The 260,021-nt window shown below is 38.8% G+C and overlaps 16 protein-coding genes and 1 non-coding gene across 37 annotated transcripts; 7 read left to right on the top strand and 10 right to left on the bottom strand.

Annotated features, from left to right (window-relative positions):
* Positions 1-3,192: 3,192 nt before the first annotated feature.
* Positions 3,193-21,654, bottom strand: LOC121518708 (sodium/hydrogen exchanger 6-like). The gene is made up of 16 exons (XM_041801222.1): positions 21,278-21,654; positions 20,439-20,638; positions 19,505-19,582; positions 19,165-19,241; positions 18,931-19,043; positions 18,681-18,786; positions 15,423-15,564; positions 14,715-14,820; positions 12,382-12,470; positions 11,639-11,752; positions 10,996-11,107; positions 6,850-7,003; positions 6,717-6,747; positions 6,529-6,617; positions 6,162-6,267; positions 3,193-5,673 (listed from the first exon to the last, which is right to left on the bottom strand). Exons 1-16 carry the CDS (start codon positions 21,552-21,554, stop codon positions 5,350-5,352), a joined length of 2,118 nt encoding a protein of 705 aa, XP_041657156.1. The 5' UTR covers positions 21,555-21,654; the 3' UTR covers positions 3,193-5,349.
* Positions 21,655-27,179: 5,525 nt separating this feature from the next.
* LOC121518414 (cytokine receptor common subunit gamma-like) lies at positions 27,180-36,238 on the top strand. 2 transcript variants are annotated; one of them, XM_041800704.1, is made up of 8 exons: positions 27,180-27,293; positions 27,737-27,827; positions 29,588-29,760; positions 32,268-32,401; positions 32,499-32,664; positions 33,139-33,241; positions 34,568-34,628; positions 35,203-36,238. In XM_041800704.1, exons 1-8 carry the CDS (start codon positions 27,230-27,232, stop codon positions 35,410-35,412), a joined length of 1,002 nt encoding a protein of 333 aa, XP_041656638.1. In that variant the 5' UTR covers positions 27,180-27,229; the 3' UTR covers positions 35,413-36,238. The 2 variants fall into 2 exon arrangements, with proteins under 2 accessions (XP_041656638.1, XP_041656637.1); XM_041800703.1 differs by having other exon boundaries at positions 32,499-32,679.
* A 5,157-nt stretch (positions 36,239-41,395) lies between these two features.
* snx12 (sorting nexin 12) lies at positions 41,396-54,045 on the top strand. Of its 3 annotated transcripts, XM_041800826.1 has the most exons (7): positions 41,401-41,782; positions 43,632-43,727; positions 45,513-45,680; positions 46,233-46,357; positions 50,918-51,008; positions 51,534-51,544; positions 53,274-54,045. In XM_041800826.1, exons 1-6 carry the CDS (start codon positions 41,618-41,620, stop codon positions 51,537-51,539), a joined length of 651 nt encoding a protein of 216 aa, XP_041656760.1. In that variant the 5' UTR covers positions 41,401-41,617; the 3' UTR covers positions 51,540-51,544; positions 53,274-54,045. The 3 variants fall into 3 exon arrangements, with proteins under 3 accessions (XP_041656759.1, XP_041656760.1, XP_041656761.1); XM_041800825.1 differs by lacking the exons at positions 51,534-51,544; positions 53,274-54,045 and having other exon boundaries at positions 41,396-41,782; positions 50,918-51,504; XM_041800827.1 differs by lacking the exons at positions 45,513-45,680; positions 51,534-51,544; positions 53,274-54,045 and having other exon boundaries at positions 41,408-41,782; positions 50,918-51,035.
* Positions 54,046-62,417: 8,372 nt separating this feature from the next.
* slc7a3a (solute carrier family 7 member 3a) lies at positions 62,418-78,473 on the top strand. 2 transcript variants are annotated; one of them, XM_041801454.1, is made up of 12 exons: positions 62,418-62,519; positions 70,694-71,326; positions 71,503-71,664; positions 72,358-72,541; positions 72,634-72,749; positions 73,474-73,696; positions 73,778-73,917; positions 74,326-74,428; positions 74,991-75,208; positions 75,302-75,468; positions 75,645-75,753; positions 75,845-78,473. In XM_041801454.1, the coding sequence occupies exons 2-12, from the start codon at positions 70,960-70,962 to the stop codon at positions 75,994-75,996; spliced, it is 1,941 nt and encodes a 646-aa protein (XP_041657388.1). In that variant the 5' UTR covers positions 62,418-62,519; positions 70,694-70,959; the 3' UTR covers positions 75,997-78,473. The 2 variants fall into 2 exon arrangements, with proteins under 2 accessions (XP_041657388.1, XP_041657389.1); XM_041801455.1 differs by lacking the exon at positions 62,418-62,519 and adding an exon at positions 63,282-63,377.
* Positions 78,474-83,213: 4,740 nt separating this feature from the next.
* Positions 83,214-138,121, bottom strand: LOC121518561 (ras-related protein Rab-39B-like). 3 transcript variants are annotated; one of them, XM_041800918.1, is made up of 6 exons: positions 138,036-138,121; positions 135,598-135,683; positions 132,429-132,525; positions 86,632-86,863; positions 85,262-85,532; positions 83,214-84,184 (listed from the first exon to the last, which is right to left on the bottom strand). In XM_041800918.1, exons 4-6 carry the CDS (start codon positions 86,844-86,846, stop codon positions 84,029-84,031), a joined length of 642 nt encoding a protein of 213 aa, XP_041656852.1. In that variant the 5' UTR covers positions 86,847-86,863; positions 132,429-132,525; positions 135,598-135,683; positions 138,036-138,121; the 3' UTR covers positions 83,214-84,028. The 3 variants fall into 3 exon arrangements, with proteins under 3 accessions (XP_041656852.1, XP_041656854.1, XP_041656853.1); XM_041800920.1 differs by lacking the exons at positions 132,429-132,525; positions 135,598-135,683; positions 138,036-138,121 and adding an exon at positions 87,778-88,083; XM_041800919.1 differs by lacking the exons at positions 132,429-132,525; positions 135,598-135,683; positions 138,036-138,121 and having other exon boundaries at positions 86,632-88,083.
* rab38c (RAB38c, member of RAS oncogene family) lies at positions 88,636-97,953 on the top strand. Its single transcript, XM_041800921.1, has 4 exons — positions 88,636-89,280; positions 90,067-90,197; positions 92,261-92,398; positions 97,789-97,953. The coding sequence occupies exons 1-4, from the start codon at positions 89,088-89,090 to the stop codon at positions 97,951-97,953; spliced, it is 627 nt and encodes a 208-aa protein (XP_041656855.1). The 5' UTR covers positions 88,636-89,087.
* LOC121518560 (phosphatidylinositol-binding clathrin assembly protein-like) lies at positions 108,345-149,802 on the top strand. Of its 2 annotated transcripts, XM_041800916.1 has the most exons (19): positions 108,345-109,233; positions 121,081-121,223; positions 127,189-127,264; positions 127,705-127,807; positions 129,579-129,672; positions 129,771-129,882; positions 130,917-131,023; positions 132,274-132,315; positions 135,909-135,994; positions 138,042-138,144; positions 138,705-138,838; positions 139,106-139,203; positions 139,425-139,538; positions 139,657-139,687; positions 139,861-140,002; positions 142,297-142,320; positions 142,622-142,678; positions 143,151-143,270; positions 145,364-149,802. In XM_041800916.1, exons 1-19 carry the CDS (start codon positions 109,104-109,106, stop codon positions 145,376-145,378), a joined length of 1,731 nt encoding a protein of 576 aa, XP_041656850.1. In that variant the 5' UTR covers positions 108,345-109,103; the 3' UTR covers positions 145,379-149,802. The 2 variants fall into 2 exon arrangements, with proteins under 2 accessions (XP_041656850.1, XP_041656851.1); XM_041800917.1 differs by lacking the exon at positions 132,274-132,315.
* Positions 149,803-150,166: 364 nt separating this feature from the next.
* On the bottom strand, positions 150,167-156,811 carry LOC121519018 (RNA-binding protein 4-like). 3 transcript variants are annotated; one of them, XM_041801778.1, is made up of 9 exons: positions 156,475-156,493; positions 155,954-156,130; positions 155,373-155,557; positions 155,100-155,261; positions 154,865-154,974; positions 154,476-154,757; positions 154,149-154,372; positions 153,505-153,909; positions 150,168-150,948 (listed from the first exon to the last, which is right to left on the bottom strand). In XM_041801778.1, exons 2-9 carry the CDS (start codon positions 156,112-156,114, stop codon positions 150,945-150,947), a joined length of 1,533 nt encoding a protein of 510 aa, XP_041657712.1. In that variant the 5' UTR covers positions 156,115-156,130; positions 156,475-156,493; the 3' UTR covers positions 150,168-150,944. The 3 variants fall into 3 exon arrangements, with proteins under 3 accessions (XP_041657711.1, XP_041657710.1, XP_041657712.1); XM_041801777.1 differs by lacking the exon at positions 156,475-156,493 and adding an exon at positions 156,770-156,811 and having other exon boundaries at positions 150,167-153,909; XM_041801776.1 differs by having other exon boundaries at positions 150,167-153,909.
* A 1,594-nt stretch (positions 156,812-158,405) lies between these two features.
* LOC121518358 (ras and Rab interactor 1-like) lies at positions 158,406-165,276 on the top strand. Of its 5 annotated transcripts, none has more exons than XM_041800610.1 (7): positions 158,406-158,536; positions 158,928-158,997; positions 159,141-159,344; positions 159,490-159,610; positions 162,446-162,518; positions 162,666-162,757; positions 162,931-165,276. In XM_041800610.1, the coding sequence occupies exons 3-7, from the start codon at positions 159,141-159,143 to the stop codon at positions 164,118-164,120; spliced, it is 1,680 nt and encodes a 559-aa protein (XP_041656544.1). In that variant the 5' UTR covers positions 158,406-158,536; positions 158,928-158,997; the 3' UTR covers positions 164,121-165,276. The 5 variants fall into 5 exon arrangements, with proteins under 5 accessions (XP_041656544.1, XP_041656545.1, XP_041656546.1 ...); XM_041800611.1 differs by having other exon boundaries at positions 158,928-159,036; XM_041800612.1 differs by lacking the exon at positions 158,928-158,997 and having other exon boundaries at positions 159,178-159,344.
* An 810-nt stretch (positions 165,277-166,086) lies between these two features.
* Positions 166,087-177,356, bottom strand: dpp3 (dipeptidyl-peptidase 3). Of its 2 annotated transcripts, none has more exons than XM_041802248.1 (19): positions 177,165-177,356; positions 175,779-175,937; positions 175,455-175,599; positions 175,255-175,344; positions 174,922-175,059; positions 174,474-174,548; positions 174,211-174,301; positions 173,852-173,982; positions 173,576-173,706; positions 173,328-173,386; positions 172,832-173,026; positions 172,611-172,723; positions 172,412-172,504; positions 170,739-170,801; positions 169,737-169,861; positions 168,003-168,123; positions 167,499-167,678; positions 166,580-166,742; positions 166,087-166,432 (listed from the first exon to the last, which is right to left on the bottom strand). In XM_041802248.1, exons 1-19 carry the CDS (start codon positions 177,323-177,325, stop codon positions 166,290-166,292), a joined length of 2,376 nt encoding a protein of 791 aa, XP_041658182.1. In that variant the 5' UTR covers positions 177,326-177,356; the 3' UTR covers positions 166,087-166,289. The 2 variants fall into 2 exon arrangements, with proteins under 2 accessions (XP_041658182.1, XP_041658183.1); XM_041802249.1 differs by lacking the exon at positions 177,165-177,356 and adding an exon at positions 176,866-176,945.
* Positions 177,183-177,264, top strand: trnas-gcu. The gene has a single exon. It is a non-coding gene; the product is annotated as a tRNA-Ser (tRNA).
* A 314-nt stretch (positions 177,357-177,670) lies between the features above and the next one.
* On the bottom strand, positions 177,671-181,569 carry cd248b (CD248 molecule, endosialin b). The gene is made up of 2 exons (XM_041801873.1): positions 181,016-181,569; positions 177,671-179,587 (listed from the first exon to the last, which is right to left on the bottom strand). The coding sequence occupies exons 1-2, from the start codon at positions 181,422-181,424 to the stop codon at positions 177,837-177,839; spliced, it is 2,160 nt and encodes a 719-aa protein (XP_041657807.1). The 5' UTR covers positions 181,425-181,569; the 3' UTR covers positions 177,671-177,836.
* A 12,071-nt stretch (positions 181,570-193,640) lies between these two features.
* LOC121518499 (CAAX prenyl protease 2-like) lies at positions 193,641-199,204 on the bottom strand. 2 transcript variants are annotated; one of them, XM_041800837.1, is made up of 7 exons: positions 198,742-199,204; positions 197,048-197,131; positions 196,514-196,592; positions 196,241-196,408; positions 194,308-194,379; positions 193,954-194,016; positions 193,641-193,883 (listed from the first exon to the last, which is right to left on the bottom strand). In XM_041800837.1, the coding sequence occupies exons 1-7, from the start codon at positions 198,760-198,762 to the stop codon at positions 193,663-193,665; spliced, it is 708 nt and encodes a 235-aa protein (XP_041656771.1). In that variant the 5' UTR covers positions 198,763-199,204; the 3' UTR covers positions 193,641-193,662. The 2 variants fall into 2 exon arrangements, with proteins under 2 accessions (XP_041656771.1, XP_041656772.1); XM_041800838.1 differs by lacking the exon at positions 193,954-194,016.
* Positions 199,205-199,298: 94 nt separating this feature from the next.
* On the bottom strand, positions 199,299-240,202 carry ehbp1l1b (EH domain binding protein 1-like 1b). 6 transcript variants are annotated; one of them, XM_041800830.1, is made up of 25 exons: positions 239,625-240,201; positions 231,689-231,746; positions 231,511-231,606; positions 230,295-230,348; positions 229,638-229,816; positions 229,282-229,400; positions 229,052-229,141; positions 226,529-227,245; positions 225,060-225,125; positions 224,804-224,941; positions 224,432-224,668; positions 224,127-224,301; positions 217,560-218,069; positions 208,185-208,356; positions 207,961-208,109; positions 207,298-207,346; positions 206,596-206,920; positions 204,445-204,515; positions 204,269-204,338; positions 204,095-204,147; positions 203,621-203,741; positions 202,464-202,563; positions 202,310-202,383; positions 200,607-200,721; positions 199,299-200,426 (listed from the first exon to the last, which is right to left on the bottom strand). In XM_041800830.1, the coding sequence occupies exons 1-25, from the start codon at positions 239,726-239,728 to the stop codon at positions 200,336-200,338; spliced, it is 3,933 nt and encodes a 1,310-aa protein (XP_041656764.1). In that variant the 5' UTR covers positions 239,729-240,201; the 3' UTR covers positions 199,299-200,335. The 6 variants fall into 6 exon arrangements, with proteins under 6 accessions (XP_041656764.1, XP_041656765.1, XP_041656766.1 ...); XM_041800831.1 differs by having other exon boundaries at positions 203,621-203,732; XM_041800832.1 differs by having other exon boundaries at positions 204,269-204,317.
* Positions 240,203-243,660: 3,458 nt separating this feature from the next.
* fam89b (family with sequence similarity 89 member B) lies at positions 243,661-245,804 on the bottom strand. Its single transcript, XM_041801737.1, has 2 exons — positions 245,251-245,804; positions 243,661-244,205 (listed from the first exon to the last, which is right to left on the bottom strand). Exons 1-2 carry the CDS (start codon positions 245,506-245,508, stop codon positions 243,942-243,944), a joined length of 522 nt encoding a protein of 173 aa, XP_041657671.1. The 5' UTR covers positions 245,509-245,804; the 3' UTR covers positions 243,661-243,941.
* A 389-nt stretch (positions 245,805-246,193) lies between these two features.
* On the bottom strand, positions 246,194-248,560 carry znrd2 (zinc ribbon domain containing 2). The gene is made up of 4 exons (XM_041801736.1): positions 248,488-248,560; positions 247,876-248,027; positions 247,685-247,769; positions 246,194-247,504 (listed from the first exon to the last, which is right to left on the bottom strand). Exons 1-4 carry the CDS (start codon positions 248,501-248,503, stop codon positions 247,074-247,076), a joined length of 684 nt encoding a protein of 227 aa, XP_041657670.1. The 5' UTR covers positions 248,504-248,560; the 3' UTR covers positions 246,194-247,073.
* A 1,154-nt stretch (positions 248,561-249,714) lies between these two features.
* On the bottom strand, positions 249,715-259,820 carry arr3a (arrestin 3a, retinal (X-arrestin)). Its single transcript, XM_041801586.1, has 17 exons — positions 259,768-259,820; positions 258,921-258,951; positions 258,740-258,800; positions 258,600-258,644; positions 256,310-256,500; positions 255,995-256,054; positions 255,807-255,883; positions 255,397-255,532; positions 255,208-255,292; positions 255,038-255,110; positions 254,788-254,925; positions 254,600-254,683; positions 254,481-254,504; positions 254,326-254,375; positions 254,179-254,198; positions 252,876-252,906; positions 249,715-249,822 (listed from the first exon to the last, which is right to left on the bottom strand). Exons 1-15 carry the CDS (start codon positions 259,773-259,775, stop codon positions 254,194-254,196), a joined length of 1,068 nt encoding a protein of 355 aa, XP_041657520.1. The 5' UTR covers positions 259,776-259,820; the 3' UTR covers positions 249,715-249,822; positions 252,876-252,906; positions 254,179-254,193.
* Positions 259,821-260,021: the final 201 nt, after the last annotated feature.

Here is a 260,021-nt window from a genome sequence, read left to right as displayed (position 1 = left end):
AGCCCAGTGGTTCCCAAAGTGGGGGTCGGGACCCCCAGGGGGGTCGCGGAATGCTTTCCAAAATTTAATATGATTTAAAATCATACATTTTATATATTATTGTAAAAAAAAAAGTTGTCAAAATGAGTCTTATTTAAAACAATAACGTGATTATTTAAGTGATATTTGTGCTTAAATGTAAGTAAAACTGATAAAAAGTACCTAAAAAGTAAGTTGCTTTGTGCAACACCATGCACTTTATCCCCCTCAAGGAAAGGTGGGGGTCCCGGATCTCTGATGCCGTTATTTTGGGGGTCACGAGCTGAAAAGTTTGGGAACCCCCTGCTGTAGCCAATGGGAGCACACCTTGATGATGAGTTAGCATGTGGCAACCAAAAAGGGTTAACAGGGAGCCCACACAGTCTCATCTAATAAAGAATCAAAGACAAAGCAGAGCGATCAGTACGGCTCATTAGTAAAATAAAACCCACATCCAGCTAACTAAACCAAGGATCTGGGGGAGTGTGGCCTAGAGCAGAGAATCAGGAGCAAATGGGCAAAAACCTCACTGGTGGCCTCCGCTTCAGCCTAGAGCAGCCGTTAAGCCAAATGAGAGTGGAGGTCTGCAGCTTGACCCCTCTCGAGAAAGTAGACACACCTACCGAGGCACAATCTCCTCCGTTGGCTGACATTGCTGATGAAGCTTCAAGGGTCTCTGTCACATGACTGAGGGAGCGTAACCTGATTGGCTGGATGTTAGATCAATTGAGACAGGGATCGATTGCTTCTCCCTGGTTTACTCCGTCTCTTTTGATGCTGAAGTTAAATTTTTTGCTGTTGAATTTTTTGACACTGAATTTTTGGACACTGAATTTTTTGAGACATTGAATTTTTTTTAGATTGAATTCTTTAAACACTGAATTTTTTTGAGATGTTGAATTTTTAAAAACTTAATTTTTTGAGATTTTTTTTTTTTTTACACTGAATTTATTTTCGCATGGGATAAAAATTCGATGGCAAAAAAAAAACAGTGCCAATTTGATGGTTTTTCAAATTCAAAAAAGAAAAAAGAAATCAGTTTTAGAAATTCAAATTCAAACTCAGATGGCACTGATTTACTTCCATATGTCATCCATACAACCATATGCCCAATCCACATGGGCTTACATGACACCAAAAACTCAAACAAACTAGGTTCAGAGAGCATAGTAGTTCTTTCATCGTCATAAAACAGAAAAAGAGAATTGAGACAAACATACTGTTACCTTACTCAGCTTCTTCGTCCCTAACTGTTATACAGGACAGCTGCTTTGGCTCGTTTAATGCAGGTAACTTGCAGGTCTGGCTAATATGGCAGGTAAAACAGTAGAGGAGACGGAGCATAACTTCTGAACTGGTCACTTTATTCACAGACACACTAGACTTGTACACACTTGTACCTGCTCTGGTGGCATCAACAACAACGCTCTCTCGCTCGGCATCTCATTGCCTACATTACCCATAAGCCACCTACTTAAAGGGGCAGGCTCATGCCGGTAACAATACGATTTACTGATTAGTTAAATAATACATTTGAGGGTGAGACACTTGTTGGGTGCATAAGGAGCATGCTCAAAGGTTTTCTATGATAAGGCCGGTAATTTTCTTCATACCATAGGAATTTTGGCATCATTATCCTAATCATCCAAATTATCCTGTCCCATCCACTTGAACCGTTTTTGAATCGATGGGAGTGCATAAAGAAGCCAAATTCCAAAAATAACCACTTAACACGATCATAATTTTTACAGGTTGTGTTGCAGAACTACATAATACATTTTGAATTTGCTACAAGAGTTTGAACAAATTATCAGCATTTTTGTTCTGACTTCAGCAGCACTTAGATTTAGACATCTGTCATTTTCCTCACCTCATGAATTGCTGGGTCAAACTCCTGTTGTCCCACCCACCTATGTGACATCACATCTAGCATCTAAGGTTATGCCATTTCTATTATGTGATAGGCCTATCTCAGGAGGCTCAGGGAAAATGTTATTATCATTCCTCAGGGGAGAAAATAAAGGTTGTTTTGTTTGACAGCCCCATTAAGCATATCTGGTCTGTGGTAATCATGGACACAAACAGAGTTGCAATATTGTGGAAGAATGTTTGGTTTGCCTAACAACAGTCTAGTTTCAGCTAAGTAGTCGTTGACTATAGCTACCTGTAGTTGCTTGTATATCTGTTGCATGAAGGCATTATCACACAAGCGGGAGTGCTGTTGTAAAGAATATTAACATTGCTGGGATGCTCATTTGCCTCTGCTTTGGCCTAATCATAGCAGTGCTAATACTCAGTACATCCATTCTTTTGGTGTGAAATGGTCAAACTAATATAATGTTGATGTTACCAGCACATACAGTTCAACAATTTTGTTTTGGTCTTAAAATCAGGAAACTATGACACCATCAAAAAGAAAAGATCAATTTTAGCCACATTAAAGGGTAACTAAACTCCAGATTTTTGGCTCAAGTGTATCTACCCTGGAGTCTCAGAAAGCCTCTAGGACACCTTTACAATAATTTCGACTTTTAGAATACATATTATTACTATTATATCATTAAATAATTACAGACTTTGAGTACTCAAGTCACATATTGCGTTCACACTGAAAAGTATATTCAGTCATTATATTACTGCCATACTCAAAACCGTCCAAGAAGTGAGTGTAGAACCATTCACACGTTGCACCCTCAATGAACGCCATATTGGTGTTGCAGGGTATAATGTACTGTTACCATGCTTGCACACTAGTAAACATTAGCATCTGCTAGCTAACGTGGTTTTAGCTAGGGTAACACATTTCAATCAAGAAAAACACTGTTTAACATGAATATAAACTGTGTGACTTAGTTCTAAAGTGGCTGAGGATGTCAGATGTTACCGGCATAGCCAATAAAAAAATTCAATTGCAGTAACCGAATCAACCTGTAGAGAGCAGCCACTATGCACATTTCTCAGACAAAAAAAATTGTGCTCAAATGTTGAGTTGGAACTGAATTATTCAACAATACCAGTTAATGCAAATATACATCCATTTTCAATTGAAAAAGTGGTTTAATTCCATTTTAATAAATGGGGAGTTAGGTACAATTTGACAAATGATATTGGGAAAAATGGTAATTTTTTGCCTGCATCATCAGAAAAACAGCTGAGACATAAGTCATTGTCAGGAATTATTTTTATTTTCTTCTAGTACACTGCAAGAAGTTTTACAGAGGAGACACTGTTAATAACATTGGAGATTTAAAAAGAGCAGAGATACTTTCCTCCCAACAGAAGTTCACATTTAAAATAAAAAAAAACATTCACATATTCACTCATTGCAGGTATACTTTCCACAAATACAACTGTCAGAAACAGCTTCTACAAGCAGTAGAAACAAACATGTTTAGCTGTTTTAAGATAGAGTTGCTCTTGTACTGTTTCTTTAGAGTGCCTATACAAGCAGCTTTTAATAGCTATCTACACCACAAGTCTTCCATAATAAGTCATGTTTCAAAACAAAACAGAAAACTTGTCCAGTCCTGCAGTATTAAAACAAACATTTGGATGTTTTAAAATGTAATTTTGTCTTTAAATTAATCTCTACACTAGTCAAAAAAAATCAGACCTTCTTGGCAAAAAGCAGAGAATAAAAGCAAGGAAGACTAAGCCTAGGACCAGAACTTCTCTCACTGAAGTAGGAGAAGAGCAAAAGAGCTTGGTTACTGAACAAGGAGGGAAAGAAATCAAGGATGTATCAATAAAGTGTCCTTTTTGTAGCAGTACCGTTCTCTTGATCTCACTGGCAAATAAAAAGCCTAAAAACATTAGCTGCATCTTGTTGCATTCAAATTAAATGCCAGCTATTTTGATAAATAACAGATTTTATATTGACAATATGTTCACAAAGTGATAATATTCAGCAAAAAGTAGTACTTATTTCCCATTAATGAAGATACAATGCACTTTTGCATTTTTTCAAGGTTTTAAATAAACTAAAAAACAAATAGTACCACTACAGGCAGTCTTTTAGGGCCAAATTACACTGAAATACATTATTTAACAGCAGTTGTTTTTTTTAGTTTCATATAAAAATCAAGAAAGATCTTCATACTGCACATTAGCAAATCAAAATATGTACAAATCTACATCTATGAATTGAATATCAGAATAGGCACTTTAATTCAAACAGTTCAGCCAGCCCTCAGTTATCTTTAATGATTTAACATCACAAAGACACGGCAGTCAGGGTTTTTAAAAAGAAACATGACAACAGTTAAACCCAGAATTAAACATGAGCCCTGATAATATTTCATTCTGACAACAGACCCACGTTTTTAACTTACATCTACGGAAGCTCTTATTTCCAAATACAAAGTAAATGGGTCGCTACGACACAGAAAGGAGATATCAACATGCACAAATGTTTAAAAAAGACAAACTCCACCTCCACCATAAAAAGTACCTTGTCTGGAAATAAACAAAGTGCAAAATCAGCTTGTCACCACAGAGCAGCCCTCAGTTTCAAAGGGCAAGGTTTTTGTTAATGCCATCAAACAAATAATAAATAAATAATGAGTAAACAAAGTAAATCATGACATAAATAAATCATTTCTGTTACATAAATAAAGTGAAAAAACTGATCATAAACGAGAAGAGGCAGGCAGTGTTTAAACATAGTGAAGACACTCCTTGACTGGAAGCTTATTTTCATCACAATGTCAGTATACATGTATTTTTTTTTTGTTTGTTTGTTTGTTTTTTTTTGCCTTAGCCAATCACAACAAACCCTCTCCTCTAGGGTATGGATAAGTAAGATTAGCTATGTTTCTGCAGTGTAAAATGTTCTTTAACAACACTTAATGTTGCTTATAGTAGTACCAGAGCAAATTAAAAAAAAAACAATATAGACTAATACTGTCCCTTGTGTCAGGAGCTACTTCACCACAGAGAGAAGAGTAAACTGCATGTTTAGTTCAGGGATCAAGTCCTGACAGAGGAGTGTCGGGACTTACATAGAGTAAAGACAACAGAACTGCTGGATCACCATAGTAGTACAGACTTATAAGCAGATACCAGAGCCACATTTTTAAGCATTACTGGTGGCTAAATGTGCATCTCAGTTAATTTTAAGCAACCTTTAAAACTGGAGGTGTGCTCGATTTACAGTACCTGCCTTTCATGAGGTGCAGCCACCAAAATTATGATTGAAATCAAGCCTGCCTCAAGTTTGTTACAAAGCTCTAAGTTGCCCCATCACTGAGGAGCTGTTACAGGACTTAAAAAGTTGGTCATTTAAATTAATAGTCTGCTGACTGATTCTTTTTTCTGACAATTCAACCCTTCTTAGAGTCTGTGCCTGCGAGGGTCTGAGCGTGGTGGGGAGGGAGGTGGCGGCAGTGTCACAGTGGTAGGGGGGTCCACTGGATCATCCATGGGCAGGACCAGACGGGTGCCCCTGATTGCCACTTCATGTTCCGCCAGGGAGAGCTCATGATCCAGACCCTCGTCAGACGGCCCGCCACCAGTGCTGGTGGCAGAGGAGCTCTTTCGGTTGATGGTACGGGACCCAGAGGCATCCGTGGTAACGGTGACGTCAGCATACATGGAGCTCACGTTGGCATCGTTCAAAATGAAGTCAGAGTCATCGTCGTGGAGCTGACCTTCGTTCTGGTGGGTCATAAGAGAAGAGGTGGGTGAATGAAACAAGAAAAAGGAAGGGAATAGAGTAGTTTTGATGGAAACAATCATAAGAAATTAAATGAGGATAAAACTATTACTTTAAATACACTCACATGGATACAGAGGGAGATTTCAATCTCCTCATTCCTACACAAATTTAGGACTCCTACTAAAGTCTTTAAATACAAGAATTAACAAGACAAAGTTCAGACATTTCATTGAGTGTCAAAGTTCTTTCTTGTCCATCTTTGAATTGGTTCAACAGGTTTATAAGAGAGGTGGGGGGGAATTTGCTTTATCAATCAGGGGTAAATTAGACTGTAAGAGCAGCCACTAATGTTCAAAATACAATCAAAAAGACACATAGATAACATGCATATCAAATCCATTAAAATAGTGTAATGTAATCAAGTAAGAAGGCCAAAAACCCGTGGACTGGTTCTTTAACTGGCAGACGTTGTGTTGTGTGTCCAAACCTCGTAGGCCTGTGGGCTGGTGAGACATCGGGCCAACGGTCCACAACAAGAAGGCAGAGTTGCAGTGAGAGGGGGGCCACTGTGGGTCAGGAGGGGCTTTAGGTAGCTGGAGAACAAGCTTGGTCAAAGACTTTTAACTCTTAAATCTGTGTATGATCTGATTTGTTTAGGATCACATGCATTCAAGCTAATTCTGATGCAGTAAGGTTTGATAGTAACAAAAAAAAAAAAAAAAACACTTGGAGAACTGTTAGAGCAACAAAATTCAGTTGTGTAGTTTGGGAAGAGCACCCTCTAGTGTCTAACACTGAAGAAAACACCCACACTTCAAATAATCTCAAATTCTGTATGAGAAGTCAAAGGATACTTGTGGTCAAAGTTATACCAGATCCTGAAAGGCCAAGCACTCTCATGTTTCGTGTTCCTCCGCTGTGACCCATCCAACACCGCTGAACTCTTTAAACAGAAATGTTTCACTCGTTTATTTAACTATTTCAATATTCTTAGTATTTAAAAATCAAAAACTGAGGATTTTAATCCATTTGAATAACTTACAGTGTTGTCTTGATCAGAGTCCACACCCACCCTGAAATAGTTGAAGAACAACTAGTGACTTTGGTAGAAAATGACAGAGAACAACACATGTAAACAGAACAATTAATGCATGGAAACAGATGCACAACATTACGGTATGCTCATAAAGGACAGCATGGGCATGGTGCCGCCTCCACAGATCCAGACAGTGAAGAAGACAATCAAGAGAGTGGTTGAAAACATCATCTGTCGGGCATAAGTCGCTGTGTCTCGGATAGAAAGAGCAAAAGTCATCGCTCCACGCAGACCTGGAGGACACAGAGGGAGGGAGAAACTGTGTCAGTGTTTCACATGAAGACCACATGAGTGCGTCAATGTGCAATTTTTAAACATCATGAGCAAAATACAACAATGGTCACCAGAATTTAACATTTAAATTTAGTTGTTTAGGAAATGTTCTGAGAGAAAAGTTTTGATATGTTCTGAGACATGCTGGGAATTGCTATAATTAGCCAGTTTCTACAATAAATGCCTGCAGATGTAGGAGCTTTACAAGTGCAATCAAGTATCAGAGTCAGTGTTGTCTAACTGAAAACACAAAGTCTTAGTACGTGAAAAATATCACAAATGTACACAAATGTGCCAACAGCAGAGCACAGCTGCAGCTACCAAATACAAGAGGACAAGCTTACACAGCATAACTGACCATAAGACTAATTTTTAAAACGTTTTTTTTCCCTTAAAAAAATGGACTGTGACCTATATACAGATGCAACCAATATACCAGTCAAAAGTGCTGAGACACACCACCGTGATCACAAGTGCAGCTGCAGTCATCACGCATTGCTGATGACTGCAGATACTGACAAGTAAATAAACCTTAGAGTGCTGGTTTGTTTGAAAAGCCTCCTTAACTATAGGCAAGTGGTGGAGGTGGGCAGAGTGTGTGTTGTGTGTGTCTGCCAACTTCACATCACCACAGGCTGCCGTATTATAGCTAATGGAGGTGCACACTCTCAATAGTGAAAGCAGCTGGTACTGAAAGAGCTGTGGAGCTGCACAGAAACTACACATTGTGGACTTCACCAGAAATCATCATTTAGGATGACCATTTTCACCTTTTTGAGAGGCCCAAAAGCATCACATACAGTGCTGTGAGAAAGTATTTGCCCCCTTTCTGATTCCTGAGGTTTTTTTTGCATATTTATCACACTTAAATGTTTCAGATCATCAAACCAATTTTAATATTTCACAAAGACAACCCAAGTAAATAAAAAATGCAGTGTCCGAAGGATTATTTAAATTTTTTTTTTTTTGGGGGGGGGGCAAACCTATCTGGCCCTATGTGAAAAAGTAGTTGCCCCCCTGAACCTAAGAACTGGTTGTGGCACCCTTGGCAGCAATAACTGAAATCAAGAGTTTATGATAAGTGGTGATGAGTCTTTCACATCACCGTGGAGGAATTCTGGCCCACTCTTCTTCGCAGAATTGTTTTGACTCAGCCATATTGGAGAATTTTTCAGCATGAACTGCCTTTGTAAGGTCACACCACTGCATCTCAAGTGGATTTAAGACTGGACTTTGACTCGGCCACTGCAAAACCTTGATTTTGTGTTTTTCTTAGCCATTCAGAGGTGGACTTGCTGGTATATTTTGTGTTGTTGACATGCTGCATAACCCAAGAGTGCTTGAGCTTGAGGGCACAAACTGATGGATGGACTTTGGCCTTCAGAATTTTCTGGTAGACAGCAGAATTCATTGTTCCATCAATCACAGCAAGTGGTCCAGGTTCTGAAGCAGCAAAGCAGCCCCAGACCATCACACTTCCACCACGTTTGACTGTTGGCATGATGTTCTTTTTATTAAATGCTGTGTTATTTTTATTCCAGATCTAACGGGCCACACACCTTCCAAAAACTTTAACTTTTGTCGCGTCAGTCCACAGAATATTTCTCCAAAAGTCTTGGGGATCATCAAGATGTTTTCTGGCAAATGTGAGATGAGCCTTTGTGTTCTTTTTTGTCAGCAGTGGTTTAGGCCTTGGATCTCTCCCATGGGTGTCATTTTTGCCCAGTGTCTTTCTTATGGTTGAGTCATGAACTCTGACCTTAAGGCCGGCCACATACTACAAGATTTTAAGCCCAATTTGGGACAAGACCCCCCCCCCCCCCCAAAAGGATTGTGGGGGCGTATCCCGAGAGGAGACTCATCACAAACGACTGTTTGCCTGAAAAATCCTCATGAGTGTGATGCCAACACAATTGTTTTACTGCACCAAATCACGTCGTAGCCTCCAAAATCCCAAATTGTAGTGCCTCTGATGAAGTACCCACAACAACCAGTGAGAGGGAACAGATGGGGTAGCGTCACAGCCGGATCATACGTACTTTTGCCGCTCAGACCCATAAACACAGCTTTAACTTAATTCCAGTCTTTCCCATGTCTTATGATTTTTGCTTCACCTGTAATGCATGCCAGGGCAGCCTGTTGTGGAGGGACAGCAAGAGGGTATCAACAGACATCCGTGTGTGTTTGTTTCTTTTTTTTTTTCTGAAGTCACGTGACCACCGAGGTTGTTGGCAGGTCGGCAGGTGTGTGGTCTCCAGTGATCTGACAGTCTGGCTGAGTCATCCAGTGTGTGCGTTCAGAGGATCAAAGATGAAAATTCTTTTGAAATTGTCCTCATATCTGTGGTCTCACACAGTTTTAAAATCATTTCAGATTTAAAAAATTGTCTAGTGTGTGGCCAGCCTCACTGAGGACAGTGAGGCCTGCAGGTCTTTGGAAGTGGTTCTACGTTCTCCTGTGACCTCCTGGATGAGTCGTTGTTGCACTCTTGGAGTCATTTTGGTTGGCCGACCACTCCTGGGAAGGTTCACCACTGTTCCCAGTTTTCTCCATTTGTGGAAATTGGCTCTGACCGTGGTTCGCTGAAGTCCAAAAGCCTTGGAAATGACTTTGTAACCTTGTCTACACTGATAGATTTTAATCACTTTGTTTCTCATTTTTTCTTGGATTTCTTTGGGTGGTGGCAGGATTTGTTTCTTTCTGAGATCTTGTAGCCTACTTCACTTTGTCTGACAGTTTCTATTTAAGTGATTTCTTCGTTCAACAAATCTGGCAGTAATCAGGCCTGGGTGTGGCCAGTGCAATTGAACTCAGCTTTCAAAAAGCTGTGGTTAATCACAGTTAACTCATGATTTAACAAGAGGGACAATTACTTTTTCACATAGGACCAGATAGATTTGGATTTTTTTACCCCCTTAAAAATTAAATAATCATTCAGACACTGCATTTTGTATTTACTTGGGTTGTCTTTGTGAAATATAAAAATTGGTCTGATGATCTGAAACATTTAAGTGTGATAAATATGCAAAAAACTCAGGAATCAGAAAGGGGGCAAATATTTTTTCACAACACTGTATAACAGTGTTACCTATAATCTAGATTTGAAAGTATTTTAAGGTTTTTAAATATCAAAGCAGTCAGGGCTTACATTCATATAAGTAAAAGAATTTCAAGGTTTTAGTGCTTTAACAAGTCTTAGTTGTAAGGTCATATCTGTAAAAAGCAGGTTGGATATCTCATGAAATAAATCTGGGAAAGCCAAAAGGCTCAGCCAGACTGTGAACTAGTTTACACTTCCCTCTCTCATAATCCATGCATGGAGCACCTTTATCCTGTGAGCAGATTGGTCAGAAGGCAGTGCTTTTGTACTGATCTCTGCTGATCTCTTAATCAGAACTTCACCTGCTCCAGACCAGGATAGGTGTTCAGCACAACTACCATAACAGTGTGGCACAGAAAGGAGAACATTTAACTGGATTAACCCTGAAGTTCCCACATTTTCTTTGAAAGTATGAGTTTTAACAAAGCCTGAGTACATGAGGGAAAGAGACGATGATAGAGAAGTGGTGACTACTTTCAGTATACATTATTAATTTACGTTTATGAGGGGTATTAAGTTCTTTTTGTACTTTATTTTCTATTGTCTTAATTTTTAGTTAATTTTCTCTTCTTTTTCTTCTTTGTTATTATAAGGGTCTAATTTTGATAAGCATGCTGTGGTTAGTTTTGTAATTACCTCCCTTTTTGTATCAATGTTTATGCAAATGACAATAGAAACAAAATGTGATGGCAAATTAAGTTACCTTGCTATACACCAACCCACTCAGGTGCTGTGCTCTCAGGTACAACCCTCCATCTTAGCCTATATGAAGTTTTAATCTAGGCCTGGGATACTTTTAGAGGACTTTACTATGTACAAAATAACAGAATACCTGAGACTTAATTGTCTTACCTGCAAACATCATGACATGCTGAAAATTTGATCCAATCTTATTCTTGCGACCCAAGTTGAGCAAGAAGGACAAGGGGTAGATGTTTGCCGCTCTGCCAAGGAACACAGCCAACTACATAACGCAGAAAAGTTAAGGAGACAATACATGGAGTAATAACACAGTAGAAGCCAGTATAGAAAAGGAGTGGTTAGCTGTCGATTCATCAGTCACAACTGATTGTTCTTTGGCTTGCAGCACTTTAACATTATAACACATTCACAGCATAACTTGACTTAAAAACGAGCTCTTCCAGCTTTAATGCATTGTACTATGTTGTTGTGGTTTTTCACTGGTGTGTGCATCTCTGTTTGCATGTGGATTTTAGTTTGTGTCTATTGTTTTAATTTGCTGCTTCTACTGTGGAGGCAAATGTTTGCAGAGCACAAGACACATTTTCTCAAAGAGAAGTATGAAATATAACATAACGTGCTGTTTCTCATCTTATTAGTAGTACGGGCATCATCACTAATAATTTTAAGATGCCACATTACAAGGAACCAACAAAATGCTATCCTTGGTCAGAACATCAGTCATCACTGGCAAATCAAGAAGGCTCTTATTTTTATGAGTGTGGTCTTACCACCAAGTAACTGTAAAGGATACAAAGGCTCCAATGATGAACAAAGGGTTAAAAACATGTGACTGGAAGGAGAAGAGAGTCAGACCCATGTAGGAGAAGATGAAGTTTTCTGCCAGAAAGTTCAGTAGCTCAAACAACTGATGAAAAAAGAGGCAAACAACATGTTTGAAATACTGACATTAATAAGAAACTCATACATGAAACTGGTGATGAGTCAAGTTAATTATGGTATAACTTTGTATACATCTGCTCAGCTATACAGAATTATCAATCAGAGATAAAAGACTAACTCCCATGGAAGGCGAGAGGGCAAAATAAACTCTTCAATTTAACATAACTGCTTCAGCAGTAAAGATGTAGAATTTTTAACCTCTAATGCTTTTGTGGCACATGCTTTCATGCAAGGTAACCACACCATACAAATCTACATTTATCTAAAGAAACAACAGCAGCTGAGCTTTCCTCTTTGGTTTAAATCTGCAAATGACCTTAGCTTGTGGATTTCTCAGAAATCACTGATAGATATGACTGATGTTTTCCCTACTTCTAAAGAAGTACGTGTTTCACAACATCCTCTTCTTAGTATTTCTACTTAAGGCCTTTCCGCTGTTTTGGTCTTTCGTTCTGTGTACTTTTTAGCTTCAATTTAGTACAAGAAAACGTAGTAGAGTTGTCAATATTGAAACACTGTTATAGAGCATTGACTACAGATGTGCAGTGCTTTATACCATATCAGGATAAATTCAGATAAATTATTGTGTGTCACCTGTTTGGTTCTGTCCTGAGACTCAGGGGAGAGATTGTTGAATGTGTAGTGAGCCTGAGTGATTCCACAGAACAACACAGCCACGACACCTGTGAAAAAAACAACAAACGGGCAAACCAATACAGCTTTAAACCTTTATAGTGCACTTATTGAAATACTTGGAAATTCAAATGTAAGCCCCCCCACCACACGCACACACACACACACACAATGACACACATTAGATCCTGACTTCTTTTGGGGGCAAGACATGACTAGCTTCAGAACACTGGTGTGTTCCACCAGTTTTATCTTATAATTCCAACAGGAAATCTATAATATTCACGAATATTAAATAAATAGCCTAAGTGGATTTTAGTAATAATGAGGCTCAAAACAGAATAAAAAACGGATGTATGCCATTTAGGTTTAATAGAACTGTAATACTGTTGTAAAACTGACTAAAATCAGATTTATTTTGTTTTGCCACTGATTTTTCTTTATATTTCCACCAAAAAAGGAGAACGGTATCACAAATATTTGATTTCTAAATTAATTTAAGCATTAATAAAGCTCACAGTTAAATCAAAAATTGATATAAACCACATATCTATAATAAAACTGTTATAAGGATATAAACCTGACCAAAAATCACACCTACTTGACTACTTATTCCTTGGAAAATTCTGTAAATTAGTCAAATTTACTGTATGATCACTCTTGAATTTTTTTACAAACCTGTGGCAGCATCTAACTACTCTATAGAGAACTATCTTTTACATTATAATATATATATATTTTTTTTAAGTTGGGGTATTATGCCTTTTTTCAGGGCTTTACACTATCTCTCTGATACCTACATAATAGCATTACATGGTTTACAGCTCAAAAAACTCCTCATGTTTCTCACACTGGCGTCCTGAAAAACCCTTATTTTAACCTCCGTCTGAAACGCTTCGTTTACGCTGCTGTGTCTTTAACAACACCCCCCTTTGCCGGCAGCACGGACGAACCACGAACCAGTCAGGAGATCCTATTGCGATGACCTCATCAGTTTGCTCCGTCGAAATCTCGTCTCGGGAGAATCTCGGAGATTTTCAACTAACCATTTTCATCAGTTTACACGCTAATTCCAAGATTACTGCCACATACGTTTATCTTGCGGTTTGAAAATTTGCATATATGGAGTATGGACACCCAACATTGTGACTTTATATTTATGTTTTAAAAATCAGAAAAGTATAATACCCCCTCTTTAAATACCCTTGGTATGGTTGCTAATGAAATGGCTATATGTCTTATTATAAACAACATTTTACACCGCTAAACAGGTGTATGTCCAAATCCTATGCAGGCAAAACCTATCATGACACTGAGCAGTTCTATTGACCTTTATAATGTATAAGTTTCATCAACTTATGGTTATTTTTGATTTTAGGAGCCATTTGTTTGGGACCAGAAGAGATGTAAAACTGTATTTTTTTTAAGTTCTGGAGGAAACAGGAAGTTTGAGACACTCTGGGCCACTGCTTGTTAGTCAGATGGTGTGATGTCACCCTCCATGGTGTTGACTTTTCTCCACTTATTGGCTGAGGAAAATCATTCTGATTCCACTGTATTACAGAGAGTGGGAGAGAGCCCACGAAGACAGTCGAACAAAGTGACAATATATTTTGTGCCTTGCTCCATAAAGGGTTAATATCAAAATACAATAAATTAAACTTTACTGAGTGGAGTCAATAGTACTTAAAGTCAGAACAGGAGGGGTCATGTCATGAAGAGACCAAAACCAGTCATGAACTGATCCACCCAGTAAGAATTAACAATAATGCACACATTTGTTGGAGTTTACTGTTTAACCTTCATCATCATTCATTCATTCACATCAAGTACAACAGATTCACAGCAAACTACTAAAACCATAAATCATTTCAGTCCCTTTATCTCTATTTTTCAGATTATAGCGTCCACAGCATTAAATGATCTTGAAATTTTTAAAAAGCAATTTTAACAGTTTTAAGTTGCAGATATAGATTTGTCATCAAGAAAAATACAAACTATTATCTGCCTTGTCCTTTAGCTAGATTTCATGATACAACTACTTGACATCATTGTTAGTTGTTTAACGCTCATTTTCAATTTGTTAAAACTCTAGATAGCTTAAACTGTAGAAAATAAAATCAGAGTATAGTACTTAAGTGACACTAGCGCTATAGCTGTCCACTAAAACAAGAAGAAATCTACTAACAATCACTCAAATAAAAATTAATAATTTGTGTTAAATAGCATTTATTTTGTCATCAAAGCTGAAACTGAAAGTTCATTGTATGTATGAGGATTGTGTACAGGTGTACCTGTGAACCCGCAGGCCTCAGCCAGTAGAAAGGTGCTCCAGGACATGAGGAAAAACAAAGCTGTCTCTAGCAAAGGGAAGTCCCTCAGCTTTGTGAACTTTGTCACGTGATGACAACTTAAAGTCAAGGAGCAAAACAATACAAGGACACAACCACTTTCCACCTGCAGGCCTCATGCACCACACCAGAAATGTATACATTTAAGAACTAATCTAAAACAAATGTGATACACTTTATAAAAAGGCACAATTCTATCTTAGCCATAAATCAAGCTATTATAAATAAATAGCTTTTCAGGTTCTACTTAAGGTAGGCCTTGACAATTTATCAGGTTTTTGAGATGCACGAGTATATTTTAAACAAGATGTAGGGTAAGAATATTATGTTTTCATGATACAGTTTATGTTGATGATTCACAAACAGATAGGGTTTTTATGCAGATTTTTACATGTGCATTGGGACCATACAGATATGACTTTGTTAGAACTGACATTGTTTTTTATATTTCTGTAAAGAAATATATATATATTGTGTGTTGACATGCAGCTAAAAAAATGCCATAACATGTTTTTTGGTCCCCAAGCCCTAACTCTAAGCAACCCAAAAACAGTGTGATCAACTCTACTAAGTCAAATATCTATAGTTTAAATCCTATATTTTTATTCTGTTGGTGTTTATGCAAACCTGTGAATAAAAACAGAAGGATATGAGGGCAGTCATAACTCCAGTGGCCACACCAAGAGCGAAGGATCCACTGAAGACCCCCAGGAATATGCCAAAGGATTTCAATAAGGCCATGGCCTCAAAGCTGTGGCTGTTGTCTCCTGCTGGCTGGTATGCCACAATGGAGCTGGAGCACGCACAGAAAGAAAACACAAAGATAAAAAATTTACACAGAAAAGGGAAGCATGCACAGAACAAATAACTAAGAAATGGGAAACTGATCAGTGTGAAACATGCTGACACAAGGCCAAAAACCAGAAGATTTTTAAGAAGAAGTCAGGCATCAAATCAAATCTGCAGCATTCTAAACCCAGTGAAGGCTCAGATTTACTGCCCTGTAGATGATCTGATTTATAAATAAATATTCATTTTGATTTATTAATTCAAAAACCTTAGGTAGCCACATAAAGTAGAATTAAAGATGTCAAACACATGCAATGGAACTGGGTTTTACAGTCTTAAAAAGGGAGGAAACTGTATTTTTGCACTTGTTTTTCACTAAAATTTAACCCTCTTAGCACATTTTAGTAATAAACTATAAGATCATTAATCAAACAAAAAACAGTCAGTTCCAAAAAACAGTGATACCCCTTTCTGAGTGTAATGCCCAAATTATAGAAAAATCAGCAAAGCACAAAATCTATTTAAAAAATAAAATATAAAAGTTGAATTTTCTGGTCATTTGCAGGCTCTAAAGAGCATAGAGGAAAAAATGGAAAAATAAAACAAATAAGGCAAGAATGTGAATTAAGGGAGGTGTCCTAATGGCAGGGGGTTTAAAACTATATCTGTTATCAAAGACCTGCATTATATTAACCTGTAGTTCTAGCTCTATAACTCTACCAGCACATCCCCACCAATCACCCACCCACCGAGGAGCAAAAGTCTGGTTCTCTCCCAGCCATTCCTCTGCCCCCTCAGGCAAGACTGGGCCATCATCTCTTTGGGAGAGTACAGGTCCAGCTGCCCGCTTACTCTCCTTCTCTAAGCGGAGGAGAACGCTACATGCATTGCATACATACGTACAGGTAGGTGACGAATGACACAGATGGGTGAAGGAGGGCAGGCAGTGAAATGACAGGGACTGATGTTAGTATGATTAGAGACAACACAAAAAACTCATTTCACCACAACAGTACTCATTACAGTTCAGGCTATTGACACAGAACTCAGGACTAGGGGTTGGGTAAACATGTTTTAGTGATCACATGTAAATACGAGCATTTCAAGAGTTAATGCCACTTAAAGTATGACTCATATTCATACTGGCGATTAAGGTATTCCTTTCTGAATCAGATCCACAGTCACAGCTTTATATATAAAGAAGTATTTCAAACAAGCAGATACAGTTCCTACAAAACATTCACCCTCTTGTGTGTTTAACCCTTCTGTTGGTTTTAAAAATCAATCATGGTTATAAGAATATTTTTTCTATTTTGGCAAAATAAAATTTCCTCTTAATGCCAAGGTGAAAACAGATTTCTACAGAGTAATGTCATTTAATAAAAATATATCATATAAAATAAGTGACAGCATTTTTATTCACCCCCTTCAAGTCAGAATTTAGTAGATGCACCTTTGGCTGCAATCACAGCCCTGAGTTTGTGAAAAGGACTCAAAGCAGGCATGCAAATCTGGAAACTGCAATTTTAATCCATTCTTCTTTGCAAAACTGCTCAAGCTCTGTCAGGTTGCGCAGGGATGGTGTGTGAACAGCCCTTTTCAAGTCCAGCCACAAATTCTCTATCAGATTGAGGTCTGGGCTTTGACTCAAACTCTCCAGAACATTCACCTCTTTGTCTTTAAGCCATTTCTATATAGCTTTCATTGTATGCTTTGGGTCATTGTCATGATGGAAGATAGATCTTCTCCCTAGCCGAAGTTCTCTTGAAGACTGGACTGTCCTCCAGGATTTTCCGTCATTTTCCACATTCATTTTACCATCTACCTTTAGAAGTCTTTCAGTGCCAGCTGCTGAGAAGCATACCCACAGCATGATGCTGCAACCACCATGCTTCACAGTGGGGATGGTGTGTTTGTGGTGATGTGCAGTGTTTGGTGTCTGCTAAACATAGCGTCTTGACGGATGGCCAAAAAGCACCATTTTGGTCTCATCAGACCGAAAGAGCTTTCTTCCACTGGAATCTTTGACTGGTCAAGAACCTGAGTAACAGTTGCTGTATGTGGCTGGACCTCTGTTGAATAAGGCCACTTACTTATTTAACTTAACATTCTCGATTAACATTTTATATTTTTATTTAATTTATATTACTTTGTAGAAATCTGTTTTCACTTTGACATTAAATAGGTCTTTTTGTTTTAAAAAAATGTAAAAAAAAAAAATATTGACCATGATTTATTAAATTAATAAATGGGGAAAACATCCAAGGGGGGGAATACTTTTTACAGGCATTGCATCCCCTTCTCTCATAGTGCAAAGTATCTTATTTTTATTGGTATACCTCAGTTAGAATGGAATAATCAGAATATCAAAACCACAGGCTGAATTTTTCCCTACAGGGTTAATACTTAGCCAAAGCAGATGCTACATTTTCAGTATACTTAAACTTAAAGAGCAATTTTATTTGATCAAAATTTGACTGACATTTTTTGACATTGTATATCAGAAGTAATATCAAACAACATCTTTGAGTGCCCGCCCTTTGGTTGCATTTCTTTTACAACTGGTCTGAAACAAATAACCAATCAAGGTTAACTTGCATGTAACTAGCCAATCATAGTGACTCTGTACTTACACACACAATACAACTTTTAAACTAAAACTGGCAGCACTCTCACTCCCTAAACTCTCTCTGTCTTCACCTTGATGGTGCTGAAAGGGCTCTGAGACACAAACCAGTTAATAATTTCTAACCTAGATGATTCTTTTTTTAATCTGTCAGTGGTTGTCTGAGTAGTGGAACAGACAGGGTACAGTGACAATGGTTGCCATGCAATTTTGGTGTGTCATATACTAAGGGACTCAGTAGTGATACAAAGTTGCAGAGGGAGAGACAGAGGGTCTCATCTATTTGAGCCTTCATGTTTCTTATTGCCACTTTCACGTAGGAAACTTTTAGCACAAAAGAGGAACGTGGATTTTGCTACCCAGAAGAAGAACAGGAAGGGATCTAATCACAGACAGAATGGCGGCCAGAAACTCAAATTATAACTCAAGAAATACACACACTGTTGCTATGTGAGCTGTGTATTATTCTTCAGAGCATAGAAAGTTATACTTACGAAGACAGGACGATGGCCACAGCATCATTTAGGACACTCTCTCCAAAGAGCAAAGCATAAAGATCCACATCTACCTTCAGCTCATTGAAGATAGCTAGTACCGTCACTGAGATAAAGAAGAAAACAGGCGCAAAATCATTTAAAGCAGGATGGAGCCTCAACACAGAGAGACTATCGAATCACATGAAGGTCAAGGAGCCAAACTGGTTAATAAATCATTCTAAGCAATATTTTTAATAACAGCACCAACCTGGATCTGTTGCTGATACAATGGCCCCAAAGAAGAGGCAGTCAGTGAAGAAAAAATCTCCTCCAAGCTGGCCCACCACTTTCATGAAGGACACAAAGCCATACATGATCAGCCTGGAGGAGAAGAAAGATTTGGTCAAGTCATGACAAAATCTGACATTGTCCATCCATTTAACTAGTGCTTTAACAAAATCGGTTACTTGTGAGGTAATTTTAGCAACGACCAAATGCCTACCCAATAACAAAGCAGGATATAACAGTTCCCATAAATGCATAAGCCAGGATGGAGCCAATGTTCCTGAAGAAATGTCTCTGTGACAGAAAAGGAAACAGATAAATTAGAGCAATAGCTGTGTAGTTTGAGTGATTTAGCTTGGAAAATAATGAAAACATCACAGGAAATATCTATAAATGTCTCTACCAACCTGTTTGTGAAAATTTGCTTGTACAATACATTTAAGGGTACAGAAAGTCTTTCTAATAGGTAAAATACTTTATCCTAGATCTTATTTGTTGGTCTTCTGAATGGTTTGTTTTCTGACATACTGCACCATTAGACCTTTTGAAACTCTTACCCTCTTCAGACTATAGCCGGCATGAAAGATGATGGGAGGCAGCAAAATGTTGAAAAACACTTCTGGATCAAACGTCACCTGAAGACAGTGGTAAATTATAAAAGGTTATTGACACCTTTTATCAAGTGGTGTATTCTCAGTAGAAACTAGTTGTACAAAATATGACATTAGTATCATTTAACTGCTTACAGAGACTGAGTTTAGCATTGAAAGTTTGCAGAGGCTTATCATACAATGTACAATCAACATGACAAATTCTTAAATGTCATTAATCGCAATAATTTTTACTCACAGAAAAACTCTTCACAATACAAACATTTAAAGTCATTTAAACACATACACTCCTGAGAAACTTTCATCAGTCCGGCCTCTGAAATTTTCCCCAGTTGCTTATTTACACATGCCCCTTACAGTATAATTTCTCCATGTTGGCTGGGGAACAGGACGAATCTCAGGAGACAAGCCAATTATGTAAAAATGGTGTACCAAGACAGCAGATGAGCAATAGACTGTGTCGCTTTGATGCCAGTTTTTGCATTTGCATCAGTGCAACATGTGATGATCCACACAAAGAGGGAAGAAGAATTGACTGGGTGCAGACATTATAAAGCAGCTTCATAATGAGCATTAACACTGCACCAGTCACTTACTAGCAGAAGGATATATCACCCTCCTCTCGTAGAGAATTTCCACAGTATTATTGTGTGAACACAACCGCTCACCCAAAATTTATACTGAAATTCACAGGAAGGGGATGACAGGAAAGAGTATGGATAAAGTAAGGGTGAAAATTTAGCCTGTTTGTGCTTACATATACAGATCACCTGAAAGATTTCTGTTAGTTTTGTGTAATTGTAAATACGCTTTCTCTGCAATTTGATTATGCATTCTCAGCAATTTGATTCCTGTACACCCAGTCTTCCATCTGCCTTGCCTTTCTCAACATCTCATCGTCCTGCACTTGGTGACCTTTTGCCCGGCTCACTTCCCCCTTCAAAGTGTACTCGTAGAACCGCCCACTGACATTGACCAGCAATGTAGCAGGACTGGCGTTGACAGCGCAACTGAGGATCACATCGCTCATGCTCTGGGGCACATGGACCCCAAAGCGCAGAATCACACCCACCAGTAGGCCTTTTGGGAGAAGGTTGGAGAAGAGAGATGGAGAGAATGCAAAACAGTTAGCTGAGGATTCATAGTAAATAAATATATGTATTCATAAATCACATTAAGAAAAATAATTGAGTGCAACACAGAGATAAGAACAGAATACACAGCATCATTATCTGGTTCCTTCTGCAGCATCATGTGTTGAGTTTCTATTTAAGGAACTTAATTTAATTATCTGGGTGAGCTATAATCTTAAATTAGCTAATTAATCAAGCTACTTCTCTTCATACTGACTGAGGCTTGGGTATTTAAAGGGGATTGCACTCTCATCTTTTCAAACAACTTTTCTCATGTTACATTTTATGATAATGTCAAATATAAGCTAAAAGACAACACAATGCAAGTAGAAAAACAACGATGCTAACACTAAGTGATTAGTCCTGACCCTACGTATTTTACTGGAATAGCAATATTCCAGTTTAAAACACCACGCTAACAGTATGTTAATACTCACAGGGTGCTTCTTAGAACTATATAGTAATTTGTCAGACTGGGTCACTGATTTTTGAGTTGGCCGAGCTAACAGCATCATAACCATCCAGCTAGCATTTACGGCTAAGTGAGGGTAACTGACTGACAGTTGGCTAGCATTTGTAGTCTTACCATAGATCATAGCAAGCCCAGTTTCGTGTAGGAACCTGAACCGCCGGTGTTTGAACAGCCATATAGTCAAAATAGTAAGTGTTAATAGCATAATGAATATGAGTAGATTGGCACTGTCCTGTCGGTGGCTCTCCTCAGCCAGCCTCTCTGTTGCGACGTTGTCCATCGCATTGCTATCGCCTTGGCTCCCGACGAGCAACAATGTCATTAAAAAGGGCAGCACCGGGAGAGCTTTCGACGGTTTAACACCAAGAACGCGTCTTAGTGAGAATCCCATAGTGTCTCTTTGTTAAACAGTTACATTTGTCGTTTAAATTTGGATGGCTTTAGATAGGAAATGAGAAATCGGCTTGAAGAGCAGAGCAATGACAGCTCCTTCCGCAGCCGTTACCAAAACAACGAGACATCCGGTTTCAAAATAAAAGTGTATCAGAGACCAACAGCGACCCTCCATGGAGTTTGAAGGATTCAGGGCGACTGCTGTGTTGCAAATCTACATGCAGGGTAGCCCTGCACACAGAACTGGCTGGGCTCTTAAAAAAACCCAGAAAATGGGCCCGTCCCAGGCCAGATGTAACTTATTAATAATATCAATGTATGTGTGTTGGATAAGTAGAATTGATGCTAGCATCCACTTTCTGCTCTGTTTCACTTTTTTCACCACTTTAACCTCTTTTTGCCCATTTTTTGCTGTCGTTCATCCATTTTTGCCGCTTCTTTTAGGCACTCTTACATCACTTTACCAGTTTTAGCTGGTTTTTTTTGCCAGTTTTAACCCTTTTGCCGATTTCTGCTCAATCTTGCCACTTTTTTGACACTTTAACCCATTTTTGCTGCTTTTAGACAATTTCTGCCACTTTTTTTTTAACCTTTCCACCCCTCTCTGGCCCCTTTTGCTTTTTTTAATTTTTTGCCTTTTTTCAGTTATTTAGTTATTTCTGTTTCGAGAAGGCTGTACTGTCCTACATCATAAATAATTAACATACTTTTTGTGTCTTTGATAAGAGTAGTCATTATTCAGGCTAAAAAATAAAATATGGTTATCACATCTTAACTTTTCAGTGGACCATAATTTTGCAGACCTCCATGGACCCCCAGTTTGGCTTGGCCCTCCCCTTTATCTCTCCTTATGGGCAGCCTTGTCTCTATGGCACGATGAAATTGCCTGAAAATATACAACTTGATAGAAAGAATCACACAGGATACAGTGGAAAAAAATAATTCTCATTCATAACCAGATATTCTAATATATAATATTTATATCTATTGATTGATTGATTGGTTTGTAAACTGTATATCATGACAGAGTATTCACAACTTTGTTAAAACCGACTGCCCTCTTCATTCATTGATAAAAAAATATTACATGCTCAAATTTGAATGTTTTATTTGAACAGTTTTTAAACATTTTTTCTTATTTTGTTTGAACAAGAGAACAATCTGTAGCTGAAAGATTCTGTTCACATGAGTAGCCTTGAAAAGTCAAACATGCAAGCACCAAAAAAGCAGATTAACAGGAAACAAGATAAAGCGAAGTGTGAAAGATTAAGAGTAAAAATAAAATCTCCTTTCATTACAGACAGACATGGGGTTAAGGGTTTCATTTAAAAAAAAATATATATTAATCTATGTAACACTTACATCTAGTGGAAAATCACTGGCTGTGTGTGAGGTTTTTTTTTTTTTTTTTACTATATACAACAAAATTTGCCATGCAGTCAACAACTTGTCAAACATTTAGCAAAGTTTACATTGGCACTTTATGCAACATAATAAAAAATCAACAATTATCTTTTGAATTGCACTTTGCATTAAGGTCAAACCTAGCTTCTTGTCTAATGGTCAAACAGGCACCATTTTGGTCTCATCAGACCAAAGAACTTTCTCCCACTAACCTACAGAGTTTTCTTGTTTCTCTTGTTGGATACAGAGTCTCTCCCATCTGAGCGGATGAAGCTTGGAACTCCTTCAGAGTAGTTATAGGCATCTTGGTGTCTTCCCTGACTTGTCTTCTTCTTGCACAGTCACTCAGTTTGTTAGGACTGCCTGATCCAAGCAGATTTACACTTGCACCATATTGTTTCCATTTCTTGATGATGAATTTAACTGAACCCTGGGGGGTGTTCAGTGCTTTGGATTTTTTTTTATCAATCCCCTGATTTATGCTTGGAGTGTTCTTTTGTCTTCATGGTGTAATGGTAGCCAGGAATACTGATTTACCAATGACTGGACCCTCCAGACACAGGTGTCTTTCTACTACAATCAATTGAGACACATTCACTGCATTCATGTGATCCTCATTTTACTAGTTGTGAGACTACAGTCACTTTTAAGAGGGTGAATATTTATGCAATCACTTATTTTACCTTACATATTTCAAAGTAATTGGCATTATTTTGTAGAAATCTGTTTTTCACTTTGATCTAAAAGAGGTTTTTTTTTTAGATCAAAAAAGCCGAAAGTATACCGTCCATGACTGATTTATAAAATCAGCAAAAGGGTAAAAGATCCAAGGAGGTAAAAACTTTTCATAGGCTCTGTAGCTCAATACCTACCCCTAAAATAAACTTAATCAAAGGTGAATGGCTATCTATTTTTAAACACTACCAAAAAAAAATACAAAAAAATACAAATACACTAAAAAGAATTCCGACTCACCTAAGACTCATCTTTTTAAACAAGCCTTTTATTGTCTCACTGTTCTGCTATATAATACTGTTTAACTTTTTAACTCATGCAAAGTGTCTTTGAGTATCTCTGAAAAGCACTTGAGATATAATGTATAATTATTATTACTTTTATTATTATGATCATTATTATTTTATTATTATACAGATAGGAAGAATATTGATGATCAAATGTGTTTGGTTATTTAAATTGAATTAGTAATTTGTCTTTTTCTACGAAACTTGAGATGTAGATTTCCTCTCTTGATCTTTATACTGAAGCAAGTTCCTTTGACAGGAAACCCACAAAGCAGTTTTTTTTTTTTTTTTTTTTGTTTTTTTGTTTTTTTGTTTTTTTACCAGCACTCAGAAGTTTTCTCACATATTCACCTTCTTTTTTGCTCCAAACACGTGCATATATTCAAAATACATTCTGAAGATCAAAACTTACATTTAACTTAAATCCATACTCTTAAACAGCTCCATCTTTATTTACAGATGTTACCTTCTGTTTGCTTTCATCTGTATCTTAACTTGACTGAAATTTCAGTGGACCTCCTTGATGAATGCATCTACTATAGCACTATATCATCTCTCTGCTTTAAGTTCACATGTTATAGCTTTAATTTATCATAATGACTTTTCCAGGATCATATGAGCACATTTTGATATTTTTGATGCAAGCCCAATACCCCAAACATTGGGGCACTGTGAAAAAAAACAGAATGCAATGATCTGCAAATCACATAAACCCATATTTTACTCATAATAGCACATAATCATCATATAAGATGTTGAAAGTCAGATATTTTACTATTTCATGAAAGATAATAGCTTTTTTTATTTGTTGGCAGCAATACATCTCAAAATAGTAGGGATGGGGCAACAAAAGACTGAAAAATTAAGTGGTACAAGTGGAAATCAGCTGGAGGAGCATTTTACTATGAATCAGTTTAACAGAACAAAAGACCAGTAGAATGACTGGGTATAAAAAGAGCATTTTAGAGAGGCAGAGTCTCTCAGCAGTAAAGATTGGCAGAGGTTCTTTCTTCTATTAGTATGTTCTGGTTAATGTATATCTACACATATCCTTTTGTATTTTGGCACGTATTGGTACATTATTTAATACCAATCTTGGATTCGGCATTTGCGTATTCTTATTTTTATTCCATAAAAGTTCTCTTTCTCATATGCAAATTGACATTTTCTATTTCATACATTTTCTATACATATTTGTAGTATATTGGTACATTTATCCTGATGACTAATATGGTTAATAATGAATCTCTCCTCTGTTTATTATTTGATTTCTTTTTGTTCGGTAACATTGCTAGACTGTGTTTATCTATTTATTTATGTTATCTATTTATCCTTTTTCTAAAAATTTTTCGTTTTTTTTTTTTGTTATCTCTGTACAAATGTATGTGTCTATGTGTATGTATATATTTGTGTATGTCTATATCTCAATTTTATTGTTATTGTTATTATGATACCTTTTATTTTTACGTCATTTATTCCTTTGTTTAATCATCTGTTTACTATTATTATTATTATTATATTTATTATTATTATCATTTTTAGCTTTATGTTGGTTTGTCTTTGATCAGATTATCTTTTATTATAACTATTGTTACCGCCTTTGTTATTCCTATCAGTGATATGGTTTGCCAATGTCAGAATGCACACATGCTCCGTAACAAATGTGAAATTTTTGTTAAATTAAGTGCCAAAAATCAAATTAAAAGAGTGTTGAAAAAAAAAAAAAAAGATTGGCAGAGGTTCATCAGTCTGGAAAAAAATATCTAAAAATTGTGGTACAATTCAGGAATGGAGAAGGGACAAGCCAAAGGTCAATATTGCATTTTTACAAACTGGTAAACTGTTCTGTGGTGAGATGAATCAAAATTTGAGATTCTTTCCAGAAACAATGTATGCAGTGTCTTTTGGACTAAAGCCCAGTATACACTGTGCAATTCTGGGCTGTCCCAGTTGAAAGATGACCAGTGGTGGCGGTACCTTTGGTCATGGCTCTGAAAACAGTGGTCCTACATCACACTGGGAGACAGGTTGACAGACGTTGACAGACGGCCATGGTCATGGTCTTGTGACCAAAAAAGCCTGGGATACAATTCTGAAAGGCTGCTGCTACGACTAACAAACCAACTGGACTGCAACAAGAAATTACATAACAATAAATAAGGAAAATCTCCACCTCATACATTTTTCTAAGCATGTGAACACTACAATTACAAAAGTGTTGTTGCTTGCTTCATTATTTGCCATGGCACTGGCAGCATAGATGGATGACGCACACTAATGGCATTTATTTCTTGCATACCAGCGTCGCGTTGCCTACAGTTCAGCAGTGTTTAGTAAGAGTTGTCGTTGTACAATCTGCACACATCAAACTTGATTTTGCATTAGATTCATGTTGCACAGTGTAGCATGCCAGAAACTTAAAGCCTGCTAAAAACACACAATCTGTAGGAGGCACGAAGAGGAAAGGGACTATCCCGCTTGTTATCAATGCACAGTTTAAAAGCCTGCATCTCTGATGGTATGGGGTTGCATGGGTAGCTTATACATCTGAAATTGCACGATCAATGCTGAAAAGTATATGAAGGGTTTACAGCAACATATGCTCTCATCCTGAAAATGTCTTTTTTAGGGAAGGCCTTGCATATTACAGTAAGACAATGCTAAATCACACACCCAAACCATGTCAACAGCATAGCTTCGCAGTAGGAGAGACCAGGTGCTGAAGTGGCCTACCTGCAGTCCAGACCTTTCTTTCACCTATAGAAAACATTATGTACATCATAAAATTAAAAACCCGGCAAGACCCCCAGATTGTTGAGTAGCTTAAATTCTACATCAGACAAGAAACTCCAGTTTCTTCCAAAACTCCAGCAACTGTTCTCCTCACTTCCCAGAAATTTCCAGACTTTTGTTAAAAGAAGAGGAAATGCTACACAATGGTAAACATGGCCCTGTTTCTACTTTTCTGAGAAATGCTGCTGCAATCAAATTAAAAAGGAGCTAATGTTTTTCATGAAATGTTCAGTTCTCAGTTTCAACATCTGATATGTTATGTTCTATAGTGAATCAAGTATGGTCTCATGTGTTCACACATTAGTCACTATGCAGCATACATATTCATTTTATCTTGTTCTGCAACCCTGACAGGAAAACCAATGAGCGAGAAGCTAGCAAACAAGGAAATGAGAACTGCCACTCAGCTATAGAAGTAGAGCGAGTTCATCCTGTTTCCTTGAAGTTTACCACGATGTCGATTCGACTGTGTCTGTTTTTCTGTCTCATCGGACCTGTGCTTGCCAAACAACTCCCTGGTAAGAGCATTTATAGAATAATATTCTAAACCTTTAGAAGTGTGCTAAGTATACATTTTTAAGGACCCCTGGCAGATTTAGTCTTCTGTATTTCTTGATGTGATTCTGTTTTTTGTTCTTTGTTTGTTTAGTTTTCTAAACTCTGGGTCCTTATGAAAACAAATCTTTATACATTTGAAAAATGTGGCTGTATATTTGCCAACCTTTGCCAGTAATTACTTGAATACTAAAATTAAGGAGGTAATTGTCAAGCCTTACTTTCAATATGAAACTTCGTTTTGGTAAATTCCCCCACGTCACATACAGCTATTTCCTGACTATTTCTGTGTAATTGTCTGTAGGTGGACAGACTGCTGGCTGTGAAGGTCAATATCAATGCGAAATTCTGATGATTTTAATTGAGTTTTCTGCTGTTGTTTTTCACTCTTTGGTGTCTCTATCAGATGTGGACTGTGTGGTGGTGCATCTGCAATACGTCCAGTGTTTGTGGAACAAACTGGAGGCTCCACAGGGCAATTACACCTTCTATGGCTGGTTTGTATTTGTGACAGCAACCCAGACAGACTACACCTGAAATACAGAAACATCAAACTACTAGCAAACTTTTCACTTGATAACATTCACAATATTTCACTTTCTCATTTTCTCAAGAATGCAGCCTTTTTTATTTACACAATCATGATCTGAATTTGTTAGTGTGATAATTAATGTTACCCAAATGAGTGATCTAACGCGCCTTTTCTCAAAACAGCAGGAATCCTATAGGCTGCTTATTTTTTAAATCTGTTTAGTTTATTTCTCATTTCAACAAGCTTCCAGTTTCCATTTATTTTAAGATATAGTCTGGGTAGATGTTGATTTAAGCATGTCTATGGCTACTGATACAAATCTTTCAAAAAAATAAAATGAACGTTAGAAATGTTTATTGAAAAACTAAAGCAAGCTTTGCTGTAAATCAATTCTAAATGTAAGTTCTCTGTTCAGTCATGTCAACTGTAATTTGTTTTGTTAAATGAAAATGGGGAATCTGAAGGGTGAGACCTTGTCTTTCATCGACTTTTCTATCTCCGGGCCAGTTGAAGTAATCAAAGGCCCCCGTCAAAGACCAAGATGAGACCCTTCCCCAGTTTGGTAAAAGTAACCATAGCCAATGAACAAAATATTTTGAGGCACCTCTTATAAAGTACAAAGCGTCAGGGGTGGAAAGTAACTAATTAGCTACATTAACTGAAATTACTGTAATTGAGTAGTGTTTTTAGGTACTTGTACTTTTTGAGAACATTTTCAAATCAGTACTTTTACTTCCACTTAAGTTAGTTTTAACCAGAGTAATTATACTTTTAGAGTATAGCACTCTTGTGCTTTTTCCACCTCTGCTGACTACACAGTAGCAGATGGAGAGAGAATGATTCCACGGCACATCCCAAGACAGCTGATGTATACATAGAGAGCGTTGATATCTCAGGGTTAAATATCTCTGAGTTGATTTTAACTCCCAAAGTGTAATTTTAACTCTGTTCCGATTGAAATGGTCTTCAGTGATGGATTACTTGACAGTGTTGATCCACCAGTGTTAGGACCAATCCCATTTCTACCCCTTAGCCCTCATCTGAGCCTTTCCCCTTTGCACGTTTATGTCAGTTGAGGGTATTCCAGTTCTCTTTTGATTTAAGGGCTAGAGATTTATCAGGACTACACTTGAAACCCAGGGGTATGATGAATATACCACAGGACTGTAGCTAATACAATGCCAAAGTTACATGTCAGGCTGATACCGTCTTCTCCTCCCATGTCTGGTTTGCCGTGGACAGGCGTAAAGAGTTGGCAAGGACCAACTGGAGCTCTTAAACTGAGAGGGCAACTTCAGTCAAGGTGCAAAAGTGCCTAAAGGCATTCTGGCAAAACCATGCAAATAAGGGAATGACAAAAAAAACTACTTTAAATGGTCGAGTACTGTTCAGTCAGCCTAGAATTGTGTTCTACCAACTCAGAAAAATAGATCTGAAATAGATTTTTGAATTTTTATGGTAACGCAACTCACATCTAAACACCCTTTTACTGTTAGGTCTTACAGTGTACAATGTTAACAAAATCATGCAAGAAAAGTGTAACATACAATAACAGGATAAACCAAGTACATATCTCCTGTCACAGGCTATTAAGATGTGCAGATTTTTGTGAACCACTTTGAACATTTCCTTTAGGTTCCTGCTAAAGATGACTAAATGGTGCAACATCCAAAATTGATATGTTTGTTTATTTTACTAAGCTGTGCGTGCATTTATTTTTTTCAGGTTCTTCAAGGAGAAAAAAATGACTGCGTGTGCCAGATACCTGTCAGAAAATGGCACAAACATTGGATGCAACCAGCCATACACCAACTTAATCAACAGGTTCCATACATTTACCACCACACTGGTAGATGGCAGCAACAATCGGACACAGACGCATGACCTTAAAAATAAAGGTATGCTTACCTAGTGGGGTGCAATTTAAAATTGCAGCCATCACCTAAAGCAGTGAGTTCTTAACTAGTACGGTCACCAGCAACTCCTTCAAGAGAAATTTTGATCCAAATTTCAAATGTTTTTGACATTTAAAATAATGAAACATAGAGCAGTGTGGACCTCAGTTGGTTCATAACAAAGAGACAGAGCAAATCTAACATGTTCTTCATACACTTTTTGACACCTTTGTATCTTTGCTGTTGCCCACAAGGCAAGCCGTAAGAGGGAATAAAGGGGAGAGCTTTCTGGGTCCCAGCCAAACTGGGGGCCCATATAGGTTCTGCAAAATCATGGCCCATTGGGAAGTTAAGCTGTGATAACCATATTTTATTTTTAACCTGAATAATAATCACTCTTATCAAAGCGACAAAAATTATTTATACGTTAAATCATATAGTACAGTGTTTTCAAAATGTGAACCCCTTATCTTGAAGCAGAATTACCTTTATTCGGTAATGTTAACAATGTGAACAGGAACACTGAACTAAATGATTAGAAAAATAATGTCAGACTTAAAAACAAAGTCATGATGTGCACAAACGTCAGAATGTCGGGCAATAAATTAGAAAAGAAGTAAGACAACTTTAACAGAAATTATTGAAAAATTATGAAGAGAGGCAAAAACAAAAAAAATGGAAAAAAGCTGCAAAAATGGGTTAAAAGTAGCAAAAATTACCCAAAATGGGCATAAAGTGGCAAAACTGCAATTAAAGTTCCAAAAAGAATTGGCAAAATGGGTTAATAGTGGCAAAAATGGACGAAGAGCAGAAAAAATGGTTTAAGTGACAAAATAAAGGCAAAATGGGCAAAGGTGGCTAAAATGCATTGCCAGGGGCAAAAACTGGCATAAAGAGCAAAAAGCAGCCAAAAAGGTTTAAATTGATAACTTAAGTGTCAGTTATGGGCAAAAAGCAGCTGAAATGGGTTAAAGTGGCAAAAAAGTCACAAAAATAAGAAGAAAGTGACAAAAAGGGTTAAAAGCAACCAAAAAGTGACATAAATGGGCAAAAGCAGTAAAAGTGCCATACAAGTGCCTTGCAAAGCAGATGGATATACCCATTTCTGTGTTTCTCACTGGCAAATCCGTCTTGCAAAGCTCCTGTCTGAACCGTTTGGGAAAGTGACAGGACCAATCAGCAATGAGGGGCAGTACGCAGCAAAGTCGTGATGTAAGCAATCAGCAACAGGAGGCCGGTGCAATTATGGCAGAAGACATTAGTGTGGATGCTGCTAAAGCGCCTGTTTAATCAGAACATGAAGACATTTCTTCGTTAAAAGAAGAACAAAGAACAGCACTAAGTTTTTTCTTTTCAAAAACATCAAAAGTTGAGTATTTACATGTCCATAGTAGCCATGTTGATTGGACTGTAGAGATGTGACAGACAGAACGTTCATCCAATCACACTCCAAGTATTTTTTCAAAGCCTCTGCCCTTTCCCAAACACTTAGTATTGAAGGTTTTCCAGATGGATGTGTGAAATGAATCCATCTGGCGTGTCAGGTTAGGCAAAAATGGGCAAAGGTGGCTAAAATGGGTTGATAAGGGCAATAATGTGCAAAAATAGGGACTTATGGGCATAAAGCAGCAAAAATGGGTTAAAGTGGCAAAAATGAGAAGAAAGTGATAAAAAGGGTTAAGAGTGGCTAAAAAAATGACCAATGGGCAAAAGTGCAATAAAAGTGCCAGATAGAAGTGGCAACAATGGGCAAAAGGTGACTGAAATGGGTTGGCAAAATGGATGAACAGCTGCAAAACTGGGTGAAAGTGGTAAAAAGTGTCAAATATGAGCAAAAAGTAGCAAAAAAATGAAGTAATGAAATAGGCACAGCGAAATTGCGATAAAAGTGCCAAAAATGTGAAGCAAAACAATTTCAAAAATGGGTAAAAGGTGGCTAAAATTGGTTCATGGTGGCAGTAAGTGTCAAAAATGGGTAAAAATCGGCAAAATGGGTTAGTGAAAAAGAGGCACAAAGAAGCACCAAAATTGGGTTTGAAGTGACAAAAGATGTAGGGAAAAAGGGCAGAAACATGGTAGAAAGGGGTTTAAAACTAGCACAAATAAATAGCCAGGATGCTAGCACCAATGCTACTTATCCAAAACACTTGTTTTAATATCATCAATAAAGTTTAGCAAGACAGGTCTCTTGGTTTTTGAGGGGCCCAGCCACTCTGTGTGCAGGGTTACCAGGCACGCATTTGTGACCCACTGATAAAAGTTCTGTGACTAACTTTTCTTTTGGGTTATGGCGCACCAGTTGAGAACTTAATTTGCAGGAAGGAAAATCAATGAATGGAAAATCATTTTTATTCAACGTAATACATTTTTAAATGATAAATCAGAACTTTCAGTTTTATTTTCAATGCCAAATTTTAAAGTTGGTGTCATTAAAACAGACTTTTAAAAACAAAACCAAATTGACACCCTGTCATCACAGTCTCTCACTGAATGAATTCTTTCATCTTCAGTCATCTTATATCCACCCACAAACGTGACCATCAAAATGGAGCCTGACTCTAACTTGTGGCTGTACTGGAACCAGACCAACAGCTCATGCGTGGAGAGCAGGGTTTCCTACAGGATCAACAACAACGAGTGGGAGGTAGGCAGAACTGACCCTTTTCAATTTCCTGTCCCTCTTTTCAGTAATTTTCAGCATCCTTTGGCCTTTGCTATCTTATCTCCTCTTTCATCCACAGACCACTCAAATCAGTGTCGGGAAGCAGAGTCACTGCATTAACCTACCCTGCAGCCATTGCAGATATGAGGCAAAAGTACAGAGCAGAATGGACAACAACTGTGCAAGGTCTGATTTCTGGAGTGGCTGGAGTGAGCCTGTGGTCTGGGGATCCAATAATAGCACAGGTAAACCTGCAAAAGGTAATAAAAAAACTGTCTTTACTGAAATAATGAACGAGTCACTGACCTCTACAGGCAAGCAGTGCAAACATTTTTTTTTTTTTTTTTTAACAAACATTGATAATAATACGGTTTAATAAATTCAAACTACGGATGTCAAATGATTACAGTTTTTTATCATGAGTAATCGAATCCTTTTTATTGCATTTTAAATTCCACTGTTTTGCATTCACAACAGTTTTGTGTCATTTTGGATCGATCTATCTGTCTGTCTGTCTGTATCTATCTATCTATCTATCTATCTATCTGTCTATCTATCTATCTATCTATCTATCTATCTATCTATCTATCTATCTATCTATCTATCACATGTGATTAAAAATCTAAGACAAATAGCCCTACTCCCTGTGTACAATATAGTAAAGGTGCATTATTCTGAAATAGCTGGGGGAAAATTCTCCTCTCTCCCTCCCTTCACAGACCCTAGTCAGACAGGTTCAATGTTTGTGTGGACCCCAGTGCTGATTGGGGTGGGCTTCATCACCCTGATCTTACTGGTTATGGTGTTGCTGCATCATGAAAGGTTAGTCTGCCATTATATCATGTGTAAGTGTGGGATGTGCAGTGTTCTTACCTTGTTAGTTTTTCATGAATGCTGTATATCTGATTCAACTATCATCTAGTGCGATGCTGTAAAATATTAAATCTTTTGAGGGGTAAGTAAATGCAAGTAGGGGTGTAACGGTTTTTTGTATTCATCCCAAATCGTCATGGTTTGGGGGCAACAGTTCGGTGCACATAGTGCTACGACGAACACGACCGAACCATTAAAAAAAAAAAAAGGAAAAGAACAGAAAAACTGTGACAGCATTTAACCGCCAATCTTGGCGGCAGTAATGCTGGTAAGTGTGGTTGCTAACCGCTATTAACCACCAACAAAGAAGAGGAAGAAGTCGTCATATTAAAACGCACGAAAAAGAAAAGTCCACTCCCAGCTTTCCCTGCAAGAGTAGCAGATCAGTGAGACCCGTTGCCTGTTACTCCCCTCCTCATCTGTGAGCTGTTTAAAAAAATAAATAAATAAAAAAAGTCCGGATGTGAAAGCAGAGAGGGTTGAAGATATTACCATTGCTAATACATTTTAAAGACTATACACAGACTGGTAGAAAGAACACTGACTGCAAATGTGTATTTAAGCGCTCTGCTCAGACTGGTTGTATCCTGTGTTTACATGAGCTAGTCACTGACACATGAGTCAGGATTTTGTATGATGAATCACTCAACCAGCTTTTTCTAAATTCAAAATGGTTACAGCGCTCTTCACAAATCATAAATGAGAGACATTGCTCTTAAAGCAGGTATTTTAATTCGCAGATGTATTTATTTTACTTTTGTAAACCAGGAGATATTGAACTTTTTTTCTGGTTGCTTTCCCTTATAGCATGAATTTTTGTTTTCCTCTTTTTTGTCTCATGTTTAATACCTCACAGGCTATACCAACTATCACTGATCTTTCTTAACAACACAAGATGGAACAAAGTATTGATCTATTGATTCAAATTTAGATTTCAAACATCTGGATAAAGTATTAGCTGCACTAACATTACTAAAAGAAAAAACAATGCATGAAGGAAATCTAGAATTATAAATCTGAGAATTTTTCTTTTTTTATCAATGAACCAAACTTGAGCTGAACCATGACCCCAAAACTGAGGCACAAACTGAACTGTGACCTCTGTGAACCGTTACACCCCTAAATGTAAGTGATGATGGGAGAAAGTCACATTTTAATAATGCTGTTTCAATAGTTTGGCATGCAGGCTATGATTAAGTTATTTGTACTCACACTGATATTTTCACAGAAGGCAATATAATAGATTTAATGAAAATGCGCCTACCTTCCATACAGGATCCGAATCATCCTCATCCCAGTCGTCCCAAAGCCGGCTCTGACTTCTCACAACATTGAGGTTAGTGTTTTCAAGAGATTTGAGCTTTTTTTTCCCCCTGAAATTCCCTGTCACATAAATGTTTCCAAAGGTGCAGATTGGAATAAGTTTTGCTGTAAAGTAGTTTCTAGCAGCATGCTAGCTAGCAGCTACTACATGTGAGAGACTGCACATAAAGTGCTGCTTTGAGCTAAATGCTAACATTAGCATATTAACATACTGAAAGGCAAAATTGAGCTGCTGAGTTATCTGCTGCTTTAGTCTTCAACTTGGGATCGACCAAATATGGCATTAGCATGCTAGCAGTTGCTAGAAAGACCACAATGGCGATACAAGTTGTTTTTTTAATAACTGGTAAGACTGAAAGTTAGACTTTCTGATAGTGACTAACATTGCCATTTTAACAAACATTAGCAAAGTTAACTTAATAAAAATTTTAAAAATTTCATAGTTATGTAAGTTGTATGGCTCTGTTAGAGTAGCTGAAAAAATATATTCTCTGCTTGCCCCACATAATGACAACTATGTTGAATAAAACTAGAGAAAATCTTGTACAATAATAGAGCAGGAATTAAATACATTTTTCATTTTGAAGGATTGGTTGGAAAAAGGCCTGAAACAGAGTTTTAAGCCCAACTACAATGAGCGTGCCTGTACCGTCCGTGAGTACACCCAAGTGTCCCAGTCCGACAGCGAGAGCTCTGCCAGTTCCACCTCGTCTGTCACCACTGACCAAACCGACTGCTCCATCTCCACCCCCACAAACGAGCCGGACCCTGCTCTCCTTCCTGCTCCCCAGTTCTAGTTTCATCTGAGCAGTTGGAGCAACGCCCTGAAAAAAAGGCATCTAAATCGGGGTTGGGTTTACTAGATCTTTACAATCCAGGTCAAATTGAACTGACATGTCTCTTGCACATCTGTAAAGATTCAAATCTGGTTTAGTGAATAAAAATCATTGATGGAATTATATATACCTTTAAAAGGAGAAAATATGAACTTAATCTAATCATAAGTGCAGGACTCTCACAAACATTTCAGTGTGTCAATATTAACTGTATGCAGGGGAACTAATAGAAGTTCCCTTAACTTTTCAGAAGAGACATTTAAAACATCCCCTTCCTCTAATCTTGAACAGTTATATAGTTATGTATTAACAGATGTGTTTAATTCAACTGCATTGATCTATCATGTTTTGTATGAGATGTTAATATACTTTTTAATCAAACATAAATGCACGAGGAATATAATATTATAATAATATAATACAAAGCATTTCCTAAAAACTAAAAATGACAGGCACCATTATCCTCATGGTTATGTCCGTGTGCCCTATGTACCGAAACTTTTGTCTTTGAAGAATGTAGCTGGGGTTCAAGCCAAGCCTGTGACATACTTCCGCACTCTTGAATCTCCCCGCCAGGACCACTTGAAAAAAGTTCACATCAGTGTTATTTGACCTGAATAAACTAATTCATTATTACAACAGTGTATAAGTAACCTGACACGACAGATGGATGTGTTTCACACATCCATCTGGGAAAGCTTCAATAGAAAACATTTGAGAAAAGGCAGAGGCTTTGAAAAATCCTCAGAGTATGATTGGATGAACGTTCTGTCTGTCACATCTATACGGGCCAATCAGAGCAACAAAGCACGTGACATAGCCGCTAGCAAACTGTGCGTGCGCAGCTACTGAGGAATAACGCAAAACATGGCAGCTATAGACATGTAAGTACTTGACTTTTGTCGTTTTTGAAAAGAAAACAACTCACTGCTGTTCTTTTTTCTTCTTTAAATGAAGAAATGTCATCAAATTCTGATCAAACTGGCGCTTTAGCAGCATCCAAGCTAATGTCTCCCTCCATAACTGCACCGGCCTCTTTTTGCTGCTTTTCTACATCACGACCATAGACTAGAAAGAATTGGTCAAACCCTGTGTGAGGTTAGTCGTCTGCTCACAATAGGTGGACTTAAACGGCTCTTGAAGCCAATCCGTGGAGGCTTCCATATTTAAATTGCATACTCAGCCAAACATTGGATCAACCTAACGGCCCACCCACTACACTGTAAAAAAAGATACACCATAACTAATCAATAAAATTGAGGCAACAGATTGCACACAATGTTTATCTAGATCTAGATATATTTTTTTGTGTTGACTCAACTTAACATTTTTAAGTAAACGCAGATGAATAATACAGATAAGTTTGACTTAATAAATTTGTGTAGAAGGTGCTTATTTTTTTTTAAGAAAAGCCAACTAAACCTAGGTTAACCAGACTCAAATGAATGGAGTTGAATTAACTCAATTTTATCAATTTTAGCAGTTGCACAAAAGAAATTTGCCTCAATTCCACATATGTTTTTTTAAGTTGACTCAACTTATTATTTTTAAGTAATTCCAAATTAATTTACTTATAGTTTTAGCTCAGCAAATTACAGGTATATTTATCATCATAGGTAACTGCTTAACTTATAATGTTAAATAGTACTCAATGATGAAGGCTTCTTTTACATTATCATTTCACCCAAGGTGGATTAACTTATGCAGTCACTTACAGCAGTGACTGTTGGTGATCCACTGAGCCAGTAACTTAAATTTCACCAATGTCAATCTGCCAACTAATAGTCATTATCATTTACAACAGTAAGATTGCCCCCTATAGGTGGGCCCTTTTTAATTGAGAGGGCAACTTCACTCATGGTGCATTCTGTTTGATTATTTTATCTAACCCTTATTTAACCAGAAGAAAACCTCATTGAGATTAAAAATCTCTCTTTCAAGGGTGTCCTCACCAAGACAGTAGCAGCAAACTGCGTGCATACAGGTTTAGTGCCCAAAGGCATTCTGGGAAAACTGCAGATTTGTCATAACTCAAATAATTTGAGTAATAACCAGGTGTTGGCTACGTCTTGATATCTATGGCTATAACCTTATAAAAACAGCTATATGTGTTCAAAAAATACTTGGAACAGAAACTCATTTAACTTCCTGACACAAGCTTCACTACCAAAAACAGTAAATCCCAAACGGGTGGGTAACTGCAGCGCTGAAAATGTCCTTGGAAAATTGTAAATCCCAACCAGGAAAGAACAAAATGGCAGTTTCTCCCTGCACATGCTCAGACAGGGCAGTATGTAGTCCTCATTTTAACACAATTTTTTTTAATGTTCCTGGTACACATTTAAATCAACTAGCCTAAACACATTTTTAAGATTAGTTTAACATAATTAAAATCACTTTAGTTTAACACAATTTTTTTACATTATTTGAACACATTTCAAACCAACTTATTTGAACAAAGTTTTATTATGTTACTTTTACACAATTAAAATAAATTCATTTGAAATGGAGACAGCACATTTTGAAATTAGTCAAAAAATATAAGAAGGATTAAATTACACATTCAAATTAGTGAAACAAACGTAATAATTATATGTTATAAATACTAAGAGTCAAAATCTGTTTTTACAGTGTAAGCGCGACTTCCTGTCAGCCTGCTAGCTAGCATTCTGGTTGACAGATATGGAGCCTCTGCCTGCCGAGCTATCTGTCAATCAAATGAGACGCACTTTCATCCTAAATATAATCCATATGATCAAGGTACAAAAAAATTCACCCCCCGTATAGTAGGAGCACAATAAGACACTAGCTAATGACACAAGTTTGGTGTATTGAACTAGGCTGTAAACCAGTTTATTACTAGTGTCAAAACCGGCTATTTAACATGTGTCCAGACGGGACTTCCGGTGTTCCTGCAGCCAGCCTCAAGTGGACACTCACGGTATAGCAATTTTTTGCACTTCTGCATTGACTTCATTTTTCAGGACTGGAGGTTGCCGCTTGGTCACGACTCTGCTGCGCCTGAAAGTACTGCCCCTCGTAGCTGATTGGTCCTGTCACTTTCTAACTGGGCCCAAACGGTTCAGATGAGCGATTTGTAAGATGGATTCGCCAGTGAAAAACAAAGACACAGGCGTATCCATCTGCTTTGCAAGGTTATTGTATAAGGGCCACTCTAGAAAAAAAGGTAAACATGAAATTCCCAGGTTAAAAGGTTAATTTTCAAGAAAATTGAATTGTTTGAATGTAAAAGTCATAAATATATGTGAACCAAACTAAGATATTTTTCTGATTTTAAAATTTGAAATTTTTGAGATTCAAAATATAAAATTTTTTAAACTTGGAAATTTTGACTTTTTGCTAAAAAACAAACAAACAAAAAAAGGGACTCTCCTCTCTTTATTTTCTTCATCTGGCTTTTATACATTATTTTTCCAATCATGATGTAAAAATTACATAATTGTTCATCTAAATTTGATACCTCCGGGCAGACTGGGTGGGCGAGCCCCTGTCTAACTCTCCTCAGGTTCTTATGCTACCCACTGTCCTATGTAAATAAAGACATAAAAGCCTGAAAAATAATTCATAGAAAATAAATAAAGCTGACAACAGTTGGCATTTTGCAAAAAATAGCATCAATAAACACTCTAAATGTGAGTTTGTATACTCAATGTAAGAATAATTCTAACAGTACAAGCTAGCAGTACAATTAAAAGATTGATTGATAAAACTGCCTATTAATTGGTTTGACCAGCATATCATACGTGTAATTTTTTCCTGCATTTTTGTAGATAATGGTACTAACTCTTTTCACACATTTACCAAAACAATGACTGAATGTGACATTCTAATCTGTAATGAACCACAATAAAAGTTAAGAGATTTGAGCTTTATGTTTTGAAAAATGCTTTCCTGAATTTAAGAATTGAGCCAAAGCAATTGAAAAATATCTGAAATAGTGAAAAATAATTCACAAACTGGTTGAAAATCACATTGTTTTTATTTAATACTTGAATACTTTATCATATTTGGCTCATTTCAACACACTGGCAAATTAAATAGACAATCATAACTGAAAAAAAAAATACTGAACTAAAAGAAGTTTTATTGAATTAAACCGTGGATCTGGATCATAACATTGCTCAACTACCATTACATAGCCTATTAATGAGGTTGTTAGTTTACAATGAAAAACCCTAAATGTAGGCTATCCTATATGATAGTGGCTGTAAACCATCACAAGCCAGATGCAGTGTTGTAACAGGGATCAAAAAATCCTCCTAATACCTTTTTTTTTTTTTTTTTTTTTTTTTGTAATACAGTGATATGACTGTCGTGTTGCTAAGCTTCATGTTGTAATTTTTTGTTGCCATGGCTGTTAATTGTAAACCTTTAGGATATACTGAAGTTTTATTGTCATTCCAAAACAGAAATGCAAGCTCTGCAAAAAAGAAAAAGAAAAAAAAAGAAAGCAAAATATCATATCCAGTCATTATTCCTGTGTAAATAGCTGTTTTTAAATATGTTAATGTTAAATATGTTATGTTAAATATGATGTGAGAATTGCACATTTCCTGATGATACAGTTTGTTGGCTTTCACTTGGAGATAAATGAATCAAACATTGATTTTCAGTTTGAAATCCAAAGGTCCTTTTTGGAAACCTAACCTTACATATTCACAAACTTGTTGGAGTGGATTTTAAGAACTTATGACTGGCTCCAGCCCACTGACTTATTAGTCTACTTCTTAAAGCCCCTGAAGCTTGTACTAAACTTGGTAAAACTGTTCCTTTGATGCCCCTGGCTCATGGAAAGCCCTCCAACACTTTCTGAAGACTGAACTTTTACCATTTCTTGCATAGTTAGGCTCTGATACTGGGTTTCAAGTTGTAACCTATTGTACTTGATTTCTATTGTGCTGTTCATTGTGACCGATTACAGTACATTCAGAAAGTATGCAGACCAAGGTTATTGTAGTTAATTGAAACTAACTAAATAATTAAAAATAAAACTTAAAAAAAACCATTTTAGTTAACTATAATTTAAGAGAAACTTCACAAACAAAATGTAAACTAATAAAAACTTAATTCCGTACTTACAAAACTAACTAAAATGAGATAAATCACAGACAAAATCCCTGTAGTTTTAGTCTGATAACAGCAAAGTGACTGACATAACTTTTAAAGCCTGCACAGTGTAAGATTGTATGATATGATTGAAGGAGGCTTCACTGGTTAATTTGGGTCATTTGGGGTTTTTATGTCAAATCTGAATAAATAAAATGAAAATTGAACAGTAGCCTATTTGAATGTGTTCTTTTTGTCTTAAATTTAGAAGTTGACTTGTCTGACCTTTAAGGATTTCACCCCTGACAAGTAGCTCATATTGCGGAATACAACTCAAGCTAACACTAAAACTAGTAAAAACTACAGGTAAAGGAAGTATTTTTGCTAAATGAAAAATAAACTAAAGAAACAAACCAGCAGGAGAAAAATAATAATTAAAAAACCCTGCGACTTACAACAAAAATTAAAAAAAAAATTAATAGAAATCAAAACTAATGAAAAATCCAAAACTGTTTTGAAGGTTGTCTGGATAGCCTACTTTCTGAATGCACTGTAGGGCCAAATGTGTTTGTAGATACGCTTGTTTTATTGTGCATGTAATGTCGATGGCATTGCAAATGAGGGAAACCTCTATGACCTTTGGGGATAAATAAATGTTATGGAATGAGACTTTTCCTGTTTTTATCACGTTTGGATATTACCTAAACCTGTTGTGTAGGTTTCATTGCTGTTTTGTTTCTTGTCTGTCATCTTCCTAATAAATATGCATCTCTGTACCTCTAAAATAGGTTTTGTGTTGTTTTTGGGCAGCCAAGTTCAGTGTTCCCTATCTAGCGATCACTGTGTCCGTTAGAGGGAGTGCGCAGTGTCCCGCACAGACAGAACCCAGTGAACGCATTTTTCAGATTGTGGAGGGGTAGGGCGCAGGGCGGCTGGCCCACGCAAGAGGAGAGACACACAAGTCAGCTACTTCCCTAGCTGAGCCGATCAGCTATCACAGTCATTTGATGTCTTCAGATGCGATCTAAGACTAAACTGGGCATTTAGCTGCTTTCACGCTAATTTGCTGTTGGTCGTTCAAAAAACTAAACCCGTCAAAATGACAGAGCCTTCGGTGGCCGACACTCGCCGGTTGCATTCAAAGCCCCAGGACCTGAACGACGCTTACGGCCCCCCAAGCAATTTCCTGGAAATAGACGTTTATGACCCACAAATCGTTGGAGTTGGACGGAACCGGTACACAACTTATGAAGTTCGCATGCGGGTAGGTGGTGGGATCTCACGCCAAACAACATCTTGTTGCAGTACTAGCGCTGTGTCGCTAAGCTAGCTGGCGATTACGGTGGTGTTGCTAGCGGTTAGCATGTGCAGCTTCTGTCAGGGACGGGGCTGTGCCGTTGACGAAGGCGGCTTGGAGTGGCTCAAGATGGCGTCGTAGTAAAATTCAAAGACCGGGGATTTTCAGTGGCCTAGTTTACAGTTTTCCCTCAGCAAGGGTTACACACAACTTACAAGTTTTTAACTCGTTGTAGCAGTAAAAATGTTTACCCTGCCCATTGATAAAACTTAACGTTGTACAGTTTGAAGCTACAGTTATGCAAGTCGGCTTGTTGGAGTAAATTCTTGTACAACGGAATTAAATATTACGACAGACGGTGATGTGGGAGTCCTGGTAGGCACTGGGAAGCTAACAGCTAAGTATCTCTGTAAGCAAAGTAAGGGCAGTTTTAACATTATCTCCCATCTATTGATGTAACGCCAAGCTGTTTTGACATTAGCGAACATAAAATAGGCGTCACAATCGCTAGCGGAAATTAAACCTAGCGCCTAAACCTAGAGAGCGCTAATGTGTGGCAAGGATTAAATATGAGATGCTAGCATGTCGACGGTTGTATGAAAAAAGGGAGTGATTGCATTCTGCAAAATTTGGTTGCTTTGGCTTCTGTACTGGACTTTCGGGATAAAATTACACATTGAAAGGCAGAGGGGATATATATTAAAAAAAAAGTCATAACTTTGATATTCTCGTGTGTTTGATGGTTGTTTTGTTTAGCGTGAGAAACTACAAATCACTGACACAGCTCTTTATTTGCAGGAAGCTCATGCAAACTCTGTAATTGCGTAATTGCAACTTAACTTACTAGGCCTGTCTTGGCACCCATTGTTAATTCTGCGTGTTTCCTCAAAGGATAAATCCGTACAATATTTACTGTTCACAAATGAATGGCTTTTCATCAACACACCCTTAAAATGTATGCAGACGTATTACCCCGTTTCTTTCATCAAAGGTGGGATGTACTGATTTACTGCAGTTATCGTCAATATTCTGCAATAATAGACAAAGCTTTACAAGTCAGATCAGAGTGGTTCAAGGATGCCAGCCTTCACATAAAGTTTTGTTGAACATGGACTGTCTGCACTACAGGATAAACAACAGTATATCCATGCCAACTTATTCAATGAAAGATAGTTATTGAGTTCAATTATATAGAAGATGATTACTTGAACAAACCTAACCTAAAACAAACCAAAAACTCAGAAAACATTTTGTGGAAGTGTGTTTAATTGTGTCCCTGAAACATGCATGAAACAGTAGGATTCAAAAACTTTGTATGGTTTATCAAACCTTTCTTACATTTTTCTACTTATTTAATTTTCCATTGATGATTTTTTGAAAAAATATGACTGGTTTTAAAGCACATTATCATTAAGTCCATGAACAGAAAACAAACCAGATCAGTGTAGGGGCCGTTAAACATTTGCCTCTTCTATTTAAGAATTTATCCCCCCTGTATACATTTATGGAGACTGAATAGCTTTTAGGTTTGACTCTTTGTGGTGTGTAAACTAGCATTTTGAAGCTATTTTTGCTTAAAAATACTGCAGTATAACCTCTAACTAGCAGGCTTAATTTTTTTAAATTCCTGTGCCACTGATTTAGTCAAGTTCTGTTGCTATTCATTATTATTATTATTATTTATTCAGTGAACCATTTGTATTTTAAGCTTCCCACCTGCCCTCACTTTGCAACGACTAAATAAAATAACAAAATATGTATTGAATCAGGGACTTTAAATTAGTCTTTTACTTTCTCCCTTTTTCTCCCTGTGTAGACAAACCTTCCCATTTTCAAACTGAAGGATTCCTGTGTGAGAAGAAGATACAGCGACTTTGAGTGGTTAAAGAATGAGCTGGAAAGAGACAGTAAGGTGAGCAATATAAGCAACAGTATTTATGTAAAAACATAATACTGGTATAGTTTATCAGATAAAGTAACAGCAGCATTGCATTTAAGATCACATATAGGTTGTTTCCACCAAGCGGTCCGGCTCAGTTTGGTGCGGAACGACACACATTTTTTTGCGTTTCCATAGAGCCGAAGTTAGAAAGGGTCCCAAAACAACGACCCGTACCCTCCCACTTTTCAGCACCTTTCTGTAGGGGTACCAATCTTACCTGTCCGTCTCAAAAAGGTGGAGCTACACACACAACAATAGGAGGTTGCACTGATGTCACATCAGCACGCAACACAGCTGCTCTGCTCAGGGCTGCAAAACACGGAAGTCTGCTTTGTGAGGAGCGGCGAAAACGGGAGAAAAACGGACCAATATCTGCTTAAATTGGGGATATTTGGACTCGAAGACAATCCAAACTGTTTCCTAGTCTGTGGATATTGATGTCTGGCCACAAATCAGGTTTCCTGACATTTACCTGGACCTGATTTTAAGAACACAAAGCAGAGCCTGAAGGCTCACATCAGCCTTGTCTATCTGCGATGGATGTGAAACTAAATTAATGCTTTAGTTTAGTGAATACGAAGCCTTAGAACAGTTCATTCTCTACTGTAACTAGTTAATATTGTACTTCTTACTTTAGGTAACTTCTAAAAACATCGCTCTGTTGTTGCTGAACATTAGGGCTGCAACAAATGATTATTTTTTTATGTAGACTAATCTGGCGATTATTTTTACGATTAGTCAACTAATCGTGACTTTTTTTGCATACTATTTTGGATCCCCATTTTACCTTGCCTCCTTATGCATGCACACCTGTGAAAACTTAATGGTTTAGCCAATTGACATGACATGTCAAGTTGCTACATCGTCAAGGTTTGTTTTTCCTCTAATATAAAAGTATTGAACTGATAACTAAAGTGAATTGCACACTAAATAGCATTACTGAAAAAAACGTTACCCTAGCAAATATCAAAGATGGTTTTCCGACTGATTAACATACAGCACCAACATTATCAGTAGGCTACTGGAATGAATCCTCGTGCCTGAAGCACAAAGGGCTCAGTAACTAAATGCAAAAGATCTAAAAGATACTCATGCAACTTGCTAACTTGCCCACTCGCGGTATTTGAAGACGCGGCAGCTACAGTGTGTTTACGTTTCAGGTGTTCGTGCCTTGCCGTAGTGCTGCCATGGTACGAGAGTTTGACTTGACACAGTTTGCAGTTGACTTGTTTCGCCAATTTGTTTTCTGTAAAATGTTCCCAAACTTTGGAAGCTCTGGGTCGGCTTTTTGGTGTGTTCTCCGTGCTTTCCGCCATGCTTAACTTCTTGTTCTCAGTTTCTGTGAATAATGTAAACAGTGGGAGCGATACTGCCCCCACCACTTCCTGTAGTGAACTGCAAGTACAGATGAGTCCTTACCGGCCGGTACTAGATTTTACCAATACAAAAAAACAATAATACGGCGTGTTGACACTTGAATTCCCGCGTCGACAAATTTTTTTTATAATCGACACAAACGATTATATCGACGAATCGTTGCAGCCCTATTGAATATACTTATAAAACTTCTGGCGGTGGCCTATTTTGAAACGAGACACGTATTTCTTCAGCTGAGGATCTGTACTGACAGCGGTTAACATAATTAAGATGTAGGCTAGTTATTTTTTAATAAAAAAAATCTTTCAGCTGAAATAAAGCTGTTTAATGCTCATTCCCTACTGATTTCTGTCACTCATCCTTTCTACAACTATGTAGCTGGACCAGCAGACTCGCACTGACTGTGACATCACATCAATAGCTTTTACAGCCCACCCACCAAGTGAGGACACGTGTCTGTGGAAACGCAAACTATTTTGGGGTTTAGCGTACCAAACCGTACTGATTCAAACCGGACCCCTGATGGAAACACGGCTATATTTGGTGGTATACACAGATAAAGATGGTAACAACAATGCATCAATGTTGTTCTTGCTATGTACTTATTTCTGTGATAGTTATGTTTTTGTAAGATCAGAGGGGTAGGTTTTTAATGAGCTTTAGCTTCAGCCCTACACCCTTTCAGTTACCATGGAAATTCAGAAATTCACTTTGATCTTGTAAATTGTTTTATTTGTTGCAAGTGAACCACAATAAATTTCTTTTCATTTATCCATTTTATTCATTCATTCATTCAGATCCAAGTTTTCTGTAAGTTTTGCAGTTTTGCATATAAATTATTTAATTACATCTATTTTATCCCACAATACTTTCAACTTGTGAAATAAAAAATTGATTATGTTGAAAAATTGTAAGATAAAATGCATGTTATTAAATGAATAACGCATAGAAACTTGCATCTAAAGAGACCTAAGTAAATAGAAAAGCCAATCAGTCCCTTTTTGACAATTAAACACAATAAGTGTTGGCTTGTATGTCATATTTAAATTATAAATATTTACTCTGTTCTGTTGTGTGTGTTTTCCTGGACACTTTAAGATTGTAGTACCAACTCTACCAAGCAAAGCCCTGAAGAGACAGTTGCCCTTCCGTGGGGATGATGGCCTTTTTGAGGAAGCCTTCATTGAGGAGCGGCGATCAGGCCTGGAGCAGTTCATCAACAAGTTAGTTGGTTAATACATGTACAAATAATAAATCATACTTTGAGTTTTTCCATTTGAATCAAGCAACATATTTATCAAATAAGAACATCTGAGTAAGGATCTGTAGAGGTAAACTGACAGAGAAACTAAAACTCCAAAACAGGTTTCGTAATTTTGTAGTAGTATAGCATTTTTCAACGTCATAGTGATTCCTGCAAGCTCTCTATCCCTGAATTGTCTGAACAGAAATTGTTATGTTCAGTTTATACAGTTATTGCAATAGATTTCTGGACTGACACATGACCTACAGAATAATTCTGGTATATACACCTGGGTGCCATTAAACACATTTAGGGTTCTTGATGACAGTATGTTGGAATTGGTGACCTGAGCTTGTATTGGGTTACAATAAAATCCTTTGGACCAAAAATGTCTGCTAACATTCCTTTTTGTCACTTTTCAGTTGGAAAGGATTTCTGTTGCCTAAAAGTAAGAATTTAATGTTTTGAGTGGCAAAAAGAAAAACAAGCCGTGTGTAGTATGAGGTGGCATCTTGCATTTAGGCAGTAGACTGTAACAGAGAACAGAAGCCAAAACCATCCTCTTTTATGTGTAGGCAGGAGAAACGTCAGGAGTTTAGACACTTGAAAAAGTGACAGGCTTCAGATTAAAGGCAAGAAATAAAGTGCTGCACACACACAACTATACTTTGAAAAGTAAAACAAATTTCCAGCCCAACACATACATGACAATCCTGGACTAAATTGACACTAAAATTTTCACAGCCATCTTACATAAGTGTGCTGCTCCAATGCATCTTTTAAACTATTGATAAATTCAAGCGCTCCAATTTTGCAATAAATGGTATTTCAATGTATGTACTGGGAAAGGAAAACTGCAGTGTTTATTTTCATGAATGAAAACTGCCGGATTAAGGATTACCTAATCTCATATTTACTCATAAGTGCATAATATTCATACTTAGTGCTAAGCCTACTTTCTGGCAAAGTCTACTTAATTTTTAGGCTAACTATGTGTCCTTGATGTATCTCAAATGCAGAACAAGCTAATGAAGATTTCTCTAAATCTGGTGAGTTAGACTCACTTTTAAAGTGGTCTGTGTCCCATATACCAATGCGACCAATACACCAGTATAAAATCCTGAAATATACACCATCATTACTGCAAGGGCAGCTGCCACCATCACACACTGCATGTAACCTGATGCAGTTGAAAATTTGCTCCCATTTATTTTATATTGCAGATGACCACTGCATTTCCCAAAACATGCTGGGATATTTAGAAGCCGGGCTGGCCCCCTCATTTGGTCATACTTGTACATTTAAAGAAAAAAAACCCAGTAACAATAGGGTCATGGTCATTATGTAAACCTTGTGAAGTGTCACAAGTATTGCATGAAAATTAGGGATGCACCGAAAATTCGGCCACCGAAAATTTTCGGCCTAAAATGGCCCAAAAGTGCTTTTTCGGTTTTCGGCCGAAAGACTTTTATCACCGAAACAACAAGGCCAAAACATGACGCTGTGATGACGCAAGCAAAAACCGCGGCCAGCACGCGCTTGGATCAGTGGTTCTCAAATAGGGGTACGCGTACGTGAGGGCACTCCAGGGGGGTACGCGAGATTTTAAAATACATGCCGGCTATTTAAGAAAAATAGCGCCTTTCTTTGCACGTCAGGAGCGACACGTTTTGCGACTATGTTACGTACATTCTAAAATCACATTCGTGCTGCGAATGTCTGCGGTGTGTTTTCTCTGTCCTCTGATAAACAGTGATATTTTTTGAAGCGGAAGATAAAAGGAGGTTTGTCCCTCTCTGTCCTTCACTCCGTGCATAACTCGGCAGTTTTACGCACAGCCAGGACGTCATTCACTGTGCCAACCAAGTTTGTAAGAGGAGGGACTGACTTTTCATTCATTCGGTGTCAAATATGATCAGTAAGAGTTATAATATTGCACAGCCAAGGAGAGGAGTTAACTTGCTTTGACTCGCTACAGGTTCTAAATGTTAACATTTTGTGTGAATAATTTGCATGAAAAAATTGCGTATAGAGTGTAGGGACCTTAAGTTTAAAAACTGGAGTTAATATTTTGTATGCTCTTAAATTTAATCACCCTAAAACCCCCCTGAGTCTCCCCCATGGCAGGATGGTTTCACCCACACTGGCACATGCCTGTCAATCACTGTATTCACGATCTCTCCATTTATAAAAAGGTTTATGATTTATTTTTTGTGAAGAAATGCTGATCTATAACTAAGTTCATGATTTCAGTTTGAGAAAAGAGAAGTCTTTTTTATGACTTGTTCATTATCAACAGGTTTTTAGTTCTTTCTAACTCTGTGTTTTTATTTCCAAATTGTTCCAGAGAGACCGCTGCAGCCAAGGACAGTTTTGTACACCTCTGGGTTTAAAACCTTTTCAGTCACTGTTTTCAATAGCTACATTAATTTTAATTCCCACATTTAAAGATGAGAAGATGTGCCACGACTTTAGTCATGCATTTTTAATATTAAAATGTATGAAAAAAAATTGAATATTTTTACTTTGAAAGTGTTTATCAGTTACAAAGTTTGATAAATCAGACGGCTGTCACAGCACTCTTTAATGTCTTTCTTTTTGGCCGAAAAGCTTTGAGCTGTTTTGGGGGTACTTGGCTGAAAAAATACTTCACAGGGGTACATGACTGAAAAAAGGTTGAGAACCACTGATTTAATGTATACATGATTGCAGTCAAGTTAAACATTTTATTTTGTATTTTATTTTATTTTATTTTATATTGTGTATTGTTGCTAGAGGTGCTTAATAAATTTTTACATAATTTTGTAATTGATTTATTCTTTGAAGCATTAATATTAATTTTTGCAATTGCAATTGATTTTAGTGAGGTTAATACACAGTCATAGCCATAAATGCAATGTTACAAATAAATGGCATAATAATTTCTTTCGGTGTTTCGGTTTTCAGCCTTGGTTTCCTCATTTTCAGTTTTCGGTTTCAGCCAAGAATTTTCATTTCGGTGCATCGCTAATGAAAATATGTTTCGGTTGATTTTTTTCTTATAGGTAAATCCAAAGAAAGAAACGAGCTCAAGAATCTCTTTAATAAGGTGCAGAAGACTAATGTTTTGACATGCACTGCGCCTTCCTCATCAGAGTCAAAGGTCAGAGGTTAGGTTATGACCCTGATGAAGATGCAGTGCCTGTCAAAACGTTTTGACAGTTTCTTTTTCTGTGAGAAACACACTGACCTCTGCCTGTGGAGGGGCTGAAGCAAGAGAGACTCTTGCTTAAGTAAAGACAGCAAGCGCCCAGTGGAGGTGTACAGGGCCGCTTGCAGGCTGGGTGTCTGTATTTCAGTTTTCATCATAGGCTGAAAGCTCATCTGCCGTACTGGAACCTAGCAGGAGTGCAAACTCCACATGGTGAAAACAGATACTACTTACAGAACTATATAGCTGCACTGAAACTGGATGATGTGGACTTCGCTGAACACAATGATCGTCGTCATACAAGAGGACAGTTTACACAATTTTTCCCTCTTTTATAGCTTTACATAATTTTGATTTTACATTATATATATTTATTAAGTAATTTGGGTATTCATTTTTTGTTTGTTTATTTATTTATTTTTATGGGAACAAGTGTGAAATAAATACACTGTTGCCACACTCTACAGCAATTCTAGCCTGAGCTCATTTGCAATGTGCGACCCTAGCTAGACCTTTAAAATACATGAAACTAAAAATGCATAGACTCAACAGGTACTAAACAAGCTCAACAATAGAAGAACAAAAACACAATATTTATTACACAGTATGACACACTAACACAAAGTAGGAAGTGTAAGATCATATGTGACTTCAAAACTAAGTCCTCTTTAAAAACTGATTATGAAAGCGCATACTACAGTCTCCATGAGACACCTAATGTTTTACAGACCCTAATACTCACTGAGATCACTGAGCACTTCAGAGGGCTGATCTTTCAAATATTTAATAAAGAAATCCTCCGAACTTGACATATTTCATTTCTTTAGAGCATAACTGTGATGTTAACGGCTTCCAATCCAAGATTTAAATTGCTCTGTTGGAGATCATCATCAAAGGTCTGAATGTTGACTGGAAGATGACACAATAACATCTGTAAAAGACCGTATGAAGCATGTGCACCTTGAAACAGTTAAGTAAGCCTTAACATTTGTAGGTTTGGTTTTGCAGTCCTGATAACTATTTTCTTTTGACTTGAAGATATGCTCTTCATAAAGTGAGGATTTTACTCCGTTGTACCATTTTCAGTTAAGTCAAATCTGAATTGACTTTTCAAATAAAGAGGGTAGGAGCAAATCAATGATTTTTTTTTCAGAGGGTGAATATTGGTTGTTTAAGTTAGAGACAGCTTGTTGCTCTCTGTCACTTAGACCCTACTTGTGTGAAAATAGGGTCCAGCTTTCATAACATTATAACCCCTGTTTAAGTCTAACCTCTACCTGTGATTTAACTATTAAAACAACTAAATGCTGTCTTTTGTCTATCTGTGTGTGTGTGTCTCTGTCTCTGTAGAATTGCCGGTCACCCACTGGCCCAGAATGAGCGCTGTCTTCACATGTTCCTGCAAGAGGAAACCATTGACCGTAACTACATTCCTGGAAAAGTACGACACTAGGGTTACTGAGGGAGGTTGGGGTTAGAGTCTGGGGTGTAGATTGGACTGTCTCTTGCCTTTTTCTTCCCTCCCATATCCTATTCATCTCTTTCTACTCCTCTGCTTTATCTGCCTCTCTCTCTTTTCTCTCACTCTGTGTATACCGCTGTTAAATCGTATAATTTTTTTTTATCTCGGGCTTACAGTATGTTATTCTACAAAACTTTTGGACATGTTGATAATGTCTCTCCTGTGCATTTGTTTTATAACTGTACAATAAGAAAGCAACCCTTAGTAGTTATTGTATGGTGTAGATTTGGCTCTTAATCACAATTTTCAGGATTGAAAATTATGTGCAAAACATTCAGTCTTTCCCTAATGACTGTCATATATATCATGATTGTATTATAATGTGAATAAAGTAGAATAATGTCTAAATATGAGTGTTGGCACTAATGTTTACAATAGGAAGCTTGCAGACTGTAAATGAGATTTCTGATCCTGTTTTGTTCTCTTTGTTTTTGTTTGTTTTAGGTATGAATGAAGTAAGTTTGCTTTATTATATCCTGACTCCAAAGGCTTTCTAGAAGTTAAAGGAAGTTGCATGGGCACTATAAGACCAAAGGCGATAGTTCACAGATACTTGTGTAAAACTACTGGTCCCATATAAACATTACTGCAGAGATCTGACTGCACTGTTTCAACTGGTAAAAGTGCCACACAGTCCCTGGTTGTCATCCAGTTGCTCCCAAAAAATATTGGAGTGATCACTTTGTATTGCAAAGGGAGGAAAAATCTGCAAGCCAGTTCTGCATATAAAGAAGAAAAAGCCCATTTAAGTTTTTAGTCGGTCATAAGTTGATCAGCTGTTCGTCTGTAACTGGTTTGCAGAATTTTCTTAATCCACCCATTTACAGTCAGTGGAACACAAACCCCCATTACTGTTTTTTGAGTTATGTGAACTATTGTTTAATGGGAATAGGTACTGTACACCACCAATGATGAGAGCTCTCTTTTTTTAAAACGTGTACTCTAACTAATTTTGTTGCATTATCATTGTCTACCGCACTAATCATTTGCTGCATGGCAAACTTTGCACGCTTTCTTTGCAATGCGTGTCAGTCTTACTGACAACTTATTTTGTATCCATCCAATCAACATCATTTTGCTCAGTTTGTTAAATCAGATATTTATTAGGCCAAATTCAGTTGTTGTGTTCATGCTGCCACCAAGTAAATATTGTCATGCCCTGCTTTTTTGTGTACAATCATGTTCAAGTTCCACCTTTCTCTTGTATCTGTGTCCATCAACAATGAAGTTCAGTGGACATATTTAATGTCCAATGAACTAAAGCTGTTGAATTTAGTTTTAGGAAAACATGGCATTTAGTCTACAGAACACTTGGCCTGATCAAGTCTGGGAACACTAATAAAATCTGCAATATCTTGGCAGGAACTGACATAATGACATTGAAAACCCACACTACATTATGCTCACTGGTCATGTCTGAATGCACAGCAACCCCTCAGCTTAGCAAATGTCTCTTCAGTTCTGACACCATGTCATAAAACTGCATGCAGTCCTGTGAAATGTGTCATGTAAGGTCAGATCAGAGGTTTTTTTTTAACCTGCCTGTCTGGCTCAGTCACATTCTGTCCATAAAGTGTTGTCAGTCTCAATAATAGAGAGAAATGTCTAAAGAAAGGATTTGTTCATGACCTGCACTTTCACCTGTGGCTTTTCTAAAATTAAGCTGACACAAACGCCTACACACATGAAGATTTAGCATTTCCCAGTTCTACCTGGGATAAATGACTCAGTATACAGTGAAAGTTTGGACTGTCGTCATGTCTGCCTTGTTTTTTCCTTTACAGAAAACAAGAGCAACCACTTAAGAGAGCACAGTAACTCTGGTCATTGTCTTTGGCTCTTTTAAGATATAAAAAGCCTAATCCACAGCCTGGTCTCAGGAGAACTTGCATGACACTTTTAAGAAAAGGAGTGTTAGACATCTCCATATGTATGTAAATTTGTTCATTTGAAACATTTCACAGATTAAATTGAGGTGGGAAATGTGGCTTTTGTATAGCATCAACCCAGATTCATTACTTCACATTGTGATATTCTGTGAATGATGTGACATCATGCCATTACATTTAGTCTGTAGATTTTGTTCAAAGACATTCACAGCATCGACCAAATCCACTTAAATTTTGAATGTGTGTTGATTATTCTCCATGTTTACTGTCTGTCTCTTTCTCTCTTATTGCAAAGACAATACAGACTGCTGCACCTGCCCCATGTACATTTATTTCTACATCACGTCATTTTAAAAGCCAGCGGAAATGCCTGAACTGATAAGTATCAACAGTGTAACAAATATTGCTCCTGGGACAAACCTTCAGTCTTTATGTTTCTGATGATGTGTCTTTTTTCAGTCATTCCAACATTTTCGATATATACTTTTGTCATAGATTTTTTTTATAATGATGTTTTCTGGATGTCTTTTGAATTGATTTGATCAAGTTTGAAGTAAGAGTAAATTCCTGCTTTGATTGTTTTCTGTCATCATTCAAGATGTGATTCTGATGATAACCTCCCAAAGTTAAGCGACATGTAGCACCATGAATAAGACAGTGAAGTGTCATCCCATTCAAGTTTATTCTCCCCTTGAATTTTACGTCCTGAAGAAAGCTCTTAATTGTTTTAACTGCTGTCTTAGTTACATCATCATGCCTATACTTTGGCTGTGTGTTATCAAATCGGCTATTGGGAATGTTTAGTTAGTGAAATACCCATATCTAAGCACTGTGACAAGAGGTTCATTATATGAACAATATTTCATTGTTTAGAGGCGTAATCAGCATCGGGTTTATTGATTTCTTCTGTTCTGAGGCTTATTCTGCGCTTACTTTCAGCTGTTTCAATTCTTTCTATCAATATTTTTGTGATGTGAATAAATACGTTATCATTGCATTTCATTTTGGGTGATGAGGAACATCCTTGTTAATTCTGTCCAACAATTAAATTTCCTGCTGCCTGCTGACTCATGTCCATGTGTCCTTTTTTAGATATTAAAAGTAAAAATCAAAGACAGCTCCTTAAAATTTACCTGTTAGTTTGCAAATAATAGAAGCAAGTAGATCGTAGTCATGATGGGTAGATGAATGACCAGCAGATTGACAAATTAAGTAAATTAACAATGAAATGAAAACAACATGAAACACTTTAAAAGTGTGAGAAATCTTTGCACATCGTAACACAAAAGCCTTTTAATACATCATCTTTGTTAAGCAAGGCTAAAAGAAGTTTTTATGTATCTAAGATTCCTCTATTGAGATGAAACTACTGTATTCCCCACATGCCCTAGTGTTCAATTTGAACCCTTCTTACAATGAATAATCTCCAATCTCACCAAGTGTATCTGGCTGAGTTCTTAAAAATATATCTAATTACACTTAACAAAAGTCCCATTCACCTGACCATGAAAATCATGGTGATATAAAAATTTGTTTCTAATGAGTCTGTCAAATCTCCCACTGTATTTTCTTGAAATGAGAAATGCTGTTAACATGAAGTACAGGAGTCCCCAAACATTTTAGCCTACACGTCCCAAAATAGCAGTACCAACGAGAGAGCTGTGCACAGCAAGTTTATGGGGAAGTAGCATGGATTATACACAATTTAAAGTTATTTTTTATCTAGTTAGTAAAGTTAGAAGATCAAGAATTTCTGAGAAGAAACAGCCACCTGTAGGGATAATCCAGCCATTATTTCTGAGCAAATATGAGAAGCATTTCCTACTTAAAGCTTTTTCAATGTTAATAGGAAAAAAAGACCAATTTATTGAAAGAAGTGTCAGATAAACGACTAATTTCATTATTATTGTGCAATCAAATGTGCTTGTTTTCAACAATGGAGAGAGTGGAAACCTCTGGTTGGAAAAAAAAAAAACCTGCAGTTCCTCACATGCCCACTCGAGGCTGTCTGCAGAAGCACCGGAAGTGACACGTGCACCCGTTGTTAGGGTCGGAGCACCGATGGTGCAGAGGACTCTGATTTTCCCTTCTGTGAGGTTTCTCAGATTTGAAGGCCTTATCATATTTACAAACTCTTAAAACTTGGAACACGCATCAGGACAGGAGAAAAAAAATATATTTTTTATTGTTGTCCAACATGGGTGATGAAAATTGGCTCGACAGCGCCCCCTAAACTTAGCCAAAATTCCAGCCGTTTATTAGATGAATGAAAGTTGCTGGGCAAGTGCAGCTTCCTGAGACAACAAAAAAAAAGTCTATTGCCATCATGGTGGAATCCAAACAGGAGGTTCGTCATTTTAAGGCAAAGTTTGATTTTTGGCGATTTCCAGGGGTCCTTTGAGAATTAACTCTTCCTATGGTGTTACCCTGACATATTTGGCTTACATGTGGAAGAGACCTGGGTGAAAAATGTGCATCCTACTGGTGATTGGAAAAACCATGCTTTATGGCACAAGCCATTGTTTCAAGCCAGTGAGAGGTACTGACATCAAATTTGTGTCAGGATGGCTTGAAGAAGTTGATTCAACACTGTAGGCAAAAAACTGTGATTTCCATCAGAGGGTGTGGCCATGGCAACTTTTTGTTCACCTTACAAGAGGAAGTCGTTTTTCAGGAGCTCAACATACTTACGGCCATCACACTTGGTGGAAAAATTGCCAGTGAGAAGCTGAGATAGATGTCTTAGATTTTTTTTTTGCTGGGTGTGGCTAATTGGCTCATTGATGCCTTCTACAAAATGTTTTTAAATATCAGCCCCTGCACCACATTTAACCTAGGATTATGAAAATTGGTAGGCATATGTATCATGCCATGTACGTACAAAAAAGCCTCATGGACTCATATCTCCAAGTCGACAGGAAGTCTGCCAATTTGAATTTTATGTAACACCAGTCGGTCAACCAAGCCATTTACAGGGGTTCTTCTAGGATTATTTCCATCAATTTTGACTTGAAAAGGTTTGTCAGCTAGGAGAGACCTTTGTGAATAACAGTTATGAAGCTTTAGTAAAAAAACAAACAAACAAAAAAACTCAAAAGGGTAGGCCATAGCAGCTTATCAAACTTTGATGTCTCAAGATGGCACATAAACTGTTTTTTTTTCTCAAATACAGGGTTAGTTCCTGCAAAGTTGACCAAATCTGCCATAAAATTGGTGTAAAACATCCTGTAAGTGTCCCCATGTTTTTTTCAAGCTCACAGGTCAGCAGCTGAAGCTGTTGCCATGGTGACCCATTATTTGCAATGGAATAGGAAGTAGTTTTGTGAATGGTTCTAAAGGGCTTGTACTGCCATGAAAATTGGTGAGAATAAGCACAGCAAATTTCTAAAAGTCACCAACTCTACCAAATCAGCACCCACACCACATTCAACCTTGAAATTTGAAACTGGGTACACATATTCAGCATGACAGGACCAACAAAAAGCCTTTCGGAACCAGATTGCTTCATCAACAGGAAATCTGCCAAAATGAAGCTATTTCATATCCTTGCAGAGCAGATGGGTTTGCCAGACTCCATCTCTGTCATCAGGCAAATCCATCTTGAGAAGCTCCAGTCCACAACTTTTGTGCTGCATCGAACACTGTTCAGAAAAATCAGTATCATTGGAGGAGAATGAGGCGGTAGCTAGGGGCAGGGTTTAGTTGTAGTCAAAGCTGTTCTCAATAGCTGCCTATATGATTACCTAAGATATAGCTTTAGCATATCGTCAGTTTTACTAGAACTGTATCACATTTCTGTATGAAATAAAGGAGTAAAACAAACCTGAAAAGCTTTTCATGATGTGAAAGATGTTTTCATTCTTCTGCAGACCTACTTCAGCATGAGTTTATGAGAGTTAACCTCACTCTCTCATTTTGGTGAAAATAATTTTCTTCAACTTGTCTTTTAACATTTTAAATATGAGGTCAAAGTGCAAAAGTTAAAAGATTTTTATATTGGTCTAAAATCAACATGAGTTTGACGAACAGTGTTGTCATGTTGAGAGACACACTTAGGAAATAATTTCACAGGCCGGACTTCAATCTAGGCTGCCTGCATAAATGGTGCACAACCTAACCATCAGTGCTGCACTACATTTTTTAAATTCAGCCCCCATGGTGCATCATACCAACAGATGTAAAACTGGCAGGCATATGTAACAGGTAACTTTATGTGTCAGTGAAAAGATTATTATATTGATCTATAGTCAGCATTACTTTAATTAACAATTTTGTCATTAACAAACTTGTCACGTTGTTGATCAGTGAAATATTGTGTGAGGATTCTGATCTATGGATCATACTGGGGTTGTAGTTTATTTTCTGTCCTGTAAGACAGAACTGCATTAATCATGGTGGCAGTAGAGTCACATCTAATAATCTCTAGAAAAGCTGCAAAAAAAAAAAAAGAAAGAAATGCAAAATTGTCTAAAAAGCACAACTCTTTTGTTCTTTTTCACTCCTTTTTTGTACAGTCCCCAAAAAGAAAAAAGTTTTAGTACATAAGTAGCTTGTACTATCAGAATAATCAGTACAAATCTATTGTAGGCCAAAGTGTTAAATGCTTAGTTAGTTTTAGTTTTTTACATGTGTAAACACATCAGTAAACCAACTGGTTATAAACTGGATTAGTGCGTAACAAGTTCGCCACTAAGATGGAGTAAAAAATATAACCTAAAAGTATTAATAGTGTGTTTAATTAAAACACTGCTTTGGCAGAATTAAGCTTCAGAATACGTACAAGTTGTGGCACAATAGGTCTATTTGTTTGAGCAAACATGAATCTTACAGTTCTGTAATCGTTTCCCTGTTGTAGTTGGCCTGCAGGAAATACAGGGATTAACTGAGGAATTCTGGCCACAGGTGGATTAAAGTTGTCCCAGAATAGTGATCTTGTGATGCAGACCTTGACCTGCAAGTGATCCAAAGAAGACTCTACATTAATCGGAACAATTTTAACTTCCAAAGTATTCTAAAAAAGATTTTAAATGGTACATTGACACTGAGTTGCACTTTACATTGCTTGTACTGCTTCGTATAGTTCTCAAGAAAAAAGTGAAAAGGCAGTTTTATTTATAGCTTATCAAAACAGATGGTTTCTCACACACTTTTGCAGTTTTTGAATCCTTTAATCCTCTTTGGAAGAGGGAAATAAAAGGATAGAAACATAAACACAAGATATTTTCAGATTTATAAAAACATAGAGTATGTGCAGAGATGTGAGCAGGAGGAAGCAGAGAAGAATTGCTGTTTTATATTTAAACACAGAATAACAAAAAGATAAAAGAATGAATGGGAATGATTTACAAGTGCACTCTGGGATACATACCGACTTTGACCTTCTCATTCAGGGAGAACTGTGACCTACAAAACCAGTGAGCTTTGATGTGCTGGCCTTGTCCCGAGTAATGAAAGTGTGCAGACAGGATGGGCAGACTAGGCCAAGACAGAGATTAGGACCTGTTTTGTTAAACGGTTCTAACGCTGGAGTTCAGTGTGCAGCCATGACGCTTGTTGTGTTTGCAGAGACACCCAGTTGGGTTAGCTTGATAAAGTGGAACTAAATTAAAAGAGCAACCCAAAGCAGTTCGACTGAGCAGGGACAAAAGGTGAGACGAGTGGCTGCTGTCAGACACAGAGTGGGAGACGAAACACTACTTGCACATCAGTTCTATACTAATATCAGTTTTATGAAAAGGGAAAAAATGGACTAAGATAAGAATGCAGTTTATGCTCACCAACAACAGATGAACAGAAAAGGAGGCAGCATTTCAAAACTTTGAAGGAAAAAGACTCAAATATTAGCATGTGGATTTGTCTAACTCCAGGAGAAAAATATCAAATGACTCTTATTAAAAATTAAATTCACCTAACAAGTCTAGATAAAAATCTCATTTAAAGATTTTAAAAGCATACAAAATCCTGTGTTGTAAAATGATACGTGCCAGTTACATAAAAAAGTACAACTGATTTTTTACACCAGATATCTTAGAACAGGAATTGCTTATATTTGTTTGTTTTTTTTGCAGAATACACTAATTAAAAAAAATACTTAAAATTTTCTAAGTCCTATCTTTAAGTATAATCTCTTTAAAAAGATAAACTATAGCTAAGTTACATCAAAAAGTGGGAGCAAACACATTAAAGTGTCTTCAAATGCGCCCTTCTTACTGTAATTTGTGTTGATTGAATGCATTAAAATTTTGCCTTTTCGGAATAATACAAAAGAAACTTAATCATGACTTATTTTAGAAGTGTTCTGACTGATTATTTTGTGTATCAGCCCTGTGAAGGATCTGTGCAAAATCTGTGTATCTCTGTGTTTACCAAAATTAAACCAGGAGTCGCCAAAGGCCTAGAACATTTTGTTTTTACTGATGTATGAAGTCATTCTTACAGCAAAGTAATTAGGGAAACGAATGGCAATTTTGTAAATTCGAAACTCATCTTTACTTTCCGTTTGATTACTTCTACAATCTTTGAACTGTCTTTCAACTCTTTCTACATAATTTGGTTGACTGTACTTGATTAAAATAATCACAGATCATCAGCTTACTTTTGCAAGCATTAGTGCTGAGCTAGGGGAATCTCAGAATAACAGGAGTACTGTCACACCATGTTCTCCATCTTTTTTTAAACGCAACAAGGATATTGGGCAAATTATATTTCCAGTTTGTTTAAGGGTCAAACAATGTTACATGATATTGCTTCATCATTCTGATCTATACAGAGCTTATGATTTTTGATCCAAAGCTCAGATATTGGCTGTTTTTTCTTCTCTTATGTGGGTTTAAACTAAACTAAAGGTTAAGTATGAATCTCAGGTAATATGGTCCACTTTTGGAGCTATAAAATGTCAATTAAGAGCAGTTTTAAAAACACAGACATCATATAGTCCACAATGTGAAGTGATGCTGATGTCATAATGAAACAGGTTTCCCATAATTAAGCTGTAGAGCCAGACTGTCCTGAAGAAGCTCCGTATGCCGATGAATACCAACAGCATATCTGTAGTAATAAGTTAGAGCAACGTTAAATGTGCTTAATTTCTTTGACTCAAAGTCCATTCTTAGCATCAGACACAGTATTTGAGCAAAATAACATCCCCTAAATGAGCTCATTCATTTATCTGTGACTTTTAGAGGTACCACGTGATTACAATACAATACAATACAATAACTTTATTTATCCCCAAAGGGAAATTCAGTTGTCTGGAGTCTCTCTCATCTGTTTACGCTAGAATTATAAAGTCTAATTGCTGATGGTGTGAAAGATTTTATAAATCTTTCTGTCCTGCAGTGAAGGGATAGGAGCCGTCCACCACCGTTGTTTCTTTGGTCATTTAGGGAGATATGAAGTGGATGATCCATGTTCCTCAGAATGGCCTCCACCTTCTTCATTGTGCGTCTCTCCACCTCATCTTCCAATAAGTTTAGCTTGATTACGACCGCAGAGCCAACTTTTTTTTCTTTTTTCTTTTTTTTTTTTTTTTTTTTTTTAGTTTTTATCATCAACAGTTGTTTAGGGTTTTTTTTGGTAACCTTTTCCAAAATCCAAGTGCAACTTTTAATCTTAAACTATGATGTATGATTAATCCTGCATATGAAACATCAATATTTCAAATAAAAGTAAAAACAACCATCTTGACTTTTTACAGCTGACATTGTAACATGTTCTTGCATAAAATAAAGTCAGTATTCTTGCCATTATTACTGCTGAAAATATTCACTAATCAAACATCATATAATTATAGCTCCTGAAAGCAAATGCAGGAAGGCCATGCATAGGGGGGAATAAAGAGGACAGCTTACTTGGCCCCCACCAAATGGGGGGCCATGGAGGTCAGGAAAATCATAGCCCATTGTAGAGTTAAGCTGTGATAACCATAATTTATATCTAACCTGAATAATAACCACTCTTATCAAAGCAACAAAAATTGGTCATGTCTTTTTAAACTGTACAAATCCTTTCTATTTTCTTTTTCTTTTTTTTTTTAGATGAATCCCTTTTCCTTTATCAGAATTACCTTTTCTGGCAAGTTTAACAATGTGAATGGGCACACTGATTAAACCATTTAACACCAGTATGCAAGAAAATAAAGAAGGAACAGAAATTACTGTAAGCAAAAAATAATGACTGACATTTTTGCAGAAGGCAAAAAGGCAAAAACTGATGAATAAGTGATAAAATGGGAACATGGTGGGAAAAATGGGTTAAAAAAGGCTGAAATGGAATAAAGCAGCAAATTTCAGTCAAGTAAGGCATAAAGGTGGAAAACGGTAAAATTAGGTTAAAAAGTGACAGAAAGGAGGCAATTGATAGTTTTGGAATAAGTTTCATTCTGATGCTGCCTAATTCAAATGAACATATGGTGGGGCATTCTTGCAAAACATTATATCTTTGGAGCGCTTGAAAGCAAATCCTGAAAAATATCTACTTAAATACATATAAGTTAGTATTTTTTTTTTTAAATCATGAACAAAAGGGGCTGAATTAAAATTCAAATCTGTGTTTCTCTGATGCAACATGCACATTATGTTGCATCTAGAATGGATAAGTTTCATTCTTATGCAGATATATGAGCTCATAGAATTTCATCATGCACGCTCACCAGATTTTAGATGCGATTTTACTATATGATGAAACTTCGGTCGGTGATTGCTAGAGATTCAAAAAGAATTAAACTTTGTGAATATTGTTAACACCACTACTGACCCTAATGATCAGGTCACTGAGGACACATGCACCTAAAAGAAGTGCATAGGATTTCCCTCCTTTTCTTTTTATGTTTTAAACAAAGCAGAAGCGGATACATTAGCGAGACCGCAGCCTGCAGGTGTCTATGCTGGGAGGAGGACCGGATGATGACGCTGTTTCCTTCTTTGGGCATTACTATAGGGTTACTGGAAAGCACGCACACACTGCTCAAGTGTTTTTTTAAACGTTTAGTTGTAAATGTAGTAGTTATTGCTTTTAACTTGCCTTTACACTGAGAAGTGCTCTCCTACATTTTCAACTAAAGGTTCTTTGGACCGTTTCTCCATTGACGAGTGGATTTTTTTTAAATTCTTTTATTGATACGTGCACCATACAATTACATAGATACAATTCACCCGTGTATATACAGTATATACATTATATACAAATGTACATATATACATAGAACACTTGGGGTACCGTGAAATTAAATAAACATTTTCAAGGATTCAAAGATGTCCAGAGTTTTCATTGCTCTTTTGTCTTTAACTCCATGTAAGGAGGTCATATAATATTCAATTTCATTTATAAATTGTACTTTTGGAGGCTTTAGACTCCATTCCATTGACGAGTGGAAACGAGGGTAGTAGCTTCCGAATTGCGTCAGTCTAAGCACACGCCCCTCCCAGCTGATCAAAACCAGCGCACTTAAACCCAAGCGGGATATTTCATCAACGAACACAGCAACAGCTCCTCAGTGTCTCCTATTTTGTCCTCCTCGCCAACCGACACAAAGCTATCGAAGGTAACACCTTTACACTGATTCTGTTGTAGAAAATAATCACTCTGTTTATTTATGTGAAAAGTGCTGTTGTAACGATACTGTTCGCTTACTTACCTGGCCGTTAACTGATTCTTCTGTGTGTGATATCAGTCGTATTGGCGCACTAATGTTTGAAAATGGCGCAACGACCTTCCTGTTTACTTGACATTTTATTGCTTGCGAAGAAATGTAAATACTTAAACTCAAGCGTGAACAGTATTGATAAGTTTAGTCGTAGTATTTGAGTTCACTTTTTCATTTAAGCGGGGAACAGCTGATGCAATAACCGTCGGCTACCACGTTTGGGCAAAACCTCAACAAAAAAATGACTGTAAACGAAGCGACAATTGTGTGGAACGTTACACGAAGCGTATATTGTCGTTATATTTCCTTAAACGGCTTCAACATTTTCCCGTGTAATCTATCGGTGTTCTCATTCATTGTTTTGGTCCGAGCCGGCTAGCACATTCGCTTGTAGTAGGGCATGCTATCTTAACGTAAATGCTGCCTTCAAAGACCCACGAATTTTCAACTATCCAACGCACTATTCTACAACGATAAATACCCTAATTGATGTGGAGCGTGTTTTGTTGCCATATGTGCATATATTTTCGAAGACTGTCAGTTGCGGCCATTCAAATCATGCGCAACACATATTCCAAATATCAGAAACACGAGTCTTGTCTGTTTAATCTCGTCGTTCCCGTAATTTGTGAAGGCGACATGTACAGCACGCGAGAGTCAGCGTAGCCACGTAGCTAGCTGGTGCTTCTGTCCCTGACAGACGGGTTGTAGGCATGTTAAACAGCTGAACGTCGCCTAGTTTGGTTGTCCTAAACCGTAAGTAATGCTGTTTTTAAGCATCCGTTACTGTACTGTTTATAGTAGCGTGGAATCCCAATCTAAATCCTAGACCGTGAATGCCATACAAATGTGTCATCCTTCCGGTTGATGTTCTCCAGCACGCTGTTGTGCGTACAGGGTGTTGCCATGCTTGTGTTGCATCAGCCGATTTAAAGCCACGATCCACAAAAATCTAGTTGGGTTATAATGATGATGGTGAACACAGGAGTAAAGAGACAGCACATGTAAGGTCTTCAGATCCGATATACAGTGTCTTGATGTGGTGGGGTTGAGGGTCATGGGGACTAACCTGGAAAACACATGCCACGTTGGTTTACTCATTTTTAAGGTTTATCTTTTACTCTAATAATAACGGCTGATGGCGGTAGCCTAAGTCATTTTTTAAAACTTTGTTAGAACTGACTAGTTTTACAGGAACAATAGCGTTTACATATTTGTATATCTTAACACATACTTTTGTTTGGTTTTTCCTTAACGGGGCTCTTTAAACAGGTTCTGAAATAGTATCCTTTACTGAAAAGAAAAGATATTTCTAAATAATATTTAAGAGTTCAGGGTAGTTCAATTAATCTTAAAACTGTTGTCACTCATCAAACATGTATATACAATATGTTTTGATTGGTTTTGCTTAGTAGACGTTATCCTGTCCACAAAGTCAACAGCCTTATGATAGTGTGATTAGCTGTATTTTATTGGGGCATCACATAGTTGTAAAATGTTATTTTTTCTCTGTTTAATGAGTTTGTCAACGATAGTAACCAAAGGACCAGGACTAGTTTACAACCTTTCAAAATTGGCTTCATAGAAACTTTTACAGTTGTCTCCCGTTTTCATAAGATTCTGTGTTGACTAAGGTCTGTTACAGCAATTTTGCATCCTCTTGAGCAATCTTACCTCTTGGGATTTCTGTCTGGGAATGCTGAGCATTGTTGATGAGCCATTGTGTCTAAGAAACTGTCTCAAATGAAATTGTCTAAAGTTAATTAGACATGGTGTGGGTGTAACAGAAAGGGTTTGGTCCACATATTTCATGTGTTCATCTGAGGGTCTGTGTCTAGTTTGTCACTGTCATATTATCACAGTCAAGTTAAAGTGACAGGTTGCTTAAGCACCTGTGTGTTTCCTGAGACGTCGAAGCCTGTTTTCTAACTATTCTGAGCACAATCAAATATTCAGGAGGATGCACCGATAATGTAACAATGCTCTTCTCATTATGTACCCCTGACATGAAAGGCCCAGCTGAAAGCTTATCCTTCTCTATAATGTACTTGTGTAAATGTTAATAATGTTGGCGTGAGTCCTGGGAAAGCGAACAGATTGTAAGTTTGTCACATTCCATTTCACTGTGAGAGGGAGAGTTTTGGCAGCAGAGCTGGTTTTCAGCCAGGTGACTTGAGGGCTGTCAGGTTCAGTCTCAGTGGTCGGTCTGTCTGCATATACTTCCTCACAAGACTCACTTCAAGAAACACTCAGGTTTTCGTTTGAAACTACTGCGTAACTTGCATACAATACAGACATAAATATCCTGCAAATAAGACGTCCTGTTGTAACATCAAACACCTGAAATCCATTGTGTGTGCGTGCAGGCTGAAGAATGGTTCAGTGGGTCTGAGCAGTCAACCATGAGATGGCATACCCTCTCAGGGTTATGCAAGGTCGCATTTACTCCACTCAATGGATGCCGAGCCACTGCAGGGTACTGGACAAGTTGTTCCCATTGTTCAGGTGCTGGACCCACAAATGTGATTTGTGATATCACTCTGACAGTTGAACAGATCTTAGCTTACATTTCAAGAAATGTGCAAAAATATACCAAAACTAAGTTTGAGGATGTGTCTTTAAATGAGTGCAATCACACTAAGTTTGAGAGGTAGTTGCAGTTTTGAGGTGACTTGGATCCATACACATTTTGAAAGAAATGTGCAGAAAGAAATTTTTTGCCTGTAGCTCAGGTGAGTTGTGTCAGACAAATTACTTTAAAAGTTTTGTTTTTACACTTCTGATAAATCTTGAAACATTTTCAAGATAAAATTAATTATTTTGTTTCTAAATCTAGTCACTTTGACACAGGTTTTTCTTTAACCTGAGATCAGAACTCTAAAGGCCAAAATTAAGATGTGCAACTTTAAAACAACATTGTTGTGTGTCAAGGTGCCAGTCATAACAAAGCCATGTGTTGTTTACATGGCTGGAGCGAAGAGAAGCATAAAAGCTATAATGAGGTTAGCAGGTTTGTTACTAGGACATATAATCCTATTAGAGTCTGTGGCACCAGTTGCTGCAATGCTACGTTAAGTTGCTAGCAGGTCTAATACCCCTGAAACCTGCTGTAACTAGAGCAATGTTGCTCTATATTGTTGGTCACCATCGTCTAAAATTTTGTTTAGTAATCAAAGGAAGACATGGAAAATTAAAAACAGTGTGCAACTTGAATCCTTGTTTGCATCTTCACAGTCACAGCAGTGTGTTTTCATTTTAGTAACAGGGAAAGGCGGCAGGTAGCACACAGGTCCTCTTCATGTGGTCCACACTGGAGTTTGCAGACGGCACTTTGTGAGCCACACCTCCATACAAACATGGCACAAATCTGCCCCACTTACGCAAATGGGTACCCTCGTGAAAACCACAAGGAAAAGATTAGCAATGAGCTGAGGTGACGGAGGCATAGAGTAGGGTGTAAGGGGGGTCTAGAAACACATTAACGAGGCCAGCCTTAAATAAGGTCATTTCAGCTACCTTACTCTGAGAAATTTGTTACAGTTGTCCTCAGATGGAGCACATTTACCAACAAATGAATATCACTTTTATTATTAAGGAAGGATTAAATGTCTCACTCTAATGTTCAGGGTGTTCACGGCTTTTGGAGTTTGCATAGTTTCTCTTTTGTCCTGCCTAGCGTAGGTATGTGTGTAACGTTGGGCGTTCCCTTCAGGGGATCACAGACCGCTGGGCACAGTATTAATAAGAGATGTTTATTCACACAACATGGACACCCTCAGATCTCAGTTCCTGGTGTGCAAATGGAAAATGCTATTGGAATGTCACACCAGATGGGGAGTGGGCTCACATCCACCATGTACCCGTTTCCCATCAGTCTTCAGAGGCCTGAGTGTTTATTATTGGGTGCTTTTATTTCATTGTTTTACAGTGTTTGGCTTTTTTTCTCCCCTCACTTCAGTGTATTAGACAGGATATTCTGCTTTGAAGTGCTTTCATAAGTAGGTTATGTTGTTGTAATGTATTAATAGAATATTGTGATTGCACTGAAACATTGTTAGAGCTTGAATCCGGTGTGCTGTGGAGAAGAGGACAGAATTAGACTATAGCATAATCTACAGCGGAAGAACATTTTTTCTTCTGCTTCTATGTTGTGTGACCTGTTGCTTGGTGTAAACTCAGGAGCCTTGTGAGGATGCATGGCTATTGCAGTTCCACGATTTGTTGCATCCTCAATTTTTCTCCATTCCTGCGCATTCCACTTTTTCATCAATGAAAACAAGCAGTTAGATAAAATTAAACTCTTTTTTTAATTTAGGAAGTGCTTTAGATATCAGCATTAACATAAATTTCTTTGTATTGTAATCTGAAATAGGTTCAGCCATGACTACAAAAACCTGCAAGCAACATCATTGCACAGTTATTGATTATGCTCTGTCACTGCATTGATGCAGAATCATCCATCTTCACATTTCAATGCATCATGTTGGATTCAACACCCTTAAGTGGTAGTTCTCTTTCTGTAGTTGTATTTTATATTCAAGAAAGTACGAGGAAGTTATTTACCTAAAATGTTGTCCAACCACTTAGATTGTTTGGCTATGCAACGTGTGCCTGTAGCCATTCACTTTTGAAATGCTTTTAGTCCATTCTTGTTTTTGCAAGGGTTTTTTTTGCACCCTTTTGCAAAACCAGGGTGATCTTGGTCAGACAAAAGCTTTTTGACCAAACTCTCGACCAATCGAATGGAAGCTGTCAGCCCTATGGGTATCTGTACTGATACCCATAAGGCTAAGTACTCATATTCATAGAACATTACAGTTACTTTACTCTATATCATTTTAAAGCATGATGTTAGCTAAGGTAGATGTGGGTATATTAGTCAAAGTTGGAGCTGTGTCTACAGCTGATGGTATTTAACAAAAATGAGAATGAAAAAAGATGAAGATAAAACTGACTTTCAAAGAAATTTAAAGAACAGTGATTGCATTAAGTACACATATTTATGCTTGGTTGTGAGTACGCAAATGTAAATACTTGTACTCGGTCTGGAAAAATGTGGTATCAGTGTATCCCTACCAGAAAGTACCTAGAACTCAAAAGGGTGACTTTACAGAGAGAACATTTTCTTGAAGGTTGTAATTTAAATAATTAAATGCCACATAATGAACACTTAAAGAGCAAACTGTAGCCCCAACATATATGAACTAAAGCAGCATAAATGTAATGGGATAAAAGACTGCTCTGCACTTTATCTTAACTTCACACACTAACAAGTGTAAAACAGTGTTTTGTCTATCCTCTGATTGCATTAGACTGCCACACTCGCACTGTTTCGCAAAGTCCAGCCGGTTTGTGTTGCCTGGTTAGTGTTTCACTTCTTCTCTTTGCCTGACGTGAAGTGACTGATCAGCCTGAAACATTTGTCTGCCTCCTTGGCGATCAGGTATCTTCCATTAATGACTTTGAGCTGGCTGAGACGTTGCATTTGAGACTGGATTGCTCCAAAGCAAAAGAATAAACCCAAAGTACATCTTCCAGACATTCAATTTATTTGTGTATATATATTCTCTGTCAAGAAAACAGAGTTATTTTACGGTGCTAAATAAAGCAGGATAAAATTACATGCTAAACAATTAAAAGGAAAATGAGATAGTCAGACTCTGATGCGAGAAAAGAGAAAACATGACAGTAGCTATAAAAGTAGTGTAGTATTAACAGATAAGATTACTTTTAGCCTTGACTCGCATGTAACAACATGTGATGCAACAGAGTTTCAGCAGAGTAAAGAGGAGCACAAGGTCTTTTTGATGATACTGCTACAAATTTGAGTTAAAACCTTTACTGTAACTAAGGACAAAAATGACCCATGTAGTTGTTGATACAGAAACAAATGTAGAAAACCCAGTGCCACAATAAAAACGGGAAATCTTTGAGATAACACGATGTGCTGACAACAGTAACAGTCACTCACTCATGCTGTATGTGTGCGTCTCACATTGGACTTTTGTTCTCCAAGGCCATCTGAAAACCCAACGTTCATAAAGGAAGCTCTTTTAGGGGCATTATAAACCCTCAAACTTACTGTTGTGCTCAAAAAGGAGAACAGAGTCAATGACCCAGCCCTTGCTTTCTCTCTAAAAGAACCACTTTGAAAGTTACATGGGTGTAATTTTGACCCCCGATGCAAACAAAATAAAGATAGGTTCAGATCTGTCAGTGGTGTTCTGTGGAAGTCGTCTACAACTACACTGTAAAGGGAATTTCCAATAGTCTTGGTGAAGCATTCAATCAAGGTGTAGTAAACCCACTGATATAACCTGTTTAGAAAACCAAACTTACATCTGTGGAGACATAAAATTTAATTTGACTTCACAAGCTGTAAAAATGAAAGTGTAATATTTACTTTTTAAATCCTAACTTTGCATTTTAAGCAGCTCTTGGCAATGTCTTGATGTTTTGGAGCCCATTAAAACAAATGTCTCTTATTTTACTGGAACTGCCCCAGGTTTAGTGCTTGACATATTTGAACGAGTTGTTTGTTTTGAACGGGGTGTGTTTGTTTGACATACAGTCTCACACACACCCACAATTCCACAGAACGTCACTGCCTTTGATTTTTAGGTTACAGTCCATTGGGATTTACGTCAAAGCGCGTTAGTGTGGGTGAAGATTCATCCGGAAATCAGAGCACCTCTAAGCTCAAACCAAAACATCATGTGCCCTTTGCCAAGTGTCCCTGAACTGTTCTCCTGATGTTTAAACTTGTCTACTGTTAATCATTACCCTCTTATGAACATGGTTACCTCATTATTGAGAGTGCTGAAATGGCAGCATGTCGTCATCTCTACTCTGGGGATACATCTATCACATCATGCCAAATATCATTATTTTATTAAGAAAGAAAAATATGGCAGGAGGTGGTTAATCAGATATCATATGGTTATCATGCAGTATATACATTATAACAAAATCACTGCATCATCATATTTTCATGGTAGGTTGTGAATATGGTACCTTTTCGCAGTGGCTCCAAACCTGGGTCTGGGCCAGTTTTATGTACAAGTTAGAAATTCTGGTATCATCACAATCCTAGAACTTGCTAGAATAAACACATTTCCTTTTTACACACAGTGTGATAGGTGCGAAACTTTTTAAAAGACACTCTGTGATATGACTTAAAACAGGAGTAAATGCAGTGCATTTGTGTGGTCTTTTTTCTAATTTCATGTGGGTTAAGGGACAGTTGTTCTAGATGTGATGTGTTTAATCTACATATCGCCCCTTTCCCTGTGCAGCCGGTTCATCTTATCAAGCAGCTGGTTCACGCTGTCCTCGTCTCCTTTATTGATATTAGTTTGCAGAATTGGGCCGTATCACTCCCTGACAGCCTCTGGCTTTCCCAGGCTTCTCCCTGTCGGCCTCTATCTGCTGTGAAAACATAACATGGGGCGCAGAGTGCCCTCCCTCGCAGCAAGGGAGCGCAGACAGATTGGGCTAGGTGTCTTTCTCTTGTTTTCATAGGGGCGTTTAGTACACCAGGTTTATTTGTTAAGGCAAAATTAAGATAAAATGTAAGCCTAGGAGCGGTTTCTTTTGGCTTCATAAGGTCTCTCTGTGCCCCACTGCGTCTCATCATGAGTCACTATGTGGGGAAAAAAAGGTGCAGGTATGGATTCCTTTAAGTTGTGTAACTGGTGTTGCTTCAGGTTTTTGGGCAGTTTATTTTATTTATTATTTTACCTTAAAACCTGCTGACCATCTGAGTATCTTCTTTGTGCTTGAACTAATTTCAACATCCCTGTAAAAATACTACCAAACCATACCTAGACATTATGTATGTGATATCAGCTCATAAATAAACCTGTTAACCTATGCTTGATACAAAGAACAGGTCTGTGCTTGTTATTTCACTGCACTTTAAACACCTTTCCTGGAAGTTATTCAATGTTAGAAAAAATAAGATGCTGTAATCCCACTGCCAGGCACCAAACACAGCTGTGTGAAATATAAGCTTTGGCACTTACTGAATAGTTCCCTGTTTTGAGCTTTTCTCTTCTTGTGTTTTTTTACAGGTCCTAATCTGCTGCTGCAAAATACTGTTACCACAGACGAACTACTTCCTGTTCTCTGAGACTCCAGTGGCTGTTGCATAAGTCAACACACCTACGCCGAAGGACCTATAATAAACAAGTTAACCTCCCCTTTTGCCTACAAGTCCTTGTACACTCAGTGCCGTCACACGTGTTGTGTCTAAGCTGTGTCAATCACACACTCACCCACACTAGAAGGATTTAAAACACATAGCCTGGTTCAATACTCACACTAAGTCACAGCAAACATGGCCAGCAAGCTGTCCAACTTTGGCAAAACCTTACTGCGTCGCCGGCTATTAGTCGACTCCGGTGAAGAGTCCCAGTTTGCCCGCTGCCTGTCCACCCTGGACCTCATTGCCCTGGGGGTGGGCTCTACACTTGGCGCTGGTGTCTATGTCCTTGCTGGCGAGGTCGCTCGTGAAAAGGCAGGGCCTGCCATTGTCCTATGCTTCCTCATCGCCGCACTGTCCTCCATGTTAGCTGGCCTGTGCTACGCTGAGTTTGGTGCCCGTGTCCCCAAAACAGGCTCTGCTTACCTGTACAGCTATGTGACTGTAGGAGAAATCTGGGCCTTCATCACAGGGTGGAACCTCATCCTCTCCTACGTGATAGGTGAGATTTCTAAAGGTTTAAGTTGTTGCTTTGCTCTTGTATAGTGTTTGTGTTAATGTCGCAGCTAAATCGATCAATTCCTTATTCAAGATAAACTTAACATAGGAAGATTAAAAAAACAAGTTATCATTTACAGTCACCACATACATAACTTTTGAATCTGTCTTGTCTTGTAGGAACGGCCAGTGTGGCCCGAGCCTGGAGCTCAACTTTTGACAATCTGGTGGAGCAAAAGATATCCGGCTTCTTTAAAGCCTCCATGGCAATGAAGGTTCCAGGAGGGGTACTGGCAGAATACCCCGACCTGTTCGCCCTCATCCTTATCCTGCTGCTTACAGGTGAGTTGGCCTGCTTTCACAGTGCACACTTTAGGGTCAAATCTACTCTAAAAGAAAGGGTTACAGGATAAAGTATGGTCTGATTTCTTTAAAAAAAAATTGTAGTTTACTCCCTATGAATCTTTGTTTTGTTTTATTTCCATTATTTTACAGTCTGCTAAATGGCAGAATGACTGTATTCTGCAAAGCTTTAGATAATGTTGTCTTTTGTACATTGATGTTCTGTTTCAGATCATGAAACATGTTGACATTTAAAAAGTTGAAATTTTAGAATTTTTTCCTTCCAAAAAACATTCTCATGAAAACTGTGACATTGATAAGGCACTCATGCTTCTTTGAGGAAGCAGTTTGACTGAGTCACTGTAGCCGCTCTAGTAGCTTTATAAACCAGTGGTTGTCAAAACAGCCCAATAAAACTGCCTAAATTTAAATTCAGTTTCATGATTCCTTTTACTTGGACATCATAAGCATGTGACAACAAAATTGCATAACAGCCTGAACAGTTGTCACACTAACATTGCAGCCTCAATGCCAAAAGGGGTGTTAGAAAAATGATTTGGGTTTGGTGTTGTTGACTGAGGCATGAAATTCAAGCACTTCCACCCACATAGCAGGACATGTTGTTGTCATTGGCGCTGAAATGTGAGTTCTCTCTTTTTGTTACATCCTTTTCATCGCTCTCTGTGCCCTCAGGACTTCTGGCCTTTGGCGTCAGTGAGTCAGCACTGGTGAACAAGATCTTCACGGGCATCAATCTGGTGGTTCTGGGCTTCGTTATCATCTCTGGCTTTGTTAAAGGCAACACAAATAACTGGAACCTGACAAAGGACGACTACATAAACTATATAAATGAGAGCAACGGCACCAGGACTCTGGAGTCAGTATCTGCCAACGGCTTCTGTCAGCAATTTAACTTGTAGTTTGTTAAGCACTGTTTATTAAAAATGTCTCTCTTCTTCTGCCATGCAGCTTTAAGGAAGAATTTGGTGTGGGTGGTTTTGCTCCGTTTGGCCTCAGCGGAGTCCTGTCTGGTGCTGCTACTTGCTTCTATGCCTTCGTGGGCTTCGACTGCATCGCCACAACAAGTAAGAGCTTTTACAAGACTGTCCTCATGAACAATAGCAGGTTTTAAAATATACACATCACTAAACACAATACCTTAGTGAAAAGATGCACCATTAGACAATAAAGTCTTGACAATGAGTGTGTTCAGGCTGCTTTTGTTTGAGGTTCATTCATTTACTGTAGGTCACTGGGTGTCTTGTTCTACTAGTGCTTCTCACTGAAAATGTTTCAAAGGCTTCTAAAAACTTGTTGAATCAGTTCCCATATGCTATTATTTGCACATGTTGATCAAGCGCACACAACTTACATATGTCTGCTTCATATTTAAGCCTGCAGACTCCTGTAAAGTTTTATAAAGGTGGGAAATGACTAAACTGAGTTTTTTTAAATTCTATTTAAGCAAACATAAACTGGCAAATACTTCGTTTTTACTATAAACAAACACTCAACTACAATCTTAAATTTAATGCTAATCAAGTTTAATTTGGTTCTTTTACAAAACAATAGTCAAAAAAATGCCCCCACACCAAACACTGGGGAAATTTAAGTTTGGCTGCAGAGGCAGTATGGAGGAGTATTTGATTGTGCTCAGCTTTTTGCGGCACCTTTTACCTGTTTGGAAAGAGAGTAGCAGTGTTAAGTAACTTTCAGTGACCTGGGAGGGACATAAACTCTCTCTTGTTGCAAAACACTATTGGTTCTTCCCCTTCTCATTTTTTGTTAAACTTTCTTCCTTGTCCTCAGGTGAAGAAGCAAAGAACCCCATGCGCTCCATACCCATTGGCATTGTGGCCTCCCTGCTTATTTGTTTCTTCGCCTACTTTGGTGTGTCGGCTGCTTTGACTCTGATGATGCCGTACTACCAGCTCAATACCCAGAGTCCTCTACCCGAGGCCTTCACCTATGTAGGCTGGGCTCCAGCCAGGTACATTGTAGCTGTGGGCTCTCTCTGTGCTCTGTCAACCAGGTAAGAACCTGCAATGATTGATTTATTTTTTTTCAGACTCTTCACATGTCTTTGTGAAACTTAATTCTTTTGTTATCTCAGTCTTCTAGGCTCCATGTTCCCCATGCCCCGTGTTATCTACGCCATGGCCGAGGACGGGCTGCTGTTCCGTATCCTCTCCAAGATGAATGCACGCACAAAGACTCCTCTCCTCGCTACAATCGCTTCTGGCATCGTTGCAGGTAAGCTCTGCGTTTCTGTTTGTTGTCTTTACAACTTTTGTTTTTTCTTTGTCTTTTTTTTGTTTGTGTTTGTCTTTATCTGTGTATCTTCCTTGTCTTGTTTGTTCATTGCTCCAGGCAGGCAGCTTTCTTTTTTGCTATCTGTCCTGAGCTGTCTAGTCTGTGTCAGGGTCGCAACTCTGTCTCCTGCCTCAGCTCTATCTGTCAGCCTGTCCTGACCTGATGTCTGTCCAGAATCAATAACACTTAAATCCTAAGAAAAGTCTGCAAAAAACTGATGCTAACCATGCTATTTTTTTCCCCATGCTCTTGTTTGACAGTCTGACTTATTAGATTGTTGTAGTGTCCTCTTTCTGGCTAGCTGATATATGCTTCATTGTAAGTAATCTAATAAAACTGTTTTTCCAGCTCTGATGGCCTTCCTGTTCGATCTGGCAGCTCTGGTTGATCTAATGTCTATTGGAACTCTGTTGGCTTATTCTTTAGTGGCCATCTGTGTTCTTATCCTCAGGTAAGCACCTTTTATCATCTATTAGCACAATGTCCTCTGAAATTTAACCAAAATGTAATACTTTTAGAAATTCCTGCACTGGTTCATTGCCATTGGACAGAAGCTCATAACCTCCCTTAACCTTAGAAGATAACTCCCATATGGATTGATACATTTCTGACAATGCATATTGATCACAATAGAATTAGTTCAGGCAGTTAATACGTGATAACATAAATCTGACTGAGGTTGCAACAAGCTTAATGCTATAAAGGAGGAGGCTGAGGTGGAAGAGGTTAAACTTTGCCAGCAGCAGCATGACGCATCAGCATTAATGCAAGCAGGGATTGGTGATAAATACTTCATATTTAAATACACCGTTGTGTTGAGAGAAAGGGCTGTGATTGGCTGTAGAACCTGGGTGGCAATAATTGGGATCAGTTGATCACGGCTGAGTGCATGACTACTGTGTCCTGCATGAACTAACGCCAAGCTTCATTATATAGATAGAAATCAGTAATTAGAAGGGAAAAAATATTTTTCTGTTTTTTAACCCTGTCTACTTTCCCTTCTCCCTCCACAGGTACCAGCCCGGCACCCTGAAATCATCCAGCCAGACGGAGAAGCTGGTAGAGCTGGTGGAAGGGGAAAAAGTTCCCGTCAATGGAGGGGACAGTGGTGACGAGTGCGAGGACACGCCGCTCAAAGAGACTTTCAGGGCCAAGTTGTTGTTTTGTCCAAGTGGAAAGAACCCAACACAGACCTCTGGGACCATTGTCTATGCTACCACTGCTATCATTTGTAAGAAGATGAAGCTTAAAGCCCATTTTAAATAGAAATTGCATTCTAGGTAATAATTATGCCTCACCCTCTGTTCTTATCTTCTCCCTGCAGCTGTTCTTATCACCTTGCTGTGCGTTATCCTGGCTAACTGTCTGCCAGAGCTGTTGGCCGGGCAGCCTGGTGTCCTGGTGCCCTGTGTCATTTTGACTCTGCTCTGCACCGTGTGTGTCATCATCATCTGGAGGCAACCTGAAAGCAAAGAGGCCCTCACTTTCAAGGTAAGCCTTGAATTGTCACAACAAACCCACTGTTCTTTCTGTCTGTCTTTAGTAAGCTTTTTTGTTTCTGTGACTTTTTAGTTGCAGCTGAGAGGCTGAGATTTGCTTCAGCACACATTGTTCTACTCTAAAAATGCTGACCTTTCACCAAAACCTTCTTTCTTTTCCTTCTCAAGGTCCCTCTGCTCCCCTGGTTGCCTTTGTTCAGTGTTTTCGTCAATATCTACCTCATGATGCAGCTTGACGTGGGAACATGGTGCCGCTTCACTGTCTGGATGATTATCGGTACAGTTTAACATCTTTTTATGAGTTTTCTAGCACTGCTTGTCCTTGTAGGAGATTTTTAACTAATTACTTTTTCACTTCTGTCTCTCAGGTTTCGCCATCTACTTCTTCTATGGTATCAAGAACAGTAGTGAAGCCGCCAACAGGTCATCCCCTCGCAAATACGAGCCTGCTCTGCAGACCAAGAGCCCAATTTACACCGGCGCTCCCAGCGACAGCGATGTGGAGTCAGGCAGTCCTTGATACTGACTCCTGTGGGCTTGGGGAGCATTGCAGAGCTCTCTACACTCGCTGTCTCGTTGAACTTGGCGGTGTAGGCAGCCTGGAACATAGCTCCAGGTTTTAGAGAAACTAGAGGCAAGAAAATTCCACACATGTCTTACCTCTGACTCTGAGGCAGATTAACTTGATGGCTGAACACTGTGACAGAGCTACTCTCTGCTCTATGTGTCTGTTTCAACCCATCTGTCCATCAGTCTGTCTGTTCATAGCCTTAGCCCCCCCCCAAGGAGATCTGCCTCTAACATGCTTTGAATGGACCTAACTAGAAGAGTACTGCTCATGATGATCCCTCGCTGTTTGCTGGAAGAATGTTACATTTTTATTTTTTCTCATTGTTTCTCCGTTAATTTTGCGCTGCGGTTGCTTGTGAAACAACAGAGAGCAAAAAATCTACAATGTCAAACATCCCCGTAAAACTTTATTGAAGCAGCGAGTTTACTACAGTGAAGACACTTGAATCAATGAGCTAGACCTCAAACTGTAATGGAAACACAACTAGTTTATTGGTTCTTGTTTGTGTGTAAACAGGGTATGACTGAGGCTTACAGCCTTAGTCGGAGTCAGAAGAACATATTAATGTCATCGTCAGTACAGATCCATGAGTTTTCTAACACACTACGACCTTTGTGCCCCCTGCTCCCAGAAAATAAGACATATTGTTAGTTATATTATCAGTGTTGTGCATCTTCCTTGCATATAGATGTTGTAACTAAGTGGGGGAGGTGTTTTGTGGCCTTTACTTGGACATTTGTAAGGGCTTTTCAGTTCCCAAATAGAGGTACAGAAGAGCAATATTCTAAGATTTGATGAGTTGCTCTTCTTGCTGCAGTTAACCCTCATGTAGGCTGCACCATCTTTTAACACAAGAGTATACTTCTTTGAACATTTTTGCCCTTATTTGGTAGAATTAAAGGTGTCTTTTCAAAAACATGGAAAGATCTGTATAAATTTGAGTTCTCCTAGATTTTGACTTGTCATTTCTGGCATAGAAATTTAATAACATTGTTTTACTTTGACATCTGTCCACCTTGGAGAGATCCAGCGTGGTGTCTGGGAGCTGGGGGTCTTTAACAAACAAGTCTCTGTTTTTAATCATTACTGACACATCTTACTTGTTGTAACTTCCTTGTGAAAAGACGTCGATTGTTTTTTCACAAGTTTTTTTTCTTTAGTTTCAATTGAAACTTATTCTTGGCAGCTCTGTCTGTTGAGGTCCCTTTTTTTATTTGTACTGTTATTTACATTTTCTGCTAGAGCTGTTAATATTTAAATGTTTATAGTATTTGTTTGGGATAGATTTCTTTCTCTTATATGCCTTTTCATATCAGTTTCAATCAATTAATATGCTTTGTAGGTGTATTTTAATCGTTACATGTACAGTTTTTAGTGTGCTAATCTTTGCGTTGCTTCATGTTTTTCTTTTATACATGTCTAATGTTTCAAATGTCTTGCATTACCAATGACTTGAATTGTGATATCCTGTGATCCCTCCTGACCAAATGAACGTTTCCGTGGAAACTTGAGCTTTCCAACTTAAAGAATGACCACTGAAAGTTGGTCTCTAAATTTTGTAATTTAAACAGAAAAAAGTTTAACCCCAATCCTCTAGAGTCAATATAACTTATTGTTAATATAGTTTTTATTGTTCTGGCAAAGTGTTATACTGTAGAATGTACAGTACTTGTTTAAAACTTTATTTGTATAATGCTGTATATTATACAAATGTACTTTTTATTAAACACAACCTAAAGTACAATTTGGTAAGAGAAGGTTTTTGTAAATCACTCTGAAGCATTTCCTTCATTATTCAGTGCTGCTGAACACCAATTTCACAAACCTTATGACGATTGTCATAAACAACAGATCTGGTGGATAAAATGTTGAAGCACTTCTACAGACCTCCCAAAAACAGCCCTAAATGTCTTTACAGCTGCTCTTTAAGATATGCCATTTCATTCTTGGCCATGTGAGGGTACAGTGAGGGTAGATTTGGACTTGGCCGATGTCTCTGGTTGATTTGAATCAATAATCTGGTGCCTGAAGAAGCATCCTTTTACCCGAGACAGAGGGCACCTGGGCTGGAAGAGTTCAGCTGCATCTCATTTATCAAGAACCTCATGAGCTGCTATCTGTCATGGATCAAGTGAGGTTCCTGATTTTCTCTGGATATTGAAGTCTAAAACTCTAAACTTTCTTGCATGTGATAGAGCCCACGCAGTGTTCATTTATCATATTGTAGAGCTAATGGGATTTGGCTGTAGAGCTCTTCAAACCCAGCCCTTGTGCCTTTCAATAACAATCATCATCTCCCCTCTCAGTGCTGTCATGAACAGCAATGATATATTTTTGTCCCTCTGTTTTATATACTGTACATATGGCTGTCATGTATAAATGAGCTGTATTTTCAATGTTTTTTTAATAAAACTGATTCAACCCTATGGAGAGCCCCCGTTTTTTTTTTTTTTTTTTTTAAATCAACTGTATATTATTTAAATAAGACAATTTATCATCATGAGCTTGGTGCTTTAGGCTGTCAGAGCTACATTTACCTGTTCTGTATGGACAGCAAGGACTCATTTAACTAAGTTAACTATCTTCTCTCTGTTATTACAGGACTCTACCCTTTGGCTGTTGTACTTACTCCGTGACTTTTGACATAAATCCAGAAGCAACAGGACAGAAAAAATTATATTTTAACATGTTTAAGTTTTTTTTTTTTCCTATGTCAGGTATTAATGGATCTAAATTTTATTTGAATAATGTATTTATTGAGTGACACCTTAAATTTTAATTTTTCTGTTATTAGTTCATAAATAATTAACAAATCAATTTTTAACCCCTGCCAAAGTGTTCAAGGTATCTTACTCAGGACCTAAAAAGCTAAATTTGGCTTTCCAAAGATGACGACACAATACAGCGATAACAATGTACATTTCAAGGGATTTGCAACCAAAAAGTTTTTTCTTCAGATAGGACCAGGTACAAAATTAGAAATGAGAAAGGTGTAGATACTTTTTCACAGCATTGTAGGTGTGCTTGCTTTGTTGAAGTGTGCTGCTGCAGTTGTTAAAAAGTGTTTTGTTTTTCTGTTTGGTGCAACAAACCAGCAGCCAGAGTGAAGAAGCTGAAACTCAAAATTTAAAAGATGGGAACAGTCATGGATGATAGAGCTCACTTTAGCTGCTGCTGAAGAGAGTAAGGATTGGACTAGCTCTTCTATGGGCCTTCTCACCTATTCAACAGTTGGTTGAGAACATCATTGTTTATGAAAGATCAGTATCCAAACCATGAAACTATGAAAAAGAAAGGACTGCTCATACAAAAACTCAGTAATGTGACATAATTGTTTTTATAAATTGCCTCACATTTCACCCCAAAGGTCAGTTCAGAATTTGGCTCATTGTTTAGAGCATGAGTTCTTAAATCTACAATACTCTGTTTTGGTAATTAAAAAATCTATTCTAGATATGATTAAAAAATATATTTTTTCTAATGTTGTAGATGATTTATAGATGTTTGACAACTTTAAACTTTCAAATTTTTAGGTAATCAATCGATCCAGTAAATTTAAGTGTTTAATGTGTGCAACTAAAAAACTTTAAATAAAAAGCCACTGTGCCTAAAAAGTATTCACCCCCTTGTATGTTTTACCCTTCATTTATTTCATAAATCAATCATGGCCAATATTATTTGTCTTTTTGACCAAAAAAATTACCAAAACCCCTTTTTAATGTCAAAGTGATAACAGATTTCTACAAAGTAACACCATTTAAATAAAATATGTAATGTAAAAGTCAGAATTTCGTAGATGCACTTTTGGCTGCAATCACAGCACTGGTCTGTGTGGATAAGTCTCAATCAGGCTTACACATCTGGACACTGCAATTTTACTCCATTCTCCCTTGCAAAACTGCTCAAGCTCTGTCAGGTTGCGCAGGGATGGGGTGTGAACAGCCCTTTGCAAGTCCAGCCACAAACACTTCAGGTCATCATCTTGCTGGAAAATAAATCTTCTCCCAAGCTGTAGTTCTTTTGCAGACTGAGTAAGATCATCCTCCAGGATTTTCCTCTATTTTGCCCTATTCATTTTCCCTTATACCTTTTCAAGCCTTCCAGGGACGGCTGCCAAGAAGCATCCCCACAGCATGATGCTGCCATCGCCGGGCTTCACAGTGGGGATGGTGTGTTTGTGGTGATGTGCAGTGTTTGGTGTCTGCCAAACATAATGTTTTGTCTGCTGGCCAAAAAGCACAATTTTGGTCTCATCAGACCAAAGAACTTTCTTCCACATGTCCTTTGGGGACTCTAGTCCAGATTCAATGAGTTTTCTTCAACAGTGGCTTTCTCTTTGCCACTCTCCCATAAAGCTTTGACTGGTGAAGAACTTGGCCAACAGTTGTACGCATAGTCTCTCCCATCTCAGCTGTGGAAGCTTGTATCTCCTTCAGAGGAGTCATAGGTGTCTTGATAGCCTCTCACACTAGTCTTCTTATTTCACGGTCCCTCAGTTTGTAAGGACGGCCTGATCTACGCAGATTTACACATGGGCCATATTCCTTCCTTTTCATTCAGTTGAGTGCTTTTGAATTTTTTTGTATCCATCCCCTGACTTAACCTTTCCAAAACCTTTTCTCTGAGTTGCTTGGAGTGTTCTTTTGTGCTGATGGTGTAATGGTAGCCAGGAATACTGATTAACCAGTGACTGGACTTTCCAGACACAGGTGTCTTTATACTGCAATCACTTGAGACACATTCTGCACTCCGGCGACCCCCATTTCTGTGATTGTAAGACTACTAGCACCGAGTGGCTGGACCTTTGTTGAATTAGGTCAGTCACTTTATAGGGGGTAGATATGCTAATATGCTATTGATGCAGTGGCATTAATTTAGCATTTTTATACAAGGAAATTACACAGGGGGGAGGACTGTGTGTATTTTGTACTTTGTATTTTGTTTTTAGTCTTGCATTTTAAACCTGATTTGCAGGTTCATCATCGGGATGATGTGTGTAAAGAAAAATGCAATCAGAACATTAACAACATGCCTGAACAGTCACACACATTGTTTCTAATCACTATCATGCCTGTTTTCTTTTTCCCAGCAGTGACGAAGAAAGCAGCATCCGCCACAGTACCCACTTACTGAAATATATGGATAAATCTGTGATGGAATTATTCCAAGATTCATTTATTTCTGTCACAATTTCAACACTGAAAATAACATAGTGTATCCACTTTCTTAACTATGTAATACCCCTCACAGTTCTTAAAACAAAAGGGAACCATGTCAATATTTTAGACACACTTTTTACACGCAACACACCACTTTCAGGCTTTCCTGAACTCTTTAACTTGTTTGTCTAAAGCAAACAACTTCATCTTCACCCTTGACCCAAAAAGACAAGTAGCAGCGCACTTGTCTTGTGTGTTGCTGACTTCAGCTGCCATAACCTACACTTAGTCCTCCATATTTTATCCTCATTATCATATTTGTTAATTATCATGCTTTGTTATTCTGCTTATACCACACAATCCTTTTCTGTTATAATTAGCATTGTAGTGCTGCAGTAAACCCAAAATATTTTTTTCTCTCTCTGTCTTCATCTTTCTTCCTTCAAGCCCAACCGTCACAGCAGACAGATTTTCCACACTGCTCGAGATTTCTGCCTGATCAAAAGTTTTTCCTTGCTGCTGCTGTCATTGGGTCCCAGCAGGTCACAAAAAAGGTCCTGCCATCTGCTGGCTCCCTAGGTGTGGGCTTATACAGTAACTTAACTCTTAAACAGCATACAACTGAACTTGAATTTAAAGAATACAGTGATACTTTTGTATCTTCCTACTAACAGCCTTTTAACCTGCCTGAGCCAAAAATATGTTAACCGTCTGCAGTTGGTTCAGTCGGGCCCTGAGGTCCTGGAAAACTCTGCCTGAGGAAAACAGATTGACAGTCAGTAACCTTTTTTAAATCACTTCTTAAAACAGACATGTATCTGGAAGTCTTTCCTGGTATTACTGGAGTTTAGAGTGACTTTGTCATGTCTACTCACTTTGCTGCCTGATTTTACTGTATGTGTATCATTGCTTTACCTTTGCTGATTGTGAAGCAGTTTGTAATAGTCCTCTACAAATAAAGATTATTATTATTTTAACTTTTATCAATATTACTAAGTGCTGTGCTCATGGATCACTGATGTGTCTTTATAAATGATATAACAAAGTAATGGTTTACTCCTGCTCTTTTTGTCCAGGGTTTTAACATTTGAAATGGACTGGTGTAAATAAAGGTTGAATAAAGATTGACATGCCTATCATTTAAGGTTAACTAGAAAAAGGAGCCTAAAGTTTGTCCTTAAATACATAACTTTATTTAAACACTAGTAAAAAAAAAAGATGATGATGATGATGTGCTAAATTCTAATTTCTCCACACTAAGGCTGCCATCTAGAGGTTACTTGCAGCATTACATCCTTCTTTTGCTCAGACCAACCATTACCTGTTCTCCTGCTCAATGTCTGAGTCACAGCACCTCTAATAACAGCTCAAGAATCCTGGCAACCCTCATTTTTAGTTTGGCGTCTGGGCTCTGACCTTGTCACTCCTCATAGGTTTATTTTATACGCAGAAATTGAGGAGTATTATATTATACCCCTTACATTATATCCTAAACCCCAGACAGAGTCTGGATGCGGGGGTGGTAGGGGGATTTTAAGGGCAGCACTGGTACGAGACAACAAGCATTGGCAGACCAGGGGCAAAAGAGGAAATCTTGCAGTTGAAATAGTCCAACAAAGAAGCAGTATGTGTGTGATCGAGGCTGTCAATACAGGGAATAAAGGGGAGAGCTTTCTGGGGCCCAGACAATGGGGGCCCATGGAGGTCAGCAAAACCATGATATTTGTAAAGTTAAGCAGTGATATCTATAATTAATTTCTTTTTGCTTGAAAAATAACCACTCTTATCATAGCAACAAATACATTTGTTCCTTGGTATATAGCCAGCTTAAAAATGTAAAGCCATGGGGTTGATCCAAACATTTTTTGAAAAGTATTTTATGCCATCTGTGCCCCATTTTCTCAGGATTTAATATAGAGATTAATCCTATATATTCCCTGTAATAAAAAGAAAAAGGGTGTTTTTGAAACTGCCAACATGTATTGCAAAAATCTATATAATTTTGTTTTCAAAACGTGTTTTATTTATTTAATATTGAACACTTTGGGCTTTTATACAAAAGGCGTTTATGGCGCAACTTTTCTCACCAGAAAACCAACACATGAATTCATAATGGCTATAAGTAAGCAGCTACAGTAGATTTGTTCTTTCAGAAAACAAATCAACATTTTCACAGTGCAAACTCTCTCTATAGCAGTCTTTAGCAGGTCACAGTCAAACAGAAAACACACCTCAAATATTTCACTTTCCCTTTTACCCTTGATCTGGAAAAAGTCTCTTGGATTCATTGTGCAGCACAACCAGTGAAATCGCCTTCCTTATCATCTTTGCAAGGTATTCAGATTATTTTGCATGACAAAGGAAAAACATGGCTGACTCTTGGCATCACCGATCTTGATTTAACATCAGCGTATGACACACAACACTGTCAGCACCAGCTTTTAAATATGTGCAGCAACAACAGAACTGGCCACTGGAGTTAAATTATACACATCAGGAAAAGGCCAAGAAGATCTTTTTAGCTGAAATGATGATAACAGCTGCAGGGTTATTACAGTCACACACACATGCACACGACAGCAAGGAAGTTAGGGGGCTTCTTGTGCTTCTACGCCTCTTAGAAACATCAACAAAGTGTCTTGATTTGGACAGAGCCGGAGACAGGCACCAGAAGATAAAACAATGTGTCATATGTAGAAGTTTATGACTGAGCAGGGAAACTGGTCTGAGAGCAGCCTTGGTGAGGGAGATCTCCTATAGATGGAGTCCAAGTGGTACCGCCTGTCACCATTCAACATTGTAGACAGGTGAAGACAGCTGGATCAGCAGAAGCACTGCCGACTGCCCTTAGTGACCTCCTCTGAAGAATGGACCGTATTGGGAACAAATCCACTCTTGACACCCTCCCAACCATCCTGGATCTTGATGTCTCCGTTACGAACCAGCTCAAAGATGTCCCGGGTCAAGTCAACGAATGCCTTTAAAGAAAAAACAGGGAAAGTGACGGATCAGAAACTCTGTTAAAATGACTCAAAGGTGTGAAAATTGTGATCTACCAAATGGGAAAACAAGTATTTACATTTTATTCATCACATGTCTAAGAAGAAGAACACTGTTGTAGAGTAATGTAACAGTTGTGTTGATTTTGGCACCCCAAATACTATCCTGTACATGGGTAAGTCATGTTTTTACAAAAACACTACTTTCCTTTACAGTTAAATGTATCACAAACTGAAACAATTTACTGTGTAAAAATTAAAAGGAGCATTTCTTCAGCATACACTGAAAATTAAAGATGATCACAGATGTTGAAATGCTGTACAGTTTTTCAGAAACCCCTCAGAATTTGAGAGCTTTTTCAAACAATACTTTAAGGCAGCTTAACGGGTTAAAAAACAAGCATTGTTTTACCTAAATTAAAATAAATGATAAACTTACGGTCTCAAGAATTAATCTTTTAAAAAAAGTTGTATTCATTCAGAACTTGCATGAAATGTCAAACTTAAGAGCCCTAACTTGTGAGGTTTATAATAGACACTAAAGTGATATTAAATAATTTTTTCAGTTGGGAAAAAGTGAACACAATCTCAGGGGTATACACATGTTCAAAGAATATGCATTTAAACAAAGCAAAAACTTCCATAGGACACAATATAGGGTGCTTATCTCTGGAACAGATGCAGTGAGTTAGAGAAAACTTGTGATCCATTAAAAACTGTGAGCAGTTCTTCAGAAATGGCTTTTAACAGATACTAAATGGAAGAACAATTGACTTAATTGGGATTAATGTAATTTGCACTGTTTGTAGCATTTTTCTGTAGATATGTGATCTATATTTTATGCTGCATTTTTTGATTTTCAAGTTGTCTGCGTCTTTTATCACTCAGAAAAGTAGGACTGGAAAAAATATCCTACACCATTTTCAAACAGAGACTAGTTACAACAGTCATAGAAGAATGGATAGATGGATGGACAGACAGACCATGGATGGATGGATTGATAGTGTATCATACTCAAATGGAAGTTTTGGTTCAAAGTTAGGACCTCATCCACACCTTCTCCACATTGATGGCATCTCGTGCTGATGTCTCCACATAACGCATCCCGTAGGCCCCCGCCAGCTTCTCTGCCTCCTGCTGGGTTACCTGACGCTGGGCATCAAGGTCACACTTGTGACCCACCAGCAGGAAGACGATGCTGTGTGGCTGGACGTGGCTCTGAGCTTCCTCCAGCCAGTTGTGGACGTTCTGAAAGGAGCGACGGTTTGTGATGTCGAAGAGTAACAGCCCACCTACTGAGTTGCGGTAGTACGCTCTGGTGATGGATCTGCATTGAAAGACAAATGAACAGACAGTATTGATTTTCAATGCTATGCAGAAACAAACACATTAATGACACCTTGACACTGGCTTCTTTTTATAGCAATCCATATGACCATTCATCTGAACCTGTTTTACACCCAATAACCTACCCCTGACATTTTCCCTTTTACATATCCAACAATCTGCCCCCTTGCTCGGGGTGAGTTTTCTTTGTTCATCCTGACTTCTCTCTTAATTTTACTGAGAGGCTGGCAGGAAAAAAATCAGAGTAAAATCAGGGGGGGGATTGGCCCATTTGAATTCAGACACCCCTAAAATTTTGGTAATTTTTATCTCAGGAGTTCAGTGTATGTGTGAAAGGAGCTTTACATAGCAAGTATTTCACAAAAGACTGTTCTCCAGCATTAAATGCATTAACCCTTGTTTTAGTAATGTTCATCTACACTCACAGTGCAAAACTGTTAAGCCAGGTTTTTAGCTTTTTTAGAAATAGATTTAGTAATGATTAGGACTTGCATTTAGGGATTTACTTCAGTATAAACCATGGTTAGTGGTGCTGACAGCCAAACAAATTCTGGGAAAGTTTCAAAGTATCAAGAAATAGATAAATCCATGCTTGGTTTGGGTCTTTTTATGGGATTTGGTGACAGTAATAGAAATGTAGTTCACTGCAAGCTTAATCCTTTAACAGTCTAAAAAGAGAGGAGGCATAAGTTCTACTTATCCACCACCCCTACCTCTACTGCCTGTTACTTTCAGTCATTAGCACAGAGTCGCAAATTCATCTAAAATGAATTTAATTTCTTGGGTTGTTCAGCTGCATGTACAGGTGGCTGAATTGTTTTCATTCCCCATAGAAAAAAGTTCCATTAATGCACCTGTTTAAAATGAGAGAAAAATACATTCAGACATGCCAAAATGCATCACACAATCAAGACTGAGGCAGGTATGATTTTGTATCTCTATAATGATGTCAAACCCCCACCTACCAAAAAAAAAGATCCATGCATTAGTTCACTTAATGCACTTTTCAACCACAGGTATCTGCATTACTGCAATTAACAGATCATGATATTGAAAGACGTCAAAAGTTCTCTGTTTACCTGAACCTCTCCTGTCCTGCGGTGTCCCAGATCTGAAGTTTGATCCTTTTGCCTGGCTCGATCTCCACCAGACGGGAGAAGAAGTCCACACCCACAGTCGGGTCTGACACTTGGGCAAAGCGTCCCTCAGTGAACCTCCTGATCAGACACGACTTCCCCACAGTGGAGTCTCCAATGACAATAAGGCGGAACTGATAAAGCCATATCGTCTCCATGTTTTAAGAAATTCAATCTGTAAAAGTATTCATGTTGATATCAGGGCCTAATATACCTTTAAACATCATGTCATGCAAACACGACAACTGATAAATTGTTTGGTAGTTATAGTGAAGAAGAACAGCCAGGCCTAGAAGTTAGGGGTTTCATATTTTTGTCTTTAAAAAAATCAAACAATTAATTTAACTTTATCAAAATGGATTTTATTACCTCATTTTGATCAACTAGTCCATACATTTTTTTCAGGATTTATTCATTTTTGTCAGTGTTTTTTAACATTTAAATCAAAGCTTCTCTATTTTAAATAAATTAGTAATCACTTAAAAACCTGATCAGCTTTGATTAAACATGTTAGAACGCTTCTAAACTCAGTCGAAACAACAGCTGTGGACATCCTTCCTCTTTACAAAGAGGGGAAGTGTTTGAATAGATGTAAAATAAACAAAAATGTGCACCTAACCTGCAGACTGTGCAGACCACATGGATAATTGATGGACTTTATGAGGAGACAGTAATGGGCTCAAATCATCTCAGCAGATGGGGTCCATGTGATTTACAGTTGGGTGATCTAATTTTGGGGGGAGGGAGGGAGAAGGGGGAGGCCACTCCTCTCCAACTCAATAAACATTGGCGTAGTCAGCCCCCATGTGGATTACACACTGGTTGTTATTCAGCAGTAAAACAATGAGACCCTGAAGTTAGCTAGAAAAAAATGGGTCATAGCAAAGCTAGATGCTAAACACGACTGCGAATTTATAGAGACTGAAACTTTGACAGAAATCGTCTTAAAAAGGCATCAAAGATTTTATAAAATAATTATATGTTGAAACACGAGGCCTAATACACTTAGCATTAAGCCACTGAGGTATCATTTACTGTGATAGTTAGCACACAACAACACGTTACTGAAACACCTCAACGAGGACTTACCTTTGAGTAAAGAGCTCAGAACCTCCGAAAAACAAACACCATGTCGATGGTTATGCTCTTAAAATGATTTAACAGACTAGCATTGATTGCAGCAGTGCTAACAGAAAGATCCTGCCTTACTGAGGCCTTATAAGGTCCCCATCGAGCTATTTTCTTTAATTTTTAAAGATTTTACCAGTCTGTTTTCGGTTCAAATAATTGAGTTAAAATAATTCAAGCAACACAGTTAGCATATCAGTAAAGACCCACGGATGAAATGGCAGCAGAGACAGCAGCATCAAGCACACATCTCCTCCTCGCCCTCATCAGCACCATTACCGTAACTGTGCGAGCAAACGCGCAATCTCAGTCCGCTGAACCGAGTGATCCTTTATGGAGATGGGACAAAGTTCCAGAAGGACAAGCCCCACTGCAGCCCTCCACCCATCGAGATTATTGCAGAGTGGCTAAAAGTCTCTTTTCAGTGCAAAAGGCATGATAGCTCATTTGGACTTTATTTGAAGTATTTTGAAAACTTAACTAGTCTTGCAGTCTTTTTATTTTTTACATCCCTTTAATTGTATTGTTCCTCTCTCTTTGGCAGTTATTGGTGATTTTGTTGAGGCACCGTGCTCTGTCCATCTGTTTTTTAAGATGTTATATAAAAAGATACACTGACACTTGATTACCATAATTATTGTCAAGTAATTAAACTATACTTTAACTAAGAAAATTAAATTCCTCCTCAACATGTCCTATAAATGAACATAATTTAGGTCTATTTGTAAATTTAAAAGCCTCTAACACTGTGAATGAATGAGTAAGCTACTTTATTACAGCAGCTACTGCTGCTGATGGGCCTTTATATTTGGACTACAATGTAATTTGAATGTTGGGCTGTCCTGTCAAAGCTGAATAGTGGTATTGATAATGACACGTCAGCAAAGGTCCGAAGTCCGCTTTAGAAATTCACGGCATACCGTGAAGCTTATTTTGACGAGGAGCACGTGAACGCATCAGTTCACAAACGTGGTACTGGAGTTTTCAGAGAGGTGCAGTCTGTCGTGGAGTAAACGGACTCCGGCTGCCAGATGTGATTAAACGGGCGGACTATCAGGATGTGGGTCGCATTTTTATAAATCTAGGTGATCTTGGGCCAGTCTGTTTTTTTCTGACTTCACTGGACAGGAAAACATATCTTAACGATCTCATTTTGCCCTGACAATGGTTTGGTTTTAGCTAGTTTAATTTTTTTTTTTTTACGCGTAGATCTTTCATTAAGTGTATTTAAGTCTATAGAGGGAGCCTTTTTTTATTGCAGAGCTGCAGCCATGCAGCAGGAGCTGTTGTTTAAAGTCCTGGTCATCGGGGATTTGGGAGTGGGGAAAACGTCCATCATTAAGCGGTACGTGCATCACATCTTCTCCCAACACTACAGAGCCACCATCGGGGTGGACTTCGCCCTCAAGGTGCTTCAATGGGACAATGACACTGTGGTCCGTCTTCAGCTGTGGGACATAGCAGGTCTGTTAAAACTCAATCTGATCCTGTTTAAATACGCATCAGTCTGGTTTTAAGAAGCAGATTCGTACAGAGATTTATTGGTCGTGTTTGAAAAACTAACCCTTTTGTTTGATCTTCAGCTGCTGTGAAAACCAAGTTCTTGAGCTCCTTCTTAAATTAAGCTCTTGAAATTAATCTGATTGCAGTTTAAGGAGTTTAGGCGATTTCAAACATTATTTTGAATTTGTCATGTAAAGTTATGAATCTCATCTCAAACAAACTGTTGTTTTTCTTAATTTTCAGATAATTGAAATCAGGCTACATGAACTGGTTTCTGATCAATCAAACTATAAGCATACACTGGGGTGTTGGGGAAAAAAACGTTAGAAATCCTAACTGACTGCTACACAAATCTAGAAAACTACAAATGTGCAATAAAAGTTAAAACAAACACTGATTTTAGGGAAAAATAAAGGTTTTTTTTCAGTTACTGATGTGAATGTAGATGTTGGATACCCGGGTCCCTCCCTGTCATTTGAAGCCTGGTTGAGGAATGTGGATCTTGTGCCTGGCTGTGACTCAAGTGATCCCATGCTCATAATATAAGTCACATGATGGAAGTTACTACAAGATAAACACACATGCACACACAGTTTCACTCCCTATATATAGGATATGTCACTAATGAACCATGATGTGAGCTGATTTCATTTCACAGTTTTAAAAGATGTCCATTTATAAAATACTGTGTGTGTGTGTGTGTGTGTGTGTGTGTGTGTATGTCTGATGAATGCCCATGCGTCCCAGGACAGGAGAGGTATGGGAACATGACTCGTGTTTATTATCGTGAGGCGGTGGGGGCGCTGATGGTGTTCGATGTGACGAGGGCCTCAACCTTTGACGCTGTGCTGAAGTGGAAGGACGACTTAGACTCCAAGGTGAGATGTCTTAAGTCAACTTTCTGTGGTCATCCCTTAAAAATAGAAGTTCTAATTTTCTTGAGCACTCTTAGACATTTTTGACAATTCTTACAATAAAATAGAAAGTTTAATACCTGTTAAACAGCTTGTTAACCCCTTAAAAACCCGAGGGCCCACCAGTGGGATGACAGTTTAAAAAAAAACCAATTTAATTAATTACAAAATTTCTGTTCATTAGTATACTGCATGCCATACACCAACAGAAAGCTATGATTTATTCATAAACCACCACAGAACCCATATTTAATGCATTTGTCAGACTAAAAAAAGAGCATACAATAAAAGTGACACAACATGCCTTTAGAAGCTTTACTGTAGAGCTGTTGACTGGTTTTGTATAAGTTCAAATGTGCTATCGTTGTTTGTTTAATTATGTATTTTTTCCAGGCAATATTGACCATTTGCTAAGCCCCCTCCCTTAAACAGTCACTGTTCAATCCTTCATCAGCAGTTGTACCCACGCACAAGAGGCCTGACAAGCTTTTAGCAGAGGCTAGTATGCTGAAGCGATGAGCTTACAGGATCTTCAAATATGACAGCTGATACTCCAAATGCACAGAGTAGGGTGTTGAATTATAGAGTGGTGCAGGAGTGAGTCCTAAAATGCGGAAGTTAGTTAGCATTTTAGCGTGTTTGGTTCCCCTGTCTGAAAGTCTATGGGATTTTTTGTTTTAGGTTAAATGCTGGAAATAAGGTCTGTGGTGAACACAAGCTCAAAAGATTTTGACTTTTTATCCTACGACATAAAATACATCTGAAAAGTACCCCACTTTTGAATTGTATATCTTCACCTGTCTTAATAAAGACGATTGCTAAAGGACAGCTAACTAGGACTACAGTGTTTGTTGGGACCATATACATCACCACCCCTGAGCCTGCCGCTTATTCATATCCTCAGGTGATGACGCTAAATTTGGTTGACCATGTTGTAGTTCAATCAAGTAGGACATTCACTTTTTAATTTTGTCTGTTATATTTACAAACCAAATCTGATGCTTAAGTTATCTATGAAGATTATCTGTAATAATGAAACATGTAAGTTTCATAAACTTTTATTGGAAAAACCCAATGAAAAATTCCATAGGCTTGCCGCTGGGGGAACCCATGCGACGCCAACTTCCAGGTTTTGCCTGCAAAATTACGTCATGACTGCACCGTTCTACTAGCATTGCCATTTAGCAAGATGTCTGCCAACCTCTGACCTTTAGATTGACACCTAATTTGACCAGTGGGGGCTTTCCCTACTCTATCTAGAGCCTACAACAGCCAGCGAGGGCCTGGATTGAAAGGAGGTGCCCACCTCTCTTGTGATGTCAACAGCCCGTCCACATGATGACTGGCATGCGGCCAGTAACATGAAAATTTGTGAATAATGTCTCTAGCAATGTAAATATGAGTGAAGCATGATAAGTAAATGTAGAAATCATATTTCTATTTCCCAATCCATAACTTAAGGTTTTTGGCTCCATATTTATGCACGTGTCTCTATTTTTGTGCCAGTAATACTGAGATTGATTTTGGATTATGGACAGGATTCATCTTAGTGTCTCCTTTTCATAAAGCCAGAGATGACCCCTGTTTGATGAAGCATTCAGGTTAGCAAACTTTTTGATTTAAGGGTTTGAAAACAGCTGGACTTTTCCCTAGAAAAGTAGGTGCAAAATACTCATTTTCTTTTGTACAGTTTTGAATCTGAACTACTGTAGGTAAGGCTTCATACTTTGGTCCAGTTGAATGTTCCAGCTAAACCCCCCCAGTTAAAGTCATCTATTTCATAAAAGAAATTCAGATGGGTTAAAAAAGAAGCTTCATTCAACACAGCATTCATGATTTTAGCCATTGATTATGCCATTTCTGGAATCTCAAACTGTAACAGAGTTAATGTGTAAATGTTAAAAACATTAATGTTATCTTTTCTCCACTCTCAACCTCCATACATTACCCTTTAAAAAATGAAGACCCGAGCAGCCACAACTTTGATGATACCAACATTTTTATACCAACAATATTTTTCTCCTCAGGTGACCCTGAACCACGGGAGACCAGTTCCAGCTGTACTCTTGGCAAATAAGTCAGACCAGTTGGCTTACCAGACACCCAAACTAGACAATTTCTGCAGGGAAAATGGCTTTGCTGGCTGGTTTGAGACCTCTGCAAAGGTATGAGAGCACAGACATGGGATAGAAAATCACTGCAGCAGGTCAAAAGAGTGAAGATAACGTGAAGTGACCTAATTATTATCACTTTGAGTTTACGCTTTCAGCATGTGAAGCCTCTGTAGAACCTTTTCAAGATTTACAATTCAAACTGTTAAATCATCTAACCTGGGGTCTGTGAAAACCATAGACTGTATATTAAAATGGACAGAGTGACTGCCATCTGGGAGTGAAGCCATATTATTTAGAGCTCCCCGGTTGTGCAGTGGTAACTGGAAAAGTGGATATACTCTTAATGTATACTCCACATTTTTTAAGAGGCCCATCCAGCAGAGGATAACCGCTCTGTGTCATAAACAAAGACATATGAGATCCTCTTGCATAAAGGAAAAAACTGCACTGTGACTGCACCTGTAGTTTTGAGTTTCATTTCTCTCCTGCTGAAGTGTATCGAGCTGCTACTGACAACACCACATCTCCTGGTGTAGGCATTCATAATTAAAGCTCTCAACAGAAATAACTACAATGAACTTGTATTGCAAATAACTTATTAAAATAACATGTTTTACCTTAAATGCTGCAAAAATCCATGGTCCACAGACAGACAGCTGATAATGCATTTTGATTTTACTTTTCCCTCATTTTTGCCGTGTTTGGGGTAATGTGTTGGAAAGAATTGTGCTAGTGTAATCAGGTTACTTTATTGTTACCTTTGCCATCCTAGTAGAGAGGATTTAGAAGTAAAGTAAAAAATGAGTGGGTATATTCTGTATAGCTGTGTACACCCTGCACTACACCACTGCAGCTCCCCAGGTAGACTGGCTGCAGTGTCTATTAGGACTTTTCCATTACATGGCACGGCTCAGCTTGATTCGGCACGCAGCCCAACGCAGCAAGGGGTTTGTTTTTCCACCACAGCCGAGCTACCCATTTGAGGGCGCGTCTAGAGCTGATGACCCAGTGTTTTGAGCCCTCCTCGATCTCTCTACGATAGTCTAGTCTGAATGACTTTACATCGTTTAAAAGCAAAAATCAAACTGTAGACCGACAGCACTGTAAGCTGCTCTTTTTACTTTCTCTCCCTCTTTCTCTATCCCCCTCTCTGTCTCTCTCTCTCTATCCACGTTTTGTAAACAAACAATAATTCACGCTCATCATCAAAAGGAGAGGATTTTCCTGCATAATAGTTAAGGAGCAGTCTCCTTATTATTGATTTGTGGGTCTCTAAAGAGCAGAAAATGAACGGAATCGTATTTTTGGATTGGGCGGTGAGAACGACATGCTCTGTCATGGGCGAAATGTTTCAAAAGTCTCCAGCAAATCTCAAGATTTGGCCTTGTGTCATAAATGTTTAGGCTAAGTCATACAGTGAACACTGACACCGCTGTAACAGAGTTACAAAGTCAGTGAAATATCCAAATATGAAAATGTCTGCTCCAAACCAACACAAGAATCTGTTCTGTTTGATGGTGTTTATGTATAAGTTAGAAATGTGCTTCAGTGAGATGAAGAGGTGGACTTGCCACCAAGCAGCTCCATTTGGCACCATATTGTATCACCAGTACACTATGTCAACGCCTCTCACAAGGCTATTTTGGCTTCATTTTGTACATAGAAAAAAGATGGAGATAACACATTTCTATTAATATTTAGTCATTGGTGATAAACATCAGCTCAACCCCTGTCTGACATGGGCAATTTCAAGTAAGCCTCCCCTCCCTCCAAGCCAACTTTCCTCTGATTGGCCAATGTGGAGAGCCTGTTGCTATAGCAAAAGGACCCTATAAAAAGTTCAACAACCTATAACGCTATACAATCTCCAAGATAAAGAGAACTATGTTAGCTTGGTGTTTAGAGCAACCTAAAGACAAAGCTCTGAACACTGAAGGATCATTCAGACAGATATTTACTCAGCCATATGAACATTTGCCAACATTTGTTATAAATATCCAACACTGTAACAACAAATTCACTTCTAAATTATTGTACACCATGCCATCCCCTCCTTGTATTGAGTTGGTAGTGATTTATCACTCTCATAAACTGATTTGTGAAGTATTTTTTCACTGTGGAGTCATGGGCCTGGACTCTGAGGTTTAACGTTTAGAGTTTAATTAGATAAACTTATTAGCCAGAGACACTGCAACAACTTGGATCCAGCAAACATGGTTGCTACTTAATTTCACTGTGCAAATTATAGTTGCTTACTCTGTTATTGTTTTTTACAGGCTAAACTCAAAGCTCAGAGCTTTCAGTACAAACAGTGGGAGCAAGTGTTATGCCTTTTTTTGTTACTGTGCACGTATGGAGGAATGTTTACAGGCTAGTGTGAAATAACCTTCTGTTTTTTTCCTCTCAGTCAGACTTCATCTAATGAGTTACACACCCGGGTGAGGCTCAGACTGGTCAGACAGATCCGGACAGAAATAACAGTGTGTGACATCCTGTAGTGTAGTGTAGTGGCATAAATAAAAGATTATAAATGTAGTTGAAATCAGTGTTAATTTTGGCAGTTATTTTTAATGTTAGTCTTAGACTTTAGATTAAATGTCTTTCAGTTTTAGTCACATTTTAGTAATTTCTACCATTTTTAGTTTTAGTCTAGTTTTAGTCAACGATAACTCCAAAACAATTTAGTCTATTTTTGGTCCAAGCATTTGTTTTCTTGCCTAAATCTGGTACCAAATCATGGCAGTGTGTTCTATGCACTGCCAAACCTGGGGTCCCTGCTTTCTACTGCTGAGAGGCAGAATAGCTACAGATGCATTGGTTTTTGACAGATTTACCCACAGTGGAGAAATATCACAGATTTTGAATGTCAGACGAAAACTACATTACATTTTAATCTAGTTTTAGTCTCCTTGATGAAAACCAAATTTACTTTTTGCCAGCTTTAGTCATCACAGATCTATTTTTGTTAGTCTAGTTTTTGTCATCGAAAAAAAGGCTATCAACAAACATTTTCAGTCATAGTTTCAGTCAACGACATTAACACTGGTTGAAATCACACTTTTTGTGTACAATAGTCTAAGTGATCAGAAACTCAGTAGATATAGTATAGAACAGTGGTTCTCAACTGGTCTATCCTCAGGACCCACCAGTCTCTCTTATGACCAGTTGCAACACAAATTTTCCCCAAAAATTCTACAACACATGCTTGGTTCATTGAATGTGTTGCAATTTGGAGTTCTGTGGACCAAAATACATGATAGGAAAAATAGAGGGGACAAAACTGACACTTTTTTTATCCTCTTTTCCCATCATTATGTGTACCTGGTTGCCAATTTTGCAGCAATCTTAAGAAATTACTTCATTATCATGAAAAAGGAGCTTTATTAAATGCAAGAAAAGGAAATAAATGAGTTGAAATACTGACCAAACATTTAAATTAAACCAATTTCACAGTAAAACAGGGTAAAATACAAAGTATCGATGCATTTCCACAAAGGACTTCAGGACTTTTTTACAGACACCTATTCACGACCCACTGAAAACTGCTCCGCAACCTACTTTTGGGTCCTGACCCACCAGTTGAGAACCACTTGTACAGAATATGGTTTGTTTGTTGGTTTTTTTTTTTTCAGATCTGTTTACCTGGCTCGTATTTACATAAATATAGATGGTAAAGAGGCAGGAATGGGAAAATGGTTCACCGACAGATAAAACAGCAAGATTACAAAACAGTAAAAAATAAATAAATGGACAGTCCTAAATAAGGATGCACAAAATTTGATTTTTGCTGACATCTCATGCTAATATATGTTAAACTTTACGATTTCATTTTAGCTGACACCGATATGTAAATGCAGTTAAGACCGAAAACTTAAGTCATCAAAACATAGTTTAAAACTGGAGCAACAAGATGAAAAGACAGAAAAAAGGCAGTAAAATTGTAAAATAAAGATACTATATATATAACATTATAAAATATAAAATTATGTAACTCAATTTAATTTATTTTGTAATTAGAAACTGACTTTGTTGAGTCAGTTTGTTGACTTCTTCTCTAATTGTGCTTCTGTAACACTATGTTCAAATAACAGGCACAAATGTATGTGGTTTTATTTCAAAAGTAGAGTAGGGATCTTGGTTGTTATATTGTATTCAAACGTGTGTGGTTGTCATTACACTTAGATACTTTTTTGATAGTGCATGTTTTAAAATGTTACAATCGCTGTTGTTTTAATCACCAAACATAAAAACACCAAAACTTTGATAAAACTACAGCGTTTTCAAAAAAACAGCGGTAAAGGATACAAAATTGAAAATAAACCTCTGCACACTTTCTAAATTACACAAATGTATTGGCTTAGTTTTGTATTAATATGTTTGTGCATTTTAACAAGTGTGCATGAGTTTGCCAGAATTATTTACAAATTTACGACAGGAAATTTTTCAATATTGGTTGCCAGGATCTCTATTACTTTTGAGTTTTCTTAGAATCAAAATTAAGCAAAACTTCTGGTATTAAAGACAACCCTACTCTTCCAGCATATGGCTGAGGATGAGAGTCGATCCATGGGAGCATCTCAGTGCAGCTGCTCCAATCAGCAGTGTTTGGAGCATCCTCAGTTTGTTATGTGCTTCAGAAGGCATGTTCATCCTAGTTTAGCTTTTGATGATGATGCCACTTGATATTAGTTATGAGATTTAAACGAAAGGGACCTTCAGGGTCAGTGCATTTAGTCTTTAGGGGACCATACATTTCTGTTAAAAATCAAAATCAAAAAAGTTGCACTATGTCTTAATGTTTTGCATTATTGTAGTCCAAACCTCAGTATTAATCAAACTCAACATTAAAGAGGACATATTATGCAAAAATCACTTTATCAGGGCTTTTCTAACAAAAATATGTGCCCCTCAAGTACCATAACCCCCCCAACACACACACACACACACACACACACACACGCACACACACACATACACCTTTCAGAAAATGTGTACTGTAACAAGCCATTCTCAGATTTTCCCCTCATGATGTCATATGGGGAGTTAGCCCCACCCCCAGGTTAGGTTGGCCCTTCCCGCTTCGAAGAAAGTTTCGCCCTCCTCTCCCAATCTTCCTCTCAGCTGGCAGCTGAGAGGAAGATCAAGAGAGCCATATCATTTAAGCCACATCCATTTCTGGAGAGGGGTGTGGTCAGGGGCAGAGTCAGACAGCTCAGTAACATTTAAAGCTGCGGACACAGAAACAGCCGGTTCTGAGCAAAGTTTAAGTGGAGGGGTTTCCAATACTGGAGTGTTTTTTCAGCAACAAACTTCACAGGCATATTTTGGGGACCTTTGAGACCAATATAAATGTGTCATAAAAGGGTTAAACATGTCCCCTTTAACTCTACTTCAGAAGTGATTGTTTTTTCTTTATATGTCAACTCATTCTCTGTCCCCAGGAAAACAAAAACATAGAGGAGGCAGTGTGTTGCCTAGTGGAGCACATCCTGAACAACGAAGAGACCCCGGTTGTAGTAGAGCGAGACCCCGGCTCTCTTGTCCTGTCCGGCTACTCAAGCACCAGGAAGGATCATTTCAACTGCTCATCATGTGTGAAATGGTGACTCCCGACTAATCACAGAAAACCAGGAAGTGAACATCTGCATTGCAACAGCCAAAGACACAAGTTTGACTCAGGGACAATTTGTAAAAATGCATTTGTTTTTGCTCAGTGCTAGTAGAGTTTAGAAACAAACTGTTGAGGGTTTTTCAACTTTAAATATTTATATTTTAATGAAAGGTTTACATTTGAATTCAAGGCTTCTGTCAGGAGCTTTTAATTGGTTATGAAACAAACTGAAATAAACACTGAAACCTCTGTATCCCCCACATAGTAAATGAGACGGTCAGTGACAAATTTAACTCTTATAAAGGCATATTTCATCCTGACAAACTACATTTTCCAGAGCTGAACAACAACTTCCGGAACACCTGGAGTGACTGAGCCATCACTCAAAAACTCGTTGACCAATAGGGATACGCCCCAGAAAAGCCCGCTTACATGTGACATTTGTGTCAGAACTGAGACCAAAAACTCAAGAAACACAAACAAAGGATAAGGCAGCGCAAACGCAAAACTGAAAAGCGAGAGCAAAAGTCTGATCACTGAGAGAGAAAAACAGGAACTGTAAACAAAAAGATAGATGTTCAAAATTCAAAGACTAATAATTTGGTTGCTATTGTAAATTTGTTCTCTTGATGTGAAGATTGTTTTGCTTGGATCACATTTTTTTGTTCTCAATGCTAATGTTTGTTTGATACTGAAAAAGTTTTGTTTGAATCTTTTTGACACAAATCTCATTCCATACACAATCAACTCACTCCAAAAGCACCTCACAGGAGCTTAAATAAATATGAACATACTTTAAACCCTAGAAACTGTACAGTCTTTTTAAAAGATCTTTACAGAAAATATTTATGCAAACATATTTAATTTAAAATGTGAAATGTAATACATTTATCTTGAATACATAGACTCTTCATATCTAATATATATCATTTTCGTAACTCTTGCTTTGAACATGTTTGTTGTTGTGCCTCAGATTTATTATAAAGACAAATCCTGACACTTTGGCACTTTTGTTTGAAGGATGTACACACAGACAAAACAAATGATGCCCACCTAATTAACCTGGCACACCAGATAGATTTGTTTCACACATCCATCTGGTAAACTTCTCAAAGACAGCATTTGGGAAAGGGCTGAGCCTTTGAAAAAAAACCTGGAGGGTGACTGGATGAACATTCTGTCTGTCACATCTTCACGGGCCAATCAGAGCAACAAAACACATGATGTAGCCGCTACTGAGCTGCGCACCTACCGAAGGAGTAAACTCCATAGAGAACTGCATAACGCAAACCATGGCAACTGTAGACGTGTAAGTACACGACTTTTGTCGTTTTTGAAAAGAAAACAACTCACTGCTGTTCTTTGTTCTTCTTTAAATGAAGAAATGTCGTCAAGTTCTCACAAAACTGGTGCTTTAGCAGTCCCCATGCTACTGTCTTCCGCCATAATACACCGCCCTCTACTCGCTGCTTTCACGTCATGACTCTGCCACACCTGAAAGTACTGCCCCTTGACGCTGATTGGTCCTGTCACTTTCTAATTGGGCCCAAACGTTTCAGACTGGAGCTTTGCAAGATGGATTCGCCAGTGAGAAACATGGAAACAGGCGTATCAATCTGCTTTGCAAGTTTACTACCTAATACTAACCAGTATTAACTTACTACATACATTACCGTTAGCAAGAAAATGCCTGAATGCTAGCATTACCATTCCACTGTGTTGTAGGCAACAGTAGTGATATCATTCAGACTGTAAAACTAAAAACTAAAGTCTAAACAGAAAGTTATGCTTTGTAACGTCAAAATCAAGTCCAGTACTATAGGCGCACTCTTGATAGCCAATCCATACCATTCCCAAGCACGTTTGAGCCCCAAAGTCCTGTTTGTTTGACGAGTGTGAGTGCTCCAGATACCATGTTCAAGCATGTTGTACTTCCTTGGCCCTGGTGCGGTACAGTTGTTCATGCAAGAGCAAAAGCCAAGGTACACAATGGGTTCTTTGCAGACGATGTCACACGCAGAAGAGAACACTCCCTGGGGGGCAAGATTAGATTTCTACATAGAGAATCGCTACAAAAAAGGTCATGTTTTGAGCTTTTTATGACTATGCTAAGTGTTCAAAGTGCAAAACTAAAAACATTTTTAATTACTGAGCTACTTTGGTGTTACATAAGTTGTAAAATATTCAAGCATATGCCATTTAATGGCCTTATAACAGTAGGCTGAAAGTTGTGTTATCCTGCAACATTTCTCCACCTTATTTAGAACTGCCTGCATGATGAAAGATGAATCTATTTACAGTATGTGTAATGTTAAAGCGCAGCACGAGCAGGATGTATCATGTGTGTTAATAATTGGACCACTAGGATGTAAAGACATAATTTCACGCTGGATCATGAACTGATGAAGAGGAAAATCTGTTCTTGCATGCAATGAGAAAAACACACACGTCCTTTACAGTCAAAAATAAACATTAATGGTGTAGAGGTAATGGAGTAGAGTCAATTTAGTGGATATGTCCTGTAAATGGACAATTTAATGAGCTGAAAAAATCTTCAGTGTGTAACTGGGTGCTTAAACCTCTTTACAGCATCAGTGAATCTCCCTATACTGATCTTATACAAGCATCTGTCTCATCTGTATACAGTTATATAATATTTGCACTTTTGTTTAAGCGTATAATGGTTGTGCTACATTTAAAAGGCATGTTTCTTTCTTAAAATAAAGAACTTTTATAGCAACTTTAAAACACTGTACAGCTATTTATTCTACTATTACAAGGCACTATTGTAACCCTGAAATCATTTTCTTGCCGGTTAGAAACATGGCATGTGCTGCTCTTTTCAGTGCAGCGACAACCAAACCACTGCCTTTGTTAAGTCTGCCCCGAGTGTTATTTGAAATTCTATGTTTTCAAATTAGGCATCTGCTTCATATTTTCTTCAGTCCCTTTGATGTGTAATAGCCTGGCCTTGTAATGCAACACATTTGTAACCCCATTCTCTGTGGATCAGACTACATGCAATAAAAAAAAAAAAAGGTTAATTATGGATCTGTGAAGGCCTCCATGTTTTCAAAAACGCTCCTCATTCAGGATCTTTGCATGAACCAAATGATGTTTCATGTCCTCACAGCTTAAGCTGACCCTCACATGTGGACATTAGCCTCGATGGACACAATTTACAAATACGGTCACAGAGCTCACTGAATGGAGGATTTTAAGGTTAGTGTTTAAGTGAATAGCTAGAATTACTTGAATGTCTACCTGTTTACATCATCATAAAGTGAATTTCTTTATGTTTTGTTAGCCCTGGTTTGTAGTAAACCATGGTTAAATAGAGAGAGAATAGAGAAAGTTGTAGAGAAAATAGAGATTACTCAATCAGTTTATCCAGTTGAGGAGTGATTTAATGACAGGAAATTAGGTACAGTCAAGCCCGAAATTATTCATACCCCTGTCAAATTTTGACTTAAAATTACTTTTATTCAACCAGCAAGTTTTTCTTGATTGGAAGTGACATAGGTGTCTACCAAAAGATAATAAGACAATGTACAAGCGGCATCAATGTGGAAAAAAAATATTTCTCAGCTTTTATTTACATTTCAACAAAAAGTGGCATGTCCAAAATTATTCATACCCTTCTCAATAATCAATAGAAAAGCCTTTATTGGCTATTACAGCAATCAAACGCTTCCTATAATGCTGACCAGCTTTGATGAGCATTTGCAAAGGCCAAGCGGGCCTTTGTGTGCTTTATCTGGAGAAGTGGCGTCCTCCTTGGTCTGAGTCCATGGACCCCAGCAGTGTGCAATGTCCGTTGGACTGTCTGCCTTGAGACGTTGCTACCAGTAGAGCCCAGATTCACCAGGATGGCCTTGGTGGTGATCCTTGGATTCTTTTCACGTCACTCACTATCCTCCTGGCCAGCACAGGTGTCACTTTTGGCTTCCGACCACGTCCTCTGAGATTTTCCACAGTGTGGAACATCTTGTATTTTTTAATAATACTTTGCACTGTAGCCACTGGAACTTGAAAACATTTAGATATGGCCTTATAGCCCTTTCCTGACTTGTGAGCAGCCACAATGTGCAGTTGCAGGTCCTCAGTGAGCTCCTTTGTCTTAGCCATGACTGTTCACAAACCAACTGCAGAGAGCTGCTGTTTTTCACCTGTTGAGTTGATTTTAACAGCTGTTCCTAACGAATCAGGGTAATAAAGAGGCTTTAGAAAAGCTTGGACTATTTGGTATAGAACTTTGGATTTTCCCATAGACTTGCAACCGGTATGAATAATTTTGGACATGCCACTTTTTGTTGAAATGTAAATAAAAGCTGAGAAATATTTTTTTTCCACAATGATGCCTCTTCTACATTGTCTTATCTTTTGGGAGAAGCCTGTGTTATTTAAAAAAAAACAAAACAAAAAAAACAAAAAAACAAAACAAAACAAAAAAAAACTTGCTGGTTGGATAAAAGTAACTTTAAGTCAAAATTTGTCAGGGGTATGAATAATTTTGGGCTTGACTGTATATATTTTACTTTGAAGTCAAAAGAATAATTTTACTCTTAGACATTTTGTGGAGTATAGGAAATGGTAAAAAAGGACCAAAATTACTACCAATTACATTATAATACACGAGAGGCTATCACTAAGGGTCTGATTTTTCTTGGGTCAATCAAACAAAATCAGTTCTACAATCAATCAAAAAATCAATCAGTCTTTGTTTGTATCACAACAGATGTTATTTCAAGACACTTTACAAAGAGGACGGTCTAGACCGTACTCTGTGATCCATTATTACAAAGACCCAATGTTAATCACCATGAGCTCAGCACTATTAGTATCTTACGGAAGAGGATCAGGGCCACTGAAATTTTGAGACGCAATTTTTTTTTTTAACTCGTGAAAAAAGTTAGAATTCTGAGAAAAAAGTCAGAATGGATGGATGTAAGATTTGCTACATTTTCAGGCTATTAAACAAAGGTGTGCAAAAACCTATAACATGATTTTTGTGTCACAGAAACATTTGGATTACAGTTACCAGTCAACTTGGTCTCTCTTTAATCTGTAACAACGAATACTATGGGTGAGCGTTCAGTCTCACAGGACAAGGGTTTAACACTTTGATTCTTTGGACTTTTAAACAGGGGAATTTGTAGTTAGTGAAAATAATGCTTTTGTTCTTGTTTTTAAATGTTGTTCTGCTGTTGACCTACATATTATTTCTTGCAAATAGCTGCACCCTAAAATGAAGACTGAGTCATTATCCACCCATTTTTTTGCTGGTTTACACACACAAGAAGCTTCTAAGTCCTCAGATCATTTCTAGTGCTCACAGCTACACAAAACATTGCATTTACCATTTTTTAAAAGGGTTAAATTTTAAAAAGAAAATAAACAAAAACAGTTAAATGACTCCATATAGCTCGTCCACTATAAGCCAAGACTCAGTAACTCCACATTTCCAAATGTTACAAAAACTAATGCCCCAAAAATGTTTTAAAAGAGCAATTTGATACCTTCTTTTCCAAATTAAGTTGGAATCTTGGTCCCTTTTGTGTTCAAAAGGTGCTCTTTTACTTTTAAATATGCCAAAGCTGAGGATGCTTCACCTAATTTTCCATCAACATGGAGATGCTCATTTTATGACTGATACTTATATTTGATTTAACTGGGGGTTTAACCTTAATATTAAATATGCATTGTGCTATGTGATTAAAAAATATGTTTTGTGATCTGTGCAGATTGACAGCGACGTCATAGTGCTGATGGATGATGCAACTCTAGCAAACTGCATCCCATCCTATGGAGACAGAATTGCCCTCTTCAATTTCTGCAGGAGCAAAAAACCTGTCTCAAAACAAAAGCAAGGACTTTTAGAAAAACTTTGTGAGAAAGTGAAAGTCTGGAAAACTCCACAGAAACCACATCAAAAGAAGACACAAGTACAACACAGCCAAAAAAGAAAAAAAGATAAAAACGACACCAAATGTGGAAATTGGATGGATCCACAGAGATGAAAATTGGCCAAACAGGTGAGGGTGAAGCAGGGAGGTGGCACCAGAAAAATTAAGCTCGCAATTGATGCTGGATTAAAAGATGTACTTCAGGAGGGAAAGAAACTTCTCTTTCCTGACGGAGTATCACCAAAAGGATCAGTTTTAGACTTTGAGTTTGAGGTATGGAACTTTAAACAGAACTGCCTTACAGATGAAACATGCCATTCCATCGGCACCATGTACGAGGCTGCGAAGCTGACGATGTTACGCTGTTGCAACCAAGCCAAAAGAAATTGACGAAAATGCTAGTAATGTATCTGAAGTGATCCTTGTCTCAGCAACCAGTGTCAGTGAAATTAGTACAGCAGAGCAGGTAACAGGAGATGTCATCGATGATGCCGATCAACCCCAACCTTCTCCAGATGTGTCGATTTTGTGTTGATTCTGAAGTTACCTTTGGTCCACTTGACTACATTGAAGATAACCAAGACGACACACTGATCTACGAGGAGTTTCTTATTCCTGCCAGTCCATCTCTTTCAGACAATGTGATAACAATAACTATTCATCGTGGCAACACTTTAAATGACATGATTACTGCCTTCTCTGACGCAGAGATTTTGAACAAAGTGCTCAATGTGAAATGCATCCTTCCAGACAACACCAGAAGAAGCAGGCACTGGATCTGGGATACTGAGAGATGTTCTCAGCTGCTTCTGGCAGGAATTCCACAAGTGATGCACACTTGGTGCAACAGTTAATGTGTCCTTAATTCGCCATGATTTTTCAGCAGAAAAATGTAAGGCAATTGGCCAAGTCCTTTTGAGAGGTTACTGTGACTGTCAGTATTTGCCAAACAAACTTTCATTGCCCTTCCTTGAGCAGGTGCTTTTCAGCTGTGTGTATAGTGATCTTAAAGCACATTTCCTGCAGTTCGTGAGCAGCCAAGAATGTGAAGTTCTGAAGCAAGCGATGAGTGATTTCTCCACAGCTGATGCTGATGGTCTCCTGGAAGTTCTCAGAGGCTATGACTGCAGGAGGAGAATTTCTGATGAGAATCTCACACCAATCCTTGATGAAATTGCACACAAAGAGCTCGTCCAAAAGCCGATATTTGTTATTGACTGCTGGAGGGAGATTACCCTTCGTCATCTCTCCCTCAGTCCAGATGACCTGACAAAGTTGGTCTCTGACTTGCAACCAACATCAAAAAAGGTTTGTCGACTCCTAAAGTTTGATGATGATTTAACTCCAAACCAAAAGGATGTGGGGAACCATCTGAAAAGATTCATCAGAGAGCTTGATGAAATTAAACTTCAAAAATTTCTTAGGTTCTGCACAGGATCTGATTTCATAGTTACAGACAGCATCCATGGAATCTATGGAAATGTCAGAATTCACAAGAAGACCAATCGGACACACATGTGGGAAGATTCTGCAAATAGCAGAGAGTTAAGAGAACTTTCCAGATTTCCGCTCAGAATTCAATGCGGTTCTTGAAAGTAATGTTTGGGTACTGGATATTGTGTAGATTTCTACAACTCATAACACAGCAATCTTTGGTACAGAGAACGTTATATCATAACCGACTTTGCAGAATTGCAAAAGAGTACTGAAGAATAGATAAAGTAAATATAACTTATAAAACTTTTGCTGCCCAAAAGGAACCTGGTTAAAAAGACACACATCTTGTCCATGTTATTTAATGCAATTGAATGCCACCCAGAAGGTTAAAGGTCTAAATTTCTGCGACAGAAAGTAGTGTCATGCATCACTGCACCATGTAGACCACTGTTGAGTAACAAAACTATTTCGTTCAGAGGTTTTTTTTTTTTTTTCATGTAAGTTACAAAACTTTGCTGCATACATGTAATAGATTTTTGTACACCTTTGTATAATAGCCTGAGAATATAGCAAATCTGGAAAGGGGTAGAGGGGTTCGGGGTGGGGAAGAAGCAGGAAGAAAGAAGAGGAGAATGCAGAAAGAGGGACAATAGAAACAACAAAAAAAGGGGCGCAGGTGGCCTGGTGGTTTAAGGTGCGGCCTGTGGCTCTTTACCGCGTGTCTCCCCTCTCTCTCGTTTCTGTTTCCGACTCTATCCACTGTCTTCCTCTATCAATAAAGGCACAAAATAAATCTTTGAAAACAAAACAACACATGGAAGACAAATTTATGGTTGTCATGGCTATACACTTATCACCTATTTCGTAGAATATCCCAGGATATCCAAGCTAGCCATGCCATGATGCGCATTTGCTTTAGCAGCGCTTCCAGTGCACATATGCATTCTGGGATTGCTTCCAGCGTGCCTTTTTCAGCGTATTTCTACCCCGAAAGCAAACATGAAAGCAAACAAAACGGTAGTGTCAAGTTTTGTAAATACACCTTGTGAGTAGCTGTTTTTTCCTGAATGGAGTCCTCTATTCTAAACAAGAAGTAAACAGCGGTAGTGCTTGTCTGCACTCTGGCCTCATTGTGTTGTTGTTTTGGTTGAGAGCCCCCTGGTGGCAGAATTTGACATACCGGGCATTAAGTACAACTATTTTCCATGCCACTGCTTTTCAGTTGCAATGTATCCACACACTAGCCAACCTAACACTGTATGATTTAGCATGGGGGATTTTTTTTAAGTGCATTATGCTTTGTTGAAGACTTGAAGCAAACACTTGAAATGATGAACTTACTGGTACTTTACTCCTCAGGTAGCAAGAAAACAGGCCCTTTTTCGGATCATAGACTTACTTCTGTATATTCTATTTTACTAGATTTTCAAGTAACGACAATTAGGTTTTGAGTGTTTTCCTTTAGCTAACATAGCTAAGCTAGCTACATATTACTACTACATAAGCCAATGTAACTAAGCTTAAGCAATGTTAGCTTACAACTGATGCATTTCAATTTACTATAAAGGTTTGAATTCACCTGAAATTGCTATGTAGCTTATGTAGCTGTTTTGTGAGCTTACTTTTAGCTAAATTGCTATGTTAGCTACATAGCTTGCACAGCTAATGCAGCTCTGTTTTCTGGGTTTGAATGTTTTCATGGAGGACGAGCTACTTTCCTATAACCTGACTGTTAACTTAGCTTCATTAAATGTTTTGTAATCAGACTTTACCAGTCAGGTTTTAACCACAGACTTTATAAGGAATTGGACAAACCCTGTGTGACGTCAGCCGTTTGCTTACAATAGACGGACTCAAACAGCTCTTGAGCCAATCCATGGCGGCTTCCATATTGGAATTGCGGTCTCAACCTAACGGCCCACCCACTAAGCTGAACCTCCTGTCAGCTAGCTAGCATTCTGGTTGACAGAAACATAGTTTCTGCCCGTTGCGCTATTTGTCAATCAAACGAGACACGCCAAGCAGTCCACAGTGAGGTTTTTCCTAAATATAATTAGAAACAATTGTGATACAAAAAATTCACCCCCGTACAGTGAGAGCACATGAAGACACCATAAGACACATTTGGTTTTTTTGGCTGTAAACCAGTTTATTTCTAGTATAAAAACCGGCTTTTTAACAGGTGTTGAGATGGGACCTCCGGTGTTCCTGCAGCCAGCCTCAAGTGGACACTCGATGTATTGCAGTTTTTTGCACTTCCGCATTGGCTTCATTTTTCAGGACCAAAGGTTGCCGCTTGGTTTTAACTTTTGGTATCCTGTCACCTTAAACCTTCACCTAACCCAACATAAAGTTTAATCAGATCTCATTTAGAAAGTTTCAGCATGCATTTCCATTCTGACAGACAACGTATGAACTGTCTTCAAGGGGTTGTCTGAGACCTGTGGTCTGCAGCCAGACCCTCCCCCTCCTTGGGCTTCCAAGCTCTTGTATTTGAAAACATACCAGAATTAATTCAGCAGCCGCTGGTGTCCCCCTCTGCTGTTCATCACAAAGAATACATGTATTAGCCAAAGGTGTTGACTTTGCAGACCTAGAGGCTTGATTTGTCCATGTTTTATGTACAGTCTAAGAAATAACAGTACGTTTTCAGCCTATTAGACAACAGTAGCAGTAGGCTACTGAAGCCGGATGACACACATCTTGATTTGATTCAATCATAGGTTTTCCTCAGTGTGTATCAACATTTTGGTCAGAAGGTCATTAAAAGGTAGCACATCACACTCCTGAGCCCCCATCATGCATCAGGGAGATCAATCAGCTGATACCTTGCCTTGAAAAACCCGGGGCAGCCTTCTGCTTTAAGATGCCCTCCCCAGACCCGAGAAAAGTGGCCCAATCGCCCTCCTTTCCCCGTCACCTGATTCATGTTGGCTACTGCCATTTTACACACAAGTTTGACCGACCGTAAAAAAAAAAGATCAGAATTAGCCTATCGGCAACCTGAGCAGAGAAGATACAGCCGTTTGTAAGGAGATTAAAGCAGACTGAGGGGATATTAAAAAATCAAAGCGGCTGAGGTTAGATGCAGCCAGAGCGGGGTGCTGTGAGGATCAGAGAGGTGTTTGGTGACGGATCTTTGCTCACATTCAGAGAAGAAACCGGCCGAAGAAGAGGAGGGAAGGGGAAAGGACAATGCTGTATTTTTTATCGTCTCTGAAAAGATGAATCTTCGCTCGGAGGGGGATGCGGCATAGATTTGATGATAATCACCGGCAGTCTGTCGATTTAGCCATCGTTATTTCTGATTCAACTCTCGTACTGACTCATTCTGCTGTGGCAGCGTCTAATTCAGGGATTTATTAACTGTACATTGTCTTATATTATAACACTAAGCTGCTTTTTAAATGCTCTAATTATACATTCATTTTTATTCAGATTTTTCAAGTTGAATCATTTCGTTTTCAAGCAGCTGGCTCATCCGGATGCCTCCGCCTGAATATTAAATAGTTCCCTCGATGTGACTGCTTTATGTTTTAATTGGCCGCCGCATGAATTCTCCTACCGGATTCTCGCCGGTATACACTGCTGTCCTCCACCACCACCAGCACCTCCTCCTCCTCCTGCTCAGACGGCCGATCCTCACAGAGGGCACTACCCTCCTCCTCCCCGCCGCTAAAGACATTTTGATCGTCCACCTACCCGGTTCCCCCCACCCGGACTCGGCCATCACTTCGCCTGCCTCCTCCTCCTCCACCTCCACTACCACCACCACCACCTCCTCCTCTTCCTCCTCAGTAACATGTCGGGACAGTCTTTGACGGACCGGATCGCCGCCGCGCAGCACAGCATGACCGGGTCTGCCATCAGCAAAGCCGTCTGCAAGGCCACGACGCATGAAGTCAGCGGACCCAAGAAGAAGCACCTTGACTGTAGGTTACGAGCATACCATCACTGTTACTGTATAGATAGCCTGCATGCATCCTCACAAAGGACAGCTTGTATAAACAGCATCTATTATGCTTCCCCCCTCCTCCTCCTCCTCCTCTTCATTTCTCATCCGGCTTGGTTATGTTTGCAGCCTCTTTAATTAGGCACCATTACATTCCCTTGGATTCAAATGTGATTTACGCACTTACGCATACTCTGCAATGTATCTCGATGAGAATGCAAGCAGTTAATCTTGATATAAGGCGAAGGGGGCAGTCAGCCAGGTACTATCTGTGCGCGTCATTCAGGGGAAATAGGCCACTCTGCTATAGGCTAATCATATTGCAACCAGCCGCTTTTACAGTGTAGGCCTATCCATTATTAACGCCACTATTCATCCTCTGGAGACACTTCAGTGCAGAGTGTGTTAGTGCAGCATCACCTACAGTTACCCCTCGTTTCTATTACCTCACATTCAAGTTCACTGTCATGTCTTCTGGTGCATTCTTATCATTAATGGATGTGTTTCTGCTGCTGTCAGTCAGAGCAACACTCTGTGTGTAGTGTAGCTGCTAAAATTAGGCATCAAGAAATGCTGGTGGTACACGTTAAATTGATCTCCTGCTAATTACCTGTATATGTGCAAACTGCAATTACTGTATGTACAAGGGGAGCAAAGAGGAGCGCTCACATGTAGATTTTTACCAGTGATTATTAGGTTAAGTGGCTTTTCTGGCTCACTATAATTGCTTGGCATGATCGATGGAGAGCATGGGTAATCAATGGTGCTGCCAGTCAGACTCACAAGCAGTCAGAAAAGACAGACAGACAGACACGGACCGGTGAGGAGGAGGGGGGTTAGGAGGACAGCTAATCAAGAGGAAATGTGGATAAATCAGTCTGAGAGGAGGCAGGTTGCCAAACAGCCGGAGAGTCAGTCATCCAGCTACGCGCCCAGCCAGTCAGCCGGCAAGTTTGGCAGTGGATTAGTCAGTCATGTCCACAGCAGAGGTGACACTGGGAATTCTGGACTCCCTCACAAGATGTGCCACTGGGTGCCGCAACACAATACATCTAAATTAGGGTTGTATCACTTTGACCTACTATAAAAGGGCCACCAAGGCAGTAAAAACAGTCAGCCCGGTGCCTGGTAGGGTTTAGATGCACTTTTTCAGACTCTTGGATGAGTAATTGCCACTGCTGTGATGGCATTTACCAGATTTCTTTTAAAGCATATTATTTAGTTTGAGTGTCTTTACTGCTGTGATGCTTTACTCACTGGCAAATACAGGCTGAACTAAGTGAGTACATTCTCAATTTAAGAAAATCAGACTAGTTGTTGAGTCAGAAGAAAGTGGGAACTTGAAAAGTGAAAAATTAATCAGCAGTAGAGCGAAGTGAATGGAACCACTGGAAAAGTAATATTGCCCTTACACAGTTGTATCAGGGTGCAGCACCTCTCCCGTTATTAAATGGTAGAAGGTCGTCCACGTTCTGCAACGGCCGTGAGCCGCAGTCTCTCACAAACTTGTAAATGTCACGAACACTAACTCAAGGCTGAGAACAGATATTCTGAAAATAGAAGCGGAGCATTTACATGACAAATTTTCACCTGTCAAATGGATTATAAAGTAGGGCTCATAAGCAGCATGCTCAAGGACATGGAGTTTATTTTGTTTTTAGGTGGTTACAGACATTTTGGCTTTTTCTCTGGTTATTAGAGGAGAAAAATGCAGACACTGAAGGCCTGGCTCCATTCAACCCCTTAATGTTGTTTAGCAAAATGATTGTTTGAGCCACTCAGTTGCAGCTGTTCTTATAGAAACACAGCTTTCACAAAAAAACACACCTTTGTTTTCTTGCTAAAAAGCCCCTCATTTCCACTCAGGTAATGATTTAAAACACAAGTCGGTGTTTTTCATTTAATAGAGGGGCTGCAGTTTTAAGATAAGGGAATAGGCATGTATCAATACACTTAACTGATGTTATACTCATCAAGATACTCGGCTCACAAGATGATTTTACCACATTTTTTTTTTGTGGTTTTCTATTTTTCATAAAGACATGACATTAAAGTCAATTGATGAATACAAATATCTATTTTCATTATTTTATTTTATTTATAAAATAAATGATGGATAATATACATTTTTAGGTAATTTAGTTACTAATAAAATGATTCATATTTGTGTCTTATAGGTGGTACACAGCTAAAACTGGAGCGTTGAAATCTCAGTGTAAACATTTTAGAGTTAATATTAACTTCCAAAGACTAATTTTAACCCCATTCTAAGTTAAATGGCCATGTTGGAGTAACTGGACAGAGTATATGCATTCAGTGTTTAATTTTAAATTTGTTTAATTCTATTTATTTATTTCAAAAGGGACAGTGTACATTAATAAACATTCAAGCAAATAAAAATGTACGTCGAAACGAAATGAAACAAAATGTCCCCTTGACAGAGGTTATTAGGCATCATAGAATAAAATATAACATACAACATTAAAAAGAAAAACGATCATATGAACACGATACAGTGTTGTTGTTAGTATGGGTAGCCAGAGTATCAGTGTTAACATTTTTTGTTCTCAATCAATCATTTAACATCATGTTTATATGAATGATAGGATGCTGACTCTCTAATTGGTTTAGCTATTAAACTCCACTGATGTGATGTTAGTCCAACTCTGTAGAGAGTCAATTGATCTAAACTAAGCCCACTGCCATTTCAAGTCTGGGGCAGAGATTTCCCATCATGCTCTTGTGCAGTGTTTAGAAGTGTTTTAGATATATTTATAGGTGTTTAGATGTTGTACAGTGATCACTGTTGGGATTACGTCTTGTTTCTGGTGGATAATGTTCTAGATATTAGACACTTGTGCACCATGAGTGATGTTATCCACCGAGTCAGTGACTTCCTGTCTGCGGCAAGAGGCAGCCTACAAGAAAACGTTGTGAGCTGATTCTCAACAAAGGTGGTTACTCAGGCCTGCATTTGTCTCTTTGCCTCATCCTTAGAAAAAAAAACAGCAGTCCAATACAAAATGTCACAATTCCATAATTCTGAAAAGTACATTCCAGTGTATCAGTAATTAAAATTGAAAGAACTTAAGTAACAGCTAGTGTTAAAATCTTTATTTTAGCAATTTACCATTTTTTAGTAACTAATTACATAAATATTTACTCCTTATAGTGTTAATATGAGGTTAACACTTAGACAGTTTAAAATGACACACCGAGAGAGTAAATTTCTGACACTTCAAAGAAGTGTTAAGCTTAAGTCACACTGGTTAGTGTTCAATATAGTCAAATTTTAACTTCTAAAAGAGTCAGTAATGAAAATGTTGAGGTACCAACTCTTCAAAAGAGTCAAATCAACACTCTGTGGTGTGGACCCATATAGACAAGGTAAAAGTGTCAGATTAAGTATTAGAAACTAACGTTTTTAAATCCCCATCACTGTACCATGTCATCTGTAGAATACACTATACAAGCGCTCTCTCAACAGGGGTACCATGACACCCTGGGGTGTCTCCTGGCATTATCAGAGCTGCCCTCAATAAGCTTTATATGAAACCAATATTTATGAATATGCAAGTCAGTGGCTATCTTAGCATACATCATCAAAATTGTGTCATATGCTCCTGAAATCACATCGATGTAGGGCTCTGGAGTTTTTTTTTGTTTTTTTTTTTCAGTTCGGCAGGTGTTCATGGAGCGAGAAACGCACCAAAATGTGGTTTTAAAGTCCTCAAGAACACAAACTATTTCATTCAGGGCATTTAAATTGTTTCATAAGAATGCTTTAGAGCAGTGGTTCTTAACTGGTGGGTTGGGACCCGAAGTGGGTCGTGAATGTGTGCCAAGATAAAAAAAAAAAAAAAAAAAAAAAAAAAGGGCAAAAATAATCAATGTACGGAAGCCCAGCTATTGTAGTTTTTCCTATGGTGACGAGTAAACTTCAGTATTTGTCTGGAGTTTTTTTGTTAGCCTTTTCTTGTAATAACAAAGCTTTTTTTTCCCCAATTTTTTTCCTTAAAATATGACAAAATTTCAAAGAAATGTCTGAAAAATTGAGTAAAAGAGATCTATAAATGCATGTCCTTCTGTAATGATTTCCTTTTTTAAAACATGTTTTGTCCTTTCTCTTTATTGAGTGATTTTTTGTTCCATTTGGGGTCCAAACTGATTTTTTTTAATTAAAAAAATGCGAGTGGCTGGAAAATGTTCCAAATTTGGGTAATGAAATCTCTTAAGGAGGTGGTGGTGATGTCTGACCATTTGAGAACCGCAGCTTTAAAGTTTTATCTAATTCATTCTATCAATATATATAAATCCAGTAAAGGCAGTAAAAGGGATGTTAAATGTTGGTATATTTAATACTTTTTTGTATGGGATGACTTGGGATTTTTCAAAAATTTAAAGGATGTCTTGACAGAAAAAAAAGGTTGAGAAACATTGCACTATTTGATGTTAAGTATTCCACTATGTTACTGGTTTATGTTCATATAATTCATTTTACAACATCTATTGTTGGCAGTTTTAAAATCCAAGAACACCTGTGATGTAAAAATATTTTCAGTGAATAGGTGGTCACTAAAAGCAAAAATCAGTGCAGGCTCCAAAAACCAGTTTTTGACCCAAACAGACATTAAAATAGAGCCAAACAGAGCCTTTCTGGAGAAAAATAATGTACAGTTAAACCAACACTGATTTTGGTCTGTTTTGACCTAAAATTTGTTAAATTACATGGAGTAACTCTACCTGTCGTAGTGCTGTATCCTAGCATTGCTGCTCTCCTTAAAGGAGCAATGCAGACTTAAATCTGTTATGGCTTATAGCAGTGGTTATAAACTGGTGGGTTGGGACCCAAAAGTGGGTCACATGGCTGTTTTCAGTGGTTTCAGGGGGAAAAAAAGCAAAACATCTCTGATGTTGAAGCCCTAGGCAGACATTTATCCATATACTTTATTTTACAGGAAAACCTGTCAATTTTTACTGTTTCTTGAGATCTTCACTTATTTATCCTGATATCTTGGGTGGAAACATTTTCAAGAAAGTAAATGTCTTGTTACCTTTCTAAAAAACAAAAAACAAAACAAAAAAAAAAAACAACCAAGGTCCAAATTTTAGCATTTTTTGTTTAATTTAATAAAAAGCAGAAATTTGTGTCCCTACTTCACATAACCGTAGGTGGTGTGTCCTACGGCTGGACCAGCTGAGAACCACTGGCTTATATAGTTGCTGTTACCATGTACCTTACACAACCAAACTTTAAAAATACAGAAATATCCCTTTAAACAGAATAGTGGCCTATGTTTCAGGCATATATATATATTTTTGTCAAATCAACTGTCAGAATTATTATTATTATGTTTATTTTTAATTGTCTTGTGAAGCATTGTTACCAAGAAAGGAAGCAGTAAAGGTCAAGTTCTTTAGATCAGGAGGTTGGTAGATCTCAGGACCAGTTTTTATGTGAATAGAGAGTATGAATTCTGGTAAAACAGAGTCATAAAAAGGGGGCAGACTTAGTGTGTATTCTGAGGTAAGAGAAAGGTGCTTAAAAGCCCTTAGGAGTAATGACACCAGCAAACAGAACTACTTAAATGTGGGTGACAAAATAGCCTCAAAGGAAGAAAATGTACTGAAACAGAGGGCACTGAGACATGGCTTTAAAATCACATTCACTGAAGCTAACTTAGGTCACGTTTTTCTCTCCTGCACCTCGGCCATGAGTCTGGATTAGCTTTCCTTATCTGAGATGTTGGACAGAGCATGAGTTTCCTTTACAATTTACTCCACCTGCTATTGATCCGTCCTTTTAAAGCAGAAGGGAGAGAGGCTGTGCCTTTCCTCCAAATGCACATGCAGTAAATTAAATGCTGGTTATTGTTATGGAGAGTTAGCAAACCGGTGACTTGTCTGTATTTTCTTTCCTTTAACTGCCATGACCTTGACAGACTCTGTGACATAAACATCAGATGCTGATTATTTACAACGCCACAGCAAATGATGAGCATGACAGCTGGAGTAATTGGATTTCACTTTCACCAGGCAATATTCAGCAGTGATGAGATGGTAAAGAGGAGAGAGAAAACCAGATTCATCACACCAGAACAGTAATCAGTCCAAAAATGACCTTCTGCCCTCAAAGCACAGTCAGCCTATGATTTGTTTGGCTGTGTGTCATGACCGCAAAAATGTTTGTGCTGCAGATGTTTAAAAAAAAACATCAAATATTTTGTGGGAGCCACATTTTTTTTTACAAAGCTGAGTAAAGAAACAAAACTACAATAATGCACAGCCAATACAAGTACAACGAGACAGACTCCCACGTCAGAGTGCAACTATAATATAGATGAACAGGTCATAATGACTCACTATTTAAAAAGCCAAGGTCTTGTAAGAAGTCTTTGTATAATTCTACGAGTCTTTATGAGAAAATTTCCCTCAGCTACACATTACTGCCGACAGTGCTCTGAGTTTTATTCAAACAAGCTTTCTTTGTTCAAGTGTTTGCATACTGCTGTTGTAAATTCCATGTCTAGTTGTGTTATTGATGTACATTACTTCCCTTGTGGGCTGCAGCTTATCAATAATCCCAGTTGGCAATCATCAGTCGATACTTCATATCCTTTGGCTATCTACTCCATCTCATGTCAATAATTAAATCCAAGGTGATGTATTATCCCCCAAAGGAAGACATAGAGGTGGACCTAGCATGGACGCATCATAAGTTGCGATGTAGCAAAGCTGGAAGAGAAGTTTTATCAATGAATAAAAAAAAAAAGAAAAGACATTTGAAATATGATAAGCATGCAGCTTTAGAGGGCTGTACTTAGCTGCAGTACTACTAAGTGCTCTAATACTGTGCTAAATACTAATATGAGATTGTTAACATGCTCATATAGTAACAAACACTAAATGTTGATTTGGCTGACACCGTCCTGATACAGCTTTAAAGACAGATATCATAAAGTCTAAATAAAGACCTAAGGTTCAGTGTTTTAATTTGAATGTGGATTTTTATGACCTTTTTCAGGAACCAGTGCTAACACAGAATTTAAAGTACTATGCTGGGTCACAGCTGCCATCTTTAAAGAATCACCTTTGGTAGTTCACTACCTGTTACCTGGAACTTTTCAATAGTACTGAAAGAAAAAAACATTGAATGACTGATATACAGGAAGTATTCAGACCCCCCTCAGTTTTTCTGCTTCTTTTGTTGCAGCCTGATGCTACAGATGAAAAAAAATATATATATATATATTTGCATTAATCTACATTTAGTACCCCATCATGACAAAGTGAAAACATAATTTTAGATTTTTTTTGCAAATGTATTAAAAATAAAAAACTGAAATGTAACATTAACACAAGTATTCAGACCCTTAGCAAACCCTCTAAGTTCATTGCAGGTTCCTCCCATTTTTCTTGATCTTTTCTGAGATGTTTCCACACCTTGATTGGAGTTCACCTGTGGTAGGTTATGATTATGTATACATGATTTGGAAAGGCACATACCTCTCTATAGAAGGCCTCACAGCTTACAATGCATCTAGATGGAAGCATCTTCTCAGTATGAAACGCATTGGCTTTCTTTTGGAGTTTTTTGCAAACTCCAAGTGGGCTTTCATGTGTTTTTCACTGAGTAGAGGCTTCTTTTCAGACACACCATCAGCCAATACTGGTGAAGAGATGCAGTGATGGTTGGAAAGTGTGTTTTGAAAAGGTCTGCCTACTTATTGTCAATGTGATATTTCATTTTTTAAATTTTAAATAAATTTGCAAAAAAAATAAATTAAAAAACTGTTTTCATTTTGTCATTATGGGGTACTGGATGTAGATTAATGACAAAAAAATGAGTTTGGGTTAGTAGTTGGATGAAACACATCCATCTGGAAAACCACTCATAGACAGCGTTTGGGAAAGGGCAGAGCCTATGAAAAAAACTCGGAGGGTGATTGGATAAAGATTCTGTCTGTCAAATCTTTACGGGCCAATCAGAACAAACAAAACACGTGAGGTAGCCTACTGAGCTGTACCAAAGGAGTAAACTCCATACAGAACTGCATAACGGAACTATGGTGACTGTAGACATGTCAGTACACGACTTTTGTGGTTTTTGAAAAGAAAACAACTCACTGCTGTTCTTTTAACAAAGAAATGTCATCAAGTTCTGATAAAATTGGTGCTTTAGCAGCATCCACACTAATGTCTTCCGCCATAATTGCACTGGCCTCTTGTTGCTGCTTGCTTACATCACAACCCTGCCGCGCCCGAAAGTACTACCCCTAGACGCTGATTGGTCTGGTCACTTCCTAATCAGGCCCAAACTGTTCAGATGGGAGCTTTGCAAGATGAATTTGCCAGTGAGAAACACAGAAACTGGAGTATCTATCTGCTTTGCAAGGTTAGCATCAAGATGCAATATAAGAAGACTGGAAAAAGTGAAGGGGGTCTGAATAGTTTCTGAATGCACTATATGATTGAGAAGATAAGAATGAGGTATATAAAAGAGGACTAACTGATGATTAAAACAAATATACAAAGAGAAATTGGCATGATAAATCATCCATATGAGTATGCAGCTCAGGATGACCCTGATGAAGTAACATAAACATATCCAGACATTTTACCTCATGCTGAGCTAGAGAACAGCTAGTACTCACAAAGCTAGGTAACACTCTGTGTGGACTAGTTGTATATATTGTGACTAGTAAACTCATCAAAGGCCTGTGTTGACTGCTAAAACATATTGCTTTTGTATTTAATTAAACATGCAAACTCAGTTTAACTTAGAAAATGTGAAATACTACGGCTAACGTGAAGCTAGCCAACCTCTTTACTTGTTCATTGGCTCAATAGAAGCAGCCTACATTCATTTTTTATAAAGAAAAAAATGAAGAGAATATGGATAAACTTACTGAGAAACTTTTTAAAATTACTCATGACCTACAGATATAAGTCATCCAAACAAGTAAAGCCCAAAATGTTCCGCTTTGTTCACCTTCAGTGGGGCCAGTGCATTGGTCATTAGTTTTAAAGGTGTCCTGTCACATTTTCACACTCAAAAAGAGAAGTAAGGGCTTCGCAGAAGATATGACTTCACTTTTAGGGGAAAATGTTTTAAATATTAAGACTGGACAGGGAGTTTTATATCTAGCTATCCATGGAGCTGTGTGCAGCTAAACACGTGTCTCCACCTTGGTATGTTTGTGTGATTGTTCATTTTTGACAGTAAGCATAAATTAGTTGGAATCAATAGAGAGCTATTAATGTTTGAGCCAAATGGAAACTCCAAATAAGCCATTAATGATGAAAAAATAAACTGTACATTCCACTTTCCTAGTACTGTTTGATATTAATGATGAGGTTTAGGACTGAAACATAAAAGTCTCTACATGATTAAAAAGAAAAAACGCCTGGGAACTTTACTCTTTTTAGGTAATTAACATCATTTTCAATCTCAGTTCATCTCCTATATCATTTTTATTGCTCCTCACAGATTTTTATTCAAAATAATTGTTGGATTGTGATGACAGAATGACTTTTCTACAGCAAAATGAGGGTCTGACAAGCTGAATCAATGGAGACCATAATCAATATTGTCACAGTTATTATTGGCTGTGTTAATGCTGTTGAGGTCCTCACAATCAAAAATAGCACTATATAAAGTTGAAGAGTCTTGAAGCATTAGCTGCAGCTAAGTGCGGTGGCTCTGGGAGCCTTTGACATGCATTAAACATTTAACCCTGGTATCAGCTGGGACGCTTTTGGTATCCAGCGTTTCAGCGAGCACAGAAAACATCAGAGAGCTTTGAAATAAACCCCGATAACCTCTGATCTGGTGGAAGAACCAGACCGAGGATTTGCCTCAGAAACCAAACTGCTTGATGTTTCTCACAGAAACTCAGAGTGTAAAAAATAACTGTGTTGATCTCTGAATGCTTTACCTCACTCTTTCTCAATGGATTCAGTGACTATGTAGGGGGCCTTTTGATTTAGTTCTTTTACTTCCCCTGTGTTTATTTTGTTTCTTAGTCTTCACTATATTGTTCTCTGCTATCAAGAGGAAACTGCTTCTCGTCTTTATTTTTAACTTTTTACATCATACATGGTTTTACAACAATGTAAATGGCACATTTTGGTGTTGTCATTTGAAATGAAAGGTCATGTTTACAGTTAAATCATTGCAGTTTCCAGGACAACATAGAATTGCAGAATATGCTGTATACATAAAATCTATAGGAGCCTGTAAAGGTGGTTCAGGCATCTGATAAAGAAGAGACCCTGGCCTGGGGTAGACCCAGAGCTACGAGAGGTGTAATATATCGCAGCTGAGCAGGGAAACATTGCTAGGGTTAAGGATGTCTGGGTTGGATGGATGGATGAACGGACTGAGGGATTGATGGATGGATGGATGGATGGATGGATGGATGGATGGATAGAAGGATAATTGATAGAGGGATGGATGCATAGGTGAATGGATAGATAGAAGGATGTTTTGACGATGGATGGATGAATGATAGAAGGATGGATGAGTTGATGAATGGATGGATGATAAAAAGATGGATATGTGGGTGGATGATAGAGGGATAGATGGATGGATGGATGGATGGATGGTAGTATACGTACAAAGCAGAGAAGTACATGCTACTGCCATTATGCTTTGCTCTTTTACGTAGTAACTAGAGGAGATTAAAGAGATGACAGACATACTTCACATTTTGATGCTAAACCACAGAAATCCTTGAAGAATTTGGAGCATTGTCCCTGTAATCTACCCTACTTTTATGAGCTGTGTTCTCTTATGATATTTTTATTAAATATATAGCTTATCTGAGTCTTTAAGAGGAGCTACTGAGTTAACAGCATGTTTAGTTTAATCGTAATCGGACCACAGATAAACAGAGTTCTGTATTAAAAAACAAAACAGGAGCACTTACGGAAAGGACAAGCATTCAGTTTGAAAACTCCTTCTATTACACACTACTTTCAATACTTATGCCCTTCTGATGAGATTCATAAACCCAATCATTGCCGCCACCTTCAACAGACCCCACCTTAGTTAAAGCAATCTCCAAGTACTGACAACGCTGATATTACCTACTCTACCACAGGGCCCCCATTGGTCCCCACATCATGAAACTAAAAGATCACAGCGATATTTCTGTTTGAAATGTATTTGAACAGGTAATAAACACTCTGGATCTGAGTCTCAGAGAGTGAACAACAGGGTCGACTTAGGTCAAGTCCATCACGGACAACAAAGAAACTCAGGGAGAAAACTCTGATTGATTATTCATCATTGGACAGATCACCCTGGTTGATTGTGTTGCAATTCAATTTGACCTCATGTGCAGCTTTCCATCTTCTTTGTTGGTATTTTATTGGTGTTTTGATGTGCTACCTTGGTAGCCCTGCTGAATTACAACCACCACATTGATTTTGTAATACAGTAGCTGTGGTTCTGATTCATCTGTCTATACAGTCTCTATTATTAAATAATCATTTGTTTATCGACCTGTATGCTGATATTGACTGAGCCAAAATTAATGCACCAGTCAATGTGTCTGCATTCATGGGGGTTGTTTGCTTGCTCCACTGACTTATAATAACTCATCCTGTAAGCTCTCCAAGGCTGTAAATTATAAATTCAATATATGGCTAGAGCTTTCATTCACTGTCACTTAAAGTAATTGTACCGGCAGGGTTTGACTTCAAGGACTTGAAACCTTCACTGTTACTTTTTTTCTAAAATCTTTCCTCTGGCTGTTATCTGTTCTGCCCTTTCTCCTCTTTTACAGTTTTACCTGAATGTTTTTTTTGTTTTTTTTTTCAGACCTGATCCACTGCACCAATGAGCTGAACGTCAGCATCCCCCACCTGGCAGACACACTGCTGGAGCGCACAACGAGCAACAGCTGGATAGTTGTTTTCAAAGCGCTAATCACCACACACCACCTCATGATGTATGGCAACGAGGTAAGCTAACGCTAACGCATGGAAACACAAAGAGAGCACCGGAAGTTTTTGTTAAAATCCTTTTGATGACAAAATGTTGTTAGGTGTCAGATTTATTAAGTGTGTCAGGATATACATTTCAATCTTTGACATGTTACAAAGCAAATTTAAACAAGCTTTATCAATAAAGCTTTCCTTTGAAAATAGTATTTTTACTAATTAAGAAAAAAATTGAAGATACATGGTGTAATAGTGGGAATATTAGCGATGCCCTACAGTCAGATTCTAGAATGTAAAGCTTGTGTTAGCTAGCTAGTGGATGCTAATGTCAGCTAGCATGCTAGCAGTACAACATCTGCTATGTCAGCAATATGGCGTTCACAGAGTGATGCAGTAAAGAAGTATGTGATTTGGGACATAAATGTTACTTGTTATTTATCTGTCATTTCTGTAATTTGGTCCCATCTGTGGTACCATAGACATATGCCAAAGGCAAAAATCAAAAATGGTGGAGTTTGTGGAGGAGACACTCTTTATGTAGGTTTATTTTAAGTGAATGAAAAAATGGAAAATGTTTATATTTAGTTGATTAAAACAACAATTCACAAAGGCATGCTAGTGAATATTTTGTTTCATTTTTACCAAGTTTGTTCCCCTAAATGCTACCAGGCTGAGTATTACACACTGCACCTTTAAAGGGGACATATTTTACCCTTTTAAGACAAGTTAATAGTGGTCTTAGAGGTCCCCAAAACATGCCTGTGAAGTCTGTTGCTAAAAAACACTCCAGTATTGATTTTTGTATGTCTAAAAAAAACCCCTCCGTTTCAGCCCTGCTCAGACAGCTCAGTTTCTGTGTCTATAAATGTTACTGTGCTGTCTGACTCCGCCCCTGACCACGCCCCTCTCAGGAAATGGATGTGGCTTAATAGAAAAGCCTGAAAAAGTTATTTTTGCATATGTCCCCTTTAAACTGCCTGCTGCGAATCAGTTAAATTCACCCTGAATTTAACTGTAAATGCTAGAAAACCTTTGTCCAAATAATTATGGAGGTACTGTATGTGTAGATTATTAACTGTAGAGTGGTGCAGTCGTGACGTAATTTTGTAGGAAAACACGGAAGTTCGAGTAGCATGGGTTCCCTCGTCTTCAAGCCTATGGGATTTTTCAATGGGTTTTTGGATTATTGCTGAAAATAAGATCTGTGTCCAATGAAAGTTTATGAAACTTACACGTTTTGTTCATAAAGATAATCTTCATAAACTGATACTATAAGAATCGTATCTGGTTCGTTAATCTGTCGAAAGTAAAAGCTAACATCATGCTATATTGAACTATAACACAGTCGACTGAATTTACATCATCACACGTGGATACAACTGAACGGCTCAGTTGCCGCACTTCGGATGATGACGTATGTAGTCCTTGTTAGCTATCTTTTAGCTACCGCCTTTATTAAGACGTGAAAAGATACACAATTCAAAGGTGGGGCACGTTTCAGGTGTATTTTATTTTATGTCCTGAACTTGTGTTCACCACAGACCTTATTTCAGGCATTTAACCGAAAACGCATTCAAAATTCCCATCGACTTTCAGACGAAGGGAACTGGAAGTGCTACTTACTTAAGCGCTTTAGGACTCATTCATGCACCACTCTATAGGAGCTTGTGTTTTAAGATGAAACAATTAAAAGAAAACAAGTGCAAAACAACTTAGATGATCAAACAACTGTTTGACAAAAACAAAAGTCCTTTATCAAGCCTGAACAACAAGCATCTCACAGTAAAAGAATAGTTATGGTAACTGAAAAAATATTTTCAGTATAACTAGATGTTACTGTGATAAACGAATAAACCAACCAATGTTTACAGTTTATGTATTCCAGCTTTAATAAATTATCAAATTGAAATTTAAGGGTCAAAAGACTTTATGATGTTATAATAATGCTGAGCTGAAAACATGTTAATGATGATGACATATGACGTGGCTATCATTCAGTAAATTTACAAGCTCAGTTACAGATCATTTAGGAGATTTGACAGGACTCCTGTCCTTGAGCCATTACAAGAACTGTAGAGAAATGTTTTATTGAAAGTATATTGGACTCCATTACACTAGGTGGCAATAAAACCACTTTCAGCCTGTCACTACCGGACCTGCTTCAAGTTGACCTTGCTAACAAGTTAGCAAACAGCTCACTAGTTGTACGGCAAATTAAAAAAACATGTAGAAATTTTACGGATCTGTACATTTCATACTGTATGCTTTACTTTGATGCTTAAACAATACGCTCTACCCTTCTAGCTTATAATGATTTCCAAAGGCAAATGACAACATGACCTCTGCTTTGCTTGGTATTTAAGCCGTTTTGACTTCAGGGTAAAACTTGTAGTGGCAAGTTTGTGTCTGACTGAAGTGTATACAGGCAAGAATGAATACATCTTCAACCACACAATCTACACTGTAAACCCAAACAAGTTCAAAATTTTCAAAACTGATTACACTAAAGTAGTGGAAATACATTTTTTTTGGTATGTCAAGTTGTAATAATAATTTACATTTCTAATCTACTGCAATTTCCCTTATGCCTTTCACATATTTTTATTTTGAACAATCACACAACCCATAACGGACTGAAAGACTGAGATGTGCAATTCAGTACATCCCTCTTGCTATGTTGGAATTAGTCCTCACAGGTTGGATGTTTGTGACTGAGAGGGTAACTTCACTCATGGTGAAAAAGTGTCAAATTTACAAAGGCATTCTGGGAAAGCTATGCAGATTGAGGAATGACTGTCAAATAATTTGAACACAAGGAGAATAAATATTTAAATTGATCAAGCACTGTTTACATGAAACTGCAAATGTGTTCTGTCAACTCAGAAAAACAGAGCTGAAAAAAGCTTTTTTTTTAATTTCTAAATTAACATAACTCATTTTTTAAATAACCTTTTGCTGTTTGGTCTTACAGTGCAGGCACATTAGAGTTCAGTCAGACTAGCATGTTAACATACATTTTAAATGTTCAGTTTTAGTTTGATTGCATCTACAAAACTGGCTATTAAGTTTCTGGTTCCTATCCCTGTTTGGACATGCATGAAAAAGAAAAAGTCCTGTCAATCAACTTAGTTAATACCGCAAGTTGTTCCAAATTAATGCCACGTACACGTTGGTTTAACCTGGAAAGTTTTATGTGTTGACTCTACTTTATCTCAACTCATCATTTCAAATTCAGTCAACTTCAAAGTCTAGGTAGACAGATAAACTACATGTTTTTTACAGTGTTACTTAAAGGAGCAAAAAATCAGAAATTTCAGAAATATCCAAATATTTATTCAAATTTCAATTCATAACAACACCATATCCAAAACAAATACTTACAGTTTAAGGAGCTGCTGATTTAAAAAAAAAATCAGTTCTTGTTTAACATGAATAACTTTGAGTGTTTGTTGATAATAAAGGGCAGCAGTTTTGATCCTGGGAGACTATGAGATGCACTTTGCACTTATAATTGTTACTAAGTAATTTTTGAAAATATCTGATGGAAAGTAAATGTACAGATTTTGGATATCACTTTCTTATAACCCCATAACATTATCATTATTGTTTTATTAATTGTTACTGAAATAATGAAAAGCTTCTGCAGACAGAAGACAATGAAAATATGCTAGAAAAACACTTCCTGCATGATCTAATATCCCCTGATCCTCTGCCTCCACATACAATCATGAGAGAGAGAATGAGGTGTGGAAGTTTGCCAGTCTGCTTATTCGAGCTGTTGATTGTTTGACATTTTGCTCACCAGGTTGGAGCGATTTCTCTTCAACTCTTGCAGCAAGTTTCTCTAAGGCTGTATCTTCCATGTGTCCAACAAGGACTGATGAAGTATTCAGGTGACATTTCAATGTCCCCTGAATGTGACAAATCAGCTCCTTGCACAGCTCACACTACAGCAGCAACAAGCAGAACATCACACATGTTAAATGATGAGCGTCTTGGTCCAGAAGAGAGAGAGGCTGTGGCAGTGAATACTGAGGGCAACCAGACCCTTTTTAAAATTCTCACCAGAGAGCTTCTTTAAAAATGAACAGAGGCATGATCTGTAAAAAACCACTTGGTTTATCTGTCCATAAAACCTCTGTAAATTAGACTTAGGCCTGAAGGATTAGAGAAAAATCTGTGATGTGTGACAAAAACGGCAATATTACAATAATGTTAGGAAATTAATGAACAAAAAACAGTAAATAGCCGCTTTAACTCACAGGTTGTATTGTTCTTGCTGTTTTACTCAGTACCTGTAATTACATCATGCTTCTTCAAAAGTTAAGAATAGCAAAATATTGTTCAATTACATAAAATATCTTTTTGCATTTATTGCAATATATTTTTACTTTGTGTTCACTGCTAATGATACTGCTGAAATTGCAAGAAATTCCAGACCCTAATAAGCATTTTTACATAGTAACAGAAGTGTAAGAGTAGTTTGCTAATAACAAACTAATTGTTTACTATTAATATTAGAGACAGTAAGGCTGTATCAAAACAGCAATGGGGGGGGGGGACGAAAAGTAGTTTATTCCTAAAAAAAAGTTGTCCATAATTGAGCTTAATTTTTTTAAATGTCAGTATTTACAGTGCGTATAAAAAGTGTTCACTCCCTTGGGTTTTAACCCCTTTACTGATTTTATAAATCAGTCATTGTCAAAAAAATGTGGCTTTTTTGACAAATAAAAATTTTCCAAAAGCCTCTTTAATGTCAAAGTGAAAACATATTTCTTCTAAGTAATGGCAATTAAATCAAATTATGTCATTGAATATACATGACTACATTACCATCCCATTTTAAAGTGGCTGATCTAGTTTAACAAAGGTCCAGCCAATTGGTGATAGTAATCTCACAAATAATGTGTCCAGATGTGCAATCCTGACCAAGACCGATCAACACAGACTCAGTGCTGTGATTACAGCAAAAGGTGCATTTACTAAATACTGACTTGAAGTGGGTGAATAATAATGCAGTCAGTTATTTTACCTTACGTATTTTTATTTAATTGGCATTACTTTGTAGAAATCTGTTTTCACTTTGACATTAAGAGGTTTTTTTTTGTCATGAAGCCAAATTATATTAACCATGATTGGTTTATAAATCAATAAAATGGTAAAACATTCAAGGGGGTGAATACTTTTAAAGGCACAGTAACAATTAATGTGATGCAAATATGCAAGTTGTTTTGCTCAAAACTGGCAACCAGGACCAAGAAAACACATCTCAGGCATGTTTACAGGTGATATTGAAGACAAAGAAAAATAGACACCACTTTAAAGGTTGTAGTTCTGAGATATTTTTGCTGTGTGTAGTAACAAAAGTGATGCTTTATTATCAGAAATGAACATTTTCTGCATGCTTCAGGTTGGTGATATGCTGTTTTTTGGCTGACTGCACCTACACTCTCTCTGTCAAGCTGATTAGTTTGGAGGAAGCTGCTGTTTCATCTCATGACTCTAAGATAATCAACTGATCCTCTGCTAAATGCTTGTAAAGCTGCAGCTGGCAAAGGCAGCACCAGAAAAAAAACACATTAACAGACAAACAATTGACTATTATAAGAAAATATAACATCCTACACTGAATGTGCAGCATTCAGCAATAAAATGTGTATTCACCAGTCAAATAATCCTGTAAATCTTGTCTTTATAATCTTTAAGGCTAAAATAATCTCGTTAAAAGTGACTGTAGCTCATACTAAGATTGGGAGCCAAAAGCATTAAAAGCACCTTTACAGAAGGTCCAAGAAACAAAAAAATGTGCTCACATGCCTGAGGGTTGCAGCTACTAAAAGTTTTAGGAAGTGGTGGGAAGCATAAATAAGAAAACAGTTCATGCTTGCTTTACTTTGCTGTTGTGTTTGTGTTGACGTGACTTGATGTTGTCAGAGAAGAGCGTCAGATATGTCACTTACTCTTTCCTCTGTTCTCCTTCCTGCAGAGATTGATGCAGTACCTTGCCTCCAGAAACACTCTTTTCAACCTCAACAACTTTCTAGATAAGGCTGCACTACAAGGTGATTTAATGCCATTTGGCTGTTTGTGAACTCAGCAGAGCTGTATGTCTAACAAAATGACTTTATATCGGACTCTCCCAGGCACTGTAACGCTATCAATAAGCTCATTTCAGAGCCTATTTCAAAGCAAGGCTACAGTCCAGAAGTGAAACCCTGCAGATAGATGTGGCTATTGTTTGACACAAAAAGCTGCTGAATGTTACTGAAAATGCACACAGATTATCTGTGACTGGTATTAAATCATCTGAATTGAAATGCACAAGGACTCAGTGATCAAGGTTAGACAGTGCAAGGGTCAGTTTGACAAACGGAAGGAAAGCAGACTGCTCAAGGACAACTTAGTCCATTTCATATGAAAGGGATTATAGCTTCTTAGCCTGATTTTTTGAATAAGCTGCAGCAACGTGGTCTTAAACTAGCACCCCCTCTGTGCTCCCCAGGTTACAACATGTCAACTTTCATCAGACGCTACAGCCGCTACCTGAATGAAAAAGCCATGTCGTACAGACTAGCAGCGGTGGACTTCACCAAGATGAAGAGAGGGTAACTAACTCAGCACACACTACTGACACACATTTAAACATAGAGCATCAAACTTGCATTAAACAAAAAATGCTGCACATCATTATCTATTGTTGCGTGAGTGAATAAAATGCTGATATGCCCCTGGTAGGAGCCCTTACAACTTCAGTGTTTTGTAAAGCGTAAATTCTATGAGGCATTAATCACCCAGCTCACTGAGGGGTCGATAAACCAGACACAGTAAGAAGGGTTTGATGTATAGTTTCCTCTGGTCTCTGCTAAGATTTTATTAAACAGTTACTGCAGCTAAGCAAACAAGGAAAGACTGATGATGAGAACTTCATAAAACAAGTGCTTATCTAGAGAAAAAGACCGTCATATGGAGGGACAATGTGCATATGATCATAGATTTTCGGGCTATATCAGAAAAGAACAAAGCAAAGCATTTGGAGACTGCTACTCTAAAGGAAGCTTTTGTTATTGATGGCTGGTCTGTATTGGCCAAACTACAGAGTTTATTGAAAATGAGGTTGCATGTTTTGCTGAAGTATGCATTATTAAGCTTTGATTATAATTTTGTTGCTAATCCTTACAGCATTTTTACATACACATTGCTACAAATTTCTAGAAATTCCTAGAAAGGCTGCATGTAAAATCTTCATGTTGCTTTTTTACATATATTCCCCGAAGCATGAAAGTTTTCCTGTCATACAGGGACCCAGAGCAACACAAAAAAGCCTGACATAATGCCAGCTTTTGCTTGTATATCAGTGCTGGTTATAATTAAACATATTCACAGTTTCTACAAAATAGTGAAAAAGACCATGAAGAAGAGTATGAAGCAGTATCATCACGTGCGCAGCCATCACAATTGTCCACTTGTTCTCAGTGAATTTTCCAGAATCTTTCCCACTATATTCTTACTATGGCTCACCAAGACTGTCAACATCATTTTAAAGATTTTTTTTTTAAATGGGTACAGCTTTTGCATTAAAAAACATAGCTGAAATGGTCAGTTTTGTGCATTTGTGAAAACATTGAAAATGTCTGTATCTGGATTGTTCCTTTTACCCTTTTATTGATTTTATAAATCAATCATGGTCAATATAATTAGGCTTTAAGACAAAAAAAAACAAAATTATCTTTAATGTCAAAGTGAAAAAAAAATTCTACAAGGTAATGTCAATTAAACAAAAATATGCGAGGTAAAATAAGTGACTGCAAAAATATCAACCCCCTTTAAAGCAAATGACATAATTCAAGAGAGGTCAAGCCAGTTGGTGCTAGTAGTCTCACAACTAGTGAAATGGGGATCACCTGAGTGCATTGAATTTGTCTCAAGTGATTATAGTATAAAGACACCTGTGTCTGGAAGGTCCAGTCACTGGTTAACTGTATTCCTGGCTACCATTACACCATGAAGACAAAAGAACACTCCAAGCAACTCGGAGGAAAGGTTATTAAAAAGTATAAATCATGAATATGATGAATACAAACATTTTTCCAAGGCACTGTACATCTCCTGGAGTTCAGTTAAATTCATCATCAAGAAAGGGAAGGAATATGGCACATGTGTAAATCTGCTAAGATCAGGAGATCCTAACAAACTGAGTGACAAGTTTTTTGGGGAAAAAAGCCAAATTATATTGACCATGATTGATTTATATAACAAAAGGATAAAACATCCAAAAGGTATTTTTTTCATAGGCACCGTAAACAAACACCTTTTTTCTAGGAGTCTAATGAATCCTGTATATGTGTAAGCATCTATGTCTTCACTGTTTGTTACTAGAGCTGACGGTGTGATGCGCACCATGAACACAGAGAAGCTGATTAAGACTCTGCCTATCATCCAGAACCAGCTGGATGCACTGCTTGATTTCCAGGTAAACATCTCACTTACAGACACAGGACTAAAAAAGTGTAGCAGTCACTTCAAAGTCTTGATCTAATCTAATTTTTCATGTTCTCTTTCTGTCTTTAGCCAAACTCTAATGAGCTGACCAATGGAGTGATAAACACAGCTTTCATGTTGCTGTTTAAAGACTCCATACGGCTCTTTGCTGCTTACAATGAAGGAGTGATCAACATGCTAGGTAAAGCATACACACAGTACAGAGGATCCAAGTAAATCTCTGTTGAGTCCATTTAGTATTTATGCGGCAATCTGCCTTTTAAGACTGCGACTCCACTCAATCCTGCGTTAAGGGGAAATCAATGTCCTCTTCCGACTGTCTCTCAAAGTCCAATTAAAGACTGTAAAGATCACTTTTTCTTCCATCAATTGTTAAGCCAGAGGAATCGGGAACTGGGAACAGTCCGTCTGACTCTTGAGCGAAAAGTTAATTAAAGGATTCATTACCTAATTGACCTGATCTGAAGTGGTTCAGCTGTAGTCATAAAGTAACCAGGCCTCAGAGCGGATATATTTCAGCTTGCACACCAGATGTTCAGGAACATCAGGGCAAAGCTTTATTTGATTGAATTCTGAGGCACTTTTTGATTATTAGTCAAGTCATGCCAACTTAATCTCTATAGCACACTGACAAAAAATAGCAGAGGTTGACCAAAGTGCTTTATAGAATAAAAGGTTAACATGAAAACAACCCCATACATAAACCAATACCTTCATTGCTATAGAAGTCTATAAGCACCAAGTTAGCAGTCTCCTGAGTCAACAATTCAAATCAGAGAACACTAAAAACTCTGATGATGCTTAAATCCAGAAATTACACTTTCACTTTATCTGCACACAGACAACTGGAGCATGACCAGTATTTCCCCATTTAAAAGAACAGATGCTCCAACAGTGTAAAAGACATCATTGAGCAGATGAGACGTGATGCTATCTGCTGTCTGTAAATATTGTTAAAGGTCACATATTTTACCCTTGTAAGACAACTTTATATTGGTCTCAGATGTCCCCAAAACATGCCTGTGAAGTCTGTTGCTGAAAAAACACTCCAGTATTGAATTTTGGGAAAAGCCTGAAAATGTGTGTTTTGCATATGTGACCTTTAACACCATTATCTAACATCTCAGGATGGTAAAAGGAATCCCGATAATGTTTTAGGCTGAGACTTGTAATAATTTTTGAATATGTCAGTGACTGTGGTGTTCTGGTTCACAGAAAAATACTTTGATATGAAGAAGAACCAGTGTAAAGAAGCTTTGGAGATCTACAAGACTTTCCTCAACAGGATGACCAAACTGTCTGAGTTTCTCAAAGTGGCAGAGGTAACGTCTGTTTGTCCTGCACAGACTTTAACCCCACTGGAGAATATCTGTCTGGAGTCAATCTCGACGGTCTCCTCTCCTGTTTATACTTCCGTGTTCTATGATAACATAACCCCGTTTGTTAGAGCAATTTCACTTATATCCCACTTAGACCTGTTGAGATTTGCTCCAGATGTCTGTTAACCCCAGGATCTGATATACGGTTGATCATTTCAGACTGTAAATCAGCATCCAGGGGTGACTTCTTAATCTTCCAAGTCTTTTTTATTCGCCTCTAGATTTTCTCCTGATTCTGTCCTTCTCTTGCCCTGACCTGGGGAGGGGGTTACTCCAAGACAGTGATTAATGGCTGAGTCTTAGCCAATCAGAGAGCCACTCATGTAGAGCTTCCAGTTGAGGGACCCCTCGCGTGCTGCCTGTTCACATGCCTGCACTGCATGCCCAAGCAAGCTCTTTTCTATCTCTTTCTCCTCTTTTTATTCTTTTATTTTATCCCCTTTCTTTAACTAATGGCTGTTATTCATTTGACAGCTGCAGTCTTTGCTAGGTTTTCAAAGTGATTAAAAGTAGTCTTATCCTCTGAAGAGTTTGTAGCGATCTCCCGTGCACCATCTTCAAAGGCTTTCTTTCTGCTTGGTTTAGTTCCCATTTGGAAGAAGGTTTGGGGTGCAGTAACTCAATCCAAAGAAAAAAACATCGACAGACTAACGTTGACTTTAAGGACCCATTCATTTTACCTGTCTAACAAAATGTGTTTGTCTGTTTGTGTGTCATCTGTGTCCCTCCCTTGTCTTTCTGTTCAAAGTCAACATTAGTTGAGTGTCTTCCTTTTGGATGTTTCTTACCTCGCAGTTATGTGACCTGCTGTCTGCCCTCTCTGCTCCTGCCTGTTCGATCAGTCGGTGTGCTCAGCCTTCATTTCAAAACCAGATCTCACTGTGTGTGTGTGTGTGTGTACTTTTAAGTGTGTGTGTACATACTGTGTAAATTTATAGGTGTTTGTATGCATGCGTCCTCCTCCCCTCCTCCTCTGTTGTCTTTTATTTGTTTTTCTTCCAGCCACTGCATGGAGTAATGAATGCTTGGGTTTGATTCTTCTTTCTCCCTCCTCCTCCTCCTCCTCTTCCTCCTTCACATGCCTCTTCCTTTTTTCCTCTGTTGGTTTACTCCTGGATTTTGTTATTACATTTGGTTTATTTTTATTTTGCCTCCCTCCCCCCTTACCCCCTCCCTCCTTTTTTGTGACACAGCGAGTTGGGATAGATCAGGGCGACAGCCCCGATCTCACACAGGTCAGTCCACATCTCATCTCAATCAGTCAATCAACCAGCCAGTCAACCACTATTGAAATCTGTCAAGTCAATCCCATAATGCTTCATTCTAAACGCTCCCGTTCCCTACTCACCCTACAGACCTGCCCACACTGCAGCTGCCCCGTCCTCCTCCTCTCTTCTTCACACTCCTTAACTCCTTCGCTTTTTCCTCTTTTCTCTATGAGCAGTCTAAAAGAGAAAGAAAACAATAACCAAGACAAGTATACAAAATATTTTTTTACGATTACAAGCATAAGTGCAGGATTTTCACTTTTTTCCTTTACTGAATCATTAAAGCAACAATATGTATCTTTTCCACCTTAAAATAGTAGTTTTAAAGTCTTTCTGGTACCAAAATGATATTGAAAAGGAAGAGTTGCATATACTTTAGTTTCCACAGAGTGTCCTGTTTTCAGCAATATGTAACTTTGGTACAGCTTTATGGCATAGTTCACACAACAGCCCTCAGATAAGAATATTCGTAGCTTATCCTGGTGCTTTTTGATACAATGGTTAATATATAGATGAGAACCGTAACAGATGAAGCTAAGAAGAGAGGGTGACTAGGCAAAAAGAATAAGCATGAGGAAAACTGTAGTCTACAAGTCTGATGCTGTGCTGGCTACGTTGCAAACTGGTTTCATTATTGCCATGCAAATGGATATTAGGATCTATCCAATGGATAATGGGAACAAACCAGTCTGACTGCAAACTGTTCATCTCTGGCAGCCAATCTCACAGGACTGTACATCTCAGAATGGAAATACACTCTAAAACTTTTAAAATAAAATCATATTTGAACTTCTGTTTCTGGTTAAGGTAATGGTTAGGATAGCAAAAGTTCAAAATTGACAACCTTCCAAGCAAAACCTGATTACAAAATGTTTAACAAAGCCAAGAAAACAGTCTGCTCACAGGAAAAAAAATGCTCATCCTTGTTGAAAAGACCCTAATGCAGCCAGCATAGCGAATGTAGCTAAGGCTAAGCGCACAAATCAGCTACATAAGCTGTATCAGAACTTTGACATACCTACGTTATCTGTGTAGCTACGTTAGCTTTACCTATGTTTGCTTAAATTCACTTTTCTAAAGCTAACTTAGTAATAGATAAGGCTACATAAGTAACATAGCTGCAGAGCTATAGCTAAGATCACAAAGCAAATTACCTACTTAGATACATCATCTATATAGCTACATGAGCTTAAGCTATGTTTTCTTTGCTCATGTTGCTTAAGCTAGCTTAGCTACATTGGCTAATGTAGTAACATTAATAGTTAGTATGGCTATATTAGCTTTAGCTTTGGCTAACAAAGCTAAAGCAAGCCACTCTTTGTTTAACTACTTCTAAAATAGGTCTTTACATAATTAGATCCCAGATTACACCTCTGATCTCTTTCGGAAATGCTTCTTAGTCCATAATGTTTTACCATGTGTTTATTTCAAGAATGGAAATGCCAATTATTAATAAAGTTGAATTTTGGGAAAAGTTGTTCCGGCAAATTACGACACATCCTTTTCTAGATACACGGTGTCTCAGATGAACGGTCTGTGAGAGTGGCTGTCAGAAATGTATGGTCTGCAACCAGACCCTTCTTAGTAGGAAAGCAACAGCTACATGGCAGTGTTTCCATCCCTGCAGTATTATTTATAATAGATTACAGTGTAACATTAGGCTGTATTGTTATCAGAGTCATTTTCATCTAATGTTAAGCAGCTTTCAAGTGCAGAAAGTCATTTAACCCAAGTCATGTCTCAGGTATTCATAGAAATAAATTAATTAATCTTAAGCCTCTTTCCTTTTTGGTCATCAGGTTAGCTTTATAAGTTTGGAACCATGCAAGGCTATCTCACTGTGCAGCTTGTCATAAAATACCTTACCCAATGCAGCCATTTAGCCACAGCCTGTACTTTAAACATTGTGGCAACACATCCACATATACCAACCACATGCAATTAGTTTGCTAACCAAGAACTGTAGATGCCAGCAGACTCATATTTTTACACAATCCAATAATACTACTCTCCCTTCTTGTGTGTTATGACAATGCAGATCCACTTAAGAGACCTTTATTTGGTTCTAAAGCACACCAAACTGAATTCCTGCATATTGTTGCTTTAAAGAACAGATTTTAACATGTTAAAAGTTTCAAAGTAGCTTTAACAAGTTTTAAAAAGATCGTTGTGAGACCCTTTTTGAATATTTTTATTTAAAATGTCATTGACCAGGGCTTTGTAGCTGTCTGCTCTTTTCCTTAGCAGTTTTTGTCCATTTTTCAACAAAAATATTTAGCCTTAGTCCAATGAAATCCAATAAATCTCTGAAAATAGGTTTTTGCCCACATAAGCAGTGTTCAAATCAATTTCTTGAAAAGATTATGTCCCTTTGCACTAGCTGTGGGGAGAGCAGCGAATGGTTTTTATCAAGTAGGTTTCTGCAAATATGACTTGGATAGGAGCACATAATGCCATCATAAGTACTGCACATCACACTAAAGGCCCCAAACCAAACGTCTTCTTTTCAGCGAACAATACATTGGATATTAACAAAGTGACAAATTAAATCCTTTTCAACAAAAACTTACATTTGTAGTGCTTATGAAGACCTTATATGCCCTTATTCAACTACATAGTGACCCATGCCTTTACTGAGCTCTAGATATGTGTCTGTTTTACTTTTAAACTTTTAGCATATTCTAGATTTCTCTGAAGAAGGATATCCAGAATTCGCATTGTACTCTCTTTCCCCCTTAAAATAAGTATACGAGAAATCTTTTCTTTGCTTGTTGTGTTTGCTTTTATTTCTTTTTGGTGTGGAAATATAAAGCTCTGGATGAAAACCGGGGTATCACATGTTGCCCAAATGAACCCATTCATCCTTTTTGTTTTCCAGTAAAGAGTGCTGGCTAGCTGCTCAATGTGCATACCTGGTTATTCACCAGATCTTTACATTTTACTGAGTTAACTTCTTGGCTTCCAGTTGGGATGAAACTTTTACTCCTTTGTTCAGTCTCTTCCTAATTTCTTTAGCAGAAAAAAAATATGTAGATCAAATTTGACTTTAAAAATCAAGGAATCCGCAAGTTAACTCTTGAACTTTAGACTGTGATTTTCTTTAAGTGTTTGCGTGTGTTAAGTGTGTGTGTTTATAAGAGCGTTAAAGCACTGCTGGCCTGTGCATGGGTTTGTTAGATGGGTCAGAGATGTGTTTGTTGTGTTTCTACTCTGGAGCCCTGCAGTGATAATGCTCCGCTATGTCCTTACCTGTTAGTCCCTTTGTGGACTCGCTTGCATGATCTGAGGCTGATGATGTGTGCATGCTGGTCAACCAAACCTGATGACACCAAATGCTAAAAAAAAGAACCAAGAGCTGTAGTACAGTAGCAAATGAATCTGAGGATGATGTCTCAAATCTGCTGCTGCTTTGGTTGTGTGAAGGTTGAGTGAGTGTGATAAATGAGGAGATGATGAGGTGAATGAAGAGAGAGAGAGAGGTGTGTCCCTGTTCATCCTCTTGGCTATGGTTCTAATGTTTCTCCATCGACCCCTCATTCCCTGCTGACCCCCTCCCGCAGGCACCCAGCTCCCTCTTGGAGGCTCTGGAGCAGCATTTAGCCTCTCTAGAGGGCAGGAAGCTTAAGGACCTCTCTGCTGCCAGCAGGTAAGATCACAGCATCAAGTGCTAATCTGATATGACACACCAGCCTGTTAATACAACTACTGCTGCTATTCCTACTATATTCTAATACTACAGTGAATACTTCTTCTGCTACCACTACTGCTATTACAAGTATTACTAACACAGGGGTGGCAGAGGATCAGTGGTAGAGTTGGTCATCACTTAAATCCAATTTAATCCACAGCAATGTCATAAGAATGTGTATAACTTGGCTTAATTAATAGTAACGGACACTTTCCATATCAGACTTAATAATCAGTGTGTGAATAGGTTTGAATGAGTAAGTCTGAACTGCATTGTAAAAGCTCTTTGAGATGTCAGACAACTAAGAAAGGGTTGTTCAAGGTTAAGTCCATTTATAAATTCCTTCTGCTACTACTAGCACTACTAAAACTACTATTAGTGCTATAACTAGAGGTGGAAAAAGTACACAACTATTGTACTCTAGTTAAAGTACTGATCTATAAATCTATAAAAGTACTGAATGTAAAGTTTGCTTTGAGTAGCGGGTAATGGGTAGCTACTGAGGAGTTGTACAGAAAATTTGATCTTCCCTCATTGGCAAGAACAACAAGAGAATAGATCTCCAACCAGTTTGTTTAGGTGAAGTTGCACCTCTAGTAAAGTAAAATGCACAGCAAAATTGAGAGTTTGACTCATATATGGTTCAATATAACACTTTAAAAGTGCCTAGATTGGTCTGCACAACATATAATTACACTACACTTTTGAAAGTGTTAAATATTTTATGATACGACAAAGCTGCAGTAACTTTTGAAAATCTGTGCCAAGGTAAGAACAAAGCAGGGAGTCAAGGCAATGCAAACTGAAGAAGAATATGGACTGTAAGTCCTGTAGGAGCACCTAAAGTCACAGGCACAAATCATACTCAGTGGATAACTTCACTCATGGTGCAAATGTGTGTGCATTTGTACAGAAGCTGGTCATCATCTCTATGTTGATGATACATTCCTATACATTTCAGCAAAGACACCAAATGACACCAAATTGAAGGATTATCATCAAAGTTGCCTCATAAAAATAAGCTCACTAAGAACATCAAGAGAACAGTCTCCATTTGCTTTTCCATAAAAAAAAATACAATCAGCCAAACACAGAGTATCAGGGAGAAAGTTAATGAATTTAAGACCAACTTAAATTTGACAAACACTTTAAAAAAGATCACAAACAGCAGACTTTGATTAAGCTTGTTGTATCTTTGTAAAACCAAGCATTAAAAATAACTGATAAAAACCTTGGAGATGGCACCACGGTCACATACCAAAGCAGTATAATTCCCGGTTTTGATAATTTAATAAAATTGTCATGCATAAAACTGTTTTTAAAATTCTTACTAAACTTTTCACAAGACAAACTAGTGGTAGGAACACCAGGAGCACAGTCAGTGGTGATTGCAGACTTGTCCATAATAAAATCTCCCTGGAGTAGTCAGCTTTTCTACAAAAGGCTCTCAAGAGATAGAGATATAAAGACTTCCAACAAAAGTGTTAAAGGTGGCTAAAACAAAATCAGAAATGTGAGCATATTTAACCACTCCAAGTTTGCTGTAATTTTATGTAAGTCTGATGTAGATTTCTACCCTATAGTCTTTTGACAAATTCAAAGAAAATGTTACTAGTATGTTATTTCATGTAAACTTGATATTGTCCTTTCTTTCTTTTACTGAAAGCCCAACTAGGGGCAGGAGATGTAAACTTATATAGCTACAATCTCTATATATGAAATGTCAGTTACTTATAGCTTGTATGTATGTAATTTACATTGTCCCTATCAAATACACTGTATAAATAAATACAAAAATGTGAAATGTAAATCGGGTGAACATTGTAGCCAAAAGGGCAGACAACATGGAATTAGATTTAATTCAAAGTCTCATTTAAATGAAATTAAAAGGAACTATAAAGTACTAAACAATCTTGGTATGAAGAGCCAAAACAAAACAAACAAAATTCTTGCAAACTCAAGAAAATGTGTAATGTGTAAATATGTCTCTGTTTCTCACCTTTAGATCCAGCACCTTGTCCAGTACGGTATCCTCTCTCTCCAGCACTGGGATCTCTCTCAGCCGTATGGACGACAAGACAGATGACAACAGACTGCAGCAACACAAGGCAAGAATGCAGAAAAATTTTAAACCCGAAGTATTCACACAGCAACAGTTAAGCTACAGTATCTTATCCTACAACAATACTCCACTAAATGAAACCAACTATTGTTGCACATACCTTTTCACAAAATAACAGGTTTTGCTTTTTGTGAGAAAAGCACAGTGAAATCACTTGAGCTACTGAGCTGTGAACAAAAGCTGTGAGTCAAGTTCTTTTGTCATTCACTCTGTTGTTTAAGTTGAATGGCCCTTGCATTAATCCTGCAATACAGTGAAATACACTGTCTGTGTCTGGCTGATGGTCTGTAGCTTACAGAGCTGCACAGAGAATGAAAATGAAGTCTGAAGAGTCTCTGCTGTGGATTTTTTTTTCTTATAAATCAGCAGCCAGGACAATCGGATGCTTTTTAAAAAAACTCAGAGAATAGTAGCATTTATGACAGTTACATGGCTTAAAGGAGAGATAAATCATGTTTTCTGCTTTTTTTATATAGATGTAAGCTCTATTGACAGCTGCAAGGCTGTGTACAAACCATGTAAATATCCTGGATGTTTTCATTGCAGGAAGACGGTCACAAGGTGATTGACATTCAAACACCCAATGCGTCACCCAGCACCCAATCAGTGGGAAGTGCCAACAGCAGTGGAGGGGCGACAGATCTCTTCTCTAACTCACCAATTGTACCCGTCAACAACCAGTGAGTCTTGAATTTTGCACTTACAAGAAAAATGCTCATAGTAGCACCGAAGTGGTGCAGAAAGCCTTTCCCCCACTGCATTTCAAGTTTATTTACTGTGTAGAGTTTTGTCTGCAAACTACGAGCCTGGTGTTAGTTGTTTGATTGCATGCCGCCCCTCCAGTTCTCAAACAAGAGGTCTTTTGTATGGCCGTCATAAATTTGATGTGCAATCTTTTCTGCGTACATAAAATAAAGTATCAGAATTTCTCATTTTCTTTCCTGCAGTGTGCCAAACCTGACCAGTGAGCTGTTCACCCTGCAGCCTAACTTCACCCCCATCCAGACCACACACACTGTGCCCAACAATAACAATGCCTGGGGAGGTAGGCCTGCACATAAACAAACACACACAATCCTATAAACACACGCACAAACACATAATTATGCAAACATCAATGAAGCGTGCAAATAAAGCCCACTCACACATAAACACACACTAGAGAGAGCTGGATATGCTGTGACAGTGATGCCCGATGCTTCATGCTCTTGACTCATTTCCCCTCTTTTCTCATTTTATGTTACCATGGTAACCTTTGGATGTCAGGTGACCTGCTAAAGCCAGCCCCACCTACTCAAATTCACAGCCCTGGAGCCCATTTGCACTCTGGGAAAATGCTGCCCAATGATTTGGACTCTTCATTAGCCAACCTGGTTGGCAGTGAGTGCTCAGTTTTTCTTTCCAAATATTCATTCTTTCATGTTGCTGTCTTTTCTGTTGTTTCTCTCTATAGTATTCCTCTCTTCTAGCTAATGTATCTCATTTTTTTTTCTCTTAGACCTTCAATTTGGAGGAACGCCAGCCAAAAAGTGAGTGTGTTTTTTTTGTATCTTACACTTAGCCTGAAGCAAATGACTCAGCTGTCTACCCAGTTTGATCACTGTTCACACACGCCTATGATTCATTTTTTATTTTATCCATTTTTGCATAATCTGATCAGTGCACATGTAAATGATGTGTATATATAATATGTTTGGATCAGGCCAGAGCTCCAGTGGAGTCAGCTTGTAGAAAAGAAGCCCACAGGAGGAAGTGGCTGGCAGTCAAAGACTATGTGCACCAGCACCAACTGGACTCACACCACCCATCCCATGGCACCTGCACCCATGCCCGTCCCACAGATGGTAACTCCAGAGCTACACCGTCATCATCATGTTTTAGCCAGATTCTTTTCAGTGGGCCATGTAAGGTCACACATTACACACCAATGTATACACACACCAAAGTCCACTAACACAGGTGCTTTCACTTCTGCTTGAGACAGTGACTATGTTTACATGCATAAAATAATCTCATTTTTGCTCTTATCTGAAAAAAAGACAATAATCCGACTAAGCTGTTGACTAATACTTTAATATTCCTCTGTTAAGCCAAAGCTTACCATAAACAGGCCAGTGCTGCAAAAATCCTAATTGAGACGCATATTTCACTTGAGCTGTATTTGTGTCAAAAGAAGGCCTTTGAAATTTGGGTAATATGTGCATATCCCACATCTTAATCAGAAAATACTACATTCCGATTAATGCTTATTTAATATCCTAACATAAAAGGCTTTTCCCCTTATCTGTATCAAATTGAGAATATTGAAATAGTTTCACAGTCTCAGCTTTGTGCTTCCTATAATATGCCTGATGCTTCTTGTGCCATCTGCATTGTTGTTGCAGGTTTTCCCTATTATAACTGTGATAAAATAAGCAGCAAGTATCTCAGTAAAGGTCCAACAAGCTATAGTAACTGACTGCCAACTACCTTAATCTGATTTATTCATGTTAATGTATGTGCCTTACATTTAAAATGCTCTCTCTGTCATTAACAAATTCATATTTTGCAGTTTAGGAATCAGCAAAAGCACACATACCCTGCTTGTGCAATTACTGATAGAAACAGTTCAACATCACATCCCACTCTCCAGTGATCTCGCCCCTGTTTGGGTGAAAACAAGCCCAGTGTTTGAACAGCAGTAGATTAGGAAACACCTGTAGCAATGTGATTACACACTATTGTTTTGCATTTTGAACATCAAATAATTAAAAAGTCATAATTTACCACATGGGTTTTTTTCCCTCAACCCACAAAGGACTGTTAAGAAGAGCTCTATATCTAAGGGCCAAAAAAAGAAAGGAGTAAAGCAGTCAAATGTTCGACTGTTAAGGCCAGGCAAGACTACATGAATTCAGCCAGATTTTGACTCAACTGCAATGTCACAGCTCATCATCAAACGTTGGGTCCAAATATGAGCATCAAAATGGCAAGGGTAGGTTACAGGTCTGGCAATGTCCAGGACACTGATCTGGACTCTACTGATGATGCTGTGATTCTTGAAGAGACTGTAGACAGGGTTCCAACAGATCCTTGAAGTTTTTATTAGTCTTAAACTGCACGTGTCTAATTTTAGGCCTTAAAACATCTTTAAGGGTCTGATTTTTACCTGTAAAAGGTCTTAAACTTTAAGAAAGATATGTTTTTATCCAATCTTCGTTTTTTAGCCAACCTTACATGACTTAAACATCTTCCTCCACAAATTGTCACATAAATATTCTCTAGAATTCAGGGGGTTTAATGTTGGATGTTCAACATTTTTGCAGACCCCCAGATCCCTCTCTGATCTGCCCTGGCTCACTCTGATTAAATTGACTGTCCAAATTTGGGCATTTATAACCAAAAGTTTTTATCAGCTCTAAACTGTTTGACATTTCATAAACAGTACATTAAATCCCTAAATTCAGCTCTGGTCCAGCAGTGAACTCTCATATGCCTTTCGTTTTTTACCTTTTACTGTGGAAATAACTATTTAGAGAATACAGGAATCCAATTTAACAACAGCACAGGATTAACTACTATAATCTGCTAAAATACTCTTAAGAAGCCTGAAGTTTGTGGCATTTACAATAAAAACTTAAATTAGTATTTATATATGTATTAGATTGTAAATACTATACAGGACTAAGTCTGTGTGTGGCCTTGTCAAAGAAGATCTACTTCATTATTTCAGCAGATATTTTAAATATATGTTTTGTGTACTGTGTTAGTGTCATTCATCCTTTAGTCAGAAAGGTCATCTTCCCTAATCATGTGACATCTCCTCCTGTAATGAAGCTCAACAAGTGCACTTAACTTTCTGCTGCATTTAGAGCTTTTCAAGGACATCCAAAATATCCCTCTGCCCTTTCTTCTCCACTCTGATTATCTGCACGTCTCTTTCATTCAATCTGTTTTCATCTTTTAATTTTCAACTGATTGACCTTTCAACTCAAACCACTAATTAATGCAGCAAATGGCTCAGAAAGCTGGTGGCACGACTTGAATAACAATGATCACAGCATGAGGAATGGGCAAAGATCAGGTCTATCTTTCAGTTCATGTGAAGAATTACAAAATTATTGTTGTAATTCTCTTTTTCCTCTGTATCGTTCCACAGAACGGGATGATCTATACTGGCTATGTGAGTACCTCTTCTTTCATCCAGTTCTCACCTGACATCCAAATATTTTGACTTGAAAAAAATCTATACACGTAGCTTGTTTGTAATGCCTGAATTATCAGAGGGAGGGGGATTTTTAATTTTCTAGTTTTGGTAGTTTCAGAACTTTATGGCCTTAATTTAGTGGTTAGATGTTGCACAGCTTTTTGTTTTTCAGGAAAAGGGGTTCTGCTACATGAGAGCAACCATCTGACAGTTTGACACCCTTATTTAACTTTTAGCCCAGTAAATCATCTATGTATCCCTTTTGTTTTCTGTGCAGGCTCCAGCACCAGTGGCTTTTCCTATGACGACACCTCAAGTGCCTGTGTATGGAATGGTAAAGATCAGCATCTTTACTTTCAGTCAGATATAAAGATATGTCATTTATAGGGCTGTCAGGAGTGGTTGTTAAAAACTGCAATTAATCAAAGCCCATAATAAGTGCATTGATATTTTTTTTAATTGCAATTAATTGCACACTTGGTAAAGCCATTCCAAATCTCTGCAGACACAGTGATGTACTGTACCTATGAAAACAGGTCTATATTCAAAAGGAAGTCAGTTACCCTTAGTTTAAGAATGTTGAAAAACCCAAAATCACACAAAAGCAGTTTTAAATGCAAAGTAGTGCGATGAAAGAAGAATGCAATTCATCGGACCAACTAAAAAAATTCAGAGATTAACTGTGACTGAACATGTTGATCATTTGACTACCCTAGTCATTTATACTGTTTTCCACATACACAGTGTTTTCCTTATTTCACACTTTATCTTCTATTCACCCCGCTACTCACCTGCTGTCTTTGCAGCTCCCTCCTCAGATGAGTCATCAGATGGGGGGAGTTCCTATGATGCCCCCTCAGCCTGTCATGTACAACCAGCCTGTCCTGAGACCCACCAATCCCTTTGGACCCATCCCAGGGACACAGGTAACACAAACACACACAGATGGTACAACTATTATATGCTTTAGAAAATTACAGTTTCAGATTTTTGTGAGAATATGCTGTTAAGTTGGATAAGGAAGATACTATTGTCTATTGGATTTCATAGTTCTGTAAGACTTAGCAAGCAATTAAACTTAGCTTTGCAGACATACTGTAAAACCGATTATCACACATACTCAAATGAATAAGATTTAACAATGAAATAAGATATATATGTGAAATAAAATAAGTGAATGAAAGCATTACCTCTATGGATGATGTCCATGTTAGCTGTGGAATCATAATGTCTTTAGAAAAGCCATTCTCCAGCTTCCCTTTCATCTCTTGTTAACGCTGTTTTTAAGGAAGACCACGGGGGAATGTCGTTGAATTCTTTGCAAACATTACTTCAGACACTCAACCCACTCACCCTACGATGAAGCAAGTGTGACTGGGCACAGGCATGCCTCATGTACATATATGTCCTGATACAACACATGCATACTTCTTGTTTTTTTTTTTTTTTTAAGATTTAATTTTGGGCCTTTTTTAAGATAGAGGTGGACGGTGGATAGACTCGAAAACAGGGAAGAAAGCGGGGAAAGACATGCAGGAAATGGTGCCACAGGCCAGACTTGAACCCGGGCCGCCCGTGTACATGGTGCGCGCCCTAACCACTCGACTACCAGCGCACCTTGATGCATGCATACTTGTGGTTAAAAGAAGCCCTGCCTTGAAATTAAAACAACGGAGAACACACTGACCACAACTGTATCTAGTGCTGTTCTAAGGTGTTGCTATTATTTCTCCTCTGATTAAACACAAAATATATTTGGGTTTAGCTGACTACTCTTATCTCAAACAAAAAAAAAAATCTGTAAACAAACTTCCCACTGCAGTTGTAAAACAACACTGAAGTTGGTTTGCAGAATGTGGCTAATGTTAGCAGTGCTAGCAACAGGATCCTTTTAGCAAGTTAACGTCCACGTTCCTGAGCTGAGTATCATCACTCAGTGCGTTGGTTTTATGTGAGTTTAACCCGACAACTTTATTCCCATTTTCTTGATCAAAATAATGCAAAACCGTGCCATTCATACCAGATGATATTGATGCTATAGCAGTTAGCAGTTGTTCATACCAGATTAGAGCATTGTTGCAGCAAGGCAGGAATCATTATGAACAGTATCTACTAGTGGTGGTTTAGATGGGGCGTTTGACTGGGATTGTGGGCCTGAACTGATAAAAATATTAATATTTAGTTTAACTGACGCGTAATACTGGTGCCAGTGACATAGGGATTGAGTTTACTGTACTTAAACCTGTGCTTTTGTGCTTGCATGAGCAACTGTATCATGTTGAAGCCACTCCATCCATGCCATGGCAAAGGAAGTGCACAGTGCTTGAGCAGAAGATGGTGCACTTGCACTGGATAAACAAATTGGACCTTGGGGGTCTAACATGCTTGGACCTCATGGTTTAGAAAATATGAGTTAACCCTTAGACTGAAAGATGATGTCATGTTGTTAATGAAATCTGTATTTTGCAACATCTCCATATATGGAAGCCTACTTTTGTTGTTTATACTGATGAAAACTTTTTTTTTTAAATTTATATACATAAATATAACAGTCATTAGGGGCATAGAAATTTTACTTTTCTCTTGATGCACTGATGAGAAATATATTCTGATAACTGTGTACATGCTTCATCTCTTTTGATATAAGCAATGCACTCACTGGAAGCTGCTATTAATTATTGATTAAAGTAGTGTTCAAGCTGTGAACCTCTACAAACAGGATGAATCATGTTGTCAGACAATCTCAAAAATGACCATCCAATGTGGAAAAAAGCTGTTTTTCACAGCAAGTAATCATCACTTATTCTGGCTACAAGACTATCAGCAGAACAGTGTATTTTGACCAATTATTCCAAACATAACAGAGTAATATAATTGCTTACTGAGTGATCACGCTTACTGAGAAGCTGTTTCCCTAGCACTGCAGCAGGTAATTTGCTTGTCAATAAATGCCTGAACACTTGATGAGGTGTTTTGTTGAACTAAATCACTCTCTTTTCTCTCCCTCCGTCATCTGCAGATGCACTTCATGTAGGGATGATGTGGTAACCATGGCAGCAAAGCTGTGCGAGGAAAGAGAGAGGGAGAGAAAGAAAACGAATCCAGAACCAAATCCAGTGCCGGAGGAAGAAAGAAGAGGACAGAGAAGGAAAAAGGGAGGGAAGAGAGAGAGGGAGAGAGGACCAAAGGAGGGATAAAAGAAGAAATGCTGATGTCTGTTTTCATGTCGCCTCACCCTCTAATCTCCTCTCCTCTCTCCATGTGGCTACTGATCTCTCTGTCTCAGATTCTGTAATGCCGGGGCACCAGAGGCTCCGCATCAATCCCACTCATCCTCTTGTTTGATTTGCCAATTCAAACAGCGTTTACGACCTGTTATGATGCTATGAAGACTGACAGTTCTATGGAAGTGCAGATTCCCACTTCCTAACCTCATCCTTGCATATAATTCCCTGTGTAAAGACCTTCCCCACATTCCTCTCCATCCCACAACTGTATCAAACTCGGGAGAACACGCATCTCCTTCTCTCGTTGAATTGTTTGCTGGCACTTTACTCAATGTGAACTTTGCCAAGGGTGTCTGTGTCGGGGATTTTAGCATCTTGAGATTGGTTACCCTTGTTGCGTGTCATTAATCACCTGATGTCAGAAGTTGTTGATTCGACTGCGTGCGTATTTCCCTTTTTCTACATTTCAATGTGCTGCATCAACGTTACTGTTTGAGTCTTTTTATGAGCTCCATTTGTTCTTAATTGCCAACTTAACATCAAGATTCCGGTGTGGAGGGACAGTTTGCGTTTGTCTGTGTGTGAATGGACGTGACGATGTGGAAAATGTCCTGTATGTGTTTCTTCTCTGGTACCTGATGTCATTACTGTGTTGCCAGGTACTATGTGTTACTGCACTGGAACTAAATGGTGAAAGCACTGAGCCAGACCCAGGCATCGCATTTGGATGTAACCAAACTTCTTATGCTTACTTTGCTACTTGGGGATGTGCTGTACTGACTGTTTTTTTTTTTTTTTTGTTTAACTCCACTACAGCTGTGCAATATCATACTGTCACGATCGTCTTTTCCACTCATTGTCTAGTCTCTTTAGAAGCTGTTTCCTGCGGTAGTGATGTTCTTATTGTATGTCAGCATCAGGTTTCTGTACAGAATGCAGTTTCATTTAGATTTTTTTACCCAGGTCTAACTCCTGTTTTGTTGTATTCGTACTGCTCTAAAAGTAGTGAAAATGCACTGAGAGCCAGAAAGGTGACCAGAAATGGTCAAACTTCAAACTGTAAGATGTCCTCTCAATCCTGGGCATACGTCATGTACAAATTTAGTCTCCAGTGTTGTCCTTCGTGCTCCAGAAAAACTGGATAAGGGTAATTACTGCGGCATATGCCTCACTTCCACTTGGAGGAATTAAAGACATGCAAAGACCAGTGTTAGTTAATGTAGTGTTAAAATCATGGAAAGGACAACTCAAGGTCAGTGGGAGGAGCCAAATAAGGACTAGCAACGAAGGATAATGTTTTGTCGATCATGCCCCCAGTAAAGCCTGCAGTGACGACAACTCATATTAACTCAGACAGCCAGAAACAGGAGGCGCTAATGGTACGTTTTAAAGTTAATGTGGCTCTTTGCAGATCCAAGGTCAAGTTAGAACCACAGATAGACGATATCTCTGACTATATAGCACAACCTTCGAAGAGGGGGACAACGCTCTGCTGCACAAAAACGTAAAATCATTGCTGGGATGTACAGTCGAAAGGGGCAATAATTGATTAGGGATGAAGTCGTTTTCTATTGATTGTGTCTGTTCTATGTACATGTACATGTATTGTATGTGAGTTTGTGTGCACATGCCTTCCCATAGAGATAAACAGGGTCATGTTCCTCAGTTAGAGACAAATGGTCTCTAGTGAGCCGGTAGTGTGAATTGACATAACAATGAGCTATTGTGATTTTGTCTAAGTCTGTACAACCTAACGTCAATTTCAGGTTGGCTCCAGGATCGCTCATCTGCTGAAGAATGCAAAAAGAAAAAGCCCCAAGTCACTGGACCTGGAATCTGCAAGTGTGCCTACACATGCTGGAGATCACAAGAAAAATCTGAGAATTGAATCTGTATGATGTGTCGCAATGGTTCACTCTTGAACAGTAACTGCTGGATACGTAAATGTCTCCCTGCAGCTACGACTCCACTACCAGCAAACTCGGACTTCAGCGTTAGAAATTGCCATCAACCAGTCCAATATTCTGAGGTTTCTCAGCAAGATTCCTGCTGACATTCAGATTTCTCATTTGGAAAGTTGTCGTTCCACTCTTCTCCATTACTCGTGGTTCCAGTAGTTTGTCTTTCGCAGTCAGCTGAATGCGCTTTCATTGTGCATTTCACTCCCACGACGAAGCTTGATCTATCCTGGGCCAACCTCTGACTGTTACTGTGTCCCCTGTATATAGGTAATGCCGTTCATGTGTTTTTAGACGTGCTCTCTCTCTGTAAAGTGATCAAAGCTCCATTGGAAGACGTACTGTACGTGGGACAATTTATTGCTGTATCTGTGTTTGAATGGTTGTATTTTGAAGGTGTCATCATCCAGGGATGGGTGGGGGGTTGGTTTTATGTTTGTAATGTTTATGTCCACCTGGAGAAGGAAGTGGGTGGGATTTGGGGTTGGGTGGGTCAAGGGTTAACTTTCACAACTGGTCTATACCAAGAGTGTCTTCATCGAGGAAGTGGACAGGACAGGGTCTGTCCTCTTCGAAACAGGAACATTTTTTGCACCAAAGTCATCATCAAAGCGCAGCTTCTTATTCAAGGTCACTAAGGATGGATGATATCAGAACTCAAAAGAATCTTTTTTTCTTTTATGTTTTAAGACAAAGAAACTGTCTTCTTTTGCATGATTAAGTGTCGTCTTTTTATTGGCTTGTGTGCCCGGTAAAAGCATGACCATTGTGTGAACTCTCACTTACCGGTGTGTTGGGAAACTGTTGAGGAAATTTCTCCATGAGATTTTTTACTTACCTCTTGACATGAACATTCATTGACATTCATAATCAATGTTTTACAATGTAGGGTCTGTAACTGTTTGAAGGCTGCCTCGCATGCAGAAATGCAACTTGCAAGTAACCCATCAAACTTCAAACTCAGTTACCATAACTGCATTTTTGTAAAACACCATGGATGTCAATACCAGTTATCACCTAGCTAGCTAGACATTGCAGTCTTGTAAAATCGCTCTTTATTAAAGCGTTGCTATTTTCAATACATGTGTTTGAATGCTTGCTCCTTTTTCATACTATGACAGCAGCATCATGGGAGGTTGTGATTGAAAGTCAAAGTACTGTATAAGTGTTTGGTCTGGTCCATATTGTGATGTGTTTCTAACGTGTTTGCCCAGTCTTGTCCTGTCTGTCCCCATCTACCCAACTTAATTTTTCCTGTCATCCTTCAAAGCGCCAACTGGTTTTCCCAAACCAGACTTGGAAGAAGTTCAATTTAATTTGAGACCGTTTGGTAAAGCCAGGTAACCTGTCTGTTAAAGCGCAGATGGGTATAATGTCTATCAAAATTAAGTATCCAAACGTCTCTGTCTGTATCCTTTTGTAGCATATAGTTTAATTATAGAGAATAAACTGATTCTTTTCCTCCTTTTTCTGCTAGAAAAATGTAACTGACAGCAAAAAAGCTACAGTGTGAACTCTTACTTGCAGTATTGAATCCAGGGTTTGATTTCTTTGAAGCTTCCTTGGATAATTTGTCAGACTTTGTAGTTTGAGCAAATCAAATTCTACAGGTGAATCTATTTGACAAAATATATTTTCTTCTCATCAACAAGTCTAATAAAGGATTCAAAAAGATAAACACGTTTCCAGCCAAGTATTAAATTAATATGCCACTCAGAAAATTAAAGGAACACATTTTTACAGGAGAAAATCTTAATCATAAAAATGTGGTTTTGAGTAATTGTGGTTGCTTATACTGAATAATTTCATCACTGACCAAATTTTGATAAAAAACATTAAATTATATTGCTTCCTTTAATTTTTCTGAGTGGAGTGTTTAACAAACATTTAACTTCTACCATCCCTCCAACTTTACAAAAGACTTACCTTAAATTGTACTTACCACAGTGGGATGTTTGCAGTCTTATATTTTCTCTAAAGGAACACTCATCTACTGACTCAAGCGTTTACAGATACTCAACCGGGATTCCTACAAAACAGACCCTTCTATGTTAACTCAAATTACCAAATTAATATGGTTGATAAAAACCAGCTATTTACCTTACCTGAGCAGGAAAGGCACTTCTACATCGTTATGCTAAGGTAAGGCGTATGATGTCATTTCAGCCTCTAGCCTTCATCCTTTACATACATACAACTACTCATATTACCTCAGTATACCCTCAGTATTGTGTATGCTGCACTTAGTACACTCATTCTGTTCATCAGTGTTGAGGGCATGAAACCCAGCAGTCCATGAAACAGTCTTGTTAGCAGCAAGTGAGGCTCCAGACCTTCGGTTTCTTCTCTTTTTTGTATATCAAAGTGATTATCAATAGATTTGAATTGCTATGAATTTATTTGTTTTATTTAAAAAGCATAGGTTGATGTTTTTGGAAGAAAACGGAATAAAATGTCATCTAATGCTGAGCTCTTTTAGTTATTTGAAGACTCCACAGGTACTTTAAATGCAATAATAAAACATTACTAAGCTGATTTGTAATTGGCTCAGTTTTCAGGTTAAAACTTGAATTTCAAATATTCACACAGAGAACCTCTAGATCATTTGAAATTCATTTATTGATAATTAACCATTTCAAAGAACATAAGACAAAATGTAATTTAAAACAAAAAGAAATATTTGTGTTCATCGTCTTTCATACAAGTTGAATGTGGCATCAAAAATTGTTGTTTTAGGGGCGAGGGGGAGCTGAGCGTTGAACCAGCAACCGATCCTGAGCCAGGGAATTCGACTCTGAAATAAAGGGCCTACCAATGTGCTCTCAAGCAAGGCACTTAACCCCAAAGTGGCCCCAAGGGCGCATTTATAAAAACTAAAACAACCCATTTTGGCTAAATGTCCCGTGTCCAGCTCTGGCTGTGATTGCCTGGTTGTCTTGGATGACAGGCTGTCAGATACAAGATGTACTAAAATCAACATGACGGCCTAGAAAGGGCTCCGTTTAGACTAAAAGACATCTCCTTCAAATGTTTGTGTGAGCAGGAATGTATTGGGAGGGATTGAAGAAAATTTGGGAATTGATCAGGACAACCGAAAGGGGAGGTCATCTTCTGTTATAAAAATGACGGATGGATCCATTTTCAAAAATCTGAAATCCTGACAAATAAATCCTCAGAGAAAGGTAAGGAACAGAGGTATCGACACAGGTGTATCTGTGTGAGTGTATGAGTGTGTTTATTTGTACACATGTTTTCGGGGAGGGGCAGAAGTGTGTGGTCTGAGTGTTTACCTTAGAGGGGGACACCCCATCGTCCACAGCATTTTCAGGCCTAACGCTGCTGTTTTCCCCATCCCACGCTAGAGCTGCGTGTGGCGTACGTCCAGGGCAAGGGCTCAGTTTGGCTCCCTCCCACTCTAGCTGCAATAATCAGCAAGAGGAAGAAGGTGGCTGGAGCAGCAGCAACAACAAGGCATGCAACTAACAGTTCACATGGAAGAAGGTGGAATAATGTGGAAATTTAGAGAGGCTGTGTGTCACTTAAGCCTAAAAAAGCACTACCAACTTAGGTGGATAAATAAATAAGATGAGTAACAAGAGTGTGGTACAATCACAAACGGAACAAACTCTACAAGTCATTTAAAATACAAGTGGAATCAGGTGCGCATTTGTATTAGTTAAGCATGTTTCTGAAATTACCCAGTTATAGTACATCTAGATGCATGAGTGGAGTTGTTGAGGAGTTATATTATCAATGCAGAAAAAGCCAAAATGTCAAAATAAGGTGTTTGTGTGTGTGTAAGAGTGTGTGTTTCTGGTGAGATCAGAAGAGGGAAAAGGGAAAGGTCGTTGTTCCCTTTCACTGTTGCTCGGCAATTTCAGAGGCCTTTCATAAAGCGAAAACAACCTTTATTTTCACCTGCAGCACTGAGACTGTCATCTCAAATCCTTCAGTCAATGACCCTACAAACATCAGCAACACACCTCTGCATAGCATTTACAAGAAAAACTCTTGTGCCTGCACTCAGCTCAAATACAAATGTACTGTCTTACCCCATTTTACAAATCTGCACTTCAAAGTTAAATGTAATCTTCAATTCAACAGCATGTTTGCAAACACCCACCACTTTCTGAAGACTTAAGAACGATGGTCATCCGTTCAGTGACTGCCACAGAACAGATTCTCTTCTTTTCCCTATACAAACAAAATACCACATCTCAATTGTCCTGCTCTCTCCATTTTAAACTGCTGGGGAAGAAATACAATCACTTCATCTTAACATTAACAGTCAGTAATTTTCTTGTTCAACCAAATGTTGGCCGGAACTATTTTTCATTTTAAGGTTTTACATATTCACACAACTACGAAATTTCACAGTCCTGGTATGAAAACAAGCTCAACTTCTCCCTCTAAATCACCCGTAAGAGGGAAGGCATGTTGACGGCATATGAGGAACAAAAGCTAATGATCAAAAACAGCACAAAATTGATAGGATATTGAAGAACACATTATACTGGGACTTTTTGTGCATCATAAGCCAAATAATGCTTGCTGCTAACTTTTCCAAAACTCAGAAACCCAAACACAACGCCTCTTCAGTCAGCACAAAGTGAAATATCTGGTTTCTACTGAGGGAAGCCCTTAGAGAGAGACGCTTTCTATAGCACGGGATGCTCTGAGAGCATCTCAGCCTAAAACTTAAGGAAAGAGGGGTACATGAATTTACAATAAAATTCCTTTAAAAGCTGTGTCCTTAAGATTCAGAGGCAAGGGATGTAATTCATTCTTAGATGGATGGAGACAATTTCTTCTTGACTGGCTTGTTTACTTCTGGGCCATGCAAGAAAAAGGGCTTAAATTTGGCCAGATTCTTTGAATTTGAAAGCAACAATGATTCAACAACAACCTTGTACCTTAACCCTAGTGTTTGTTCGCTCTCTACTACAAACCTTCAGCCAACCATAACCAAAGACTGGTAAGTACAGTAAATTCTTCAAAATATAGAAAAATGGCCTCTGTCAACAACAAATACAGGCTTGAAAAACCTCTAATACCAGCAGGCAAAATCCAACCACAAACACATAGTAGCAACCTTTGTTAGACAGCTGCTTGAACATCAGGAGACAGGTTAACCCTCAACTCTTGCAGAGTGATCCAGTCATAGAAAAGCTTTCCTTGACCAATAATTAAGATCAAAACGTGTTTATCACTACTAAGAGTGTGACACTTGTGTGAAACTTATTCAAAACACAATCTGGACATTAACATTTTTAATCTTTACAAAACAATATTCTTCAATAAAGGCAACGGCAACTGGGAGAAGGTAACTGCAATAACCCAATTTCACCTCAGTTCTGCTCCTCCCTTTGGCTGGCATGTGCTATTTTTCAGGCTTTTAATGTTAAGACTGATAGATGATTTACTAGTTTGACCTTTGGACTATTCGTTTTGTGATACTATTCTGGAAGGACATCCAAATTTGTGTAGGTAGATTATATAAAGGGGTTTTATTTAGAACAAATAAAAGGTTTTCCCTGTTTCCCTGGTTTGATTTCACACTGAAAAACATTTCAGTTTCTTTAACATTCAAGAAGAAACCAACAGATACTGTAAATGTTGACAATGCTTCAGTCAGCCACTTATCTCTACTAGTCTAGAGACCTCCTTAACTTATAATCCACCAACTTTACTCAAAAGCCAACAACTAACAGCAAAGCTAGTTTGAGACTCTGAGTTTTGAAGCGCACTCCAAATACAACCTTGCTCCCTGTCTAATTTTCCACTTTGAACTGTCCCTTTAGTTATTACACATGTGCACACGCAGACACACTCACACAAACACACACTCACTCATACATCTGCAGAATGAAAGGAGTGTTTAGGGTTGGGACTATCGATAAGGGGGTTCTGGCGTGTGGTAAGGGTAATCATTGCGCTGGGGCATGGGTTGCCCGTGTGCGGGTGTCTGCTCATACGGTGTGGATGCGGAGTAGCTTCCTGTTGCTGCGTAAGCTCCCGATGAATCATATGCTCCTGCTGCCCTGTAGCCTCCGGATGTGTCATAGCTTCCTGACGAGGAATCGTAGTTCCCGGATGAAGCAGTGTAGCTCCCAGATGAGGTGTCGTACCCTCCAGAAGCGTCATATGTTCCCGGTGGTGGGTAGGCATTTGATGCAGCATAGGTTGGAGGTGCAGTGTACGTCCCTGGGGGTGCCGGTACTGTAGTGGAGGCCTGTGGCTGTGTGGTGGCTGGTTGGGGAGGAGGAGGTGGTGGAGGAGGAGGAGGATTGGTGTAGGCATACTGGAGGTACTGGTACTGTTGCTGGTACTGCTGATACTGTTGATATTGGTGCATTTGCTGGTAGTACTCTGAATACGACCTGCATTGAGTTGACAGAAGAAATAAAACAAAAGTAAAGCTAAATAAGTCTCAAAATCACATCAGAGACATTTCCTAATTCATTAACCTTACACAGTCATATAAGATCATTGTTCTCTGAACTATAGCCCTCTCTAACTCTCAACTGTGCAACAGATCTTAAATATTATTACATGTGAAAGCAGGACTGACGTGCTCTTTTTCCTGTCTCCATCAAATATCAAAAAGCATTAAGTGTACCTAGCTACAGGATCTGACCCTTCAGGTGCAGTGGTTGCAGCCGCCGACTCTTCAGGCACTCCAGGTGGTGTTGGCAGCAGGGCGCGGCGTTTGGGTCTTATCTGAGCGAAGGAACCTGGTACAGGGTCAGGTAGGAGCGGGGCTCTGTTACCCCTGATTGGGCTGCGGTCTCGCTCATTTTCTGTAGTTGCTGCCTTCCTCCCAGCCTGCTGCTCTGCCAGAACCTTTATTCAAAGATGTGCCAGTAAATACACATAAAAATGTACAACACAACAAAAATATATAAGAAGAAGAATATGTATATGCATAAAAGAAATGCACAATAACCTTCTGTCCCTCCTGAAAGAACTTGGCTCTTGCTGCCTCAAAAAGGGTTGTTGGATCTGGTGCAGTCTGGGGTTCTACTTCTTCAGGAACAACACTGGATCCAGCACTGTGATTTGTTATATCATGGTACACCTGGTCAGCAACAGATCCATACACCTGACTGGCCAGAGCACCGTATATCACACCATCGGCACCTTTAGAGCTTGTAATTCCCTTCAGAGCGGCATATGTTGGATCAAAAGATGTGGTGTTGTAGAATGAATTATGGACACTTTGTTGAACCTGCAAAAATCAGTAAGACATCAGCATTTAAAACCCCTTGAACACACGTATAACTACAAATCTTGTTTAAAAAGATTTTTTAATGTTTTATAAAATAATTCACAAACTTGAATGGGTAGTCCAGCTGCGGCTGCTGCAGCTGCTGCTAGAACGGCTGCTTGACTCTGGTGATGCTCTAATGATGGAGGTGGTCGTGGGAGAAGACCCTCCCTGCCACCTATAAGGAAACAGAAACAGACAAACATGCTCAGAAAATAGATTTGTGTTGTTTTCAGAGTTAAATTATGCACAAGACACTTAAGTGGATGGCTTGTCTTCACCCTCATAAGTTATGTTATTTACCAGTAGTTACAATCTGATTGATCAAAGGTTGGGCTTTGGACAGCTCCACTGCCAGCTGACGGCCCTTGTACATGGTCCCATTGAGTGCCTCAATAGCTGCAAGGGCCTCCTCCTTTCTCTCCATATGCACAAATGCATAGCCAACATTGGAACATAATCTTGCTGCAGGGAAAGCCATATTAGCATAAAAATTAATTTAATAAAGAAAATACACTAATAGAAAATTAGTATTGTTACTTTGTGTGTGTAAGGAATGTGTGTACTCCTTCTCACCTTTGACTTTATCACAGTCTAAAACTCTTCCAAAGGTTGAGAAAAGCCCGTGCAGGTCATCTGCTGAACATGTTGCACTGAGGTTTCCCACAAAAACTTTAGTAGAGTTGGGTGGGCGTGCACGGGACTCCTCAACCACCAGGGGCCTGCCTCTGTACTCTTTACCATCTAGATGCCTTATGGCCCTATAAGAACAAATTAAATGAAACGTTTTTGTTATGATACTCAACAGCTCAACTTAACAAGGCTATCAAATTTAGGCTTAGAGAATTTAACTTGTGCTTTGATTTACCATTTGAAATAAACTCATATTTACATTTTGAAGTCCTAAAAGACATGGTTCAAGTTATATATTTGTTTTACATACTACAGATCGTTGACGGGCTTTAATTTTCTACCAGCAACACATGAAACACATTTAAATTATGTGCATGAAAGATGTACTTAAATAAAGTTCTCACTGCTATTTCTATGTCAAAAGCAGACTACTGTAAAATGTTTTTAATATTCAATGTACATAAATATTTCTTGAAAAGCTTCTTATCCCTCCACTGGAAAACTAGTGACAGAGAGTAGAATACCTGTCAGCTGCCCCCTCTCCCTTCAGGGTGACGAAGGCATACTGTCTGAGCAAAGAGCATGTGTTGATCTCTCCATACGGGGCAAAGAGCTTATTGAGCTCATCCTGTGTTGCATCTATAGGAAGGTTCCCCACAAACAACTTCACGTTCTCACCGCTCATCTCTTCAACCAGACATCTGCAAAATAAACCAAAAAAAAAGTAAACACAAGCTTTGTCAAATTCTCTATATTGCCTATCCTTATCCTATACCCGAATCGTGTCAGTATTAATAATTTAAGTTAATTTGTATGTTACAGCCAGTTAGGTATACTGAGAAGTAAGTATTTGATGGTTGCCAGATACTCTGTTACTATCATCTAAACAAATTAAACCTTGAATTTTCGCGGCGAAAATCGATCCAATTAAGTTACAGGTAGTCGGTATAGCTTAGCTACCTGCTCAATTCCTTAGCAAACATATGTAAACCCACACGCAATGTAAAAAGTGTTTAAAAACGATGTACTAACAGTTTGTTTTTACCAGAAAGTCGTTGTATGTAACGCTGTGGGCTAATAGGGCGACCCAAAGAGAGCTTTAACTCTAATATAGCTGGCTATTATGATGCAAACATTAGCAATGTAGCTAACGTTAGCTAAGCTAGCTGGCTAACGTATTATCTTGAACACAGCGGCTGGAAGTTACTTCTTGCACAAGAGCTCCACTGTAGTTTTAAGATAAAACTACACCGTTTTATAGTGTTTCCTTTACTCCTTATGAACCCTATGCAGGAAAAGCATTCAATATTGTGAGAATACTAGCTATTCAGACTTCTTACCCAACGCGGTCCCGGAGCTGTGTTTCCTACGTCACATCCGGCTCATGTTTCTAGAAATGGGGGCGCAGTTTCACCAACGATGAATGTGTTTGAGCAAGATAATTTCAGGTGCATCAAACTGTTTGACTCCTTCATCAAAAAGCATATGTTTATCTTTCCCAAAATAAGAAAATGTTAAGATTGAAACTTCCCCTTGCGGAACTAACAAGAACCTAGTTTAAACGTAAAATTAAGGTTTTTGCTTACAGTGGTCCATGTCACTTTTTTCCGTTTATGAAATATTAAAAACGAAGGATAGATTTTTTCTATTTTAGTTTAGAAATGCTACATGAATGGATTACATAAATGAATACAGATAAACAAAATATTGAATCAAAAGACTAAAATGTGTTTTTTCTATTTTATTAGAAAATTAAAAACAAATTGATTTTTTTTTATATTGAAAGAGAAAAAAAAATAAACTAGAAGGAAACAAACAAGACAAAGATGTTTTTTGTTTTTCACATTCCGAGACAAAGTCAAATCATTATAGGGATTGAGCTTTACTCAGATTGCAGTGTAGGCCCTATTAGAGACCCTTAGTTCCTGGTAAAAGGTCTTTGGAACCATACTCTGTCTGCAAACATGCACCAGTATGTCTGCATCAGTAGAATATATGACTACTGCAGGGGTTAGGCCTTTAGAAACCAATTTTACTTACATTATTGACAGGTACAATCAATGTTCCAAGCACTGGACAGAAAGAAAGGAAGACACGGCAAGAGATCACACCATTGGAGAGATTTGTCTCAACTTGATTTGTTATTATTTGTTATTATTTTCTTAGGTTACCAAAAGCCCATTTTGGGGAATTTGTTTTACTTAAATGCATTTTTCCCAAATTCAATTGAGTTGCTTGGAGGGTAATTCGATTCAGTATAAAATAATGTAACAACTTTAGAAAATGAAAGTATTCTTCACAAACATGGAAAGTTTCTCCACAAAAATTCCAGCCCAGGCTTTTTGAAATGTGACCATGCATTTTTTTTTCTTGGATTTAACATATTCAGTTTGAGCTCTAGTTTAGTCTCATCTGGCCAAAGGACATGCTTCCAGTATGCAAAATCTTTCTCCAGGTTGTCCTTAGGATAGGCTACTTCAGTCCGTCTTGAATGTGTCTCTTTTACAGAATAAAACGTTTTTTTTTCTTGGACTGCAACCATCCCTGTGCAGGGCTCTAGTAACTGTCTTCATTTAGACTACATTTTAGTGTCTTGGCAGTTCTATTGGAGTCTTTAGACACATCTTTCGTGATGCTTTTTTTCTTTCTCAAAATTTTTAACCATATAGAGATAATTTTGTATTAAAAAAGACTATCAAACATCACTTGTATTTCTTTTTTATATCCTTTAATATCCAACGACCAAAAACTAAACGGATCAATATCTCTAGTGTAAAAACGAAAGCACAAGAGTAAGTGAAAAGCTGAATCAAACATAAACTCATTACCAACTACCTCTCTACTGGTATAGCTATGGTGGGCCAAACTACTCTCCTGCAGTTCCTGTACAATCTTTGCTTTGTGCAACTATCGGTCACGTGAGCCAAGCACATGTTTGGTTCCAGGTGGGAGAGGAGGAGGAGTCAAATACACCTCCGGATCTTGGATCAGTCGTAAGAGTGGAAGAGAAGTGAACTTTTCATCGTTTCAGAGTTGATGGAAGAGGAAGAAGCTTGATTATGTAAACTGGAACCAGAGGGGATAAAAAGAAGGATCGAGGTTAAGAGGTAAACAACGAGCCTGTTTATGTTAAAGTGAGAATCAGTGCACACGTGGATCAGATGTGACAGGCTGTGTGAATGTACAACAGGAAGACTCGAGCAACAGAGACTGGAGGAAATAGGAAGTTTGACAGGAATGCGGGCTGCGGGTCCGGGTTCTTATTGGCATTTAAGCTGAAGCTGTAATAAAGATTTTTATTAATTATTTTCAAGATAATGGGGAGAAAAAACATTGTGATTCAGAGTAATAGCCACAAGCAAATAACTAGCTATACTATTGCCCGTTTTCTTTGTTTTTAAAATGTCAGGTAAACTGCCCGCTGTGGTGTTCTCTATTCTTTTTTTGTGTGTCTAAATTATAAACTGCGTTTTCTCAAAGCCTCTTATTTCATTTAAGCTCTGTCTGAGCTGCAGCACTCCGCCAAGTCTGGACTTGCTTTCCCAATCCAGGCAGCTTTATTACACAGGTGTGTTCAGGCATCCCACCCATCTTTCTGTTCCTGAATGTGAGCCCCACAGGGACAGATAATAACCACTTGTAGCATCTCCGGAGGACATGATCAAATGCGGTGTATTTAATGGGCATCTGTGTTTTGTTGTATGTGTGTAGATGGCACAGCAGGAAGAACCTCTCTATGATTTTCCAGAGCCCACCAAGCCCTCACAGCGTAAGTTCATGGGGCATCAAAGAAGCAGAGGATCTCTGAGGAGCATCAGTGTGCTGGACCGTCTCCTGCTCACTGTTCCTGTTTGGCTCCAGCTGTCAATCAACCCTGCCACTGCACTCCACATACTCCAGAGGGAGCCTCCTGGGGTCAGAGCCACATACACTTCAAAACAAAAAGCTCACAAAACCCATGGTTTAACCCCGTGTATACTCATCTGTATATCAGAAAATAGAACTGTAGTGGATACCTTTGTTGCCCTCTCTGTCCTGATTTAATTATGCTGTCTTGCAGACCTTCCTAGTGCGAAAGTCTCGCACATCCCAAAGGAATGTCCTGTGTGTCCGTTTGGCAGATGACAGCGTCCCATCCTTTGTTCAGCAGTTTGGCATCAGGGAGGAGAGCTCCAGTAAAAGTGAGGACAATTACATGACTCTAGACACACATTAAAATAAGAGATTACTTGGTTTCCCCAAATAAAACAATTTCCAAAGGCACAAAACTGATTAACTTCACAATAACTAAACTCGCACAGTGCTTTCCAATACAAATTTACATTTCATAATGTTAACAGCCTTTTTATTATCAACTAATAAACAATGAAATAACTATTGCTGGTTCCTTAGCAAGTTTACTTCAGTGCTTAACTGACTGGAAATACAGGTGCATCTTAAAAAGTTAGAATATCATGCCAGAGTTGATTTTTTTTCCTGTGATTTAATTCAAGAAGTGAAATGTCTATTTTACAATCATCTAATACAAAGTGGTTTTTAAAAATTTAAATCTTAATGATTACTGTTTACAGGTCATGGAAAATAAAAAAAATCATTACCTCAAAATATTATAATATCAAAAAAAATCTGTCAAAAAAATAATTCAAGAAGGGCCTTCTTGAGAATTATGGCTCAGTAATTAGTTGGAGCTCCTTTTGCACAAATTACTGCATCTGTGCAATCAGTCTGTGGCACTGCTGGAGTGTTATGTAGCCCAGGTTGCTGTAGCTCATCTGTATTGTTAAGTCTGGTGTCTCTTGACATTCCCCCAGTTGGCTGACCAATCAAATGAAGTAATATCGTGGTCAACAAACTAGTTCTGGTTGTTTTGGCTTCACTGTTGGCAGGTGCCAAGTGCTTCTGGAAAAGGAAATCAGTATCTCCTTAAAGCTTCTCAGCAGATGGAAACATGAAGTGTTTTAAAACCTCCTGGTAGATGGCTGACAGTGTTGACTCAGGACTTGATAAAGCACAATGGACCAACAGCAGTAGATGACATGGCACCCCCAAACCATCACTGACTGTGAAAACACTAGACTTCAAGCACCTTGGGTTCTGTGCTTCTCTGCTCTTCCTCCAGATTCTGGGCCTTGATTTACAAATGAAATTTCAAATTTAGTTTAATCTGAAAACAGGACTTTGGACCACTGAGCAGTGGTCAAGTGCTTTTTCTCCTCAGCCCAGGTGAGACGCTGGTGACGTTGTGGGTGGTTCAGGAGTGGCTCAACACTAGGACCTTGATACTTGTAGCTCATTTGGACCCGTCTGTATGTGTCGGCTCTTGATCCACTGACTATAGCCTCAGTCCACTCCTTGTAAAGCTCCTTTTAGTTATTGAATCTGCTTTGTTTAAGATTCCTCTAAAGGCTGAATTCATCCCTGTTGCTTGTGCTCCTTTTCTTACAAAACTTTTCCCTTCTAGTCAACTTTCCATGAATAAGCTTTGATACAGCCTCTGAGAACAGCCGGTCCTTTCAGCAATGTCTCTCTGTGGCTTACCCTCCTTGTGGAGTGTGTCAATGATTGTCGGGACAAGAGTCAGGTCAGCAGTCTTCCCCATGGTTGTGGTTGTGGTTGCGTGCACTGAACAAGGTTATAATAGTTTTGGAATTTTAATTAGTTTTGTTGAGTTGAGTTGTTAGTTTATTCTAGTTTTTATTTTGCAAAAATGCTTCATTTTTAGTTCAGTTTTTATTCTTTTTAGTGTTAGTTTTAGTTTTTTGCAGATATGTGTCGGGCCTGAGTGAACATCATACATTTTTAGAAACATATTCAATCAGGCTTAATTTTTTTTAAATATAAGATGTTGTTTGACTACAACTCCAGACATAAAACTACCACTGTGTGAAGTCTTTACCAATTAATTCAGTCCATTTTACACTCCCCAGACTTGGGTGTAGGTGCCAGTCAGTATGGTTGTGCCAAAGACTAAAACTAAGGATATTTTTTCTCTATTTTTTAATTTATTTTAGTTAGTTTTGTAAGCGGACTATATAGTATAAGTTAGTTTTTGTTTTTTTGGTAAAGCTTAGTTTAATTGAATTTTAGTTTTAGTTCTTTAGTTAGTTTTAGTTAACCATAATAACCTTGGTACTGAACCAGAATGAGATAATGAAGGCTCAGGACACGTTTGCAAACTCAACCTTTCCACAATTTTCTGATATTTTGAGAAAGTGGATTTTTGATTTTTAAGAGCTGCACGCTTTAATCAGCAAAATTAAAACAAATTCTTATAATATTTCACCTTGTATAAGAGGAATCTAGAATTTATGGAAGCTTATCTTTTTTAAGTACATCAGGAAAAGATAACTTTTACATGATATTCTGTTTTTTAGCTGCAAAAGTAAATTGCAACCAGTAGCTGCCTATGCAGGAAATCAATTTAATGATAATGTATACTTTGTAAAATGGTGAAAATCATGTAGCTTTATGAAGAAGGAAATTACTGCTAGTGTTGAAAATTCATATTTTCAATGAGTGTTGCAGAGCAAATAGTAACACATAATGTAATGACTTTGAAAACAAAAGTAATCTTGATATGTCACAGTTGGGGGGAAATATGTGTGATTAGATAATAGTTACTTATCAAAAGGAGGATGAGTATAAAGGTTACATTTATAAATATCATTATCAATAAAAGCTTTGTCTTAGATTGTAAAAGTCATTCTGTTGCTCTCCCTCTGATGCGGACATGGTTTCTTTTTTACATGTAAAAGTATATATAACATTTTTTTACATTTTAAAGCCTCCCTAAAGTTATAGTTTTCTCATGCTCATTCCTCAGTTTTGAACATTTTATGGAAAAGTAATGGTTACATATTGCAGTTTTCAACAGGGTAATCATGAAACCTACATTATTTAGAAAGTAACCTTCCTGACACAGCTCCCACAGATCCATCTTTTAAAAACAATACTTCAGATGAAGTAAAACCACACATTTAATACTGACCACCCATCTTTTTCCCCCTTGACCACAGCTCTGTGTCTGGAAACTTCAGCCATCAGCTTTCCAGATCTTCCAAGACTTATTTCCTTCTATTGTGTCAGCAGGTAAAAATGATCTTTATCATCCTTTCTTAGGTGTTACATGTAAAATACTCTTTGTTGACTTGCACTTTTTCCTTGTCATTCTACAACAATCACTGTCTAGGTTAAGTTACTTGTTGGTGTTGATATGATGTAATGTTGCTCTGTCAGAGATGTACTGCCCTTCCCTCTGGAGCTTCCTGAAGCTATTGCAAGGGCGTCATCCCACAAAGAGCTGGAGTCCATTTCACATATGGGAGTAGGTTGGTGGCTGTAAATCTGTTTCCTCACTGCAGATTTTGTAATTCAACCCTCAGATACACAGGCCTGATTTATGTACACAAGAATCACATATCATTATAAACAGACATAATACTGCTGATTTATTTTGTGTCATTGTAATAAAGGTGAAATGAAAACCTTTTATATTTTGTAGAGTTCTGGAACTCACACCTAAATGTACGAGGGCCTCGAGAAGCTCCACAGTCACAGGAAAACCAGGAGAAGACACCCATACCTGAAACCCCGGCTCCTCCCTCTGCTGCTCCACCAACTAGCTCCACAGCTCTGCCTGATTCAGCTCCCCAGCCTGACTCTGAGTCGGCACCCAAATCAGACTCCAAACCACCTGGTCCTGGTTCCACCCTGTTTCATGAGTTTTGTCCGATCACAACTCGCAGCCCCCAAGAGCTGGACTGTGGCTCTGGCCTGGGTGCTCTCTGTTTCATCAACCCTCTTTTTCTGCAGTCCCAGAACCCTCTGTCCCGACGGCGCATGTTCAAACGGAGCCTCAAGGTCCGCGTTTCCACAGAGACATCGTCCTTGCTTTCACCCCCACTTATTCCTCCTCCTCCACCTCCTCTAATGCCCAAAACCAGAGGGAGATGTAAAGCCCAGAAACAGGGAAATAAAAACACTCAGATTGATCCCACAATTCAGGACTGCTCCACTGAGGGCAGCCCAAAGCCTCCCTCAGCTGCTCCTCTCTTTCAGAATGAGATGCAGGAGCACGAGGAGGCTGCAGATCAGCTACCACCAGTGATGGGGAACCTTTTAGAGGACTCAGACTACATGCAGCCCCCTTCAACAATCACGACCTCCCATACTCCTTCACTCTCTCCTTACCTCTCCCCTTCTGTCCCACCAATGGCGCCTCCCATTTTCCCCAAAGTATCCCAATCCTTCTCTCCTCATGACTCTCCCGGTGCGTCTCCCTCTCTCTCTCCTTACCAATCTCCATGTCTTTCTCCCAGGGCGCTGTCTTCCCTCTCCCCGTATGAGTCACCCAATGCCTCTCCCTCCGTGTCGCCATCTCCTTCTCCTCAAGTCCCCTTCTCACTCTCTCCCTTCACCTCTCCAGCTTTCCCTGACCTGGTGGAGCAGGTCTATCACACACCTGTGTCTTCTCCAAGACCAGATCAGTTGAGACAAGAGAGAGAGACTGAGATGGAGGGAACAGGTGTGGATGAAAAGAAAACAAATGAGGACCTAAACAAGAAGGAAGAGGACGGTCTGGTTTTACAGATGAGTGCTGCTGCTCTGAGTGACAACTGCAGTTCTTCTTTTAGGGTTGAGGAGACAGCAGAGAGTTCATCTCAAAAACAGGATGATGGTGCATGCCTGTAGTGAACACATTTTAGACTTTTTGTTTCATTATGAAGCACTTCATTGACTAACAAAGAGTAGCTATGTTGATATATTTTGCAAATATGGTAGATGTGCAGATGTATTCATGCTTCTCCTTAGCCCTACTGGTTAGAGTAATTTAGAATCAGTCTTTCTGAAACTGGCCATTCCAGGTGTCACCACTTTCTGCATTTAACCTAATTCTTTTTTCAACCAGAGGTATTCCTGATGTATGGTTATTGTCTCATGTGCTTTCTTCAACAACCATCTTATCTCCAAACTACCCTGTCTAGCAAAATTCACAGAATTTTTGGCAAATAATCAGCTGAAGTCCTTTCTTCAGATCACTCAGCACTGAACCCACATCCATTGGTGTCCCAAAAAATCATATACAAATGACATATTAGCATTACACAAGAAGCATCATTGAACTGCCATTTTTATCAACTCTGTCAAGTTTTGATGGTCAACACCACCTACTAGGGTTTGAAAAAACTGTGCTTTGTTTCAGGATTAGCTGTTTAAAATAATCTAATTTGTACTGACAGAACATACCAAATCAGATTATTTAAAAAAATGCTAATCACATTATGTACAACATCATCTCCTCTTTGAATGTCATGCATGTCCATCATTATGTGATGACTCTTTTGCCAATCAAACCATACATTAGTAGAATAGAGTTAATGCTTTTGCTGTTTTCACAAAGTCAGTCAAATGGATTATGAAAGTGTCTAAACAGTTGTAGAATTATGAGAGTAACATAAAATATTTGCAGAGAATTAAATGTACTTAATGTGTGTGAACACTCTTCAAATGCATTTTTCTGTTGTTCTGCAGGAAAAGAATTATAAAAAAAGGGTTCTGTTATGGATCACCACTAGTTTTGTATATTTTGACTTTTTCTAAAAGTCACTCAAGCCTGCAATGAACTTGGTAAAACTGTTTTTATGGAATTCTGTCAGAAACACTCCTAACACTGACGATCCTCCCTCCCCTGCAGTTTGATTTCTTGCCAGTGTGAAGCAAATGGCAAAGTTTTTTTTTTTTTGCTTTTGTGTTGACTTTTTATGTTTGTTTGTGTTAATGGGCTTGTAATTTTTAACACATTAGAAGAGAAAAACTTTATTGCTCCTTGAGAACGAATAAAAAATTATACAAGCTTTTCAAAAACTTTTCTAAAGACGTGTTGTTTTGCTTGTATTTACTACAATTATTGGTGCTAATTTAGTCATTCTGCTCTAATGCATATTCTCTCACAATCTAGTCTTCTGACTGACTTCCAACCTGACTGTAGATGCTTTTTTAGAAATTTAATGCCGAGGGCCTCGAAGCTGTCTATGTTTTGCATTAAAGATACAGATAAAAACAATATTATCATGGTGTTAACACTATAACAAAGACACATCTAAATTGGATAACAAATGTTTTTCAAATAAATCAAAACAAGGAATTTAACAAGTCTCCTTTTATAGAAATGTTGACATATAGACATCAAGGCTTCAATTAAACATATACCATATAATCCAAGCCTCAAATCAAACATCAGTAAAATCTTCATGGTATCCAAATACACCAAACATCATACTGTGATTGTGAAAGAGTAGCATGAAATGAAAAGCCTTTGCTTTTTGTAGAAAATGACACTACATATATACATCACAGATTTAATTAGTGCAGATTAAAGTCATGTCTTTTGTACAGCATTATTTTGTAGTCAGCTTTTATCAGTGATTTCTCTATCAAGCTTACTCAAAGGTGATTGCTTTGCCTTACATTTAAAGTAAGTTTATAATGGCTGCTGGTCTACAGTCAACCTATCAGTAAATATTGATACATTTTCAGTCATTTTCTGAGGAGAATTTAAGAAAGTAATTAAGACACATTCATTCATCTTATTTGTTTGAGTACTTGTCATTAGAAGAAAATGATTCCCAAGTGCATTCAATAGCAATAGAAACAGAAGTACTTATCAGTTCATTTATTTATACGAAACTTGTTTCAGAAACATAAATTTGATGTTGGACCATGGCAGGAAAACTTTGGCAGATCTGAACAAGTCTTATGGCTTTATTCAAAGTACAAACCATTTATTTCATCTGTTGCTTGCTGAGTGAAAAACAAATCAGATTGATATCTTCGAGGCCTTTGGATCAGACGGACCACCCATCAACACCAGCAGGGGGCGTCTCTTTTGCTCATCTCCAGGAGATCGGCCTCCAGCTTCTCTGCGTCTTCTTCAAAACGCTCAGTGAAGGAGCGAATCAAACCTGCTGCGCTGCCCTCATATTCAGTCAGCTCAACGCTGTCACCTGAAAACAATGCAGTCAGAATCAGCGCACAAGCCTTAATTAGCACTTGTAAAACTTATGTAAAATCACATTCCGTAACTTCAGAACAGGTCTCTCCAAAGCTCATCATTCTTTTACCTCCAAAGAAAGTCAACCTCCATTACATACCATTAACTCTGGAGTTAGCCTGGACAAACATCTTCCGAGCCTCTTTCCTCAGCAGCACTGTCTCGCGTAGTTGAAGGAAGTTGTAAGCACCGCCATCACTGACAGCGGAGTAGCTATTGTACATTGCTCTACCTCCCTCCACATCTGCTGTAGACTTGAACACCTAAGATATGAAGAAATCAGGTTAGCACTTAGGGAAAAGATAAACATGGCACACACAGAGAACGATGGTAATTACACTCATTTAACATGACAGCCATTGACGGTGTTATAATAATCTCTGTACCTTTCCCAAGTTACAATATTTCATTCACCAGTATAGCCTGTCTAAGTGCCCTTGAACAGGTTAAATAAAGACTTTGAGACTTTTTATAGCCTTAAATTTCAAAAGCCCAATTTAAGACTTTTTCAATAATCTGCAGAAACCCTGCATGACAGCACTGACAACTTTAAGATGCAATTTTAATGCATCATTATTTTGTTTTATTTCATCATAAACTGTTTTACATATTTTTGTGAAACACAAAGTTCTGCAAGTAGTTTCAAAGAAACTTAATGGAAATGACAATGAATCAACAAAAGCCATTTTCCCTGAGAAAGGGAAGGCAGAAGAGAATTATTTAATTGTGAAGACTTTTCTCAGAAAGGAAATGGATTTAGCATAAATTAATTCAGTTAGTCTCACTCGAATTTTGGTGACAAACACTGAAAAAACATCTTTTTATTAGCAAGCACCTTTAAGTAACTCAACTGTTTCATCATATTAACAAATGGTAATGTGGCTACAGTTTTGGGTTTTGTTGTTAAAGGAATGAGATGTGATCTATTTCTTGATTTTAAAAATGTATTCTCAAATACATTACAGTGTTATAAAGAATCTAATTAATGTCTTGGCTGTTCTACCTTTACATACACATACCTGCAGTTTCTGAAGGAACCTGTGGATGGCATTCTTCCCCACAGTGTGAATCTTGCTGCGGTCCAGAGTGATTCGAGCGTCAGGCTTGCCGTCCTTTCCTGTCACTTCCTCCAGGCCGACCAGACCCTCCCCAGCCTCCAGCAGGACACGCAGGATCACGAAACGAGCTTGCATGTGAGCCTGAGACACACACAGACATGCATGTGACATACAGTTGGCTGTACACTTTATACATCTCCTGACACTTTTATAAACACAGACAAGACTTACTTCGAGCTGTGATTTAAAACTACACAGACACTTAAGACTGAGCCAGTCACTTTGTAAGAAACACATGCCTCATAGTCTGTATGTTGTCTAATGTTGTAAACACTGTTCACCTGACACTATGCATCTCCAAATCTCTGTTTACGTTAATGTTAGGATTCATTATTACATGTCTTGAGGCAGTCCAGGTACAGAATGATAGAGACAGGGTGTTATGGAAGAAAGCAGATGGATTACCTGTCGCCAGCTCTTGCTCTCAGGTGTGTAAAACTCCAGACCCAACAGTCCAGCTCTCACCATGCTGAGCCAGTTAATGAACACAACGTCCTCTGCGTCCTGGCCTTCATGTCCAAATATACTGGAACACCCAAAACAGAGACAAACATTTAGATTCTGTCCTCCCTTTTAGACATCAGCCACCACTCCACTCCATAGTTTTAATCGTCCAAATAATGCAATGACTTTGTTTCAACTTGAATTCCTAACTGGCATATACAAAAGGAGCAAGTAAGGACATACCATTACTTTTGAATTTGTATTTTCTTTTCAGAAGGAGTAAAACAAAAATATGGAGCCAATGTTGTTGCAAAAGATTTTTCTTTCAACCCTCCATCAAAGTCTGCCTTTGTGTTCAAAATGGCTTCTTTATGCTTTAATTTTCTCTATGGCCCAAATCTTTAGTTCCTTGTCCAAATTCCCTGCACTCTTGCTTAAACCATTCTCTTCTCTATTATGTCAACATCAGTGTTCGATAAAGGGTTAATATAACACCAGCGTGCCTCTGATTTCAATTTTGACTGCCATTTCTACCGTGGACTTTAATTGCAATCTGGAAAGTCCTTTATTTGTTCTTTTTGCATTATATCCTTGTCCTCTCATCCTGAAGAGCACCTGATCCTGGTTACAATGTTCTAGACATTTTTGACTCCATGTACCCTCATTTTTCTACTATTCTCCTCTCATCCAGGTTGCCTTTGCTTGCTAGTGAAACTGCTACTCTGATTCTTCTCTGTGCATGTACAAAACCATCTGTGTGCACTCAGAACTCAATATGCACATGTTCAAAACTTGCTCTGTCTGCATAAAAACTTTCTCTGTGTGCAAATGTGAGCAAGTCACTGAAGATTTAAGAGTGCAGGAAATTTTGAGCACAAACAGAAAAGTCTAAGCTCAAAAAGGCAGTTTTGAGAACAAAGGCATCTGTAAATGGGTAGTTTGTAAAAAAAAATCTGTCCCCAAACCCAATTAGTCATGCTCCCAAAATGTTAAAATGTGCTCTTGAGTTTTGTAACAATCATGACTCCATAAAAAATAACGTCAACCCCTCCTTAAGCTGTGACATGTCTCATGTGGGCAATTAACATTAATTCATTGCTAACTTTATGTTGAGAAGAGATATAAGTTTCATCTATATAATGTGAGACTTCTTATCACACAAACATACATAATCATCACATATAAAAGTTAACTAAAGTAAATAATTTATGTCTATGAACTGGATGTTCCAAAAAGCTATTTCTAATGTTCCTGGGAGAAGTTTTGACTGGTTATGATCCAGGAAACAATCTTAAATTCATACAAAACCAACATGATCTTCATTAAAAACACTGACCATTTCTCAAGTTCTTATCGTGTGTCAAGCAAGGCAATTAATAGCAAACTGCTCAAATAGTACAGCAAAGATTTACAGAGTAATATTTTGGACTAGAAATCCGGCAAGAGAAGACACTATTCACATATATACAAATCAGGTAAGATCAGATGAGTTGCACTGCTTTTTTGATTGGGGTCAGCAACATCAGCAAAAAGTGAGATTTCCTTGCAGTAGCTTAAATAGAAACTACGTGGAAACAGACTTTCTGATAAACTGTGAAAATTCTCTCTCCACTAGGTATTGTTGGATTCCAAAATTTTTGAGACATTCACAGAGAAACATCTTGTGTGCATGCAAATAAGAAAACGGTGACATACCTGAGCACCTGCTTGTTGAGACACAGATAGAGTCCAACACACTCAGCCCGGCATTCTTCATAAGAGGAGGCAATTGTGGAGAATTTGCTGTCCCACGTCTCACTGCCCCGATACCAACTGGACACCTAAAAAAAAAAAATTCACACATTCAGCCTTTTTTAAAAAGTGAAAGGATGTAACAGTATCAAAATCTCATGGTATGATAATACCTTTGTAACAAGTCCACAGTACAGTATTTATTGCAGTATAAAAAAGGCAAAACAACAAATAAAAATTTGGGGAAAAAATTAGCGCAGTTTGAATATTATGATATGTGCAAAGAAAGTGTTGTAGGCGTGCATTAGGCTTAAAATATATACTTAAACTTGGCTCCATTGTGTTTATTAACTTTCTTGAACCTTCATTGTCCACCACTGAAAATAGCTGTGGGTCTTGGATGATATATTTAGCGATGCATCCTGTGATCTGTTGAGCCCTTGTGCTGTTGTGGGGAAGTGGGATGTGAACGTTTCCATAAGAGTCTTTTGGCCTGGCCAGACTCTGCTACTCACATCTTTGTGAATCTTTTTGGGGTGATGATGTGCCAAGTGGCTCCATATGTTACCCATATTCCCCATCAAGTGACACAGGGAAACGCAGATGCTTCCACATGCCATATTTAAAAGTCACTGGAACCCGCATAGTTTCAAAAACTTTGTCACTTGGTTTTCCATTATCACTTGTAGCATCCACTATTTTCATATTGTTAGATCAAGCCAGCGAGTGGGGCGCAAAGGATGATGGGTATGCAGGGGCTGATGGTAACTTTAGTTCCTGTTTCCCTTCACTCTGCCCCTCTAAAAAAAGACAACCCTTTTTGCCCTGAAGTCCTGTTGTATTAAACATCACGTCTACAACAGTATTGAGACACAATTGTCACTGTGATACAGCAAAATTAACAACACTGTTGCATCTCTAGTGAACACAAAGTTAAAAATTGATGTAAACACAATAAAAACTCACCAGTTCTCCAGTCTCTGGGTTGATCACCTTACTCTGATCAAAGTTGAACTTTCCTTTATCATCCTGTTAAAGCAAAAAGAAAGCCAAAACAAGATCATTCATAGGGGTGTAACGGTATTTGTATTCATCCTGTACCGTCACGGTATGGCCGTCACGGTTCGGTGCACGCAGTAATATGACGAATATGTCTGAGTGAGTATTAAAAAAAAAGGTAAGTTCTCACTTCAATCCAGGTGGTGGCAATGAGCCTAAAAGCTGCCAGCAACCGTCATTACAGAAAAGGGAGCAGTTACAAAAACAAACGAAGAAGAGTGATGACGCGTGTGGAGTTAGAAGAGCTGCCGGCTTCATTTAAATCACCCGTATAGCAATGGTGCTCTGGCTCTATGAATCATACTAACTTTACCTTCAGCTATCAGCCTCGGAGGAGTGAGAGTGGGACTCTGCAGCTGTGTCATAGGTAAAGTTATCTTCAGATTTCACACGGCTTTAACCTCTTTATCCTCCAAGATGGGCTGTGAAAAGTTCTTCCAAACTTTGAAGGAGGTCCCATTGGTTAAAAAAGTAGTTCAGTGCTGAAGTCCGTGTTGAAATCGGCAAAAAAGATGCCAATTTGCATACTTCACAAGCTAATTTGCGGTTGTGTGATGATGCGTTCAAGTTAGGTGGGAAATTTTAGTGTTTAAAGAATGGGTATAAATATGTCAATATATATCAATGAAAATAACCTAGTTATTCAAAAACATATTTATTTATTGATATTTTTAATCATTGAAGAGCTTTTGGAGGGAGGTCGCAGCATTATTTATAATTTAAATGTAACTTATTCAGCCTATTTATTTTAATACAATATAATTTTAAAAATTAAAATTAAATGTTATTTATCCGCTTCAATCACTGTACCGAAAACGTACTGAACCGTGGCTTCAAAACCAAGGTACGTACCGAACCGAAATTTTTCTGTACCGTTACAGCCCTAATCATTCATCAAGCCAATATCAATAAATTAATCATTTAACAAGGCGATCGTAGTAACATCTGAATCACTGGATATACTTCAATAAGGTAAAGCTGACTGCATATGTTTAAAACCAAATTCTACTCAGAACATAAATATGTTGTGCACCTTGGAGGTTATGTGATCGGCAGGGTTTGTTAGTTAGTTTGTTTGTTAGTTGGTTAGTTTGTTTGTTAGCAACATAACTCAAAAGGTTGTGGATGGATATTGATGAAATTTTCAGGGAATGTCAGAAATGGCATAAAGAAGAACTGATTAGATTTTGGGAGAGATTCGGATCACCGTCTGGATCCAGGATTTTTTTAAAGGATTCTGTTCTTTTGGGAGATAGGACTAATGGTGGAGGTCTGCGCTCTCCGAGTGCTTTTCTATTTTGTTTTAATGTTATTATTCTTGTAAATTGTATTTTTCTATATTTTATTATCAGATTTCTCTTTTTAAAATGTGCAATTTATTTAGTGTGTCTTTATTTCTAATTTTGTGGAAATCAGGCAACAGTGTGTTTGCATGTATGGACAAACTTACGCAAATGTTGTATATCATTGTCTATGTTTAAAAAGACAATAAATGTCACAATCATATGACCATGAATAAGATTGGATCCTCTGAAGCTCAGATTTTTAAGAGACTCCAGAGCAGAAATGTTTAGACTGACCTGGACAAACAGCTTGCCACTTCCATGACCCAAAAGCTCATGAAGCCCAACCTGCACCTCAAACGAGGGTCCTTTCCATTTGATGAACAAATCCTGGTGGAATAAACACACAAAGAGAAGTGTATAAAATTATAGTTTTTTGAGTGTGTGTAAGAATGAGAGCAGGAATGCTCGCAGCTCAAAAAGCTGCATCTGTTACCTTGTCCTCCTCCTCCAGGAAGGTGAGTTTTTCCTTTTGTGTAGCATAGGCCACAGCCAGCACGTTGCCTAGCGACACATTTTTAAAGCCTTCTGACTGTCTGATGTCATCATCTGCACACAAACACACATTGCTTTAAAATGAAACTCACAAAAAGAGCTGATGTGTTTGAACAAAGTGCAGTCACATAGACAGCGAATTTGTATTTAAGCGTTACATACAGTTGGGGATATTGATGCCGGCTGGTATTCCACTGCCAGCAAAGGTGAGAACATCCAGAGAGGTGAAATCGGGCTTCAGGAAAGTGTCCTTCTCATACTCTCTGGGCCAAGGAAGCTCAGGAAGCAAAACTTCTGCTGAGCTCACCAGTTTAGCAAAACGCTCACTCATTGCCTTGTTGACAACCGCAACAAAGCCTAGACATGACATCATAACCATAAAAATAAGAATATTGACAGAGGAAAACAAAAATACTGCTTTCAACATTTCACATATTGATTCACACTTTAGTTCTTGAAGTTAGGGTTTAACCATGAACCTATGTGAGACAATATACCCTGTAATTCCAGCTAATGAATAATATTCACTACTGTATGTGTCTTTGTGATATTGGATTAATAACTGCTAGAATAAAAGCACTGTTCTAAAAATAAACCCTAAGGAATTTAAATTTAGCAGAAAAAAAAAAAATCAGTTTCACATCATAATTATAATTACCTTCAAACTCTCCTCTGGATCCAAATGGGTCTCTGTAGCTCTCTATGAAACCTATGTAACTGTGAAAGGAAGAGTAAGGAGGGATGAATTGGTGAAAAGACAAAAAGGTTTTAAAGAAGATAATAAAATGTATAATACTCAAAACTGCAAAGTTTATAATTAACTTCTTGGAAGATACAGAGAAATAAAAGAAATTGGAGATTTATGAGGTGTAGTGTCTTTGGTGTTATCCCTAGGCTGGTGCTCACCTCTCGACGATTGGACCCTTATCTTTGATCCAGTAGCGTGAACCCTCTTTATGGGCATCAATTGAGCCAAGGGTGAAGCTGCGGCAGTACTCCTCGAGCATCTTTCTCTGGTTCTCATTGGCTGCATACGCCTGAAAGAAGCATTTGGAACAAGAGTTTCATGAGTCGAATCTGGCAGCTACCTCGCCTGTCTTTTGTTTTTCCAAGGAGCCAACATCTGAAAGAATAGAGGCTAAACATTACTTTATTACTACACATAGTATCCATTGCTCTCACCTGTGCTTTTTGGAGGTAATAGCAGACCTTTTCCATGAGAGGAGCATAGTCTCCTCTTTTGACAGTGAACTCTTTGTCTTCGAAGTTAAAGCTACCACAGCATGATTCACATTCCCCATCGACTGCACAGTCTATAAGGAAGTAGTGGACATTTTCATGCTTTAGAAACAGAACCTACTCTCTTCATGTGCATTTAATGGGACACAAACTGCATGTTCTTAAAAGCCACAATAAATTTATCATATGATGAGTTTACACACCATCTGAATTTTTCTTTCACATGTGTTATATACAGTTAACTGAATGATGTGAAATGGTATTAATCTTTGAGGGCTCTCAGGTTAAATTGTAGTTCTGACCTTTCTGCACAGATGAAGCCAAGCGAACCTCATAGCAGGCTTTGCCTCCATTTTCCCTCTTAAACAGGCGTGTGTTGTAGGCAGACAGTTTCTAGAAACAAGCCATAAAATCACAGTTCAGAGTACGTGAATTTAGAGAAAAATGGAACATTAAACAGAGACAAACAGGATGAACATACAAAATAAAGAGTACAAGAAAACGTATATAAATATGAACCAAGTTTGATGGTAAAGTGAGTAAATGAGGTGTGAATTCAGCTTACTTTTGAGTCAAGGAACTTCTGAGCCAGCTCAGCATCATCTAGACAACAGTTTCCTGAGAAGTAGGTGGTAATTCCCTAAAGAAAGCACAACAAAAAATCTCCATAAACCAAGCATTTCCTCATAGGGGTCACACTGACAGGTCAACAGCAAAGCCCTTTTAAAGTTTGGGGTACAGTGGCCTCCTGAAGGCATGTTGTTGTGCCAATCAAAAACAAGTGGAATAAAAAAATGAGAAGTGGGAACAGGAGACTAAGAGAAGCCCTTGAGAGATTAAACAGACCTATGAAAAATAATAAAACTTTCCAATGCCTTTGATTTACATGGAGTAAAATTCCTTTCACATCTGTCAAATCTATCCAATCCTGACTACACAATGGATATTGCATCAAACCTTAGGATTTTGGTCAAACCGGTCTGAAGTCTGCATTAAATGATATAAGATCCCACCTTGTCACCCAGCCCCAGCTGCTTCTGTCTGTCTTCCAGGGAGTAGAGGAGACATGAGCAGCTGTCCCACAGAGCCTCCATCTCACTGGGCTGATCCTGAAACGCCTGGCTGGCCTTCACCAGAGCTTCCAGTTTGTCCTGGGGTGACATTCAACAGATGCAAACCGCTTAATTTTTTTTAACAACAGCTAGAAAGCAACATCAAAAACAGCAATATTTAAAAGGCATATTAATAAATTATCCTGTTTGTATTTAGGCTTGAATAATGTCTCAGAAAAGTGGAAGACCTTGATACTTGCAGCATTTTCCACCCAACACAAGAGTGTGTCTTACCTTGGGTAGATTTGGGATGAACTTCGTGTCTCCAAAGGACTTGTAGTTTCCCATATTGGCATACAGACCTGCTGCATACACCAAGAAGGCCTGAATATCACACACAAGTACAAACATAAGGAGAGCCTCTTTTAACTGCATTTATGGATGCAGAAGAAATAATAATGATACCAGAAGAGTAAACGAATTAAAAAGAGGACCTGATACTCCTCAGAGCTGAGTCCAGCTGCAGTAGCAACCTGTTCCAGCTGGTCAGGTGTCTGCTTCCTGAAGATCTTCTGCAGCAAAACAAAGATGTTTGCCGACTCTGGGGACGTCTGCAGTAGCACAGCCAGACCACCATACCTAACACAGCAAACATTTATTTGATCAGCAGAATTTCACTTCTATTATTAAGTTAACTTTTTATTATTTAAAAATGTGTCAAACCTCTCTTTCTTCTGATTATCCAACTATCTATCCATCTATTCCTGGATTTTAACAGCCCTTGAGTTAAATCCTGCTGCAATTTGAAATGAACATACCAAGCAGCACGTGATAGGTAGTGGGCGTACATCTTCTCCTGAGGCGAAAGCAAACGGAAGGCCTCGCCACAGTCAAGAGCAGAGATGCCGATGTCATTAGGGAGGTAGTACTGGGAGTCCACCATCTTTAGTCTGAGGTGTAACACTGATGAGGAGAAACTGGGAGAAAAAGGGGGACGCAGGGAGGAAGTTGTGAGAAGACAGAAATACATGAGTTAATAAAAAAGTGTGAGGTATGTTGGTGTGATGAGAAGGAGAAAAGGGGGAGGCAATGATAAAATGAGAGAAGTCCAGGAAGGGATAAAAATATAAAAAGTTAAAAAAGTTTAAAAAGTTAAAAAAAAAAAAAAAAAAAAAAAGCTCTCTAGAATTGACTTCCCCCCATGGGCTTGAGGAAGTATTTGCACACCTGTTTAAGCTTTAATGAGATTAGACAGCCTGTGCACTGTACAAATACAACCAACAGCTTATTTATAACAAGTCACTGATATACTGTTGGCTAAAATGCATGAAAAATACTTGACTTTGAGTCTAACTTCATAAATATAATTGTTTCTATGTGAATGTAAGCTTTGGTTATCCGTGTTATGCATGCAGTGTAACACACAGTAACAATGTAAATCGACAGTTTTAAGTCACAGTTTTTAAAGAGAGGGAGTAAAGTATGCAGTTGCATGTCATTCAACTTTGACCAACCCTGGCACGGGTTCAGGAGGAACCAGTCCAATGCACTTTCTGTTTCGTCTTCCAACAAAATCTATGACTAGAAAAGTAAAGCATACGGTTTTGGAAACGATAAGAAGTTTCTGTCCTCCGAGAATCCCAAAAAACAACCACTTCTGAGCATGCATGAGATAAAACGGTAAAGTTATTCTGCGGGCTCCTTACAACAGCTACGTCGTTACTGTTAGCAACTAGCGTGCATGCTAACGACTGTTGAGTGTTTCGAGCATCTGATAACACTGTTATAACCTGTTTTCGGACATTACGTTACGCATATTTCGCAGCTTATTTCTATTTTTGTTTTCTTCCTATTGAGTACGTTTCCAGTAGTGTAACTGCAGACGCCAACTCAACAGCTTGTTACCTTATTTTCTGCAACAGTCCCGGCGAACGTCAAATTGCAGTCTCACGCTGTACACTTCCTGTATTCATTCAGCGTTAGCCTCGCCCCTCGACCAATCACAGCTCGTAATACTGTGGTTGATACGAACGTTAACCAATTAGAAAGTAACTGCGTTGAGCTTTTTCAGACTCTCCGTGTCGGACTTTTCCGCTCAAGGTTAAGCTAAAAATACACGATGTACAGCGATGTGACCACAAAAACTGAACATAAACAGCTCATTGAAAAACATGGTGATATTTATCAATAATTAGGAATATCACCTGGCTATCTGTGCATGAGACGAGGTGGCCGAGTGGTTAAGGCGATGGACTGCTAATCCATTGTGCTCTGCACGCGTGGGTTCGAATCCCATCCTCGTCGAATACCTTTTCCACAATCGAGGACACCTTGACAAGAGGTGCTGGAAGCATACGGTAAGCATTGTCAAATATATTCCCAATGTAAATATCACAAGATCACTCCCCGAAACCTTCTCTCTTGCTGGACTTATGTAGCGTGATTGCTTCCTCCATATGGCTCCTCCCACCCTCGCCCTCCTCCAACCCCGGTGAAAGCTAATATCCATGAAAATCCTCAGTCTTTAGGGTCTTTTCACATATGGAAACAAAAACGCAAAACCACACATTCCTTCCAAACTTTGATTCCCTTATCCTATTGATTAGTCAGCATTTAATACTTTCATGTAGAAAGGCATACAAACCACATGGTGTTTTATCAGTTTATTGGTTTTATTGAATTCTAAAAACACGATGAGTGAGTGGTTTATTTACAAAGGATGTGCAACAGAAAGAATTTAAATTTTCTCGATGAATGGGGGAGCCACACTGCTGTGTTATTATCCAAATGGTATTTTCAGTCCCGCACCACAAGAAGAATAATAACAAACATCTGATTCTTCAAAACATCTCTGTGTGCTCAGTTCATTTTAGGGTTCAAGCCTGGGTTTTGCCATTCCTCGTATCAGGAGGTGTTGTAGGGAGTATCCAGCGATAGCAGTTTGAGAAGCTCAGGCTCTTGTCTACAGCACAGCTGGTGCAGTAAACAATCCCCAGAGCGAGCATCACTACGAGGAACACACATAGTGGCACGAGCAGGGCCACGAGTAGCCAGCTTTTGTCGTGCTTTCGTTTTCCTGCTTTAGACCCAGCCCCATCCTCAGATGTGCCACTGGCATCCTCTGTACCGTCAACATTAGGCTGCTCCCCCTCCCTGGTCCCAGTGGATGCTCCATTTTCAGTCTCAGCTCCTACCTCATCACTGCCAGCTCTACCTGTCTTAGCTTGAGCTTCATTGTCTATTTCATTTCCTGTGTTGTCTTTTTGTGTAGGAGGTGTGGCTGTCTGATACAGTTTTGGGGAAATGACGTCCCATTGGTTAAGATGATTATCTGACCCCTGATTCATGTCAGGAGACAGAGCCTCAGGAGCTTCTGTCAGCCAGTCTACGTCAAAGTTAGTATCATCTACAAAGTTTGGATCTGGGGTGAAAGAGCTGGACCAGGGAATATCACGGCTAGGGTCAAAGTTAGGTATGTGGGCAGAGTCACTAGGGTCAGGGGACAGAGTGGAGTATTCCTCATCATCAGGTGAAGGCAGGCAGGTGAGTCCGTCTTGCTGCAGGTCATAGCCACTGTCACAGAAACACTGGTACCCTCCCATGAAGTTTAGACACTGTTGCTGGCAGGGTGACTCTCCCACACACTCATCTATGTCTACACACATTCCATCATCACCAGACTCATACCCAGGATTACACAAACATGCAAAGGACCCAACTGTATTCTCACAAGTGCCTTCACAGGTGCCTTCATCCAGACACTCATCCACATCCACACACTCGCCCTCGTCATCCGGCTGGTACCCGTTGTGGCAGGTGCAGTGGAAGGTGCCTGGGATGTTGACGCACAGTTGTGGGCATGGTTGTTGTTGGCATTCATCCACGTCAGAACATCTGCGCCCATCTGGAGCCATTTGGTATCCAGGGGGACACGTGCAGCGAATCCCCCGCGATGTCTCCATACAGTTGTATTCACAACCCATCTCCACACAGACCTCCTTGATGTGGGGCTGGTCAGTAGGACCAGCAGAGTCAGATGATAACTCAGGTGGGTTAGTTTGGCTCAGGGGGTCAGGTCTGCAGTTGTACCCATCCTCATCTATCGTAAAGCCCTCGGAGCAGTAACAATAGTAGTCTGTGTCTGTGTTCTGGCAGTACTGCTCACATCCGTGGTCTCCGCTACACCAGTCCTGGTTCTGCCTAGCTGTTCCTGCAGAGCAGAGGGGGGCGTCCCTGGACCAGCCGACTGTCTCGTCATCTCTTTCCATGCACAGCACCGTTTGCTCTGCACTAGCATCTGGGTTGGAGTCATCTGCAGGGCATGGCAAAGCGGCTACAGACCCATAGGGCACATGTGTTAGCAGAGTGCTAACCAGATGGAATGGTGTGGTGTAAACAGCCGGACCTCTGCCCTCATCCTGCAGCGGGGGACACATTCCTCTGTAGTTGTACTGGCAAACAAATCCATCTAACGGCAGAGCACAGGAGCCGTCGAGCCATCGGAAATTATCGCTGCTCTCACGTCCGCTTTCAGAAGTGTGGACGGTCATGGCCACACATCGAGGGGCTGCACATGTTCCAGGGGTGTCCTCACGGAGCCAGTTGGTAAACTGGCCATCCTGGTCTCCTGTTGGAAGAAAAGACAAAAATAAGACCAGTGAAAATAGACAGGGACTCTTACCTATTAGACTTTCATTTGAAGAACTACAGTTTCCCTTTCTAGAAGTACAGCAGCATGCATTACAACTGTCTTTTTTTATACTACCACTAGGAGTCGCCAAAGTAAGGCTGTTTCACTTGTGGTTAATGAAAACCTGTCCAATTACTTGTGGTTGTGCTGAAAAGATCTTTAAAAAGTAAGAAATAAGAAAATCTCTTTAGAAGTTTTAAAGAAGACGTTATCATAAATGAGCATTTTGGCAGGCGTGAAACTGAATGGCACGCCTCACCTTGCTAAATGTGACACAATGTAGAGATATGATGCCAATAAAGGAAAAGCATCATTATCTTGATGAACATATCTAAGGGGTCAGGCATTAACCTTGTCATTTGGAGCATTACAAACTTATTTGGTAGAGCAGCCAGTTCATTTGATTAGATTTTTTTCCTGTGCTTTGTGCATAGCAGAAAAAAACACCATTTACTGCACTGAAACGTGGAAAGAAATCTGCAAATCATACCCGGATCATACAAAACCAAATGACTCACATTACTGAAAACCACTGTAGAGAAGCAAAAAAATATGTGTCTTTGATTTGGAAAAACCAAACTTGTAAATTACCACTGATGGAAAACAAGGCTTGAGTCATTAATCACTAAAAATAAAGTTTTTAAATAAAGACCCAGGCAGACACTTGCAGTGATAAAAAGTCCATCTGGTTTTTAGTGGGTGGTGTTTGTGTAATGACTAAATCAGACTAAGGAGTAGCTGTGAGGTCAAAAGGGGGAATGAACTTCCCCTGTCGCGCCAGCTCTGACTCTGTGAAACAAAAGAAGTTAATGTAATAACCATCCAGTCAGTGCAAAGTTCTGGAGGCTGGACGGGGTACCAAAGTCTGCCTGTGTCTCACTTTCCTGTCCCATCTGGTTGTGGTATATGGCATGCTACTGATTAGTCTGGTTCTGCTCAGCTTTTTGGCCTTTTAAACTAAAGTTCATAGTGTTGGTATTCTGTTGCAAAGGGGCAAATTAATGACTCTATCTAATAATGTAACAAAGGGTCTAGACCAGCTCTGCAGATTGAATAACTTGTAATTTGGTACCAAAGCATCAAGACTAAAACTAATTCATTCATTTTTGTCAAAGCTGATATGTGCATGTGGAAACAATGTCGAAGTAGACCTGACTAATGACATGACCCAGCTGTAGTTAAAGTGACCTACAGATTATCATCACTCAAAGTCAAATCTTAGGTTTTCTCCAAACTTTGATGCTGTTCCTAAGTCATTTGGGGCTGGAAGCTGATTAACCACAATGAAGTGACTGAATAGTAGTTGAGTATTCAAAGCACCAAAGGGGTCAATGTTTGTCAAATGTTAAGAAGTTTAGACTTTGCCTGTGACCCAGACGAATCCTCTAAGGGGCCGGGTGGACGAACACTGGCGTGGTGGTCTGTGCAGCCCGATCCAGAGGCGAAGCCTTGGTCTGGTCCCCTCGATGGCTGACAGCAGCTCATGGACCACACCCGCTGCCTCGTGGGTGTGCATCGTTGCCAGGGTCCCACCTCGCTCCCTGCAGCTCCGCCCAGCCTCCCTGAAGCTCCTCTTCTGGAGGAAGACGCTGTAGCATCCATCCTGGTTGCAGAGTGCGTCCTTCTCAGCCAGCTGAGCCCGGGCTGCTGGTTGCTCCACGTCTGGCTCCCTTGGCCTCTGGGCTCGGCCTCCAGGAGCCAGACTGAGTGTCATCAGCCACAGGATACATAGGAGAGTCATGCTAGTGCTGCTACTGCTTGTGATCTTTTGCATCCTCCACTGAGATGTCAGGTTACACTAGGCCAACATTCAAAAGAGTACTTAACAATCAAAATAAATAAGGAATATAACTCTTTTTGAGTCTTCTATAAAAACTGGAGCCAAATTTAACTACTTTTTCAATCTGAAACTCACAAAACTGGGACTGGTCTATTTCTAACTCACCTTACTGTAGTATTTTAAAACATATTTGGTGAAATGTAAGCATACATATGCCTTGAAATAGAATCAGATTACTTTGTTTTACCTTAACTCAGCAAAAGAGTCCTACAGTGCAGACTTGATCAAACTCCATTCATCAGCAAACTGATGCACAGTGAAGCAGATCTTATATACAACTTAAAGAAACCAATGCAGTCCAGTGGAAACCACTTAAAAGTCTAGATCAGTCCAGAATAAAGTCCAGTGAAGTACCAGTAGGGTCCAAGGTTCAAACTTCACATGAGTCCAGAAAAGTTTAAATAAAGTCCAAATATGAGCCTGGTGAACAGTAGTGTCCTCCTCCTGTATCTGATCCTGCTGGGGCTCTCCTCCCTCTGCACAGTCTGACTGAACTTCAGAAAGGGAGTCAAATGGGGGAGGGTGGAAAGGGGTGGTGGGGTGGGTGGGGGGTGGGGGGGGGGGGGGGGGGTGCTACGTAGAGGAAAAAGAATTGTGTGTTTTTAGAAGAGGGGGCTGGTAAAGTGTGCGAGTGTATAAGAAAAGGCTGGAGGGGTTGACGGATTGGGTTTGGGGGGAGTCGGAGAGAAGGGGATGGAGGGGAGGATTGAAAAAGCCTCAGAGACTTATGAAAACCATACGGCACCATTTTGCCCCCCCATCCTTGTCTTTCCTATGGCCATGCACTCTCTCATCCGCGTGCACATGCAGCATGTGAATAGTGCATGCTATGGTGCACAGCATCCTTAGGAGTGGAAAGTGTTTGTCAGCGCTGTGAGATGAAGAGATTGTCCCCTCTTTTCCTCCTCCTTCTTCTTCTTCTTCTCTCCTTTTTTGTCTTTCATCTTTTTAATTGCATTGCCTCTCTCTTTTGTTATTTATTCTCAGTAATTTCTAGTTTGCCTGTATATATCTTTACCCCAACTTTTTACCTTTTCTCCCCCACCACTCCCACTCTTTTTTTTTTACCACATCCATACCAGCTGGAAGTTTCTTTTACAATCTAATGGAAACATCTGAATACCTGTTGGACTATATGTGTGTATGCGTGTGTCAGAGTGACTGGTGTTCATTTTTACGCTCTTATACAACAGCTTTGTATGGGTGCAGATGTCTAAGAGTAGTTTTCTTCTCTGTGTGCATGTGTGGCTGCCACTCAGGGGCATATGGAGGAGAGGAAACAGGAAATGCCAGATGTGCATCAGCCTGACCTCTCGGTAGCTGGGGGAGCTGGGGAGTGTAGTTTGGGGGTACCTCCACTGCCGTCACATGATCCGCCTGCCATGAATGAATGAATGGTTTGCCTGGTGAGGAGTCAAAGGCTGAGTTTGGATTTTCCAAAGACAAATAGGATCTATTTTTCCTTGTTGCTTTGCTCCAAGTTAAGCCAAAGACAAATAATGGGAGCTGGTAGCTGTGTTTTTCAGGATTCAGTTACATCCTGATGAGAGATTTAAAGCTGACGGAGACAAACAGCTGACTGTAAATTAAAGTAAACCAAACAAAAACTGGAAAATTGCTTAGGCACACAAAAGTGCATCACATAAGTGCTCATCACACTTCTCTGTGTGGACCTGCCAAAACCCAAATGAGCCAGCTTGATGTCATTATCAAAAGCTGCAACTTCTCCCATGTGTGGTCTAATCTGGATTGGCTGCATACAAATTAAAAAATAACAGCAGCTGCAGCTTTGAGCCGCAGGATGATGAGATGGAAAAGTTGTGCTGTGTATGTGTGTGTTGGTGCATCACTTATTAGCTGTATCAGTGTGTGTCCGAGCCTGCAGATGATTCGTCTGACTGCGGCAGCGTGTTGGTTTTGGCACACAGAATATATACAGTTGCGCTATTCAGCAGTCTTTTCCAGTTATGTAACAACCATCGGAACTAGATTGAGAACAAACATCAAACCTCAGGATCCTGGAGAACCTAAAGAGCCTTTTTGCTCTCCTCCTCTTTCTCCTCCTCCTCCTGTCCTCCTCTGACTTCTCTTTTTCTTGGACTACCCCCGTCCTCTCTCCTCTGCCACCTCTTCTTATTATTCTTTCTCCCCCCCTCTCCTCTTCTTTCTTGCGTCCTCCTCTTCCTCTCCTTATCTTCTCCTGCTGCTCCCCCCACTTCTCATTATTTGGGCTCCGAAGTCAGCAATCTCTCTCCCAGACCCCCAGCTTTTTTACCCCAAACCTCCCACTCCTGTCCTGTTTATTCTATCATTCAGGCTGCTTGACCCGTCCTCCTGCTCAGACAGCCCCGCCCCGAGAGACACATACCACAAATGTAATTGATAGAACAGACCAAACTTCTTCTTTCCATAGTCCTGCACTTTCAATTCCCCTCTTGCTCATCAATGTACTTACAGTACCTCTAAGCTGCTCTACCTTCCAACCCAAAGACTTCTGATGGAACATACAGATCTCTTCATTTATACTCTCTTCCTCCTAGGTCACCCCCTTCTCCCTGCCTCCTTGACTCCTAGCCACTTGCCACATATCATCACTGGCTCTGTTACTTTCCCAACTTTGAGCTTCCAAGCAGCTGAACTCAAACTTCCAGCTCAAAATCCTCTAAGTTTCATTTTAACCACTAATTCAGCTTTTAGAAGCTGAAAAGCTGCTCCTGATTTGATGTTCCTAGGAGGTCCTAAATCTTTGGTATCTGGGTTAATTGTGCACATAAAGTACTTATTTTACTAAAAAAGCACAAGGGATGTATTAAACACGGCTCATCAAAGAAAATGAGCTGCTGATTATTTTGTTTGTTGTGTTATGATAGGCTGCATGGTTGTGTAGCAGTTGACATTGCCTTACAGAAACATCATTCCTGGATGAAACTCTGGCTGGACAGCAGCCTTACCATGTAGATAAGGATGTTTTTAAAGGGCCAACCTCCAGTGTTGAAGCATGAAGTCAATGCAGAAGTGCAAAAAACTGCAGGGTCTTGAGTGTCCACTTGTGATTGGCTACAGAAAAGATGGCATTTTCATGCACACCCATGCTATAGTGCCTATTTTAAATCAGAATGTGATATGTTCACAGCAGTTCAGGTCTGAATAGCACATATCTTAATTGCTGCACACTGTGTGGGAATTTTTTCCTTAACTCATCGTCTTGACTACTGTATAACAAGCCTAATGCCTTATTTCCACATATATATTACAGAGGTAATAAGTCAACAAGAAGTCTGTTCATTCCTATGGAAATCTCTGTGATATACCTTCCAAAACTCCATAACATTTTTTCTTCTTCCAAGGCTTTCCACAAGATTTTGGACTTTTTTTGTGAGAAATTGTGCAGATTTATTCTGTAGAGCATTTATGAGGTCAAGCAGGCCTGGCTTGCAAACTCTGTTCCAGTTCATCCCAAAGGTACTTAGTGGGGTTAAGGTCAGAAGTCTGTGAAGGCCAAGCAAGTTCTTCCACACCCAACCATATCTTCATAGTCCTTGCTTTGTGCAGTGGGGCACAGCCATGCTGGAATAGAAAAGGGCCTTCTCCAAACTGTTGCCGCAAAGTTGGAAGCATAACATTGTCCAAAATGTGTTTGCATGCTGAAGCATTATAGGGACAATGTGTAAAATTTTGGCATTTTAGCGACATCTAGCATTCAGATTTTAGAATGAGCCGATCTGTTACCAAAACGTCACATCACTAAGCGATGAGGGCCTGTGAAGACCTAAAAGGATCGTGAGCCGGACATCAATTACAGCAGTGACGAGGTGAGGGTTTACTCATTTTTGCAACCATTATTTTTATAGATTATAGGTCAGTTTAGGTCACCTGCCTTCGAGGTAGCTTTCAGGCGGGCAGGTTCGTATTTAAAAATCGCGTTTCGCTCTTTCTGTCCCCAAAACGTTGCCGTAGACAACATGGCGGTTCGTTATGTCAGCCTCCGTGAGGTCAGCCCGTGGTAACGTAAATTTGAAAAGCTTTTTTCTAATTTTGTGAAAAGAAAATAAAAGTTTAAAGGGGATGATTGTGCACTTACTTTAACATACTTCACATAGATATATAAACATTATATCCCATGTACACCGTTTCTGTTTGGCAAAATGCAGCCAAATTTTACACATTGTACCTTTAAGATTGGCCCTACTGGTGATAAGGGGCTCAGCCCAAACCCTGAAAAACAGCCCCATACCATTATCTCTCCCCCACCAAAGCACAGTGCAGTCAAGAGGGGACGTTCTCCCAGCTTCTGCCAAACCCAGACTCGTCCATCTGACTGCCAAACAGAGGAATATGATTCATCACTCCACAGAACGTTTCCACTGCTCCACAGTCCAGTGTTGGTGTTTTTTTACACCACTCCATCAGACACTTGGCATTGGATTTGGTGATGTGAGGCTTGCATGCAGCTGTTCAGCATGGAAATATTGCATGAAGCTCCTGCTGCAAAGTTTTATGCTTACATTAATGCCAGTGGAAGTTTAGAACTCTTCAGCTATGGAATCAGCAGAGTGTTGGTGACTTTTACTATGCACCCTAGCAGTTGTAGACCCTAATGTGATTTTACGTGGTCTTCTGCTTCGTTGCAGAGTTGCTGTTGTTCCTAAACACTTCCACTTTATAACAATATCACTTACAGTTTACAGTGGAATATCCAGTAGGGATGAAGCTTCGTGAACCATCTTATTCCAACTTGGTGTCCATCACAGTACCATGCTTGGTATTGCCAAATACTTTTGTCCATAAAGTGTAGTTAATGGATTTGATTGTTTGATTCCATCATCAATCAACGGTTAACAAAAACAGCCACACTCAGAGGCAGAGTGCAAATTTAGTCCACAAAGATAGTTCAGAAAATGAGTCATTTAAACGTAGAGATTGCACACTTCATATCTTCAGACAGTTTTTCATGGAAGGTTCTCAGTGTATGGGAAATTGTAAGTGTAAAAGTATGTTCAATTGTCATTAAAAATAATGGGAGCCAGAGAGAAAGTAGAAACTTAGCCTACTGTCGTGCTCTTGCCAGAGCAAGAAAGACATAAATAGCTTCAACAAATTTAATGGCATTTGAACCACTTATAATTTAGATATTTTATTTCTAAACATGACTGCCCAAATTCAGATGGAAAAAGTCATACTTATGAACAGCTGTGCTTGCAATTATCCCAATATCATGGAATTGAGATCATTCACAGAATATCTGTCCGACTCGAGTCTAAAGATGATGAGATAACTGTTACCATGAGACCATTTCTATTTTCCTCACACTAACTAATGAGGAACATAAGGGGTCAGGAATAGCAGCATGCAAAGACAGCTTCTTGAGCACTGTAAAGACTGATTTAAGCTGAAAATGTTGGATCAAAGAATCACAATCATTGACAAACTCACCAGACCCCACACCAGTCACTGTTCGGATACAAATCATTACTTTCAGTCATGACTGTGATCATAAAGGAGGAATCATGCCTTTAGATATTAAATAAACAAATAAATTAAAAATAAAAAACAATGACCTATTTTGATATGCACTGCTATTATAAGCACCCTCACAACCCCAACAGACCTTCAGTAGATGGATGTTAAACATGAGTCTGATTTTGAGGTTGAGGTTTCATAAGGCTTCTGGCTGCAGACCAGACATTTCAGCTTTCCTCACAATCAAAGTCTGGTAGTTACATTCATGAAATAACCGCATAGCAAATATTACAGAATAAGCAAAATTTCACAAATAAAATAGAGAACAAGGTCAGAGGTCTAATTTGAACTTTTATTTAACCAAGTAGTCCCTTGAGCTTAAAATCTCTCTTTTGAGGGAGACCAGGCCTAATCCTGGATTAAAATATGTACGGACCTGTGTTAGAAGTAGTTACTGGCTCACCTCAGCTTCATAAAGCTAATAAAGCTAACATAGCTATGCACTAATGCTACTACAGAAATCAGTGTAGCTAGGTTAGCTTTAGCAATGTGAGCTTTAGCAAACATAGCTACAGCTAACATAGCTGCATAGAGAACTTAGCTACTTAGCCTACATAGATGCTTTTTGAGCTTATAGCTTTAGCTATGCTAGCTATGTAGCTATGTTAGCTACACAGCTCCTTTAGCAGTGGGTTTTTTTTAGCAAATGATGTCAGGCAGCACTTACCCCTTGGGGGCGCAAGTAGGGATTTCCACATCAAGAAACATTGCCAAGAAGGTTGTGTTTTGAGCTGTTTATGGCTATGCCTAGTGTTTAAAGTGTGAAATAATAGACATTTTTAATTCTTAAGCTACTTTTGTGTACCAAAAGTAGTGAATTATTTAGGCAACAAAAGGATAGGACACATGCAAACAGGAGCTACTGTATCTACTGTGGCTCACACCTAAGAGCCATTTCTCAGCACAGGCTCGTTTGTGACAGCACTACTTGGTCACTCACCCACAAAGGTTTATTCAGTTGATAGTACATCACTGTTTCAATTAAAAACATGTTTTTGACAAAATGAGGATTTTTTTTATTATGCTAAAGGGGCTCAGATAGCCTCTTAGCTCAGAACAAGAGTCCTCCAGACTTGTTTCTTTACATCTGGCTAGTCAGTGCTAGATGCTAAATGGTCTGCAGGACTTTGCGATATTGATCACCTCCACGCCTTGTGAATCTGTTAACCTGTGATAAAAATGACTTTTCACGAAGTGTAGTTATCATATTCAATGAATGTAGGACTTTTCTAATGATAATTGCAGTGTAAGATATTCATTTATAACTGTAAAGTACTAACTTTCCTCCATTCCCTTATATTCCTAATGGCTATCCCCCACTTCCTGACCTTTGCAAACAAGCTGTAACTAAGTTAGCTTTTGCAGTTTAAGCTTTTGCAAATGTAGCTGAAGCTAACTTAGCTACATAGATAACGTAGATAAGTATTATAGCTGCTTTGTGAGCTTAGCTTTATCTACGTTAGCTACATAGCTCCATTAGCTACATATCTTATGCAGCTAACAGAGCAACATAAGCTATGCTTGCTCTGTTGGAATGTTTTCATGGAGGAGAAGTTTTTTTCCTGTAAGACTTTTCACTTGACTTCTTTAAATGTTTTGTAGTCAGGTTTTTAACTTTTAACTTTTGGTATCCTGTTACCTTAACCCTTATCATAACCCTAAACTGAGGTTTAATCTGATTTTATTTTGAAAGTTTTAGAATGTATTTCTGTTCTTAGATACACAGCGTCTCAGATGAACAATCTGTGAGAGTGGCCGTCACAGATTAACAGTCTTCATACCTGTTAAAAGGAGGCTTTTCCCTTCCACTATCAAATGTTGCTGTGTCATGGCTGTGTTTATGGTGGATTAATGTTGGGTCTATGTAAAGTCTATGAAAGTATCTTGAGGTAACATTTGTTATGAATTGGTACCATGCAAATCAAGATGGACTAAGTGGTTATCTCAGGGTAATTTCCTTAAAAGTAATCATTGCAAGCATGGCTGTTCCTGGCTTCTATAGATTCTTCCTCTGCAGGCAATGAAAGCCAGAGCTGTCAAACTTTCCAGTAACTTTTGTGACAGTTCACTAGCCCCCCAAAAGTCAACCCCATGAGGAAAAAGTCAGGGGATCATGAAAGTCAGAAGACTTCATGCTAGAAAAGAACCATTACACCACTGTAGCATTGTTTTATAAGTGAAGTTTTATGAGCCAGCAGTCTGGACAGTAACACATTTTACAAGCTTCATACTTTTTTCTTCATATTGTTCCTTTTTTAAACTTGACTTTTGTCCTAAAGCAGCTGCACCACTGCTCAAAGCCTCCACGCTGATATCTAAGATACTTAACTTTTCTTTGCCCGATGTTGTCAGCATAAACTCATCGTGTTTAAGCATTTTATAGAAGCTTTTCTCTTCTATCAAATACAGCAGGACACGTCAGTTGTTCATTTTTCCCAACCGCTGGTGTCCTATGACACACACACAGGCGGTTGAGCACACATACACAGACACACACTGAAGCAATTAGCTGCGGCCTTGTGGTTGAATAATGGAGTGTAGGCATTCCTGGTGATTTCGGAGGAGTGCAGGAAAAAGACGATACTTTTTATCCTCTTCTTCTACAAGGTCCATATGTTTCATCTTTCATAGCAGACATGATCGCCTGCTTCCACACCCAGACTGTCAACAAATCTTCACCTCAAATATCTGAGCAGGCCGGGTTGCTGCTGAAAGGTTTAATCCAGAAGGAATAATCACCCTGCCAGCTGAAGTCTACTGTTACTCGAACAATCAGCTAAAAGAATTTGGACATTTGTAGCGGCAGCAATGTCAAAGTTGTGACTTTATGCCAGGTGACCTTTATTAACCTTTATTTAAACTTGAAATAGTTTATTGCGCATGCTTTTCAGCCGTGTCCTTGTTTCTTCATGCTTAGTTTCAGTTACGTTCACACCTGGGAGCTGTCCAGTACAAATATAGCAGCGCACTGTCATCCAGTGAGCTGCAGTGGTTAAAGAACTGAAGACTGTCAGACTGTGGTTTGCCTTATCAAGAACAAGGAAAGGTTTGGAAAATCTAAGTAGTAGGTTCTTCTACTTATTAATCTGAAAAACAAGATTTTAGCCATGCTTAATTACAGGTATTCTTGCATTGCAATGTGGAACTGGAAAAAGGGAAAAATATCAGTGTAATTGCTTTTAATGTTGTGTATTTCTGCATCAAAATTCTACTTTACAACAACAACAGCTGCTGATGAAAATTTCAGTGTCCAAGCTGTCTTTATGCCAAACATTTCTTAGCTTTGGAGAAAGATTTGAAAAAAAAAAAGGGAACTCGCAAAGGCTCAAGAGACAAAAAAGCACAATTGTCTGGACTGTAATTGGACTCACACATGCATAAACAAACTGCAGACAAACAGAAAGGAAATCTGCAGAAAATGGTTTGAACTGCTTGGAAAAGCAGAAACAGAGATGGATAGCAACCGATTGGAGAGAGTAATTCCTGACGGATCATTCCTTTACCAGATGATAGGCTCAGCTTTTCCACAGACTTGGCCATGCATACACAGACATACTACACTTCTTTGTAGTGTCTTTCATGATGCAGCCATATTCCTCCTGAGAGGGAGCATTAATGGTAAATGAATTAACAATGGGACGGAGGACTGATGACTTCACAAAGAAAAGAGAGGAGGCTCAACAGAGACACACAGGCGTTGCATGTTTAGGGCCTTTGAGATAACCTCACCACGCGTCTGACTTCTCTCTGCATCATGTCTTCTTATTCTCTCAGGTCTTCTCTTTAAACAACATATTTTGTTACCCACATCCCCATCCTCCATGTGACCTCACCTCAATTTTCAGAGTGCCTCTTAAAAACAAAAACAAATTGCAAGGCCTGACTCAGCATCTGCACAAGAAGTTAATCATTCCCTTCAACCACAGACCGCTCACATGCTAGGTAGTCCAATAACAGTCTATATTTTATGCTCTCAGTTACTGGGCTGTCTTTATTCCACATTCCCGACTGTGACTCAGTGGTCATCTGGAAGTCTAAGGAGGCAGCTACACATTTGAGACTGTTTACATTTGATCTCAGTCTACATCTCTGGAAAAATGAGGTAAATAGGTAATACGGCGTCTTCTTCCAAGAAAACAGCTGTCAAGCTGATCCACTGCAGTCCTCCCAAATCCCTGAAGTCTCAGCAGTTGGCAGCTCTTTAGCAGCTTGGCGTTCTGGAAAGATCCCAAATATGAGATGAAAAGTGAAAGTGCAGTGAGGAGGGATTATGATGAGAAACAAACACCTTCCTTTATCCATTTAAGGATGGCCAAGCAGCAAAACTGCAGTTCCTCTAGTGTCCACAAGGCTGGCTCCTAAAGTCAAGGAAACACCTAAAACCCCTGTTTTTAATGCCAGTTTTGACAGCTGAAATAAACATGTTTACAGCTGTTCTTAAACCACAGTTGTTGGTCAGAATAGTTCATGTCTATACGGCACATTCAGTATCGTGCACACTGTGTGTGTGTGTGTGGGGGGGTCTTTCTCATTACTCATCTGTTTTGATTTTATCAAGACTAAGAGTTATAGAAGACAGAGGAGGACATACAGTGCTTTATTAATCCCTGAGGGTAAATATAATTACTCTGTTTTCTTAACATGACACTCACAGGCCAAAGTACACAGTCATGCACAAACAGGATCATATGGACAGGAACTGATGGAGAGATGTCAGAGAAGGGGCTGTTCAAAGGAGTGGGAGTTCGGCGCCTTGCTGAAGGGCACACAAGCCGAGCTCAAGAACGTAGCATACAAGAGTTCAGAGACAAAGGGTTAAGACTAAATGGTAGGAGCAAGGGATGCATTGGGACTTAGCCTTTATGCTGACTTTATGTTTAAGACAGTTTTAACATCAACCTGGTGAAGGTCTACAACCCACTGTCTCACTTTTTCAAATGTTACAGGATGTGCCACACTGCTGGATAGTTGCTCCATACAAGTATTATTGCTACAGGATTTATATTTAGTTAGCTGAAAGCTAAGTGCTTCTTATCTGGCCTGCCCACTGAATTGGTTGTGCCCCTAAAAAACAGTGAATAGCCCCTCCCCAGCAGTGATTTATTGATTATGTCAATGCATGTGTGCTGGATCAGAAGCATTGGTGCTAGCATCCTGGCTAACAGTTACCTCATTCTAGGGCTGAAAAGTGAGTCAAGCAACTGTTGGAAATTTTTTAATCGTGTCACTTTTTGACACCTTTTCAACACTTCTTGCGCCCATTTTTTTCTGCCACTCTAAACCAGTTTGTCTATAATTTTACTACTTTTTTGACACTTTTGACCACTTTTCACTACTTTTTACCACTTTAAACCCATTTTCGCAACATTTTTTTGGCCACTTTAAACCAAGTTTTGCCATTTTATTTTCCTCACCACAAACCTATTTTCCCAACTTGCCACCCATCTTTGCATAATTTGCATATTGTCAACCAAAGTTGTCACTTTCTATTACTTTTTTCTGGCCTCCTTACATCTGACATTACTTTCCAAAAGGTTTAGTTCAATGTGCCTGTCCATATTATCATCATGATCACCAACAATCTGGGGAGTCCAAGATTTAGAGTTCAAAGCTGAAACATTGTTAGTTCTTCAGAACAAAGTAAAACTGGAGTGAAAGCTGTTTTTTTATCAGGAGCAGATTTCTAAACCAATAAAAAATGAAATCAAGTTCTTATGTTGGAACCAGGGAATGAACCAAAGTGTCTGGAGTGTCAAATCCAGGGAACTGAACTGGATTGAAAAATATCATGCAAACCTTTATTTTAAAGACCTGTAGTGGTACAGAAGTCTGTGTAGATGAAGTGCCCTTTATGGTTTGGATTGTTTGGTTTTCTTTTTGTAATTAGCTCATCAGTCTGTCTCATTAATCTTAGTTGTCAGTCACAACCTTTCACCTCTCAGTACTAAACACTCAATGTTTCCACTGACCCCGTATCCCCTCTAGTTCCTCCACTCTGCTACTCCACATTCTGAATTTCCTCTGGGACACACTCGAGTTTGCCCCCATCCTCCACCTCCAGCTTCACTTTTCTGAGCTGCATTATTTTTTCTTCCCCTCTTTTCTTCTTCTGCTCTTTCTCTCTGTTGGCATCGCTGTTGTTACTTCTGGCTGTCACTGCTTTTTCTCATAAGTCTGGCTTTCATTGCCTTTTTTTTCCTAATAATGTCACTTTATATAGACGTCGCTCTCCACTTTGGGTCCTTTTGTGTTTGTTGGCCCTCTGTGGTCTGTGTTTCACTCTGTCTGTCTCCTCTAGCCTCCATCGCTTTTCACTCATTCACTTTAGCAGCTCATGTGTTTTTCTCTGCCGCATACACACACACACACACACACACACACACACACACTCAGCGTTCTTTCTCTTTCTCGGCCAGACAAAGTTGTCCTGGTGTTCTTTTTCAATACAGTAGGAAATATTTCCAACCATGCAGGAAATGTCTGCAGAGCTAGAACACTTCTTTTCTCATGCACAACCTCACCAGCTAGATAAAAACACACTCCCTCACTTTAGAAAAATACATTTTTATTTGAAAACCAAACATAAAAATGGACTTTACTGTTTAAAAAGTAGTTTAAAGAGAGGGTGTATATATATTTTACTTCATTGAATCTAGCATACTGAGACTGGAGGGGGAGCCAGCCTGCAGACAGGAGCAGCACCGTAGAAGAAAGGGTCTGTCAGTGGGAAGAGAAGCACCAGAAACAGCAGCAAACCCATCACATATGAGAAGAGAAGAGCTGGTTTCTGAGGGTGTCGAAGGGCTGAGCCGATGTCAGGAAGGCCCTGGCTGTTACAGAACGAATGGCACAAAACTGGACCCACAACGTGGCCTGTATGAGGAGGATAGATGTTTAATGAGGTTTCTTCTAAACAGTGTGTGCAATACAACACGTCTCTCACCTGTTCTCATGAAAATAAAGGCAGTAAATACACCAAACACAGTTGTGTACAAGAACTGCATCCCTAGAACAGAACAACAAAAACACAAATCATGACAAATCTAAATTAAATCAGTTTATCATACCTAAAAAAATACATTTATAAATTTTGCAAAGTTGAAGAAGATCATTAACGAACAAGATTTTGATAAAGATGAATAAATGGAAAAGTTTAAGACATTTCTTACAAAATAAACAGTTATGCTGATACCTGTTTGATGTTTAACTATAACCTTATACTAATAAATAAGCCCCTCTCCAACACATCTGGCCTATAAAATAGATTTGCAAATAATTATTTTAAAAGTTGGCTCACCAGAAACCAACAGGATGACTCTCATGCTGTCCTTGTAGAGGTGCCGTTGCTCTATGATGTGGTGAAAATGAGCTGTAAAGACAACAAAATAGCTCTGGATTACAGGTGCATTTCAACAAATAAACATAGCATGAAAAGTTTATTTTTCCCAATAAATTAAATCAGACAGTTAAACTTCCATATGTGCTAGACTCATGTCATGAAAAGTGAAATATTCCAAAACCTTTTTTTTTCCAATTCCGATGATTATGGATTACAACTCAAGAAAATCCGTTATCTCAAATTGGAATATTGTGGAAATTACCAATTTGCAAAGGTTTTCTGAGCCTTCATTCTCTCACTCTAGTTCAGTGCAACAACTGCAATCATGGGGAAGACTACTGACTTGACAAATGTCCAGAAGACAATCATTGCCACCCTCCACAAGGAGGGGACATTATCAAATCCAGAGTCAACATTGTCAGCCATCTACAAGGATATTTTAGATCACCTCAGAATCTTTAAGGAGATACTGATCTCCTTTTATTGCAGGGTTCGGCACCTGCCCACAGTAAAGCCAAAAATACCAGAAACTGGTTTACTGACCATGATATTTCTGTGTTTGATAGGCCAGCCAACTGGTCTGACCTGAGCCCCATAGAGAATTTCTGTTGAAATATCAGGAGGAAGATAAGAGACTTCCATATATTTCATAACCTTTTTGCAACACATTTTTCCAGTCGCACATTTTTGACCCACTGAAAACAGCTCTGCAACCCACTTTTGGGTCCCAACCCACAAGTTGTGAAAACCACTGCAATGGGGGGATGCACTGGGAAAAGTCTCATGGGTATATCGTCTGAAAGCAGGTGGTCAAAAAAGTCAGTACGCATTCAAATCCCAAGTATTTTCAAGTAATATGGTGCAAATCCAAGTAAAGTCTTCAGTCATTTCAGTTAAAGTCCTAGGTGTGTTACAAGTCCTTTATAATTATGTCAAGTGTCCAAAGTCATCAAATTTATGACCTAACAACCAGAACCATGTAAAAAGTATAAAGGAAATCAAAATGATAAAACACTTGTTAGCATTTTAGGTTAAATGAGAAGATATAAAATGCAATAAGTTAACTGATGTATTTATCCATCCATCATCTGCACTGCTTGTCCCACACTGGGTCACAGGAGTCTGGAACCAATCCCAGCTGTCACTGGGTGAGAGGTGGGGTACACTCTGGACTGGTCGCCAGCAAATTACAGGGCTGACAAACAGAGACAAACAAGCAGTCATACTTGTGCTCACACCTACGTTTGCTTATAGTCACCAATTAAGCTAACAAGCATGTTTCTGGGCTGTGGGAGGAAGCCAGAGCACATGGAGAGGAACCCACACATGCACAAGGTAGAACATGCAACAAAAGACCCTGTTCTGAGGGATCTGAACCAGGAACACTAGCTGTGAAGCAACAGCAAACAACTAATCTAGGAAATCTGTTAGATATTACCATAAACTAATCAGCTAACACATTGAGACCATTCGTTTTATTCGATGTAATCCAAAACAGAAGTTTGACATAAATTCTAGTCTTTGAAGTTTGTACATTTTCTATTTTTGTCAAGGTCAGAGCAGGGATACTTCTTGTTTTTATTGTTTGGGCAACAGTGGGTAATGTTGTTTTCCTGTTGAGCATTATTTTGAAAGATCCTCTGAATATTTTGCCTCCTTCATCATGTATTTTTTGGAGTGGTCAAAACATTAGGAACACCTTTTAATTGAAATATACTCTAGCACACCACTAATGAATATGAAACAGAATTGACACCATCCTGAGCATGTAAACAAGAACTGAAAATATAGAAGCTTCCTAATAGAATGATTTATGGCAGAGACGTTGTATTATTTATATTAGTACATATGAATTTATTCTGCTTAAAGCCTGTGAGTGTTAATGCCATACCGACACCAAAGAAGAGAGGAGCAGTAAAGATAGCAGCTGTGGGTCCTGTGCACGGCACCAGCATGGGCAGCATTGCTCCTCTGAACACCAGCTCCTCTGTCACTGGCGCCACCACCTGGTTTCTCAGCCACACTGCATCGCTGACACACAGCCTCCACGACTGAACATCTGGGACAATAAAAGTCAAGACTTTACGATAACATATACATCAACAGATGCTTATAAGCAGCTATCCAAACCCTCCAGCTGTGATTTATTTTGAGTTTAACTCACCCAGGACAGATTGTAGTTCCTCTGTGAAGCCACTTGGGTTATCCATGGCAGTTTGAACCAAAGGGCCGAGATAAAACACCTGATGTTTAGAAAGAGACAATTGTTTATTACATCCAGTAGGGGTACATAAAAAGACTGCAGGAGGATGTAGAGTTCTGCAGGGATTTTTTTTTCAGTGTATATTTTGAGCTTGCTCTCGGGATGTGCTTCAAACTGTGGTCATTTAGTGTAGGTTGTAAAGAAATGTATTATTGTAGTCTGTGAAATATAAAAACTGAGCATTAATTTAATATTTAAAGAAAAAAATAGGATCCTTAAGCAGTTTTGGAGAAAGAAATATACTCCTTGGTATTGATATTTAGTTTTCTTTTCATTCTTATACTTTTTCTTTATGTTTAAGTTAGACTTCAGCAGTAGGGAGTTCCTCAAGTTGAAAAAAGTCTTTAGCAAAGAAAATATTCCCTTTAAAAGTTTTGTTACAATTGGAAAAGGATGCTTTTATCTTCCTTGTCTGGTGTGGCCCTCCTGACGTACCATAGTAAGTAGCAGAGGCAGGACGGCAGCAGGGAGCAGACCCTCCATTCGAACTCCAATCAGCTCCCACACAGATACGTTCACCTAAAATGGCAGAATATGACTTTATAAACTCAGTTTCACCCCGGAAGAGGTGGTAATGTGTGTATTACACATTACAGATGGCTGCCTATCAGATGTGATGTCAAAACATTAAGATTATAGTTTGTGATCTAGTGTCATGCCCACTGATACAGTATACATACGTCAGTATTTTGCTGCCTCATCCTTAAATCAACAGGGACTGTAATGACATTTTATTCAAATATATGTACTTTAATATGGAGTTGGTCCCTCTTTTGAGGCAGTAACAGCCTCCTCTCATTTGGATGGCTATTCACAAGATTTTGGAGTGTTTCTGAGCATTTATGAGGTCAGGCACTGATGTTTGACGAGAAGGCCTGGGTCACAATCTCTGTTCCAGTTCATCCAAACAGAGCTCAATAGGGTAGAGGTGAGGGCTCTGTGTGGGCCAGTCAAGTTCTCCCACATCAAACTAATCAAATCATGTCTTTATAGTTCTTGCCATGTGCACTGGGGTTCAGTAATGTTGGAATAGAAAATGGCCTTCCCTAAACTCTTGCCACAAAGTTGGAGGCATAGTATTGCCCCAAACATCTTGTTATGCTGAAGCATTATGACTGTTCTTCACTGGAGATAAAGACTTTGGCCCATCCCTAAAGAACATCCCTTTACCAAACTTCACAGTTGGCACAATACAGTAAGTGCAGGCAACCTTCTCCTGGCATCCATCAAACCCAGACTCACTCATCTGACTGCCAAACAGAGAGGCGTAACTGGTCATTCCACAGAACAAGTTTCCACTACACAATCCAGTGTCAGTGTGCCTTAAACCAGTGTTTCTCAAACTGGTGACCCACTTTTATAAGTTCCAACCCATCGCAACCCAACAGCTTTGTTTTATGCTGAAGGCTGGTGCTAGCTTTAATTGCATTATTTACAGACTCAGTCTGGTCCTGGCCTGATGCTCTCTGATTTGCAAGCCAGGAAGAAGCCACTTTACTGCCATTACATAGGCTTTCTTCAAATGCTTGACCCCTTAAGCCCTCAGTAGTTGTCTGGTCTGTAACAATCTGCTTCTTTTTGTTCAATAACTGTGACTTTAGCTCTTTTGCCATCGAGTAGCTGGTAGAGCCTTGCTTTCTGTTTCACTATGGTAGAGAGGGTGTTATAGGGTAGAGCCCCCCCATGGGACTATAATGTGTACTTGAGAAATAAATGTCACATTAAATACTGTAGCAAAGACTTAATTAAAACTCACTGTGGCTAAACTGTGGTTAAATAATTGCTCTTGATCAGTGCTAGTAATGAAAATCAGTGCACACTAATGACAGGTAAATTTGACCCACTGGCTGTTTTAGGTACATAGAGATCCCCAGTGGTTCTAGTGTTAAACATTTTACACCTTAACAAGTCTCAAATTCTATGTTTGACTGGTAAAAGAAAGCAGGGGGAGACTTTTATTTCAAGGGACAAGATTAGCTGAGAAATTAATCGTCCTGCTCTGTCCACAGGGGGTGCCAAAATTAAAACAACCTTAAAACTCTTCACAGAAAGTGCGGTGAACAATGACTAAAACTGAACAGGTGAAAATCAGAGCCAGATAGTTGAATTCTACCTTGTTTAGTACTCACTTCGACATCAGTCCAGTGCATCCATGCTCTCACTACTGCAGGTGACAGCGCAGACACCAGCAGCACACTGACACAGCGACGTTTTATCACACTGGGGTGGTCCCTGCACAAATACAATGACAGTTAAATATTCAAGTCTAACAGCACAGTATCAGATCCGCTGTGGGTCGTATACCTGGGTAAGCTGCTTCTCCAGACGTACAGACTGCCAACGTATGCACATGAGAGCAGAAGGCAGCTCAGCACACACACCCAACATGTCTGTGTGTTCTCCTCCTGCATTATTATCACTACGTCATTTTCTGTGTCCTGGACAACAGAACTGAAGATTTTTAAGGTGATTTGAAGTGTCTTCAGGTGAGCTACAGCTAGCACAGACTCATCATGCTGTGGATTGGTCTGTCATTTCAGATTAGTGTAGTGAAGCAAGCTGATTAACTCTAATGCTCTAGTGGGAGGACACACAGGCACACATACTAGTGATTTTCTTAACAGGCCTGCAGAACAGGAAGTGGATATTTTAATACCTTCAAACACCGTAGTTCAATTTATAAAGCTCATGATTTTACATTTTTATTGTTGTGCTTGAAACTAAAACAAAACTACAAATCCAAAGTTGTAAGCCAACCAATATTGATTTTTAAACACATATCAATATTATTAGTCATTACATTTTTACATCATAAATAAAGACAACATAGGGAAACAGTGTGATAGGTTTACAGTAGTGACATGAGATGGAGTACCACTTTAACAGCACAAATCTAAAAACATGCACACAGCAGTCAAAGAACAGAAATGAGGAAACGTGTTCAATCCTGTGAAATAAGCAGAAATAAACATCACAGCTGTATAAGTTATGTTTTTTTAAAGGCACTTCAGATACAAACTTAAAGCATGAGATCACTTTGAGCTTCTTTTGTGCTCAAACATGGCTTCAACCTATCAAGATAACTTTAAAAAAAGAAAACAGTTGAGATTATATCTTGGCAATAAGAGAGAATAGTTTCAGGGTATCTCAAAAAAGTTGAAAATGTTACTCTCAAAATCCTGGGTTTGAGTCCAGCTCACAACTTATAAAGTGTTTAACTTAAAAGTATTTCAAAGCAACAACAAACTATTCTGATAAAGTTTGCAGGACTTCACAACTTTTGGCTAAATCTTATAGTTTTGGACAAGAAGGAAACCTTTACTAAAATAGTATAAAAAGAAGGTGAAAAGAGAATGAGACAAACCCTAAGAACAACAAACACACAAAAACACAAATCACCACATGTGCAATCGGAGTACAACAGTCTGAAACAGTATTTAAATAAATAAAAACACATCAACTTCACTTAAAATACTTTAACATTAAGACAGACTGAAAACAATAAGAACACCTTTTAAAGATGACACATTTTGCAGCCCTTATCTTACCACAAGATTTCTTCATGATAAGCATGAACAGTTCTTCATAAAAACAAAGGCACCAGGAATCAAGGAAAACTGAATTCCTGTTTGTATCATGTGTGCAAAAATTTCAAAGCTCAAACAACTGAGTTGTTTGTTGTGGCGTCATACGTTTGTCAGAAAAACAGTCTGTGTCTCTTCCTCACTGTATGACACATTTTTCTTTGCTGTTGTTGTATTTTCTCCTCCTCATCTCAAGACCTCTCTCTAGACGCTCATCTTCCTCTAAAGCCCTAAAAACAAACACATTTGACATATTTTATCATTTTAAGAGTTAAGATAACAAGCATGAGCCAAAAAGCATAAGATGAAGTTTAAATCATTGAAATGTCTTTTTTTTTTTGGGGGGGGGGTTGTTATATCCCACTGACTTATTTTGTCTATTTAACACACACTACTACACATTTACGTACCCTCTCTCCTTAGCATCGATGTCTCTGATGATCTCGTCCCGTTGGTTAACCAGAGAAACGAGCTCCTGGAGGAGCAGCTGCTCCCTCTGCTGCTGAGTGGATGACTTCTGCCAGTCTGAAACATAAACATTCAGAGCATATAAAGACCGTATATGAAAATGCTGTTGGCTGCTTTATATAAGATATTTCAAGGTTCAAGGTATCTTTATTAGTACAAAAAAGGGTAAGTTTGTTATGTGATACCTCTGGTGTGAGTGGTCTCAAATTGTTGGTATATGTATGCCTAACATACTGCCTATGTTTGTCCTCATTAACAGTTTATTCATTTAATAGTTTATACATTTCAATGCAATAAAGGCTTTGGATGCAATGGACAGGTAGCCGAATACTTTTTGTCCATATTGTGTGTATCTAATATCTGTAGATAGTTATTTCTAGGCGGATAATCCTTTTTCTTTACACTGCTACGAAGGATCTTTTAGTTAATTTTTTAAAAGAATAAAATTCATACTTTTTTGTTTTTTGATGAACTTTAAAAGCAAACAAGATCAACAGCTACAAGATTGATTATTTCTATGTTGTTTTTATCTATTCCTGTTATGACATCTAGGGTAAACGTGCCTGAAGAACATTTTCCACAACAGAGAAATGTGTTAAACTGCTGACAAAAAGATAGCATTTTGTCGGTAAAAAAACATGGACAGGACAGAATCAGCACAATGAAATTGGTAACACTTTGTCCACAGGGGTCGCCAAAATCAACACAAATTTAAGTTTCTCACACAGACTCTTTAATCAGCATCTTGTTATTCTATGAAAAATTATATTTCTTCACACTGTAAACCCGGATTTTGTTTCTAATTAATTTTTTTTTAGCAATTATTACTTATTCTTTCATGTTTTGTCAAAAAATGTTGACATTACTAAATCAAATTAGTCATCTGTATTATTCAGCTGAAAGATGCAATGCAATGATCATGTTAAGCTGAGATAACTTAGTATGTTTAGTTCTTTAAGAGGGGGGAGGGGCTATTTCAAAATTTCAAAAATCCATGGGTGAGACTGTCAGTGCATCTGTTGGCACCGGCAGGCAATGCTTCCACCATGACAGTCCACACATAGCGAAGCCAATGTTTTGCCTCACCATGTTTCCACCCAACCAGGAAGGGAGTAATCAGCAAATTAGATTTTGTGAGTGATCTGGATCACCGTCTGGATCCAGGAATGCTTTTAAAGGATACTTCACTATTGGAAGATAGGGCTAATGGCGGAGGTCTGTGCTCTCTGAGTGCTTTTACAGTTTCATATATTTTTATGTAAGTTAAACTTAGCATTGTTATTTCATACAACTTAGACTTCATTTATGTGAACTAATGATTTTTAGTAAAGACTACTAATATACACTTAATATGCCTACTGCATAAAATTAAGGTTCTATGTTAATACAACTTGACCTCTTTAGTATCAGCTTGTGTAAAAACTAAAGTGGTATAAGGCAATCGGTTTACTCATGCTTATTAGTAATGTCAACTAATTCAGGTTTAGAGTGCAGATTCAGCCACAAAACAGCATGAAAGGTGGTTGATTTTAGTGTTGCTTAACAATGCTAGATTATACTTAATTATAAACAGAATAATATCCGATGTGACTTTGCTAGATGAACTGAAATTTAGAACACTTTCCCCCTACTGTTTGTGACTTACCTTCGATAGCCATCATGACCCGAAGCTCTCTAGTCAGAAGCTCAAATCTCCTCTCTAGATCCTGCTCTTCTTGCCTGTAGAAAAAAAATCTGTGAGTATTTAGACTTAAGTATTTAGTAAGTACACTAGCCTGTTTGTATGTGAGAGGTCTTACAGCAGCTCCAGGTGGTCCTGTCTACGGATCAGAGCGTTCTTCTTGTTCACCAGAGTAAACCACTCCTGGATCAGCCTCTCTTCTTCATCACGGTCACTGCCTGAAGAAACAGTGAAGAAAAAAGTACAGTTTGTTTGCAGCTCTAAAAGCTATTATCAAGTGTGGAAAATACACATGGAGAGTCTAAAGGCTCATTTCTGTTCAATGTTTGTACTCATATGGATACAACCACGGGTACAGATAGAGATCAATGTTGTTCAGTAATAGTGAGGGCAGTGCATAGCAGCGTAGCTAACAGTTCAAGCCAAATCAAGAAGGTAAGATAAGATAAGATAAAGATGAGATATTCCTTTATTAGTTCCGCAAGGGGAAATTCCAAATTTACAGCAGCAAGTGTGGAGTGAACAAAGCACACAAGAGAGTAAAAAGAGCATTCAATCAAAACAATGAATAAAGACAAAATAGGAAATATAGAAATGTAACTTACAAAAAAAAAAAAAAATTAAAAAGAACTTAAGAGTTTTTCAAAACGATCATTGACACATAAAGTTTGCTCCTTTGTGTACCAGGACAGAAAACTATGATAGAGTAACTTGGCAGACGACATGTGAAACCATGAGCTCTTATGGATTTGATGTCAACCCCAAATGTAACTGGAGGATGCGAATGAATGGGTGATGACAATTTTATTAACATATGCGCATGTAAAGGGAGCATTACCCAGCTAACTAATGTAAGTGAATTAGCACTAACCCACGCTTTAAAGATACATTTCTATCCATTTTTTTTTTTTTTTACCAAGCATCAGCATTATTGATCCAAACACACTGAAAATACATGACACTGTCCATACTTCTGTAAACTTTCATCCTGGTGGCAGTGTAAGGAAAGGAACTCTCCACTACTGTAGATTTACTGGTATGCAAACATCTCTGAAGTAAAGTTCTGGCAGGGACTTTGCTGCTTTTAGAAACTGGGACGGGATGTAGATTTACAGTACGTTGTATATAACAGAGGGAAAATTAAAATTGCATCCTGCAGCTCCACATAGTGTTAAACGGCAGCTGCCACCATACTCAGCTATGTGAAATAGTGATGGTTTTAATCCAATCAAACTCAGTGATGATAATTTAAAGATGTTTTTATGTGTGACTCACCTGTTTCCATGAGGCTTCGCAGTCGTCTCTCCACCACAGCAGCTCGGCTGTCGATGTGCTTCTGCTCCGTCTCTAAGGCTGCCAGCTCACTCAGTACGTACTGACTGGTGTCCTGCAGACACTGACCATAACCCCATTTCACACACACATGCACGCACAAGCAAATGAACCCACAAACCAACATGAACGTGAAAACGGAGGAAAAGAGATAAAAAACAAAAAGGGAATTGGGGAAACAGGAGGAAACAGGCGGTCCAAGATTAGAGTGTGGCTAAAAGGATGGAAATACAGCTGTGGGAGCAGAGACTTCATGATTCTGTGAGGAACTGATTATTGTGATTTTAGCAATATGCATGCAAATATCAATCGATCAAAAAGCCTAAAGAAGTTGATTTGATTTAATCAGACACTTGATACAAAGATGAAGAAAAGATGATGCAGAACAGAAAAAACAGTGAAAAACATCAGACTGACCATCGGCTCCTCCTCTTGTTTGGGAGGCAGTGTGTCCGCTGCACTTTGCAACTCTGCAAACATAAACCCAGCAAAGAATGAAAAGTTCAGAGAGACAAGAACATAAAGAGTTACATAAATATTTACAGTGATGTCAAGTATTGTCTTAGAAAGGCTCAGGCTTCAGGCACCGACCTGTTTTATTAGTGGTTTCTGTTGCAGAGTGAGCCATCAAGTCTTCATCCTGGACAGGAAAGACATCAAACTTTAAAAAACAGGAACTATTAGGACCATGATACATGAGGAAATTGTGAAATAGGGCAAAATATTTTCAAATACAGGTAAGAAAATAAAGTCTTATGTACTGTTACCTTGGCCTGTCCAGGTTTGACTGCTTTGTTCATTGACCTTGGTGGAGGGACCGGGGTTATTGACTCATCCACTGAAAAACAGACGAAAGAAACCATGAGAAGTTTGATATGAATCGTTTAAAACCACATAATTACAAGACTTTTACTGTTTTTGTTAGTGCGCATGTGCGTTGTGATAAGATTTTATTAGAGGTAAAAACATTTGTATCCATTTCCTGGTTGTTTTGCTTAAGTATGCAGCGTTACCTGTTTTCCTTGACTAAATAGCTTTAAACCTCCAGAGTTGCTACCAGCAGATGAGAGTAACTGAAATGTGTCATCTGTAAAACTGAAAGGGTTTTGGCTTGACATAATCATAACAAATAGATCATACAACCAAGACGGTGACTGAGAAAGTAAGTGTACTACTATTGGAGCCATATTGCCTGTTTTATGGCTGCATCAGTCGACAACATGGAAAATTTTAGATGGGCATCATTATAAACACATCTGCAGAGGAAGTCAGCAAAATTCGATTTAATGGAAATGAGTCTGAGTTACTTGGCATCTTATGGAAACTTGAAAAAGCTGGTAGAATCTTAATCGAGCTGCTGTGGACTTGATTTAAAGTTTTGTTTGTCTTTCTGTCTAGTCTCCTTGCTTAATTGTGCTACTTAACATTCCTAGGTACCCTGGAGACACACAAATGTTCCCACTCAGCACCAGCACTAGCTTTGGCCAGAAGACATTATGTCTGCTCCATTTAAAACAATGTTGTATCTCAGGAATGCCTCCAGGGAATTTCTTTAACACAAGTATAACTGTCCACTGGGACTCAAAGCATTACAAAATATTTTGGCCACAAGTTATTTTAGCAAATTTCACACATATTTCTGATAGGCTACAATGAGTATTTGCAGGTTTTCTGTCCTATTCTCGACAAAAAATCATCTCAGAATTGCCCACAAGGACGGCAGAAGATGATTTCTTTTTAGAAAATCAAGATATAAATTAAAAAGACATTAAAACCCTGCCTGTATCATCATTATGGCTGCTAAATTTGTCATTCCTCTGTTAAAATGTTTCTTAAATATTAGTGAAGGCAAAACGTACACTTTCACTTTCACCATAAAACTACCAGACTTTTCATTTCTATCTAGAACAAGCATGGGCAGAAAACAGCAAGCCACAAAAGAATGGGACTCATGAAACCCTGCAGTCGCTGAGCAGTCTCTTCTCTCTGCCAGCATCCCAGTCTCTGAAACCAGCAATGCTCAAGCGCTGACTTTTGGCAAGGTAAAGCATTAAGAAGCTTTCATCTTGTTGTGGACCGACACATGCCTTGTAGCCCTCCCTGTCAGTGCCAGTGGTAGCACTGAAGTCACCAAGAAGGACCAAGGCATCACCCCCAGGACCAAATCTATCACCGAGTTCAGTCTCATGTAGAACGCTTCCTTTGCACAGAGTTCACTCACCCCTGTCAGAGCATAGACAGCAATGAACAAGACCAAGCCCAATGAATAGGTCAATATTGGTTGCAGTAGATGCTTATTGACAGGCCATACTTTCAATATCAAAGGGGCCAGTTGGCTCACAGCCGCTAGCACCAACCCCTCACGCTGTGGCATCCATCAGCGTAGCTGGATTGGTAGTAGGTGAATCCACCCACACTAGTCTCGCCAGTGCACGGGTGCACCAGCTCTCTCAAGGTTGCCAGAGTATGCATGAGTCTTACTGAAGAAAAGTCATGTTTAAGGTGCCACCCTGGAAAGACTGCTTCAAGTCTAGCCGAAATGGTTGAGAACTGGTTGACGACACCTCACCACTGCCAGCAACATTCAACCTACCTGATCAATGCTTGCTGTGCAGGGATTTCCTCATCCGGCAGCGAGGCTTTACCCCACCACCTCCATGTGACATGCAGCTCATCTAATGGCTGCAGTGTCAACAATAGAATGTCAGAACGGTAGTTAAATGCTCTATGCTCCTCTCTAGCACTGTCTCAGGGACTTACTATGCACCAGCAGACTGGAAGAAGACATGCTCCTGTGTTTAGGCAATGTTCTCACATTGCCAACAACATGGCTGCCCATCAAAGCTTTAACATGTGCAAAGACTTAAACATGTAAGTATAACTACACTGAAATGTTGATATGTAATGGTAGTCGATACCTTTAAGCAGTCGCTTGGTCCTCGGTGGAGGAACAACAAGTGTGCTGCTTCCTCCCTCCTCCAGGCTCACTCCCTCATTCAGTCTGGACATGCAGAAAGCAGCTGCGTCCACCGTAGTGGGACCAGGACCAGTGGGAGTGAGACCATAGCTGGACTGGCTGCTGTTGTGTTCTATCTGCAGCACGCTCAGCTCCTGGTTTGTGAAGTGTGAGCGGATCTGGCTGAGGTAGGTCATGACAATGAGCCTGTCGGGGACCGACAGAAGAACCATGTCTGACGGCTCCAACAGTCGAGAGATTCCCAGGGCTTCGAAACCATCGAACGCCTGACAGGTTAAGTAAAGAAAGACATCATCACCTCATAAATGCACTGGGAGTAAAATGGGAATAATTAAAAAAATAAAAAGCTCAACGAACACTTGTAAGCTAAAATGATAATTATAGACTATAATATGTTTAATCTATTTGAAATGCATCTATCCACTGATTAAATTAAATAAACAGCAAAGTGAAAAAAGGCACTTGTAAGTTATTCTTAGTGTTCCCATACAGCATAATGTCAAAAAAATCCTACAAAATTGGAGTTGTTCTCTCCTTGCCTTTAAATTAAGACCATAAGAGCAATGACTGTATGATCACCAAAAACACGCCTTATTGCACTCCCTCTGAATATAGACTGACTAATCACGAACTGGATCCTTACCTTCTTGTTGTTGAGCTTGATGTCATGAGAATCCAGTTTGTCAAAATCTCTGAATGGAAAAAATTATCAAAGAATTCAGTGGGGAAAAACACGTCCATGAAGATGACACAAAAGTAAATCTGAATCTTTAATTTAAATCTTAGATTCGTCTGCTCAGAATGAAACAATGTAGGTTACAGAAAACAAAACACTAATTGAAATGTCTTTTTTTTTATATAAAACAAACCAAAAAAAAAAAACCACATAATTATCAACTATAGAAAGAATTTTGCAAAAGAGTCATCAAAACTTTAATTCTTTTTAAATGTCCTCTATTTTTTCAAACCTTTTCAAAATCTCAAAATTCTTGTCAAACATTTTTTTTGTAATTTTCAAAGAAAAAAATTCAAAACTGTTGTTATATTCTTAAAACTATTATCATTTTAAATTTTTTTTTCATTTAAAAAAATTCTTGTGTGGGAAAAAGGGAAAAAATGAACACATATTTGCCAATTTTTTCAACATTCTGTCAAAAAATGCTCAAACTTTTATCTTAATTTTCAAATGTGACACAAGGTTTTTGCAGGAATGCAAAATGGTAAATATAATTCTCTCAATTCAACAGAAAAAAAAACATTGAAGCGTAAAAATACAAAACAAGTTTAAAGATGATGTCTAGCTTACATTTTGTCTGGATGGAAATGGTGCAGAAGGGCACAGAAAGCAAGTCCATTCCTCCAGGAAGTGCTGAAGTTTGTGACTTTTACCCCCCGGTAGCCATTGGTGATGTTCTGACACCACTGGAGCAGTGACTGACTGGAGTTCACCAGACTCTGCAAGAAAGAAGCAACACTCTAAATAAAAAGTATTTCAGAGTGAATAACCACACAAGCATTCTGTATATTTACCTCTGCAACATCATCCTTCCCATCAGCCTCCTCCCTGACTGTCGGGACAGGATCAGGAGACTTCACATCAGGTGTTTCTTCTTCTACTAATGTAGGAAGTCGAGTTGCCTTCATGTCCTCAAGATGTGATGTTTTCTTTCCTACAGAGAGGTCAGCTTGTTGGCCCTTTAGCCTGAGTAGAGACAAGCAAAAAACAACTGTTGAAGAACAGAAAAGCTACTTTGGTTTGGTCAAAGAAAAATGCGATAATCCATGCAGCATGGTATCAGCACTGACGATGACGTGCAGAAGCAGGGGAAAGAAAAGCAAGCTTGGGGGCATGGCAGACAGCAGCACTGACGGTGTTTAATTAACTAAATTAGAAACATTCAGCATGGATGGGCTGATCAACACAGGTCTATGTCGTTTGATAAAATAATTATCAGCTCAGAAACAAGAAAAGCTTACACTTGTAGAAACTACACGTTACAAAGTTTGGCTCATCTGGCATATCATAAAAATCAATTTCAGAGCTATTTTGAGTCTTCTAAGTCAGTCAAAACAAGGAACTTTTTGAACATTTTCAGGCTGAGGTGGTGAGTTAGCCAGTCAACCAGTAAACTATTGCAATCCACTGGAAATGACTGAAATAAAAATCCAGGGTCAAATGGGTGAAACTACTAACTCTGGTTGTCCTTTTACCTTTCTTTGGCTAGAATTTTAGTTTTCTGGTGAGTGTAATTTTTTATGTTTTGTCCTTTTGGTCTATGACCAAGTTTCTGAAAAGTGAAAATCAATCCAGTCAGACAGTACTTGACGTTTAGTGCTAATACTCAAATGCTAGCAAGGACACAAAACTTCAACAAGAGCTTAACATGTGTAAGTTAGCATTATCCTTTAGCATCTTAGCGTACTGACTTTAGCATGTAGTTCAATGCTGTGTCTACTGTTATGTCTGACTCAAAGCTGCTAGCATGGTCATAACATGTGTAAGTTAGCATTATCCTTTAGCATCTTAGCGTACTGACTTTAGCATGTAGTACATTGCTGTGTCTACTGTTATGTCTGATTCATAGCTGCTAGCATGGTCATAAAGTCTTTAGTCTTCTATGCAAACTAAAGTGACACCAAGTTTGTGGCTATATTAGTCTTATAATGAAATATTCAAATGTTATGGCTATCAAATGTCTGGCCATTTCTGTCTTCATTCAAATATGTCTGTAAAAGTATCCATCACTTTATGAAAATAAAGTCTTCAGTCATGTAAAGTCTACACGTCATTGTATCACAAATTCAAGGCTTCAGCATCATTTTATAGAGCAGCAAAGGTTGAAAGCCCAAGCTGACTTACACATCCTCCCATCCTTCTTGATTTTTTCCCACCCCACTGTCCAGTGGCTCATCTGCCTCTGTTAGCGATATTTCCTGTAAGATCTCAAAGCTGGGAATAACTTCGGTCCCAGTGTGCTCAGTACCCCCTGTGATGTCCAAGTCAACGTCACAGGGATCAGGGACAAGGCGCTTCATACTTCTATGGCCAGAGGAAGGAGAAGTGTTGCCAGTCATCAGATGAATTTTAGCCAATAAGAGCCTCTCTTCCTCTTGGAGCTGTTGGTCTTTGGTGAGATGGGTAAGATCAAAGATGTGTGCTTGTGCCTCAGCATCAGTCTTTGTGGTGTTTGAGTCAAATGGTGGGGGGCTCAAGTTTTTATCAACAGTCGTTTTACGGCTGCTGTGGGAATCAGCAGCTATTTTTGTGTCACAGTTAAGTTTACTGTGGTCAGTGTCAGAGTCTATCTTAGTCTGTTTGGTGTCAGAGTGTACGCTGGCTGTGTTTTCACCCAGAGGAAGAGGCTGAGGCATCACAGATGATTGAATGAGTTCTTCTTCTTCTTCAGTGATTGACTCCAGGCTGCGAACAGTTTCTGTGACATCCTCTCTCATTATCAGCTCTTTCTGGACTTCACTGCATTGCAGAGAGAGTTTTGGTCTTGACATTTGATTGGTTCTTTTCCCTTGTTTGGACTCCAAAGCTGTATTGTGATGATGGCCGTCGGTCAGGCTGGTTAGAGAGGGTTCAGGTATATTTGGCAGACAGATGTCAGAGCCCTGGTATAAAGTTTTTCCACTGGATGAGAATGCACAGGGCTCCTGAGTAACACCAAATGATGGCTGGTCATGGCTAAAAACAGAAAAGGACATTTCAGAGCTGAACCTCAAGGCTGACATGCTTTTGAAAAAACTGCCATGATCCACCACAATGTCCTCATCATGCTCTATTCACCTGTGACAGCACACCAACACTCATCACAGCCAGATCTCCATCTTGTTAAGGTCACCAGATTCAAGCATGAAAAGCACAAATAGTGAAAAAAACGACTAACTCTCCACAAGCATTTTTCCCTAATTTGGCTAAGATCACTGCTGTGTCAAGCTTGCCAAAGGTCTCGACATCCACATTATTTGGACAAGAGTTTCCCAGGACTTCAACAAGTGTGTCAGGACAGAGGTCTGGCTAGTGAGAATAAAACAAACCAGACATGCTAGAGGCATAAAAATATGTAAATCACTCAGAGCAAGACACCAATTTAACACATGCTGAATATAATCCAGTGAGCATTAAAATACATTCATTCATTCAGAAACAGAAAGTAAAAAAGGAGAAAGATTGCAACAGTGACACTGGAAAGAGCCATACAGGTGAGGCTTTAGGCAGGTTGTAGTTTCCTCTATGAAAACTGTTCACTATGCTTTAATTTACGGATTTGTTGGAATCAGCATTCATTAGTGTGGGAAGGTTGTCCACTAACTGATCCTATATAATGAAATATAACAAAATGGAACGGATATGAAGGTCAAAGTGATCTCAGTGTCAATCCTTCAGTCTAAAATGGATGTTGTAGTAAAATTAAAAATAATACCCTCCAGGCAGCCATGAGATATTGCTTCACAAAAACAGAATGAGAAAATCACTGGTCAGAGAAGGAGAAAATCCATCAAGAACATTATGTTGCAGTGAAAATAAACCTGAATAACATTATTAGGGTCTGCTCCAAGATCATCTGGGTCAGGCAAATAGACTTGTATATCCCTCTGTGAGATTCAGTTAAAAAGAAGGCAAAGAACATTATAGCTGACCTCATTACATTTTGGCTAATTTGGCTAATGCCTTCAGGTCATTGTTACTAGGTAACTCTTAGTAAAACTAATGATTACTCTAAATTAGGGCTGTAAAAAGTTTGTCATTTTTAATCGTAATTAATCAAAGAATTTCTGTAGTTAATGGTGATTAATCACACCCTTTGTATCACATTTAAAAAGTCCTCTATTTTGCATTTCAAACCATTTTGGCTTCGTCTACGGTCTTAAACTAAGGGTAATTGACTTCTTTTGCTGCTTTTAAAAGTAGTAGATCCAATATTATAACACAATCTTAACCAAAGAAAAAGGATTTGTTATGGGCTAAAAATGAATTAAGAGAACGTTAAAAAGGTTCAGATGACTTCTGACTTGTTCATTGAGCTGTCTGTGATGTTTATAAAGTAAAATGAGACGTTAAGATAAAGTGGTGGACTTACATCACTGTGACTGTAAGAATAAGCTGATGTGCCTTAACCTAAGTGTGCTGGAAAGGATAATAAAGCATGAGATTAATTGCGATAAAAAAAAATAGTGCTCTACTGCAGAACTTCATTAATCACAATTAACTCAATTAATCTTGACAGCCCTACTCTAAGTCTTTATCCATTCTGCCATCAGATTGCAAAACTCTGAGAGCAGTCATTTAAACTGACTTTTTTAACTGCCTGGACTTGAGGTTCACTGTGAATGTGTTTCAGTTAAATGTTGTGTTTTGAGGACATGGGTGAGCTGAAAATGAATTTCCCTTTTAGGATCAATAAAGTTGTCTGAATCATCCACAGATTTGGTTTTCTAAAGCCCAGACCATTGGACTTCATTTCCATGAATGATCTAAAAAAACTGAAATGTGCTCACACTAAAGGAGCCTTGGTGGTTTACAAAACTAGACATGTTTTGTTTCCTCATTACAAACCTGACTCTTTTTAGCCCTCTGCTCACTTTGTTTTGTATTATACATCCTTTTTTTGAATGTTATTTCATTAACTTATGCCCAGTCTGTTACTGTGTGCTGTATGCCAACTCGTTATGTTGTTATGTCTGACTTTGATTATAAATAAATGCACGTTTGAAGGAGCCTTAAAAATGTAAGGGGCCTTTGATACACTGCTGTGATATAATTTACTTTTAAATACCCATTACATAAAATGCAGCCCTTTAACAGGGACACGGCCTGTAGAAAAGATACTGACAAAACGATGGCTAAAGAAAAGGAAGCCAAAAGTTTTAGAGCTCTTTCTGCTGTTTTGCAGCAGTATACAATAGGTTATAAGCTCCACCCCTTATAAATGTTAACAGATGCCACATGGGTCAAATGAAAAAAAACAAAACACACCATATTTCTTTCTCACTAGTTGTTTCTATCCTCATAGTCAGCTCTCATCATGTTTATCTATGTCCAAAAAATCATTTTTCTGTAAGTTTAGTTTCACCATCATGACAGCTCTGCTGACATATGCTCCTGCAGCGTTCTTTAATGATTTTAGCAGACTAGAGAGGAACACAGAGAGGAAACATAACTACTAACTAGAAAAGCACTCGGAGACAGACCTCCACCACTAGCCCTATCTCCTTACAGTGAAGAATCCTTTAAAAAAATTTCTGGATCCGTCCCCATGTGCCCCCCACCACAGCATTCACTGATTACTCCCTCCCCAGTGGAGTGGACATGCAGTGAGGCAAAGCATTGGCTTTGCTACAGGTGGACTATCATGGTGGAAGCATTGCCTGTGGGTGCCAACAGATGCACTGACAGTCTCACCCATGGTCTCACCGGACGCCTGAAAGTCATGGCAGAGGGTGAATATTCCTCTATTCCTCCCAGCATTGTGAGTATTCTCGCTACAATTCACTGTCGTTCTCTCTGTTACACTCCAACACGTCTCCTTGACCGGGCGTGCGTCTGTTAAACTCTATAAACTCCAGAACTTTGAATAGAAACACACCAAAAATGCTGCTAAAATTGAAGTTACTCATGTCAGCCATCTCCTGGTGTAAAGTGGTAACAGCGCAGACCTCCACCATTTGCCCTAATAGTACAGAATCCTTTAAAAAAATCCTGGATCCAGACGGTGATCCGGATCAGTCCCAAAATCTTATCAGTTCTTCCTTATGCCATTTCTGACATTTCCTGAAAATTTCATCAAAACATAACTTTTTGAGTTATGTTGCTAACTAACTAACAAACTAACTAACAAACTAACAAACCCACCCGATCACATAACCTCCTTGGCGGAGGTAATAATACAGTCATTGAACTGTGGGTTGGGGTGTGACTTCATAAATGTGACAGAATCTACTCTACAACACAGGGATGTCCAAATGACATCACCAGTGTCACATACTGGGAGTACTTTGGCTTCACTTTTGTACAACAGGAAGAGATGGGATCATAGTCCATCTTTATCCTGTGTATGATCTATTGTACAAACTGTCATCATTTTATCTAATAAACATTTTGTGAAATTAAGTCATGATTAGTGTAAATACTTTTGAGGGATCACAATGAGCCTAAAGTTAATTAAATAAGAATGAGCTTATTCTCAAACTAGAGCTGTGTTTAAGGTATTATCTCCTCTTACATGTAGTCTAAGCTGTGTTTATAACAGTCAATGGAGAAAACAATCTCTTTGGAGGGATTAAGTCATACTGAAATTCAAAATGACTTTCTATGTTTACATTAGATTGAGTTATGACCCAAAGGAGAAGGAACACTGTGTATAAAGGACCGGCTTTCGGTACTTTGATTACCTCAATGAGCTCAGTGTCACCGCTGCAGGCAAGGTGGTAAAGAACCATTTAAAAAGGAAATTCCAGTTTTCTTCACAAATAACTCTGTACTGATGTTGTTTGGGGAGACATATGACTCACATGCCAACACACAACTGTCTAAGTAAATACCTGCAGGAAAACCTCTAAGTAAATGAAAGGTAGGGATGATTGATAATTACATTCCCCTGCAGGTATTTGAGTTGAATCCTTGGTTATTGGAGGTAACATTACATAAAAAAATGCACAAGCACGGTCCTCTACTCAACAAAAGACACCAAGCAGACCTTCCTAATGAGACCAACTCTTTCCCAGTTACTCACCTCACCCCCCACCCATTGCTATTTAGCCCCTAACTCCTCTTACTCACCCTGTTTCCCCCTCCATGTACAGCTCAGCCAGCCAGACGGAGCCAAGATCCTCATGACCTCGCTCATATTCCACCTCCTCATCCTCCTCCTCTCTCATCCACACAGGGATGGCACCAGACACCAGGCTGGACTTGCCTTTTTTAACTGATCTCTGAACGGTATCATTCAGCGCTTTCTTATCAGTAACTAAGATCTCCGCAGGTTTGATTGAAACTAGCCTGGTTTGTGGATCCAGGTCTCCTGATGGAACTGATTTAGGATCAGACTGTTCCTCATCATTCTGTAGCCTCTCATCATCTGCAATATCATCCAGTTCTGCTTCCCTCAGAGGCGGCCAATCTTTTGATTTATTGATCACATCAGAATTGACCACTGGATTTTCTTGTCGTTTCTCTCCTTTGCAATCATCTTTTCTTTGCCTAATCTTGTCCTCCTCAATTTTTTTCTTCTCCTTCATTTCAATTATTCTCAACCTTTCTTTATTTTCTTTCTTGTCCCTCTCAATACGCAGCTTCTCTTCTTCCTCTGCCCTTTCCCTCTTCTCCCTTCTCATCCTCTCATGCTCCTCTCTTTCTTCTTCCGACCTCTTTCTCTCCTCATTTTCCTTCTCCACCTTTTCTCTCTCCTTCCTCTGCAGCTCTTCTCTCTCCTTTTCTAGCCTCCTTCTCTCTAACTCCTCTTCCCTCTCCCTTTTCTCTCTCTCTTTCCTCTGCAGTTCTTCCCTCTCCTTTTCCAATCTCTGTCTCTCTTTTTCTTTTTTGGCCCTTTCTCTCTCTTTCCTCTCTGCCTCTTCTCTTTTTCTCCTCTCTTCTTCCTCCCTCTTCATGTTTTCTATCCTTTCTTTCTCCCTTCTCTCCCTCTCCTGCTCTCTCTCCCTCTCCTGCTCGGAGGCTGCCAGTCTCAAGCTTGCCACCCAACTCAAACCATCTGACTGTACACATTCTGGTTTCTGAGTTGGTTCAGTCTGTTTGATAATTGTCTCTGTTTTTGTGGTGTCAGAGAAGTCGGTGGGTGGGGAAATGTCCACTGAAAACAGAGGACTGTCCTCTGGCTCCTCTGCCTCTTCTTTGTGCTCGTCTTCAATACTTAAATGGAGGGATGGTGGGTCTGCAGTGGATCCAGCTGTCTGCAGGATGGAGGCCACTGTCTCGTAGCTGAAGGGACAGACATGCGGGATAGAAACTCTGAGACAGATCTCACCCATGTTTGACCTCAGCAGGCTCGGCATAGACTGCACATACTGATTAAGTAGCTCCTTTCTCTCAGACTTTGTTTTGGTGCTGGTCCAAAGTCCACAGAGAAAACCTTGTCGTATGTTGTGTGGAGAAGAACTACCCTATACATTTCCTTTCCACTGTTTAGACACAATAAAGACACCTGACATTAGCATCACCACTAACAAGACTATGACATCTGGTGCCATGCAGGTAACACAACACGCCAGTAAATATGCACAAGACTAACTGATGATGACCGCTATCTTTTTGGTTATAAGTAAATCATCAAAGCAACACCTGATTGACTGCTGTGACCAGGACTGTGACCATACAGGTAAATGGTGGTGTTATGCACAGAGTTCAATCTACACTGTAGGTAAATATCAATTTAAACTACAGGCTTTTAATAGCATAAGCTTCATGCACTTTGTGCAGTGAGTAATGAAAAATGTAGCAAGCAACACACAAACTAAAATTACTTAAATGGGTAGAATGAAAGCTGCCAATATTTTTGTATATCTCTCTAAAATATTTAAAAATGTGTTGATATAGTGCACCAATTGAGAATATTAGGGGTGATACTGGCATGTTATTTTTCATCACTTCTTTTGGCGCAACTCTAATAATGCAAAGATTTTCTCTCATATGAAAACAGATTATATTTTGTTAACAGGTCACTTCTTCTGCCTAATAAAACATTGAATAGAAAATGTTCTTCAAAAGTGTTTATAGCCAAAATCTTTGAAATCCTTGCTAATATTTTATTCTTTCGTACATTATGTTATCTTTGATTTGAGGCCATGTGTTTAGGGAATGGATGAGAACTGCATGGTAATTCCTGATAGTGCTGCCATTTTGCAGACAAGCTCCTAAAAGATTCCCCCAAACCCATTTGTTTTCTGAATTTGATAGTGCTTTGGCGGCTGCTGGGAAGCTTTGGAGGGCCTAATATGGCCCTGGGCTGTTAGCTGAGGATCACTGCTCTCAGTGCAGTTGGGTCCAATAAAAGTAAGATAAAGAAACAAAAAAAGAATTAGCTAACTTAACAAAGATGCAGCAACTCTATCAAATAGAGTAATTCACTTCCAACAGAGAAACTTATTGAGAGCAAAGTAAAAAATGAGTTTCTCCACTATGCTTACAATATGTATACTGTACTGACACTGTGAGGAGCCAGTAGATAGCTACATCACAAGTCATCCTGTCAGGTAAATCTGTAAAGGTGGGGCGTTTTTTTAATTAAATTATAAATAGAGTAAATTGGTGTTTCACATCAGTCAGGTGAGCAATATATCACAGTAACACAATAATGTCCCACTCATGATTATAACTAGCTCAGATTATCTTGTTTAGCTTGTAATGCCTTTTTGCAACATTATCATGCATATTCTATAGGTGAGTACATGACAGATCATTGACTTTAAAAAAAATCAATGTAATTATGAGTTTATATTCCTTGACATAAATTGTTTGTATGCAGAAAAATGCCTCATACTTTTAACAAATCAGAGAGACAGGCAGGCAGGGAGAGAGACTCACCCTCTGTACAAAACCCCAACCACTGCTGACATGAAACCAGCAGGCACCTCCGTCTGCTGCTCCGCAACACAGACATCTGCCTCTGTGTGCGCACATGTCTGGTCACTATCACATTCATCAACACAGACAAACACAGACCCCCATCAAACACACAAATTAACTCTTAAACTGAATAATTCACTTTTAAAACGAGTCTGACAGCAGACAGGTTCAGATGAAGATTGCAGATGAAGTTAAGTGCGACAAGTTAGGCTGCAGCAAAACAGTTGAATGTTAGTTAGTTAGTTATATATGTTGGAGTGTATGCTTGTGTGTCTGCAAACATGTCAGGCCATGCTACAGAGGAACCGTCACTGACTCACCCCCCTGTTACACCACCCTCCTCCTCCTGCTTCTCCTCCTTCTCTTCAATGCTTTCACTACTTTCCATCCCTTCTGTCTCCGCTGTAGTCTCCTCCACTGTTGCCCACAGCTGCTTCTCTGCCTCATATTCTGCCTCTTTTTGGGCAACCAAACTCTCCTGACCACTGGCCACAACATGGTCCAATTTCTCCGCATTGTCTCCATCCTTTTGTGGTTTTCCTGTCGTGTGGAGGATTTGTTCCGGCTGTGGCCCTGGCTCTGGCTTTGAAGGAAGGAGAGGCTCCAGCGCTAAAGCTTTACGATCTTGCTCTGGTTTGGGGGAAACCTCAGTTGAGGTTGGTGGATCCCAGCTGGGTCCCTCAGGCTCTTTGGGCTCTTCTTTAGCTGATGGAGCATGAGGCTGAGCAGGAGGTGAGACTATCTCATGTGTTTCTGAGTCTTTTATTGCTGTTGCATGGTGCTGCTGCCTTTTGGGGGAGTCCACATCAGTAGAATCTTCCCTGTTTGGGCTAAAAGAAATGAAAAGCATATTAACAATACGGTCATTCAAGTTTATACTAGACTCTATAATCAAGGAGCAAACAATAAGCAAAGCAGGTGGACACACAGATGCTCAGAAATCAACACAAAGCAAAAAAGCAGACAGACACACGCCCCTCGTCTATTCTTACCCCCTGAACACAGGCTTTGCACCCTCCTTTGTTAGAGTGTTTTCAGGGGTATTTGTTCCATTTCTCCATTCTAGTACTTTCCAAAGAGGAACCTCTGCATCAGACAACCTCTGAGGAGGTGGCACCAGAGTCACAACCTCTAATGAGACCGGTTTGTTCAGAGCAAAGGGCTGATCATTGAGGTCTGAATGGCTGCCAGGGTGAGTACAAGTGGCAGATACTTTCTTTAGTGGGACAACAGTATTCGTCAATGAACCTTCCTTTAAGAGAGAGGCCTGCCCCAGACTGGAATAAGGGGAGAGAGAGAGAGAAAAACATAAGGAAAAGAGGAAAATAAGGCAGCAAGTAGCAAAACTTCAGTTCAGCAGAAATAAAGGAAGAGGATAAGGAGCTTTTACAGCTTCACAGCATTTTTATGTGCTTTTTATGCTTTTCTTTGACATATTTACAGTGCCTATCACAACTATTCACCTCCTTTGGTGTTTAACCATTTTATCAATCTTATAAATCAATCATGGTCAATATAATTTGGCTTTATTGACCAAAAAAACTCTTTAATGTCAGTGTGAAAAGAGATTTCTACAAAGTAATGTCAATTAAAATATGGAAGGTGAAATAATTGTCTTGCTGGAAAATAAATCTTCCCTTGCAGACTGATTAAGATTGTCCTCCAGGATTTTCCTATATTTTGCTGTTTTCATTTTACCCTCTAACAAAAGCCTTCCAGGGCTGGCTGCTGAGAAGCATCCCCACAGCATGATGCTGCCACCACTGTGCTTCACAGTGAGGATGGTGTGTTCGTGGTGACGTTCAGTGTCTGGTGTCCACCAAACAAAGTGTCTCCCACATGCCTTTTGGTGAACTCTAGTTGAGATTTAACATGAGTTTTCCTCAACAGTGGCTTTCCCTTTACTATTCTTCCATAAAGCTTTGACTGGTGAAGAACCCCTGACATTAAAGGGGTTTTTGTAATGTGTTTTTAAAGCCAAATTACATTGACATCCAAGAGAATGAATACTGTTTATAGGCAGTGTATTGTCATTTTCATAAGCTTTTCTTGTTTTTTTATGAAGTGGATTGGACTGAACTGACATGCAAAGGAGCTTTACTCAGGATTCATCATGTAACATTTCTAAATGAATGAACTGCATAAACAACATAAGCAGAGCAACAAAGAGTTTTTGCTTTTCCTTTTTGATATCCATCAAAAATAAAAGCTTAGTAGTTTTAACACTCCCCACATCAACCAAACAGATCATCAATTAGCAGAGTTAAATAATTAACCAAATATTCACACAACTTTGAAAAGGGTCACAGTAACAAAGCAAAGACTGGTGCTTCAATGCCAGCACCAGTCCAAAGTGTCCAAAGTGAAGCAACGTTTATAACACTGATTTACTGATTGATTTATTGATTGGCTGATTGATGATTGATAGATTTTCTTTATACTAAAGCAGGAAGCAGACATTTGAGCCAGGAAAACAAAAAGAAACCCACCAACACTGATTTCTTTCTGTTTCATTGCTGTAACTCACCGCTCATTGGTGGCAGAGTTCAGTTTGTTATCAGACTGAAGGGCCCTCCTTCTCTCTTGTGATTGGCTGAGAATTTGTGAGGGTAGCTGTGATTGGCCAAGAGTTTTTGAGTGCAGCTGCTGGGGTGTAGGACTGGTTTTGACCGGAGGAGGGAGGTGCGGAGCAGGAAAGTGAGTTTGAGGAGCAGTAGGTGTTAGAGGAGGTGCATCCATCACAGTTTTCATCATCTCCTTATCTTCATCTGACTTGTTGACTCCCAGATGGAAAACTGCCCCCTTCCTCCTCTTCTCCTCCTCTTCCCTGAGTCTCCTGCCCTCCTCTTCTTTCTTCTTTTTTCTCTCTAACTCCTCTTGCTGCTGGAGCATCTTCTTCTGTTCCTCCTCTCTCTTCTTCCGGTCTTCTTCCTCCTTTTGTCTCCTTTCTGCCTCTGCTTTCTCCTCCTTTTTTCTCTTCTCCTCTTCTTCCCTCTTTCTCTTTTCCTCCCTCTGTTTCCTTTCCTCCTCTTGCCTTTTCTGCTCCTCTTGCAGTAGCCTCTGTTTTTCCTCTTCTGCCTTCAGTTTCCTCTCCTTTTCTTTCTGCTCCTGCAAGAGTTTCTCTTTCCTCCTCTGATCCTCCTCTTCACACCTTTTCCTTTCCTCCCTTTCTCTCCTCTCAGTCCTCTCTCTCTCCTCTTTTATTCTTTTCTCCTCTCTCTCCCTCTCCTCCCTAAGTGCTCTCTGCATTTCCTCTTCTTCCCTCTTCCTCCTCTCTGCTTCCTTAAGTTTCTTTTCCTCCTCTTCCTTCTCCCTCTTCTTTTGCTCTTTCTCAGCCTCTATTTTCTTTCTCTCTTCCTCTTTCTCCCTCATCTCCTCCTCCATTATCCTCCTCTTCTTTTCTTCCTCTCTTTTCATTCTCTCCTCCTCCTCCCTCTTCTTTTTCTCCCTCTCTGCCTCCATTTTCTTTCGCTCCTCCTCCATTATCCTCCTCTGTTCTTCCTCTTTTTTCTTTCTCTCCTCTTCATCCCTCTTCTTCTCCTTCTCTGCCTCCATTCTCGCTGTCTCCTCTTTTACTCTCGCCTCCTCTTCCTCTCTCCTCCTCATCTCCACCTCTGCCTCTTTTTTCTTCCTCTCCTCCTCCTTCTTTCTTTTCTCCATCTCTTCTCTCATTTTCTTCTGCTCCCGCTGTCTTTCCTCCTCCATCCGTTTCTCCTCCATCTTCCTGCTTTCTTCCTCCTCCTCTCTTCTCTTCTTCTGCTCTTCAAACACTCTCTTCTCCTCCATCCTTTTCTCCTCTTCCTCCTTCATTTTCCTCATAAAGTTCTCCCTTTCGACTCTCCTTTCCTCCTCCCTTTTGAGTCTTTCTCTCTCCGCCTCAGCCTCCTGGAGTCTCCTCTGCTCCTCTTTTTTCCTCCTCTCTTCCTCCTCTCGCTTCCTCTTTTCCTCCTCCTCCTGCCTCATTTTCTCCTGTCTTTCTCTCCTTTCCTTCAGGAGTCTCTCCTCCTCTCGTTTCCTCCTCTCCATCTCCTTTTTGGCCTCCTCCTCCTCCTGTAAGAATTTCCTCTTCTCTTCCTCTAGCAGTCTCTTCTTTTCTTCTTCATGTTTTCTCCTCTCTTCCTGCTTCAGTTGCAATAATTTCTGCTCCTCTTCCTCCCTCCTCCTTCTTTCGTCCCCCTGTTTTTCCTTCTCTGCTGCCATCTCCTCCTCTTTCGTTGTTGCTCCTTCTAACTTCTCTGTCAGTGATGTTTTTTCTCTGGTTTTCTGTTCCAGACTGCAGAACAGATAAACAATATTTCTTAAATCCCAGTTTGTCTTTGTGTATTTGTGTTTTTTTAATTGCTGACACAACAAATTCACACTCTTTTCCCTTCTCTATATCTTTTTTTTTATCTGTGAATCTAGATACTCACCCTGCAGGACACCTTTTGATAGTATCCCGCTTAGAGTCATCCTCCTCCAGAAACAAGCCTCCTGAATCTTGTCTCTGGTTAAGCGACTCAAAGATGATGTCGTCAAAGTCAGGTTCAGGCTCTGCCAGAGGCGGCTTTTTGCTCTTAAAAGTGCTAACAACACTTTTTATCTCATTGGCTGGCTTTTTAAGATCAGTGCCCTCTTGAGCGTTTGGCTGCTTAGGTGTGATAAAAGCTGCCACCACATTGGTGGAGGGCTGCTGAGGGGCAGAGCTCTCACAGCAGGAGAAAGGCCATGGAGGTGGTGGGGCTATTATCAGCTCTGAGCAGGACTGCGCAGGACTGGGGAACAGAAATATTGAGGAGGTAAGGCAGGGATGAGTAGATTTCACGACGCAGACCGAGCAGGAGATGGTTAGGGAGGGAAAACAGGCAGGACACAGAGCACAACTAGAAACCTGGTGATGACAGTCATGCGTTGGGAGATCAGTTCACCGGGATGTAGGATGAAAAACACTGCAACTGTGAGTACCAAGGAAGCACGAACACCAGGGAAGCCAAAGAGACTGCAAGCAAGTGGAGATCAACAAGTATCGAAACAACTTATAGCACTTTTGCCACAGTGAACACTTGGGAGGGCAAGATGTGGGTAATTTAAAGCACATTAAATGTCTGTCTATAAAAAATGCCTCTTATGTTTCTTCTAATTGTTGTAGTCTCTTTTGATAAATATACATAGTGATTTAATCTCTCATTTAGAAGTACAATCTGATATGCTGTTAAATTTGCTGTTTTTTTGTTTTCTTACCGAGAGTTTAAGGAGAAGAAAGATGCTGCTTGTGTTGTATAATGGGAAGAAAATTATGATAAGCAGTCAATTTGTTCAGCTCAGCATAAAGAAACAGAGGTACAGAGTTATTCTGTACAGTAACAACCTGCCAGTGCCTAACATTTTATATCTTGTTTGTTCTGTTAAGTGTGTAACCATTTCTTTCTAAGGTGCAGTGACTTCCAAGCCATTTATTTTTGTATGGCCAAAATTACCAAGATATAATGAGCTGACTGAGCTTTGAAGGGGGGTTAAAGGGTATCAGTGCAAGTCAGGTATTTTTCATGACTGTTTCCAGTTTGTGTGCTAAGCAAGGAAAACTCCACTGAGCAACTGTGGCTCAGTAGAAAGAGACGGTTGTCCCACAATCAGAGGGTCGTGCAGTCGGATGTTGACGTTAACCCTTATTTGCTTCCACTGCTTTTAAATGGCGTATAAATGGGTATGGAGGTATATGGATGGGTCAGCTAATACTGATGGCCAACTCTCCTTAGCAACAGTGACTTTGTGGAGCATTTTTCACGACCCAAACAACTAAATTATACAGTTATACATAAATTAAAGCTCCCGTGAAGAGTTTTTGTAGGTGTTAAAATGACATCAGTTTTAGCGGATAGATATCATTAAGAAGTTAGTAACACATCAGTCGATATTCAGCCAGTATTTTCTGTAAATATCAGCTGTATGTTTGAATAAGTGTGTGGTGTTTTAGGCTGGACCAACAGACCTACATCATCTGAGGGCTTTTTATTTGTTCCTCTTCGTTCCTTCAACATTTATATTTGTTTAAAGATGATTGTTTTAGGTCTGAACCACATTTACACATTTACATGTCTGATATTAGCATATCAGGCATGAGCAAAAATCTGATATCACACATGTCTAGTTTTTTTTTTTTTTACTGGTAAGGAAAGTGTGTGGAAGGAAATAATGACTTAATTTTAAATGAATGATGCAAGGTAAGGGTCAAAGTGATTAACAGAATCTATCTGTTCTATCTGAATGTAAAAAAAAAATACAATTTAAACATGTACAAGAAAAGAGAGAAAACACACTACTATGCCCACAGGGGGCACCAAATTCAACACCAACACTTCTTCACAGGAGCTTTTGTAAGGTTAGGTGCTGTTTGGTAGATTTTCTTAACTTTTTGAGCCTGGCCGGCTCTAGCCCCTGTCTGTTTACGGTTTATATGCTGTTCTTTGCAAACTGTGTACTGGTTTGAGCGTAATATTTATCCTTTTGGCAGTGTGAGAAAACTATTCTTCTCCCCCTTCCAGCAGACACTTAGAGAGTCTTCACCACAGTCAAGTCTAACAAGCTGGAAAGCAGCTTTTTCCCCTTTATGCAAGCATGCAATAGCAAGCACAAAGACCTACTGTATTTTTCCTCTTAAGAAAACACCAGAACAAGAGGAGGATTCTTTAAAATGACTGTTATCTTATCTGACAACCGTCTTATTTTCTAACCTTTCCCTACTTTCATGGTTCACTGAATCAATACTCAAGCTTCCCACCAGTCATCAGGACCCTTTACGTCTCTTTAGTCTGCAGACGTATTTTCTCACCACAAGGCAATTCAAAGCCAAACATATCTCTCAGCATCAAAGCCAAGCCATCTAAATATACACACTCATGTTACCTCACCTGGTTTTTGCAGGTTCTGCTTTGTTTTCTGTGATGGCTGCCTTTGAGTCCTGAGCTGGTCTGGCAGGGTTGTTGGATGTTGTGAGATTTCCTGGTGCCTGGTTAATTGGAGGAGACGTCTCGTCTTGGCTCAGTGGTGTTTCATTGTCTTCTTGGATGAGAGGGAACTTTGGACCTACAGAAATCCAAAGTATGGTCAGAATGTTATACTGCTTTCACTGCTATCAGGATAAGACTGAGACATTTTCACACATCTTTTGTGTTTGACCCTGGCATGGGGTCATACGATTAGTCGGCATGTATACCTGACCGACAGGTGCTGATCTGAGCAGGGAGAGCAGAAGGAGAAACGGAGAGCTGCGCATGAGGAGAGGAGAATAAAATGGTGGTAGAGGGAGCAGAGGAAGAACAAGAGGATGAGGAGAGTGGGAGAGAGGCAGACAGGACTGGAGTCACAGGGTCACAGAGGGCATCCAGGTCAGGGCTGCTCAACAGAGGGACAGGTGTGATGTCACTAGATGTTAGCCACACCCCCTGAACACCTGAGGACAGTGGAAAGGAAGGACAGAGGACAAAAGAAGTAAAGGGAGAAGTGAAAGCTAAAATTAAGAAATAAAAGCAACAAAAGAGAGAGTTTTAGATTCATACTGTACAGGGAGAGTACAAGAGTTTGTTACCTGGCTCTGAGATGGATGGGTGAGATTTAGGAAGAGGAGGGGCTGATGCAAGAGGAGGAGCATCAGGGGAAAAAGGAGAGGGGGAGGAAGGGCGAGCAATTGACTTGACAATCTGAGGCCTGAACATGTGAGGACGGCCTGTTAGAGAGAAGATAGAAGAGTGAATAGAAGAAATAAAGAGGTAGAATATTTGACAAGAACATCAAAATTAAATCAGCTTCTTTTTTGAGTCTAGACAGACAAAGGGGAAACAAACCAGAAACTGATATAAGATCATCTGCAACCTGAACCTCTGGTGGGCGTCGCTGAAGAGAAACAGGAACTGAGAAGAAGAGAGAAGGGCAGGAAGAGAAGTGAAAAAGGAAAAAGCATTTTATTACCAGCTAGTGGCAGAGCGTAAAAGAGGTATTCAAATTTTATACAAAGCTTTTTATAGTTTTATTAAACCAGAAAAGCGATCTTCAGATCTGTCAGAGGCAAATATTTCTGTGGTAGTCTCAGCACAGATGTGACATACAGCTGCAAAATGATAATTATATTCCAATAATTTTTACAGTCAGTCAATGTAAAACTATAACTGCAATATTATTAAGATGGACAATCACACCCTAATGTTTTAATGTTTAACATTTTAAAAGCGTTTTTTATTGCCACTTCTTCAGAATTTAAATATTTAAATACATCCATCAGTTTTATATGTAATATGTTTTTTCTATATATGGGTAAAATCAAGCATCCAGCATAGGTTCAGCCAGGCCACCAGGTCACTGCCAAATAATTGAGATCAGCTGATCTCACATAAGCCCTCATCAGCTGATGGCCAGCTGATTTGCTGTAAGCACGCTATTGGATAATAACACTCATGCTGTCGTATTTACACTGCTCTAGTCTGGCTACGTTTTGCTGCTTCTTCTACAAGTTGCTTTTTGTAACCCTCCTCCACCCCAGCGCCACTTTTATTCTGCTTCTGACTTCATCAGTATCATTCTGTTGTCATTATTGCCTACTCTGCTCTGAATTTTTGCTGCTTCTCTCCCTGCTTCAGGCCTTCCTTGTAGGCACAGGAAAGGTAGAAAAGTGTGCTGTTCCTGCTTGATACTTTCCACATGGGCATGTGGAAGGGCAGGGGGATCCCAGAACAGCCACACCACCAAATATATATAAGTCCAAATTAATAACTGCTAATTAAGAAAAATATTTACTTCCAGAAATCATGTATGTTTCTTAACAAAGTGGTCCTGACTGAAGTTAAGTTATTGTGTTGTGTTACATGGTTTTATTATGACTTAAAAATCAAACTGATAATGGGAGCATGGTCGAGCTTTTGTACGAACGCATCATAATGAAAGACAAAATCTTAAAATAAAAATTCAAGTGATGGTTCCTCTGCCTTCTGGACCTGAGAACACACTGGCTTAATTCACAAGAAATTTGGGTCTATTTCAATAAAACAAGAGTCAAAAATAACATCTCAGATCGCCACTCAACTTTCCGTCGAGCTTGTTTTTGACCCAGCATTCACATGTTCTATCCATGACCTCAAGATCATGATTATATCTCCTGAAAACACACCAGATACCATGCACAAATAGTTTAGTAAATTCTATATTAGACCATGTAAAGTGACATGAATGTGATGCTTAATCATGTGGAAAACAGGATCAAACATGACAAATGGGGAATCATTTAGAGGAAAGCATGCAGCATGCAGCAGCCTGTTGATACCTTTTCCTGAGCCTGACTGGAAGATTTTGGGCAGAGACGGGGGCTGAGAGAGGGTCCGGGTGAGTTGAGGGGGGGCTGATGGAGGCTCAGAGGTGAGGGTGGGTTTGGATGGGGGAGGCTGAGGGGCAGTGAGGATGGTCTTATTGATCACAGAAGTGGTTACAGTGAGAGAGGCCTTCTGGGGAGATGTGGTGGATGGTGCTATGATATTCTCCAGTGATGATGATGAAGGAGAAGAGGGTTTGAGAGGAGATGAGGTGAGGGTGGTTTCAGAGGAGAGTTGAGAAGAGGATGTAGTATCAGGAACGGAGGGCGTTGCGAAATAAGTAATCACAGATTCAGATTTTGGAAATGATAGATCAAAGGAAGATGAAACATTTTGGGGAGAAGAAGTCTTGGAGGATTTGGGGGATGGAGGATTTATAGGAGCAACATCAGAGGGAGGCTGGACAGAGGAGGGAGTATCTGCTGTGACCTCAGCGCTTGGAGGATGAGGAAGTGGCTCAGAGGAAGGAGGAGCGTCAGGCAGAGAGATCTGGGCAGATTTTTTATGCTTGGATCTAGGTGAAGGCTGAGGAGAGGGGCCAGGGGAGGGTTGGATCTCTGTTTGGGCAGGAGTGGTGGCGAAGGAGTGTCTGCTGCGGCGGGGTGAGGGACGAGGAGCAATGGGGAGAGGGGGACGAGAGTGGAGAGCAGGAGCACCATCACCTCCACAGGCTGAATGAATGAATGAATGAAAAGATGGATGAAAACAGGAATAATGAAAAAGACAGAAGAAAAAGGACATGAGGTGAAAATGAAATGCTTAAGATGTGATTACGGTTTGGACCCCATGTTGCTAAATTGTACCACCCTCATGAGGATGAACGGTTGATCAAGATACATTTAACTATGTAAAACAAACAAGATATAGAACTGTGATGAGATGTGATGGAAAATGCAATTTTTTTATTGTATATTATTTTTGGATGATAAAATTCTGCCCAAGAACACATTTTCAAACCTCCAAAATTTCAAAACTTCAAAAAACAAAGTTTTGGTGATGTTTTTGTTTATTTGCTTTTGTTTATTTCAGAAGGCGAGTGATGTTATCTGAGTGTCTTTTTACAACATGCTGCTGATGAATACTATCAAACTACAGAGCCCAAAAAATAAACCTACAGAATGAGGCAGGGTGATGAAACATCCCTAAGGCCCAAGTAAAGTGTGATTCTATGGTAAACACTGACATGCCATCAGGCCTGCCCACAGACTTGCCTGGATCTCTGAAACAGAGAGCAGGCCCTCCACAATTGTGATGTAATTATGATATCAATGCATATGTGTTGGATCAGTAGCACTGGTACTAGCATCCTCACAAACAGTTCATTTTAAAGCAGAAGGTGTGTCAAGATAATATTGGGTTCTGATGTTGAAATTTGACCCTTTTTTTACCCATTTTTGACTCATTTAACCACTTTTAACCATTTTCCTGCCCCTTTTTGCCTTTCTTAACCCACTTCAATCCAACTTTTGCTTCTCGGAACTGATTGCCAGCTTTTACTAATTTTTCCCATTCTTTAACCACTTTTCACCACTTTCTTTTCTGCTACTTTTTGCCACTTTATAGGCCATTGTTGACCCTTTAATCCCAATCTTTTTTCTTTGAACCAATTTTTGCTACTCTATAATCACTTTTCACCACTTTTTTCAAGCTGATTTTTTTCACATTTAACCTTTTTAGGGTATCTTTTTAGAATTATGTAGTTATGAAGATTTTCATCACATTAACAAAACTGATGTGCACAGTTTTATGGTTGGTGATGTGTGAGGTCATATGATCAGTCTGGGTTCATTTTTTTTTTTACATGTTTCTGATCATAAATTCAAAATCAACAGGTCAATTTAAAACTCAAGTTTTATCATTTAAATCTTCTGAACAAATGACACCAAAACAATGCTCAGTCCTCACAAATTAATTAATAAATGTTTTAAATCTGACAACATGCACAACAGCAGGAAGAGGGCAAATCTGCATGACTATATGTGTTATAATATATTTTCTATTGAGAATATTTTTGTACTTTATTGTGAACTGAGATACTGCAAAAATCTTCAGTAAATGCAGTAATACTATTTAAGAATATCTTCTAATAATAAGCTAAATTATTGAGTCAAAAAAGAATAATTGGAGACAAGATGACTGATGTAAGATTGACAGTAATTTGTGCTTCTGTCACAAATTTTTATTTCTAATGTTTAAACATTGTGTCCCTTAAAGACAATGATACCTGTGTTTCATGTATTAAAGTTTGTGCCAGCTTTTCCTGTGTCAGACTTTAGTACATTTTAGCATTAGTCTGTGATCACATGAGACTCAGTAGTGTTTAATGTCTAGATGAGAAATATGTGGTATGCAGAACAAATAGCACAAGAGTGTGAAATAGTGTTATATAAACTAACGTCTCTGCCACACCTCCTACTGAGGCAGGACAAACAAACAGAAAGAGCGAGTGAAGTTCAGTGCAAGAAGAAGGAAGCTACCTGAGGCTGATAAAGTAGCTCCTATGGAGCTCCTCTTGTCAGGAGGAGGAGGAGCGGGTCGATTTGGACGAACGAGAGTGTGAGGAACTACTGCAGCAGCCAGAAAAGAGAAAGGAGCAGAGCAGGTGAAGCAAAGGAGGTTGGAGGGAAGGTAAAGAAAGAGGAAATGTGTGATGAAATAAGAAGTAATTTATAGTCAAGATCAGTAGAAGTGTCCATAAGTAACCCACCTGCAGCAGTGACAGACTTTTTGTCCTCCTCTTCATCGCTCTCGTTGAAGTCGTCCAAGTTGCCGATATCTGTTGGTTTGACGCTCATCAGGCTGGCAAGACTCTGCATGTCTTCATCACTGATGAACAAGGCCAAAAAGACAAAAATTTAATTCCTAACAAAACTGCCCATAAACACAGAAGACACTCAAGTTTATCTCTATGTGTTAAAGACAGACATCACAATGTTGGTGATGTTACATTTACAGGAAAAAGCCTGACAGCTTTTATTTTGAAAAGAAAGACAACCACACTGCAATCACTGAACATATAGTAGTAGCATCATTAAATTGTGGCAAAAAGGTCAAATAACTCACGTGGCCTTGCCCTCACGAACAAACACACAGGAAAGAGACAGCTTGAGTGAAGCCTCAACCACTTTGACGGACAGCGGCTTCAGCTTCAGCTCCAGGTCAGTCTGTGTTGGCGTTGGGCTCGCATACCGTTTCAGGTTGATGTCTGCAGATGCAAGTACCTTACGATGGCCCTTATTTTCCTTTCAATAACAGAAAGTAAAACCATTATGTAGTGAACATTTCAAACCATCGTTGTATACCACATATTAGAAATTCTGGATAATAGCTCAATCCTGCATTCAAAAAAGTACAACACTGCAGAGGTATCCTTTTCAGTGCACTGTGCCTGAACCAAAAAGCCTATAAAACTCTTAAAAGCATACTTGTCTAGCAATGTCTCTTTGTTTTCTTCATATTTTGTACTTTCTGTGAAACAAACTGAGTATGTTTTATAAAATACATCTGATATGTTGAAAAATATCAGAAATTTGGATTGCTGTTTCTCATTTAGTGAGAAGGTTGTGGGTCCTGAGGCTGAACCAGCAGAGGACTGCTGGTTCAAAGCATAAATACATAAAGTGTTCCATGTCAAGCACAATAATCAATTCAGAAAGGCAACATAAAAACTAGGACAAGATTGTCACGGGAAATAGTTGGACAAGTACTCAAGAGACTTACCCCCTCAATGACGAAGGTCCACTCTTTGTCCTCAAACTCATCTGCATTGACCTCCTGAAGAGGGAGTAGAAACAACAATTATCCTTATTACACACTTTATATTGAGGTTCATCAGCCTGCCTGATGGTTGAGTTTCTGTGATGACATCCATGAGTTTCTAAAGAGGCATTATGAAACTAAATGATGCTGACCACTTATTGGAAATTGTGTCCACACCTAAGTTTTGATCAGTCTAGCGACAAGCAAGAGGTGGAGCAGGGACGAGCCTGAAACCTGCTGGCAAACACTAAAACACACTCACCTGTCCATCAACTCAGCCACAACCCTTATAATGCATATTTATGATAAATAAATCCAAATGTTGAAATTGAAAAAAATCAGGTTTTTATGAATGAGGAAATGATCTTTTCAGTCCGTATCTTTTTGTAACTGACTGTTAACTTGTTAGTATTTCTGTGTAAAAAATGATTTCTAAGTTTAGGAGATCCTTTTGCCTTTTCAGCCAGCCTCAAATTGACTTTTTTATCTACTTGCCCCTCACTTTGGCTTCTTTTTTGACACAAGAGGTTGGTGCTTGGTGTCTGCAGTATGAGCCATTTAAAAGTTGTATTTGATAATGAACGCATGAAAGTTTGTCACCTGACTGTAAAACTTTCTGTCACAATCATGATGTACTTTCTATCTGATGACTGTGATATTATTCATATTTACCATTATTATCCACTCTCATATCTATATATACTGCACATTGATTTTATATTATACACTGGTAGATATAATATATGGACAAAAGTATTTGGCCACACCTGTTAATTATTAAATACATTTTTTCAGTCAGAGCGGTTGAGACCAATTTTATTGTTTTCTTCTTATTTGCAACTGTTTATGCCTTTATGTAGTAAACAGAGCACACTTGTAACAACAGTTCAGAAATCCAATTCAAGAGGAGCACCTCAACAACCAAACATAAAGAAAATAGATCATTCAGGTGACATGTACTGAAAATGCCCAAAGAACATTATAACAAATCAAAACTACATGTTTCTGGTTGTTGGTTGTAGAGTGTGATTGAACATGTTAGAATATCTTCATATTGATAAAAAAAAACACTCAAGGTTCTGTAATAAGATTATGAGTCTGTTATATTCCTTCTCTTTGTGTGTTGTTTTTCTTCTTTTTGTCTGTAGAGTGTAAAAAGTGTGTTCCAGTCTTCTACCTTGAAAAGCGTAACGGAGATGTCGATGTTCTCAGGGACGGGCCACACCACCATGCCTCTGTATGGGTTTTTGATTCCAGGCTGCCAGCTGTGGAGCTGCAGGACAAACAGTGTGATCAGACTGTGGGCGTGCTTCTGTTTGTGTGTCTGTAAGTTTGTGGTTTGAGAGGGGATTCACCTTGGAGCACATACGTCTGTTCCTCCTGGTCCACACCACCCTTAGCTTATCTGGTTGCCTATGGAAACACAGAAACGTGACTCAAAACACAGAGTGACATCATGTCACGCAGAAAATAAAAGGTACTAATGCTCATTAAAAGGGCATTACACATCTGGAAAGCTGTTTTTCAGAAAATGTGGCTTTCTCTACAGCAGAAAGACACAAACACATGTGGAGCTAGATGACACAAGGACAAAAGAGAAGAGGGATGTTGGATACCTGTTTGCTAAAAAGAGTTGTTAACCTAAAAAAACAGTCTGAGCCCCTTAAAAAGTCCAGAGATGTCCTCATATCTTAGAACTATCACTGGCGGTGTGTTTTTTTTCTTCTTCAAGTGCACATTTTGGCCAACCTATAGAGAAAGGATTGGGCTCATTGCTTTATATTGCAGCTGCTGTTGCTTTTCAACACTTGATTTTGTTTCTATCCTTCCTTTCCATGTCATGGAGAGATTGTTTTGATAGTGGTGAGGACTGTCAGTGAAAGCAGTAAATATTATGTGGAAGAAGAATTTGCCGATTAAAAACAACCTAGAACCAACAAAGTACACAAGAGGTTTGATAAAACTAAGCTGCTGTTGAACGCACCAATAAAGACAGATACTAAAACAAGAAAAGAAAGAAACACAAGGTCTAATAGAGGGTCTTATGACTGTCAGCACTGAACAATATTGCCTCTAAGCCAAAGATAAAAGCTGAATTGAAGTGTGTGTAAGTGGTGTTAAGGTGTTTGTCTAACTAGATGCAAAATTCAGTGTTCATTGTGGGTGGATGTATGCTCATTTTGAAGTATGTGCGCCTGAACTCATAATAAACATGTGTCCCATTGTTTTTTTCTCAGTCCTCATCTGGACAGGAAGTGAAACTGGAAGCTTTGACCCTCTGAATGTGAGGCGCGCCTCTTAACAGGAAGTAGGAACCCCCCTCACAAGAGGCTAGCAAACACAGGCCACAAAAAAAAAAAAACACCAGCACTGTTTAACAGCGCTATATATCATAGCTGACTTCTTCTTTAGAATATCTATAGATGACCACTGAATGTGGTCTGGAGTTTTAGTTTGTCAGTGATGAGGAGTCAGGGTGGTGTCTGTACATGTGTTTGTTTGGTATGTGTGTTAGGGGGTCAGGAGTGGTGTCTCAAATAACCTGGCATACTCATAGGGAGGGTAGAGGATGAGAAGGAAAAACAGTAGGGAAGAAAGTGTGATCTAAAACAGACATAATACCATGTAGCACTGAGCTCAGTAACAATGGTGGTTTTACACAGGCTACAATTGGACAACATTAAATTGGTGCTTTGCTATTGAGCAAACAATGGTTTTATTCCCCAGCTGACAAGAGATCATATTACATATGCTCAAATATGAACAGACAATAAAAGAAATAAACTCTTATTAAAGGCATACATGGCGCTACTGTAAAAAACAGTACTGTTGCTGAGTCTCTAATTATGTTGGTGCCATTGGAGCGTCTGTGTCAACATCATTTTATCATTTTCTGACGGTTACCGTGTAAGCCCTGTTTATCTTTGGCCACTCTGTGTTTCTTTATCTACAAGCCACATGTGATGGTGAGTATCTGTCAGGAGGCCTTGTTCACTGTCACACTATCAAGTCAATTTAGCACTACAGACATCCTGCCTTTGATAACACAGGCAGGGCTGCTTGGCAGACAACTTTGACATAATCTGAATTTTTACAGACTGTAAACAATCTTTTGGAAATGATTGGTTATATACACGTCTAGCAGGTACAAAACAACAAACTCAAACATGCACTCACCTCAGGAGTGTCAATTCAATGTTCATACACCCTGCTAAAGAAAAACTATTAAAACAGTGAGGCCATTTCCTTTATTTTTGCTGTAGACTGAAAACATTTGGGTTTACATTAAAAGATGAATATGAGTCAATAGATCAACATTTCAGCTTTTATTTCCAGGTGTTTACATCTGGATCTGATACATCACTTAGAAGATAGCACCTTTTGCTTGAATCCACCCATTCTTCATGTGAGCAAAAGTATTGGAACATCTGACTGACAGGTGTGTTTTGTTGCCCAGGTGTGTCCTACTACACTGATGATTCAAACAATAAATAACGCTGAATGTCTACGCTCAGTTCCAGATTTAGGTTTTGCCTGTGCAGACAGCATTTATAGTTAGAGGTGTAACCAACATGAGAACCAGAGAGCTGTCTATGGGTGAAAAACAAGCGATTGATTGTGAAGCTGAGAGAAGATGAAAAACCAATTAGAGCCATTGCACAAACATTGGCCATAGCCAGTCCTCCATGTGGAAAGTCATGAAGAAGAAAAAAACCACCGGTGTACTTAGTAACAGACGTCAAACAGGTAGACCAAGGAAAACAGCAGCTGTTTACAGCCGCATTGTGACAGAAACATTGAGGCTTCACCAGAAGATGCAAACCTTTCATTAGCAAGAAGAACAGGGAGGCCAAAAAGTACTGATATGAGCCTCTAAAATTCTGGGACAAAGTTTTATGGAATAATGAGACAAAGATGAACCTTTACCAAAGTGATGGAAAGGCTAAAGTTTGGAGAAAGAAAGGATCTGCTCATGATCACAAACATACAAGCTCATCTGTGAAACACAATGGAGGTAATGTTATGGCTTGGGCTTGCATGGCTTCTTCTGGGCCAGGCTCAACAATCTTCATTGATGATGTAACACATGATGGTAGCAGCAAAATGAACTCAGATGTCTACAGAAACATTTTGTCTGCCAATTTAAGGAAAGATGCAACCAAACTGATCTCATCATGCAGCGAGGTAATGACCCAAAACACACTTCCAAAACAACAAAGGAGTTCATCAGGGGCAAGAAATGGAAGATTTTAGACTGGCCAAGTCAATATCCAGTCTTAAATCCTATACAGGAGCATTTAACCTGCTTAAGAGGAAGAAAGTAATCCCCCCAAAACAAACAACAACTCAAAGAGATTGCTGTGAAAGCCTGGAAAAGCATCTCAGAAGAAGAATGTCTATCTGAAAAGTTTATTTGTTCCAATACTTTTGCTTACCTAAAAAATTGGTGTTCAATTACAAATAATGTCTCAGATCCAGATGTAAATACCTGGAAATAAAAGCTGAAATGCTGATCTCTTGTCTCATATTTATCCTTTGATGTCAAACCCAAATGTTTCTAGCCTACAGTAAAAATAGAGGAATTGGCCTCACTGTTCCAGTACTCTGGTTTGGTCTCCTCCACTTAGAGATAAAAAACATATGCTCACTGACCACATCATTAGGTGTACATGTTCAACTGCTCATTATTGCTATTTCTAATATTTTATCACATGGCAAGCGCCAATGCATTTAGGGATGCCAACAAGGTCAAGATGATCATGCTTAAGTTCAAACTGAGCATCAGATTGGAGAAGAGTGGCAGTTTAAGGGACTTTGGACGTGGCACGGTTGTTGATGAGCTGTCATGCTTTCATAGTGTTATGCCAAATTCTGACCCTACCATCTGAAGGCCTCAGCAGAAACTGAAAATTGTAAGAACCAGAAAATGTTTTTTTCAATCTTTAATTGTCCTATTTGTGAAGCCCACATGACATTTAGCCTCAGTTTCTTGTTCTTAGCTGACAGAACTGGCACCTGTGGTCCTCAGTCTAGTCCATCTGCTTTGAGGTTCAATGAGTTGTGCTTTCAGAGATGGCTCTTTCACATACTTCAGTTATAGTAAGTGGTTATATAAGTTACTGCTGCCTAATTCATAAATAAATATACCTCTATCAGCTTATACAGTCCCCAAAAGTCCTTTGGGCCTTACTTGTGGCAGACATCTGCTATCAGTAAGGCCAAGAGGACTTGTGCTCACTGAATAATTTCTCACAGACCATTCTCTGTAAACCCCAGAAATGGTAAAGCAGATCAACATTAGATCAGCAGATTTTGAATACTCAGGGTAGCCCATCTGTCACACATAATCATGGCAAGTCCCTCAAATCACCTTTCTTCTCTATTCTGATGCTTGATTTGAACCAGGGCATATCACCATGGCTATATGCTTAACTGCATTGGTTGCTTCCATGTAAATGGCTGATTAGACATGTACATTGATACATACTTGAACAGGTATACCTGACGAAGTGGTGAGTAAAAATCGGTCTTAACCTTCCAAAGGTCCAGGTTTCTCTGGTCAGTAGCCACCTGTGTCTGTCTCTTAATAAAGATGATCAGATAGTGTAGAACATTCTTCTTTTCACATACAAAGCTCTTAGGACAAGCAATAACCAATCTTAAAGAGCGCACAGTGCCATGTTATCCCTCTAGATCATTGTGCACCCAAAATGCTGGCCTGCTCGTGGTACCGTCAGTCTCTAACAGTAGTATGGAAGGTAGATCCTTCAGTTATCAGGCCCCTCTCCTTTGGAATCATCTACCTTTCGGGGTTCGAGAGGTAGACATTCTCTCTTCCTTCAAGAGTAGACTTCATTCTTTGATCAAGCTTATAGTGGCTCAGGCCTGGACCAGCCCTTAGTTAGTTATGCTGCAGGCTTAGACTACATGTGGTCATAGCCAGGGAGATTCTCTCTCTCCTTAATTAATGTTAATGTTTCTCTGTTTCTATAAATCATGGTGGTCATTGCTAACTCTTCACATATGCTGCCATCATTATTGCTATAGCCATATCCAACCAAATGGAAGATATGTTTATACCTAGATAAGTGTTGTTGTTTCTTCTCCCCCACCCCTTCCCCTTTCCAACCCCAGCATGGCTTCAGCAGATGGCTGTCAACATTAGTCTAGATCTGCTCAAGGTTCATGCCTGTTAAAGGTAAGGTTTTCTTCAACACTGTGGCGAGGCTAAATGCTGCTACTATTTAGCTTCTGGTGATAAGGGTTGGTTCTTCCTGGCTACCATTACACCATGAAGACAAAAGAACACTCCAAGCAACTCGGAGAAAAGGTTAGTGAAAAGTATAAGTCAGGGGATGGTTATAAAAAAACATAAGAGGCACTGAACATCCCTGAGTTCAGTTGAATCTGTCATCAAGAAATGGAAGGAATCTGGCACATGTGTAAAGCTGCCTAGATCAGGCCATCCTCACAAGCTGAGTGAGAGAGGCCACCAAGACACCTATGAGTATAATGTGGACCTGCCTACTGTGTAAAGTGTCTTGAGATAACTTTGGTTCTAAAATGTCACTATACAAATAAAGATGGATTAATTGACTGATTGAACAGGTTTTTAAAGCTTTCTTCTTTTACTAAAATCTGCCTGCTGCAACTGAAATCAATCTTGCTGCATTGGCTGATACTTTCAGTTGCTAGTCATCACACACACAGCAAGTATGCGTCTCACTAACAAGTCTGTGTGGTTGAAGAAAGCCAATGGCCTCAAATCATAGCACTAAATTAGAAACACCCAAACACTTGCTCACAAACATGACACTCGTGAGACATTTTCAGCCCTCTACGTGGCGATGGGTTATTTCCTGCCTCTCTGATGTTTGAACTGTCAATAAGTTTTATAAAAAATGATAGTTACAATCCTGTATGAATAAAAGACAGGTGACATCTTTAGAAAAGAGCACATGTCTAAAGTAACATGACTGAAACTTTGGATTAACCACAGGTCTTTCCTCACTTCCTCCTGTTGTCTCTCTCCCCTCTGGTTTAACCCTGTTTGAACAGCTCGCCACCAAAGACTTACCAACTCTGATCTCATCATGCTGTCTGTGGGTGTTGCCTCTCTTTCTAAATCACTGTGGTCTTAAAACACAGGCTCCAAGCTGCTGATCAAAATCAGAAACTTTATTGACGAGAGACTTCAGTTGTTACAGGATAAAGGAACTCATCTGTGTTTCTTATCATGCTGCTGACAAGGAGATTATATAATTATTCCAACATCAGTGTAATCAGGAGAGATAGAAAAGTGCAATAAAGTCCAAAGTTAAAGACATGGCAGAGTAGGCTTGGAAATACATACGAAATATTACAATTGATGTTTTTAAAATGCTTCAGAGTAATTACAGAAATATACAGGAACGTAGACAGATACTTCATAATGTAACATTTCTGTACACTTCCCAACTATGATTTATTTCTTCCGTTCAGCGTTGTGTACCAGTGGCACAATGAGCCATGCTTCATCACCTGGCCACATCCCAAATGTTTAGCAAGACACACAACAGTAATTACACAAGAGAGGGAAGCACCGCAACGCTACTGTTGCAGAGAGAGAGTTTAAACAGTTAAAAACAGTTCCTTCATTTTGATCATATATTATGACTGGATATATCCAAATCCAAAAGGCACTTCAGACTTAGAGTTTTCAAAATGTTCTTTCTGCACATATTGTTTAAAGTTTACTTAATTGAAAATCATTATGTTGACTGTTTTCTCAATCAATAAGTTAACTGGGCTAAAATAATATCATCAGTTTTCCGAAGTCCAACATTTCTGGTCCAAAACTAAAAGATACATGGGCCTAGTTTATCGTTGTTTGACTTATGAAACACTTACGTATTTACACCTAAGGAGCTATATTGTTATTTGTTTTTAATGGCTTAAATGTGATTAACTAGTCAAGTTAGTGGTTGATGGGTTTACAGTGAAATAAAAACTTCGCACAGAAAGTAAGGACATTTTTTAGATTCTTTCTTGAAATAATGCTTCTAGGCATTACATCTTATATCTTTTGGGGAAAAAACTGTTTATTTCCTTTTAAAATTGTGCCACATCTGTAAGGAACATGCACTTGTGGGATGAGCAGCAGAGCTGAGTATGTGGATTGTGACCATGAAAAGTTGGCCAAACCTCTTCTGCAAATGCCAAACAGCTTATTCTGCCATTGCTATTTGACTCTTGTCTTAAGTTTTTTTGTACTCCTTAGTCCTGACAATCATATGCCTGAGTGACACCTGTTATGTTCAGCAAGGCTTGTCATTATTATTCTAGGTATGGTTCTTCTACACGCAACTGAGGCTCCTGTTTGCTAAATGAATAAACAGCTAAGTTGCCAATGTGTGTTTTTTCTTCAGACTTTAATCATCCAATCCACCAAACAATACCAACCAGGAGTCAATGGCAGAGCAAGCTGATTGGCATTAGCAGAGAAGACTTGGCAAATTTTTCATGGGCCAGCCCACATACTCAGCTCTGCTTCTCATCCCACAAACGCATGTTCCTTAAAAATGTGGCACTATTTAAAAGGCACTGTTACAACAAAAGAATAATTTACCAAACACAAATGTACTTACTTTATATGCTAGGTTTATTTACAACTAAGAACCTATACAGTAATCATATTTAATGGTTTCAATGTGATTATTGATCATGTCAGTGGTCATTGGGCTTAAAGTGAAACATTTTTAGAATTTAAATGTATTTTTCTGTTTTTTTGCTATATGACGTCCCTAATGTCCTGTTGAATGGTGCTTTATGATAAACTTGTCCAGTATGATCAAAGGTTGAGCTTTTGTCTCTCAAACATGATCTGACTAATTAAACATGCAATACCTAATAGATTGAATCTTGCAGTTTAGTCTATAATGTAGCCTTCACATAGCCAGATATTTCTGTGTCATGCAAAGATGATATCTTAGTAAACAACTGTTACTAATTCATAATTTTTCATTTGTCAGAACACTACAATATCACTGTATGATACTTGTTAAGGACGATTTATTGATAACTTCCTCTCTAACACTCACACGTTGTTTTATCGATAGGCGGGGCTGGGAATCGAACTCACTCCGGATCAGCTGAGCACATGTACATACATGAGGGACGCCCACATCCTCCTCAGTATAGCGGAAAGACCCAAACATGGTTGACCATGGAGTCTATCATCACTAATAACAAACTCCACACGCAGTAGGGAAAAAAGCTCATGTACAAGAGATACAGTACCTGAAAACTTACCATTTCTTGGTACACTCCAACACGAGTTCCTGATAAGAGGCAACGAACTGAAACTTTGACGCCTTTTTACCAACTCGTTGTAGTCTCTTCCACACTGAAGTCATGACTTCCTCCAGTTAAAAGAGTCTGAAACAAATAAAGTAAATAAAAGAAACGAAAAGCACTATAGGGTATTCCTCTGCGGAACAATAATCCACAGTCTCCTGGTCTTAAAGGCCGTTAAATTGTCCGCTTCTTCCTCTGCTGTTTCCTGTAATGATGATGATGAGGGGATGGTGAACTCCACACAAGCTGCGGCTCGCTCTCATTGGAAAAAAGTTGAGTGACGCTCGCAGCAAAAAATGAAGGTCGTTGCCCAAAAGAAACTCCTGAAATACAGAAGTAACGTTTGTATGAGCAGAGAATCAAAGAGGAACCGAGTCCGCCCTGCTCGCTGTCATTAGCTAAAGTTTCAAACAAACGCCAAAACGAGCTCTCGCTCTCTCTCTCTCTCTGTATTGCTCTGGCATTTATTCACATGAGACAAACACCTCTTAGTCAAGCCTTGAAGCTAATATAGGTCTATAATGCTAACTGGTTCACCCCCTCCCTCCTTCCGTGAGAGAGACAGGCAGAGAGAGAGAGAGAAAGAGAGAGAGAGAGAGAGAGAGAAAGAGAGAGAGAGAAAGAGACAGGATATGCAAAAAGAGAGAGCTCTGGTAATGCAGCAGCATGCAAACTTCTTTATCTTTCTGCCTATAGGCGGTGAGCGAAGCTGACAGTCTTCACTCCTACCTGCAGACTTTGATCCTGACTGTCTATGTCACTGGAACAGGCTTATCTGACTTTTTCACTTAGTCAGCTATAAAAACTCAGCTCCTGCAGGCAACCATTGAGAGTTTGTTCATTCAAGGGGCAGTAATAACATTAAGATCGTTCTGTATTTCAAACTGAGCTCATGGTTATAGCTTCCTGAGTTTTTGCTGCGTCATCCAGTGGCCCTCCAGAAAATGTGTTTCATCCAGTAAATTGTAGAGGAAAAGTTTCCATGAAGGGTGCCAACCGAGTCATGTCAGTGTTTATGTGTGTGTGTGTGTGTGTTGAAGCTAGGTCAAAGCAGGGATTTTCCTCAGTAAGAGCAGGAGTGTATTTTTAGGTGGGGGAACAGTGAAGGATGGATGGACAGAGGCAGCTGGTGGAGGAGTACAGGGGAGCAGCAGGGGGCAAACAACTCTCTCATGACTCAGAGTTGGTCTAATATTACACCGTGTCCAGTATTTAGAGGTCCATTATTACTTTTAGCCCCAAAGCTTATGGGAGCTTCATTTTTCCCTCACTATACTCCCTGTGGTGGTGTGCATGCAACATGTTCTGCACTGCGTGTTACTTAACTCACTGGCCTTCAGTATATTGATTTATCAACTAACTGTTTTAGCACATTTAAATATGTTTTGTCAGCAAAAGTCTAAGTCTACAGAGTAACTTTATTTTTCAATCAATCGCAGTAAGGGGAAAATAAAATATACCCCATAAACACATTTTGTATAATACAGATGACACTATTCGGTGTCAGAGGCATTCTGGTTTCAGTTTATAGTTTGAGAAGTATGATGCACTTGTATTTCAGCAGGAAGTTATTATGTGTAGGTCAGTCAGTGCAAAGAGCAAAAGAGGTGAGGCACATCAGATACACTTTAATAATATAAACCTAAATACAGTCATTTTGGAACAATTAGCTTTAATTAATCTCTAGAGGCATTCACATAAGTTCAGCTATTAGTCCAGTCCTTTTTTCTCAATTCCAATTAAATTCTTCTGAAGTTGCATGCAAGATTATATAACAGCCTTTCCCAAACTTCAGCGCAGTGTGGCCCAATTTGGGAACCAGAAAATCTTCTTCTACAATACTGGCTGGCTATTTTTTCATTATAATATCAAAACTAGCTCATCGGATATGTCTTAACTGAAAACTAAACACCAGACATCTTCATGCAGAGTGCCAATCAACACCACCATGGTACAGCTACATCAGAGCTAATAGTTACAGCAGTAGTAGCCATTATACACTGGCTAATAGTACAACTTAACCCTAAACTTAACACTGGTTGAGAGAAGAGCAAAAACACCTCTTCCTTCATGTCAAAGCTTTCAGGGCTGTTTTTAAAGAAATCCAGTCCAGATAAAACTGATGCCATACTAGAGCTACATCTGAGCTAAATGCTACACCAGTGGCAGCCATTGCTATCAACTTAAAGTACAGTTTAACCTAACCCATAGCTACTGCCTTGTAACCTGACATGACAGATCGACTGTTTCAAATATCCATCAAACGGTGTGGATTGGAGCTTTTTAAGATGTACTTGCCTGATGACAGACGTGATGTCTTGCAAATCCATCTGCTTTGCAAGGTTAACCCTGGAGAATGTTTTATCATTCTTATCTACCATAGGGGCATTAAGAGGGAATTTTCACTGCATTATTTCAAATATAAGGGCACCAGAGCGTCTTGAAGCCATCCCATAATGCAAAGTGTGACTAGTATGGGAATAGCAGACTCTGACATAGTGATGCAAGGATAGCATATGCTATGGCTCCGTTTAAATATTGCAGTGAGAACACAAAATGACCGCGGGGTTCTGCTAAGCAAAACCCACCAGTAAAAGGTGTGTATGAGGTTGGGTAGCAATACATTGGTTCTCCTGGTGCATTCCCGCTAAGTATTCTGGCTTAAATGACAGAACGATTTGTCAGTGCCCATCACAGAGGTAGTTTGACTTCATTTTTTTACACTAGCAGGAAACTGAGAGGTGTAGTCCATTTTTTCCCAGTTAACAGTTTTAACCCACCACAAAGCATTGTACTGTAACATTAAATTTTAACAGCACACTTCCTTGTGTTGTACTTCATTTATTTTCTTAACCTTGGGATATTTCCTCAGGCTCACATTTCCTTGTATTGCCACCTTCCCCCTTCAACACCTCATTGTCTTTTCTGGCACAAGCTGCTGACATCAACGTCACTGACTTCCAGCCTGACCCTTACTTATTATAATTACATTACCCACAGTAGCACAGGTGTTATAATAGCAGCAAAATCATGTGGACAACAAAGAAAGCAAAAGAGACAGAAATGGGAAAGGAAGATGAAATAATTACAATTGGCAATGAATTATAAATCCACATTTAATTTATGGTGATAATCCAAACCACAAAAACTTGATAACAAAATGTAGAACAGACAGTTTATCTCTCTGCATGACTGCTGGAGAGACAGACAGGCAGAGAGATTCTAACAATAACCACAACATATGTTGATTATAAATAGAGAGCAGCATGAGGCTGTTGGCACACACATCACCCCCCTTCATTCCAGCCCAGTCCATAGCAAATGGTTTTCCCCACTAGACTACTTCAAACACAACCACAGTGGAGCAGGAGGCCTGCAGGAGTGAAAGAGGGAGTTTCTCACTAGAAACATTGTGCCACCTGTTGGTGATTATCAACAGTAGCATCCTCCAACTGCCTTGAATTCAAGCATAGAAATAAGTGTGCTAAACATGTTTAATTCTGACCTTTTGGACTGGATTTTTCAAAACGCTCATTTCTTATACGTAAACTTTTTTTTTTTTAACAAGGAGGCATGCTTTCCTCAGAGAAAGCCAAAGAAGAATTTTTGTGGTTATCAAGAAGCAACAATGCAAGCTGATTTAAAAATAGAAACAAGCTTGAATTCATACACCTGTTGAACTTTTAGGCGTCAAAATAATTTTGTTACACCCTGCTCAATTAATCTCACTTGCAGCATGTAGAAGCATGCTGGCTGTGCAAGAGTTAAGGCTGGCATTGTTTGGTCTTACTCGTCCATCTGGATCTTCTTCTCTTTTAGTTGGCTTAATTTATGCTGCAGTATGGGAATGTTGGAATCCACAGTCATTAACAACATTTTGATGGGTAGAGTTTAACACTACCTAATTTATATATTTCCAAAGTCCTTTCCTGTCTGTTTTGTGTGTGTTAAATACAAGTAGACAAACTAAAAGAACAGGTGGAGCAATCACTAGATGGTAAAAAAAACATGTATTTGAAAGGCCACACATGAAATCTTTTAAGTATCCTCAAATTGCAAATGTCAAACAGAGGAGTCATGATTTTTATCAAACAGGCACTGACTTTGCACCCTAGTGTAAAAAAGTGAATAAGGCTGTGCTGTAAAAGTATAGATAAGAGATTCACGGAGCATAAAGCAGAGTATGTTGTCCTAAAAAGTGAAGTAAGAGACATCAAATTTGAGAAAATACAGCCAGGGTGTCTCTGTATGGTGCATCTGACTTTATCTTTATCAGGCGATATGAAAGGAGTCCTTGATCCACTGGTCTCTGGAGTTGCCACTGGCCGAGGGCACAGATATGGACGAGGGCGGGAGAGGCTGTGCCAGAACCCCTGTCTCCTCCTCTTCTTCTTCCTCGTCTTCCTCTTCTGAGTCCCCGTTATAGGCACTGAAAGAGGCTTCAGACAGAAGCGAGGCGCCCTTGTACTCCTGAATGGACTCGTGGAGGGACCACAGTTGGCACAGCAAAGACATGTCAAGCTGACGCAGACCCACCTGTTGCAAACAAACACAAAACATCTGCTCTGGCCTTACAAGTATTGACACGGGGGAGGGGTTGGGTGGGGGGATTCTACTGAATACGAGCATGGTCTGGAGCCTTACAGCAAATAATCAAAGCTGTGCTGATATTCAGGTTCATGATTTCATGATGAGTTCATGATGAGTCTGGGGCACTGCCGGGATGTTATGAAGCCAAGGTTGCATTGATAGCCTTCAGCACATCTGTATTGTTGAGTCTAGTGTCTCTCATCCTTCTCTGGACATTTACATTTAATCATCAGGATTACAACAAAAAAATCTTGTAATGTTTCACAATGTATGAGATAAATCTAGAATTTATTGAAATTTAACTTTCTGAAGTAAATTACAAGGGAAAAATGGGGTTCACTTGATATTCTCATTCTTTGAGATGCACCAGTAGATGCAGCACCTGTTAGTAAACAGTAATAAAACTACACATTTTTTTGTATTCAATCTCACACTTTTCTCCAGCACTACATCTGCAAACTGACTGGAGCTGAAGAGAAGCACATCAATATTTTCCTGCACATTTGCTACTTTGTACTGTAGAATGAAAAACCACAGATGCAAGTCCCAGTCCTGCTGTTTAATTTCAGCATGAATGACTTTTGTCAGGTCAAACTACAAGGTGGAAACAACAGGCATTTATGCAAATGAAAGAGGGGAATTAATGAAAAAACATCTGAAAGCCTCGTGAGGAACATTGCCTTGCGGTACTAACCTAACTTCAAACATTTGCTGATTATTTCCAGTACGTATTTCTTTTAGCCTTTACTAATTAAGTTTAGGAGATTGTTTATCTTTTTATACACCTGTGGAAACCATGTCATTGATTTTGCTCCAGTTGCTTTTCTTTTTTTTTTATTAGACCTTAAATTTGTAATTTGGTTAAAGGGAATTCGAGAGAGCTTCCAGATTAATAGGTGAAAGCAGTGAAGTGCACCCCATTGTATATGCTTTGTACAAAGGAGTAAATCTGAGAGAAACACTCGGACAGTAATATAAACTGGCACCTCACCATCTCTTTCCGCAGCAGAGCCAGGGCAGCGTCGAGTCCGCCGGGCTTGCTGTTGACGCGTGGCGCGTCCCCGCCTCCCCGGTTGATATCGGCCTGGATGCGCGCTCTCTTGCTGTGCACCTTTTCGATATCGCGCCATGAGCCGCCGCTGGAGTTCAGGATACCGCTCAGGCCTTTGGGCAGCGGCGGAAGACCCTCCACTGAGGAGGGCACACCGCCCACCAGACTGTCCGCCGCACTGCACCGACTCCCGTTCATCACGATGTAAGGGACGGTCGAATCAGCACGTGAAGAACTCTCAAATGAGCGGAGACTCTGGAGGTGCTAATTTATTCTCCCTCAACCGCAGAGCAGGGCGGTGTAGAGGCGTGGAAATCTGTTGTTTATGGGCAAACGCAAATCAACCCTTCCCGTTTTTTGGATGCAAGCAGGCTGCAGGAGAGGCGGTGAACTTCGAGGTTCATGTCAGGCTTCCTGGCTTTGTTTTGTTTCCTCTCCTTTGTGTGTGTGTGTGTCAGTTCACCCAGACAGCCCCCGGCTCCTCCCGGTAGGGACCGCGCCACGCCCCGCCGTGGTCTGCGTGTTTAGGGAGACAGGAACTGTCAGTGGTTTGACTGATTTAACAGGATAACTGTCCAGCTCCTTTTTGGACAGAAAACAGATAGTCACCAAAGATTTAACTTTGATACAGAAGGATTCACAGAAGATGAATTTGTCTGTAGTTTGATTCCGACTGCTGCAGAGACGACTCATGTCGAAACACATGAGCAACTACGGCTGCAAACAATTTAACTCACATTTTTGACAGAAATGCATTCTACGTTTTTATTGGTCCTTAAAAAAATCAAAGGGAACTGTCAAGCGTTATTTTCCCAGTTGAAACACTTTGTGGCATTTACATTTGGCGCCCTCTTGCGGGAAAAAAAGAAATACTGCATAGGACTTGTACAGACAAAGCTTTACTCAAACAGTTTTTAAAACTAATTGGCTTGAACAGCACACACATTTGCTTTAAATGGTTTAATGGATAAAGCAGTATGTGTCTGACACTAGAATCTGTCACTGAAACATGTCTATTATCTCCATCATGTATCTGATTATTTACAATAAAACCTCAGAGCAGCCAGAAAACTGAGTCTTCCCATTAGCAGAGGGTCAGTGACAACATACAAGTTTCAGACTAAACAAATGACCTAGCACTTACAGTCTGGTAATTTATTGTGTCTGGTCAAGTCACATTTCTTGAGATACAGAACTAAACAGGCATGTGCAAACTGGGTATTCAGTTTACAAAAAATGTGTAATTTGCAAAACTGACACCATGCTTTAGATTCTACTGAACCAAAACAAATCAAATTATGTCAATTTGGTGGCCACTATGACTTATTTAAAGGAAATCCGCTACAGAAATACTGTTAGCTGTCTTTTACTGTTGAGTGAAGATGGTTTTATTTTTAAATGTTTTATCTGCCTTTCAGGTTTAAGTCAATATAGATGATCAGATGCATTTAAAATGTTCTGTTCTTTTAGCATAATTCATAAATGGATTAAACCAGCCATATGTTGAAAACTGTTACCTTAACATACAAAACCATGTAACATAAAATTTCTGCCAGCTGTACAAGTCTGTTAACTGAAGAGCAACATGGGCAAGTTTTAATCCTACTTCAAGTGCAACTTTTGACCAATTTTGAATTCACTTTTATGCAAGAAATCAGTCATAGAAATGCTGCAAAGCAGCAAACCAGAGTCAGTGCTCCAGGACAGAGGCAAATAGGAACACTGTTCCTGTTAATCCATGGTTTTAATGTTTCTGAAGAAGGCTACTGGCTGAGCTCCTTGAGGCTGCGCAGTGAGCTGGCACAGCTGGTGATGAGGCTGCAGAGCTGAATGCTCATCTCCAGTGAGGATGAACTTTGTAGCTGGTTAGTGGCCCAGCGAAGTTTGGTTAGAACAGCTTCCTCTGCTTCTTGCAGCACAGGTTGGATGGCAGCACTCTGTGGAATAATTGGAGGACGAGCAGGTGCCAGGGTTGAGGTGGAGGCAGGAGGTGAAGGAGAGGGGACAGCAGCTGGAGGCAGAGTGGCTCTTCCTCCTGCTGCAGCCCCCTCACAGTGCTCTGGCCTGGGAACTGTAACACTCGGCTGACTGCTGCTGGGCCCTCCATTTACAACAAGAGCCTGGGATGGTGTTGGTGACTGAGCTGCAAGTTGTCTTTCTCTTACTTGAGACAACGCCGCCTGTGCATTTAGAGCTGGGAGAGTGGGAGACAAGGAGTACAATGGGAGAAGACGTTTAAACAAAAAGAGCAGGAATAACAGATCTCAGACAGAAAAAAACCCAGACAGATAAGGGTGGAACAGAAGATACACGTGATAAGAACATTTTTATCCTTATAATTTTCGCTTTTAAAGTGAGTGTGGCTTATGCTTACCAGGGTTGTCCTTGTCTACATCTGAGTCAAGCTCCTGACATGAGACACAGTAGATTTTCTGCTGTCTGTCCTGAAGAAGAATCGTCTACAAACAAATACACCTTTTAAGCACACTGACTGTCATCAGGCTTAACATAAATGTCAATGCGTTCATACTTCGCATAAACAAAATCTAAAGTCTTTGCACTCACCCCACACACATCACAGCAGTCTCCCAGCATCTTGTATCCTTTGAGGAGGTAGTCTCCCATCAGCTTACTGATTTTATCTTGTCGCTCCCTGCGAGCCTGAATCACCTTCATCTCTGCCTCTGTTGGAGGCTCCCACTCAAAATCCTCATCATCTGGGGTCAGTAAAAACACTTTCTTGATGAAACTGTACTTCAGCTTATATGCATAATGATCACTGCCAAAAACGTTGCTGTTAAAGCGATATAAACAATCACCGGCAGTAATATAGCGTATGTGAATGATAACAATCTCTATTGACGGGCGATCATAATGGCAATTCAGCTGATTTCTGTGATGTCTGCATGTACACGACCCTTTGTAATATAGTTTGATAGGCGTATTATACTCAGCACTACCCCACTGCTCTCCTACAAAATAAGCTAAGCTAGCAAACCAACCGGGCTAACGTCAGCTAGCCAAATCCGTAAAATGGCAAAACAAAACTGCGTGAGTGAAAAACTACACACGAGAATGACTGTATATGTATGATACGAAACAGTGACTTAAGCACCTCAAAGGTTTAACTAATAAATGTAGATGTTAGCCTGTAAATAAACTTAAAAGTTGACAAACCTCCATTCAGAGCCATGTTGCTTCAGTGCTACACGTTTTACGTGATGACGCCAGAGTCGTGTGCTGACGTCACCTTTCTCTTCTTCTTTGAAGTTTCACGGCAGTTCGCCTCCCACAGCTACAACCGCTACAACACCGCCTCTCTTTTGGTACTTAACAGTGATGGTAGTCTTCCTAAAAAGTAGTCAATTTTTAAAAAATAGAACAACACAGGAACCTAGAAAAGGGATACTTGTTTTTTCTGCTTGTTAATGTAGTTTTAACCTACTTATGATAAAAAATTACTATGACTGCTAATGACAGTAATAATACTTTTATTGTTATCATTCATGTTTTTTTCTTATTATTATTATGTCACAACTATTATTTATACATTTTATTTTGGAGAACTTGTTCATGATATTCTAATTTCTGTCAGTCTATAAACTGTCACTGTCAGTCTATAAATATCTACACCACCCAGACTGACCCCCTTGAATGCCTACTTGACAGCCAAAAAAGTTAATCAATTTAAGTCAAGGCCTGTTTCAAGTGAGGTAGATGACAGATGTTATTTATATTTGTAAATATACTGTAATCCATTTAAAGAATAAACCAATGTTTAGGTTAGTCACTGTGCCCTGTATCTCATATACAGCATTGCTCAATTTGCGTAATGACTGAAATATAACTGTGACATGGCAACAGTTAAGGGAATAGCTCTTTGTGTGTGTTTTTTAAACAAGTGCTGCTCTATCATCAAACATGTGGTAAAAGTTCAACTCCAGACTGTGAACAGTCATCCCCTATAATAGAAAAAAACAACAACGCTGTTGTTGTGTTTTTATCATAATTTTATTAGGTTATTTTTCTTTTATTATATTCCACTATGTCTGACTTCACGCAAAACATAACCTGGTGCATTTCACAGAAGAAAAAACATCATAATGATAAAGGTGTATCACTGCAATCCAAAGCACAGTGGTTTTATGGTCTTCAATTGATTTCATATTCCCCCCCACACACACAACAGGACTTTTATTTTGTATGGTGCTACAAAAGTCTTTGGTTTCTTAACACTGGAAACTATTCTCTATCCAAATACTTTCTCTACAGCTATAAGACAAAGTTAAGCCCAGAAAAACAGATACACAATAAATCAGTTAGGGGGTCTGATGTTACATCTTAATCTCCTCTCATATCCGCGTATGGTGTCTGTCATCAGTTCTTCATTTACGGTAATAAGGTTTCATTACATCAGCCACATCTATCTTCTTCTTTTTGGTTTTGCATCTTTCATCTTTGTAGTCTTTCAGTCAATCTGTGGGTACTTTCCGTCGTCTGGGGCAACATCCTCTGAAAGAAATAAAAACCAAGCAAACATTGCAACAGTCGGTGGGCAAAATAAAAACAACCATCACCTTAAAACAGTTTCAGAGGTATACATTAAAATATATATATTTTATTAATCTAGAACAAGTCTGTGGCCAAGGGTCCCCTTCCACAGATGCCATCATGAACTGCAGTGTTTCTTAAGTACCATTTATTATGTTGATTAGCCACCACTTATTTATACCTATTATTTATCTCTCTCCATCTCTCCATTTTCCTCCATTCTTTCTTTCGTCCTGCTCTGATGATGAGCTGATTATGGGCATTCATTCTTTTAAGTACTGAGCTAATCAGATTCTGCCACAACCTTGTTTGACCATTCATCATGCACCTGTCATATTTAAATCTGTCCTTCTCTCTTTCACAATCAGCTTGTCACTCCAGTGAAGACACAGCAACCTCCTCCACCTCAGCCACCTCCATTCAGTTCATCAGCATCTAGTCCAGATCCTCACTGGCCTTCTGCTCATCTCATCCTGCATACCTAAGTCTTCTCCTGCAAGCCACCTCATTGGTTTTACAATCCAGCTTTTCAGAAGTCTAGTTCTCATCTGATCCTGCATCCCTCATCAACACCACCAGTGTCTAGACTCCATAGGGGGGTATCCTATTCCTGCCGTCTGCATCACTACCCCTTCAAGTACATGAAGTCATCACAATGGAGTCTAATTAAAGGTGCAGTGTGTAATATTTAGCCTGGTAGCATTTAGCAAAACAAGCTTGGTTAAAATGAAACATAACATTTATAAGTAGATAAATCTAAATTAGTGTTGACATCTGATAACACAGTTTTTAAATTTATGTTTTAAATTAACTCAGAATAAGCCTTTTATTCATACATAGGGAGGGTCCCCTCCAAGGACGCTACCATCTTGGATTTTTGCATTTTGCCTGTTTCTATGGCACCATAGAAGGAACCAAATAACAGTTAAGCATGTATTGATTTTTAAACTTCACTGGTTGCCACAGTTATCACCAGAGAAATGATTATCACACTCCAGAGTTGACTGTTAGATGTTGATAGTCCCAATTTTACACACTGCACCTTTAAACATTTCTCTTTCAATAAATTTTGTTCAATAAATTATTGTTAAACCTGTATCAAGTCTCTCCTGATCGAAGTAAATGTAAGAACTGTTCAGCTTGAGTTGCTATAATTACTTTCATTTTCATTCATTCATTCCTTCCTTTATTTTTTTGCTAATGCTAAAATTACAATGATCTATTTACATGGCTGTTCCTGCATATACCAAACTCTGTGGTTCAGCTTTTCATGGACATCAAAGGCTCCATAGAAGGATCTGCAAGTCTACAACTTCTTCATCTATCATCATCTTAACTTCTATTATTATTAGAATAGTTAAACTACATCTAAAAGCAGCTCTACATTAACTGCTATAATTATTAATAAAAGTCTTCTCCATTTTAATATCATCTTAGTTGCTAATGCTAATATTACAGAGTAGAGCTTCCTATCAAACATGGCTATAAATGCCAGTTCTTCATATATTGCTACCATCATTATTGACATTATAGCCATATCCTACTAACTTGGACATGGATTTATAGCCATGACAGAATCTTATTTTACTTCCTCCAGCACAGCCTTGGCAGATGGCTGTGCAACCTTAGTCTGGTTCTGCTTGAGGTTCCTGGTCATTAAAGGGAAGGTTTACCTTGCCACTTTAACGCTGCTAAATGTTGCTTAGTGCTGAGCTTGTGATGACTAATGTTGAGACTTAATAATATATCCAGAAATAAAGTCTAGACCTGCCCTCTCTGCACTGTAAAAAGCAACATCCATTTTACTCATAAACATTGAGTTGAAATTACTCAGTTCTTCTTAACCTGTTCTAAATACTTATTATAAACAAGTTAATTGTACTTCTTGGCCATAACAGCAAAAGGGTTCAATTTACTTAAGTTTACTTAGTTTAAAAAAATGAAGTAAAAAGGGGGTATAATTAAGTTGTGTTAACTTAAAAATCCAAAACAGCGATTTGAACTCTATTTTAATGAGCTGATAGAACTCATTTCAACTTTTAAGTGAACAGTACTCAAACAATTTAAGTATTTTTTGTTAGAAATCTGCAGTTTTCCCAGAATGCCTTTGGGCACTAAACCCTTATGCACTCTGTTTGCTGCAGCTGTCTTTGCCAGGACACTTTTGAAAAAGAGATTTTTAATCTCAATGAGGTTTTCTCCTGGTTAAAAAAAAAAGGTGAAATAAGATAAATAAATAAAATGCACCACGAGTGAAGTTGCTGTCTCAATTAAAGATGTCCCGTCCATAGGAAGTACTGTTATCATTATCAGTATCAATGAAAGTTGCATGGCACACTGTCATTAATGAAATGGGTTGTCAACAGCCATTGTTGCAGTTGGTGGCCTAAGACAGTCCACCTTAGGTGAAATGACAACTTACAAAACTTTTACAAAGAGTACTAGCTGATGTTCTAAGGTAATCAGTTATCAAAGATATTCTGAGTGCTGTGAACTTATCAGTGTTTACAATGCACTAAAAATGTTAAGTATTGCACACTCTAAGTAGCTGATTTAGGCTAAGTCCTGCAAACTTAAATTAACATTTAGATCTCAGTTGTGAGAACTTAAAATAATTGATTTTAAACTATTAGTGAATACTTAAATAGTTCAAGTAGAACAAGTACTGCACACTACTAACAAACAAGTTTTTTAAACTAACAAAAGTCAAGTGTAGTTTACTTGTTATTTTTGAGGCAACGACTTTCCATAATTTTTTAAAGTAAGCTTAACTATTTTTTTCTTACAGTGTGTAAATTGTCTTGAGATAATTTGGTTATTAGTTGGTGCTATACAAATAAAAATTGATTGATCGAAGGTTTTGTTTTAAATTGCATTGCAATCTAGAATCTGAATGTTAGATGTCACTAATATTCACAATTTGAACCTTTAACACCATAATTCATTTATTTTAATTGCATTGGAACTAAAATATATCTTTGCTGTTCAAGATTTCTTCACACATTAAACCTTACCTTGACTATAGGGGAGTTTTCTTTCAAGACACTGTAGGACAAAAAAAATAGGCTTAGCTTTATCAGGCAGAAACAATAAATGAATAAATAAATGTGAAATGTGCACTTGGGTCAATGACATACATGGCTTCATTTATTGTGATTGCACCACTTGATATTTGCAGCTAATTTTAAATCAAAACAGGTGAATAATTTGACAATAATTTGACATGAATAATATTGTTACTTTTCTTCTTGTTATTAAGTGGATACACATATTCTTCAAATAAAATGAAGAACGTTCTGGTAAAAAACAAATTTGCTGTTTTATCTTGGTTGTACTGCCTGACATGGAAAGTGTACCAGCTCACCTAAGTAAAATGGTAATTAATAGGTTTTTAAAAAAATATACCTCATTTACGTTATCAGAAGCAAAGTAAATACTCTTAGAACTTTGAAAAATATCATTTATATCATATAGTGACAATTTTGGCAGTTGCACCACTTTAAACACTAGTTGCGCCACCTGACATTTGCAATCTATTTCAAATAAACAGGCAAATACTTCAGCACATAATGTATATTTTACTCTTGTTAGGAAGTGGACACATATATTTAACAAACTCAAGAGCTTTATTGTAAAATTAAATTTTAGCAGTTTTGCATTGGTTGTACCACCTGATATAAAAGTGTACCTGCCCACCTGTGACTGAAAATAAATGTTTTGTATCTTTACTTGATAAGAATCCACAATACATTTCACTCTGCTATGAGTTAAATTGATTATGAATTATGCTACAGTCTTTTTTTAATTACTTCATTTCAAAATAAAAGTCCCATGATTATGGTTGCGCATCCCTGAGATTTTTAACTGCAAAATTCAGGGACAAAGATTTTCCACGATTTTACTAATTTTGGAATGATAGATTTGAATAACATTAGTTTATTTCAAAGATTTCAATCATAAAATCACACCAAAGCATTCTAATTTGAATTTCTCACAGTTAAGACACAATTTTTAACAGTGTCAGGAATCCTTTCATTTGTTGGAAGATCGCACCACCTGACATTTTTTAGGGCCTAAGATGCCAAAATATGAAATCAGTTATTTTATTCAAATATAATGAAAAGGTATTAAAACAAAGTAAGTTTCATAGAACAAAGTGATATAAGCCATGATTATTGAAGCATGGTCATTGATGATTTTTTTTTTTTTTTATTTGGACACAAAAATGCACGTCATGTCATTGACCCACTTGCCAATTACACAGTTTATGCAGATAATATTTTTATGCTACAAAAAGTCTAAAAACATTGTACTTACACAGATGTGCTGTCTTTACTCTGCTCAGTTTGGGAGGCAGGTTGGTATAAAAACAAGCAGAGAACACAATGAGTACAGTAATATATAGAGAGCTGAACTGGTGTCAGTGCACTGGTAGTATTTAAGAAAATTTTGTGACACATTTACCTTCTGGTTTTGGGTGCATGAGACACAGTGGGAGCTCCACTGTGACATCACTAAAAAGAAAACAAACAGCCAATCAGGACAAGAGAGGTGACTGGTGATTGCTCTTGCTTTAGGGCTGTTAAGTTGTGACATGAGTAGAAAAACACATAACTCACCTGGGAATGAGGCCACCCAACAAGCTACGAGAAATCATAGAAGAGAGGTATCACAGGTGTGCTTTTTTTTCATTTTTACAGTTTTATTTTCAGTTTCTTAAACTGGAACAATCACTCACCCTCCTCCGGCTACAAGGAGGTTAATCTTAATCTTGTAGGACACCAGGATTCCAAGCACTTCATTTTCGATACCCTTTTTCAGCCTGCAGAGGACGACATAAAAGCAAAGCAACTTTGAATGTAAAAAAATATGATTTCTTGTCTAAACCTTTTATCCATACTTAAATTAAGTCTATGTAAAACCTACATAGTGGTGGAGGCCAGGTTGGTGTCCTCATCCTTCAGTCGACCATCCAGTGCAAGTCCACGTTTCTCTTTGTTTTCAGCAAGTTTGGGGGTGATGGACAGGGTGTTTTCATAGCTGCCATTAGGATCCACTGTTTCTCTGTGGAGAACATAACACAAACACACTGTACATAAATATATCACATTGTTACTTATGTGATTTTAAACATTTTTGTCTGTATTTTGTGGCTTCCAGTTTTGCGTCTACGTACGTAAACTCTTGGCAAAAAACCTGCTTGGTGTATTTGTCTGCTGAGTAGAGGACAATGTCTGTGGTTTGGTCCACTGTGTTAGGGAGAAGGTAAATATAGAAAGAAAAAGAGCATGAAACATATTAACATATTAAAACCATAAAGACATGGGCGATTTCACATTTACTCACCAGTGATTTTGAATTTCTTCACTGTTTTGTTGCTTTCATTGTTGATTTTGATTTTAATTGGGATTGCCTCGCCATGGAAGTACAGCTGTAGTCACACAAGGAGGGTGAGAATTAATAGTGAGGACTGGTCAACATCAGCAAAAATGCATAACATCTTTAAGCGTTTTCAATTAAGATTTGCCACCGTACATCTTTCTCCATTGAAGCTTCTACATGAACAGGCTTGTCAGACATCATGAAGCTTTTGCAGAGGTCCGCCTTAGGCCCAGCACCGATCTGGGAGGGGGCATACTGGACCTTACGGATGATAAGGCGGGCAGTGTCTCTGTCAGGCACAACAGAAAAGATGGGAATGGGAGAAAACATGTTAGGCAGATTCATTCTGTCTAATATAAAGGACACTAGTTGCATGGCATGGGGTTTTCCAATGCATATGATGACTACACTTGTGTCAAATAAACTCACAGTGAGCTATTTACTATTTAACTGTTACTATTTGACTTATTTTTGCACACCCAAAAAGACATCTTTTCTGTGTTTATACTATCTTGTAATCAGACTGGATCTTTAGGTGGACAGTTGATGATGCGCATACTCACTTCTTTTCAATCTTCTCATCAGGGTTGCTCCTTTCATTGGCAAGGTAACATTTAACCTCAAAATCCACACCACAAGCCTTCAAACCAATGTAAAAAAAACAACCAGTCAACAATCAGTCACATACAAATGGTTTGATAAAAAGAAATGATGTACTGTGTAGGTTTGCAGTGTTAGGATGAGCTTTTACCTTCCCCTTGTCATCTGGTCCAGGCTGTAGAGACACTGAGCATGGCAGGGCGTTAGGGATCTAGAAGACAAACAGAATATTGTTTCTATCTCCTAATTTACTATTAAAATATGTGTTTGAGTGAATGCATTTTCTAAAAAGAAATCATATATCAGACAGTAAAAGCCCTTGTATGAGGTACCTGAAACTCCCAAAAAGGGTACCAAAATACCCAGGGGAAATTAATTGATTCATTTTCTCAAACTGGAGCCAAATGTTTGTTAAAAAATTGAGGTCTAAAACTCTTTACATTTCTATTTGGACATGTTGTCATACCTCAAAAGAGAAAGGGTGTGAGTTGTCTCCAGCCTTCTTCATCAGGGTTTCATGCATGGCAGTCAAAGTTGGCTTGTGGTCTGCAGGGTGGATCTGGACATAATTGATCCAGATGTCCTTTCTGAAGCATAGACCCATCACATCCAGGTCATCACTACCATAACGGAAGGCACATGCCAGCTGCACAAAGACTGTTGATACAAAGCAGGAGATTGGTTATTTCACGGAGATTAATGCTAAGCTTTTTTTACAATGTTACCATGGTGTGATGGAGATATTGGTTTATTGAGGATTATTCCATGTTTGTGCCTTTATATGGATTTTATGCAATAATGGGTTATGTGCACAATGTTTGTGGTTTACCAGTGTGTGGATTTTTGTGTTTCTTTTTTTGTTTCTATTTTGATTTTACTGCAGAGATAGCTAAATGTCCACAGCAACGGAGTTCCCTAAGGGGGCAACAACATGTATCTTATTGTATCATATTGTATTGTATCGTGTGCTATCACATCTAGATTCCATGACATCTCATAGAATACGATAAAACATGATAAGACACAGCACAGTACAAAATGAAAATATGATAATATATGATATGATACACTTTATTGTCCCCTTGGAGTCCAAGACAAATTTACCCAAGGGGACAATGAAGTGTATCATATTGTATCACATTGCATCGTATCGTATTGTACTTTCATTTTTACTGTGTTGTGTCTTATCATGTCTTATCATATTCTATGAGATGTCATGGAATCAATCATATCTTATCAAATCTTTTGTGTAGTTTTCTCTGTGTCTAATGCTGACGTGCTCAGAAGAGCGAGGATGGGAAGGGTCAGCTAGTCCTGATCCAGCTCAATGCATACTGGGCGCCCAGGACCCAGTGGGCTGGTCCAGATGCCAAGGGCAACCAGCGCAAGCCTGGAGAATGGACATCAGGAAGCCAGAATAGTATTTTCCCTTACCTGACCTGACTTTGTGAATGCTAACAAATTTTATCGAATCATGTTGCATCACAAGGTATTGTATCATTTCTAAATATATAGTACCATATCTTAGCTTTTTATGTTGAATCATATCACGTCTTATGGTATGGTTTCATGTTGTGTTGTGCTGTATCACATTGGGCTGTGTTGTATCCTATTGTACCATATTGTACTGTATCGTTATGCATCTCATCGTATCATACCTTACCATATCATATTTTAATGTAATATCTAGACGTGGGAATCTTTAGGCACCTTACGATTTGATTAGATTACGATTCATAGGGCTATGATTCGATTCTTAATTGAATATTGATGCATTTTGATGGAGTAGGTTGTTTTTTTTTTACATTTCTGTTGTTCTCACTGCCTCAAACATTACATTTGTGTTTAGAAAACAGAGATAATTTCATTTTTCACTCTCATCTAATGGAAGATGTGTGTAAACTGGAAAGTTACAATTGCACTGAACCAAAGGAAGCAGCATCCTTTCTTTGTAACATATCTGATATGACAGACATGAAAATGTCCTTTTTCACCAATGAACAACTGGTAATCTAACTCTTGCTGTTACCTGTGGCATGTCAGTGATCCACCTTTTTGTTCCTGCAGTTCCACAGTATTAAAAATTCAAATAATCCTTATTGATTATTGGACATTTAGAAATCAATTCAGAATCTTCCACCTCCACATCACAATGCATTTGAGAAGCAATTTTTTCCTCCCACCTCTAGAAATATCATAAAATCTGTTATATTGAATTTTACCATACTTTATCAAAATGTGTCCAAATTTTTTTGCATCATAGTGTATTCATTCATTTTGTATCACATCAAACTGTATCATATCTCATGATATATTTGGTGTGGTAACATATCCTATTTGTTCATTTACTTAGGATCCCCATTAGCCACTACCAAAGTAGCAGCTATTCTTCCTGGGGTCCACAAATGTATGTTGATACCATGTTTGACTGTATCGTTCTGGGCTGTCCCTGTGTCATGTTGTACTGTAGTGTGTCATATTCTGTTTGAGTGAGTACAGGCGTTTAAATAGGCCAGGGTTATTGATGAAGGGTTTTCAAACTCTTCCTCTTTCAAACAGAGGTTCATTTTCAAGTTTTCAAAGTCAGGGGAAGGGAATTTTATTCAATTTGTGAAGAGGTGTTTGACTGCCACCATCTGGACTGGAGCAGAGTAAGGGGAGAGGACATAAGGACAGCTCTTAAGAAGGATTGGTCTGACTTGTTCATAGTGAAATGCTTTTTAAAAGATGTGTTCATTTGTAAATGTATCACTAACCTTTCCTGTCACCAAAATCTGTTGGATCCAGCTTTACAACACCATCTGTGAAGTTAACAGAGCAGACAATATGATATTTATCATCCTGACTGTGCAGCAGAACATAGACACATCATCAACAAACAGAAGAGGGGTCTCACCAACTTGTTCCACAGAGTTTACATGGTCCACATAGTCTCTCTTCCCCAGGTAGAGGGTCAACTGTAGAAGTAAGAAACAGAGTTTTTTTTTCAGATGTAGGTTGTGACGGGTTGTATTTCCCAATCCTTGACTTATTTCAAGAGTTAAATCAAAAAAGCAAGAGAAGAAATGTAGAGTTACCCCTCCGTTTCCACTGGTCTTCTTGAAAACTCTGAAAAGCAGACAAATCATTTAGGTCTTATTTATTACCCCTTATTTCTTCATTTCTTTACCACAGTCAGTCTTTATTCAGTCCTTTGCTTCCTAAATAAATCTGAGCAATGAAAAGTGATAAGTTTATCAATAGAGATTGAATATGGCTCCAAAGCTAGGACTGGTTAAATAGTAAGTGCTTTGTGAATATGAATAAGTGTATATCCTTTGAGCATAGCACTGAGTGACTTACTAGATTAACCAGATAAATTAATGATTAGTTTAAGGCTGTAAAGGTGAAGTAAGTTCGTTTGCCAGTAATCCTTTATTCCCTTTTATCCAGTTAGGAAAAGCTAAGAGTAGAGCAGCTTTACCTCATCTTGCCTGGATTGCGAGGCAAACCCAGGTGATGAAGCTACAAATGGTGTGTGGCACATTTCCCAGATAGCTGATTAGCTGTGTTTCTGTCTCAGAGCCCATTTGAACCAACGCATACACTGATTAATCCTTTGCAAACCTCAGATTAACACTTTAAAAACTACTTGTCACATTCAGGAATTGGCTGACCCGGGTCAAAGTCTGTGACTTTGATATACTAATGTTTAGAAAGCAAGCCTCTAATACAAGTGTTTCATCTAACTGTAGTTTCTTTAAGAAAACAGACCAATATTTAAAATTCTGATAAATATGATGATGTATTAACAATCAAAGCCTATAAAGCTTCACACTGACAAAAGAAAGGCCTGCTTCCATTTCTCAAGGTTTGATTTTTCATTTTAAGGCCAAAAATGACATCCTGAGGAAGAAATAAAGATAAAACAATTATAAAACTTACTTTGCCATCTCTAGATGATCTTCAGAGGAGTTCTGTTTGTAGAAAAAAGAAAAAGCAACTTTAGGTTAGTAGGATGTCACATCATTGATCAAATGTTATTTAAATATTGGTCCTGCACCAACTTTCAACTCTCCAGGGAGATGTTTTGTTTTTAGGCAACAGAAGGTTAATCCTTTGTGATAAGATTACACCATCAGTGTTAGGACTCCTGATCCAAATCTGTTATTCTGTATCTGCTAACTGGCCCTCGTCCA

This window comes from Cheilinus undulatus, linkage group 12 (assembly GCF_018320785.1).
Source record: "Cheilinus undulatus linkage group 12, ASM1832078v1, whole genome shotgun sequence".
In the NCBI taxonomy this organism is placed as follows: Eukaryota; Metazoa; Chordata; class Actinopteri; order Labriformes; family Labridae; genus Cheilinus; species Cheilinus undulatus.
This window is presented reverse-complemented; position numbering and strand designations above follow the sequence as displayed.

Bases quoted from the DNA above. Each gene is read 5' to 3' on its own strand.
- cd248b (XM_041801873.1), bottom strand. From the start codon at position 181,424: ATGCAAAAGATCACAAGCAGTAGCAGCACTAGCATGACTCTCCTATGT. The intron at 179,588-181,015 runs GCAAAGTCTAAA...TTCTTCCAACAG, and splicing joins AGGATTCGTCTGGGTCACAG to GAGACCAGGATGGCCAGTTT.
- rab38c (XM_041800921.1), top strand. From the start codon at position 89,088: ATGCAGCAGGAGCTGTTGTTTAAAGTCCTGGTCATCGGGGATTTGGGA. The intron at 90,198-92,260 runs GTGAGATGTCTT...TTTTCTCCTCAG, and splicing joins AGGACGACTTAGACTCCAAG to GTGACCCTGAACCACGGGAG. The intron at 92,399-97,788 runs GTATGAGAGCAC...CTCTGTCCCCAG, and splicing joins GGTTTGAGACCTCTGCAAAG to GAAAACAAAAACATAGAGGA.
- LOC121518499 (XM_041800837.1), bottom strand. From the start codon at position 198,762: ATGCACTGGACTGATGTCGAA. The intron at 194,380-196,240 runs GTATGGCATTAA...TTGTCTTTACAG, and splicing joins TCCTCTCTTCTTTGGTGTCG to CTCATTTTCACCACATCATA. The intron at 193,884-193,953 runs GTGAGAGACGTG...CTCCTCATACAG, and splicing joins CTTTATTTTCATGAGAACAG to GCCACGTTGTGGGTCCAGTT.
- snx12 (XM_041800825.1), top strand. From the start codon at position 41,618: ATGACAGAGCCTTCGGTGGCCGACACTCGCCGGTTGCATTCAAAGCCC. The intron at 43,728-45,512 runs GTGAGCAATATA...ACAACTATGTAG, and splicing joins AGCTGGAAAGAGACAGTAAG to CTGGACCAGCAGACTCGCAC. The intron at 45,681-46,232 runs GTATACACAGAT...GGACACTTTAAG, and splicing joins AAACACGGCTATATTTGGTG to ATTGTAGTACCAACTCTACC.
- arr3a (XM_041801586.1), bottom strand. The intron at 255,293-255,396 runs GTACGGTGGCAA...GTGTGACTACAG, and splicing joins AAGCTTCAATGGAGAAAGAT to CTGTACTTCCATGGCGAGGC. The intron at 254,684-254,787 runs GTAGGTTTTACA...CGTCCTCTGCAG, and splicing joins AACCTGGCCTCCACCACTAT to GCTGAAAAAGGGTATCGAAA.
- LOC121518414 (XM_041800703.1), top strand. From the start codon at position 27,230: ATGTCGATTCGACTGTGTCTGTTTTTCTGTCTCATCGGACCTGTGCTT. The intron at 27,294-27,736 runs GTAAGAGCATTT...TGTCTCTATCAG, and splicing joins GCTTGCCAAACAACTCCCTG to ATGTGGACTGTGTGGTGGTG. The intron at 34,629-35,202 runs GTTAGTGTTTTC...TTCATTTTGAAG, and splicing joins TGACTTCTCACAACATTGAG to GATTGGTTGGAAAAAGGCCT.
- dpp3 (XM_041802248.1), bottom strand. From the start codon at position 177,325: ATGCTTACCGTATGCTTCCAGCACCTCTTGTCAAGGTGTCCTCGATTG. The intron at 173,983-174,210 runs GTCAGAACTACA...ACTTCCTTATAG, and splicing joins GGCTTCATCTGTGCAGAAAG to ACTGTGCAGTCGATGGGGAA. The intron at 169,862-170,738 runs GTGAGTTTTTAT...TTTTTTTTTTAG, and splicing joins ACCCAGAGACTGGAGAACTG to GTGTCCAGTTGGTATCGGGG.
- LOC121518561 (XM_041800918.1), bottom strand. From the start codon at position 86,846: ATGGAGACGATATGGCTTTATCAGTTCCGCCTTATTGTCATTGGAGAC. The intron at 85,533-86,631 runs GTAAACAGAGAA...CTTTCAATGCAG, and splicing joins GCAGGACAGGAGAGGTTCAG to ATCCATCACCAGAGCGTACT. The intron at 84,185-85,261 runs GTGTGGATGAGG...TTTTCTTTAAAG, and splicing joins ATGCCATCAATGTGGAGAAG to GCATTCGTTGACTTGACCCG.
- ehbp1l1b (XM_041800830.1), bottom strand. From the start codon at position 239,728: ATGACTTCAGTGTGGAAGAGACTACAACGAGTTGGTAAAAAGGCGTCA. The intron at 229,401-229,637 runs GTGAGTTATTTG...CTTGTTCATCAG, and splicing joins GTTCGTGAGGGCAAGGCCAC to TGATGAAGACATGCAGAGTC. The intron at 204,339-204,444 runs GTAACAGTACAT...TGTTTTTTAAAG, and splicing joins TCAAACCTGGACAGGCCAAG to TTTGATGTCTTTCCTGTCCA.
- LOC121518358 (XM_041800609.1), top strand. From the start codon at position 159,141: ATGGCACAGCAGGAAGAACCTCTCTATGATTTTCCAGAGCCCACCAAG. The intron at 159,611-162,445 runs GTGAGGACAATT...CCTTGACCACAG, and splicing joins GGAGGAGAGCTCCAGTAAAA to CTCTGTGTCTGGAAACTTCA. The intron at 162,519-162,665 runs GTAAAAATGATC...TTGCTCTGTCAG, and splicing joins TCCTTCTATTGTGTCAGCAG to AGATGTACTGCCCTTCCCTC.
- fam89b (XM_041801737.1), bottom strand. From the start codon at position 245,508: ATGAACGGGAGTCGGTGCAGTGCGGCGGACAGTCTGGTGGGCGGTGTG. The intron at 244,206-245,250 runs GTGAGGTGCCAG...TGTTTGCAACAG, and splicing joins CTCTGCTGCGGAAAGAGATG to GTGGGTCTGCGTCAGCTTGA.
- LOC121518708 (XM_041801222.1), bottom strand. From the start codon at position 21,554: ATGGGATTCTCACTAAGACGCGTTCTTGGTGTTAAACCGTCGAAAGCT. The intron at 11,753-12,381 runs GTGACACACAAT...TTTTTTCATCAG, and splicing joins CTCAGGACAGAACCAAACAG to TTGTTTGAGCTACTGAACTT. The intron at 7,004-10,995 runs GTAAGACAATTA...TGTGTCCTCCAG, and splicing joins GCATGTCATGATGTTTGCAG to GTCTGCGTGGAGCGATGACT.
- LOC121519018 (XM_041801777.1), bottom strand. From the start codon at position 156,114: ATGAGCGGTGAGAACGTGAAGTTGTTTGTGGGGAACCTTCCTATAGAT. The intron at 155,558-155,953 runs GTATTCTACTCT...TTGTTCTTATAG, and splicing joins GGAGAGGGGGCAGCTGACAG to GGCCATAAGGCATCTAGATG. The intron at 153,910-154,148 runs GTACACTTAATG...AACTCAATGCAG, and splicing joins GGGTCAGATCCTGTAGCTAG to GTCGTATTCAGAGTACTACC.
- znrd2 (XM_041801736.1), bottom strand. The intron at 247,770-247,875 runs GTGAGTGCAAAG...ATTTGTTTGTAG, and splicing joins ACTGCTGTGATGTGTGTGGG to ACGATTCTTCTTCAGGACAG. The intron at 247,505-247,684 runs GTAAGCATAAGC...CCACTCTCCCAG, and splicing joins TGTAGACAAGGACAACCCTG to CTCTAAATGCACAGGCGGCG.
- LOC121518560 (XM_041800916.1), top strand. From the start codon at position 109,104: ATGTCGGGACAGTCTTTGACGGACCGGATCGCCGCCGCGCAGCACAGC. The intron at 138,839-139,105 runs GTGAGTCTTGAA...TCTTTCCTGCAG, and splicing joins ATTGTACCCGTCAACAACCA to TGTGCCAAACCTGACCAGTG. The intron at 142,321-142,621 runs GTGAGTACCTCT...TTTTCTGTGCAG, and splicing joins GGATGATCTATACTGGCTAT to GCTCCAGCACCAGTGGCTTT.
- slc7a3a (XM_041801454.1), top strand. From the start codon at position 70,960: ATGGCCAGCAAGCTGTCCAACTTTGGCAAAACCTTACTGCGTCGCCGG. The intron at 72,542-72,633 runs GTCAGTATCTGC...TCTGCCATGCAG, and splicing joins AACGGCACCAGGACTCTGGA to CTTTAAGGAAGAATTTGGTG. The intron at 73,918-74,325 runs GTAAGCTCTGCG...CTGTTTTTCCAG, and splicing joins CGCTTCTGGCATCGTTGCAG to CTCTGATGGCCTTCCTGTTC.